Source organism: Giraffa tippelskirchi, chromosome 11 (genome assembly GCF_054371585.1).
Source record: "Giraffa tippelskirchi isolate mGirTip1 chromosome 11, T2T-mGirTip1v1.2.pri, whole genome shotgun sequence".
NCBI lineage: Eukaryota > Metazoa > Chordata > Mammalia > Artiodactyla > Giraffidae > Giraffa > Giraffa tippelskirchi.
In genome coordinates, this window is record NC_137285.1 from 143,967,589 (window position 1) to 144,254,006 (window position 286,418).

General features: G+C 47.9%; 2 protein-coding genes and 2 long non-coding RNA genes across 10 annotated transcripts; 1 reads left to right on the forward strand and 3 right to left on the reverse strand.

Moving 5' to 3' along the window:
- Positions 1-399: 399 nt before the first annotated feature.
- On the forward strand, positions 400-146,951 carry EXT2 (exostosin glycosyltransferase 2). Of its 7 annotated transcripts, XR_014069652.1 has the most exons (15): positions 400-592; positions 11,449-12,014; positions 13,210-13,299; positions 18,939-19,055; positions 23,991-24,186; positions 26,408-26,547; positions 27,341-27,434; positions 61,401-61,532; positions 87,864-88,053; positions 97,180-97,346; positions 127,175-127,318; positions 129,182-129,310; positions 130,996-131,078; positions 137,369-137,443; positions 139,458-140,139. XR_014069652.1 is itself a non-coding variant. In XM_081544998.1 (14 exons), exons 2-14 carry the CDS (start codon positions 11,479-11,481, stop codon positions 146,132-146,134), a joined length of 2,040 nt encoding a protein of 679 aa, XP_081401124.1. In that variant the 5' UTR covers positions 400-592; positions 11,449-11,478; the 3' UTR covers positions 146,135-146,951. The 7 variants fall into 7 exon arrangements, 6 of the variants coding, with proteins under 6 accessions (XP_081401124.1, XP_081401121.1, XP_081401123.1 ...); XM_081544998.1 differs by lacking the exons at positions 137,369-137,443; positions 139,458-140,139 and adding an exon at positions 146,113-146,951; XM_081544995.1 differs by lacking the exon at positions 137,369-137,443 and having other exon boundaries at positions 137,500-140,139.
- LOC145527306 (uncharacterized) lies at positions 5,967-26,729 on the reverse strand. The gene is made up of 5 exons (XR_014069656.1): positions 23,225-26,729; positions 17,527-17,662; positions 16,491-17,331; positions 12,902-12,993; positions 5,967-6,372 (listed from the first exon to the last, which is right to left on the reverse strand). It is a non-coding gene; the product is annotated as an uncharacterized LOC145527306 (long non-coding RNA).
- LOC145527304 (uncharacterized) lies at positions 101,514-104,160 on the reverse strand. Its single transcript, XR_014069655.1, has 2 exons — positions 104,105-104,160; positions 101,514-101,882 (listed from the first exon to the last, which is right to left on the reverse strand). It is a non-coding gene; the product is annotated as an uncharacterized LOC145527304 (long non-coding RNA).
- Positions 146,952-153,681: 6,730 nt separating the features above from the next.
- ALX4 (ALX homeobox 4) lies at positions 153,682-202,805 on the reverse strand. Its single transcript, XM_081545034.1, has 4 exons — positions 202,367-202,805; positions 168,407-168,717; positions 160,608-160,736; positions 153,682-157,926 (listed from the first exon to the last, which is right to left on the reverse strand). Exons 1-4 carry the CDS (start codon positions 202,785-202,787, stop codon positions 157,597-157,599), a joined length of 1,191 nt encoding a protein of 396 aa, XP_081401160.1. The 5' UTR covers positions 202,788-202,805; the 3' UTR covers positions 153,682-157,596.
- Positions 202,806-286,418: the final 83,613 nt, after the last annotated feature.

The following is a 286,418-nucleotide window of genomic DNA, read 5'->3' on the forward strand; positions in this document are numbered from 1 at the left end:
CACCCATACATGACTACTGGAAAAACCATAGCTTTGACTAGACGGACCTTTGTCGGCAAAGTGATGTCTCTGCTCTTTAATTTAGTCATAGCTTTTCCTTCAAGGAGCAAGCGCCTTTTAATTTTTTGCGTTTGATGGATACTAGCAAATTGCCCTTCAGGAATGTTGCACCCTCATCAATACTGATTATACTCAAACTGTTACAGCTTTGTCAGCTCTACATATTTACAAGTGAACTGTTGTTCAGTTTGCAGTTTCACTCGTTCTGAAGGAGGCTGCCGGTCCTCTGAATTTCCCTGAGAGCCTGAGCCTCACCCACCTGCCCGGGAGAAGCCCTGAGCGGTGCCCTGACTCCTCCCGTCCAGCAGGAGGCGCGGCCCCGGCCGCTCCCGCATGCGCGGTGCGCTGGGAGTCAGACCGCCGAGCCCAGTGGCCCGCCCGGGGCTCCCCCGGCTCGCTCGCTCCCGCACTCCCGGCCCGGCGGTGGCGGCCGGGAGCTGCGCGCCCTTCCACCCAGGCGGCTGTGGCCCGCGCCCCGCGGCATGAGCCGGTGACCAAGCGCGGGGCCCAGCCGGAGGCAGCCGTGGCCGAGGTAAGCGCGGCGCGGAAGGGCCGGGCGGGCCGCCGATGCGGGCTCGGGCCTCCCCGGGCCGCGGGGGAGTCGGGCCCGGGGATCTCCAGGGAAGCGCGGGCCGCGCGGAGGTCCGAGGGCCGCGGGAGACGACCTCCACCCCTTCCGTGCCGGGGCCACTCCTGGGGACCTCCCGCTTGGGGGGCGCTTTGCTTCCCGCCCCGCCCTCTCCTTCGTCACTCGGCCCCTCCCCGCACTTAGGTCGCCCACCTGTCTCCCTCGCTCGCTTCCTCGCCCCGTCTGCCCTTTCCCTTTCTCCCCGAATCCTGTGGCTTCCTTCCCCGAAGGGCCCAGCCTCTGCCGTGACCTTTGCCCGCTGCAAGCTCCTCCCCGCGAGCTCCAGGGTTCTGCTTCCTCCCGCGGGGGTGTTTGAGTTCTGGGCCCTGCCGTGGGCAGTGGCGTTCCGTGCGGTACCTGATGCCTCGGGCAGGACTGGATGCTCAGGTGAGCCGTGACCAGCGGTGTTTGGGGCTCTGGGCAGCTACTTGAAACTCAGAGGTTATTTGGCGTTTTACCTACCGGCGGTGGAAACTAGATGATATGTATACAGTTTTGAGGTTCAAGTTGCTCGGTGTAACTTACTGAGAAGCGCTCATTTAGCCGTGTCCTTGATATATTTGCCTGAAGATGTCTTGAAATAGAAATATGTCCATTTAAGTCCCTTTTCTTTTGTTAATTGCATGCCCTGAGAACTTAAACTGGACTTAGTTTGTAAATTTCAGAGCTCAAAGGCTATTTACAGTAATAAATATATGACTCACTTTCTATCACTCCTCACTTGCAATGACTTTAAGCCATCTGGTTGCAAAGACTGGTATAAAACGGATAGATTTGCGTCTGTCTAGTTATGCTGGTTAATTGAGACATGAAAAAGGTGTATCTAATTCAGGCTTTTAAGGTTAATTAGGGGAGGCAGCTTCACCTGGGGGTTAAGAGCTAAGGCTCCAGAACCAGATTGCCAGCCTCCAAATCCTAGCATTGGCATTTTCTAGTTGTGTGAAAATGTAGCCTTCCTTGTTACGCTTTCCCTGTTTGTAAAATGAGGATAATCATAGCTCGTCACTTGAGACTGTTAGGAAGACTGTGCTATGCTTAGTCACTCAGTTTTGTCCAACTCTTTGCAACCCAATGGACTGTAGATCGCCAAGCTCCTCTGTCCATGGGGATTCTCCAGGCAAGAATACTGGAGTGGGTTGCCATGCCCTCCTCCAAGGGATCTTCCCAACCCAGGGAACCCAGGTCTCCCAAATTGCAGGTGGATTCTTTACCAGCTGAACTACCAGGAAAGCCCATTAGGAAGACTAAGTTAACACCAAGTTAACAAAGTACTTAAAACAGATCCTGGCATGTAGTAGGTCTGCAGTAAAGTTTAGTTATTAGTTCCTTAATTTTATGCTTTGTATTAATTATAGTATAATTCTCACCAAGGGACACAGGGTTTTTATTTTTTTAAATTTGAAGTCATTTTTAGGGGTGGTTAGCTTTAACAGAACTTTAATTATAAAGGACCCTATCAGGTAAGGCAGTGAATTGCAGATTTTCCTGCTTGGGCCAATATTTAGTTCCTTTGTTTTCAGGAACAGGTGGGTTGAGTCCCACCGTAGCAGGGGCTCCAAGAGTTCAGCTTCTACAAAGTTTAAGAAGATGAGAGAGTGTGGCTGAAAACTTTGGACTAAGCACTGAGGAAAGGTTATTCAGGCAGAGTTTAGGAATAAATAATTCCAGGAACAGAAAACACGTCTCATCTTGACAGTCAAGTTGGAAGATTTTTCCAGTGATTCAGTGCCTGACCTCCAGCCAGATGATTCCAGTGTTTAGCAGGGACAAATTTGGTGTGCTTCGAGAAGGCTATTGTTTGTAGGACTTTGCTCTGAAATTCTTATTTTGACCCAGGTTGTGGTATTATATGCAACAAACATTCATCAGTAGAAGATTCCTCTTGGTTTGTCCTCTTTGGGGAAACTCAGTGTTAGGGGAGAAGAGGGCAGTCGGGCAAGTATGGAAAACTCTGTCTGTGGAATTACCTGGCCATTTTTCTCTTTGGAAACTCTAATTCAAGAAAGAAAATAATCGAAGTTCATCACCGTGTAATTACTCAAAACTTGGACCTTGAACAGTGTGGGCATTGATGGAGCCGGGAGGGGTAGAGACACTCCCTTCATTCAGCAAACATTTCTGTTTATGTGAAGTGTGTTCTAGACATGGTAGTATTAGGTTGGTACAAAAGTAATTGTGGTTTTGCATAGTTGAGCTTTGCCATTCGGTATTGGAATGCATTCTTAAATAAATGTGTTTATGCTATACATCATTTTAATGCTCATTTCTTTTTTGGCTAATGAATTATTACTTGCTGTTTATTTTCTATGTATTTTAGACTATGAAAAGGTTGTTAGACAAAAAACAAATTCAAGTGATTTTCTTATTTGAGTTCAAAATGGGTCATAAAGAAGCGGAGGTAACTGGTAACATCAACAGTGTATTTGGCCCAGGAACTGCTACTGATCGTACAGTGGAGTGGTGGTTCAAGAAGTTTTGCAAAGGAGATAAGAGCTTTGAAGATGAGGAGTGCAGTGGCTGGCCATTGGAAGTTGACAATGACCAACCGAGAGGATCATCGAAACTGATCCTCTTACAACTACACAAGAAGTTGCCCAAGAACTCAACATTCACCATTCTATGGTCATTCAGCATTTGAAGCAAACTGGAAAGGTAAAAAAGCTTGTTAAGTGGGTACCTCACGAGTTGACCAAAAATAAAAAAGTCATCATTTTGAAATGTCATCTTTTATTCTATGCAACAACAACAAACTATTTCTCTATTGGATTGTGAAGTGCAATAAAAAGTGGATTTTATACAATAACTAGTGATGTTTAGCTTAGGGGTTGTGCTGAGAAGAAGCTCCAAAGCACTTCCCAAAGCCAAACTTGTACCAAAAAAAGCTTCATGATCACCATTTGTTGGTCTGCTGCCCGTCTGATCCACTACAGCTTCCTGAATCCTGGCGAAACCATTACATCTGAGAAGTATGCTCAGCCAATTGATGAGATGCACCAAAAACTACAATGCCTGCGGCCAGCATTGGTCAACAGAAAGGGCCCGATTCTTCTTCTAACAATGCCTGACTGCACGTTGCACAACCAGTGCTTCCAAAGTTGAACGAATTGGGCTGCCAAGTTTTGCCTTATCTGCCATATTCACCTGACCTCTCATCAACTGATTACCACTTCTTCAGGCATCTCGACAACTTTTTGCAGGGAAAATGCTTCTACAACCAGCAGCACACAGAAAGTGCTTTCCAAGAGTTCGCTGAATCCCAAAGCGCAGATTTTTGTGCTCCAAGAATAAACAAACTTATTTCTCATTGGCAAAAATATGTTGATTGTAATGGTTCCTGTTTTGGTTAATATAGATATGTTTGAACCTAGTTATAATGATTTAAAGTTCAGGATCTGAAACCGTAATTACTTTTGCACCAACTTAGATGCTGGGAATATTTAGCAGAGATGAAAACTCTGACTACAAGAAAATGATGACCAGTAGAAGGGAGACTTACAGTTATATAACCAGTTAATACAACCTGGCAAGTGCTGTAATGAAGCCGGTAAAAGCTATGAGGATGCTCGCTGAGAGCTCTCTGTCTCCAAAGCCCCACTTAGTAAGGGGCTGTTTTTTGTTTAAGGCTCTTCCCCTCATTTCTTCCATTAGGAGTTTTTATTCCACCTTCAGGGCTTGTCATCTCTCTCAGCTGTTTTTCTAAGTGCATGCTTAGCCAGTGCAGGTAAACCTCAGAAATATGAGTTTATATCCCTGGGAACAGCTCTTGGTGGATGCGGGGAGTTGGAGAATGGGGTTGGATGGACTTTAATGGATGAATGTCCTTGCATGGAACAGTTCTCAGGTGCATTTTTCAGAGGGACACTAGTAGGAGAGCCCCATCTGCCCAGCTCAGTATGGCAACCAGCTCAGTAGCACCCTCCTGGCTTCCTATTCTTCCCTGACTCCCCTTCTTACTCCCTCTCTCTCGCTTTCTGGATTCGCCTTCTGCAAGCTACCTGCACCCTTAGTTTGGCAGAACATAACTAAGAAGGCTGCTCCTGGAAGCGGCTGTAGAAAGCAGGCCCTGAGAATAGTGTTGTGAGACTGGAGTCACTCAGCCTAAGGTGGCACCCAGGACCCCTTTGGTGGGGGTAAGTGAGTTGTTGAGGACCCCCGGTGCCCTCTAGCATTGCTGAGCAGTCAGACTGACCAGTGGTGGGTTGGGATGAGGTTCAGGTCGAAAGGAGAGCGTTGGCTAGGGCAGGAACTCGAGCGCTCGAGCAGTGTGTGGACCAGGGTCAGGATAAAGCTGGTGGAGTTGGTTGGCCCTTGTTAGCTCCCTTGGAGGCCTTGAGGTGTGATCTGGCTCAGATTAGTCAGGTATCAACTCGGGGACGCGCTGTGAAAGACGTGTTTCCGTGGCGGCATTTCCTGAAGCTGGGAGGGGCGGGCATTCTGTGTTGAAAACCAGGCCCAGAATTTAATTGCAGTTGTGACAGAGCTGCAGAGGAAGCTGAGTGCATGGCCTTGATGTGCCGCCTCTGCTCATGTCGGGGCCATGATAGGGAAGAAGTGGGACCCAGCGTCTTAGGATGGAGATTTTGGGTGGATGCACTGAAGAACTCTCAGATTTCCTAGATCCCCTGGACCAGCCGAAGTATCTCTCATTGAGAAGATAGGTGGTGCTTTTCACCCCTTGATGTTGCCCTCCCCTCCCTCAGATCTCAGCACCAGCTAAATGGGGGAGTACAGCCCCTACTGCTGGGGTGGTAGCTGTTGCAGTGGATGAGATGTAGGACCTGGCTCCTGTGGACCAGCGGGAACTGGAGGAACACGTGGGCATGAATCTTGACAGTGTCAGGCCAAGAGTGGGGTAGCGGGGACTGTGAAGCTGAATGGGAGAGACTCTTGGGAGCGTGCTGCCTGGATTCAGAATTTAATGGTCTAACAACGACAAGCTGGTCCTGATGTGCCACTGGGCAGGCTCTTGGAAGCTTGGACATGACAGTGATACCATTGGTTCTCAACTGGGGGCAGTTTTGCCTCCGCAGGTGATATTTGGCAATATCTGGGCATATTTTTAGTTGTCTTAACTGGTGGTTGCTTCTGACTTCTCTTGAATAGAGACCGGGGATGCTAACTAAACCTTCTACAGAACAGCTCCCCACAGAAATGAACCATCTGGGCCAAAATGTCAGTAATACTGAGGTTGAGAAACTCTAGTCTGGAGTAAATGAGGTAAAGGTGCCGGAGCTATGTTGGCAGAATATTGAGAAAGGGCTCAGAAAGTTCAGAGAGGTGGAGATTCGAAATAGATTTATTACCTGAGGCCAGAGACTCAGCTCCTGCACGTGTTCCCAGGCAGGCGTTCTGCCTTCCCTCTGGTGATATGGAACTCCGATGAGGGGACCAACGTGTTTGAGAGGCTCAGTGTTGGTTCTCCTCCGTAGACCAGGATTGACTTTATGAGGTTTGACCATGGAACTGGGTTCCCAAGTATCAATGAGGATGGTAGGATTCTGAAATGGCAGAGGCTGGGTCTTGGCACTAACCATCAGAGGCAAGGTAGACACGATATCCATAATAAGCAATGAGGCCCAACTCAATATCAGTGTTTCTAGACCCGCTGTGATGCTAATAGAGCCTGGCATTCCTACAGACAGTGTAGACGGGCAGCCAACTAGAGTATTGCTTCATTGTATAACCTGAAAAAAAGAAAAAAGTCAAGAGCTGGCAGGTGGAAGGCTGATGTCAGCTGCTGCAGTGGAAGAATCATGATCACCTAGTTTTCAGATGGGAGTCCACACCCAGACCTGTATCCCATGGATTGAGGGGAAGGCTGGATCTCTTGGAAGGAAAACTTTGCAACATCCAAGGAAATATAGACAGATACTCCCCCAGTTATTCCTCAAGAGAACTGCAGGTTCTTATCAGACTTGTGGTACATCAAGGAAAGGATAATAATATCCAGACCTTTCCAGGGCTGTTAAGAACAGGGTGTGACCTGGTGCTAATACCGGACAACTGGTAAGCAAGCAATAGTGGATAGGAGTTGTTAGATAAATGCTTTGGCCTCTCCTCCTTTTGAGGGACATGGTGAGGTCTGCATGGTTCTTCAGAGGATTCCTAAAGAGCCCCCTATTACCCAGCTTCATAACACACCCTGACTGGCTTTCCCTGATTCCCTCTTTCTCTTTGCTCTGTACTCTAGCTCCTGTGTAAAACTACCTGCACCCCCATTCTGTCTCTGGTTCTTTTTTGGGGGGATTGTGGGGAGACCAAAACTGTGACAGGTAGGAAGCAAGATGTGATGCCTAGGAGTCTAACATGGTAGATGTCAGACTCTCTTCTCGCCAGCTCTCCTGCTCCTGCCATGGGACTGTGGAGGTCATACTTCTCCTCTTGGAGTTCTGTGGCTCCAGGTCCCTGCCAGCACTTGGTGACATTTGATGCTCTTTTTCCCATGCTCGTGTGTAGATGTCTCATTGTAGTTTTGCTTTCCCTCCCCATTAATTAGACTAAACATCTTTTCAGATGTTTCTGTGCCATTTTGTTGCCTCTTTTGTGACGTTCCTGTTTAAATCTTTTGTCTAAGTTTTCTGTTGTTTGTTTTGGACTTTTTTGTTTCTTATTACTTTGTAGGAGTTCTTTATTCTGGTTGCTGTTAACAGTCCTTATTGGTTACGTGTATTGCAGATATCTGCTAGTTTGTAGCTTGTCTTTTTACTTCCTTATGATGTCTTTTGATGAGCAAAGTTTCTTAATTGAAGCGCTGAATTTAATCTTATGATTTGCATTTTCTGCATTTCATTTTGGAAATCATTCTCTGCCTGGAAGTCATAGATATTCTCTTTAGTGGTCTAAGTATCTGTGGCTTGTCACATATAGCTTTTTACTCTGCCTTGAGTAGATTCCCTCTCCTCTGGCTGCTTTTAATATTTTTATTTGGCTTTCTTTTCAGTGGTTTTATTTTGACATATCTAGTTGGGTTTTGTGTGTGTGTGTTTTTTGTTTGTTTGGTATGTATTGTACTTGGAGTTCAGCATCTTGAATCTATGAATTGGTAGCTTTCATTATGCTTGGAAAAACTTAACAGAAGACAGGTGGATTTTCATATCTACTTCTGCCTTCAGTCTTTGCTTTACCACACATCATATCATCTCTGGCAAATGAGGGTGGAAAAATAATGTCAGCATTGTTATAAAAATAGTTTAGATCATTTGAAAGGGTCTTGGGGATCCTCTGGAGTCCTCAGACCAAATTTTTCGAACCTCTGGTCTAAAATTTTTGGTATTAATGTTATACTAGACTCCTAAAATAGGTTGGGGAATAGTTCTTCCTTGTTCTGAACTTTGGAGTAATTTGTGAAAAATTGGAATTGTTGTTTCTTGAATGTTTGGTAGAACTTGGAAAATCTTTTGGACCTGGAATTTTCTTTATAGGAAAAGATTGTTTTAACTTTCGATTTAGTTTCTTTCGTGTTATAGAGCTATCAAGGATGGCTATTTCTGCTTGAGACTGTTTTGATAAGGTATAGGTTAAAAGAATTTTCCCATTTCATTCAAGTTTTTAAACATATTGGCATAAGTTCATTGATACCATCTCATCTTTTAAATACATGCAGTATTTAGAGTTATGGTCCCCTTTTCAGTCTAGGTATTGTGCTTTATTTTCTCTTTATCTTGATTAATCTTACCTGAATTATGTCAAATATCAATTTCTTTAGTCTTTTTCTTTTTTAAAAAAAATGGCTTTATAGATCCTCTTTGGTTTTTAATTTGGTGTTTTTTTATTACTTAATTACTTCTATTATCTTTGAATTTATTTTGTTGTGATAATATCTTTTTTTATGATCTGTAACTCATTAAAATTTGTAAAGCTCATATTTGGATACTGCTTTTGTTCCCTTAGCCCCAGTTTTGTTATATATGAAAACAGTATGTTTTCGCATTGTGGGTAATTGATAACTGGGTGGTATAATCATTGTAGTAGGTTATGGCCAGTATTTTTTTAAAAAGTGATAGGATAATAAAAGAATACAGTATTCATCACATAATCTGTGGCTAATACTGTGTACTATGGTTAAATAAGCATTGTTTTGTGAAACTTATTTCAAATACATCTGTGTCTGTGTTAAATCACAATATAAAATGTTGTTTTATTATAGGTTTTAGTAAAAAAAAAGTTTAAACGACTGTATTAAAAGGCAGTTTGTCTAACATTTAGTAAAGATTTCAAACCTGGCTGCACAAAATAAACATGAGGGGCTTGCTAATTTGACACATTCTGTGACCTTATTTTAGGCCTACTGATACAACCCTCCAGTGCTGGGGCCAAGGACTCTGTTTTAACAAACTCTACCTGTGTAATTGTTACAATTCGGGTGTTTGAGAACCACTGATTCAGGATATAGATAAAACCTTGAGAGCCTGTTGGGCGGTTCTGACACGGAGCTTGCGGAGAGTACAGCTCCTTGCATGGCCGCCTCTTTTCTAGCTCCGGGGGGACATGGGGAAAGAAGGAAAGCAATAGGATGGGCCCGGTGGTAGTAGGGGTCGGGGACTGGCTAGGAACATCTTGTTCATTGTTAGGATGACAGGAAACATGAAATAGCTCTCGTGCCTGCATTTCTGTCATGGAATCGATTAGTGTATGTTGAATGGCTAATGTATATACCCCAAAGATGATTATCTTTAAGCTTAAAATGTATAAACTTTCCTACATTAGTCCATGACAATCATGTTTTTTTGATACATTCCAGACCATGGTCTCAGATACAGCTGATACAAGTTGAAATCATTAATGATCATTCAGCACATTTTACCCTCAAAGCTGGTAATGATTGCAACATTCAGGGCTTGACAGGACCCTACTAAGCTAGGCAGGAAGCAGTCTTACCATGTAGGCATGATTGGAGAGAACTCCGTTTAGCCAAAGTGAAAATGGTTCATAAACCCTAAGATGGTCTATGAGCTTTTCAGTTATTTTCCTTTATATTAATGTGTGCTCGGTCACTCAGTCGTGTCTGACTCTGCGACCCCACGGACTGGAGCCCACCAGGCCCCTCTGTCCATGGAATTTCCCAGGCAAGAATTCTGGAGTGGGTTGCCATTTCCTACTCCAGGGGACCTTCCCAACCCAGGGATCAAACTTGTGTCTCTTGCGCCTCCTGCGTTGGCAGGTGGATTCTTTACCACTAGCGCTACCTGGGGTTTGAATAACTTTTCTGAAAGATCAGAGAGTAGAATGAGACCGTTTTGAAGATTGGATTCTTGACACATGAATGCCGAAGTCACTTGTTGCAATGACGTGTCTGACAGGTGAAGGAATCACGCTCAAGGTATTGACATAGTGGGTGGGCATCAGGTGTTGGGGGGCTTGTTTGGTAAGGATCTTAATTTGTGGTCTACAGGGGTACTTTGCATTTTCAGCTGAGGACTAAAGATTTTTGTTTTTTACGTCTCAGTCCATGATGCTTATTGGCTGTTTCATTTTTCTATTGCTACGTAACACACCACCACAAACCTTACAAACAAAAGCAATAGCAATCATGTACTCGCTCAGGATTCGGCCATCTATGGAGAGCTTGTTGGGGATGGTTCATGTTGGCTCCACGTAGTTTCTGGGGTCTTCCTGAGCTTCCTTACAGTGTGGCAGCTGGCTTCCAACAGCTACAGGGTCTTTTAAAGCCTGGTCTCAGAAACCCCAGAATCTCCCTTCTGCCACTTTCTCTTGGCCAAAGCAAGTGCCAAGTCTATCCCGGATTCAGGTGGAAGGGAAAGAGATTCCACGTTGTGAATGGACAAGTGGCATCACGTTCATCAGTGGGAAGAATTGTTGGCACCTGTCTTTAGAAACCGACCCGCCTCACTTCTTTTCCTCTACCCCTCCCTTCCTGCTTTCCTGTTTCTTTCTTCATTTCTTCCTTCCATTGAAATGTGCCAACTATCCCCTTATTATAAAACATCAATATATATTTATTTAAAGATTAGCCTTTTATTCTCTAACACCCCTTTCCCCTTTCTTGATATTTTCCTAGTGGTGTTTTTACATTGTGCATTTTGGTATAGTTTTGTGTATCTCATTAGCATCTGCATTCCTCTAAGGTAGATCTTTGCTTTCTTCTTTAGGTTCTCTCTGAGGGTTGACTGACTGAATGAATGAAAACTTTAGTATATCAAACAAAGGGCCAGTTTGTCCAGATGAAGCATCAGTTTATGTTAGGCAAGTTTTTAAAAAGCAAAATGAAACAAACTGTCCTTCGGCTGTTGCACTTCTGATTTTTCTTGCTTGGTCAGCACTCCTCTTCCTGGCCCGACATTAACCAGCCTATGTTTTCAGTGAATTCGAATTTATAGAATATATTCTATAGTAAATATATAGCATATTCTCACATGTACAAATATTTATTTACTTTATTTATCAGTTCAGTTCAGTCGCTCAGTTGTGTCCGACTCTTTGTGACCCCATGGACTGCAGCATGTCAGGCCTCCCTATCCATCACCAACTCCTGGAGCTTATTCAGACTCATGTCCATTGAGTCGGTGATGCCATCCAGCCATCTCATCCTCTGTGCTCCCCTTCTCCTCCCCCTTCTGCCTTTCCCAGCCTCAGGGTCTTTTCCAACCAGTCAGTTCTTTGCAGGGTCAAAAGTCCGTCTTCATTATTTCATCAAATTGCTTAAGGGAAAGAAATAGTCCAGTTGAAAATGTACCAACCCTTTCAAGGGTCATGTGTCACCCTGAAGGCTTCATTTTTCTCTCTTCTCCCCTGGTAACCAGGAGTGTGAGGAGGAGGCTGTCGGGGTCATTATGTGTGCGTCGGTCAAGTACAACATCCGGGGTCCTGCCCTCATCCCCAGAATGAAGACCAAGCACCGCGTCTACTACGTCACCCTCTTCTCCATCGTCCTGCTGGGTCTCATCGCCACGGGCATGTTTCAGTTCTGGCCGCACGCCATCGAGTCCTCGGGCGACTGGAGCGTGGAGAAGCGCAGCGTCCGAGACGTGCCGGTGGTCAGGCTGCCGGCCGACAGCCCGGTGCCCGAGCGCGGCGACCTCAGCTGCCGGATGCACACGTGTTTCGACGTCTACCGCTGCGGCTTCAACCCCAAGAACAAGATCAAGGTGTACATCTACCCGCTGAAGAAGTACGTGGGCGAGGCGGGTGTCCCGGTGAGCAGCACCATATCCCGGGAGTACAACGAGCTGCTCACGGCCATCTCAGACAGCGACTACTACACCGACGACATCACCCGCGCCTGCCTGTTCGTCCCGTCCATCGACCTGCTCAACCAGAACTCGCTCCGCGTGAAGGAGACGGCGCAGGCGCTGGCCCAGCTCTCCAGGTATCCGCAGGTCTCCCAGGAACTAGGGGGAGGGGAGGGGCAGAGCCGGTTTCCAGCTCATCTCCTGCCTCCTAGGTGGGCGCGTGGATGAGCGGCTGACTTGGGGGCTTGGAGGAGGACCCGCGCTGTGGGCACCTGGTCTCTGTACCACCCTCTTGGGCCACTGCTGTGGGTTCCCAGCTTCTTAACATTTAGAAGCTAAGGAGGGCTCATCTTCCCATGCCTTTCCTTTTAAATGTAAATGCCTCCCCCCCACTTTATTACTCGCATATACACATTCACTATAAAAAGCTTGAAAATACAGTTAAGCAAAAAGAAGAGAGTAAGAGTCATCCCATAAGCCTGCTTTTAAGATAATCATTAATATTTCGATGTTACTTCTCAATCATTTCTGTGTAAAACATATAGAGGGGCACGCATGTATGCATTTTAGCATATGCACACGTATATATACCTATGTGTGTGTTTAACATTTTGGTCAAGAGTGGGCTCACACAGCAAAACATATTCTTTTTTGCTGCCTTTTCCCCTTCATTTACCATGAATGTGTTTCCAAATAATTTCATTTTCGTATGTCAGTGACATATACACAGAATGTGTATGTATTCGTATATACAGTTCTGTATGGGACTCCATTTTGCAGATGTTCCCTAATATCCTTAATTAGCATTCTGTATTTCTTTGTGTTTTTGTAACCAAATGGTGATCATCCCCGGTAGCGTTCAGATTGTCATCAGCATAAGCAGTTCTGCAGTGGACCAGCTTGGAGGACACATCCCCCAGCTTTCCTTTGGAGGAGCCAAGCCAGTGCCTGGAACACTTACAGTCTCCAGGCATGCAGTTTGCCTACCTGAGAAGTGGCCCGGTTACGGGTCAGGGATGCTTACGACTTGTCGTCTGGCTTCCTTTGTGGCTCAGATGGTGAAGAAGCTGCCTGATGCAGGACGCCTGGGTTCGATCCCTGGGTCTGGAAGATCCCCTGGAGAAGAGAATGGCAACCCACTCAAGTGTTCTTGCCTGGAGAATCCCATGGACAGAGGAACCTGGGGGGCTGCAGTCCATGGGGTCACACAGAATCGGACATGGCTGAGCAACTAACACTTTCACTTGTCATCCAGAAACTGACTGACTTGCCTGTTGATGACTGACTGACTTCATAGTTGATATGTGAATTCTACGTGTTTACTCTTAATAGGTGGGATAGAGGTACCAATCACCTCCTGTTCAACATGTTGCCTGGAAGCCCCCCAGATTATAACACGGCCCTGGATGTTCCCAGAGACAGGTAGGTGTATTTGGGGTTGTCTGCCTGATGGGTTTCTGAGGATTAAGTCAACGTAGGACCCTTTTGTTCATGTGAAATCATATTTCTAAGCCCACTAGGACATAACTTTGTAATCAGAATTGTTTGTTCGAGTGGCAAATTGTCCTCAGTCTTTTCCTTCCCTAGACCTGGAAGCATTGAGACCTGCCGGAATCTGTCACGGGAAACTAGTGGAGGGTTAGGTCCCAGTGGAGCGTCTTAGAAGTCTTTCTTGTCTTCTTAGTCTGGGTTGTGTTGTCCTGAGCGCACCTCCTCTCCCCTAAAAGGCCTGCTTCATATCACTGGCTTGTGTCAGTGCTCTCCACATTTGGGAGCATTAAGTAGAGTCGCAGCTCCTGAGGGGAGCGGGCGTGGACGTGTGGTTGGAGCCTGTAACCTCCGGGAAGTGATGCAGTCTAAATACCGCTTACTCTCTTCTTTCCTTCCTTCCTAATGAAACTTCCAAACAGGCAGAAGTGAGATGGGGGGCCACGATGGCAATTCAAGCTCAGGTACTGTATATTTGGCCCTTTTGTTCACCGACTGCGCCGCTTCCTGGAAAACTCAGGAGGGAGGTGCCCCTTGAAGGTTCCTCTCCTAGTACTTGGTTTGAGGCTCCGAAGAGAGCCGGAAGGGTGGGCCCGACATGAGGGCCCTGGGCAGCACCCACGGGAGGGGATGACTGTAAGTTCAGATATGAACTCATTTATAACCAGCTTTGTTGCAGTTGATGTTTAATTCTTGAAATCATTGTTCCTGAAAGAGGTGAGAACAGCCTGAGGCCCGTTGTGGTCTCCACCTATTAGGCCAGCACTGTCATTTACGAAAATCTACACTTAGTACCGCTTTTCCCCAGAAGATGAAGTCTAAGCCCTCTTTGCTTCTAAGTGCTTATCTAGATCTGTATTGAGTTTCTATCTGGAAAGACGATTATTACTAGAAAAGACCGCACCCCAGCGCCATCCCTCAGCTTTGGTGTAGAAACCATTTTGGACGATAGAGGGCAGTCAGGCCACACAAGTTCTGTAGAAACCGGCTGAACACCAGGCTATCTCTGATTTGGCTCTCAGCCCCAGCGTTCCTGAGTGCCTTACCATCTTATGCATTTGCTTGTTCTGGGAAAGTGAAATGTATTAGAGGACAGAAAAGGGAAGGCAAAGAGGTGCTGGGAATGCAATGTCTTCACCTGCTGTTCTGGGTTTAGTTTGAGAAGGGCTTATTTCTGTTTGGGACATGTCGGTTTTTGCTGACACTTTGGTATATGTATCTGATTGGGAGAAAGATTTCATTTTTATCGAGTGCACATGTTAAAAGGAGTTTCATTTCTCTGCAGGAAAGTGTCAAGTAATCAGGAGAGAGTTGAAGTTCTTGCTGGTGCTTAGGTGTTAAGGATCAGGAAGGTTAAATCGTTTTCCCTGTGCATGTATTTTTGGAAGTGATTATAGGCAGTCCTGTAGCAAGTAATGAATCATCGTATAGTCCTCCTTTATCTTTCCACGTGGGAAATTTCATTTGGAACCTGAGGTGGTCTTTGACTGGTTGGAGTAAGGAATAGTAGATTTGCTTAATTTTTCTGATCCTTTGTCCTTGCTCCTGGATTCAGAGGAGGCAAGAACCATGTGTGTAGGATGGTTTTAGCAGAAGCTGCATATCTGGTTATTCAGACATTAGAAAACAGGCTAGATTTAGACTGTTTCTAAGATTCCCCTGAAATCTAAAGTCATAGGTGTAATTTTTTTGTTTAAGAATTATCTGACTCAGGAAAATGCAAGGACCAGGACTGAAGCAAATGTCAGCTCAGCAAATACATCTTTTATGATGTGTGAATCTGTGTTTCTCTTTCAATTTTTGAAAATCCTATGTATGGTACACATATACCTTCTGGGTACAAGATTGAAACAGTGTACAAGTATACAAAGAGTAAAGTGTAAAAATATGTTTTCAAATTTTCCTCTGGTTTTACTCTTTTGCTGAGAGGTAATCATTGTTCTCAAATACTGTGTATTTTGTGAGTCTTTGTTTGATGGATTTCTAGTCAAACACACACATATATTCACCTACCCATTTTATTTTAAGTCAAATGACAGCAAATTATACCTCTTCAGTGCCTAACTTTACTGATCTTTGTTTTCTCAGATATATTCTGTAATCTTATTACTACTTTAGGTTTTTGTTATCCTTTCTTTGCAAGTATCTCTCTCAAATTTCTACTTTTTTATAGGTGTATATTTATTTAAACTTCTTAGGGAAAAATTTAAACCCATATAAAAGAAGTACAGTGAGCCCCACATAACCTCTGTCCAGCTTTGTTAACTGTCAACTTGATTCATCTATACTACCTTCTCCCCACCAGATTCTCTAGAAACAAATCTCAGATGTTGTATCATTATGTCCATAAATATTTCCGTTTGAGACTGCAGAAGAGGTTTTTGTGTATAACTCAGTGGCTCAGTCAGTAAGGAATCCACCTACAATGAAGGAGACCCCTGGTTCGATCCCTGGGTTGGGAAGATCCCCTGGAGAAGGGAATGGCTACCCTCTCCAGTATTCTTGCCTGGAAAATCCCACGGACAGAGGATCTTGGCAGGCTGCAGTCCATGGGTTCACAAGGAGTTGGACACAACTGAGTGACACTTTCAACTTTTTTCAAGGGCTTTTTAAAAAATATAACTACAGCACTAATATCATACCTACAACAATTAACACTTAGTTCTTTAACATCACTAGATATTCATCAAATACCTAGCCATTGCTCAGATATATATGTCTCTTTTTTTTTTTTACAGTTTGACTCTGTTTGGCTATCCCATAGTCTGGGTTGCTGTCCCACATTAGCTCCCTCAGATTGCCCTCAGGGCATTCAGGCCCGGTCCTTACCCTAAGCAGCGCAGCCCGCTCCTCCCCGTTCAGCCCCCGCTTGCTGGTAGCAGACGTGAGCGGCTGGGCTCCTTCCCCTTTGGGAGTTGTAGTTAGACCTGTAATCTGTGGGTTTTACTTATTTATTTTTTCCTCCCAGTTATGTTGCCCTCTGAGATTCCAAAACTCCCCACAGACCCACTGGTGAGAGGATCTCCTGGTGTTTGGAGACTTCTCTTTTAAGACTCCTTCCCCGGGATGGGTCACGGTCCCTAACTCTTTTTGTCTCTCTTTTTATCTTTTATATTTTGTCCTACCTCCTTTCGAAGACAGTGGGCTGCCTTTCTGGGTGCCTGGTGTCCTCCGCCAGCATTCAAAAGTTGTTTTGTGGTATTTGCTCAGGGTTCAAATGATCTTTGGATGAATTTGTGGGGGAGAAAGTGGTCTCCCCGTCCTATTCCTCCACCATCTTAGGACTGCCCCCTACAGTTTGAATCTGTAAACAAATGAGGATAGCCAGTAGAATTAGTCAGTTTTTTTTTTTTTGCAAAACCTAAAACTTGAATCTTTATATTTGAGGGATTCGCGGGCCTGATTAAAAGGAAGCAAAAGATACCCTTGCAGACAAACTGTGTTTAGGCTCTGTGGATACTCAGATGGTAGGAGGCGAGCTGTGAGAGCATCTGGGGCAGACCCAGTGTAGGGAAGAGGGTCCACGAGACGGTGAGGAAGAGGGCTCAGTGACGTCCCCGAGTCTGCAAGTCCCAGGAAGTGCTGAAGATGCTGGCGGACACTTCCAGCGATAGAACACCTGGCCTGGAGTGAGTCGTGGTCCCCACAGTCATGCTTTCTTAGGTGCACGGTTCCCATTCAGTCTCTCACAGCTTTGGAACCGATCTCCGATTTGGGGATACATAATGGGAAAACAGAACGCGCTTCTCAGCAATTCACTTTTCAGTCAATGTAAAACACATGTGCTGTAAAGCAAGGGAGGCTTACAATATTTTCTCCATGGTAATATTCAGGAAAGCCTGGCAGAAGAAGATACAGTGATTTGGAGTGGAGGTCTTGTCAGCGGTAGGGTCGATGTGAGGCTTGTTTGACTAATTGCAGCGGTGGCTCCTCCTGAGATCTCCAACGAGATTGCACGTGCGTGATCTGTGACATGAGACATACTTCCGGTTGCCTACTTTCCTCCTCCCAGTGCTTAACCCCCTCGCTTAGCCCCAGGGCCCCAGGGAGAGAGTAACAGTGAAAGTTGGTGTCGTGTACACCTGCTTCCTTTCTCACCACATACGCTCGCTTCTTCCTGTGGGGCGTGGGTGTAATTACATCACCCACCACCCCGCTTACCTGGGCCTCCTGGTGCCGGTATATTGGATCCATGTTTACTTCTCTGCACATCCATCGTGGGGGCCCATGCAGTCTGCTTGCCATCATGGTCATGGAACCTACCCAAATTCATGTTGGACGGAGTCACTGCTGAATGCTAATCAGGAAAAATGAGACCGTATGTTGGTACTACGGCTAGTCATTAAGTTTTACAGAGCGGACTGGCAGCTGGAGAGGTGTTCCAGCCTGCACATTACCTCCCTAACCAGTTCTTGGTTTCATAAAGCTTAAACAAACAGATTGGGATTTCCAGGGGTGGTTTGGAAATCTTTTAACTTAAACTGGTCATGTAAGAAGGGAATGTAGGCTGTCATCAGGGCAGGGAGGGGATTGGTAGCAATCAAGACTGCAAAAAATGTGGCTTTGCAGTTCATACATTTTGGCTCAGACTGTGCCGCGCATGGACCTGGCAGCACTCTGCCCCAGTAAGTGATTTGATGGGCTCGGGGCCCCTGGAACAGAATAACCGTAAATGTTGGTGTGATGTACACCTGCTTCCTTTCTAATGAAGTGTCACTGTACTACTTGCTGGATCCAGTGAAAGCAGCATGTTCATGGTTTTCTAATTAAGGAGAATAAAAGCTTGTGTGGCTGGACTTGTAGGAGAAGCACTCGAGGTCAAGTTCTGGATTCTGCTTCCTGTGGAAGGAGTGGGGTTGATAAGACTGAGTAGCTGGAACGGGTGGTGAGAGCTGGTAGAGGCTACACAGTGCACATGTCGCTTTGGGATGGCAGTGGGAAGAACTGCTCTGGTGGGAGCTGGAGCAGGGCTGGGGCGTAGGCAGCGTGAGACGGGAAATGTGTTTAAGAGTCAGGGCCTCCTTGGTGGGTCAGATGGTAAAGGTTCTACCTGCAATGCGGGAGACCCCAGTTTGATCGCTGGGTGGAGAAGATCCCCTGGAGAAGGGAATGGCAACCCACTCCAGTATTCTTGCCTGGGCAACTCCATGGACAGAGGAGCCTTGAGGGCTATAGTTCATGGGGTTGCAAAGAGTTGGACATGACGGAGTGACTAACACTGTCACTTTCACCATCTATGACTTTTGGGAGAGGTGAATGGGATCCAAATAAGGTAGCAGAGGGGCTGTTTGTAGGCTGTCCTCCTGGCTGTGCTGTATTTTAAAATGAGGTAACTAAGGACAGACTGCTTAGGACCCCAGAGGAAGGCGGGTGACTCAGGAACAGGATGCAGCTAGTGTCCAGGAGACGCTATTGTACAACATTTAGCACAGTGTCTTTCTAGAAAAGTGACTTAGTAAACATCAGTTGTGGTTGATACTGTTATGAATATCCAGCTACCCCTTTCCATAGAGCTTATCAGAACGAAGACCATCTTTCTTTCTCATCGTTTGACAAAACCCTTTGCTTTTCAGGGCTCTGTTGGCTGGTGGTGGCTTTTCTACGTGGACTTACCGGCAAGGCTACGACGTCAGCATTCCTGTCTATAGTCCGCTGTCAGCCGAGGTGGACCTTCCGGAGAAAGGGCCAGGGTAAGGTGCCTTGGGCACAGCCAGCTGTGCTGAGAGATGCCAGTGAGGGCCAGCGGGGCTTGTCACACTGCAGTCGAACCATCAATTACAGACCGGGGTCCTTGAGGGTCCATTTTTCCTGTCCCACCCCAACCTTATTTATCCTTCAGTTCTCTCTCTCGCTCAGTCAGTTTTCAGCACTGTCTACCAAGCTCCCCAAATCAGAAATCTAGTTGTCGTCCATGAGTCTTTCCTCTCCCTGACTTCTGTGCGGAATCCAGGCTTCCAGAAGGAAAGCAGGCGTTCAGCATAAATCCTGCCGTTTGTACAGTTTTCCCCCGAAATCGAAGTTCTCATGCAGCAGCCAAGGGCCAGCCTTTCAAAGAAGAGAGCCGCCAGGCCCACTGTGTTAAGTCTGTTCTGCACCAGGCACTGTGGGCAGCTAACAGGCTAAGGTTGGTGATGTCCCTAAACCTCTGCCATGCCCAGGGCAGCCCCTCTCCACAAAGCATCACTGGGTCCAGAGGTCAGCAGTGCTGTGGCCGGAGAAAGCCTGGGGGAGACAGGATGAGCAGTCTTAAGGTGGCTCAGGGTAAACTCTTTATCATTTACCCTCCTGAGTGTTATCTCGGTCTCCAGTGTTGGTTTAGGACTGGCACGTCCCTTCAGAGTTAATCCAGGGAAGAAAACACACTGAAAGGAAAAGATTGAGAGAGATTGAAATGAAGGAGAGCAAACCACTCTGAACAGTACAAGTTACCTTCAAATAATAGTTTCCAAGAATTACAAGCTTGCTCTGTTGGTATTTTCTTGGTAACTTAATCTCTAATTTTTGTGTGTTACTAGACTGAAATGACGCTCCTTAGATGGCTTAAGGTTGCTGTTGATTTCTGGAGTCCTGGGACTCTAGCAACTAGGGAGTCGTAAGCAGTCTGTCTTCAGGAGCAGCAGAAGGATGCTCAAGACAGCGGGGGGACGGTCCTCCCTCTGCTGGACAAGCGGTGGATTCCTATGGCCCGACTTGGACCCACCCGCTCCGTTTCCCCTCCAGGGTTTGCAGTTGGGCCCTGTCCGTTGTGCCTTTTCTTTTACAAACAACACTCCTCTGCCTCAGGAGAGAAAAAAGAAAAAGAAAGGCAAAGTCAGGCTCTAGACTCATCTCACTTTCCAGGGATCTGGGGGGAGGCAGTCTGGGTGACCTCTCGGCAGCATTTGGAACCCTGTTGCTCTTTGTGAGAGTTGCTTTTTAAAGGAATTCCCACATCTCTTGAGGGCTGCGTAGAGTAGCAAGAGCTTTGTTTTTATTTTTATTTTAAATCTCTCTCAATATTGTCCAATGGGAAGCTGAGGATTGTTGCTATTGATAGCTTCTTCTCACAGCTGTGTTGGCCTCAGCTGGAATTCTCCTCATTTCTCTCTCTAAAAGGAACTAAATTGGGAGTTTACAACGGTTACTATGGAGGGAAACTTGGAGTTCTCAGCATGATTTTGCTGAAGCTTCGATATCAGCAGTGCTGGGAGGAAACATGAAAGTCATAGCTGGTCATTTGAGTCCTCGAAAGAAAAACAAATCCACCTTAAGGTTTTGTTTGCTTAAAACTAAAATGGGCCTACTCCACCAACCCACCATCTGCCAGGTCAGGGCGAGCCAGCATGCAGGCAGGGGGAACATTTTTAGACTCTTGTTCACATCTGCACATTTATGTAGAAAATGGTAGCATTGGGTGGGGACCCACTGAGCGTGGTGACTGAGTGTTTAAAATAGAACTGTGTTTCTTAACAACAAAATCAGCCCAGAGTCTTTCTTTACTCCAGAGTTTCTTTGAGCACCACATGTTAGCATCTGTACTCCTTTCTCTGTGTATGTAGATGGCTCTCTCTCTGTCTACATGTATTAAAAACCATGCCCTCATATCGCTCTCTCCTATTCCATCCGGTGCTGCTGGGGATTCTGGTTCTCTCTTTCCGTAGTTGTCATTTCTTTCTCGGACAGTGAGAAGTCTGGCTCCCTTATCCCCTGTATCTTACTTGATCAACCCTGTCGTATGTGACCGGAGCTCTGTGGTTGCCTCTGCCCCTCACCGCACAGGTGGCCTCTGCACCCCTACGCGGGCTCTGACCCCCTACGTCGTGCTCCTGCTCCCCGTCGTCACCCCGGGGTAGACCCCCTCCTCACCCTTCCTGGGTTCTGATGCCCCCACACTGAAGGGGCGCTGCTCTTGCCATCACCCTCCCTGTACCCCTTCAGCCTGGGCTGCCCTCCTGCCCTTACTTGGTCTCCGCACCCCAGGCGGGGAGGCCATGACTCCCTCTGCCCTCTCCCCGGTCCCTCTTTCAGGGATCTCATAGTCTGGGCCAGGCCACCTCCCCGCTCTTCCCCCAAGAAGTTCTCCCCCCAACTCGGACTAGAGCACTCCCAATGGGCCACCCCCACTGCACGGAAACGCGCTCTCCCCTCCAGGATGCCAGCACTCCACACCTGCCTGCAGGGACACCCCTCGGATACCAGCATGGCTACTCCTAATCAAGGCAGCCTGGAGCACCAGTTTAGTGTTAGCAGTCTACTTCAATAGGAAGTCTCCAGAGACACCCAGCAAGTCTCAGTGCGCTATGACAGCCACCGTAGAGCCAACGTTTTGGGGATTGGAAAGACCTTTAGAGGTCGTTTAACTCTAACTTTGCAGGAGGAAATGGCAACCCACTCCAGTATTCTTGCCTGGAAAATCCCACGGATGGAGAAGCCTGGAGGGCTACAGTCCATGGGGTTGCAAAGAGTCTGACACAACTGAGCTACTAACACTAGCTCTAACTTAACGTATACTTTGTTACTGTAATTTCTTACTGAAAGGTTTTCTGATTTGTAATAAAAAAAAAACCTCACCACCTCACAAGACAGTTCATTTTCAAATGGCATGAGTTGTTGAGGTGGTTTCCATGCTTGTGTTGAGAGTTTGACTGTCCATTTTCCTTCTGTTTTAAGCAGATGAGCTTGGTTACAGAAATCCTCACTTTGAGATGACTGAAGAGTGCTCCCTATATGTGATTTTCCCATCATACCTCTCCCCTCTGAAAACTGATGATTTTACAAAAGAAAAATGAGGCTCGGGGCTGGGGATAGAATGCAAGAGTCTGTTTCAGTGGCTAGAAGGAATCCTTTTGGCTGTAAATAGCCAATGTATTGTTCAGCAAAATGCAGTTGAAGGAGAAATTGTCCAGGATAAGAGAAGCCAGTCTGTACAGCTGATCCAGACCATCTCCCCGACGGCTGCTGTTCGGTGTCTTTCTTACGTCTGCTCGCCTCCGCCCTGGGCTCCGGGTCTGCCCTGCCGTCCGGGGCAGCTCCCTCAAGTAGGACTTTCAGTAAGGACACGATCTGTGTTTAGTCAGGTGCCCCCTTCCACATATAGCTGTTGAGCCCTTGAAATGGGGCTAAGCTAGCCGAGGAACTGGATTTTAAAATTTTAATAGATTTAAATGGTCTCACATGGCTAATTGCTATTGGACAGTGAAGTTCTAGGGAATCTGCTTGTCCCTGTCTTCCCTGCCTGCCTTTGCTTTCAGTTCAGCTGTAGAGAGAAGTGACCAGAAGAAACGGTTCTGGGGACTTGAGAGCCATCAGCTCTGGTGTGCACTGCTCTCTTGGCTGGAGTCGAGCTGACCTGCTGGCCGGGAGGGCGTTCATTTCCTCACTCACTGCTCTCTGTCTTTTGGGCATGAAGCTTAAAGCTTGGGAAAGATGTCACCTTCTCAGAGAGTGATTCTCTTTTGGCCACGGGTGAATGTGTAAGGTGTTCTCCAGCTGGACCCTCCAGCTAAGCCTGAGAAACAAAAGGAAAATAAAGCAATTTCCCTTTCTTTCTCTCCAAAGCAAGAAGAAAACGGGGCAGGGGGCTGGGTTCAGACTAGAGGGTTTGAGTCCTTTCTTACGCACCACTTCCTGTTAGCTTCCCTGGTGGCAGTGCCTAGAGAGGGCTGTCTTGGGTGTTTTCCCTGGTCTGTACAGTTTGAGGAACATTTGAGTCCTGTTTTTTACTTTCTAGGTTTGGGGGTTTCATTTCTTCTGGATCCTGCTTTATATTAATTCTTTCCTCTTCAGTGATCCTTGCTGGTTCCTTTGCCTATGTCATGTCTATGCCTCTGTAACCTCTCTGCCTTGTGGAAATCTTGCCTTTTTGGAGAGAATTACTTACCTTCGAGTCTCCCCAATGCATTCACATTTTATTTCTCGTGAAGCTCTGAATGGCGCTAGACCCTTGGAAATCCTTTCTTCAGTCCATTTTCTTCTATGCATCCTCGCTATCCAGATGTTAAGACTGGTTCCATCCATTGACGAAGCTAGTTTTCTCCCCTTGTTCTCCATGACCAAGTTTGGTCTTCCTGAATCCATACGGCCTGGAGGATGGGGGCTGTCTTTCCCTGGAGCTCCCCCATAGCATAGGGTGCCACTCAGCAGCCGCAAGTAGTCTGCTTTCACGGTCAGTGCTGTCTGTTAAGACCCCTTGTTTTCCTCTTTGAAGGATGCAGCCTGCTCTCAGTTGCTTTTCAGAGCAGAGAACTCAGATCAAACTAATGCTAACATTGGCTGTTCTTCCAAATAATCAACCAGTCAGCCAGTTTCTCTCTTTACACACACACACACAGACACTTAAAGCATGCTCCCTGAGCTCGGCCTATTATAAGCATTTCTTCAAAACGTTAAGAACTTTTCCTAAATGAACCCTTCAACAATGGCATGATGCTTCAGCATGCAAATGAGTCATTGCTTGCCTTCTTAGCATGTATAATAGTTTAAATATTCAGCAGTGCTACCGAGTGTAGTTTCCCCAGAAGTCAAGGATGTGAGCGAAGATGGGTGAGAAAGCACTATGTTGCCCTAAGCTCTAGACCTGACGTTGGCTTCACTGTGACTCGCGCAGTGGCTGCCAGGGTCCCAGTGCCCCGTTTTCTGCTTCGCAGGCCGCGGCGGTACTTCCTCTTGTCGTCCCAGGTGGCTCTGCATCCGGAGTACAGAGAGGACCTGGCCACCCTCCAGGCCAGACACGGCGAGGCGGTGCTGGTGTTGGACAAGTGCAGCAACCTCTCCGAGGGCGTGCCCGCCGCCCGGAAGCGCTGCCACAAGCACCAGGTCTTTGACTACCCGCAGGTGCTGCAGGTGAGTGCCTGCGCCCGCCTCTCTCAGGGCCCGGGCGGAGACTGACCCCAGCCAACAGGCGTTCCCCCACCGAGCCGCGCTCGCCGAGCTCCCTGAGGGGGAGCAAGACCGGGCTGCTCTCCACGGCTGCCCCGTGGACTTCGGGAGCTTCGGGGTCCGCGTGCTGTTAGTGCAAAGCTGCTTAGCCCGTGAGCGTTCCTGCTCCTTCCACGAACTCATCTTACTGCAAAAAGACACACCCATAGATGTACAGAGGAGCCGCATAGTCAAAGCAGGCACCTGTATTTTGCTTCTATTCCTGTATTCCTCATCCAGCCCAGAGGAACTTGCTTCTATAAGCTGCAGCTTGTATCCTCCAACTGAGCCAGCTCACACGGCCACAGTTAGTTCTTCCTGGGAGTGGGAGGTCTTTATTTGTTGTTACCATCTTGTCTCTTGGTGTTTTTGCCACCCTACACGTGTCCTGCTGGTGTCCTGGGAGTGCCAGCACTTAGTAACCGCAGGCAGAGTAGTCCTGTATTATACTCCTGTATTATAAGCAGGCTGTGTGATACTCCAAGAGCCAGGGGGCCAGGAAAGCAGAAACTGAGTTTTGTTCACTCTGCTGTTGTCCAGTCACTCAGTCATATCTGACTCTGCGACCCCATGGACTGCAGCACACCAGGCTTCCCTGTCCTTGATCACCTCCCAGAGTTTACTCAAACTCACGGCCATTGAATCAGTGATGCCATCCAGCCATCTCATCCTCTGTCGTCCCCTTCTCCTCCCACCTTCAATCTTTCCCAGCATCAAGGTCTTTTCCAATGAGTAGGCTCTTCGCATCTTGTGGCCAAAGTATTGGAGCTTCAGCTTCAGTCCTTCTAATGAATATTCAGGATTGATTTCCTTTAGGATTGACTGGTTTGATCTCCTTGCTGTCCAAGGGTCTCTTGAGAGCACCAGCAGTTCAAAAGCATCAGGTCTTTGGCACTCAGCCTTTCTTACATTTTAAATATTTTGTTCGCTTAAGTATTTAAAATACAAATAGTTTAGTTCAAGGAGAGATCTTTAAGGAGCTGGTGTGATTGTGTGTGATTTTTATTTTTTCAAAGTCTCCAAAGAGAACTGGCCAGTGCTGGGATTGTTAAAATACCTTCAAAAAGTGCTGCATCTCCTCTGGAATGTCTGACTGATAACAGTGGTGATGTAAGCAGGAGTATTTATAGTAACCTTTGTCTAGACAGGAAAAATGGTTATCAGCACACGTGTCCACATCTGGACGCCGACTCTTCGGGGCCGGCTTAGCACCCACCTGCACCTCCGGGCACCGTGACTGATGCCCCTTCTGCACCCCTGCTCTTTCTCGTCGCTTTCTCCCTTATCCCCAGAGGAATTTGGCATATTGAGTTACTTCATATTTCTTCTGAACTCTCCTTTTCTCTAGCTTTAAAGATTAAACAGTATTTTTGCTTTTTAATTTTTTTTCTTTTTTCTCTCCTGAAGAGGCAAAAGCTGGAAGAAACTTGAGTATTAGAGACGGGAGCTTTTCTTATTTTTTCGGTTGACCTATTACCCCCATGTTTTTCTCCTGTGCATCTCTCCTTTTCCCAAACGTGCCCCACATCCAGTGGGTTTGAGGGAGTGAATGAGGAAGACCTTTAGTGAGGTCTTGCTTTTTGTTCAGTTGTATCTAAATAGAACGTATATGCCTTAATGTGTTTTCAAAGGCATAGCATTCATGAGATGAATGTCTTCTGTACGCGAAGCACACTGCTAGATGCTGTGGGGGGTAGAAAGATGAAAGGAGATTTGATACTTTCTGTGTAGGGTGTCCTCTCAAGAGCCAGATATGCCCAGTCCAAATAATTCTAGTACAAGGCAGGCGGAAGTAAGTACTCTGAGCACTGGGTAGCCGTGGTGTGTGTACACAGCACACCAGGGCTGAAAGAATCCAGTCCATGGGAAGTCACACTGTTGAGTTTCCAGAGGAAGACCTGGAGGTGGGTTGTCAACATTTTCAGAATCCAAGCAGCGGAGGCATTGCAGTGACACTCAAGAGTGGAAATCCAGAGCATTGCAACCATTTCAGCTTTTAGTCATACCAGGGTGAGCTGTTATCTTTTAGCATTTTCGGTGTTGCTTGGCTTCAGCCCCTGAGAGAACTTCGTGGTCTGCCGGGATCAGAGTAAGTGGATCAGCGGAACTGGTTTGTAATCCCCTCCTTCTGCCTGTGTTCCTGCAGGAGGCTACTTTCTGCATGGTCCTTCGTGGAGCTCGGCTGGGCCAGGCGGTACTGAGTGACGTGTTACGGGCTGGCTGCATCCCAGTGATCATCGCAGACTCTTACGTTTTGCCTTTCTCTGAAGTCCTTGACTGGAAGAGGTGGGTATTACCTTCTGATGAGCCTTTATCCCAGGGGTCTTGCATGGATTATTTATAAAGTCCTCCAGCAATTGTAATGGATAGCTAGGTCTGAGAACCACTCCTTGAGATTTTTTTGCTCCATTTTCCATCAGGAGAGTTAGTCCATGGACCTGCAGCAGAGGTTGGTCACCCAAGCCTTTGGGCTACATGTGGCATGCTGCCAGTGTTTGTAAATAAAATGTTATCGCATCACAGCACACCCATTCATTGACACATGATCTTTGGCTGTGTTTGAGCTCCAGTGGCAGAGTTGAGTCCTGCAGTTTAAGATGACAGAGATTATGTGGCCTTGCACATAGTAGGGCCTCCATAAATACATGCTGGATAAATGAATGGATTGGGGAATACAGCTGAAGGAGAAGTCGTTGTTAATTTAGAGTGGACAGTGACGAGTGAAGAAGAGGCAGGCAGAGTTGGACACACAAAGGCCCTGTGGTCGGGCAGAGGGTGGTGTATTCAGGAGGCTGAGAGGGTACTTGTGTGGCCAGAGCACAGTGGGGAGTGGACGGAGGACGGGAGAGGCATGGAGTGGTGACGGGGAGGTGAGAGATGGAGCTAGGGGGAGCTCCTTTGAGCTGGCTGGCCCTGAGGAAGGGAGAGGAAAGAGGGGCTACTCGCTGCAAGGACTGTAGGGCTGAGGGAGGCCTGGGGTGTTGTTGCTTCTGCTTGTGCGAACTGAACGGGACACACATACAGCAGTGCTTTGTATGTCTGGCTGTACAGACATCCGCTGTCTCCCTCTTGTCTTTAGAGCATCGGTAGTTGTGCCGGAAGAAAAGATGTCAGATGTCTACAGCATCCTGCAGAGCATCCCCCGAAGACAGAGTGAAGAAATGCAGAGACAGGTAAGGGGCCAGGCAGCCCTGTGGGGGAGGGGCATGGGTGCTCGGATGCAGAGCAGGGTCCATGCTGCTGAGAGCGGGCCCGGGGTTGGTGTCCTCCACTGAGTCGATCAACCAGACCTAAAAGAGGAAAGCAGTGTTAGGGAGTTGCATCAGAGAAGGCTTGGAATAATAACTGTCAGAGATTCAGAAACGCTCCTGAAGTAAGCGTGCTGTGACATTAGGGTCACACCTCAGCTATGTGTTCAGGACGCAGAGCAGCCTGTCTCTGGAAGGCCATTTACACAGCAGGTGGAGGCTCTGGTGACTCAGACGGACGTGGAAGCCAGTGTGTTTCAGGGTGATGCTTCTCAGGAGCTTTGACTTGAGTGTTGTGGAATCAGCTAGCCTGGGTCCCCACAGAGTACCGAGCAGAGATCCCTGTGCTATGCAGTAGGTCCTTATTAGTCGTCTATTTTGTGTATAGTAGTGTGTATATATCAGTCCCAATCTCCCAATTTATTCCTCTCCCCCTTCCACCCTGGTAACCCTGAGTTTGTTTCCTACATCTGTGACTTGACTTCTGTTTTGTAAACAGGTTCATTTGTACCATTATTTTAGATTCCACATATAAGCGGTATCATATGATATTTATCTTTCTCTGTCTGACTTCACTTATCTCTAGGTCTGTCATGTTGCTGCCAACGACACTGTTTCATTTGTCTGGCTAATATTCCATCATATATGTGTATGACGTCTTCTTTACCCATCCCTCTGTCCGGGGGCATTTAGGTTGCTTCCTTGTCTCGGCTGTTGCCAACAGTGCTGCCATGAACATTGATTGAGGGGGTGCCTGTGTCCTTTCAGATCATGATTTTCTCTGGTTCCTTTTCTTCTTGTAATGGATTTTTACAAGTTTTTATTCTCATCAAAATTATCTGTGTAGGTGATAAGCTGGAGAAGAGGTTTGGAGGGCCCTCACCATGGAGGCTGTAGCCGCCTCCACGCATCCCTGTGCAGGAATGAGCCTCAGGTCTCTGGGTGAGGGCAGGGCCATCACAGGCTGTGTGGATGTGGGGAGAGACTCTGGGCTTCTGACTGCTGCTTAAACACATTGTCCATCTGTCCTCCTGCCCCGAGCTCCGACTCTTCCCCTGAGTGTCCGCAGCGGAACGCAGGGGTTTCTCGGCTCCTCTCGGGTGTGCTGTCTTGGGCCTGTCGCCTCAGCCACTGCCTGCTTTCCTGCTTGCACACTTTGGTAGTGTTATCTCCTCACCTGTTCTCTTTATCTTTGATCACGCCTTCATTTTAGGGTTTTAGGAGGGAGTTAGTGGATGTGTTCAGTCCACCTCTTTATTTTGGTACCCAGCTCCTTAGACCAAACAGATGGTACATCACACGGTGATTAAGTCTGTAGGTTCTGACCCCAGACTGCCTGTGTCGAATGCCAGCCTGGCCGGTTGCTGACTCTGTGCCCTTGGCCAAGGCTCTGCCTTCCGTGGACCCCCGTGACCTCATCTGTCAAGCACTTTGCATTCTGATTTGAAAACAAATCACAGGTTAAGTTTGGCCTCCCCGTAGTCTTTCCTGGCATACCCACGTTCAAGTTTCTGGGCTTCCCCGTTTGTTGGTTCACTGCTGACCTCATCTGAGTTGTAGTGAGTTAGAAAACCAGCCTAGAGATCTTGACAGTCTTGCTTTGAACTTGTGGTTCTTACAACTCAAAGGAAAAAAAAAACGCTCCTTGAAGGGACCTGGTGTTTATGCTCTTTGTGTTTCATTTTATGGCCTCTTGATTTGTTAACATAAGTAAATAGAGAATCATCTGCTAAATCAGATATCATCTTTTATGGATTTATAAAAGGCCAAGAAAACACCATGGAGGTAAAAAGGAGCAAAGTCTGCCCAGTTACCTTCTCCAGCCCACTCCCTTCCTGTTGGGAAGAGAATCACTTAGTTTTTAGAGCAGAGCACCCAGAGCCAGCTCACAGAATGCCCTTTTCCCCAAGAACTGGTTTAGGAACCACAGGTCTGAGATGAGTCTTTTCAAGTGACAGGTTCTGAATCATAGAACTGTTGAAGTGGAGTGACTAAAGGTTACTTAAAACAGTGTACTTTTAGGTTATTTGGGTTCCAAGAGACACATTTGGAGTCTTTAAAAGACTCTGGTTTAAGCCCTGTGTCTATCTGTGTTAATTGTGTGACTGTGACACGTCTGTGACCAAAGCTTCTCGGACTTCCTCATTTATGGAATCAAGGGTTGGCTAGATCAGCTCCCATGTTCCATTCAGCTGTTAAAAAACACTGTGAAACTCCTGTCCTTGACAGCGTTAATAATTGAGTGGTCATCTCTTTCCCATGACCACCTCCTGTCATGAGGGCCTGTTACTGTCTCTGGTGGTAAATAACCTGTGTTATGTCCCCTGGCAGAATAAAGGTGATCTCAGTACTTTCCTGGGCTTCCCTGGTGGCTTAGATGGCAAAGAATCCACCTGCAATGCGGGAGACCTGGGTTCGATCCGTGAGTTGAGAAGATCTCCTAGAGAAGGGACTGGCAACCCACTCCAGTATTCTTGCCTGGAGAATTCCATGGACAGACGAGCCTGGTGGGCTACAGTCCATGGAGTCGCAGAGAGTCAGATACGACTGAGTGACTCACACTTTCACTTTCAGTACTTTCCTGCCTCCCGTCCTAAATCTCCCTTCTGCTTGCTGATGCTCTTCTCTGTGCTACTTTCAGACCTTCTGAGATGCTCCACTGCCATGGCCCATTTAGTCCTGCTCCCCTTTCTCTGAATAGTCTGCATCCCCAAAACGACCTTTTTTCTTCTCCCAACCTCATATTTCTAGACTGAACTGATCTCAGCCAGAGATGAGATTATCTGGTTGAAGCAGTTCCCAGAGAGTTTGAATGGATGACTAGGTTCCACTCCCAGATGCCAGTGGTACACCTGACTCCCAGATTGTGACACCTTGAAATGTTTGCAGATGTTGCCAGACGCCTCCCAAGGGGGCACACATGCTGTGCTTGGAGCAGCTTTCCTGTTGATGATGTAGTCGTCTCTCTAAGATTAGAGGCAGCGCTTTTGTTCTTCCGGAATGTGCTTGTCCTTTGTCTTCCATATCCCCTCCATTGATTCAATCAGACCTTGGCAGGAGTAACTGAAAAAACAGCACACGCTTGGTTCCTCAAAGTTATTACACCTCAGTGAATTCTCTTTAGGGAGGTCCAGTTTGAGTGTTTGTAAGACAGGGATAAACTTTTAGGGGAAAACCTGTTACATCAGTAGTTGATACCTTAGAACCCCAGGTTGCTTATGTTAGAATGAGCTGAGACTGAGGAACAGGATCAGATTTTCTTGTGAGCAACTCAGGACCGGCCCGAGGGGCTGCGCGCACAGTGGTAGCCAGCAGAGGGCTCCATCCACTTTGAAGTGACTCATTTTCCTTCTCAGTAGCCGTTTCCAAGGAGTCCTGAGTGCCATGAGCTACTCTGACACCGTTCCTCAGAGCCGCTCTCTAGAGAGACCCGCTCCTTCCTGTGCTTTTTAGCACAGGATTCTGCTCTCCTGTGATGGAACAGAGCCAGAGTTTCTGAATTTGACCCCCGAGATACGGGTGGGATCTTGGTGAGGACGGTAATGCAGCTTTGAGTTCAGAGGCTGTAATCGGAACGATGGATACAGGGTGACAGTCCTTAACATGACTCGGGAGTTAGGACGCACCAAGAGAGAAGGACATTCTGCCTGACAAGGAAGCGTAGTTAACGTTTCCTCCTCACCTGAGATGCGATAGTGAAGCAGCCATTAAAGTCATATGCAGGGCTAGAACCTGAAGCCAGAGCTGGACTTAAGCTAGGACTTTTGAAGTACAGCCTGCACCTGTGCTGTCTGCCCCTGAAGACCAGCAACCGGCTGTGTTGGCGTATGTGGCACTGGAAGAGCTGGGGGAGCTTATAGGGCTTTCTGTGGTTTAGTTAGAAATCAGTTCCTTCCATTAATTAGAGATTAATAGTTGCTTTTGTTGTTGTTCAGTCAGTAAGTCGTGTCCGACTCTTTGCGACCCCATAAACTGTAGCACGCCAGGCTTCCCTGTCCTTCACTGTCTCCCAGAGTCTGCTCAAACTCATGTCCAATGAGTCAGTGATGCCATCCAGCCATCTCATCCTCTGTCGCCCCCTTCTCCCCCTGCCCTCAATCTTTCTCAGCATTAGGGTCTTTTCCAATGAGTCTGTTCTTTGCATCAGGTGGCCAAAGTATTGGAGCTTCAGCTTCATTATCAGTCCTTCCAATGAATATTCAGGGTTGATTTCCTTCAGGATGGACTGGTTTGATCTCCTTGCAGTCCAAGGGACTCTTAAGAGTCTTCTCCAGCACCACAGTTCAAAAACATCAATTCTTTGGTGCTCAGCCTTCTTTGTGGTCCACCTCTCACATCTGTACATGACTACTGGAAAAGCCATAGCTTTGACTATGTGAAACTTTGTCGGCAAAGTGATGTCTCTGCTTTTTAATAAGCTGTCTAGGTTTGTCATAGCTTTCTGTCCATGGAGCAAGCGTCTTTTAATTTCATGGCTGCAGTCACTCACTGTCCACGGTGAATCAGTAGAGGTTAATAGTTATAGAGATATAAAACCAACTTGTCAGCCTTTTATTGTCTTATGAGCTGTATTAGCTCGTTAACTTAGTGGAGCCCTAATTATGTTTTTTTTTTTCCTCCAAGGGGAAATGATGGGAGATAATAAGAAATTTGTGACCCCTACCCACACGTGCTTATAGCTATCCTGGGGATACGTGGGTACAAGCCCAAAGAAAGCTGAGAAGATGGTACAGATTTTCCAAAACATGTTAGTGGTCTGAAATGGGAGGAAGTCTGGGTTAAAGCTGTTAGGGACAGATTTATTGGGGAGGTAGTATTTGATGGCAGCCTTAAAGATGGAGGGTTCCATCCACTATCTTTCTCATGTTGGAAGCCAGGCAGAAGTGTGCAACTAAGTATTTTTCCATAGTCTAGTGGAGCATGCACATCCCCAGTCTCCTTTTGAATCACAGTGAAAAGAGAGCAGCCCAGGATATTGGAAGGCTGACTAGACACTGGACTGTATAGTTGGCAGTGTTTGTGTGGATAGGGAGGAAGGTGTAAATGGATCCTCAGTTTATCTGTTGAGTGGAGTTTCCAAACATTCTTTTATTGGTCAGTGGCTCCGCCAGCAGTGACCTCTAACCTCAGCCACACTAGGAGGTGGAAGTCAGGAGCCTGCCTTGCCTTTGAACTCTTCTTTGTACTCTATTGACTGGGAGCCTTTGAGGTGGCAGAAACATTCAGCATCTTCTTTGCTCTCTCTCCCTGAATGCTTGGCCAAGTTAAAATATCAGTTTCTTTTCCATTACACCGACCCATCTCACCCTGCCTAATATTTTCCTATTATACTAAGCATACTGAATATCTGTTCTCCGGAGGAGTATGTGAAGATATAATGGGCTGATTAGGAAAAAGACAGAACACGTCTGTTGAAGAATATGTGGTCCCCTCACCTGGCAGGACTATTGTCATGCCTGGCTGTGGTCGAGGAGAGAACAGAAGAGACCACAGAACAGTAAGTGTATGTGTGTCCACCAGAGTTCATGCACTTTATTCACGGGAGAGACCCCACAGGAGGCTGCTCTTTTATCTTACATGTGATTTCAGCACATTGAACTGTCTGCTTTCCATAGACACGGTAGTTTCGAAGTTACATCTTTGAAGGACAGAAAGACTGTAAAGTGAGGGGCTGTGACATGGGGCATCTGCCAGTCAGGCATGAATAGAGAAGGCATTTAGAGAAGATGGAAAAACTGTTTTAAAAATAGAACTTGGATGGAATGCTCTATAAATAATAAATGCTGGAGAGGGTGTGGAGAGAAGGGAACCCTCCTGCACTGTTGGTGGGAATGTAAATTGGTATAGGCATTATGAGAACAGTATGGGGGTTCCTTAAAAAACTAAAAATAGAGCTGCAGTATGACCTGGAAATCCCACTCCTGGGCATATATCTGGAGAGAAACATGATCCAAAAGGATCCATGCGCCCCAGTGTTCACTGCAGCACTGTTTACAATAGCCAAGACATGGAAGCAACCTAAATGTCTGTCGAAAGAGGAGTGGATAAAGATGTACATATACACAATGGAATATTATGCAACCATTACAAAGAATGAAATAATGCCATTTGCAGCAACATGGATTGACCTAGAGATTGTCATACTGAGTGACATGAGTCAGAGAAGGAGAAAGATCGTGTGACGTCCCTTATATGTGGAATCTAAAGAAAATTGGTAACAATGAACTTACAAAACAGAAAAGGACCCACAGACTTGGAGAATAAACTTATGGCTGCCAAGATGAGGGATGCGAGAAAGAATGGTTGGAGAGTTTGGGATGGCCGTGTACACACTGCTGTGATTAAAATGGTTAGCCAAGGATAGCCGATGAGCACCTACTGGACAGCACAGGGACCTCTGCTCAGTGTTGCGTGGTGGCCCGGATGGGAGGGGAGTTTAAGGGAGAACCGATACATATGTATGTATGGCTGGGTCCCTTCGCTGTTCACCTGAAACCGTCATAACATTGTTTGTTAACTGGCTATACCCCAGTACAAAACAAAAAGTTAAAAAAAAATAGAACTTGAGACTTCTTGGCACTCCAGTGGTTAACACTTCACTTTCCAATGCAGGGTGTATGGGTTCGATCCCTGATTGAGGAGCTAAGGTCACACATGCCTCATGGCCAAAAATCCAGAACATAAACAACAGAAGCACTATTGTAACAAATTCAATAAAGACTTTAAAAAATGGTCCACATCAAAAAAAAAAAAAAACCAACTTAAAAAATGAAAACAGAACTCTCAGCACTGTGGATACATGGCAGACAACAGGATGTGCTCCTCGATATCCTGGGTGTCACTGTAAGATGGTAGAATTCCTGGGTTCAAAGGAATATGTACGTGTTTGTTTTGCGTATTTTGGACTTCTGGCATCCAAATGAGTCTTACCATCACTTTGATCGTTGAATATAGTTTCTTTTTTGTCGCCTTGAAGCTGTTTTTGACAGAGCATCTTAAAACTGTGGAAATACAAAAACGGCTGTCCTTGAGGGTGCCGTGCAATCTTTAAGTGAAGGTTTACGTTTCGCATATATAAATGTGCTTTTAAAATATTGGCTTTCGCTTAAAGTATTTTCGAAAGTTTTCTATCTAAAATAATTTGCTTTTATTCTTTAAAAGTGTTTTGTGATCCGCTTAAAGGTGTCAGCCCTGGGATGTCTAGGACCCCCAGCCGCCCGGACGGATGCGCTCCCCCGAGGGTCCCCTGTGCTTGACTGTGGTGTCCCTCGTCGGCTACATAGCAGTCTGTGTCCATCTCTCCCTCCCTCCCTGCCCTCAACACACACAATTTACAAAGCAAACTCTTTAAACAGAGTAGTGAGAATAGGCGGCAAGAGGAGTGATCTGAATTTTTTTAATGTGAGGAAATGGAAGAAGAGACGTAAAGCGATCCTCCGGAGACACACAACACGTGAGGGACAGACGGGGAACATGCTCTGTTTTGCTGCCCACAACTTTATTCAAACCCTAGAGCTCTGTGGCCTGGACTGAGGTTGAGTGTCAGGATGAGCTTCCCAGCAATTCAGGTTATAACTGCTTATTGGATCGTCTTTCCTAAAGAGTGGTTGCCCGAGACATTTGAGACTGGACACGTCTCTGGAAATACGCAGAACGTGGAAAAGACTTCACTTCTCATTTCCAAGATTTGACATTCTAATGTCTGTCACTCTTCCCCACCCCTCCCCCCCATACTGTGAAATTGAAAAAAACTTTAATATGCATAAACTGAATTCTCAGGGCTTTGAAAAAAATGCCAACTATTCCCTTCCTCCCCCTGCTCTCTAGTCCCAACATGCCACTCCGAGCTCTGTTTGCCAATCTCTGCTTTCGTACTTGCCCTTAGAAAAGCTACTGGATCACTTACCCGTCAACGAAACACGTTGACCTGATCCTTGGCGTTCTCCCTGTGAAACAGACAACTGTGGTTCTGATACAAAGCCAGGCTCTTTGGCCAGTGGGAAAGCCTTGGGGAAGAGTGTGATTATGGGATATTTTGAGTTTCATAATTTTGTTTCAATTTTGTTACTCTGTTGGAGTTTTCCTGAATGTATAAATCCATATTGTGAAGGAGATCAGTCAACCTATGTTTAAAGCAGGATAAAATAAGGACTCATTTAATTGGAACTCTTAAGGAAGAGCGTTTTTATGTGTTTAACTTTTTATTTTTTTCAACTTTAGTATTAAGAACCTTATTGGAAAAAGACTTTTGCCAAGTATCTGATGGGAAGCCAAGAAAAGCATTTTAATAGAACGGTCTCAAATTTATAGTACACTAGGGCCTGTAAATAAATTTCCCTGTCTTTAAGGTTGGGGCTGATTTGCAGTTATTTTGTATAGCTTCTGAGATTTAAATCCTCACAGTCCAGATGGGGAGACCATAAAGCTGCTTTCCTTGGCAACCCTGGCATACATTGTCCATGGTGAGCTCTGTCTGTAAATGCTCACTTAGCGTATTGTGATGCCAGTTTTAATTGGTTTAGTGACTTTTCCTAGAGCAGCTCCAAATATTCTCCTCTGACCCCAGATATTCTCAAAATCTTGGAGAATTAGAGTCCTTCACTTCATAATGCAGACTTGTCAAATAAATAGGTGTTAAGTACCTGCTTTTTTGCTAGAATTGTATAGGTATATGAAGGGAGATTTTTACAAAGGGGGAGGGGAGGAATACAGATTCTGTCCTCAGGGTGCTAGGGAGAATACTTGCAGTAACATGCGAATGAAGAGGCCAGAAGTGCTGTCACTGAGTTGTACTGCGGAATGGGTCAGCAGGCTAAAGGAGGCTTCGTGACTGGGTGGCCTCGAATAGGGCAAGAGGATGCTCTGAGAGGTGCTGAGCTCCGCCCAGAGGTTGGCTTCTGTGGGAAAGACTCGGTGGGTCAGATGGAGCAGCCCGAGGGGGAACTTGAAATACCAACAAGAGAACTTTCTAGGGAGCTGGAAGGATGGGAAGGTCAGTGATAAGTGGAGAGTAATGAAAAAATGCGCGATGAAAGGGGAAAGCAGTATCAATTAAGGAGACTGAGGGGGGAAAAAAATCAAAGAGCTGGAAGGAATGTTAGAAATTATTCAGCCCTTTCTTCGTATTTTATAAATGAGGTGGAAGCCCTAGCGTTCAAGTGATCTTGTGGATGAATTGTTAGGGCCAGAGCCTCGCCTCGCCTGGAACCCAAGTCTCCTGACGCCAGCTGATGGATTTTGGGTGGAAGGGGGTCCTTGTGTACTACAGTATTTTTCAATTCAGGGAGTCTTGAGTGGCATTTTATTTTTTAAAAAATGAAAGATAATAGGAAGGCATCAGAGTATTACCTATCAAGGGTAACTCTTTCCTGAAATCTTTTCTTTCATATGTATATGTGCAGTGAGTGTCAGTATTTAGTGTATTTATGTTTCTTGGTGTGGGTCCTAGTCCAGAAAGTTTGAGAGATGTTGATAGTGGCAAGCACATGGGCTTTTGAGTTGGGGAGACCTGAATTTGCATCCCAGGCTGTGTCTTCTGTCTGCCAGCCTTGTGAGCACGGGCAAGTCACTTTGCCAAGTGTCAGTTTTCTTATCTCAGACCTGGGGATAATAGTCCGACTCTTTGTGAGCCCATGGACTAGAACCCACCAGGCTCCTCTGTCCATGGAATTCTCCAGGCAAGAATACTGGAGTGGGTTGCCATTCCCTTCTGGGGATCTTCCCGACCCAGGGATTGAACCCAGCTCTCCTGCACTGCAGGCAGATTCTTTACCATGTGAGCTACAGGGAAGCCCCCAATAATACAATAGAGCAGTTGTGTTGTTTAAATGAAATCCTTGACTTAAAACATCTAAAGCAGCAGCCGGTCTGCCTGCTCTGTGTTGGCTGTCATCTGGGAGTGCTCCACCTGGGTCTAGGTTTGAAAACGGGCAGGAGCCTCCTGGTTTGGAGCTTGGGCTTCAGGAACCACAGTAAGTTACCAAAGCGATGTATTATGCATTTGCTTCTGGGCTTGGAAACTTGAAACAGAACTTATTCCTGTGGGTCTGGTGTGCTTCCTCCATCTTGGAATAGAGGGAGGTTCCCCTCTCTGGTTTTCAGAATAGCTTATGAAAATCAGTGGTTCTTTAGCTGGCCTTAAAAAAAATTCATTGGCACGTTTGGGTCAAGTACTATTACTTTTTCCCCTTTCCAATGAGAATGATTTTCGTACTTTTTCCCCCCTCTTGTAATGTGTCCTCTGCTGGATCAAGATTTTACTCGTTTTTCTTGATCCAGAAGATTAAAAAATAAGCATAAAGAGAAAAGTCAAAATCAGAATTGACATTTGGGTGGTGAACACTTGGAGAACTGGAGTTTTACTAGGTATGTACTAAAAATAAGGCAACTTTTTATGTGAATTTAAGAGGACCGGTGAGATGCCTCTTAGGAATAGCTGTTGTTTGCCTCCTACTGAAAGGGTAATGAGTTGTATCATCTGGTTTCCCTGGTTCTCTGCTGTTCCCCTCGCCCCTGCCGCCCTTTCCCCACCCCATCCAGCCAGCTCCATCCCATATTTGAAATCCCGCTGGCGAGCGAGAGGAGCTCTTCATCCCTAGATGATCTGGGCCAGGGGCTAAAACACTGCCATAAATCTGCAGCTCATTTTAATGCCACGTTAAAACAGTGTGAGCGGCTGGTTTCCGTGGCCCCTGCCCTCTTTCTTTATAGGCTTCTTTGGCTCTTCTTTATAAAGAGGCCCTGTGGAGTCATTTTAAAGTTCTTATCAGTTTGCTGACAGCTATATGGGCCTTTCTGCCGAGTCCAGGAGCTCAGGCAGGCGTGTGAAACTTCTGATATTAAAATTGAAGAAAAATGCCAGGCAGAAGGGATTGGGGAGCACAGCGGTGATTTGGAGGTGAAAGACTAGCGAGGTAATTAACCTCTGCAGGTCCGGAACTCCGCCCTTGGCCGGATAAGTTGCTCCTGGTTGGTGGGGGCAGGGCAGCAAGGGTTAGGCCAGGGAGGGCTTTCCAAGGGCTTTTATTTTTATCCCCTGATGAGAAATGCCGTTCAGCTGGCAGCCTGTGCTTTCAGGCTTCAGCAAGCGAGTTGGGCAGTCCTGAAGGGCTAAGGGAGCCAGGTTTACAATGCAGTTGTTTTTTTTTTTTTCCTAAAGGCTGTCTGACTGGCTAGACCTCGGCTTGCATGTCTCTGGCAGCTCCAGCTTGCTGTCTCTGTGTCCACAGCATCGCTGTTATCGAGTTTAAAGGGACTTTCATCAGTCTGCTCCGCTGCCCCTTTTAGACCAGATTGCTAACTCCCAGTAATCCTCGCAGAGTGCTCCGTGGAAGCGCCAGGCCCTCTATAAATGTCAGCCTGCAGAGCTTGGCCCTTTTTACCCTCTCAGTTACCGAGAGGTGGACTGGAAGCTGCTCCTCCCTCTCCTCCACCACTTTTCCTTTCTATCTTTGCTGGAAAACTCGAGCAGCAGACAGCTGAGGGGAAGGAAAAACCATTACCTGGATCAGGGCCAGTGGCTTGATGGAGCCTCAAAATCTCTGGCATCGCCTGACCAGAGTGTTTTTCCAGGCACTTCAAAAAGTACACCCTCACCCTCCTCCAGCTTTCAGCTTTCCAGCCTTGATTCCAGGTGGGCTGGCTGGGGGCATCACGCCCTCAGAATCTGTATCTGTCTGTTCCTCTTCTCCTAACAAACGCTTTTAGGAAGAGGATAGTAGAGATAAGCAAAATCCGGTGGACATATATTTTTAACTGCCCTGCACCCTTTTGGCGCAAACACGTTATTTTTCCTTTTTCAAATAGTTTTGGACATGAGTACTTTTGCAAGTGTCTTCAATTTAAAGTATTCATTTAACTTGAGGTTGAAGCAAAAGCAAAGAATTTTTGTAGTAAGTTAGTCAAATTATATAGCTGTTGATCTAGGATTGATGATTTTCATTGAGCAAACAATAAAAAATACCGGTTCGTTTTACTACTTGTGTAGCTCCTGTGGGGAGAGTAATTAGGTATGAAAACTGACCAAGCTACAAATCAAAATACCCCAACCTCCAAAGCAACCAAGCTACTTTTTTGAACATTTCTGACAATATCAATAGATATTCTGATATTCTGAACAATATCAGTGGAATAAATTGATATTCTATAATTAGTTAAGTTTACTGAATCAGAAATTTTTGCTTGTGGTATAATTTTAATAAATTTACTAAAAATATTTTACAAATAATTTAATGTACTGAAAGTTCTCAGTAAATATATGATTATGAGCAGTCTTCATTATACAGCCTTTGCAAGGGGTGTGGCTATGTCATATGACCAGTTTCCTCTTTGGGCATTGGTTGCAGAGCTAGCTCTAGAGTTAACCATGGGTTAATCCCTTGTAACAAGTCCCCAATATGGGGCATTGCTTTAGGAAATGGCCTCTCTAATAAAAGTGTTAAACATTAATTTGCAGCCTATATAAGGACTGTCTGACTCTTTGGGGCTGGTTTCCTACAGCATGGAACTATTTGTGAAGCATTTCTGAGAAATAATTGCTCATTACAGGAAGTGTAGTGCAGGCTTTGTGAATTCATTATATATCTACTTAGAAAAATATCTAGGTTTGTTTACAAAAGAATAACTTGTAAATTATCAAGTCTCGATACATTTGGTAAAGAATTCACTATTGTCAGGTCTTCAGTAAGGGTCAAACTGATCCATTAGATTTCTGTCTATATTTATGAATCTTAATATTGATTACTTTATGTTTGAATGTATTTTTCTATCTCCCTCAGCATTGAATAGGTTGAGAGAGTTTGGAGTTGCCTGACTACTTTGTAATAACACCATCTTGTAATTCCATGCTACTGTTCTAGGGAATGTAAGACAACAATCGTGTATTTATTTCATTTAATTTGACTAGAAGACCTTTAGTACTGAATCAGACCAGGATTGGTACAGAAATAGCTTCATATAAGTCATTTCTGGCAATGTAAGACAACAATCGTGTATTTATTTCATTTAATTTGACTAGAAGACCTTTAGTACTGAATCAGACCAGGATTGGTACAGAAATAGCTTCATATAAGTCATTTCTGGCAATGTAGTTCTCTCTTCTTATAGTTTAAAGATTAATTTGTATTTAAATGTGCACTTATTTCCCATTTTGATAAGACTTCAGTAGTAAGTAAGCAGGTCATTTGTTATCTTTCAGAATTCAGTACTTTTTCTTAAAAGGAGCAAGTAGTTTGTCTTCAAGTATTTGAAGCCCATATATGTATACATGTATTGAAGTGTTCTGAATTCTCAGGTTAATTTGGCCAGGTCTTTGTGATCTTATATATGTGTGTGTGTATGTATATGTATATATATATATATAATTTGTATTCTAGAGAGATCTTTGCGTTTTTGTTTGAAGCTACAGACTGAGGGTTGAATTCTCTCAACCCTCTTGCTCCCACTCAGATTCTTGGATGCTTTCTGGAGTGGGGAATGGGGACATGAATTTCTCTTGAGGGTCCTTGCCGTGACGAACCTCAGCTATTCTTACTCGTCGGTAGGAAAGGGCGTGGGGTAAAGATGAGAACCACTCACAGAGCAAGTGTAGCTCTTTCAAGCTTCTGCCTCTGTTCAGAGTCCCAAATGGGGGAACGCACTTTGGGGTTTCCACTCAGGATCAACAGGAGAGCGTGTCTTAATACCCACCACGTGATCAGACCAAGGCGCTTCCCAGCCGCGCGCAGCTTATGGAGGGCTCATGTGGCTCCGGTCAGCTGGAACTGGCATTGGACCCACACTATTCTCAACTTCTCTGTTTCTGGGAATGAGTGGGGACAGTGGAGAGGGCTCCCATGTGACCTGACTGCTGAGTGAGTTAGTATAATATCCACAGCCAGAAAAAAGAACCTGCTAAAGACTAGCTAGCTCCCCAGCCTTCTTTGGAATTGTTACTAACTGGGAAGCAGATGGACGGGGGAACGTGGCCCTGATGTGGCGTGACATGGGATGAAATGAGCCCTCAAGTTCTGTCCTCCGTCCCTTCACACACGCTGCTTGTGTGTGTGTCTTCGTTAAAAGGGGTCGGCCTTTCAAGTATGCCCGTTGCAGTGAGACTTGTTTTATATTTACCTTTTCTGATCAAACAAGCTTGCAGCCTTCTCCCTGTTTTGGTATAGCAAACATGGGAAATCTCACCCCAGGCGGATTCCTTTACAACGGACTGACCCAAGCACGCTCTTATTTATTTATTTTTGATGACAGATCCTGATTAAAGGTTTCCAGTCCAAACCTTTTAGCTGGTCCATGAACCCAACCAGGAGAGAGGGCTGGTCAGCTGCTGATCACCAAAGAAGCTCCCCGACCTGACCGAGGGAATTCAGTGTAATTCAGAGGTGTGAATAACGGGGGAACCGGGCACAGCAGAAATGAATCTCTCGTCTCTTTGCTGAGAAGGTTTGACCAAACACAGTTTTATTGGTCAGTGGCTCCTGCTTTAGTAACCTCTCACCCCCATGGCTCTTGGAGGTGTAAGCCACTGGCCGGACTTGCCTTTGAACTCCTCACGGCTCCTGCCACCTCAAAGACTCCCAGTCAGAGCTTGTGTTTTGCTTGGGATCTCTCCTCACAGCAGGGCATCAGCAGTTGGGAAAACTGATCCACCCTTAGAGCCTTGACATATTTGAAGGTGATACCCCTGAGACTGGAAACCTATGGCTTTCTATTTCAGGAGCTGCCTGTCACATGTCAAGCAGCACGACTCAGGCTGCCCACTTTGCTCCTCTGTCCCTCCTGGCTTCCCATAGGACGGGAGATTGTTAACATTTGAGCACACCCTACAAGCATTCACCGAGTCTTCCCCTAATCTTCAAGCTCTTTTACCCATTTTTCTTCTGACTTGTCCCACGTAGAGTCCATTTGGAAATAGTTTTTCTTTTAAATAAGGCTGAAACTTGCACATCTAGCCATCTTTGATATCTGGGAGCTTGATCCGTGGTGAAGATGATGCAGTGAAAGTGGCCCAGGGCTTACATTTACACGTACAGTCCCAGTGCTCCCAGGTCAGATGAGCCCTACTCTTAAGATGGCCCAGCTTCCTTTTAGGATGGGACACTCTTTCCTGTCTTCTTGAGTCATTCTACTTTATGGAAAAACTAGATCTTGCAAGAAGAGATAGAAATAGCATGGATTGCTCTCCCACATCTGCTTGGCTTCCAGCCTACGGAACAAGAGTGTTGGGAGCTTGAGTGCTGGGAGGCAAATCCAGGGACCTGTGGTTATTGGATGACTTCAGTATAGCTTCTTTGGCAAGAAATCAAACCTCTTATTCTAAGAATATTGAGTAGAAAAATGCCTTCTACTTATGATGCTGTTAGCTTAGCAGAGGAGTAAATGATCTTCATTGAGTTCCTCTGCTTTGCTAGAATTCAGGGAGAACATTACTGAGAATCCTTAGCAGAAAGAACACCCTGGCAGGGTCTTTTTCTGCTTCAGAGTAAAGGTTGAGTTTTTAGCAGGTACCCAGGTGTCAGAAGAGACAGGCCTGGTTTTTCTGCCATCTTGTTCTGTGGTCGTGAGTATGGTCATGCGCTTGCGCTTTCCAGTTGACAAAGGGAAGGGGAAAACTAGCATTTATGTTAACTCCCATGTCTGATAACTGACCTCATGAAAATCTGATGAGGTAGTTGTAGTTCTTCTCCTTTTTGCAAAGGGGGAAGGTGAACCTTGGAGGCTAATGGATGGCCTATAGTTACAAAACTTTAGTGGCAGGCTTGGGACTGGGACGAATTTGTAGCATATGATTAAAAAGTTCACTATTCTCACCTTTTCTCTGGGGGCATTTGGTTTTACACTGAGATAAGTATGTCTTTGGGATGAGTATAAACCATCCTCAATACATTAATTGCTGTATTGAGGATGGTTTATAGGTTGCTTCTCCTTGCCACTATTTTCTGTTTTCTACCTAATGGCAAATTTGCTTCTCCCATTTCTAAATCCTATTGCATGACTTGGAGGAAGGAATTTGAAATCCTCTTTCTTCACTTGCCTCTCTCTGTCTCATGTTCCAGTTCTTTCTCTGTATCCTTCCCCTGATGATAACTCAGATTTTTCAACTCTTTATGGGAATCAACCATGTTATACGATGCCATGTAAGCTTATAAGGAACCTGTACATATTTGATTAGCCTTTGGGAAAAAAAACAAAAAAACCCTGTCGTCTAAGTAAACATTGTGAACTTAACTGAGCATACTGTCTTGCTGTCAGGAAGTACTGCCCTGGGCCTCATCCTCCTGACCTCTTCCTTACATTTTTGTCATTCTTCTGCTAAAAAAATATTTACTACTTTATCTTGCTTTGCTGGGTCTCAGTTGCGGCGCGCGGGATCTTCCGTCTTTGTTGCAGCACCGGGGCTCCTTTAGTTGAGGCACCTGAACCCTTAGTCTGCCACGTGGGATCCAGTTCCATTTGAACGTGGGCCCCCTTCACTGGGAGCCGGGAGTCTTAGCCACTGGACCACCAGGGAAGTCCCTTGTGATTGTTAAGGAATATATACTGGAACCGTTTTCTCTGGTAACTATAGGTGGAACTAACTGCATGTTCATTCTTTAATCACTCCCCATAAATATAAATACGGAGGATGGAGATGAGCAGAAGGAAATCTTTGGTTCTAAATGGATAACATGTGCTTACATATAGGCTTTTTGGGAATTTTCTACGCAGCTCTGTTTCCAAATAGGATTTGAATGCTGGTCCATATACTTGCTTGCTTTTCCTAACCTTTGAATGACTCAGGGGTTTATATATAAGAGCAAGGTCTAGAACTCCTAGAAATCAGCACAAATAAGCACAAGGGGGTGTATTCAGCTCTTCCTATGAGGCTTGGGCTGCTGCTGGTGTTGAGAAGCCTTTAGCAGTTGTTGGGAGCAGGCTAGGGGGAGCTTGGCCTGGAAGACTGTATAAAGACCTCTTCCTCTCAGCACCAGGAAAAGGGGATTACATTGAGGGAAGTTAAGGGATGGTTAACAAAAATGGTATGAGGGGAGAAAGAGAAAACTAGATTTAAAGGAGTGAGTACTCTGCAGCCAGCCAAGGGGAAAGGCTGTGAGCAAGTTCTCAGAGTCCTCACCAAAGGGTGAGAAGGGGAAGAAAGGGCACATTTTGCACGGCAGAGTTTCATAACCATTGTCGTTGTTTATTTGCTAAGTCATGTAAGTCTTGCAACTCCATGGACTATAGCCCACCAGGCTCCTCTGTCTATGGGATTTCCCAGGCAAGAATACGGGCAGGAATGGATTGCCATTTGCTTCTCCAGGGGATCTTCCTGGCCCAGGAATTGAACCCATGTCTCCTGCTTTGACAGGTGGATTCTTTACCCCTGAGCTACCCAGGGAAGTGTTCATAACGATAGTCGCCAGTATTAAGTTGATTTTATTTTTCTCTTCACTACCTATGTGCCAACTAGGTAGAGACTATTTTAAACAAGACAAAACAACAACAAACCTACTGTGGATTCTGAATTCTGATACATTTTTAGAAGGCTGGGAATGTGGGAGAATGTAAAAATAAAAATAAAATAGAAATTAAATCCTAGGAGAGATTAAAGTCCTAGCAAGAATCATCAGGTTCTATATGAGATCTGAGGGGAAGAGCAAAAATTTGTTCATTAGGTGTGATACATTAGATCTTGCACTGGGTAGTTGCTGCATTTCACATTTAATATAGTTCTCAGCTGTTCCCCTGCAATGACATAGCTGAAAATAGAGACCTTGCTGGTTAAGCCAAGTCTAGTCAGTCCTGCTTTGTTGCTGCTGTTGGGGAAAATGAAACATTGAGAATGGCAATCTGTCCCCTTAGTGTGTTCCAGTTTCTCTACACTTGGGCATTACTCTAGAGAACTGCAGGATACCAGTTTAAAGAAGCCGCGAGAACCCACGGAAACCCACTGCCCCAAATCTGTAGTACTTATGGGCCAAGTTTTCAAATCTTTGCCCTTGAGTGGAGCCCAGCAGATTTTGCTTTTTACTGTGGGCCATCAAAGAGTTTTCAATCTAACTGGGAAGATAAGTATTTTCACCCCATGAGATAACAGTGGGGCAGAGAATAGATGCTGACTCTTGTGTAGAAATTGTCAGATGAATTGGGAAAGGGCCTCAGTATGCTTTTAAGCAGATAAAACTTGAAGTCCAGGTAGGATTTTTTGTTTTTTAACTGCTAAATTTAAAAAAGGTATTTATTTATTTAGTTGCCCCAGGTCTTAGTTGCAGCTCATGGAATCTTTAGTTGTGACTCAGATTGCAATGCAAACTCCGTTCACGTTACTAAAAGTTGCAGTACGTGAGCCGTTAGTTGCAGCATGTGGGATCTAGTTCACCAACCAGGGATCGAACCCAGGCACCCTGCATTGGGAGCTCGGAGTCTTAGCCGCTGGACCACCAGGGAAGTCCCTTAATCACTAAATTTTATCTTTCAGAGCAGTTTTAGGTTCACAGCAAAATCAAGCAGGAGGTAGGGAGAGTTCCCATCCACCCTCTGTCCCCACAGATACACAGCCTCCCCCACTAACAGTGCGTCACAGCGGTTCATCGCTAGAGTGGACCCTAGGCTGACACAGCCTTCTTTCTCAAAGTCTGTAGTCCTTGTTAGGCTTTGCTCTTGGGGTTGTATATTCTGTAGGCTTTTAGCAAATGTATAATGTTTCCTCCATGTCACTATTTCTAATTTAATTCCATTGTGGTCTGAGAGCAGACATCATATGACTTCTTTCATGGTTGTTCAAGTATGCTTTATGGCCCAGAATGTGGTCTGTCTTGGTGAATGTTACATGTGAGCTTGAGAAGAATGTGTCCAATCTGCCGTTGTTGGATGAAATAGTCTACAGATGTCAATTATTTGGTGCTATGAATATGTTCAACTATGTCCCTTACTGATTTTCTGCCTTCTGGATCTGTGTACTTCTGACAGAGGGCAGCTCTGGTAGAGGATTCATCTGTTTCTCCTTGAATTTCTGTCAGTTCTTGCCTCATGTATTTTGATGCTTTTTGTTGGTTGGATACACATTGAGGAGTGTTATGTTTTCTTGGAGTATTGACCTCTCTATCATTATGTATGCCACTTTTTATGTGTTGTAATTTTCCTTGTTCTAAAGTCTTATTTGTCTGAAATTAATATAGCTACCCACACCGTCTTCAGATTAGTGTTAGCATGCTATATCTTTCTCCATTTCTTTTAATTTATGTGTATCTTTTTATTTAAAGTTGGTTTCTCATAGACAGCATACAGTTGGGTCTTGTTTTTGGTCCACCCTGACAAGCTTCTAATTGTAGTATTCAGGCCATTAGCATTTAAAGTGATTATTGATATAGTTGAATTGACATTGACCATATTTGTTACTGTTTTCTATTTGTTGGCTTTGTTCTTTTTTCCTATTAATATTTTTGTCTTCTACACATTTTGTGTCTTTTGTGGTTTTAATTGAATAGTTTATATGATTTTGTTCTCTTTACTTTCTTAGCATATCAATTACACTCCTTTTTAAATACTTTTTTAGCAGTTGCCCTCGAGTTTGCGCTTTACATTTATATCGAATCCAAACCCACTTTCACATATTCCTGCTTCAGTGATAGTACAGGCACCTCCTTATGTGAACACAGTGATCCTGGCTGTTTCTCTCATCCCTTGTATCAGTGCTGTCACTCATTTCACATATACATACATATATACATAAATAATCTGTTGCTTTTATAGATTATTATCGGTTACATCAATTAAGAATAAGAAAAGTGAAAGTTTTAATTTTACCTTCACTTAGCCCCTCTCTGATGCTCTTCCTTTCTTTATGTACATCTGTTTCTGACTACATCATTTTCCTTCTCTCTGAAGAACTTCTTTTAACGTTTCCTGTAAGCAGAACTACTGGCAACAAATTTTCTCGATTTTTGCTTGAGAAATTATTTATTTCCCCTTTACTTCTGAAGGGTTTTCCAGGGTATAAAATTCTGTGTTGGTGGGTTTTTTTCTCTTAACCCTTTATAAGTGTCATTCCACTCTCTTCTTGCTTGCGTGGTTTCTGAGAAGTCGGATGTAATTGTTACCTTTACTCCTGTCTAGGTAAGGTGTTTTTTTTCACTCTGGCTTCTTTCAGAAATGTTTAAAATATTTGATTTTCTAAAGTTTCAGTATGATATGCACAGGTGTAGCATTTTTGGTATTTATCCTACCTAGTGTTCTCTGAGCTTCCTGGATCTGTGGTTTGGTGTTTGACATTAATTTGAGGAAATTCTCAGTCATTATTGTTCCTCTTCCATTTTATTTTTACTTTTGGTGTTTGTGTTATGTGTATGTTACCCCTTTTATAATAGTTCCATGGTCCTTGGATATTTTCTTCTTCTTTTTTTTCCCCTGTCTTTTTTCTCTTTGCAGTTTTGGAAGTTTCTGTTGTAATATTGTGAAGCTCAGATTTTAACTTTTTAGTTATGAAAACTCACATATCTGGGGACTGCACCCAAACTGTGTCACATAGTATCCACTGTCACATAGTATGTGTTGTCACATAGTATCCATTGTCACATAGTATCCGTTGCTACAAAAAAGGCTGGGTAACTTAGTATTTTAAGTTGATTTTGTCAGTATCATGAACAATGTAATGGATACTGGGGGAGGCAGCTTAATGTCTGTCTGGAAGACTAAGAATCATCTGGATGGGAGAAGTTAGTGTAATGAGATGAGCTTTTTCTATTTTTGGTTGTGCTAGGTCTTCCTTGCATTGCGAGGGTTTTCTCTAGTGGCGGTGAGTGGGGACTACTCTTGTGGTGCAGCAGCTTCTCACTGGTGGCTTCTCTTGCTGCAGAACACAGGCTCTAGGCACATGGGGTTCAGTAATCGCAGCACATGGACTCAGTAGTTGTGGCTCACTGACCGTAGAACATGCAGCTTCAGTAGTTGTGGTGCAAAGGTTTAGCTGCCCTGAGGCATGAGAAATCTTCCCCAACCAGGAATCAAACCCATGTCCCCTGCATTGGCAAGGGGATTCTTGTGCAGTGTACCACCAGGGAAGTCCAGTAGGATGAGCTTTGCCACTAATTCTTTGTGTGTGTGTGTGTATTTGTGTGTAAAATCTCACTGGGAATTGCTGGCATAGAAGAGTTTTGTTTTTTGTTTTATTTATTTTACAAATTATTTTGTAGCTGGCCACTTAATTGAACTTTCTTATTAGCTTTGATGGATTTTTAGTTGATTTTCTAGGATTTTCTTAATAGAAAATCAATGGAAAGCTCTTGGATTTCTTTTCAAATACTCTTCCTTTTTCTGTTTTCTTATTAATTACTCCTACTAGTTTCCTTAGGTTTTTTTCCTTTCTTTCCCAAATTATCAGATTGGGGTGCTTTATTTTTGGATGATAATTCTGTGTATATATCAGAATAAAATTAAAATATGAGATTAGAAGCAGTTGAAATTTAGAAAAATTTGCAGTCTTGGTAGATTTCATCTCTAAGATTTTTAGTAAAAACTGGCTACATGCTTTTCTCTTTTCAGTAGCTGAGATACGTTATCAGGCTTCAACATAACATTTAAGGCAAATGTCAGATTTTTTTATTTAGTGGAATTATTCAAGAAAGAAAATGTTTTATATTTCCCTAAGCCACAAATACCCAGAGGCTTAAGGATTTTAATAAAATCCTGTTCTGTATATACGTAGACTAGCTGTGTGTGTGTGTGTGTGTGCGCGCACACGTGCGCTACTCAGTGAATAGAATTTCGTAGTTTTTAATTCCTTTAAACAACACTAAAAACAGTATGCTATTTCTCTGATACCGCATCCTCCAGGATGTAAAGCTTAATTATCTTCCCTTTGAATATGTTCTGAACATAGTGACTTGGTTTTAACGCATAGACTATGAGATGGGGATGGTAACTTTACAGTGGAGAAACCTGGAAGACCTCACCTTAACCAGGTGATCAAGGTGAGTTCAGTTCAGTTCAGTCGCTCAGTCATGTCTGACTCTCTGTGACCCCATGAATCGCAGCACGCCAGGCCTCCCTGTCCATCACCACCTCCTAGAGTGTCGGTGATGCCATCCAGCCATCTCATCCTCCATTGTCCCCTTCTCCTCCTGCCCCCAATCCTTCCCAGCATCAGGGTCTTTTCCAATGAGTCAACTCTTAGCATGAAGTGGCCCAAGTATTGTAGTTTCAGCTTCAACATCAGTCCTTCCAATGAACACCCAGGACTGATCTCCTTTAGGATGGACTGGTTGGATCTCCTTGCAGTCCAAGGGACTCTCAAGAGTCTTCTCCAACACCACAGTTCAAAAGCATCAATTCTTTGGCACTCAGCTTTCTTTATAGACCAACTCTCACATCCGTACATGACTACTGGAAAAACCATAGCCTTGACTAGACAGACCTTTGTTGGCAAAGTAATGTCTCTGCTTTTTAATATGCTATCTAGGTTGGTCATAACTTTCTTCCCCTGTAATAAGTCACCTTGATACCTATCATGTGTCCCCAATTATGAAGGAAAAAGAAAGGCACGTAATCTGTGTAGTATTCTCCAAAATCCATAACCTTGGTCATAACAATTAAAGAACCTCAGACCAACCAGACTTAGGGACATTCTACAAAATTCCTGACCACACCAGGCAAAGGTGTTAAGGTCATGAACTATAGGGAAAGATTGAAACTGAGGAGCCATGACAGCCAGAAGCAATGCAGTGTCCTGGATAAGATCCCGGATCAGAAAAATGACCTTAGAAGAAAACTGGGAAAATCCAAAAAGAAAACAAAAGTCTGTAGCTGAGTTAGTAGAATTAACCTAATGTTAACATCTTGGTTTTGATCATTGTACCATGGAGATGAAAGAGACTAACATTAGGAGAAGCTAGTGAGGGTATTCAGAACTCTGTTCTGCTGTTGCAACTGTCCTCTAAGTCAAAAATGTTTCAAAACGAAAAGTTCAAAAGAAAGCGATTATAAGTCTGCCTGGTAGAGAAATAAAAAGATTTTTTATATTTATCAAAAAATTGTAAAGTGAAGTCTGCTACTGTTACAAGAACAGATGTCTGTGGCTTTATGGAAGGGTCAGTGAGTGGTGGGTGTGGGCTCCTCGGGTGCTGTGATCAAGTAATTGAGATGACGAGACTGGGAAGACTGGTAGATACGGAGAAGTGCTTCCGGGGGCACCGCGGACAGGTTCTGGTGGGGGATGCGCGAGGTGAGGGCGGGTAAAGTAGCTTTGTGAGTACGGAAGTGAAGGAAAGCACTCTCATGTTTTACGGAGGAAGGCATTTAAATGTAATTAAATTAGCAAATGATTTAAGTAAAGAAAAAAGGGGGTACTGATAAATCCTTGATATGTAGACCTCTTTTACTTCAGAAATCTCTTATTTTAAAGCAGATAAACCCTATTCATTATTGTTCGTTGGATCACTGAGTAAGACTGTCAAATGTCAGTGAACCTTCTCCTCTAGAAAAACTGACAGCTTGGGCCAGGTACATTTTTATAAAACCTTCAGTCCTTGAGAATTGCCCCGAGGGGATTTTGTTGATTTTTTTTTTCTCTCCCTGTTTTTTAAGTATGTTGTCACCTAACTCTTTTGTTTATAAAAATGGAGTCAGCAAAAGAATAAACAAGAAGCCAGTCTTGCAGTAATTGTCCACTGGGAATCAGGATACCCTGATTATCACTCGACCTCACCATTGTGTGTGTTTCGGCTGCCAGGCGGGGGCTGTCGGTGCCTGTCTCCTTTGCCTCCAGGCTGGCCGTGGGGTTAGCTGCACCCCGGAAGTGAGGTTAGCAAGAAGGGCACCCGGCTCCCTGCTCGAGCCCTCTCAGCTGCCCAGGAAGGTGGCGGGGAAGAGAGCCCATGTGACCCTGCAGAGCTTGCCGCGTAGGAGGCTCTGGGGCCGTCATAGGAATGCTCACCGGCTCCATTTGTCACAGCAGAGAAACGAAAAGGAGCTTGTCTGCCGGTGGTACGTTAGTGCTTGGAAAGCCTCGGAATCCCTTTGGAAGTTTTCAGATTCACCTTCAGACACAGCTTTGAAAAATTAATCCGTGAGGCGTGGAAATATTTTCCAGCCCTTCACATGAGATAAATGGTTCTGTCAGTGTGGTGAGCTGAGAGAAAATCTCCTGGACTCAGATCCCCCGGAATCTCCCAGATTGCAGCTCAGAGGCAGAAGAGCTTCTGGGTCCTCAAAGGTGCAGCTGTTTCTCAAACTTCCTGAGGGAGAAGGCAAATGCTTTATTTCATCTGCCTTGGTTCTCTGTGCTTATTCAGTCCATTTTATTGTTTTTCATTAATTTGGAAAAACTCTTAGCCACTATTTCACTAAATATATCTGTTGTCTTGTTTCCAAACCCCCTCTCTAGAACTCTGGCTACAGGTACTGTTAGAACGTTCCATGTGGTTCTACAGTTCTTGGACGCTCTGTTCTATTTTCTGGTACTCTTTTTCTCTCTGCATTTCGGTTAGGATCATTTCTTTTTTATTTCCAAGTTTCTTTCTTTCCTCTGCTATATCTAGTGTGCTGATAAGCCAATTGAAGAAATTCTGTGATACTACATTTTTTTCTTTCTAGCATTTTCATTTGGCTCTTTTTTTTAGTTTTCATCTGTCTACTGAATATGCCAATCTGTTCATGCAGGTTGTCCACCTTTTTCCCTAGATTCTTTCACATATTAATAATAGTTATTTTGAAGTCTTCATCTGGTAGTTCCAAAATCTTGGTCATTTTTGGGCCTGGTTCTGTTGACGGATTTATGTTATGACAGTGGATTGTTTTCTCTTGTATCTTGTTTCTGATAAACTTTGATTGAGTGATGGACTGTGTGTTAGGAAAACAGGAGACCTAAAGTAAATGTCATGTCCAGCAACGGGCAGACCTCTTCTGTGAGCCCTTCGCGTGGGAGGTTGACTCAACGTAGCGTGTAACTGGGATGGGTGTGGGTTTTTCTGTCGCTGGACTTAACCTTCAGCACCACTGAATCCAGATGCTGCCAGTGGTCTCCTTGTTCTTGTGTGGGGCACAGGGTACTGGGGCTTTTCTCTGAGTTCCAGCTTCACCCTCCACTTTCAGCAGGTCCTGCCTACCTTCCCTACACAGGAAGCCGTGCTCCCGTCAGCGGATAGATAGACTTCTGTTGCTTGTATGTGGTGGCAGACCTGTGGTGGGCCAGGAGGATTCCGTTCCCCTGGTCCAGCCTCAGTCTGGCAGACTTGTTTGCTGGGGCTGTGAAGGGGGCTTTCTCAGTGTTCCTGGGGCAGCTGGAGTCTGCCCTTTGTCTTTGGAGGTCTGGGGTTCGAGGGAGTCTCCTGCTCCTCCTCTGGGAGTGGAGGCTTTTGCTTCGACCCCAGCCACAGCTCTGGCCTGCTGGGAGCTGGAAGGGTTCCTGCCCTCCCAGTGCGGGGCAGGCTGCCTGTCTCCCCTTCTCCCAGAAGTGGAGGATCTGCATCCTGCTTTTCCTGCTCGCCCCCCAGCAGGTAGAGGTTTGGCTCTGGATGAAAAAAAAAAATTTGAGAAAGGGACAGGGCTTTCTCCCTGTGTGCCGTTGAGGGGAATCTCTCTGGTTTCTTCCCCTGCCCCCATCTTTCTCGAGAACATCCAGCAGAAAAGGGCTCGAAAGTGAGTGCAGATTCTGCTTGTGTCTAGAACTCCCAAACTGCCCTACTAGCCCACACTCAATTTTAAGAGTTTGTTAAAATGTTAGCTGGTTTTGGCGACTGCTTTTATAGCAGCCACCCCCGCCTTCTGTGCTCTTCCCGAGCTGGAGTTGAGTGTCCCATGGCTCCTGGATGGCACTCCTGGAAATTGGGTGTCCCTGATTGCCTTCTGACCACAGCTCTCCCACGGGCCCAAGGCAAGTTACAGTGTTGGTGGTGTATCTGGTGGCTTTTTCTCATTGTTACAGGAGAGTCCATGTTTCTTTGTGACTTTCTACATCTCAAGCAGAGGCAAATCTTTTATTTTGTGGCCAACCAGTGGGTGGGGGTGGGGAAGTAGAGTAGTATTGGGGTACCTACTGATCCACAGTTACATGTTTGGACAGCGTTGCCAGTTGAGGTTTGAGACAGAGGCATAGCCGGCTGGTTTGTTTTTTTATTTTGTGGTTTTCATTAGAAATGTCCTTTCAGTATATTAAAACGAAGTCTGTTGGCGTGGGTCACATTCAGGAGATTCTGTTGGAAAGGACAGTGAACAGCTGGCTGCCGATGAAAGGGTGTTGGAGAACCGTCACTGTGCTTGGGATGCAGTTGCCCTTGGACTGCTTTGGGGTCCTGGGGTTCTTCTGTGTCATTACTGCATGGTTAGATATCCTGGACACTTCCAGGACAGACTTGCAAGGCATAGTTCTAACTACTGATTCTCTCTCTCGTGGTGTATACACACACGATGTAAGGGACACCCATGGTCCCATTTCCACCTTGCCATTTTACCTAGAAACAAGTTTTCCTTTTTTTCCCCTCAAATCCACTCCCCCACCCCCGTCTCTTCCCTTTTAAAATTCAGCATGCAAGAGGCGATCCTTTTTATGAAATGATGGTTTTCCCCCTTTAAGGTCGTGGGCTGGTGCTTAGAAGATCTGGAGAGTTCCGTGAGATGTGTGTGGTGCCTGTGAGGGAGATGGATTTGTTCTTTTCAACAAACATTCGACTGCCCACTCCTTGACAGGCACTGTGCTAGGGGCCACGAGACCAGTGATGAGCAAAACCAGATGCGTCCCCACTCTCACGGTCTGCAGAGAAGTGCTGGCCTCTGCCTTGGAAGCTTAGAGATTCAGGTAGAAGAGACATGTTAGTGGGTGAGAGATTTTTCAGTATTAAGGTCTGTCATCCTCGTATTTGTTTTTATTATACTTACCTCCATTCTCTGACCAGTTGGATTCTTTCCTGGCTTCAAGAATTGAAATGAATGGAGTGTAACCTTAGAATCCCTTCTGTCTGTCCTCTTCCCCCATCTCCCTCCCCACCCCAAAATCGCGCGGAATGTATTATATACTGTAAGTGACAGAGACCTCAAGAGGACAGGATGGGTGCAGGTGTGGAGGAGATGTTCTGATTATCTGCTCTGCATGGGGCAAGGAGCTTTACAAACCTCGTCTCACAGAACCTGCAGCTCCAGGAGAAAGGTGGTGTGGTGTACATCCCATAGATTCAAAAAATAGGGTTAAGCTGCTTAAAATCGTGCAGGACACTCATCACCGTGACTCTTTCTCCCATATTGCGCTTGTTTCCTTTAAACACTTGTTATTGCTAGTCCTGTTGGCTTTGTTACTGAAAATCAAAGAAATTAAACCACAGCAGCAGTTTTAATTTGAAGTTTGTATTTGCTTGAGATAGTTTCAAGTTGGCTCAATCCTTGCCCTTTGCTTCATGATTCTCATGTTTGAAAGTGTCATAGGAACTTTAGTTCCCGCGCTTTGAAATCTGCATGTTTTACAAAATTACTGTGGTATTGGTTTCATGAAGAAAAGTTAAATGCTTTGTTGGAGGTTGTTGGTGTGACCTTTTCACATGTGACTTAGCTTTCAGCTGTGTAGATGCACAGAGTAGAGCGTGTGGGGAATCCGCAGGTTTGTGGAAGAATCCCTCATTTCAAGTTTTCAGGTAGAGATAAGTGTGGCCCATGTTGATGGGGGAAAAAACCTCAAAACAGAATAAGTGTTTGCATTTAGCTCACTGGATGGGAATGGTGGTGCTTTCGTGTATTGCAGCAGAGCTGAAAATGCCTTCCTCTCTGCTGAAAAGTGGCCGAGATTGAGTCCTGGGGGTGCTGTAAATTATGTCTTCTAAATGCTGCAAGGTGTTAAAGAGGTCCTGCAGAAATAATTAAGCCTGTGAAGTTCACTTATCCTCAGGCCGAGACACTTGAGCTGTGATTATTGGCAAGGCTTGCTTCCTTTCTAAGAGAACTACAATTTGGTGGACAGGATGGGATGATTTGAGACATCTTAAATCAGAGTCTCTGTCCTACACTTGTGCCTCTGGTTGGTATTCTAGGTGGATTTGTTCCCAGTCATTGTTTCCTGTAAATCCCAAACGCTGCTGTCTCCACTGTGATTAAATGTGAATGCAAAGCTTTGGAATGCTTGAGTTTGAGTGTGGTGTGATTTGAAATAAAAAAAATACATATGTGACGATGAACTCATTTGGGTAGAAAAGGAGGTAAATATTTAAGCTATGTTTATGTGTAGGCTTGTGCATCTCAGTGAATTTTTACCCCTCTCAGTGCCTTGGTAGAGGACCATTTTCTGAAAGTTACTCTCTGCTGGTACTCTGCATATTCTAGAATGAGGTAGGAAAAGGTCTGACTTTAGAGTTAGGATTCACGGGTTTGATTGGTGACTTTGCCACTTAATAGCTCAGTTTCTCACATATAAAATGAAATTTGTATCTGCCATTCGACCCCCAAAAGTTGACAATAGTGATAGTGAAGTCGCTCAGTCGTGTCCAACTCTTTGCAACCCCATGGATTATAGCCTACCAGGCTCCTCCATCCATGGAATTTTCCAGGCAAGAGTACTGGAGTGGGTTGCCGTTTCCTTCTCCAGGAGATCTTCCCAACCCAGGGATCGAACCTGGGTCTCCCGCACTGCAGACAGATGCTTTACCATCTGAGCCACCAGGGAAGGTAAAGTTGACAAACTTGGTTATAAAGAGCAAATGAGATCATGGGTACAGTAGTGCTTTGCAGCAGGCAAAACATTCTAACATTTTTAAGGATACTAATAAAAAAGAAAAAAAAAATGCCGGTTTCCACAGCCAAGAAATTCACCGTCTAGCTGGAGACAGAAAAGTGATCATCTGAAATGCCAGTAAAGCAGTGTTAGAATGGTGGATCAGAGAACTAAGCCATAAGGTAAAGGCTGTGAATGCAGTGGGATGTCTTAGTAAGGGAAGATTGTTGATGTTGGGGGTGCTCAGTAAAGGTTTCACAGAGAAGGTAGGTTCTCTTAGGCCTCATGAACTGTAGATGTTTCGGCTGGACGATGGGAGGGGAAGCAGCAGCATGGTTGAGCAGGAAGGAGACTGGAGTGAGTGGAGTGTATCTAAGAAGCAGCAGCAGGCAGCCAACAGGCCCCCCGGCTGTACCCAGATGGCAAACCGCAGGACAGCTTAAGTCAGATGCCCCTGGAAGCTAAATCTGTTTCTGATTTTCTCTGAATAGGAGAAATTCTCATTGTGATGCTTTGCCTTCTCCTTATTGTTAGTGGAAACAATAGTCGTCATATAACTCAGAAGTTATCCAAGGCTTTAACTAATAGAGGACTTGTCCAGAAAACAGACCCAAAGTCAGTAAGTCTAGACTAGAAAGTGTCTTTTTTCCTCTCCCTATTTTGGTTATGCTTCCAATTTCTCATGCTAAACTTGGATATGTTCGGCCCCCTTGCATAAATGCAAATAGCCTCTGATTTTGAGTGGAATCGTAGGCTGAATGAAGCTGGAGAGGTCATCGACACCAGCATCCTCCTTTCCTTAGGAACCGAGTTTAAACTCTGCTTGGATAAAAAAACGTCTTCTTTCAGAAGACTCTGACAGAGTAGCTGGTTTGTGAGTAACCCTCCTGTCACAAAAGAAAAAGAAGTACAGAAGCTTATTATAATAGATGAAACAACAGTTCAGAGAAGGACTTGAGGGACAATTCCTAAGAGACAGGAGCACCCTGAGGGGAGCTCCCTGTTCACTCTGACGCCATCCCCTGAGGACTTGAAGTTCACATTCCTGGGTATGGAGTCTTCTCAGAAAACAGCAGCCCCACAGGGCTGAAGGTTGGAGTTAGGGGGTTCCCAAAGTATCTGGGATTTGAAGGACAAAAGTCTCAGGAGAAAGAGAATCATGGGAAAATGAACAAAAAATGAGCGTACAGTCTTCCATTAAGGCCTTTGCCAGCTCCTAAGGTGCACGCGATCAGAGCAAGACTCCTGGAGTACTTGCAGAAAGCAGGAGCTGGGAGCCTAAGGAGCTGTGCAGCTATTTCAGCAACCATACATAGTGCTAATGAGACAAAGGTCCGTGTTCAGGGCTGGCCAGAGTGGAGGGGTCCTGGTAAACACCCCAGGCTTTAGCTGAAGGCCCAGAAGGCCACACCTTCAGACTAAGGGCAAGCTGAAAAAAGTTAGTCCTGACAGAAGTTGAAGCTGACAGGATTAAAGTGGTCTGACTGCATTCTCTGTGCCTGCCAGCAGAATGTGTTATATTCTTAAGAGAAAGATAATCTGGATTGTCCAGAGCCTCTATAATTTTTAATGCAAAATATTGATATCTAATAAAAAATTAAGATGCAAGCTAGAAATTGAAACCAAATGACCAAAATGAAGAATAAAAAGAGATGGCAGAAAGAGACTTAAAGGTTATTCAGATATTGGAGTTATCAGTTGGGGATTAACAATACTCAATAATATAGAAGTAAAGAAGGAGGATTTCAACAAAGATACAAAATCTTGTTAGCCAAGTGGAATTCTGGAAATGAATAATATAAGAAGTGAAATTAAGAATTCAGTACATGGATTTAATAGCAATTTATAGACTTAAACACACAAAGGATAAAGGATTATTGGAAAAGGATAAAAGATTATTGGAAAAGGATAAAGGATTATTGGACCAGAAGGCATATTAGTAGAAAAATACACAGATTGAAGCGCAGAGAGGAAAAATACAGAAAAGAGAATAAGAGACATACAGGACATGGTGAAAACATTTAACATACATGTGTATTTGGAGTTGTAGAAGAGGAGAGTGTGATAGAACCAACATTGTAAAAAATTCTGACTGAGAGTTTTCTAAAAGCATCAGGAGACATAAAGTTACAAATTAGAGAAGCTATACAGTCCTCAGCAGGGTAAATACAAAGAGCTATACTGAGGTACAGCTGTGGACCTCTGAACACAGAGTGAGCAAACACTTAAACTCAGTCATATCAGAAATTACATTAAGTGTAAATGGACTATATATACAACTGAAAGCCAAAGATTTTTAAATGGGATAAAATATTAAAATCCATTTCTATCTTTTTATGAGAGATAATCTTTAGATAAACTTTAAGGGCAGAAATTTGGAAGTAAAAATTTTGGAAATAAATACACATACACGTGCATAAAGGTATAGAATATTTAGATAGTACTAAATAATCAACTTACTGTGCTTGACAATTGTAAAACATTACACTCATCAACAGCAAAATGCTCTTTTTAAAGTGCACATAGATCACTGACAAAAATAAACAATGTGCCAGGCCATAAATAAAGTTTAAATAAATTACAAGGTTTTGAAATAACATGTATGTTCCCTGACTACAATGCAAAGTAGAAATCAGTAACAGATAAATATAAAATCCGAAAATGTTTGGAAATTAAACAATATACTTCTATTAATAAATTCCCTTGGGGTCAAAGAAAGTATCACAATGGAAATTAAATTTTTTTTTACCTAAATTATAATGAAAATGATATGTCAGTGTGTGGGATGCATTTAAAATCGTGCATAGAAGTAAATTTATAGCTTTGTATGTATGTGTTAAGAAAGAAGAAAGATTGAAATATCTAAACTTCAACCTCAAGAATCTAAATGCAGTATGGATTTAAGTCCCCCCAAACCAAAGAAAGTAAAAATAAGAGCAGAAAGGAACAAAATAGAAAAAAAGTTAGATGAAGAATTAAGATAAGTAAATAAGTAAGATACCGCACAGTTGCACTCATCTCACACGCCAGCAAGCAATGCTCAAAATTCTCCAAGCGGGGCTTTAACAGTATGTGAACCAAGAACTTACGATGTTCAAGCTATATTTAGAAAAGGCAGAGGAACCAGAAATCAAATTGCCAACATCCGTTGGAGAGAGTTCCAGAAGAACATCTACTTCTGCTTCATTGACTATGCTAAGCCTTTGACTGTGTGGATCACAGCAAACTGGAAAATTCTTAAAGAAATGGGAATACCAGACCACCTTACCTGCCTCATGAGAAATCTGCATGCAGGTCAAGAAGCAACAGTTAGAACCGGACATGGAACAATGGACTGGTTCCAAATTGGGAAAGGAGTACGTCAAGGCTGTATTTGTCACCCTGCTTGTTTAACTTATATGCAGAGTACATCATGCAAAATGCCATCCTGGATGAAGCACAAGCTGGAATGAAGATTGCAGAGAGAAATATCAATAACTTCAGATATGCAGATGACACCACCCTTATGACAGAAGGCAAAGAGGAACTAAAGAGCCTCTTGATGAAGGTGAAAGCGGAGAGTAAAAAAGCTGGCTTAAAACTCACCATTCAAAAAAATAAGATCATGGCATCCGGTCCCATCACTTCATGGCAAATAGATGGGGAAACAATGGAAACAGTGACAGACTTTATTTTCTTGGGCTCCAAAATCACTGCAGATGGTAAACACAGCCACGAAATTAAAAGATGTTTGCTCCTTGGAAGAAAAGTTGTGACAAACTTAGACAGCAGAGACATTACTTTACCTACAAAGGTCTGTCTAGTCAAAGCTATGGTTTTTCCAGTAGTCATTTATGGCTGTGAGAGTTGGACCATAAAGGTTAGTGCTGAAGAATTGATGCTTTTAAACTGTGCTGGAGAAGACTCTTGAGAGTCCCTTGGACAGCAAGGAGATCAATTTAGTCAATCCTAAAGGAAATCAGTCCTGAATATTCATTGGAATGACTGATGCTGAAGCTGACACTCCAATACTTTGGCCACCTGATGTGAAGAGCCAACTCATTAGAAAAGACCCTGATGCTGGGAAAGATTGAAGGCAGGAGGAGAAGGGGACAAGAGAGAACGAGTTGGATGGCATCACTGACTCAATGGACATGAGTTTGTGTAAGCTCCGGGAGTCAGTGATGGACAGGGATGCCTGCATGGTAGTCCATGGGGTCGCAAAGAGTCAGACATGACTGAGTGACTGAACTGAAAATGAAGAAAATCAACAATACAAAATGGAAAAGATTAATAAAATTGATAAACATCAGTAAGACTGATCAAATACAAAGGGAAAACACAGATGATCAATATCAGGAATGAAAAGAGAGGTATCACTACAGATTCTATAGGCATTAAATAGACATTAACACACATTTAGTCCAAACATTTAACAGTTTAAAGTGAACATATTCATTGAAAAATACCACCTGCAAAACTGACATGAGAATATGCAGAATCTTATGTCTATGAACAAACATCCATGATTTAAAGTTGTTACCCACCCTACCCCCACCCCCCAAAAAAAGACCTGAGATGGCTTTTTTGATGACTTCTCAGTCTTTCAAGGCAGAAATAATGCCAAACTTGCCTAACATTTCTCAAAGAATAGAACTTTTTCTACTCACTTTTCAGCTCCTTTTATGAGGCCAGCATAACCTGACACTGAAACCCAATTTTAATATTACAGTGTTCAGCAAAAGAGGTCAGACACAAAAGATAAATACGGTTTGGTTCCATTAATATGAAATTCATTAGTAGGCTAGCAGAAATCAGAGTAGTGATTACTCTTGGAGAGGTGAGATACTGACTGGGTACAGCAGAGAGGAATCTCCTGGGGTGCTGGAATGTTCTGTAGCTTTATCTGGATAGTAATTATGAGAGTACTGAATGTACTCTATGTGCACTTTAGTAGTAATATTAAAAAAAAAAGACTATAAACGTGCTCTGGTTGAACACATAGATATTTCATTCCCACATAGTTCTTTTATATCTAAATTGAATTCCATGTGCGTTGCCTGTCCTCACGTTCTATTTTGACCGCCTTGGATGAATGCCCACTCTGATGGAGTTGCCTTGCACAGCAGGCGGGCTTTTGCCTTGGGCACGCTCTTCTTTGAGAATAAGGAAATGACCCCGACCCAGAGGTGCCTGTGATGGAGCCTCTGGTTCTTCCCTCACTCTGCTCACTTCGTGCGGTGTGGTTTTCTTCACAGGCACGATGGTTCTGGGAAGCATACTTCCGGTCAATCAAGGCTATCGCCATGGCCACCCTGCAGATCATCAATGATCGGATCTATCCGTATGCCGCCATCTCCTATGAAGACTGGAACGACCCTCCCGCCGTGGTGAGTAAATGCTGGGGTGAGCCACGTCAGGCATAGGCCAGCAGACAGGACAATGGAACATGTGCTGAATTTGTAAAGGTGATTTAAGTTTGAGCTTTCTAAGACAAGAGTGTGCTAGAATATTTGGGACCTAATAGGACCAGTTTTGGTCTTTCCTGTTGGCTCAGATGGTAAGGAATCCACCTGCAGTGCGGGAGACCTAGGTTCGATCCCTGGGTTGGGAGGATTCCCTGGAGGAGAGCATGGCAACCCACTCCAGGATTCTTGCCTGGAGAAGCCCCATGGATAGAGGAGCCTGGCGGGCTTCAGTCCATGGGGTAGCAAAAGAGTAGGAACCAACTAAGCAACCAAGCACAGCACAGGACCAGTTTGGGCTTCCCTGGTGGCACTAGTGGTGGAGAATCCACCTGCCAGTGCAGGAGAGGTAAGAGATCGGGTTTGATCCCTGGATTGGAAAGATCCCCTGGAGGAGGAAATGGCAACCCGCTCCAGTATTCTTGCCTGGAGAATCCCATGGGCAGAGAGCCTGGCGGGCTACTGTCCACGGGGTAACGAAAGAGTTGGACACGACTAAAGCGACTTAGCACATACTCACGCAGGACCAGTTTAATTTTGAAATGATGACAAAAGTAACAAATACTGAAGCAGCAGTTTGTTTTAAATGTGCTTAGGAAGACAGTGTGTTTGTTCATTGCAGAAATAAATTGGGAGGCCTGGGTCTTGTTGGAAATGGAAGACTTCCTGATGACTTTTGCAGTGGTGGTGCTTTGAACTCGTGAAAAGATTCTATAAGCAATTTAACGATAGCTTATATTTTGAGCACTCCTTCTTGTGCTTTATGCTAACTAAGTGCTTTACATGGATGTCAATTAACATTCAGGCCCCTGGTAGGGGACATCATCAGCAAAAATGATGGAGAGGCATTAGGGATTGCCCAGGGTGGCCGAGGCGCCTCTGTCCTTCCAGCAGCAAGATGGGGTGGTCAGATGCTGCTCTCAGAGTCTCGTCCTTAATGGCAGGAGTCACGGGGCACCTGTGGCCTGACCGAGACAAGTACCTGAAGCTGGGGGGGGCGGTGGGCACAGTCTCTGCTCTGGGGCACACTTCCCGAGTTGTGGCTCACAGACCCCGAGGCCTCCGCATGAGAGAGCTAGACTCCTCTCCGCCGAATCATTGCTTTTCTCTCTGTGGCCAGCGGTCCTTGTCTCCTGACCCTACCCGCTCTTAACAGTGCTGTGTGCTGCCACCTGGTCAGCCTTCATGGTGGGCCCTCTCTCCCTCCCCCTCTCCCTCCTTCCTGTCTTCCTCCCGCCTTCCTTAAGGGGTTATTGTGTGCCAGCGCTCTACCAGGTGCTGAGAAAGCAGGAAAGGAAACCAGGCCCTGCCCTCAGAGGCACTCACCGCTAACTTGGGAAGCGTGGAAAGAAGGGTATTGTAGGAGTTGTCCTGCAGTGGAGTGATGGGTGGAATGCCCAGGGAGCCCCGGGCGAGGGCGGGCGGTGCTCCTGAACGGGAGTGCCTGAGAGGAAGTAAATCGGTCAAGGCAAGCAAAACAGTAGCAAACACCTTCTTTCTGTTTTGCTTAAGGGAAAGTTTCCTTCTGTCCATCTCTTCCCTTGACTTCATTGCCAAAGGTAACCTTCCAGAATGTTTCGGTTCCTGTATAGACATACTATATAATTTTAGAATACAAATGGGATCACACTGTGCATATTCTCAACCTTGCCTTTTTTACTTTAACACTAGATCATGGGCTTACTTCCATTTCATTCTGTGTAGGGCTACTTTAGTTTTAAGGACCGCTGTAATCACTTCTCAGCCTTTTGGCTAAGATCATGTGTAGGATTGCTGTATATGATTCTATCGCTTAGGTGGATCTTAACAGGCAGATCTGTTTTCAACAATAATAGGGGGGAATGCATATTACTGTGTCCACACATCCTTTCATGTGTGTTTGCACATAAATGTGTGAATATATCTGTAGAATTAATAACAGAAGAGAAATGACTAAAAGAATAAGCACACTTTGAATGTTGATCAGTCAGTCAGTCAGTTCAGTCTCTCAGCCCCTACTCTTTGTGACCCCATGGACTTGAGTGTTGATAGATATTAACAAATTGTGCTTTCAAAAGACTACACCAGTTTATAGTTCCACCAATAACATTTTGGTTATTCTGGTTCTCCATGCCTTCAGTAACCCTGAGTACTTGAATTCTTGTTCACTTGGAAGGTTGCTCTCTCTGTCCGTTTCTCCTAGAATGCAAATACAAATCCTATTTGAACTGTGATTGATCACCCTGACTTTTCAGATTGTTTTTGGCATGTATTCATTCAGTGGGTATTTACTGAGTGCCTGTTTTGTTCCAGGCAGTGTTCTTGGTACTTGAGATATGTCAGTCAACAAAGCAGAGAAAAATCCATGCCACTGGGGAGTTGACATTGCAGTAGGTCTTGCTATCTGGAAGCAAGATTTGTCTTTCTAGTAAAATTTTAAAGCTTTCTTTATACAGGTCCTTTACAAGACTTGCAAAATTTTTTCTTAGGTGTTTTATCATTCTTACACTCCAGTAAAGGTAATATGTGCTTTCTGACATTTTAGTTCCTAACTGATTACTTTTGTATGAAGACATATTATTGGCTTTTATATATAAACTTGTAATACTCTGAGTTATGTAATTGCTTGATTTTTTTTTTCAAGTTGATTCTCTTATGTCTGCTAGATACACAGTGATACCTGCAAATGCTAATTATTCTTTTTTCCAACACTTGAACCTTTTGTTATCTTTTATCTAATTGCCTTGGCTGCTGCTTCCAGAACAATGTTAAATGACCATCATTTAATATTGCTAAGTGTTAAAAGAGAAGGGCGGGTGTTGTGTGGCCAGGGAAAGGGAGAAGTTAGGTTCCACCCTCCCCTAGCTTACCTCTGACTGTCTGGAGGACAGAGACTCAGACAAGTGAGCATTAGATGTGATACAGGGAGGGGGTGGGCCAAGAATGATGAATTTTGGGGTTTCTGGTTCCATCCAGAAGGAGAGCAAATTCAGAGGTCAGAGAGACAAGAGAGCATGGTGGTTTCAGGAACTTTGAGGGGGTCAGTGTGGCAGGAGTGAAGGGGGTTTGTGAGGGAGACGCAGAAGGTGGAGCCTTCCGAGGGCCCAGGTCACCAAACCCCTGGCATCTCAAGGAAGGTGCTGGAATGTTACCGGTAGGTGATGGGAGATCAGCGGAGCACCTCCACAGGAGTCATGTGGTGAAACTGCATTTCAGGTCATTCTGACATCAGTGTGGAGGGTGGTTCTGTTGTAGGAGGAGAAGGCCAAACAGGAGACTGTTTCAGGAACCCAGGTGAGAATTAAATGGAGGATAAATGTGAGTGATGGAGCTTCCCTGGTGGCTCGGTCGGTAAAGAATCTGCCTGCAATGCTGGAGACTGCCTGCAAGACAGGAGACCTGGGTTTGATTCCTGGGTCAGGAAGTTCCCCTGGAGAAGGAAATGGCAACCTAGTCCAGTATTCTTGCCTGGCAAATCCCATGGACAGAGGAGCCTGGCAGACTAGAGTCCATAGGGTCACAAAGAGGTGGACACAACTTAGCGACTAAACCACCACCCAAATGTGAGTGATACCAGGGGCCACTGACCGTGTGCTGCCTGGGAAGGAGTTTAGGAAGAGGGGGCAGCATGGTGTTGTCTCTCCAGATAGGGAGTGCGGCTGCGTGGGCATCAGAGGCCGGGGTGGTGTTGGAGTCCAAACATGGCCTGGCGGCAGGGCCCTCTGCGGTCCAGCACCAGGCCTCCTGTCCAGCTCTGTCTCCCTCTGCTCCCTTTCGGGGAGCGCTAGGTTTCTGGCTCCACAGCGTTGTCCTTCCTGTGTTTGCTCCGTGCATTTCTCTGTGACCGTTAGTCCTTTCACTGGACGCTGCTCTTTCCCCTCACCTCTGGCCTTATGCATTTTATTCAGGGTCCCTGGCCATGTACCCCTTTCTCCGTGAGATTTTTCCTGGACCCCTTACAGAAAGTAATCTTTCCTTCTGGTTAATGTTAAAGGATATTATCTGTTTCTTTCCTATCATTTAACATGCATAGAAGTACAATTTCCTGTAAAGTTTTAAGTTTCTTAAGGGAACTTCTGAGTTATCTTGGTATTCCTTATAATACCTAGAGCAATTTAATTGAGGTAGGAAGCCCTTTATACATGAAGAAGGAAGGAGGGAGAGAGGAGAATGGAATCTCCAGGACTTGAACCATCCAAAGCTCACTCACATGCTGATGTGACAGCCTTTATTTTATTTGACCTTCACCCTATTGGGAAGGTGAGAAAAGCAAAAGATTCCCTCTCATCTCTAAAGCAGACTTAATGAGGCTCACAGAGCCTGATGACTCGTCCAAGGTCGAATAATGGGCAAGTTGTATAAATAAGAAGGAACCCAGGTCTTCTACCCACAGTGTGTCTTGACCGGCTTATGGAGTTTTAATGGAGCCATTGAGCCTCCTCCGGGCTGAAACATTTCCACTCTTCTGAGCATATGGTACAAGCTTGAGACAAAGAAGATCACATCTGTTGCTCTGTGGGAGAATTCATACAGGTGGGATAATCATGACCCAGCTAGAGAATGTGGAGACAGTGGGCGCTTTCCTGTACTTTCATCTAAAGCTCCAAGAAAAGTGTATGAGGATAAATGGTTGAGATTCTGGTCTCTGTCTTTCATAAGAATATAGATTAGGAGAAAATAGTATATAAAATTTTATAGTTTTGAAATAGGCATATTTTAATTGAGGACAAAGCAGAATGCTGGACTCAATTTGGGAAAGAAGATAAGTATAAAAAGCATAGATCTGAATAAGCAACTGGAAAATATATTCCTTATTTATTTATTTTTCTTTCTTAAGGGGAATTTAGTGTTGACCACATTTTAGGAGCTCAGGTGATGAGAGCCCTGATTTAAAGCTGTAGGTTGTACATTTCTGCTTCTTCAGTGAAAGCAACTGACAGAAAGCCTGAGTAGCATTGATTTATTTATAGTTAACTCCCCCCCTCCTTCCCCCCACCGCCCCTTCAGAAATACTTAACCTACCCTCGAGGTGGTTACTATGAGCCCAGCCTGCAGGGGAGTCTCCCCTCTAGATTCCATCAAATTTACCATATCAGGCACCCCGAGGTGGGAGTCGGTGTGCATCTCAGTCAGTAAATCAAGGGTTGGCCTGGCTCTTTCAAAGATCTGCAGTCAGGGCCTCCAGCCATGCTCTGAGCTTGCTCAGCTGGAGAGGAGGGCTGAGAGCAGAGAGCCCTTTTTTGGCCAGATGCCACTGCCTGAGTTTAATGTTAAAAAAAAAGAAAAGGCTTGTGTGTGAATGGTGAAGACAGGGAGGGGTGGTGGCCGGCTGTGCAGAAACCAAGTGCCTGTGTCACCAGATGCTTTGCCTTCCTCGTTTGTAATCAGAGCGGGGCCCGATTACGTTATGCACATTGTACTACACTCTCAGACGGTGAAAACGTTTGAGTAAGTCATTCTAGAGCACAGCTTTAAAGTGGCAGAGTGGTCTGATCTGGAGAGATTGGCCCTTTGTCTCAAGTCTTCTCTTTGGAAGGAATTTCTCACCAAATGGAAGTTTCTTTGTGAGGGATGACATGTTTGTTCTTAATCATTAAATTTTTTAGCTCCTCTTGTCAAGGATGCCTGTATTTTCCTGTCTCTTGAGGCTTTCATTTCTCCCCATTTTTTTTGCAAGTATCAGCAAAACTTTACCATCTTCCCAAACACTCCATGCCTGTATCGCTTCTCAGGTGTGTGCCATTTCTAGTCTTACCCCTTGGTGGGCCTGGTGCTTGTATCTGGGCCTGGCTTGTGTGGCTGGGGATCTCTTTGGACACCCTCCCCTAGCTTACCTCTGGTCCTCTGCCGGACATGAGCTTGTCGGGAGGACGCAGACTGAGGCATGGGAGCACTGAGTATGTGCAGATATGGAGCGGGCCAAGAGCTGTGAGTTTTTGGATTTCTGACATGTGCCCACAAAACCATATCCTCTCAGTGACCATTTAAAAAAAAATAAACATAATACAATCTTAAAATCATGTAGAGTGGAATATTTTCCCATATTATTTTTGTACAACATGATTAGAAAGATTATAATTCACCTTATCATTATGTCCTAACATTATTTAGTGGTGGTAGTAGTGTTAGTCACTCAGTTGTGTCCGTCTCTTTGCGACCCCATGGACTGCAGCCCACCAGGCTCCTCTGTCTGTGGAGTTCTCCAGGAAAGAATACTGGAGTGGGATGCCATGCCCTTCTCCAGGGGATCTTCTCAACCCAGGGATCAAACCCAGGTCTCCTGCATTTAAGGTGTAGTCTTTACCATTTGAGCTACCCGAGAAGGTAAATTTTCTTTGCCTAGTTCCTTCTGGCAGTGTTTTTCAGATTTGTTGTCATAGATAACACTAGTATAGATAACCCAGTTTTTTTTTTTTGTAACACTGACTGTACTGGACCTAGAGCAACAGAAAACGGAGACAGCAGGGGTCCCATAGCTATTGACAAAAAAAAAACTGATGAGAAAAATGGGGAAGTGACTTAAAATGGATTGTTGTACCCAGCGTAAGAATAAGGTTGACAACAAGAACTTGATCCTGTGAAATCTAGCTGGTGTGGCGGCGGCTTTGCTGCAAGCCAGGCCTGAGTCAAGGATTATATGCACTCACCTAGGCATCCTGGAAGCCTGAGTCCAGCTTTTGAAGATAGAAGGGGAAGGCTCAGCAGGTGGGGGGATTGGAGAAGAGCACTTGCTTGCGTGGCAGTCCTCACCCACGAGGGGCAGGGTCGGAGCTGTGGACTCAGTGCAGCAGAGCCTGCTGTTGCCCCTAGTTCTTGGGGAAGCGGTTCTCCAATGTCAGGATGTGTCAGAGCCCTGAAAGGCTCGTGAAAATGCAGATTGCTGCCACTCCACCCCTAGTTTCAGATGGTGTCGGTCTGGGTGAGGTCCTCGAATTTGCATTTCTAGCAAGTTCCCAAGTAGTTTCGATGTAGCTAGTCCAGGGGCTGTGCTTTGATGTGGGATTGATTCACTGTGTGTGTCCTGACTCACTGCCTGGAGAAGGCGCTCCCTCTCCCCCCATCCAGTGCCTCTTCTGCACCCCTGGAGCTTGATTAGAAGCTTCCAGAGCCTGGGCTAAGCCCACATCTGTCTCAGCTACATGAAGAACTCAGGGCTACCAGTACTTAGATGTCCAGACGGCAGCCCTCCTCATTCACAGAGGTTGTGGTTGTATAAGCTGCTGAAAATATCACTCAGCTGTAAATACTAACAAGCTATAAATCACTCTGCAGGCCGAAGAAGCGCCAGCTCAGATGCACCAGCTCAGATGCACGAAGCAGAACCCTGAATCTGTTTAACTCCACTCCCTGCCCTTTAACTTCCAGGTTGTGGAATGTGTCTCTGGAATTTGAACACCTCCCCTGCTCCCCCCTCCCCAGGAGGCCTTTTTGGCTTATTTTCTCCCCTTCTTCCTCCCACTGCCCAGATATGGCTGAAGTATGTATGGAATTCAGAAATTTTAGCTTGAATTTTAAGTAAGTTTAAGCATCTTGGAGTCTTTTGTTTTTAGTGGAAGTGAAAGTCACTCAGTGGTGTCAAACTCTTTGCAACCCCATGGACTATACAGTCCATGGAATTCTCCAGGCCAGAATACTGGAGTGGGTAGCCTTTCCCTTCTCCGGGGGATCTTCCCAACCCAGGGATCCACATTTACAGCGTCACAGTTGCACGGAAGGTCTGCTGTCCTGCCCTCAACGCCAGGCCTTTTCTTGAGTTGCCTTCGCCATTGAATTGTTTCGTAGCTGTACTTGCTTCTGCGGGAACAAGCCAGAAAGTCTCAGGTCATGGAGTAAAGAAAGCCGAGTTGGGTCTGTGGAGCGAGAGATGCAGGGAGATCCCAGGAGCTTGATCCGGGGCCCCACGCCAAGAAATCTGATGGTCAGATAGTACGTGGGAAAGACGAGGTCACAGGTCAGATCCAGGTGGGGAGGGTAAGTAAGGCACAGGCAGGGACAGACTCAGGGGGCTGCTGCCGAGGGGGTCCTGTCAATCAGAGCATCCTCCCTGGAGAGGGAGACTAGTGTACCTGGGCAGCCACGTGTGCACAGCGACGCCAGTGGTGGCGGAGGTTGCGCCACATGCATAGTTTCCCTGGATGCAGAGCTATCCCACCCACCCCATCTTTTGTAGAGTTCACTTTTATGACTCTGGAATTCATGAGTCAACACCTGACTGCTTCCTTACGTCCCACAGAGGCGGGCAGCGAGTGGAGTAGTTTCTCGGAGTCTGTGGAGCTTGGTCTGGCAGCGGAAGAACTGAGGACGCCTTGAGAATTTTGGCAAAGCCATCCTTCACACACCAGCTGTCACTCACTAGCATATCCCATTCCCTTTCCCCTTGCTTCAGGGCCCACTTTCATTCTCCCACAAGTCAGCTTAAAAGGTTCAGTAGCAGAGGTTACTGGGAAAATGCGTTGTCGGGTATCACAACATCAGGGGTAATGAATTCTATTTCCCATGTCCTATACTGTTTACACAGACCTATCAATTAATATTTTAGTGTAATTTTTCTAATGAGAGGGTCATTACAGCTGCAGAGTAGAAAAATTTCCACATTGGTCCAGCTGGAGTTTGAGTCTTGATTTTTGGTTCTGTTTTATCTTGCAGCTATATTTCTTAATTTCATGTTTAAGAAAAAAATGGAATGGCTTAACACATGTATGGTTTTAAAAGTCAAATAATAAAATAACGCCTGTAACTAAAGTTAAGGCCCGTTCCCAAGGGGCAGCTTGCAGCTCTCCTCTAATATTTATTTTCCTGTCTTCTCATGAAATGCTGATAGTGCTGTTTTTTCTGATTTCTCTGTCACCGACGTTGTGTCTTTACTTCCTTAGAGTTACTGTTTCGTTTCCTGCTCCTGCCTCTTCCTTCTGCACATTCCTCTTCCCTCTCATCTTATCAGTTTTCATCAGAGCTGTGTTTATTGTTACATTATTAGGATTGTATAAATGTTGGTGTCAGCAGAACCAAGTAGTAAAACGTGGGTTATGTTTCCTTTCTTGTATAACTTTTTATTTTCCAGGGAGTAAATGCATAGCTGCCTTTAAAAAGAAAAAAAGCTCTCTTAGTTTTCCATGTTCCTATCACTGCTTTTTACTAAATTCTCCAACAAAAGAGTGAAATGGTCAAGCACAAGTGAACTATGGTCTTCCCACCCCCCTTCCCTCTCTCTTTCCCTCCCTCCCACCCTTCTCTCCCGCAGCCTGCACCTGCGGCTCCAGTGTGGATTGATTGTTCTCTAGGTCTCCTGGACAGAGGTCAGCCTCAATTCTCTGTTTACCACGATTCTTGCAATTCTCTTTTCTCTTCTGTGTTGGATTCCTTGTTTTCAAGTTCTAACATCCTCTTTCTTTTTGTTTTTTTTTCCCAATAGCTTCCCCAGGAAAGGGATAAATTTGCTGTCTCTTGCGTGTCTGAGAATGTGCCTATTCTCTTTCACGCTGATTAATAGCTGTGTGCAGTGCTGTGCTCGGGCTAGTATAAAGTTCTGGTCGAGGTGGCTTTTCTTCAGAATTTCAAAGATATTGCTTCATTGTCCACTTATCTTCCCGTTTTAATCTCAAAAACCTGAGATGTCATTCTAATTCCTGATCCTTTTGTGCGAAATTTTTAATATTCCTGGAAAATTCTATGTTCTGAAACTAATGACGATATACCCTGATATGAGTGTTTTTTTTGCTCACCGGATACTGATTTGGGCCCTTTGTAAGGAAATTTTCACATTTTATATCTCTTCCCCCACTTATTTTCTCTTTTTTCTTGATGGAATTTGGGTTACCTTGATGATGAATGTGCTAGACTGATCCTTATTTTTCTTATCTTTTCTTTCCGTCTTAATGGACTTTTTGTTTCAATTTCTTAGATATTTTCTCAATATTTATCTTGTAACCTTTCTTTTCCTTTAAAAATTTTTGTTCACTTTTAATTTCTAGGAGTTTTTTCTTGACTTCTACTTAATCTTGTTTTATAGCTTCCGGTTCTTGTTTTAAGGATACAGCACTTTCTCTGAAGATATTTATGGTTTTGTTTCTATTTGTCGGAAGCTCCCTGTATTGTTTGTTTCCTTTGAATTCCATCATCAGGTCTTTCTTTTCTGTCTTTCGTGTTGGAAACTTTCTTCAAATACCTGATGTTTTCCAGCAGTCTACTCTTATTTGAGTGAGGCACTGAAAACTGATGGGAAGCTCTGTGTACATGGTTGGCTTGTCAACTTTCAGGCTTTACTGAGGTGTATGGACGGGGACTCAATTGTTTACCCCGTTGTTGGTACTCATCGGTTATTTCTATTGGATTGGTTCACTGACTCAAAGGATAATCTTTCTGCCCTTGGGAGTAGGGCGAGGATGGATAGTAAGTCTGGGCTGCACGTTATTTGGGGAGGAGAATGGGAGAAGGAGACTGGTTCTCATCCTTCATACGATAGGTGATCGCTGAATCTGCCGTATTTGGTATGGCTTCTCATGCCGGCCATGCCTTGTGTCTCTGAGTGTGGAGTCTCTCTAGTTCATTTTCTCCAGAGAATAAACCTCCTGCTAAGATGCAGTGGGTAGAGAGGACAGGGAGGGCATTGACTTGCCTGTGCATATAGGTTTAAGGGATCTTGGAACCAACTTTTCTTATTCCTGTTTTCAGCGTCCCTCCTTCCTAGACACCTAGGACTTCCCATTTCTCAGTCTGCTAACCATCATCCTTGGAAGGTTTAGCTTTCCATGCTTTGCTAGGTAGTTTATGTTCCTTTATCTGAGTTTTGTTTGCTTGCTGAAACAGACCTAAAATTCTGTATATTTTTTAACTTTCCCTTTTGACATAATTTTAGACTTAAATTTCCAAAACCAGTGCATAGTTTCTGCACACCCTTCACTCATACTCATCAAACACTAATATTTTGCCACGTTTCCTTTGTTCTTTTCTGTGTGTGTGTAAGCACACAAACACATATACATTCATATTTATGTATTTTTTTCCTGAACCATTTGGAAGTTACAGATATGAGGCACCTTTACTCCTAGATCTTTCTCATAAAATCACCCAAATTATTTGTAAATAAAAAGTGATACAATATGATTATTTAACCTATAGCTCTTGGGCTTCCCAGGTGACACTAGTGGTAAAGAACCCACTTGCCAGTGCAGGAGACATAAGGGATGTAGGTTCAATCTCTAGGTCAGGAAGATCCCCTGGAGGAGGCATGGCAACCCACTCCAGTCTCCTTGCCTGGAGAATCCCCATGGACAGAGGAGCCTGGCAGGCTGCAGTCCATGGGGTCACAAAGAGTCGGACGCCGCTGAAGCAACTGAGCGCACAGACACAGACCTTGTTCGGATTTTGTCAGTTATCTTCATAATGTCCGTTACAGCAGAAGATTTCAGGCAGTCACTGTACAGTTGTCATGTCTCTTTAGCCTCTCCTAGAACAGTTTCTCAGGTCCTTCTTTGTCTTGCATGGCAGTGGCCTTTTTGAAGAGAACATGTCAGTTATTTTGGAAAGTGTCCCTTGATTTGGATTTGTCTGATGCTTTTGCATTAAATTATGCATTCCATTTCAAATTATTGAAATTCAGATTAAGTGTTTTTGGCAGGAATGTCACAAAAGTAATGTTGGTTCTTGGTGTATCACGTTGGAGGACACATAATGTCAATTTGTCCCATTGGTAGTGATGATAACTTCACTCAGAGATTTCTCCAGTGGGAAGTTACTTCTTTCTTTTAATGTGTCTTGTGGGGAAATACTTTGAGACTGTGTAGATATCCTGTTACTCCTCAAACTTTTACCCACTAGGTTTAGCATCCACCGATGATTTCTTGTCTGAATCAATTGTTATAATGGTTGCCAAATGGTAATTTCTAATTCCCTTTCTCTATCTGCTTTTGAGAGTGATTTTTATTCTTTAACCTGAGGGCTCATGTCTTTTAATCAGTGTTGGAATATTCAGAGTCATTTTCTCTTTGAATATTATATATCTGTCATTCTCACTGATCTTGGAATCCTATTAAATGCATGTTAGACCTCTTTAATTCTGTTGTTGTGTCTCTCCAGCTTGTTTTTTTTTTCCTTATGTTGTACACATTTTTAACTCTTTGTGCTGCATGTTGGAAATTTTTTTCTCATCTGTTTTGCTCTTTTCTTTAGCCATGTGCAGTGTGTTTTTACCCATCCATTGGGATTTAAATTTCAGTAGTTATTTCTAGAAGCTCTGATTATTTTTCAAATCTGTCTGCCTGATCTTTTTTCATAATATCTTTTTTTCCCCATATGTTTTCATTTCACTCTTTTGTATCTTAATTATTTGAGATACTCACTTTATATACTCCAGTAATTCAATTTTAAAATTTCTTGTAGGTTCTAATCCTGTCGTTGGTGTATTGCCTGTTGCTCTTGTTGCATTATTTCCTTATATGTTTTGTAATTTTGGAATGTGAGTTTCATCTCTGGTAAGGTTTTCTATAGAAATCTTCGCCACCTGGGGGTAAGAAGGTATTTCTCCAGAGAGTTTGTTCCTGTTTTGTGGCTTCTGCCAGATGTTCCAGGAGGTATTGCAGAGATAGATCACTTTTTAACATTAATTTCTCGGTCAGAGGTTTCAATACTGCACAGGGAGGGTCCATTTAGACCCCACACCGGTATGAGGGCTAGCCTCGGTCGGAAGCATCCCCCGTCCAAACTCAGGTTGAAAAGGACAAATGATTTTCTGTGTGTCTACATTCTAGGAGTGACTTTCAGGACCACGTTTTTTTACTGATTGTACAGGCCTTCAAGGGCTCAGGCTTGGTATGTAAGTCCCACTGCCAGCCCCCTCTGTCCCCGTGCCCAAAGCTGTGTTCTTCGTCCAGCGTGGGTATGAGCACCCACACCCTGCGTCACTAGGCCGGGTGACAGCCTCCCCAAGGTACCATGGTGCCATCAGCTCTCTTTGCAGTGTACTCATCAATTTGGGTTCCTGGCAACTTTCCATTTCCTGAATATTTTAAAAAAAATTTGTTGCATTTTGCTACATTTTATCCTACGTTTCTGTCTGCTGTCCAGCAAGACTGTCTGTTTCACCTCCCCGGATGTGTGGAGCTCCTGTCCACTGTTGCTTCCTTGCCTGTTCGTTTTGCCCTCTCTTGCTCCCCCTCTTCTCCCCCCAAGAGGAAGCAGAGCTAAAACATAGTAGACAAAACATACACCTTATTGGAATTCTGGAGAAGTTAAGAAATGATTGCATTTTAGAGGTTGTTCTTTACACTTTGTATCAATTTTAATACTCCTGTCAGCTCAAAACTGTACAAAAGCTTCGGTTTTCTTGGTCATAACTGTGTAGGTGCTTTGAGCTTGGAGGCCACAAGCTATAACTTAATCTTTCCCAAGAGTGTCTGTTTACCAAGCTAGTGATGTCTTCCTTCATACCATAGCTGACCTCTGAAATACAGTCAGTGGGCCGCCAGCAAACATTTTTATGCCCAGGCCAGAGAAGGAGCCTGTCTTTCGAACTGAGTATTTCAGGTGTGGGATAGTCAGATGAAACTGTAAATTTGTTTCACCTCTCATGAGAAGTAGTGCTTTGAGCCACCATTAGCATTCTTGAACACTCTGGATTATAGATCAGCCTATTTGCTTGAATCAGAGAAATTACTAGCTTTTTCACTGAAGGTTTTTTTTTTTTTTAGGTGTTTTCAGTATACTTATTAAGTAACAGATCCGGGGATGAGGAGGGTGTGTTTGAAGACTGTGTCTTAAGAATAATCCACGTTTTTTGCCATCAAATAGCTGAACTGTTATTTTTAACATACAAAGTTAAGAACCAGTAAAATCGACAACATGTTGTATTTGCTCCTATTTTATTGTATTCACCCATTTAATTGATTAGACAGTATCTTAAACCGTTTTACCACAGATGTGTTTAGTGAAATTTATTACTTGCAGACTGATATAACTCATGAATTATTAAAAGCATCAGCATATGGAACCCTCTCTTTCTCATCCAGATTCTTTGACTACAGCTTAGGTTGAGCCGTTTAACTGGCTTCTGTCCATCCCACTGATGGAAGCCGCAGTCAGATGAGGGTTCTTATAAATGATTGGCTTCCTTTCCGAGCAAGAAGAGGATAAAATATCAACTTTTTCCTCTACTACCTGAAAAGCAATCAGGAGCAACCCTCCCACTCTTCTTGACAGTAGTTTGGCTTTATAGAAGAAGGGCAGGCATTGAGCCAAATGGGAATTTCAGTGCTACATAAAGAAAAAAGTTAAGTAGCTAAAACTCCGATAGTAACTGGAATTTTTAGAGCAGTGTTCAGATGGGTTTAACCTGTAAGCTTTCAGAAAGCTAACAATAGCTCAGAAATGCCTGAACTGCAAGGTTTAATCCCTTCTTTCCTGGTGATGATCCCAGTAAATTGAGGTTACTTACCAAATGTCTCTTCACAGCAATTTGCTCATCTGTAGGACTGGGTTTACGAGGTAATAATAGTTTCAGAAGAATAGGGTAGTGGTTAGTGACTGATTGCCAATTACTAATCAAAGCCATTGAAAAGGACATTTTGGAATCAACCGGAGTTCAAGACTGTTTAGGAGCCTGACATTGTGCTTTCTTATCTCTTTAAAATTTGTTATCCTTACCTGTAAAATGAACTATTACTTATTTCACAGGATTATTATGAGATAGTAATGAAATAACGTATGTGGGAGCATTTTGTAAGTGCTATTGATATAAGGCTGCTAGTGTAATGTTCTATCACATGGAAACATACATTGTAGAATTGGATGGGACTCTGGAGAACAAAACTGAAATTTACAGAGGGCATAGTTTTGTATCCAGATAGGCTGTTGTGTATTTTCTGTTGTTGAATCCTTGCATCCCCAAAGTAGCATTCTGTTTGCTCCATTCTTACAGATGAAGAAGGGGAGTCTTGTTTATTTTTAAGATCTACCTCTCCGTCATCCCATTTCATACATGAGGAAATGGAGGTCTGCAGAAGTGTGGTGACTTGTCTGACGCAGAGATTCTCAGCCCATCATTCCATCTATTATAATATGTTATGGTATTGTCACAGTAATTGTTTTTGTCTTGCACACAGACTTGGCCCTGAAATTAAACAGGAAACACAATAGCACCTAATTAGATTATTAGCGTAAATATAGAAAGACTTGTGTCACTGGCTTCTTGATGGATTAGGTATGCTAAATGACCTTCCCAACTGAACAACAAAAATAATGAGTGAAGTATGATAAAGCCTGTTGCTAAGCTGGGATAAAATTAAGATACTTGTTGACCCTAAACAAAGTGAAGCTAGGTGTCCTGGGAGGTGGGTGGGAGCCAAAGCCAGCTTTGCTGCAGACATTTTGCAGAGTTCGGTGATGTGGAGCTCCCAGCCTGGTTAACTGTCTGAAGTGGGGAACAGAAGAGAAAGCGTGTGGCCTGTGCAAATTGGAGAATCTATCAGGAGCTTCCTGGGTGAAGCCAGGAAGCTAAAAGAGCCTCTTCAGTGAAGGGATAAAGAAGAGTAAATCTGTATTGACCCTGGTGTTGAGCACTGCATTCATAAGCCAGCTTCATATGGCTTGTGGTCCGTGTTCGTACTACAGGTGTAGTCCAAATAAACCTTAAGAGGAGAGTTTCCTCGAAGGTGGCCCAGAGTTGATAGGGACCAGTGGAAGTAGACATAGACCCGCTCTGAACGGGCTCATCTTCAGTCCAGTTCTCAAATAATTAAAGTGTCTGTGGAAAATGAGCAGCTCACTGTAAAAAACAAAACAAAACCCCCACAATACTGCAAAGACATAAGGCCATATCGTGAGTGAGAACCGGCAGAAACACAGCTGCAAGGCTTGGGCAGGCTCCAGGAGACAGTGAAGGGCAGGGAGGCCTGGCATGCTGCAGGCCGTGGGGTTGCAAAGAGTTAGATGTGACATAGAGACTGAGTGACACTTCAGATGATTAGATGCAAAGAAATTGTTCAGCATGCAGCCCAAAGAGACAGAAAATATTAAAGAGTTGAAGTTACGTGGAGAACAGAGGGGCGAGGTCCAACACATGTCTAATCAGAGTTCCAAGAGGAAGAGAGACAATGGAAAAGAGGCCCTTTTTTGAAAGAATAATAGCTGACAATTTTCCAGAGCTGTTGAATGATAGTAGACCTCAGAGCTAGGAAGACCAGCAAACCACAAGCAGGACAGTCATAGTGAAACCGTAATGCACCGGAGAAAAAGGAGCTCTTAAACACATCTAGAGGAAAAAGAGACTGACAGTGGAAAGGTCTGGCTTGCTCCTATGACCCTGAGTTAGTCTCAGTGGCTCAGTTTCTTTGAGTCATAGTACCTGTTTACTACAGTCCACCCAGATGTCGTCAGACTCATTCCAAGACCAACATACAGAAAACTGATTTGTGAGGACATCACTGTAAATAAATTGTAGGAATTCTAAGTTGACAATTTAACTGTCTTCCCTAGTTGTGTCTACAGCACTGAAAGGGATTTCTAGCCTTCGGTTTTCATCTTTCATGTGTCTGTGTAATGTCAAGTCAGGGAGATTTAGCCATCAGCATTCTCCTTATTTTTCAGAACGGTCAGTTATTTTGTACGAGTGGGATGAGGCAAAGACGCAGTGCAACAAGTAGACTTCAGGCTTGTCCCTGAATCTTTTCCCTCTCAGAGAAAGAGAGCCTGCTGGCACACATTCTTTAGGTCTCTCATTCTCCAGCTTCCCAAGTCAGCGTACGCCCAGGGCAGTGCTGTGCTGCAGAGAGAAGCTGCAGCAGGTTAATGGTTAAGGCAACGTGGGCCACGTTACTGATTGCCCCTTTCAGATCTCCCAGCACCCATTAACATAAATATCATCTCACCATTTTGGACAGGGGACACCACCCTTATGCACGTTAGTAATGTGATGCTAATGCTTAACCCTTTCATTGCCCTCTCTGCTTCAAAGGCCTTGCCCTATGTCCATTGATAGGGAGGCTGTTTGAACCTCGAGGCAAAAATGAAAGGGTTAACTCCTTTTGGTTTTGCCCTTTGACCACTTCAGGATGAGAGGCATGATGAAATACTTTTCAAAGTCTTCAGTGGAAACACATCATGCATAATTGGAGCAAAAAAGAATAAATCAAAGCTTTTCCCCCCCTTTTAGTCTGGTAATTCATAATTGAAACCACATTGAGGTAAGGGTTGATAACTTCAAAACAACCATGAAAACTGCCCTTTCGATCAAGGTAGGGATAGGTAAGGCTGCTCATAACCAGGGGCTTGAAAGCTTCTGTGTAACAAGCCTGTCCTCTCTTCTTTTCCTTTCTCCTCTGAGTTCTCACTTCTGCTCCGGCAAAATACCTTCATTTAAATCAAATATGGTTTGACTCAACTATCTGCTTAATTCTCTTCTTGTCATATGACGTTATACATAGTGACATTAAACAAAAAGAAACTCTGCTATAGTAGGGATTAAATTTTGGATCATCCTGCTTTGAACTTGATTCCTTCTGTTTGGGTTTTGCCTGGTGTAGGTTGAGAGGGTACTTTTGTCGATATTAGAATGTGTATTTTATAATCCTCCAGTAGTTCCAGCAAAAACCTTTCAGAATGGCTCTAGCAGTTTGCCCACCAACTTCCTCCACTTTCTGTATGGTAGGTAACTTTGGCCAGGATGGTTTTGGTTAGGCTCACGTAGGACTCCCATGACCTTTCAACTGAAGAAGTGAAACAGGATTGCAGGAGGGGCCCAGACAACTTCCCTCTGTGTGAGACTGCCAAAGGCACACCTAGTTAGTTGAGTTGGAATCCCTTGCTTGAAGGAGAAGACCCCTTTGAACTGGTGGTTGACTTTAAGCCTGATCTCCCAAGGCTTCTCTTTCAAGAGATCCTGCCACCTGAACCCACAACTCCATCTCGCTGGTTTGTCTGTTCACTGTTAATTCATTCACCGGGGCTTTTCAGAATAAGCGATGTGATAGAACTTCTCGAAAGTGGACATGGTGATGTGACAGTTGTCATGGCTGTCGTGGATTAAGTTAACAGTCTGGGTTTCTCAGCTTCCCTGAAGAATGTTTGCTGTGAGTGAAGAGTGAAGGGGGGGAGGGTGAATGCTGGGTGCAGGAGGTATTTGGCCTCAATGCCCCGTGCAGGCACTCCTCTGGTATCGCCTCCCATCTTAGAGTGGAGTTTCACTGAGCTTACCTGAAAGTTCCTTGAGAGCCAGGGTTCCGGGTCGCAGCTGCGGTAACGGGTCTCTGCCTTCTCCTCTGGCCCCTCTTTTGCCGGGTGCCTGGTTTCATGCCCCGTCGTGCCATGATGGAGATTTAATCAGCCCGCAGAGTTAATTGCCAGCGCTGTTTGCCTTTTCCCTGGCAGAAGTCAGAGTCTTGAGTAAATTATGGAGGTTTAAATTTGCTTGATTTCCTGCAGAAAGTGGGGTCAGGAGGTCCCAGACTGTAGACACTCTCTTTGGTCAGCCAGCAGGAGGTCAGTCCTTAACGGTATTTCAGAGGTGACTAAACGCTGTTTTTGAAATGTCCTTCTCCAGTTTCCTCTGGGGGTTGGTCTGTTGACCTTACCCTAGTGTCTGCATGAAGGCGTGCACCCCAATTAAAGCTGCCTTTCTCCTCGCTGTCACTGGGCTCCAAAGGCAAATGGAATCATGTTTGTGGAGGGAGCGGCACCCAGCACAGAAGCCCAGCTGCAGATCATCGTTTCCTGTTTCTGACCTTTTGAGACAGAACGTGAAGGTAGCCATGTTAATTTATCAATAAAACAATACTCTGGACAAGAAAGCTTCAAAACAAATCAACAGAAAACCAATCATGAGACTTAAACTTCTGTCTCATGGGCTTTTCATGATGTGGCTTTAGTCTGTCTGACTCTGAGGTCCCTTCTCTGTGCCCCCTCCCAACCGTGGCCCTGGCAGAGTCAGCCCCTGGTGGGCGAGGAAACAGGTCTTAGCACTCGCCACTCAGTTTACCCTGCGGCTGTTTGATTAGCTCGGCCCCCTCCTCACCTCCTCCAGGAAGATGAAGGTGACTCTGTGGATCTTCCTGGGCCCATGGGACTTAGGACCTTGTTTTAGTACTTCTTGTTTGTGTTATAATTTGTCTTTTTACCTAGCTGTCTTCCCTACCAGATTATGAACTGTTTGAGGAGAAGGAATTTGTCTATGCATCTTTGACCCTATTCTTGGCTTATAGTTTATGCTCAGGAAATGTTGACTGAATGAATGAGCACCGAAAATCATACTGATGGAATGATTCAGTTCAGTTCAGTTCAGTCGCTCAGTCGTGTCCGACTCTTTGCAACCCCATGAACCGCAGCACGCCAGGCCTCCCTGTCCATCACCAACTCCCGGAGTCCACCCAAGCCCATGTCCATCGAGTTGGTGATGCCATCCAACCATCTCATCCTCTGTTGTCCCCTTCTCCTCCTGCCCTCAATCTTTCCCAGCATTAGGGTCTTTTCAAATGACTCAGTTCTTCGCATCAGGTGGCCAAAGTTTTGGAGTTTCAGCTTCAACATCAGTCCTTCCAATGAACACCCAGGACTGATCTCCTTTAGGATGGACTGGTTAGATCTCCTTGCAGTCCAAGGGACTCTCAAGAGTCTTCTCCAACACCACAGTTCAAAAGCATCAGTTCTTCGGCACTCAGCTTTCTTCACCGTCCAACTCTCATATCCATACATGACCACTGGAAAAACCATAGCCTTGACTAGACGGACCTTTGTTGGCAACATAATGTCTCTGCTTTTTAATACGCTGCCTAAGTTGGTCATAACTTTCCTTCCAAGCAGTAAACGTCTTTTAATTTCATGGCTGCAATCACCATCTACAGTGATTTTGGAGCCCAGAAAAGTAAAGTCAGCCACTGTTTCCACTGTTTACCCATCTATCTGCCATGAAGTGATGGGACCGGATGCCATGATCTTAGTTTTCTGAATATTGAGCTTTAAGCCAACTTTTTCACTCTCCTCTTTCACTTTCATCAAGAGGCTCTTTAGTTCTTCACTTTCTGCCATAAGGGTGGTGTCATCTGCATATCTGAGGTTATTGATATTTCTCCTGGCAATCTTAATTCCAGCTTGTGCTTCCTCCGGCCCAGCGTTTCTCATGATGTACTCTGCATATAAATTAAATAAGCAGGGTGACAAGATACAGCCTTGACATACTCCTTTTCCTATTTGGAACCAGTCTGTTGTTCCATGTCCAGTTCTAACTGTTGCTTCCTGACCTGCATACAGGTTTCTCAAGAGGCAGGTCAGGTGGTCTGATATGCCTATCTCTTTCAGAATTTTCCACAGTTTATTGTGATCCACACAGTCAAAGGCTTTGGCATAGTCAATAAAGCAGAGGTAGATGTTTTTCTGGAATTCTCTTGCTTTTTCGATGATCCAGCGGATGTTGGCTATTTGATCTCTGGTTCCTCTGCCTTTTCTAAAACCAGCTTGAACATCTGGAAGTTCACGGCTCACGTATTGCTGAAGCCTGGCTTGGAGAATTTTGAGCATTACTTTGGTAGCGTGTGAGATGAGTGCAATTGCGCGGTAGTTTGAGCGTTCTTTGGCATTGCCTTTCTTTGGGATTGGAATGAAAACTGACCTTTTCCAGTCCTGTGGCCACTGCTGAGTTTTCCATATTTGCTGGCATATTGAGTGCAGCACTTTCACAGCATCATCTTTTAGGATTTGAAATAGCTCAATACTGTTGTTTTGGCAGATGAGAATATAAATTGAAACAAGCTAGTTTTCTGTGTTTGCTTTCAACTACCATTCCTGGTTTCCCTGATAACTCAGTTCATTCAGGCCTTCTCTGATAGTTCAGTTGGTAAAGAATCCGCCTGCAGTGCAGAAGACCCCGGTTCAATTCCTGGGTCAGTAAGATCCCCTGGAGAAGGGATAGGCTACCCACTCCAGTATTCTTGGGCTTCCCTTGTGGCTCAGCTGGTAAAGAATCTGCCCGCAATGTGGGAGACTTGGGTTTGATCCCTGGGTTGGGAAGATCCCCTGTAGCCGGGAAAGGCTACCCACTCCAATATTCTGGCCTGGAGAATTCCATGGACTGTATAGTCCACGGGGTCGTGAAGAGTCGGACACAACAGCAACTTTCACTTTCGCTTCACTTTCACCATCTCTGGAGCTCTGTGTTGAGCCCTGGGCTAAGTGCTCATGTGCATAATCTGGAGGTAGGTACTGTCAGGCTCTCCATTTTACAGGTGAGGAAACTGAGAGTCACAGAAGAGGCTTTCCACACCACAGTAAATGTCAGCGTCCAGATTCACACTCTCTATTGAATATCCTAACCCTACACTTCTTCAGAGTACTTAGCACGATAAAATTGTGGATGAGTATTTTAAAATGAATGAACTAAGTTGGAAACCATTTCAGAGCTTTGATGTCACTCATGTGAATGTACATTAGCTGTTCACACCCATGCACAGAGAACAGAAAGAACACAATTTGGGCTTAATGATTTTTAAACAAGTTTTTGTTGAGTTGCACCAAGCACTGTGCTAAGTGCTGGGTGTTAATAGCAGTTATGACTCTGGTTTTCATGAAGCTTTCAAGATAGCTAAAATATAATGAATAGGACAGAAAAGAGAGAATTATGAAAATAAAAACAGTGTATTTGGAGAGGAAGAAGAATCCAGGAGAATCCAGGTAAACCAGGACCCCAGAGCATGGTGAGGTGAAGGTAGAGAGGAAGAAGGGATTCATTTAAAATCCTAGTGGCTGGAAGATACCTCATGATCACTTAGCCACCTCCCACCCTGCTTTTGAGACCTGCGGAAAGTGAATCCCAGGGAAATTGCTCTTCCCATAAGACCATCTATTGGCTTCCTTTATCAAATGTTTGTATGTGTCAGGTACTTTACATTTATTACCTTGTTACTGTTATTAACAGCATCTAGATTGTTAAGAAATAGTAAGTAAGACATGTTAATAATTTAATTATTGTGTTAAGTAACACTACCTAAAAAAGAGCTCCCCTCATGGCTCAGTGGTAAAGAATCTGCCTGCAGTGTAGAAGACCTGGGTTTGATTCCTGGGTCAGGAAGAGCCCCTGGAAAGGGGCATGGCTACCCACTCCAGTATTCTTGCTTGGGAAATCCCGTGGACAGAGGAGCCTGGTGTCCGTGGTGTCACAAAGACTGTGGCGCAACTGAACGACCAGCATTTGTACTTACACCTGGAAAAGTTGCAGTTTTAAGGGATCTTATAGATTCAGAAACTGAGGTGCAAGAGAGGATAAGTGCTTTGCCCAGGTCACACGGCTGGTAAGTGAAGAACCTGGGTTCTGATTAAGGACATGGGATTCTAACACTGACCTCAAATGTGCTGCCTCACTTTTTGAAGTCATTGGCATCACTGTTGGTGGCATATCCTACAGTAAAGTGTCAAGCTTGTAACACAGTAAATTCATGCTCAGCAGTTTCTGTGTTGCCTCCATGTTCATCTCAACGCCTGTGTTTTATGGGAAAGTGTTGGCAAGATTTCAGAGCTTGTTACGTTCCTTTACATGCCCTGTCTCCGCCAATATGCTGCCGTTTCTGCTTCTCCAGTCTTCAAGCCCTGTTTGGCACGCAAGTGAGCGGTGTGGAAAAATTGAGAGCCGAGACAAGTTACTGTCCATTTCCCACCCACCCTTCGTCTCCTCCCGCATCCCATAACCATCCGCTTCCCGAAGGGAGCTGGCATACGGGATGAGACAGAATCTATTGTCTTGCCAGAGACTTCGTTTCTTCTCCTGGCAGTGCTGTGAAACCAGAGCTGTGATGCCTTTCAGGGGGTTTAAATTCCAAGGGATTCATTTTCTGAAACCAAGCTTTGCATCTCTCAGGGAATTTTTCCCCTCCTTTGAATGTCATAGAGGCATGCGAGTGTGCTGGCATTCCCACTTCTCCCGAAGAACAGACCTCATTTTGTTGGAGGTTTAATAGTTTTTCCTCCTGTGTTAGAGGTATATTTACCTTTTTAAATTTATGTGCTCCCTTTGTGTCAGTGTTATGTATTTGGTATGTTTTTATTCCATGTACCCTGTGAAATCCTAGTGTTTAGCTGGGCTCTTACTTATTGGTCCAGACTTGATCATCAAGAATCAAGAAAACCTTCAGCATTTCTGTCTCAGAGTAGAGCTAGAAGTAATAAGCTCTGGAGTTTCCCACAGTTCCAGTTTCCAGAGTCTGTAAATGGTGATGCTTACCTCAAACTGGGGAAGGGCCATGAAACACCACGTCCTGGTGTTCCAGAGTCAGACAGCCTGGGCGCTTTCCCACTCTGTCATGTATAGGTTATATGACCATGAACATCGTTCACTGTTTCTTCTTTCCTTTCTGGACTGGTAAAGCAAATGATTAGACATCATTCACTATTTCTAATCCCACAGTTTCATCATCCGTAAAATGAGAGTGGTAGCCATCTATTTTGGGGTTGTCATGAGGCTCAAATGAGATGCCTCACAGTAAAGTGAAAGTTGCTCAGTCGTGTCCAACTCTCTGCGACCCCATAGTCCATGGAATTCTCTAGGCCAGGATACTGGAGTAGGTAGCCTTTCCCTTCTCCAAGGTATCTTCCCAACCCAGGGATTGAACCCAGGTCTCCCGCATTTCAGGCGGATTCTTTACCAGCTGAGCCACAAGGGAAGCCCAAGAATCCTGGAGTGGGTAGCCTATTCCTTCTCCATCAGATCTTCCTGACCCAGGAGTCGAACCGGCGTCTCCTGCATTGCAAGCCGATTCTTTACCAACTGAGCTATCAGGGAAACCAAAGTACTTAGTAAATCTTGACTATTTTGACATCACATATTAAATTATTTTACATCTTCTTTAAAAACTTTTTTTTCTTTTCCATTTAAAATGGTGATTTTCAAGCACATGAGTTTTGTGTTGGGAGGGGTTGATGAGTGGGCTGGGTTGGTGAGGGCAGAGGGACCTGGGGAACCTTGGGGATTAACTGTGACTTACGCACAGGGCTACTTCCTGACTTCCGTTTCCATACAAGTCAGGAAACTGTGACGAATAAGGTAGGAGGAGAAAATGAAAAGCTGTTCCTGCAAAGGTGATTGGATGCAGGGTAGAAACACTAAGATCCAGGCACCTTCCTAAGACCACAGCTTAATGCCCAAGTGTGATATTGTGGAAATAAAAAGTCAGCCTTAGGAAGATAGTCTTTCCTGTTGTGTCTCTTGGTTGTCAAATCTTAATTATGGCCTGTTGTGGACATTTTGGCATTAATATCCTGATGACACTGGGACTGCAGGAGTCCCATTCAGTCTCCTTGAGTTCCCATCCATGTGTATTCCATGTGTTTGTGTGCATTTCCTGCCCCGCACTGTTACATCTGGCAAACAGCTGTTGTCATATACGTGGTGATGGGTGTCCATCAGTGATATGGGTGAGGTTGATGGGGGAAACCTTGGAAATCCCAGAGCATGAAAAGACTAAGAAGCATGAGCAGCCAGAATAACAGGCCGTTTCGTATTCAGCCTCCTCCTGGTGAAGCTGAAGTTAGGTCCTGAAGTTAGGCTTTTCGTGTAAAAGCATATGAATGTAAATGTAATTCATGCCACTGAATTGTACACTTAAAGATGTTTGAAATGGCAGATTTCATGTTATATTTTACCAGTTTTTAAAATTTAACAGTGTAGCATACCAAAACCCATTGTATACCTCAAATGGGTGCATTGTTTAGTACATGAATTATTGGGCTTCCCTTGTGGCTCAGCTGGTAAAGAATCTGCGTGCAGTGAGGAAGACCTGGCTCGATCCCTGGGTCGGGAAGATCCCCTGGAGAAGGGAAAGCCTACCCACTCCAGTATCCTGGCCTGGAGAATCCCATGGACTGTATAGTCCACGGGGTCGCAGAGAGTCGGACACGACTGAGCAGCTACACCACCACCCCTCTGCTTCTAATGTCTCTATTTTCCCCGAGTTCTTGTTTTTCTTTTTGTTCATTTGTTTTCTATTGCTCATGCTGAAGATGTTCTTGAAATGTCTGATTCTAGGATCTGTGGAAGCTCTAAAAAGCTGATCAAAAGTTTTTTGCTTAAGAGAAGCTTGTAACCCAGAGGGCTTCACTGTAAGGTGATGGGGCTTCACTGTAAGATGGTGGAACTTCACTGTCAGGTGATGGGGCTTCTCTGTCAGGTCATGGCTGCTGCTGCTGCTGCTAAGTCGCTTCAGTCGTGTCCGACTCTGTGCGACCCCATAGACGGCAGCCCACCAGGCTCTGCCATCCCTGGGATTCTCCAGGCAAGAATACTGGAGTGGGTTGCCATTTCCTTCTCCAGTGCATGAAAGGGAAAAGTGAAAGTGAAGTCGCTCAGTCGTGTCCGACTCTCAGCGACCCTATGGACTGCAGCCTACCAGGCTCCTCCGTCCATGGGATTTTCCAGGCAAGAGTACTGGAGTGGGGTGCCATCGCCTTCTCTGGTCAGGTCATGGAGTGGCAAGTAAACCACATGGCTGCTAATGTTTGGGTCGCTAGAGGGGGGAGAAGCTGTAGAGCTCATCATTCAAAATATAGGCTCTAACTGCATTTCCCTCTATTCGGTACCTATGTTTCCATGTCCAGAGCTTTAGTTTTTTCAGAGAATCAACCTCCCTTCTGTAGCTTGGGTAAGGAAGAAGAGTAGTTTTCTGGCTGAGTGGGCAGGTGATGGGAACACATATGCCCTGAGTCTGTCACTGCTCCTTACACATATTTTAGCTGTGTTCACCCTCCTCCTCTTACCTCATGAAGTCCCACCGAGCATAATCCCTGGGCCACTGTGGGGCTCACAGTTGGGACTTGCTGGCCGTGTTGCCTCGCCACCCCCTTTATGGCACCTGGGTTGCACCCCTCACCCTTCTGCTCTGTCACCGCTTCTCCAGCCCCTTTCAGTCTTTCAGGAGCATGTTGATGCTGCTCATCGGCTACTGTCTCTGTTCCCATTTCATTGTCTGGGCAGATTTATATTTTATATCTATTAATTGCTGTTTTAGTGGGTTTGGTGAGGGAATGGAGATAAACGCATGTGTTTACTCTGCCATGTTTAACGAGACATCTCCTCTTAGCTGCAAAAATTCTCTGCTCCTTTTTTTAAGGGCATCAGAGCCAAACTCAGTTAAAGAGCGTCAGTGCAGATTTTGAGGTGGGGAAGACTTTGAACAGTTGCTTGCCTCTTGGATTGGTCATGGTAAAAACTACATCAAGTCTCCCACGTTCAGGTTTATTGGTGATGCTGAGAAAGAGACCAGCACCATTGTTACTACATCCTTCTCTGACCCACATTAATCTGTTCTCTTGCAGAAGTGGGGCAGTGTGAGCAACCCTCTCTTCCTCCCCCTCATCCCCCCACAATCTCAAGGTTTCACGGCCATCGTCCTCACCTACGACCGAGTGGAGAGCCTCTTCCGGGTCATCACCGAAGTGTCCAAGGTGCCCAGCCTGTCCAAGCTGCTGGTCGTCTGGAACAATCAGAATAAAAACCCTCCAGAAGGTAAGAAGAGTGGAGAGACGGTGTGTCCGGAAAGGCCCGGTTTGGACGTTTGTGTTTGTCTCAATGGGATCGAGTTTATTGGGTGGACAAATGCTTTGCAGCCTTTGTCTCAAATGAATTTTCCTGCTTTGTCAACAGTAACGCCATTCCTGAGGCATCATGACCCTGGTTTTCTCAGTCATCTTGTCCTTGTTCTAGGGTGGCCTGTTTAACTCTAAGCCCAGGGCATGCTCTGTAGCCACAAGTGTTTGAGGGCTTAGGAATCAATAGGATCAAAGGCCATCAGCCTGGGGAAAACAGATCTCAGCTTCCCTCAGCCCTCTCAGCTGATTTGTTTACATGAAAAGTCAGTTTAAAAGGCATTAGTTTTCTCCTTCCTTATCTCGGCTCTGATACTGTGCTCTTCTTCAAAAAGGACGGCCTCACCTCTGATAGGCGAAGTCAGCAAAGCGTGCCCTCCCAGGTTTGAATCAGTTCCTTAAAGTGAGCCCTCGCTGGAAGTTCCCACCGGCTCCTCCTTAATCACTCTGTCCCTTACCTCGGCCACCCTATAGCCTGCTGACTGGCAGCTCGGGCTGAGCCTGTTTGGTTCATTGGACTTGTTTTTAATTCAGGGCTCATAATGCGCGTCCCACCTGCATTTCTCATTCAGTCCGTCTATTATGGACCCTAATCCCAGGGACTTCAAAGTTCCTGCCCTTTATAGCCTATTAAAGCCAGGAAGTTTCTGATGGACTAGAGCGAGGAATGAGTTTGAAGTCTGTAATGTGCACCACTATCACCGATAAGGTCTAGTTTATTGCCTGACAGTAGTATCTGCACTTTTTATGGCTGTTCCCATTTAATTGGTTATACTGAAGTCGGGATGGTCAACCTTGGAAACCCCAGTAGTAGATCCATAGTCTGGGCTGGGAGAAGAATGTACTTCTGTCTGTGAGGCACATCAGGATTTAAATGCCCTCTTGAGAGTTCTAAAATTTTCTCCTTGGTGGGACTTTTGTTCTCTGCATCAATACTTGCTTTTTAGATTCAGGGAGCCGCAGTTTAGTAAACAAAGTAGCTATTTTACAGGAAGGCCCATAGTATGCCCTGAAGCACACTGCGTTTATTATCGTTGCTGTTATTATCATCTTTTGTGCCAGGTTTTTTCTCCCAATATTCTTGGATTTTTGTTTTGTTTGTTTGACTCTCAGTAAAGGGGACAGGAAGGGGTAGAAGAAAAAAGAGGATGTTGGCACCTTCTCAGAGGGAGAGAGGACGAGACTGATGGGAAGCGGGAGGAGGAAGAGGCCAAGGGGACAGAAAGGGACAGCAGGGTGGGTCATCAGAGCCCCAGATCCACCCAGAGTGAGGTGGATTGGACGCACTGCATTGCTGATCTGTGTCTTCATTCATAAAGGACGGGTTGTGTTTCAGAAGGAAGGCTGCATGTCCCTTATCGGAGCTGAAACAGCCATGTGTCATATCTGCAGTCACCCCTCTGCATGCTGAGGTCACCAGCTTCCAGGGCAGGAGCCCCCCACCTGCACCCCACCCTCCTGCTCAGACAGGCAGTGCTGGTGCTAAATGCAGAAGAGGTTTCTCCTTAGAAACCCGGGTTGGCCACTTTGGGCTTAAGGTGACTTATTTATTGCGACTTTGAGTCACTTCTTTGGGGCAAGTATCGCTGCAAACTGAGAAAAGAGAAATCTTTTTCTTCCTTCTTGGTCGAAGGTCCTGCCTACATTGCAGTCACTAAAAGCAAGAGCACAAACCTAGGTTCTGGAGTTGGGTGTTCAGTTTTAATTTTTGGTACACCCTACCGAAGTGTAGTGGTGTATGTCGTGACCAAGAGTGTAGTTTATTTTTGAAATATTTTGGCTCTAGAGAGGAAAGAGAGCCCTCAACTGATGAGGCCCAAATTTTGACACATTCAGGGGCTGGGCCAGCCTTTTTCTAACAGTGGTTTTTAGGTCAGGGCTCTGGCTCTGGCGTTGTGGTTGTTTGGGGAGAACATGAACCATGTTTAATCTTCTGTGGGGTGTTTGTTCAGTTGGTAAATGGGGCTGTCAGCTCTGGCCCTCGTGCCAGCAAAGGCATCTGATTTTTCATGTACGGCATTAGTAACATATATATTTTTTAAAAGACAAGTCCAAGGCTTTGAAATATTAGAGGCAAAAGTGATGTTTTTCACTTTCTCTACATTTACTAAAATAAATATTGTGGTTAACATGTCTGCTGCTGGGAGGATTAGTGTAGGCAGAAATCCCTCCCCCCCCCCCACTTTTTTTTTTTTTTTCACTCTCCAGCCCAACCAAATAGTATTTTCTTTTTGGTTACATTTAAGTTTAAATTGCTGGGTTTGAAGTTTAAGTAAATACTTAGACTAGGCAATAGAAATTTCCAGTGAGCTTTCGTCACGTTGGTTTTGAGCTCTGTCAGACGGAAAGGCGAGCCACTGCCCTCCTCCGACCCCAGCTGTTCAGTCTCCCTGCTTGATGGATATAGAGGTTGTTAGGCTGGGCCCCTGGCCTCAGCCTGAAGGAAGCTGTTACATCGTACATTCAGATAGGTTTAACTCAGCCTTCTGTTTTAACTGATTTCAGTTTTTAAATTTGAATTGATCTCAAGGAATTCCCCTATGGCCACCCCAGCTTCAGATTGCTACTGCCACAGTTCTTAATAGGCAGGATGGGATTGGCTGAGCGTTTCAGGGCAGTCCATCAGGATGGAGGCAACCAAGAAACAGAAGCAGGAGCGCCGCCCTTCCTTCACGCTGAATTCTGAGACCATGGGGAGTGACCGTGGGGACCAGCTGTTCACCAGGCAGGTTGAGGACTCCTGGAGGGAGCTTGAGATTTGTACAGAGATAACCTGACGGTTTATTTTGTGAATCTGTGGTTGTGTTTGACAGTGATCCCCAGGATGGACTTGGGGTCATTGTCAGACAACCTGAACATTTCATAGTACCTTTGCCAAGTTGGAGAATTCTCCTGGCTCCCATGGCTCCTGGCATCCCACTTGGAGAAAACTGTTAATCAATACACGTTTTTGAAAAAAATCCTTAACACAAGGAGTTCTTTTTCTCCTTCAAGTTGGACTAAAGCGCAAAACTGAAAAGTTATCAGGTCAGTTGGCTCAGCTGTTTGTTTTTCATAAATTTGGCAATGTTTTTGAGAAATCTTATTTTTCAAACTACTTTGTATGAATGGAAGGTAACATTTCTGTTTTGCCAGCTACACATTCGCAGGATAAGACACAAGCTACAGTTCACGCAGTTCCATTTAGAATTTTAAAAAGTAAGAAAAAGACCCCGTCTAGGCCAAGCAGTGGTGTAAGAACCCGAAGGTCTCTAGCTGTGAAACTGTTTCCTTCTGCATCCTAAGGAGTCACCCCATATTATTCTGTCTACACCTCTTCAAAATGTCAGAGGCAAAGTGAGGTTTGTCAGACTTTACAAGAATCCATTTGTGAAGATCCCTGGCTAAGAAAGATCTCTTGGAGGAGGTAAATAGCAACCTATTCCCATATTCTTTCCTGAAAGCCCAAGAAAGTTGGGTCCCCTCCTTAGAGGCCTGTTCTATTTGAAACTGTGAAAACAAGAAACTGGGAGTTCTGCTTGGAGTCCTTCCTTGTGGTCATGATGGTTCATAGGGAGCTGGACTGTTGAGATGGCGACTCCTTTTACCAAAGCTGCCTTTGGCTCTCCAGGCCCAACTCAAAACAAGAAAAGGTAATCACCTTTCCAAGAAAGCCACGATTCATTCTACATTTCCATCTGTACCCATTTGGCTTTCCTCACTTGCTAAAACTTCCCTGTCAAAGACCTTATCAAGGAAGGTTGTTTATAGACATTGTCTTGAGTAATTTTCTGGCTATACATAGGCAAAGAATGTGGAAAACTCTCTGTTGAACGTGTGGTACACACTCCCTGGGTGAGAGTCCCTCTCATCCAGGGTAGGGGAACGTCTACACATCACACAAGGCTAGCCTGTTTTCTAGGCTCTTTCTGTATTGCAGAAAGAGGGGTTGTTTGTTGCCTTGTGAAATTTCCTTGGCAAGAGTTCCATGTTTCTTTGTTCTGTTAGCAAGTTAGGTTTTTTCAGTTCTAGAGGATTAATGGAAGGGTTTCTGTTTGTCTCAAAGTGGACTTTGAAGATAAAAGCTGAGGACATCCCACTAGACTGTCAGAGTAATGTACGAGATCTAACGTGTGCCACTTTGCCACCACTACTTAGGGTGCAGAAACATCCTTTGGTCTGTAAATAGGCACAGACTTGCAAGGGAAAGCACAGCCAACATTTGGTGGAAGTCTGCCACATGCTGGGCACTGCGCTGCTAAACGCATTCCTGTTCCTCCTCACAGCTTGCCACAGGTAAAGATGGTGTTACTATCCCATCTTCATAGTCAAAGAAACAGGTACAGAATCACTGACTTGTTCAAGATCACATGGCTGATAAGGGATACAAACACCTGAGGTGTGAAGCTCTTTCCAAAGACTGTTCTTTCTGTGAAATGTTACTGTCCATACAGTCCTCAGAGGTATTTGTTTGGTCTCTGAAGTTAGTACATTTCAAGTCCAGTTCAGTTCAGTCGCTCAGTCGTGTCCGACTCTTTGCAACCCCATGAATCGCAGCACGCCAGGCCTCCCTGTCCATCACCAACTCCCAGAGTTTACCCAAACTCATGTCCATCGAGTCGGTGATGCCATCCAGCCATCTCATCCTCTGTCGTCCCCTTCTCCTCCTGCCCCCAATCCTTCCAAGCATCAGGGTCTTTTCTAATGAGTCAACTCTTCACATGAGGTGGCCAAAGCATTGGAGTTTCAGCTTCAACATGAGTCCTTCCAATGAACACCCAGGACTGATCTCCTTTAGGATGGACTGGCTGGATCTCCCTGAAGTCCAAGGGACTCTCAAGAGTCTTCTCCAACACCACAGTTCAAAAGCATCAATTCTTCGGTGCTCAGCTTTCTTCACAGTCCAACTCTCACATCCATACATGACTACTGGAAAAACTATAGCCTTGACTAGTCAGTAGAAGGGCACATAGTGTTGCTGAAGGCATTTCATTCCATCAGAGCATTCTTACCTATTTTGAGTCTGAATCAGTTTCCCTGTAACTTTCAGCCAGACATCGGTCATGGTTCTAGCTTCAGAAGCCATAGACAACAATTCACCTTTTCATCTGAGAACCCAGGAGCCCTAGTGTGTTAGTCAGAGTGTGGGTGGGAGATAGAAACCACACAGCAACTTGAACAGGAAACGTTCAAGTGTTAACTAGGCATTGCCAACTAGGACTAGGAGATTGGTGACTAAAGGGTGAAAAGCGCTCCCAGGATTGTAGGAAATCACCTTGGGGATTGAGAGCCCCTCCCCCAGCTCCGTCTGAGATTCAGACCCACTGCATGGTGAAACTGCTCAGGTGCCACAGGCTAAGACTGGCACACAGGAAACCAGCAGCCCCTTTGGATACCCACGGAATTCAACAGGAAGCCATCCAGGGGGTGTTATTGGACTCAGTGGGGTACTGGCGAGGGCTTCAGTTCACTCAGAACCATCTGAGGGCAGAACCTCAGCTGAGTTGCTGCTGAAGGTATCACAGAACTTGCCAGGAAACTGCCTGCAGAGGAGCTGTCAGACTCCCTGGGAAGCCCATTGGGATGTCTGTAGAACCTACTGGGAAGCTTCCCTTGGAGTTGCCGCTTACACAACATGCTGGAGAGGGGTGCTGCTGCCTGCTGGCCAGGTACCAAAGGAGCGAGTAAAAAAAGGCACACCTGAACCAAGAAGCAAAGCCCCTTACCTCCCAGTATCCCTCCAGCGCCCTCTACTAATAAGGCTTAATGTCGTGTCAGCGGGCAAAGGGGAAATGGTGGTGGGGTCAGCTGCCAGTATCACCCACAGGACAACGAAGGGTGATTTGAAGCTGAGAGGCAGTGCGTGACAATTGACATGTTCAGTTTAAGAACCCTAAAGAGATCCTGGATTCCAGTACCTGCACCATCCTCATCAGCTCCTCGTATTTCCCAGTTTGTTGTTACTTCTGCTGTAGTGTGAAAGCGTCTGTGTGTTAGTCGGTCAGTCGTGTCTGACTCTTTGCGACTCAATGGACTGTAGCCTACCAGGCTCCTCTGTCCATGGAATTCCCCAGGCAAGAATTCTGGAGTGGGTTGCCATTCCCTTCTCCAGGGAGTCTTCCCGACCCAGGGATTGAACCCTGGTCTCCTGCATTGCAGGCAGATTCCTTATCGTCTGAGCCACGCCAGGAAGCTCTATTGCAGTACCCAAATCTAAATACAAGATCTCGTACAGAGGTTCTCAAAGTGCAGTTTGGGGACTGCGGAGCATCCCCGAGGTCCTTTCACAGGGTTGGTGAGGTTGAAATTCTTTCTGTGAGAATGCTGAGTCACCCTGCTTTCCCACGCTTATATTTTTCATATGTGAATATTGGGGTTTTCCAGGGGCTGCCCGACATGGGATGACATCACCACTCTACTGGCTGATGGAGTGTGTGCTCGTGTGTCCTGGGGTTTTAAAGTTTCCTTGGTTTACATTCAGAATATAATAAATTGTGTGTGTGTGTGTGTGTGTGTCCCATGTAAATAAAACCTCTTTGGGGATCTCAACAGTTTTTAAGAGCACAAAGGAATCCCGACACCAAAAAATTTGAGAACCACTCGTCTAAAGATAACCACTGATCTAGTTAGAGCTATAACTTCCTTCACTTTTAGGTATTACAATTTATTCATGTTTTCTAAGGATTTAGATTTATGACAGGGATTTCTTTTATTTAACTGGAAGAGAGAATGGGAAGCAGAGAAGAATAAGGATGATTGTTTTTGTTCCAGATCCAAAGAAACATGACATTTTCAAGCTGCAGTAAATGGTGCAGGTCCTATTTGGTCTTTGATGCTAAACAGACTTAGATTCAAATACTAGCTGTATCATTTAGCCCTAACCCCAGCCAACGTACTTAACCTCTCTGAGCCTTGTGAATCCTACTTTGTAAATAATTTCTGCTCCATAGAGTTGTCAGGAGGATGAATGACAGTGCCCCTATAAAGTATCTGGCGTATACTGGTTGCTTAATGAAGGTTACCTTCTCTCTCTCCACTTATTCTTACCCTGGGAAGAAGGGACCTGCCTAAGAACCCCATGGGTAATGCAGAACTCACGTCTCCAGTCTCTAGTCCTGTGCCTATCCATGTATTCTGAAGATATTTTTTGATTATGTTATTATGGACCAGGTTGATTATTGATTAAAAGGCACTGTCCCATTGGATCATTTCCTTGGTCTCCAGTCCTTTCCCAAACATGTTTTTTTTGGAGTTGAACACATTTTTAGGCCCTAAGCTTTTTCAGGCTCTGCCAGTGTTAGTTGCTCAGTTGTGTCCGACTTTTTGTGACCCCATGGACTGTAGCCTGTCAGGCTCCTCCGTCCGTGGAATTCTCCAGGCAAGAATACTGGAATGGGTAGCCATTCCCTTCTCCAGGGGATCTTCCCAACCCAGGGATCGAACCCGGGTCTTCTGCATTGCAGGAAAACTCTTTACAGTCTGAGCCACCAGGAGTTTTAGGCTCTAGGCTTATTTAGAACTTAAGGAATATCTTCTTTATATATATATATATATAGGAATATCTTCCTTAATTATAGGGCCTCTTACTTTCGCATGTCTCTTCCAAGAACCTAGGAGCACCCCAACACTGTTTTACCTGGACATATTGTAAATTTTGCAGAAGTAAGATATTTTATCTGACATCTCTTAGAGCACCCTTTTTCCTCCTGATTTTCCCTCTGTCACACTTCTCCTTCTGTATGATGACTCTGGAGTGGCCACAGGTATTTTGGGGCTTCAAGACTCACAAAACTAGACCATCCCACAATTATGTGTTGGGCTTCTGGAAGCAATATGATAACCTTTTCTGTTCTTATCTGAGAAATGTTGCGTGAAGAACAAACTGCACTCTGTAAAGAACCCTGAGGTCTGTGGACATGGGTCCTGTAGCAAAGAAGTGTTAATTTCATGCTGTGCTAAATGCAACACTTAAAAATGAGGAACCTGAGGTCGAATTGCTTCAGAGTAGAATGGGAAAAATGTAAGGCGAGTCAGAAGTTCGTGTGTCTTCAGTATACCAGAAAATCCCATGTAATCGGACCTAGAAATTTGATATTTACTCTGTAAATTGGTCATGATGAGAGACCAAACCCAGGGAGTCAGGAGAGAGCAGCTGTTGAGGAGTGAGGTGCTGAGTTAGGAGAGCTAAACTCACTGAGGGCCACGGTTTTGTGAGGGTGGCTTTGGCAACCTTGGGAGCCGTTGGTGATGGAGGTGGGCACTCTCGTTTTCTCTCAGCATGTATGTTTCCCAGAGGGGCTGCAGGCAAGTTTGGGGCTGAGTGCACACACCTGGAAGGATTATGCAGAGGTGGTCAGGTGGTTGAGTCCTGGTGTTCAAACCGTGGGCCTGAGAACGAGGCAGGCAGAGCTCGTGCCTCCTCCTGTCCCTGTGACCTTCATTAAGTCGTTTGGCCCCCCTCCGCCCCTCAGTTGTGAGGTGGAACCTGTTTGTGGATTCTGGTTAAGACAGCACTGAGCATCAGTAGTGTTGTAGGGATGTAGAGAGAAGAGAAACATGTATAATATATATTCAGCTTTCAGAATGTCCTCCTAGAGTTGTGTATGTGGTCCCCCCCCCCCATATTCTTATTTATTTGCTTTTGGCTGTCCTGGGTCTTCATTGCTGTACAGCCTTTTTCTCCAGTTGTGGAGGGCGGGGGCTGCTCTCTAGCTGCAGTGCGAGGGCTTCTCCTTGCAGTGGCTGCTCTTGTTTCCGAGCGTGGGCTCTAGGGCGCACAGGACTTCAGTAGTCGCAGCATGTGAGCTCAGTAGTTGGGGCTCCTGGGCTTAGTTGCTCTGTGGCGTGTGGGTTCTTCCTGGATCAGGGATTGAATCCACATCCCACGCCTTGGCAAGCTGATTCTTTACCACTGAGCCACCAGGGAAGCCCTGTGCCTCTGGCTTTCATGAGAGTCACATTTAAGTTGATTCTTTTGTTTGATTTGTGAGACACAGCGTTCACCAGTTTATCTTTTCAAAGAAGTTAGAAGAGTCATAAATACCTTGCTTTCTTTCCCTTTTTCCAGATTCTCTGTGGCCCAAAATCCGAGTTCCATTAAAAGTTGTGAGAACGGCTGAAAACAAGTTGAGTAACCGCTTCTTCCCTTACGATGAAATCGAGACAGAGGCCGTCCTGGCTATTGATGACGATATCATCATGCTGACCTCTGATGAGCTGCAGTTCGGTTATGAGGTAAGGAGGTCTCAAATGGTGCGTTTACATATTTAATATTTATTGCCCATTATTGCTTGTCTTTGCTGATATGGAGGGTTCTATTTCATTCTCTGTCTTTCATAATATAGAGGGTTATATTTCATTCTCTGAAGTTGTGATTTCTACCAGCACGCAAAAACTGGGCTTGGGAGTGTGGGTCACGAAGCTGTTCTTCAGAGCTTCGGGAAACCCTATTCCAAAATGACAGTTGCGCTGTCTGCCAGTTTGGGGGACACCCAAGGAGAGTCCCAGGGGACGTTTTCCAAAGAGCATCTATGAGATTCAACAAGCCGTTTACTGATGTCTCCGTGAATAGCACTACCCAGACTCACGCAGCTGGACATGGCCACAATAAAAACATCAGTAAGTGAAGAAGCTGGCGACACCGACAGACAGAAAGCAGAGCCTGCTGACGGCTTTGTTTCTGCGTTTAAGTGCACAGGCTGGCTGCCTGTCTTTGGGGAGCAGCATTCTCTATCACCGTTCATTCAGTGAGGCTGATGGATTAGGCCGGGTTCAAGGGTTAAGTATGGAGACCAGTAAAGGTCTCCCCAGGGGAAAGTGCTAGAGCCGAGGCCTGGTGAAAAGCATAGGAATTGATGTGTCCTGTCAGGGAGGATGTCCGCGAGGTGCGTGACGGCGACAGGCAGAGGCCTGGGGCTGCGGGGGGCGAACTGGTGATATCAGACCCAAGCAAAACAGGGTGTGCATGTCAATTAGCCACAGCCGGCACCAGGGAAAGTGGGGGAATTTATCCCCCATAGTCATCCTGCTTTGGGGAGAGGGGTAACCACCTTCTTTAGTTGACTCAGGATCTGTTAAATTTGAGGTTCTAAGAAATCATGAAACTTTATTTAATGAAGCCATATTTGGTACATGTGTTTGTTATAGAAATTTATTTTCTAAGCCTTAAAAGTGGATTTTTTTTTCTTATTTTTTAAAATATCAAAGTAAGATAACACATTTACAGGAGACTTGGAAAATACAGAACAAAGTTACATATAGTTCTGCTATATATTACAGTTCTTTTTCTAAAGTGGGTAAATTAAGATTTTTAGTTGGAGTTTCAATATCAGACTTTCAGAAATTAATAGAATGAATATACAGAAAAGTAGAACGATATAATAGACCTGAAAGGCACCATGAACCAATTCAACATAATTAAGATTCATAAACAATTTTCACACAATAATAGGATACAAATTCTGTTCAAGTTCCCATAGACTGTAAACTAGGAGACATTGGAACATAGCCAGGGACATAAAACAAGGTGCAAAAATCTCGTGGTCTAAAGGTATTGAAATCATAGAGTCTATTCTCTTACCACTGTGGAATTATGTTAGAAATCATAGTTTTAAAGATATGAAAATAACTCACCTATTTTCCAGTGCAATATGACATTTACCAAGAGATATCTTTGATTTTGCCTTTAAAAGCCTCAATAAAGTTAGAAGACTGAAAAACAACAGTTATTGCAGAAAAGAAAGCATTTAAATAAGAAATTAATATCAAAGATATTTTAGAAAACCTCATGTATTTGGAAATTCAATGTCCACTAAAAGTGGATTTTGAAGGGAAGAAATAGGAATTCCCCCCTGCAGCCACCAGCACCAAAAATTAAAAGCTCATATTCCCTCAGGTGTAATCCCATGCACTGTAGCGTACGAAGCTCCTACATCCATGGAATTTTCCAGGCAAGAGTACTGGAATGGGTTGCCACTTCCTTCTCCAGGGGATCTTCCCGATCCGGGGATCGAACCCAGGTTTCCCACATTGCAGGCAAACGCTTTACCCTCTGAGCCACCAGGGAAGCCCTTTTTTATATATAGATATAAATAATTTAACATATATGGAAATATATATATATAATTATATATAATGCATATTATATGTAAATAACTATATATCAGTTCAGTCGCTCAGTTGTGTCTGACTCTTTGTGACCCCATGGACTGCAGCACGCCAGGCCTCCCTGTCCATCACCAACTCCCGGAGTTTACTTAAACTCATGGCCATTGAGTCGGTGATGCCATCCAACTATCTCATCCTCTGTCATCCCCTTCTCCTCCCACCCTCAATCTTTCCCAGCATCAGGGTCTTTTCCAATGAGTCAACTCTTCGCATAAGATAGTCAAAGTATTGGAGCTTCAGCTTCAACATGGGCCTTCCAATGAACACCCAGGACTGATCTCCTTTAGGATGGACTGGTTAGATCTCCTTGCAGTCCAAGGGACTCTCAAGAGTCTTCTCCAACACCACAGTTCAAAAGCATCAATTCTTCGGTGCTCAGCTTTCTTTATAGTCCAACTCTCACATCCGTACATGACCACTGGAAAAACCATAGCCTTGACTAGACGGACCTTTGTTGGCAAAGTAATGTCTCTGCTTTTTAATATGCTGTTTAGGTTGGTCATAACTTTCCTTCCAAGGAGCAAGCGTCTTTTAATTTCATGGCTGCAGTCACCATCTGCAGTGGTTTTGGAGCCCCAAACAATAAAGTCTGCCACTATTTCCGCTGTTTCTACATCTATTTGCCATGAACTGTTGGGACCAGATGCAGTGATCTATGTTGAGCTTAAAGTTCAACATAATGTATATTATATATAAAATATACTTATATATATCCATTGAGTATAAAAGAAATTGCTGTGAAATAGGCTGATATGTGAATACCCTGGTCGATATCATTACTGGCCAGTGAAAGGCATGAAAGTAGCTAGTAAAACATAGACTCATCTTCCTGGATTTATTTCCATTCATAGAGATGTGTTTCCTATCATCACACCTAGGGTGTTGGGTGATTTTTCATACACTATCATCCCCTTTTTTTTAAAAAAAGCAAATTACTTATTTCTCTAGCCAACTCATGGCAAAAAGACCGTTTTTTTTTTCTTTTTTTCCTGCCAATATTTTCTCTCTCCAGTGCATATAATGGCTATATGCATGTGTTTTTGTGGTGAAAGGAAGGTAGGAAATGGGAACATTTCAAATGGGGAAAGGTAGCCAAGATGGACAGAGAGCTGCCTCTTTGATATTTTCAGTTGGTCTAAATGAAGTCTGATAAAAGAAAGGTACCCTGGATGAATTCCTTTCAACCGGGGCTTAAAATCTTGGGATCTCAGGTATATTGCAGCCTGAAATCTCTTTCAACCTTTAGCTCATTTAGAGTGACAAAAAATGTACTGATGAGAGGAAGTGCAAAACGCAGAGGGACTGAGTTTGAATCTTCATCTCTTTCTCTGATGCCCTGTGTTTACTCCATGTTACCTCTGAAGAAGTCAATTGTGTATCAAGAGGTAGGGTGCAGGGACACCCTTCATCTCTCGTAATGGGGGTCTTCTCCAGATGCTATGAAAGGAATAACTTCCCTAACTACCATCTATGTGTTGCTTACTGTGTTCCTACCAATTTGCTGGGTGTTTACATACATCAATGGAGATCAGTCCTGGGTGTTCATTGGAAGGACTCATGTTGAAGCTGGAACTCCAATACTTTAGCCACTTGATGAGAAGAGCTGACTCATTTGAAAAGACCCTGATACTGGGAAAGATTGAGAGTGGGAGGAGAAGGGGACGACAGAGGATGAGATGGTTGGATGGCATCACCGACTCAATGGCCATGGGTTTGGGTAAACTCCGGGAGTTGGTGATGGTCAGGGAGGCCTGGCGTGCTGCGGTTCATGGGGTCACAAAGAGTTGGACATGACTGAGCGACTGAACTGAACTGAACTGAGTGATCTTTTCCCAAACCTCCTAGGCAGTTATTGGGTTTTGTTGGGGTGTTTTTTTTCCTTTCTTTACTGATACTAAGCAAGATTAGATGACTGGCCTACAGTCACATAGCTAAATAAGTGGAAAAGTTGGGATCTGAATCCAGGTTTGGGTGGCACTATATTGTCTTCCTTGAGGATTTTACCATGTCAGAGACTACTGGTCCTCAAAAGTAGTCCTCAGAACCATCTGTCTATCACTTGTCCATCACTAAATTACCGTGGTACTAAGGAAAACAAATTTATTTCTCAGGCATCCCTACCACTGGTGCTTTAGGGTGCTGTTGTAAAGTTATCTCTTGCATAGTAATTAATACTATGAAAAAAGTTAGTACTGGACCCAAGTTTGTATTCTGTCACCAAGGACAACTTATGTAATCTCTCTGGGTTGTAGTTTATTCTTGCACAGAATGGTGCTGACAGTGTCTGCTTCACTGGGTTGTCATGTACATTAGATAAGACTGTAGCGCCGCTGCACGGGCAGCACTTGGTAAGTGCATGTTCTGGCTGGTGGGCTGTGTGCTCTGCTCGTCACGAGACGCTTCATCAGCTGCTCTACCACGACTGCTGCCATCCTTCTCACGATCCAGTGATTATGGGGAGGGTTTGGGGTTGTTTTCGTCATTCAGAAGGGACAGTTCTCTTCCGGGGGGGTACCCAGTTTTGTGTTGAATCAGAAGACAGAAGAGGATGGTACTCCTAAATCCTGTTTTTTATGCCAAAGCCTGGGATTATTTTCATGCAGACTTGATGGATTAAGAGAATAAACAAATCAGTTAATAAAAATTTATGCCCTAGGGGGGTTATGTTGGAGCCCAGAACTACTTCTTTGTCACAGTTATCACTGTGTGTTAGGATTATGTCTATCTTGTTGACTGTTTTTCATCCTTCAGCACTCAGATCAAAAGAAGCTTTCAGAAAGTCTCCAGACTAGAGCACTCAACCTCTTTGTAAGCAAATAATTGTGAAGTGTGTTGTTTAGTGTCTGCTTTTCTTCTAGAATGTAAGCCCCATGGGGACAGAAATATGGCTGTCTTATTCATTGCTGTATCCTCTGTGCCTAACCCAGCTCCATCCATTCAGCAGTTAGTAATATTTGATAAATGAACAAATTTTCATTACCAGCATGCACATGAAAGATAGCAGACAGATTATTCTGGCCTGCGTGCCTTTCTACTTTACTGTGATCCATAACCTAGATGCAACCATTTTAGAAAACAGTTTGGAGTTTAAAATGTTGAATATAAATCTACCATGTGACCCCACCATTCTTCCCACAGAGATTTACCCTGGAGAAATGAGACATGTATACATAAATACTTGTACGCTAATGTAAGTTTTAGTGTTTGTACTTGCAGCTTTTATTTGTAAAAGCCAAAAACCGGAGGAAAAAAAAATCTTATCAGAAGTTGAATGAATAAACTAATTGTGGTGTATCCATACAGTAGAGTACTACTTAGTAATAAGTAGATGAGCTATTGATATGTACAACATAAATGTATTTAAAAATAATTATGCTGAGTGAATGAAGCAAGGTAAAAAAGAGAACATATTTTATGATTTCATTTCTAGAAAACACAAACTTAATCTTCAGTGATTGAAAGATCAGTGGCTGCCTGGAGAAGGGTAGGGCAAGTCAACTTAAAAAATTTAGTAAAATGTGTGCCCCGTCGGTTCCATGAAAGCAATAAAACATTGCTCAAAGAAATTGAACAGCTTCATAAATGGAAAGATGTATCATACATCTGAATCCGAAGATTCACTATTATTAAGGGGTAAGTTCTCCCCAAACTGATTTATAGATTCAAAGCAAGCACAGTCAAAATCCCAGAAGGCTTTTTTAAAAATTGAAATTGACAGCAGTTCTAAAATTGAAATGGAAACACAATGGACATGAAAAAGCCAAAGCAGTTTTAAGAAAGAAGGACAAAATTGTAAGACTGCCTTATTTTAAGACATATAAAGCTAACATAATCAAGACTCGGTGGTATTGGTGTAAACTTAGACGTGTAGATCAATGAAACAGAATATAAAGAGTCTAGAAATAGACTACATGTGTGGTCAATCAGTTTTCTGCAAAAGACCCAAGTCAATTCAGTAGAGGTGGAATAGGCTTTTCACTAAATAGTGCTGGAGCAATTTGATATCCATATGTCAGTTCAGAATAGATCTTGTCTTAAATGCAAGAACTAAAATTACAAAAACTTCTTCAAGGTAACAGTGAAAAAAGTTCTAGTGTGCCTGAGCTAAGCAATGATTGTTTTTTTAAAGTAAGAGACAAATAGCATAATTTATAAAAGAAATCATATTGGATCTCATCAAAATTAGCAACAGTTAAAAAGACACTTCTAAGAAAATAAAAAGGCAATTTATAGACTGGGAAAAATATTTTCAGTATATATAAAGAACTATTCACACCTCTATAATGAGAAAACAAGTCAATTAAAAATGCACAAGTGATTTGAGCAGTTACTTCATAAAAGAAAATATAGAGGTATAAACTAATATATGGAAAAACTCTCTACTTCATAGTCATTAGGGCAATTCTCAGTAAAAGCACAATGAGTTGTCATTATATACCCACTACTCTGACTAAATAAAATTGAAAATACTGACAGTGCCACACGTTGATTAGACTGTGGAGCAACTTAGAACTCTCATACATTGTTGGTAAAAATGTGAAATGGTACAACCAGTTTGGAAAAATGTTTGACAGATTCTCATAAAGTTTAAAAAAAAATGTTGCACTTTTCTATGACCCAGATTCCAAAAGAAATTCATAGCCTCACTCATAATATAGAAAACCTAGGTACATCAACTTGCAAATGGAGAAACAACATGGAATACCTATGCTGTGAAATATCATTCAGTGATAAAAAGAAATAAACTACTGATATATCCAACAACATGCATAAATCTCAGAATTGTTATATTGAGGGAATGAAGCCATGTGCAAAAGCCTACTTACTGACTTGTTCTGTGCGTAAAATTCTAGAGTAAGAAAAACTGTTGCCAGGGGTGAGGGTGGGCCTGACAACAAAGAGCAGAAGGAACTTTTCACTTGATGGAAATGTTCTATTATGATTGTGATGATGTTATACGACTGTGTACTTTTATCAACACAGACTTTGAACTGGTGATTTTATTGTAAGTAAATTATTTTTCCAAATCTGAAGAAAAATTGTGGGATGCAGCTAAAGTAGTTCTTAGGGGAAATTTATAACAGTAAATGCACATAATAGGAAAGAAGAAAAGGTTAAAAGCAGTCACCTAAAGTTTGTTCTATTTTAAGGAGCTAGAAAGAGAAGAGTAAGTTAAACTCAGAGCAAGTAGAAGGAAAGAATAAAGATAAATGCTAATAAAATCAATGAACTAGAAAACAGAACAACAGAAAATTAATAGACCCCAAAACTGACTTTTTGAAAAAATTAACAAAACTGATAAATCCCTAGCCAAACCACTCACAACAAAGGAACACAACTTATCATTATCAGGAATGAAAAGGAATTAAGGAAGAGTTGTCGTTATAGATCCTACAGGCATTTAAAGAGTATTATAACAAAGAAGGGCTTCTCTGGTGGCTCAGATGGTTAAGAATCTGCCTGCAACACAGGAGACCTGGGTTCAATCCCTGAGTGGAGAAAATCCCCTGGAGGAGGAAATGGCTACCCACTCCAGTATTCTTGCCTGGAGACTTCAGAAAGATGACTGCCAGAAAACTAGAGCTCATCAATGAATTTGGTAAATTTTACCAAATTTTGCAGGATACAAAATTAATACACAGAAATCTCTTGAATTCCTGTGCACTAACAACAGAAGATCAGAAAGAGAAATTAAGGAAACAGTCCCATTTACCATCACATCAAAAAGAATAAAATACCTCAGAATAAACCTACCAAAGGAGGCAAAAGACCTGTAGTTAGAAAACAATAAGATACTCTTGAAAGAAATCAAAGATGACACCAACAGATGGAGAGAGATACCATGTTCTTGGATTGGAAGAATAATATTGTGAAAATGACTGTACTACCAAAAACAGTCAACAGAGTCAGTGCAATCCCTATCAAATTGTCAGTAGTGTTTTTCACAGAATTAGAACAAAACTTTTACAGTCTGTATAGAAACACAAAAGATCCCAAATAGCCAAAGCAATCTTAAGAAGAATGGAGCTGGAAGAATCAAGCTCCCTGACTTCAGACTATATTACAAAGAGATGGTCATCAAAACAATGTGGTACTGGCACAAAAACAAATATTGATCAGTTCAACAGAATAGAAAGTCCAGAGATAATCCATGTACCTATGGTCACCTAATCTATGACAAAGGAGGCAGGGTATACAATGGAGAAAAGACAATCTCTTCAATAAATGGTGCTGGGAAAACTGGGCTGCTACACGTAAAAGATTGAAATTAGAACATTCTCTAACACCATACACAAAAATAAGCTCAAAATGGATTAAAGGCCTAGATTTACGACTGGATATTACAAAACTCTTAGAGGAAAACATAGGCAGAACTCTCTCTGACATAAATCACTGCAAGATCTTTTTCAATCCACTGCCTTGAGTAATGAAAATAAAAACAAAAAGAAACAAATTGGACTTAATTAAACTTAAAAGCTTTTGCACAGCAAAGGAAACCATAAACAAAACAAAAAGACAATCCACAGAATGAGAGAAAATATTTGCAAACAAAGTGACCAACAAGGGATTAATCTCCAGAATATACAGACAGCTCATGCATTTCGATGCAAAAAAACAATCAAAAAAGTGGGCAGAAGATCTAAGCAGACATTTCTCCAGAGAAGACATACAGATGATCAAGAAGCACATAAAAACATGCTCAACATAACTCAGTAATCCAAACATCACTAGAGAAATCCAAGTCAAAACTATGATGAGGTATCACTTCACATTAGTCAGAATGGTCATCATGAAAAAAATCAGCAAACAATAAGTGCTGGGGAAGGTGTGGAGAAAGGGAAACCTCCTACACTGTTGGTGGGAATGTAAATTGGTACAACCATTATGGAGAACATTATGCTGCTGCTGCTGCTAAGTCGCTTTAGTCGTGTCCGACTCTGTGCGACCCCATAGACGGCAGCCCACCAGGCTCCTTCGTCCCTGGGATTCTCCAGGCAAGAATATTGGAGTGGGTTGCCATTTCCTTCTCCAGTGCATGAAAGTGAAAAGTGAAAGTGAAGTCGCTCAGTCATGTCTGACTCTTCGTGACCCCATGGGCTGTAGCCTACCAGGCTCCTCCATCCATGGGGTTTCCCAGGCAAGAGTACTGGAGTGGGGTGCCATTGCCTTCTCCGGAGAACATTATAGAGGTTCCTTAAAAAACTAAAAATTGAGCTATCCGTGATCCAGCAATCCTACTCCTGGGCATGTATCTGGAGAAAAACATTATCTGAAAGGATCCATGCACCCCAACATTCATTGCAGCACTGTTTACAAAAGCCAAGATATGGAAGCAACCTAAATGTCCATCATCGGAGAAGTGGATAAAGATATGTGTATATATTTATTCACATATTTATGTGGAGGCAGAGGATGGGGTGGTTAGATAACATCACAGACTCAATGGCCATGAGTTTGAGCAAACTCTGGGAGATAGTGGAGGACAGAGAAGCCCGGCGTGCTACGATCCCTGGGGTCTCCAAGAGTTGGACACAACTCAGTAACTAAACAACAGAGTATCCCCGAGTTAGTGAGTCACACTGATAAGGACACGTAACTCATATTAGTGCTGTTTTCCCCGTACCGTGCCACCTGTAAAGATTTTGTTTTTTAACTATTCCCTTTTTGCCTCCGTGCCACTCAAACCCATTTGTTTGAAACCTCTTTTTGGTGAAGGTAAAAACGCCTGAACATTTTGTTTCATATTCTAATATTCACAAATAATCCATATAGTCAGGAAAACAGAACCTATAGTAATGGTTTCAATAGAATGGATTTAATGTGTGAAAATTTCTAATACAAGGTATTAGAGAGCTGAGAGGGCAAGAAGCAAATACTGAAAGTACAAAGAGTTAACAGTTGCAGAGTGCACCTACCACCCCTAGGATGGGAGAAGCAAAGGAAGAGGGAGGGAAGAGGTTGGGGTTGGTAGAACCTGGAAGCATGGAAGAGACACCCCATCCCACTCCCTCCCCCCAGGGCTGGGCCTTAGACCTCTGAGGTGGGTGGGGCCACTGGCTGCTATTGCTGGTAATTCCAAGGGGTCAAGATGAAGTTGGTTCTGCCAGAAGAGGTTAGAACCACCTGCCGACACAGGTGAAACGCCACGCTGTCGGGGAAAAGGAGGCAAAACAGAAGTAATTTCCTTCTCCTTTTCTCTGGTTTTCTAACTTCTATCTGGTGCCCCTATTGACAGAACCTAACAGGAAGCCACCTAGCAAAGGTGAGATGTTTGCTGAGTCTCAGCCCCCGCATCACAAGGCAGAATTTAGGGTCTAGGAGCTGCAAGCCCACCACCCCTTTGGCTACTCCACAGCCCCCATACACACCTTTCTACACACCTTTCTACGTACTTCCATGCAGCAGTGACTTTGTTCTACCACTGAGAAGATGTAACTATCCTTTATGCATAGAGAGGCCTCACGTTCCCTCCCAGAAGGGGAGAAACAAAGTCCCAGTGGTCATAATTATAAATGTCTGTGTACTTATGAATTCCTTCTCTAATTTAGTCACAGGTCTCCTTAATATTTTATAACTTAATGAATAAATTCCAGGCTTCCAATTCTGGACAAGATTGAGCAAGCACATCCCACCCTGTTTCTGGAAAAGAAAGACAGACTGGTTAGGATCCTCAGGACTTAAGAGATGTTCCAGCAGTTCCCTTGGATTTTTTTTCCCCTTCCTTTCTTCCTCCATTTCTCCCTTCCTCTCGTATATCCTAGCCTCAGAGCTAGAGATGGCCATGACCCAGCCACAGATAACACACTAAACAAACATACAGAAAACCATCCCCCACTTTCTCTTGTCAGGACTGGGAAGAAGGCAGACATGCAGATGGAACCCTTCTGACCATACCCGCTTTACGCCAGGCAAACGCTACCAAAGAAGCCATATGTGCCCCTGCCAGCTAGATGCTGTGATTGTGGAGATTGTCCACAGAGCCCTGCTGTCCATACCCATCCTACACTAACAGGAGACAGAAGCAGAGACGGCACTCCTGCCCTGCCCCCTGTCCACTCTGGGGACTGTGGGATGGAGCCCACCTGACCATCCATGTCCTCCATGAAGCGAATGTCAGCGAAGAGGCAACTGCAGAGTCTGTTGGAGGGGTGCGGAATCCAGTCCCCCGTCCCAGCCTGCACCAGACAAGCAGACAGCAAGAGGCAGCACCTCATCCCTTCCCAGCTAGAGTGGAGGGAAGGTTGTGTTAGGGAGGGATTCTTTAAATCTGTGTGTGAAGTTCTGAGCATACTCGTGCCCTTCTCCCTTCAAAGCAACCCACTCATGAGACTGACTAGAACCAACACAACAAAAGCTATGAGAAATAAACTATGGTGTAGAATACTGCCCAGGTTCCAGATTGGCCCCTGGGTGGCATACAAGTTGGGCGGACCAGAATAGCCCCGATATAGTTCTTTGAAAATTAAATTGACATTCAGCCCACAGCCCACAGAAGCGGATCAGGACATGCATTCTGAACCTAAACTCCGTGCTAAACTTAAACATGTACAGGGCAGCAACCTTGCCTATTAACACTCAGCATGTTCAGGAACAATGCAACATTACTCTTCACACCAAGAACCAGGGAAATTGCAGCCTTAGTGAGAAAAGATAATCAACAGTTGCCAACACCAAGATGACACAGATGTTGGAATTCTTGACCAGGATTTTAAAACCGCTGTTTAAAAAAAATCCTCTAATAAGCAATTATGAGCACTGTTAAGTGGAAAAATAGAAAGTTTCCACTTTCAGCAAAGAAACAGAAGATATAAAGAAAAACCAGATGGTAATTTCAGTACTGAAAATTTCGTTAACCAAAATTTAAAACTTGATGGGCTCAATCAATGAATGAAAATAACAAGAAAGAATTGGTGAACTTGAGGATGAATCAATAGGAAGTATCCAGTCTAAATAGCACAAAGATAATAGATTGGGGAAAAAAAAACACAATGAACAGACACTCAAGACTGGTGGGACAATCACAAAAGATGTAACATTCATGTCTTCAGAGTCCCAGGAGAAGAGAAAAAATGTGGGGCAGAAGAAATATTTGGCGAAATAATGGCTGAAAGCTTGCAAAATTTGTCTGTAAGGTCATTAAACTTACAGACTCAAGAAGCCGAAGAAACCGCAAACATCCAAAGAATAGGTTGTATAAAGTATGTACCTTGTATACACTAAGTAAATCCTGGCAGTAATTCTTGTATCAAATAGTAATTGGAAGAGAAGAGGAGGCAAATAAATTGGGGTGTATATGCATAACAAAAGGAGAAAGGTTCATGGCTGCTACTTTCTTGCTTTTGCAGCTTGTTCCTGAGCAACTACCTATCTCCTTTCCCTTTGTTCTCAGCCAGCACTCTAGCAGCTTTATTACAGATGCAGTTTCTTCAATGGCTCTAGTACTAGTCAGACTCTATTTCTTCTTGTGTTAGTTTTGATAAGTTGTGTTTTCCAAGGACTCTGTTCATTTCACCTAAATTGTAAAATGCGTTGCTATAAAATCATCCATAACATTATCTTGTTATTGTTTTAAGTCTATAGATTTTGAAATGATGTGTTCTTTTTAATTCTTGATAATTTTCATTTTCTCTCCTTTTCTTGATCAGCCTTGGTGAAGGAATGTCAATGTCATATTCTTTGCAAAGGATCAACTTTTGATTTTGTTATACACTTTTCTTTAGTGTTTATTTGCTTTATATTTATTAACTCTTCTTTTCTTGATTAATCTCTTCCTCAGTTTCCAGAGTTTAAGTTGCTGTTACTTTTCTAACCTTTTGACTTGATAGGTTAGATCAGTGATCTCAATATTCATTTTTCTAATATACGTATGTCAGGCTGTAAATTTCTCCCTGATCAGTGCTTTAGGTACTGTTCTAAGGTTTGACTTGTGCTATTTTTATGATCAAGTTTAAAATATTTTCTAGTTTCTATTGTACTATCTTCTTTGATCCATGAAAGCATTAATATATTGCACACTTTTGTCAGTTTTTAAAATTATCTTTTTCTTACTGATTTCTGACTTGGTTCCACTGTGGCCAGAAAATATACTGCATGCAATTTCATTGTTTTGAAATTCATTGAGACTCTATTGCTCAGTAAAAGGTCTATTTTTGGTAAATGTTCTGTAGGCCCCTAAAGAGTAGATATTCTTCAGCTGAAGATTTAATGACCTTAGTAGGTCAATTAGGTAAGGTTAGGTACATTGGCACCTTTAATATAATCAAAGTTTTTTGTTTGATTATCTTTCATTCTTATCTAGAACAGGCAACTTTGTTTCTTCTGATTTGGTTTGGTTTTGTGTGTGTGTCTGTGTGTCTGTGTGCCTGTGTGTGTCTGTAGCCTTTATCATTTCTGTAGTAGTTAAAATCACAATCCTCTTTTAAATAAAAAATGGCTTAAACAGTACTTAATATGTGGGAATCAAAGAGAAACCATGCGGCAGACCTTTCTTACTGTGACTCCAGAGACAGAGGCGGCTCCCATTTGGGAATTTTTCCGAAAGGGGCAGCCAGTGGTCCTCCAGTGTCCAAGGTGGTTTTACTAGTCCTGCCTGGAGCCGAAAAATAGATCAGATGACTTCCCCCAATCCCTCAGCTGTAATGAATCTAAGGGATCAGAAGTCAGGCAAATGTGTAAGGTGTGGTTTCATGTGAAATAGTATCCAACTGCTATGCGTAGGAAGTATCAGACTCCCTGTGAGGATCCAGGGGTATTTGGAGGTGATGCCAGCATTAGGAGTGGAAGGGAGAACAGGCCGCTGCCTTAGTGGAGGAGAGTGTGGTGACGGTGGTCTGTTTGGATCATGGTTCTGCTGTCCCTCTTGAGACCTAACATGCAGGCTCAGGCCCCAGAGTCTCTCACAAACCAGAGGGCAATCTCACAAACAAGCACGTCTCTCACCAGCCAGAGGTCATATTAAAGCAGAGCTGCTATTGGAGGGTTGGAAACATCACTCCACAGAGATGATTTTAAAGCACCAGGCTCCACGGGTTGTTTAAGGGGCTTGGAGCAGAGGCTGAAGGCAGCTCGCTGATGGCACACTCCCTGCCTGAGCTATGAGAAAGGAAGGCGGCCCCATGCAGGGATGAAAGGGCAGTGATGGGGGAAGATCTCTGCTACCTGGGCTGTTAGCTTGAAACCAGTCCTGACCTCTGGAATCCCTTTCCTGGAGGCAGTTGTTGGAGCCACAGCAGTGCTCAGCCAGCCTCTGCGAAACCATAGCTCATGAAGGGAATGTTGAGGCTGTCCCAAGATCTGCCAACTAGGCTGCTGCACCAGCCTGGTTCAGAGAGGATCCGAGCCTCCCTGCGCCGGGTACCATTCATAGCACCCCAGGCAGAAAGCTCTCTGTCTTGGTGTCAGATCAGGAAGGGAACCTTGGAGACCATTCTGTCACTTCATGCTTTATTGCCAAGAAAACTGAGGTGCAAAGAGGTTAAGTTACTTCTCTAAAGTGTTAAAAGTACATTGAATATAACCCTTTAAGGGACACCCTAGCAAGTTCTTGGGACTGAAAGGCCAGACCCTGTAAAAAAGGCCTTTTTTTTTTTCCTTCTAGTGTCTGTGACTTGAGCACACAGACATTTGGATTCAAGACCTAATGCCTGGGTATCATTATTTATTTAATTGGAAGAAAACACAGGGGTCATTTGCCTGTTTAAATGAGTCGTATTCCCTGTTGGAAGGCAAAGAGCTTTGGGAAATGTTATATTCTCTCGCCAGCCCCAAAATCAGGAGCAAAAGAGTGATCTTCTCTGGCCCTGCGTGTTTCTGACTTGTTTGACAAGCTCTAGTGAGCTACCAGATGTGGAAATTCTTTTCAGCCTTGGATAATTTATTTATCTGTTTATGTATTTTACCAGGAAAGTATCTATTGAGTTCTTGATACTCATTTGCAAGGAGCTCCTGGGGGAACAGTAGCAGTGTATAGTGTTACTCGAATGTTTGATTTTTCCCCCTCCCCATGTCCGTCTGCTTTTATTTCAAACCTAAACAGCTGAGAAATAAAATGCAACTTGTTCCTCCTCCCCTCCCCCACCCTTAAGAGAGGCCGTTTAAAACATGTGGCAGAAAATGAGCCGTGCAGACTTGGCTGGCTGTATGAACCCGGGAATTTAGTTTTCCTTTCGTACTTTGATCCTCATTTCCAACCATAAAAATTATTAGTAACACTTAAGTGTTGAACATTTTTCACCTGAGAGATGTGAAACACTCGTGGCTAATAATACTGGTTATAAAGTCAGTCGTTCATGTGCGGCTGAGAATTGACTACAAGCAGCCATGTGCTGTTTGGTGCACGGAGTGCCGATCCCTTCCTCTGCGGCCTCTGCATCCTGTAGGTGGTAGCAGCTGGGTAAACGGCCTGAGCACTAATAAATTGTGAGAATTTATCTGTGTTATTTTGTTCACAACTCCACAAGGTGATGGCAAGTAAAGAATCAGGAGAAGACAGCAAAATAGTGTGAAAGGCCCCGCTTTTTTTTTTCTTGAGGACATGAAACCATCTCCGAGTGGGTTTTCCTGCTGTAGAAGCACCAAGAAGAAAAGCCACCTAAGTTAGAACAAGCTGGGTTAGTGTGGTCACATGGGGGAGTCATACGCTGATTGATGTGGTGGGGGCATAACTTGTGTTTGGGTTGATGTCGGAAGCTAGGTTGGTTCGCCCGTGTAGGGCCAGGTGATGGACAGGCTAAGAGGTCAGCTGAAAAGTCGAAGTCAGTGAAGAGGTGTTGTAGGTTTGCAAAGAGGTATATGGTCCAGGCAGTGAGATCACAGGATAAATTAGAGATGACAGGTTGAAGACAGGAAAAGCCAGCTAGATAATGGTTGTGGTAGCTTAACGTTCATCTAGGTTGAAGAACGAAGGGAGAAGGGAAAGACAAGCGCCTCCAGGGCTTGGATTTGATTGGTGATGAGGAAGCTTGGCTAGTTGGAGAATTCCAGAGCTGAGCCTCTATCTCACAGTTACATTTTAAATAGAACTGGCTAACTTTAAAGGTCTCTGTATATTCATCCAGGGAGAGATGATATATTCTGTGATTCTAAATAAACTATCCCACTTTTTCTCTTCTCACTAGAAGAACAGAAAGATGGAAACAACCTATCATAGAGTTCATAATAACCTTTTTAACAAGCTGGTGGATAACTTTTAAAGAAGAAAAAAAGCTGTCTCCGTCCTTCTGTGCACCCCTCTCTGAGCCGCCTGCCAGGGTCAGTGCCGCAGACACCGGGTCTCAAGATTGTTTGTCACAGACTTGTGGTTATGATCCTTCCAATCGGGAATTAACTGCTTTCCTCTCTAGCCTTCAGCCCTAGAGTCCTAAATCTGAAATTGTGCTCAAGAGTTGTTGGGAATCCAGGGAGGGTTTTCTTTACAGTACTTGGAACCACCTGTCTCATCCTGCTGTGGGCCCTACAACAGGCCCCACGACACCCTGTGGTTTCACCTAGGGCACCGAGAAGCTAGGTTCTTACAGCCCGCATGGATAAAAACAAAGCAGCCCTAAAGGAGAGCCCAGATGCAGATAACAGCCTGCAGTGGGAACGGGCGCCACAGAGTCCCATCCCTTGGCACGTGGTCTGACGCAGTGGCTGCCTGGAAGGACCGTTTCCTTCTTCTCTCTGGATGATGGACTGTAGCGGCAGTGCCCCTTGGATCCAGGAGGAGTCGGTCCCCATGGCTGCTGGTGACTGCAGGCATCCCAGCAAGCCGGGCCTGGCCCTGTCTGGGGCATGCGCAAAATCAAACCTTGCCGGAGTGGTTCTGCATCAGCCTTCATTTGTACTGGGTCTATGCTCAAGCTTTGCAATAGCTAGAACCATTTTGCCAAAGCTGAGCTGGTGGTTTTTTTTTGGAATGTAATTGCTCTACAGTGTTGTGTTACTTTACAATGTTGTGTTAGTTTCTGCTATACAACAACATGAATCAGCCATATATACACACACACACACATACATACATACATACATACATACATACATACATACATACATACATATATCCCCTCCTTCCAAGAACCTCCCTCCCAACCACCCCATCCCACTCCTCTAAGTCCTCACGGAGCAAGAAGCTGAGGGCCCTGTGCTGTACAGCAGCTTCCTGCCAGAAAGCTGAGCTTTTTGAAAACCAAAAAAGGTCTGGGACTTGCAGTGACTTCTCAATTTAGGGTCTGAAGAAGCTGATGACTGGAAGCTGTCTGTGAGCCTTGTGTATTACATCCTAGTGAGTGACAGTTCTCCTTAGAGTCCCTTTCCTGGGCCTGGCCATCCTACAGGCCAGTAGAGTGTGGACTGTTGAAAGGACATTTGTCTGTCTTTCTCCTTTCCTTTTACTCACGTGAAGAGGTGCCTTTATAGAGACTGTTGTCTTGAGAAGAGAGAACGGGGTGGAATGGAAGGACCCGCTCGTGAGGGGCCCTGCCCACAAGGTTCAGTCAGAGCATCCTTCACAGGAGACCTGGTCTCAGAAGACTGAGGTCGGAGGGAGTCATTCTCCCTAGAGCATGACCTCCCTGGGGTCTTCTCCACATCGCTTCAGGCTCCTGGTCTCTGGCCTGTAGGAGCCCTGAATCCTCTGTTAGGCCCATTCTGTCTCCAGCCTGCACCGACTTGCACCCAGACTCACGGGGCCTGGAGAGAGGCTAGTTCTTAAGTGCTGCAGCGCGCACGAGCTGCTGAAAGCAGACCCCAAGCAGCGGGCCCGGGCCCACGGAGGTGCTGAGAGAAGCTGCCGTGAGGTTTGACCTCTCAGAGCTTTCCTAAAGCACCCAGGCCCCATCGGAGAGTAAGTCAAACAAATATTAAGGGAAGGAAATCGAATATGTCTGCTGAACTTTGAAATAACATCTGATGGTTTAAAAAAAAAAAAAGCACCCAGCTGGGAATTACAATAGAGTGATACTTTTTCCTTCCCCACTGAGCAGAGTCAAACAGTAGGCCCAGAATTTGTTTGCCTAGCCGATAATGAAACAGCGAGTGGAGGACTTGGGCTCCTTATCCCGAAGAGGAGGCAGGTGCTGCCCGCTGGCACGTCCGACCACTGAAGGGCGTCTCCTCGCAGTCTCCCACCCACAGAATTGATTTCACGGTTTTCCGTGGAGCTTTGTGCAGGTGAGAGAGGAGCTCTCTGACCTTTCCACTCCCTGCCCTCTGTGCCCCCCGCCTCACCATCTTTTCTGTCCACAGCACCGGCAGGCCCACCTGGCCCTGCAGTTCTCTGCCTCAAGAACGAATGCTTGTAATGTGGAATAGTTATTTTAAAGAGGTGTTGGTCCACTTGATGGTTTAAAGAATGCATACTTTCCCTCCCCCTATTCTAAAGGAGATAACTGTCATGATATTCCAGCCCTGAGAGGATCCATATGTTTGCGGGTTATTGTTCCAAAACCTGCCTGTTGTCTCTTTGGGATTGATTACAGACCTTGGCTGCCCCAGGAATCCAGAGCTTCAGGATTTGGTTTATGATTTGGGGATAGGGGGAATTTGTCTTGCATGGGCTGCTTCTCTGCCTTGATTTTGATAGAGATGCTTAAAGGAGGTGTGTGGGCAGGACTTGGCATGGGGCCAGGGGAAGTGAAACCCAGAGCAGCGCTCTCGGGAGGGCGATGCCCGCAGCCTTCCGAGAAGAGTTCTGTGGCGCGGTCCCCATGTGAAGCTACACCATTCATCACCAGCTATAAAGCTGCTTGCAAAGTCAGGACTTTGAGACAGTGGTTGATGGGTGCCATTGCATTAGACAGAGCAATTCCTGGTTTTGAAAGAATAGAAAGAAAGAAAACTTGAAAGGAATGGAGTATTCCCCTAATCTTAGAAATGTCACAACTGGGAGAAGGAATCTCAAGAAAGCAAGGTGGGACAGTTGGTGTGATATATACAGTTCACGTCTCAGATCAGATTTATTTCTTGGTGCTCCAAAATTGGTGTGTATGGTTCACATTAATCGTGGTTATAATTGCTACTATCTGTTGGCTGCTTTAGAATAAGAGTTGGCAGCCTTTAAAAGTAAAATTTCTAGGATCCCATCTAGCCTTTGGGTTGGGCTGTAGATTTGAGAGGTGGGTCAGAGGTCCTGAACGCCTGTTGACACTGCCCCTGGAGAAGGAAGAAAGGGGCTAGCTTCTTATAACCAAGGTCACTAATTACATCCACAATATAGATCTGGGGCTGGACTGACAAAGTTCGCTTGAGCGCGGTCCATTCAGACAGGATTCTGTCTGCCTGCTTTACTGGTATATGCCTAGAGCTAGACACATAGTGGGTGCTCATTAAATATTTATTGACTGAGTGGACTTAACGTGACTGGACATTGAATTTTCTTATATATAGTTTCTGTGAGTAAAATTATAAGGTGTTTTTCAAAGTTAAATGATTCCATAGTTTGTATTCAGGGAGAGATACCTGGTCTTCTCTGTGTTAACCTGCTAAATAGCAAAGAGTAAACCTTTGTGTTAATTATTTGTCTGATTGAGGGAAGTGGAGATCTCAGCCCAACTTTGTAATTTCATAACTTTCTTTTCCTTTCTCCCCTTAAAATTCATGAAGCCTTTTCCTCCTTCCTGCTTTACCACCCCAAGTTTAACTCTTTTTCTTTTTTTGTACTTTTTCCTGCCTCCTTACCTTATTTCATCTCCAGTTTTTCATGTATATGTCATTAGCTTTTCTAAATAGTAAGCTCCTTAGTAGCAAGATATATGCCTTATTTTTGTATTTACTCTTTGAAGTGTAATTCAGTCCCTAAAAATAGTTGAGGGCAGCTGATTTTTGCCCAAAGGTGCAAATACAATTTGGTGGAGGAAAGACAGCTCTGTTACATGATGCTGGACAAACTAGTCATCCATAGGTAAGACTTTAATCTTGACCTAAGCCTCACACCTTATAGAAAAATTAACTGGAAGTGGATCATGGACTTAAATGTAAAACATAAAATTATGAAATGTTTGGGAAAAAACTTGAGAAAAATCTTTAGGATCTAGGACTAGGCAAAGAGAAGCACAATTCATAAAAGGAAGAGTTGGTAAATTAGACCTCATCAAAATTTAAAACTTTTGCTCTGTGAAAGGCCTTGTGAAGAGGATTAAAAGAGAAGCTGCAGACTGAGAGAAAATATTAGCAAACAACATATCTAACAAAGGACTAAGCATCTAGGATATATAACTCTCAAAATAGTAGAAGCATTCAGTAGAATAACAGTAGAAGATGAACAGTCCAGTTGGAAAATGGACAAAGGACCGAGCAGTGATTTCACTGAAGGGGATATGCAGATAGCAGATAAGCCCATGAAAAGATGTTTACATCCTTAACCATTAAGGAAATGCAGATTAAAATGAGAATTATATAACACCTGTCAGAATGGCTAAAATTTTTTAAAAAATGACTACAGATAAAAATGCAGAGAAACCTGCTGAAGTTGCTGAGAAACTGGATCTCTCATACATTACTGGTATGAATGTAAAATGGTACAGCTGCTGGAAAAATAATTTCCACTTCTTATAAAACTAAGCATGCAACTACCATATGACTCTACAGTTGCACTCTTGGGCATTTATCCCAGAGGCAGTAAAATGTATGCCTACACAGTGGGCACAATGAGTCTTCATAGTAGCTTCCTTTGTAGTGCCAAAAAATGAACCAGCCCTGATGTCTTTCAGGGAATGCATGGTTAAACCAACTGTGGTAAATCCACACCATGGAATACCACTCACCAATGAAAAGGAGCGAACTATAGATACACACACAACTTAGATGAATCTCTGGAGAGTTAAACTGAGTGAAAAAAGCTGATCCCAAAAGGGTATATACTGGGTGGTTCCATTGATATATAGCCTTCTTGAAATTATGAAATTGTAGAGATAGAGAACAGATTGGCAATTGTCAGAGGGAATCTGCAGGGGGAGGATCTATAAAAGGTCAATAGGAGGGGCCCTCGTGGTGATGGCAGTGCTCTGTATTCTGACTGTATCAGTGTCAATATCTTGTTGTTAAGTCACACTGTAGTTTTGAAAGATGTTACCATTGAGGGAAACTAGGTAAAGATCATACAGGATCTCTCTACATTATTTCTTGCAGCTACTTTTGAATCTACAATTATCTCAAAATAAATGTTGAATTAAAAAATCGTGAAAACTCAGTAAGTATCCAAGGGTTAAATGTGTAAATGAATTAATAAATAGCAACACTCAAATCTCTGCATCCCTATACTATGACTTTACTTTGCTGTGGGATTGCCTTTCTAGAACTTCATAGCAGGATTAATGTCTCTAAAATAGGTGGGACACCTTTGGATTTTTTAAAAAAGCTGTTGAGGGCATCATCTGTTTTGATGATTTGACTTTATTCTAGTTTTTGCCTTTTGTAGTAAACCATCCCAAATCATTTTTGGGGACATAGATGGGGTAGAAATAAATAAGGAATTTAAAAGAATTCCTATGCTTCTTGATTCTCCACCAAGACATTATGGAGTTTAGGCACATAAGGAGAGTACTATGGTGGATTAACGCATTAAAGAATCAGTTCAGAACCACATTTATGCTTCAAAGTTGGCCAGGATTATAGTTTGTGGTCAATGCCGTTTCCTTCCTTTGCACAATAAGAAGAAAACAAAGCTGGCCAGTTCCACGGTGTCTTCTGTGATGAGTGATCTGAGTCCCCAGGGCAGTGGCTTGAAGTCACGAGAGCTTCTTTCTCCCTGCTGGATGGAGCTGGTATCTTTGGTCCCCAGTCAAAGCAAGCCTCACCAAGATCAACTTGAAATTTTGAAGGTTCATAGTGGTTATTTACATTAGAAATAGAAACTAGAGTCTCTGTGTATACCTCTTGCAGGATTTAAAGAGAATAGCCATTTAGCTTATGCTCGTTGTTCTCCTTTTAACTGCATTCAGTAATCTCCTGGGACTAGACTTAGAAACAGCATGACCCCCACAGGAGTTGAGGTTATGGAAATAAAAATGATTTCACATTTAGTGGGTCTTAAGGAGCGCAAAATTTGAAAGCCCGTGACCCGACGCTGACCCGTGTCTTCTTCCTCCCATCCCCTCAAACTCTCGTCACGTCTCCCCTGCCCTTCTATATTATCTCTCAAGAGAGTTATTGCCTCATGAAAAATACGGGTTGAGTTTAATCTCCCGTTCAGCTGCTCTTTGCTTGTCCTTCCTTCCCGGCCCCAGAGCCTCTGGGTTCCAGGGTACCAGTAGGTGCTCGGATGTCCTAAGGGGCGCCTCACTCGCTTGCTACAGAGGCTGACGCGAGTTCCGTCTCTCAGTGGGTGAGCTCCTGGCTTTCTCCGCTAAGTGGAAACCACGTTCTCGACGAGCCTTTGGCTATCAGAAGCCGAGTGCTGAGGGGAGCAGAAGGTTTTGCTGTTTCCCCACCGTCTCTCGCTCCCCGTGCTGTTCCCTCCCTGCTCATTCCACGTGCGCGTAGGACCCTTGACCATCTCTGCCACCAGCTGCACCCAGCTGAGCACACTGGCACTGGCTGTGACTTCAGATGCCGTCACTTGGCTTCCGTGACAAGTGAGGGCCTGAGGTGGGGAAGAGGAGGTGCTTTTTAGAACTAGGGAGCTTCCCTGGTGGCTCAGACGGCAAAACGTCTGCCTGCAACGCGGGAGACCTGAGTTCAATCCCTGTGTCAGGAAGAGCCCCTGGAGAAGGAAATGGCAACCCACTCTTTAGAACTAGGAGAGAGGGCGACCACAAGACTTCATGAGCAGAGGCCGGACGGGAAGTTAGGTGGGACCGCACGGTGTGACCTCGGGACCAGCCCTCAGCTTTCCCATCTGTCCAGGGAGGGGATACCGGACCAAGTGACCTCTGCCGTCCCAGTGACCCCCGAGTTAGCGTGGACGGGGCTCCGCAGCTTAGACTGCTGGAACGTGAGTCTCTCCTTACCCTCCACCAAAGGCTCACGGGCCCTCCATCTGGGGAGAGAGTGAATGTCTTAGAGCCCCCTCCTCAGTGTGTGTGTGAGACTCAGTCGCGTCCGACTCTTTGCCACCCCATGGCCTGTAGCCCGCCAGGCTCCCCCGTCCATTGGATGCTCCATGGGGTGCTCCAGGCAACAATACTGGAGTGGGTGCCGTTTCCTCCTCCGCCTCTCCAGTGACGTCCTCCTAACAGAGGTAGCGGTGAAGGGTTTACTGGCACACACTCCCTCTACCAGCTGTGGCCAGCACTGGTCTGTCTCCTCAGCTTCACCACTGCCCCAGGCCTGAGGAAAGGGCTTGAGAGTAATGGTGATCATGTCCTCCAGCGCCAGAGCACTATGTCCAGCCAGACCGGGGCGGATAGGGTTGCCACCAAAACCCAGGAGCCTGCCCATGGTGCTGCTCTTCCCGTTGGTTTATTTTAAGTAGAACCCCACCTTGGGTTGAAAAGGTCTCTGGGGCAGACTGAAGTGATCTATCTAATAACAGGTAAAGCTTAATACACAACGAAGCACGTAGGTGAATTTGTCAAAACCCATCAGCATTAGGGCGGTTCGGATGACAGCTTCGGGCTCACTGCCTCTAGGTTCCCAGCATTAACATTTAATGGTGCCCCAACCACCCTCGATGAAAACTACCATCCGCCATTGTAATTAAAAGCATGAGCTGAAAACAAGGCCAGTCAGTCCCTCCATCCCACTTCATCTCAGGAAATTTCAAATATAAAAGGTGAGCTTTGTTCCCAGAGGACTGAGAGTGAATCCAATCACTGGCTCCTCTGTGGAAAGCAGCTAGAAATTGGAACCCAGGCAGCCTCCCCCTTTCTCATCTGGGGAGCACGCAAGACAAGCCCAATGGGAAGGGTGGCCGCTAATTCCGAGGCGTTCACAAGTCGGGTTCCTTGCAGCGCTGCCATGGCTCACCCTGGCACGTGGCCACAGGGCGTGGGCTGGATCATAGCGTTCTGTTCTGCTTTGATGGTCAGGGACTGACACAGTCGAGGGGATGTATGCAAGGAGAGGAATGAATCCTAGCCCTGTTTGGAGGACCTTGGGCCCACATCCCCCCGTTTCCCTCACCACTTCTTAGTCCATCTCTTGGTTCACGAGGCCTGGTATATGTGGCATTCCTCTCACGCAGTGGCTGTATCCCTGCGGAGCTCTGCCTTTGAAAGTGTGGTGACTGCAGCGGCCACTTCAGAGAGTCCCTTTCCTCCTGGAGCTAACCCGTGAGCTCCTCATCAGACATCCCAGATGGGTGCCACCTGTTGTTACACCTTCCCCGCACCCCCCACCCCCAGTCTGTTTCCTGAATCTGACTGTGGTTAGCACACACCCTGAGTTTAAAATGCACTCGCTAAGCTGGCTTAGAATATAGTGCATTATCCTCTTTTCAGGAACATTTATTGGGTACCTGTATGTGTATGGCATTTTAAAACAAAGTGAAATAATGCAGACCAGCAACTGATCACAGTTGCTGAATTAGTTTCCTTGGAAATAGATTAGTGGGGAAGAAGTTATGAGAATTTAGGCCTGAAAGTGCATTAGAGGTCATTTAATCCAACCCCTCATTTTGCAGAGGGCAGAATGGAATCAGGGCAACTTGAATAGGTCTGGGGCACAACTCATCTGTGGCAGAGCTGTTCCTAGGTATACGTTAACCACGTGCCCTGGTGCACTTCCTGTAGGCGGTAATCAGGGCTGCCTCCTGTGCCTTTTGAACAAAGGTAGAAGATCTTAGTTTTATCCTCTAGGAGTGGGAAGCTACAAAAGACCCAGGACCCAGGTTCAATCCTTAGGTCGGGAAGGTCCTGTGGAAAAGGAAATGGCAACCCACTCCAATATTCTTGCCTGGGGAATCCTATGGACAGAGGAGCCTGGAAGACTACAGTCCATGAGTCACAAAGAGTAGGACACAACCGAGCGACTAACACACACATAGGACTGTTCAAATTATGCCAAGCCCCTGATCAAGGCATGGAGTTTGTTTTAACAGACATGGGCCTCTGTCTTCAAAGATGTGTGCAATTTAAAATAGATGACACTGTATATAGAAGATGTTGATAGTACAGGCAAGCAATTGAATGATGGCTTTGTGACTTGAACATATTAATAGCTCTGGAGCACTATTACTCCAACTATAGGGATGTAATGTGAAGTTTCAAATGCCTGCACTACAATATATAAAGGCATCTGTTAATAATGACAAAGGGCTGACCCCAGAGCATTTCCCTGAAGTAAAAAGAAAAAAAGTGGAATTAGGGTGGGAGGTGGGGAGCGATGAGGGAAAGGGGGTCGAAGTCGGGTTCCCGCTCTTCTGGCTGGGAAAATGCTTTACTGTATACCTAATCGGGCTTCATACTACACCCGCGCTCTGTGAGAGGGCCTGTCCCCTTCCGTTCCACTCCGTTTTGATCCTGCAGTCAGCTGCAGAGTTATAGATGAAGTGACAAGGATAGTATCTTGATTGCATCCAGCTGCCTGGAGTAAGTCAAGGGCAGAGAGGCCCCGCCTGAGGAGCCGCGCTCGCCGAAGCCTCCAAAGGCGTCTGAGAGCCAGGACACCGCGGATGCTTTCAGAGCGGCGGCGTTCAGTGTTTTGTGACCCAGTGTCACCAAATTAAGTGTCCCCAGAGAGAAGCCTGGTAAGTGGCTTGAGCTCACAGGAAGAGGACTGAAATCAAAACAGCCTCCGACCCTAAAACTGAGACAGTTGTTATCATTGCTGTCAATGGGGGCTTGAAAAGAAGAACCCCTTGGGAAGGTGATTTCACCTTCCTTCACATGGATTAGAGAGCTGTGCTGTGCTTAGTTGCTCAGTCATGTCCGACTCTTCGTGACCCCATGGACTGTAGCCCGCCAGGCTCCTGTATCCATGGGGATTCTCCAGGCAAGAATACTGGAGTGGGTTGCCATGCCCTCCTCCAGGGGATCTTCTCAACCCAGGTATCGAACCCAGGTCTCCCACAATGCAGACTGATTCTTTACCATCTGAGCCACCAGGGAAGCCCAAGAATACTGGAGTGGGTAGCCTGTCCCTTCTCCAGGGGATCTCCCTGACCCAGGAATTGAACCGGGGTCTCCTGCATTGCAGGTGGATTCTTTACCAACTGAGCCATCAGGGAAGCCCCAGGTTAGAGAGCTATGTTAACTCAAAATACATTGGGGTGGGAAGAGATGGGATGCAGCTTGCATCCAGCAGAGGTGCCAGCTGAATGGATGCCCCCACCCTGCCCCTTCTCTACCTTGCCCACCGCTGGTGCTGAGTGTAGTTGCTTGTGCTCATAGCCCTTCAGAAATCTCTCATCCCGTTGAGATGAATCGGTGATGGTGGTTGTGATGTGGCTTGAACAGGCAGGTGCTCGATGCCAAGCAGAGAAACCTGGCCGTGCAGTTTGGTGGGGTCTCCCCGGCCTGCAGGCCAGATAGATGTTAGGACCCACAGCCTGTGTTGTGGCTCTGTAATAGTATTATATTAATTTAATCTGCTGAAATACAAACCCCAGAGTAGAGAGAACACAGCAGCAGCATTATACATCTGAGGAAATGTTTGACATGGATTCATTTGTCTGCAGCTATTATGATGACGCCTGTGGCCGATTAGCTCTGTTGATTACAACATGGTGTTCATAAGGCCAAGGCTGTGGGCTGGAGAGGCCTGTTAGGTGAGCTGGTTCCACACAAAGGAAACCTCTTTCCACCATTCCAGACCACATTCAAGACCCCAGTCAGACATCCATAAAAGCAGATAGATGATCACAAAGACTGGGCAAGAGAGTGTAATGACTCAGCAATGTCCCTTTCCCGCTCCTGGAAATGAGATTTAAAACATGTGCTTTAGTGATGGTGAGTTGTTACTGTAATCTTCTCACACCAAGGCTATCACATTATTACGAACGGTAACTGGTGATCAGTACTGTTGCAGGCCTCCTTTCTGAATGAAGAAGTGTCCTAGCTCTGGCTATGAAGAAAACAGGAAGGGACTTTGGTCCGCTTCTTCCCTGCTCAGCTTTTTGCCGGCCGAGGTTTTGCCTGTCCGGCCGTGCCTTCAGCAGCTGTGCGTGGAAGGCTGTCATGTGCTGGCACAGTGCTTTGTACTTGGAATCCCACCATGAATCTCTGTCCTCATGGAGTTTAAACTCTAAACCCTACGGGAGGAAAAGAGATAAAAGTAGACAATAAATAACCAGTGCAGTTTCGTGAAATGGAAGTTTGATGAAGAAATGCATGGAGTGAGGGGCTGTGATGAAGAATGGCTCGTCTGGGGATGGCGTATACCTTGGATGGGAGGGTCTGGAAAGGCCTCTCAGAGTAGGTGATAGTTAACTAGAGACCTGACTGATGAGCAGAAACCAGCCTTTTGAAGAGCTGGGGGAATAGCCCATCAGAGAAATAGCAGGTGCAGAGGGCTTAAGGTCTAGTCACAGTTAAAGGACAGGGAAGCCACTGACTTGTCGAGAACGTGGTAAGAGAGAGAGGCTGGAGGGTAGGAAGGCTGTTTAGAACATGCTGAAGAGTTTGCATATTCCCTGGTGGCTCAGGCAGTAAAGCGTCTGCCTACAATGCGGGACACCCGGGTTTGATCCCTGGGTCGGGAAGATGCCCTGGAGAAGGAAATGGCAACCCACTCCAGTACTGTTGCCTGGGAAATCCCATGGACAGAGGAGCCTGGCGGGCTACAGTTCATGCGGTTGCAAAGAGTCAGACACGACTGAGCAACTTCACTTCACTTCACTTCACTTCTTAGGAGGAAGCCATTTTTTGTTTTGAGTGGAACATTTTTTAAAGATCTTGTCTGGGGGATGTTATGGATTGAACATGCCTAAAAGAGGTATGCTGAAATCCTAATCCTTAGTAACCTTATTGGAAATAGGGTCTTTTCAGAGGTAATCAAGTTAAAGTGAGATTGTTAGGGTGGGCCCTAATCTAGTTTATCTGGAATCCTTACATAAAAGGAGAAATTCGGACACAGAGACACACACTCAGAGAAGAAGACCGTGTGAAAGCAGAGGTTTGGAGTGGTGTGTCTACAAGCCAAGGAATGCCGGAGATTGACAGCTACCCACCAGGAGCCAGGGGGAGGCAGGCAGGATCCTTTCCCCGGGTGAGACAGCCCCACCAGCACCTTGACTTCTGATTTCTAGATTTCTGTTGTATTAAGCCACCCAGTTTATGTTATTTTTTAAAGCAGCCCTGTGCTCAGTCCCTCAGTTGTGTCCGACTCTTTGTGACCCCAAGCCCTGTAGCCCGCCAGGCTCCTCTGTCCTTGGAATTTTCCAGGCAAGAATACTAGAGTGGGTTGCCATTTCCTACTTCAGGGGATCTTCCCGACCCGGGGATCGAACCCGCACCTCTTGCATCTTCTGCATTGGCAGGAAGATTCTTTACCCCTGTGCCACCTAAAAGGTGCAGGAGGGCGGGGGGTACTAGCATGCTGACCTTGGGAAAGCAGTGACGCATCCTCCCTGGACTCAGGGACACTCGGATGTGGGGCAAACCTCTGGTTGCTATAGCATGTATGACCATATGACTTATATACATGTGGGTAAATATATAATGAAAATATATATAAATTAATAGGATGGCACCCACTGGTTGAATTACCCTGTAAAGCATACCCTACTCTTCTTTTAGGAATGGTCCTTTTAGGGATGCTCTGTAAATGATGGTTTGGAAGGGCAGGGGTGGAAGCAAACAAATTGGAAGCCTGTTGCAGTAATCCAGTAATCCACAGTAATCTGGTAATGATGGTGGTTTGAGCTGGAGACAGTGGTAGCAGAAGTGGTAAGAGGGCGTCAGAAGTAGAGCCAGGAGTACTTGCTAGAGGACTGGATGTGGGGCAAGAGGAAAGGAGTAAAGATTGGCTCTTAGCTTTTGGCCTGAACAGTTGGATTAGATAATTTACTGAGACAGTAAATTAGGATGGCAAATTTATGAGAGGATGGCTTTTCCCAGGCTGTGGAATCAAGAGTCATGCTTCAGACATGTTAAGTTTGAGGTGCCTGTTGTTAATTTAGCTGAAGGTATTAAGTAAGCAGTTGGTTGTGTCAGAAACATTCAGGGCCAAAACTGCATTTAGAGGTCATCAGAGTCTAGACGGTGTTTAAAAAGATTGAAGCTAGATGTTACTTGCGGGGAGAGTTTAAGAGAGTGTAGCTCTCCAGGACTAGGCCCTCGGGAACTCTGCTGTGTAGAGGTCTGGGCAAGGATGAGGACTCAGTGGTTCTGAGCAGAGGCTCCAGGACAGCTAGTAAATTTTCAGTATTCACTAATGGTTAGTGGTTTAAAGGCTAGGGAAATTGTATGGAAATACATGGAGAAAAGTATTGGATGTACCCCACTCTCATATACCAATTCTGTTTAACAAAACTATATCTCAGAGCCTTTCCAAATGTGGAAATCAAAATTTTGTTTTCAGTATGTTATAGTTTTTAAAATCAGGCAACTCCTCTATACCTGAGGCTTCCAAAAGATCATAAAAAATGTCTTTGTGCTCCAGATAGATTTTTTTCTTTTTCAGAAGCAGAGACTTTGTAAGTTTCCACAATCATCAAAATTGACCGTAAATCACGGTTTCATTTATGCTTCATTTGTGCATTCATTAAGAGTGGAACCTAAAAAAAAAAAAGAGTGGAACCTATTTCTCTAATCGCCCGTTGAGAGATCATATACTTTGGCCCAATTCAAGAAGCTATTATTCTACATTACTTGAAATTTCCAAGTACAAACCCGGAAGTTGTAGAGGAAATTAGAATCAACATTTATCTTTGAGTATTGGCGGAAGAAAGAGCACCTGTTGGATCAGATTTCTTCAGAAGCCCATTCTGCTCTTCGTCTGTGAAGATCTGAATGCAGGGATTCTGTCACTGAAAGAACTGAGCACTGTGCTTGGTTACTGTCTGAACTGGGAACTGATTGCTGCTGTGTTTCTGTCCTCAGGTCTGGCGAGAATTTCCTGACCGGTTGGTGGGTTACCCAGGTCGCCTGCATCTCTGGGACCATGAGATGAATAAGTGGAAGTATGAGTCTGAGTGGACCAATGAGGTGTCCATGGTGCTCACAGGCGCAGCCTTTTATCACAAGGTAAGGTGGGGACAGGCTTGAGGCAAGTGGGGCTAAACTGGCAAAACCAAGAGTATGATACTCGTTTTATTTTGCCCAAACTAATTTTTGCCAAGTTTAGGAAAAATGTTCTATTCAGAGAGCTTAGAAAGGCCATGTTGTGTGATTTTTTTTTAATTAAGTTATTTTTCTAATTATTAAAGTATTGCATGTTCAAATATGGAACAAATTTATTGTATAAGAAAAATCACTGAAAGTTCTATCATAGGACTAATGGTAGATAAACTATTGGGTTGGCCAAAAAGTCCATGCATATTTTTCTGTAAATCTTATGGAAAATAATGAATGAACTTTTTGGCCAATGCAGTATTATTATTATTATTTAGGTGTTTTTTCCAATTTGTCTTTTTTATTTACTGATTCACACATTGAGTTGTAAATATTCTCATCAGCTTTTTTGCATGTATTATATTATGAGTTTTTTCCTTATGTCACTAACATTTCTTTATAAACAACCTCTACTTAACATAATTGCTAATATACTATTATATTAATATTCCATAGATCTATACAACTATTTCTCTGTTATCAGATATTTAGGTTGTATCTAATTTTTTTGCTAGATAATGCTTTACATCAAATGCTTAAATAATGATCAGTATCCATTTTCATAACTGTCTATACTTATGATCTTTATGATAGATTCCTAGAAGAATTATGAACATTTTGGGGAGGTTTTGTTATATATATTCATTGGTTGTTCTCAATATTGTTTGTGGCAATTTACATTCTCACCAGAAAAATATAAAAGTGTCCTATCATAGTCTTTCTTGCATGAGATACATCTTTAAAAAATTCAAGCTTAGCTATTTTGCTAAGTGAAAATTGATTTTATTGATTTCACTTTGATTTGATCACTTGGGGTTTGAAATTCCTTTTGTGTATTTGGCCTTTTGTATTCCTTCTGATAACTGTCACTGTATGTTTTTGACTCTTTTTTATTAAAGGAAGAGATTGAAGGGTATACATTGGACTTTAGAATATTATGTTTGGTGGTGGAGTGCTCCCTGGGAGTGTGTGGCTTAATTAAACAGTAATAACTTGTCAATTGTCAGCAGTGGCATAAAGAACTGATGTCAGGAGAAAGATCTATTCAGCCCAGTGCAGTTAAGTTGACTTCACTGTATTTATATCAATTGCTTGTTGTGATCTCAGCACTGATGCCCTCATATTTCTCAGGGCTCTCAATCCAGAAATGAGTTTTTTTCTTAGCAAAGCATAAGTAAATATATAAGGTTTATAATTCTTGGGGCTATAATAGACTGATAAATACCTTTTTGGCAGATGTATTTCTGTATTATACCACAAATTTCTATATTATTTCATACATGTACATTATGGTAGTTTTGGAATTGCCTCATTTTTGTTTTACTTCAATAAAGGACATGTCTGCAATGTCAGTCCACCATTAATATATCTCTGTTGCTATCTGCCGTCCGTGGGGAATATAAAAAACAGGGTGGAGCACTGTGACTCAGAGGGAAGGATTCAGTAAAGCTCAGTATGTAGTGTGTCTCTGAATGATATTTATTAAACACATACGTTAATCAGTCCAAAGGGCCTGCATCTTTCAGGGACTTCACACTGTACTGTATGTTCCTCTGCTTACAGTAGGTGATTTTTTTAAAGAATGACAGTGTTAAAGACAGCTGGTCGCCTGACCACAAGCATCCTGATGCTTCCTTTGGCCTTTGTATTGATCCAACATTGTGACTCCTCTTAGGAGAGAAAGCTAGTCCCCCTGCCATGGCTCAGTTGTTGTGTGTATATCAGCCACGGGGAACTGCTATTTGAATATGTCTCCTCTTTTGTCTCACCTGGCAGTATTTTAATTACCTGTATACCTACAAGATGCCTGGGGACATCAAGAACTGGGTGGATGCTCATATGAACTGTGAAGACATTGCCATGAATTTCCTGGTGGCTAACGTCACTGGGAAAGCTGTCATCAAGGTAGGAGGCATCTATGGCGAGCCCTGGGCACATCTTGGGCACCTTTCTGAGTCTCCAAAGTATTCATAGCTGTAAATGAAGACATGGAATAGATGAACTTTCAGCTGCCTTTTAGCTTTAAGATTCTATGATGGATGTTTCACATTGTGAAATTGAAGCTCGGCGTATTTTCTTTTGTTACATAAAGTTTCTTTAGTTATAGTTTTTTAACTGCCAGCATCAGAAAGTCTATAATGGTTAATCTACAAATCGTGTTTGTTTTTAAAATGTAATTTTTTTCTCAACACTAATTTGGAATCTAGTTCTTCTAAAGAATGAAATTACATCTTTCTTAAGGTAGCTGATTTTTTTTTAATAGATGTTGAGAAGATAGTATACCTTGTACAGTTTTACCGGTAGTTGTCCTAAACACGGTTTTAAGACAGTGATTACCAATTTTTAAAAGTACCTTTCCCATAGCATATTAAAAGCTGAGAGTATGTAAAGATCATGTGGGGATCTTTGTTTCTATAACAAATATCTATTCCTGAAATGTAGGTCTTGCCCAAATCAGGTCCCTAGAAATGTAGAGAGAGTACACTTCTTTATATCAGTGGAGTCATCTTGACCTTTTTTTCTTTCTGGATTAGAATTCGACATGTGAAAATGGCCCGTGCTTCTAGGCCAGATTCCTAAACTGGAAGCTTATATTGGAAACATGGTATAACATTCCAGAATGATTCCTCGTGCTATTAATATGAATTGATGAGAGAAGCCAGATTAAACCAGTGACTAAGAAAAGAGGAAAAGTCACTGTCCAGACTTGATCCAATCTTTACGCTATCCCTCGGCTCTCTAAATAGCTCAGTGAACAACTCACTACAGGGACAATTAAAGAATGTAAATTGCAAAAGTAGTTTTAAAAGAACCCCTCTTATCTCCAAATTCATTTTTTGTCATTCTTCAAGACATTCTTTAGCTGTGCCTTGTTACTCTGGACAGTAATTCCTCGAGTCTGTGTCCTTCTTAGCCGGGTCTCAGTAATCTAGCTTTCCTCCCCACCCACCCTCTACTGTTTACTTATCTTCACTGGGTTACGATAGCAGCTTCCCCTGAGTTTGCTAGAAAAGTATTCGAAGTTTGAGGTGTGAGGAAGGTGGTGGGGAGAGTGAGGGAAAAGGATTCAGAGGGCAAAGGACCATTGGATTTTTTTTCCTGACTCAAAGGGATTGCAAAATAACCTGACGTCTTCAAGAGCATGGTGCCGCCCGTAGCATTTGCCATTAGCTGGAAGAAGGAGAAAGAGAGCCTGTTGGAACTAAGGTTACGGTGAAAGTTATGGGAAGCTGTATTTCATCGCCCTTATGGCTGAAAGAACAAATGGTGTTTATACAAGGACCTTGGCAGTGAGAAAACAGTCATTAAACAGGAATTAAGGAGCTTGTCATCACCACTTCTTTCCAGTTACAGAAGGCAAAAGCCCTCCAAGCCTCTTTTATTGGGCCCTTGTGAGTTCTGCCGTTGGCTGAGCCAGACAGAATTGAGTGGAGGAACGGTGCGGTGTGTGTGTGTGTGCACATGTGTGCACGTGGAGAGGGAACAGGCGTCTCAGCTTACAGAACAGATGCATGCAGAGTGGTGTCACAAGCCTGATTTTATTGTCCTTAGCACTGACAGCCAGGTATATTTTTGTGCTCCTCTGGCAGGTAACACCACGAAAGAAATTCAAGTGTCCTGAATGCACAGCCATTGATGGGCTTTCGCTTGACCAGACACACATGGTGGAGAGGTGAGTGAGCCTCTAGACAAAAGTCTGCCCTGGCCTCTGATCCCCATTTCCTGCTTTGGGCCTGTTTATGGGACTTTGTTGCAGATATAAGGACAGCAGCTGGTAGCCATAGTCACCTCCTTTTGCACGTGGGAATTGGGTTAGTTCAAGCCCAGGTCACCCAAAGAATTAATTTGGAATGCTACTCACTCAATTTGTAATGGCTGGAAGGGTCTTAAAAATATAGCTGGCCTTAAGCTCCAGAAGCCAGATTCTCCATGTGGACTAAGCAGTTAACCATCCACAGTCACTCAAGTGGAAGTGAGCTAATTCCGAGGAAATCCTGGATTGTTTTTCAGGGTAGTATCTCCGTGTTACAGTAAAAGTTCGATTAGAGAGAATTAAACCAAACCCACCAGAGACCAGATTACCTTTGTGGACACACTAAAACACCTACCAAGAGCAGAATTGCAAGCACAGCTCTTTACATTTCAGGGAGAGAAGCAGGGCAGCTCTGAAACACCTGCTTTATATTGATTCAGTCACTTAGCCAATAAGCACCCATTTGTGTGGATGTAATACAGGGCGTTGTAGGTGAGTATGAAGGAAGTGGGAGAGGTCCGTCTTCCCTTAAAACCGTCTCACTTGTGTCCCAAAGGCCCCAAGCTTCAAATCTCCTGAATCAAACCTAATTCTTCCAAAAGGCAGCCTCTTACATAAGACAGCAAGCTCTGACAACCAACAGCATTTTTGTCAAGGGACCAGGATGCATTCAGAGAATGTTGTGATAACTGTTAGAATGAGATATCTAATTCAGGTTTCCATGGGTCTCATAAGCGTCTGCATGCAGCACTCATTTCTGAACTCTATCAGCTATGTCAGAGTCCTTCAAGCCTGGAGGACTTGTTGTACAGGAGGTTGTTTCAGTTGGCCTGGATCCTTCTATAATGCTTTACTCCTTCTTACGCTTACTTCTTACTCTCTAAATAATCTCATATGTAAATATCTTACCCATATGACTTGACTTTTACCAACTGTCAATATGAAATAATATATTATTGTGACTTTAGACTATCTGTCACTGGTATCAAGTATCACCTAGTCAAGGACAGTGACATTACCGACACAGCTCATTTGGAAGAGACCCCAATTATAGTTCTGTTAGAGAACATGAAATTGTTACTTAAACCTACCCCCATTCTGTGTTGAGAATTTTATAGCATTAAGCAATTCATTTTTGATTGGGCTGAGTTACATGGTGGGGTTTTATGGTCTAAGAAAGGAATTGTATGGAGAAAATTTCACCCAATAATGGCCTTAAAGTTCATGCTAAAGCTGCAAAACTGATATGATAACAAATGCAGTGAGAAAGATTTAAGTTAGGTATAATTATTATTAAATACTGAAGAAGTAACTAAGGGAAATGTGGACGCTTCCTCTCGGTAAAAGGGTTTTGAAAATAGAATAGGCACTGCCCAGATGTTGGTAGACTTGATTTTATCAGATTTTTATAATTAACAACAGTAGATAACACACATGTGTACGTGTGTATCAAACCTAATTCGAAGCTATATGTGATAAGTCAAAAGGAAGGCTCAGAATGTTATATACTGGTCAGAGGAAAGAAAAGTGACTTCTTACTAGGTCAGTTATTATGAATAATTTTGTAAAAGGTGGTACTTGAAGTGAGCCTTCAAAGATTGCTAGGATTCCAGCTCCAGGCAAAAAGAGGAGATCCTCAGCAGAGGAAACTGGATGGTCCAAGGTGCATTTGGCAAGCAGTCAAGATATCCAGTTTTGCTAGAGCATAGCATCCTGGGCCATCAGTGCCAAAGGGCTTTTTTCTCTAGGTAAGCCTTGAATTGGGAATAGGGAAGTAGTTAGGAGACAGGAATCAAGACCATCCCCAAGAAAAAGAAATGTAAAAAAAAAAATGGCTGTCTGAGGAGGCCTTACAAATAGCTGTGAAAAGAAGGGAAGCAAAAAGCAAAGGAGAAAAGGAAAGAGATACCCATTTGAATGCAGAGTTCCAAAGAATAGCAAGGAGAGATAAGAAAGCCTTCCTCAGCAATCAATGCAAAGAAATAAAGGAAAACAATAGAGTGGGAAATACTAGAGATCTCTTCAAGAAAATTAGAGATACCAAGGGAACATTTCATGCAAAGATTCAATAAAGGACAGAAATGGTATGGACTTAACAGGAGCAGAAGATATGAAGAAGAGGTGGCAAGAATACACAGGAGAACTGTACAAAAAAGATCTTCACGACCCAGATAATCATGATGGTGTGATCACTCACCTAAAGCCAGACACCCTGCAGTGAGAAGTCAAGTGGGCCTTAGGAAGCATCACTACGAACAAAGCTAGTGGAGGTGATGGACTTCCAGTTGAGCTATTTCAAATCCTGAAAGATGATGCTGTGAAGGTGCTACACTCAATATGATAGCAAATCTGGAAAACTCAGCAGTGGCCACAGGACTGGAAAAGGTCAGTTTTCGTTCCAATCCCAAAGAAAGTCAGTGCCAAAGAATGCTCAAACTACTGCACAATTGCACTCATCTCACACGCTAGTAAAGTAATGCTCAAAATTCTCCAAGCCAGGCTTCAGCAATATGTGAACCGTGAACTTCCAGATGTTCCAGCTGGTTTTAGAAAAGGCAGAGGAACCAGAGATCAAATTGCCAACATCCGCTGCATCATGGAAAAAGTAAGAGAGTTCCAGAAAAACATTTATTTCTGCTTTATTGACTATGCCAAAGCCTTTGACTGTGTGGATCACAATAAACTGTGGAAAATTCTGAAAGAGATGGGAATACCAGACCATCTGACTTGCCTCTTGAGAAACCTGTATGCAGGTCAGGAAGCAACAGTTAGAACTGGACATGGAACAACAGACTGGTTCCAAATAGGAAAAGGAGTATGTCAAGGCTGTATCTTGTCACCCTGCTTATTTAACTTATATGCAGAGTACATCATGAGAAACGCTGGGCTGGAGGAAGCACAAGCTGGAATCAAGATTGCCGGGAGAAATATCAATAACGTCAGATATGCAGATGACACCACCCTTATGGCAGAAAGTGAAGAAGAACCAAAGAGCCTCTTGATGAAAGTGAAAGAGGAGAGTGAAAAAGTTGGCTTAAAGCTCAACATTCAGAAAACTAAGATCGTGGCATCCAGTCCCATCACTTCATGGCAAATAGACGGGGAAACAGTGGCTAACTTTATTTTTCTGGGCTCCAAAATCACTGTAGATGGTGATTGCAGCCATCTAATTAAAAGTCTCTTACTCCTGGAAGGAAAGTTATGACCAACCTAAATAGCATATTGAAAAGCAGAGACATTACTTTGTCAATAAAGATCCGTCTAGTCAAGGCTATGGTTTTTCTGAAAGTGGTCATGTATGGAAATGAGAGTTGGACTATAAAGAAAGCTGAGCACTGAAGAATTGATGCTTTTGAACTGTGGTGTTGGAGAAGACTCTTGAGAGTCCCTTGGACTACAAGGAGATCCAACCAGTCCATCCTAAAGGAGATCAGTCCTGAATATTCATTGGAAGGACTGATGCTGAAGCTGAAACACCAATACTTTGGCCACCGGATGTGAAGAGCTGACTCATTTGAAAAGAGCTTGATGCTGGGAAGGATTGAGGGCAGGAGGAGAAGGGAACGACAGAGGATGAGATGGCTGGATGGCATCACCGACTCAGTGGACTTGAGTTTGGGTGGACTCTGGGAGTTGGTGATGGACAGGGAGGCCTGGTGTGCTGCGGTTCATGGGGTCACAGAGAGTTGGACACGACTGAGCAACTGAACTGAACTTGAATAGGGAAGTAGTTTGATTAAAGTGTTGTTTTGAGATTGATTTGGAAGGAGTGCCTAGAATGGCATAAAGGTGAGATTGAAGAAAGAAGAACAGTTAGAAGGCTTGAACTAAGTTGAGTGTGGAGAGGAAGGGTTGAATTAAATTACAAGGCTTTTTCCTTTTTTCTCCCAGAGGAGAATGTGCTGGCATTTGATGTCCAACTGAATAGGTGTGGGGAGGTTATGGAGGAGTTGATTGAGATAGGAAGAATGGTAGTACCTTTAACGGTGTAAATAATATAATTAGGAGGGATGCTAATTAGGGGAGGGGAAGACATGAATATTGTACCTTTAACAGCGTAATTAATGAGGCCAGGAGATTTTAATGGTATGCGAAGTTGGAGAGCAATAAGGCAGGTGAGTTTGGGCTCTTACTCTCTGTATATGCAGATATAGATATAGAGCAACCAGTTGGAAATATAGAACTAGGACTTTAGAAAAAGATTAAAACAAAGATGGAGATTTGGAAGACATCTATCTAGAGATGACAATTGATTGAAGAAAAGCTATGGGTAGAATCTTGAGAAATTCAGACATTTAGGAGACAGAGTAATTGAAAAGAGAGAGGCAGGCACTAGAGAGAGGCCAGGAGAGACCCAGGGTCTCCAGTGCCCAGCAGCGCTGGTGACTTTGGAAAAAGCAATGTCATAGGGTGATGGGCTGAGGGGCAATAGTGTGTGAGCCGACAGTGAGGAAGTAGAGTCGGTGATGGCAGGCTCCCCTTTTGAGAAATGTGATGGAGAACAGAAGGAAATCAATCTTGAATTAATTAGAAACTGCGAGCAAAACTATTTGGATTAAGGTTAAATGACTGAATTATTAAATAAGACACTTAGGTTGTGGGGGAGGGGGATATGATTTAAGCCCCATTGGACAGGGCCAAGAGATGGAGTTACCATTGCAGAATTGTTCACTTGTTTTGTTTCTGAAATAGCTCCCTTTGCGGGGTCTGCAGTTTTGCACAAAACAGTGAAAGGAGTTAGCCACTCTGCATGTTCTGACCTTGTGTTGAGTTGTGTGATTCAGTAAGCTTATTTATTCTTATGTTTGGGGTCTGGAATCAGAAATCTCAGTTGTGGAGGAGAGTACTTTTACTGCCCTTCCTCCATTTCCAGGTCCTGCTATTAGTTAATTTAAGAAAAAGAATATTTTGTAACTTCATTTTGTCCAGTAGCTTTACCCACGTCGAGATAGTACGGCAGACAAACAATGCTGATTTAAGAAACAAACATTGTATTTTGATTCAGGTCAGTCTTCGTTCAAATTATGAATTAGCCACTTACTAGCTGTCTGACTTAAGGAAATTGACTTACCTTATCCTGAACTTGCAATCATTTCATCTCTTAAAATAGATGTATCAACTGTCATATTACTGTATCCATTCAGGAATTCATCAAATATTTATTGAGCACTTTTGTATCAGTGTATTATATGCTAGGGGTGAAAGAAGTAATAATACAGAAAAGTCTGTAGCCCGGGGCTTGGCGAGGTTAGTTCGCTTCCCAATTTGCCCAGTGCTGACCCTCAAGCCAGAGAAGGCAATGGCACCCCACTCCAGTACTCTTGCCTGGAAAATCCCATGGACAGAGGAGCCTGGTTGGCTACAGTCCATGGGGTCGCTAAGAGTCAGACGACTGAGCAACTTCACTTTCACTTTTCCCTTTCATGCACTGGAGAAGGAAACGGCAACACACTTCAGTATTCTTGCCTGGAGAATCCCAGGGACGGGGGAGCCTGGTGGGCTGCCGTCTGTAGGGTCACACAGAGTCGGACACGACTGAAGCGACTTAGCAGCAGCAGCAGACCCTCAAGCTCCTTGTTACTGTAGGTAATAGTATGAGTTTGAAAGGAAAACAGAAAGCCATCAGTCTTCTCCCCTGGGCACTTGCAGCACTTCAGAGCTAGACATTGGCAGTTCTTAGCCTATCTGTACTTGGTTAGAAAACCAAGCTAGGGGAACAGTTACTGACATGGCAGCTGGACCCCCAAGAGAACAACTCGGGTAGACCCACCAGCAACCAGCCCTACTCATAATCTACCCTAGCTTGTCCCCCATCCCAGGTCCCCTGCATGAAATGAAGGTAGGAGACGCTGTCGATACCTGGCAGTCGGGGACTTGTACCATTCATCATGGGCAGTCGCTTCTCCAGGGTGGGCTGCGTGGAGAGAAAGGAGGACTCAGTAGCCTGGGTCAGCCAGGGGCAGCTGTCAGCAAGTCAAGCTGGCCTGAGCCCCAGTGGCCTCTTGCCTGTGGCCCAGGCCGGTTGGCCAGTCTAGTTACAGAGGAGATGTTGTCCTCAGTGCTCCCCAGGGGCCGTAGAGCCACCATCCCCTGCCAGGAACCGTGATTCTTCTTTCATACATGCTCGCCAGCACCCTAGGCTGGGCTTTGCTGGCCAGAGTCTACAAGCAGAATCACTGGAAACTACAAAAATCTGTCCGTGTTTATAGGCAGAACAACTGTCAAAAGTGAGACCTTGGGGAGATTTGACTTAGTCTGCCGCTGTCTTGACCCCATAATTTAAGGTGAGAAAAGCTATTGTTTGGTGCTTGCTTCCTATCATTTTGTTAAAACCTCTCAGTCTTTTCCCCAGCCTCCTGTCATTTTGGAACCTGAGACTGCGACCTCCTGGGTCTCGAAAGACTGCCAGCAGGAGGGGAGCTCAGTGATCTGTGGGCCATTGTAGAATGTGATGGAAAGACCCAGGCCTCTATTACCAACGCAAGCCTGGGTTTGAGCCCAGCTCCACCACCTTCCAGCTCCAGGTCCTTGGGAGAGTCCCTTAGCCTCTCTCAGCCTGAGTCTCTCAAACCACACCAACCCTCGGGCGTATGGAGGGGGCTACTTAAAGGAATTGCTGGGGTCATGTATGTAAATTAGCTGGCACTTAATAGGAAATGGCAACCCACTCCAGTTCTCTTGCCTGGAGAATTCCAAGGACAGAGGAGCCTGAAGGGCTACAGTCCAGGGGATTGCAGAGTCTACACGACTGAGCGACCAACTTTCACTTTTTCAATAGGTGCTTAACAGTTGTTAATTTCCAGCTTCTCTCTTTGGACCCTAGAATAATGATAATAAATAAATGTGTCTCATCTCATAGTGAAGACTTCAGCCTCAGCAACCAGAATGCCTGGGTTTGGCTCGGCCCTACCGGTTATTTGGCTTTGGTCCTGTCTCGGAGTCTGTAATATGCCTCTGTCTCCCCAGTGTGCCGTGGGAAGGATTGGAGACCTGCCTCGTGGGGTTGTTGTGAGGGAGACATGAGTAACTCGTACATGCCAAGCACCTTTAACACAGCCTGGAACATGGAATAAATGGTAGCTGCTGTTGCTTTGTGGCTGTGGGCACCATGATGTTATTAGCTGGAAGAGCTCAAAGTGAGATAGTAACTCATTCTGACCAACAGAATAGGCACAAGAAAAGAATGGATAATAACTAACTTCTTTATTAATTGGCTTCTTGCTGAAGCTCAAAGAACTCAAATAAAAGCTGTCGACTAAAATAACTTGAAGCAAGGCTTACAGTCTCTCTGAGGACAGAAGACCTTGCGGTCTGTGTCTTGAAATTCGGCCCTTCTCTGGTAACCGGTTCTCAGGTGCCGTGGGCCTGACTGAGGAGAGAGAATACTGACCTCTCTGAAATCCATCCTTGAGGTCCCCTTAACTTCAAAAGCGGTTTTACGGGCTCATTTTCCCCCTTTGGTCTGATGCTGAAATGTCCTCATTACCCAGCTGTCACACTCAGTCGGCCTGGTTGACCAGAACCGATTCCCGCCCGTGCTCTCGGGGTGGGGGTAGGGGGCCGCACCCTCCCCTCACCCAGCGGTGCTGAGTTACTTATTGCTGCCGATTCTAACACCAGTGCAGCTATAATTATGAAAGCTGTCCAGTGTGAACTTCAGCTCTCACAGAGGAGCTTATGGAAGTGGACTGGTAATTCCTAGAGATTGCCACTCACAGCCCTCGATAGATGTCGGTCGAATGCCTGAACCGTTGTTTGAAACTGAGGTTCGAGGCCCCTGTTGTCTCCTCTGCCTTCCATCGTCCTGTCCCACGTGTAAGAGCCTTCCTTCTCCCTTTTAAGGTCAAGCAAGCTGAAGCCGAGATCCAGCCCTTTGCCTTCTCCCTTTGCCTTCTCTTCAGCTGGCAGGGATGGGGTTAAGGCTTGTTGGCAACTAATCCACCTCGGTTAGAGGCCTGCTTGTAAGGAGCTGGAGGAATGACTGGAATTTGAGGGGGAGGGGGAGGGGGAATGATCCTCTGACCTCTGCAGGCCCGTGGCCTTCTAACAGCTCAAACGGCATCCCTGGCTCCCTGGCTGCCTGTGAACTAATAGGCAGCGTGCCCCCAGATCACTGTCCCTGCCCCGCCTCCCAGCCATGGGGGAGCCTGGAAGCACTCTGGGGGCCTTGCGTCTCCCCGGCTCCCGGGCCAGTGTTGAACGCGATGTATTTTGCTCTCAGCCTCTTGAACATTTCCTTTGTCCCCCACCCCTGTCCCTCTCGTCTGCCCCGCCCCGCTGCCCTCCCCAAACCCCCAGGTCCGAGTGCATCAACAAGTTCGCTTCCGTCTTTGGGACAATGCCTCTTAAGGTGGTGGAGCACCGGGCCGACCCCGTCCTGTACAAGGACGACTTTCCTGAGAAACTGAAGAGCTTCCCCAACATCGGCAGCTTGTGAAGCAGGGTGGAGGTCTCAACGTGAATGCCGGACAGAGGAAGAGAACTCGGCCCCCCAGCCCTCTGACCCCTGGATTTCAGTGTGGAAGACGGGCACCTCCTCACCTGACGAGCAGAGGCCCCAGGAGGACACCTGGGCAGCTCTTGTGTCCTCTGATGCTCTTAATGGGTTCTTTCTGAAAACTCCAGGTGGAAGCCTGAGGCAGGCTCCAGGGGAAGGCCAGATCAGGCTTTCTTTGCTTCCAGCTCCAGTACAATGATCTGAGAGGAACCGTCCCTGGCTCTAAGACTGCTGAGAAACCTCCAGCCCATTTCAGATTTGTGATATCATGTAAGAGCTACCTATCTCTCACTTTTCATTATTTCAAATCACTGAGTTTGTCAGAGGACAAGCCATGCCCAGAATTTGATGCACAATCCAAGCATCTTAGTGGCATTTGATGCCTTGGGAGCACCAGCTGCCAAGTTGGGACCTATAAGTTCCATGAAACTCTTTGGTTTGGCTTTTGGATATCATTAAAATTGTTTTTTATTCTGTTTCGTACTACGTCTTAAATATTGATTATGGAACTTTGCTTTTGTGCATATTTAACTTCCGTCTTCTGACCTCAACTCCAGCCTCCTTCCCAGGTCTGGGAAGACAGTCGGCCGGGAGGCGCATCTGGTGCCATGTGTATCTAGCAGAGAAGAGCCTCCCACTGCAAACATTCTTAGAGACAGTGTGTCCCCAAACATACAAAGGAGTCTCTGTGCTTGCTGATTAGATCTAGATATTCTTGGGGGGAAACGGAGGGCCTCTCATAGCCATACATTGAGGGAGTGGTGACCCTCACCCCAAGGGGATGCCAAAATTTCCCTCATTCTTCTGATATAAACCTAACGTTAGCCAGGGAGGCTCTGGCTAACGTTAAATGCTGCTATAACAACTGCTTCGCGATAGTTGCCAGTATATTTAAATCGTTAGATTTCAGCATTTAGTAATACTGCACATGTGTGAATTATACCTCTTTAAGCTCAGTTGATGAACAAATCTACTCTGGCAAATGTTAGATGTTAAGGATTCGAAACAGATTTATCTGACTCTAATATTAAGATTAGCCACAGTTTGGGTTTTAGCCATAACATATGTCCCCAGAACACAAAATACATAACAATTTGCTTGGAATATGGATATAATTACTGAAACTTAGTTGTGTGCCAGTCCAAGTCACTAAACCACCACTCATTGTTCTGTTGAGTGACACAGAGGTGAGCTGGTCTCATGCTGGTGTTTTCAGACTTGCAGTTTTAACAAGAATCACTTCAAATGTGTTCCCATGGACTTTGAGAGGCCAAAGAAAACTTTCAGAAGTAGCACAATTGAAAGTGGAAATCTTGAGTCTGATCTTTTATATTTGGGCCTGATGGAATGTCAGGCTGTTCTTGGCAGAGGGATAAGATAGCATCTCCAGGTCATTCATTTTGCAGTTGCAGACACTGGAGCAGTGATTTATTCGTGTGTTGCGGCTATGAACACTGGTGCTTAATCAATACTTTTGATTTGAAAAATTATATCCTAGTCAGCAGAGGAGATGGGAAGGCATTTTGGCCTCATAGTCGTAGTACTGGGGGTGATATGATAGAAACCAAGAGAAATGGGTTTCTCTTGTCACCCAGATACCAGTAGCTGACACAGCGAGTACCTCTTATCTTTCTAGGGGTTCCTTTGCTTGTTTTCCACGGTTTGGGGCAAGTGGAAGGGGAGCAGGGCCTCACATTTAAATTCTAGCTAAACTCTAAGACCTGTGCTAACATTGCATATCGTGTTATACGTGTTAACGCACACCCTTGGTATATATTAATAGCACTCTGCTCTTTTCAGACAACTGACTGCACTACATTAGTGGCTAGTTTCTAAGCCAGTTCTCCCTCTCAAGAGGGAAATCCTTTTTCTCATTCCTTCCCTTCTTGTGTCCCTCTCTCTTTATTATTCCTTTGATCCTAAAAGAGGAATACTTCAGTAACAGGTCACTGGGAGCCCAAGGGGATTGAGTCAGTGGACCTTTATCACCTTCTTGGAAGACATTGGTCTTCTAAGGGCATTAAAACTCCATTTCAAGTACCTAACTGCCCCCAGAAATATTGGGGGTTAGATTTTGCACCATAGCATACAATTTTTTTTTTCTATTATAGAGTAGGCATTACATCCTAGGCACTGGAAGCAAACCTCAGAGCTTCTGTCTGAGGATGCAGATCACAAGGAAAAATTCAGGACAGGAGTATAGCAAGTCTTTATGACTCATGGGTTCAGAGGGACTAGGCGCTCCACCCCGTCCTGTGTGGGTGTATCTCTGAGCTGCTCACCAGCAAGCCTTACCCATAAGCTTGGGCTGGGATCATCTGCCCTTGGGATACCATAGGTTCTGGTTTCAGAAGCAGAACAATAATGCTAATTAAAATGTCATGTTCTGGCCTACAATAGACAACAGCTGGTTTTAGATTAAGAAATCTTTTTGAAGGAATTGCACCGTACTCGCCTCTACCGATGATGAACCTGAGCTGGCCCTGGCCTTGGCCCAAATGTGTGTACTAAGTCACTAGCCTTTGCCCCCAGGGACCTACCTGGGATGGGCCGGCCTGCTTGGAATGCCAGTGTTGAGTGTTGCGTGCTCAGTCGTGTCCAACTCTTTGAGACCCCAGGCCGACTAGGCTCCTCTGTCTGTGATTATCCAGGCAAGAATACTGGAGTGGGTTGCCATTTCCTTCTCCAAATGCCAAGGTTGGAAACCCTTTTTTGCTGGTTAAGTTTAGGTAACTGTTCATATTCTTATCTGATGTATTTTAGCAAAGCTCACACATGTTTAAGCGAAAACCTCCTTTTCTGGGAAAATTAAAGAGGAAAATATCCACTTTTGTCCTCAGAATCTCTGGTTCTTTCCTGTAAATGATGCTATCCTGCCTCTTCTTCTTACTTGGCATCATGAAGGTCAGAACTCTGGCTTCTCTGCCGAACCTTGTGTGCTGCCAGCTTGTGGTTTTTAGGAGTTTCTCTGCTGCCTCTGGAAAGAGTGACCATCATCCTGGCCTGTGCTGACCAGGACTGGGAGCTGGAAGAGGCCAGCGGCCTCTGTGCGCTCACTTGTCGAAGGGTGGCTGGTAGCTCTGTGATCCGGCTTCCTCCAGGGACAGTCTCTGGAGGATCCTTGCTACTGAAAGGCCTCAGGCTTCTGGCCACGAATTCTCAAGGTCTGATTGCTGGGCTCAAGTCCAAGACCCCTTGGTGGTAGAATTAAGAAGTTGATGAAGCAGAGTCTGGGTTGGGAAGTGGTTCACTCCTGAGGGGACTCTTCCTGACTCTACAGTCACAGGATCCCAGAGGAACCCGGCCAAGTGAGCGGAGGTTTCGAAGGTTCCCCATCGGCTAGCTTCCCTGAGCCTGGTGGGTTTCCTCTGCTCTCCCGGTGGCGTCTCTGGGGTAAGCTGTTTTCTCCAGTTCCGTTGGTCATCGTCTTTTGCAGCAGCCGAAGCCTCAGCACGCTGTTCCCTGAGTGGCCCTGGCTCAGGGAGGCAGAGGCAGAGAATGCCCAACTGGCCTCACACCCCTTCAGCCACTTCCCGAGGAGTCGTCACGGTGGAAGTGACAACTGGATTGGCAGGTGGCAGCCGTACAGGGAGGCTCTGGAGGTGACTTGAGCTTTCCACTGAGGGCCCTGGAGGCTGGCTGCTCGCCTCACCCCAGAGCTGTCCCAAGCCCCAGGGCTCCTGTGCTAGGCCAGTGTTTGCTTCTAAATGAAACGGGGCAGCTTTTGGCCCCACTTTGCCAACCAGGCCTGATGAGAGGATCTGAACAGGTTTCACTGAGCTGCTCCTGACGGAGGACAGAGAGGCAGGCCAGATTCTCCTCTCACTTGTAAGGTTTTCCCCTCTCCTAAGCTAAGGGCTTCCCTGGCGGCTCAGTGGTAAAGAATCCACCTGCAGTGAAGGAGGTGCAGGTCCATCCCTGAGTCAGAAAGATCCCCCTGGAGAAGGGAATTCCAACCCACTCCAGTACTCTTGCCTGGGGAATACCATGCACAGAGGAGCCTGGCGAGCTACAGTCCGTGGGGTCGCAAAGAGTCAGACAGGACTTAGCAACTGAACAACAGTGACGTCATCCTAAACTAAACTCACAGCCTCTCTTCCACCTCCATTAAACAGACTGTCAGGGCTCCCCAGCCTCAGGCTTTGTGATGTCCAGGTTCCCTGGGACAGGGTGTGGTCTGTCTAGGCAGCATTGTGCCATAGCTTTTTCATGTGCAGCTCACCACTGCTTGCAACACAGGGCAGGTGATGGGGCAGCTTGCACCCTCTCCCAGCTTTCCAGGCATCTTTCCTTTTCAAGAAATTGTTGAGTCACCCACCTCTGTGTCTGGCATCTCATTTTACAGCCTTTGTAGGGGAGAGTTTTTCCCTTTCTTCTGCTCCCGACTGGTTGGGCCCATGGCTGCACTTCTTTCCAGCCTCCCTGAAGGGCACCAGAGCTGTCAGGCAGAGGCGAGGAAAGGGAAGGATGTCTGGGTGCCACTGGAGAGGTACCAGGTAGCTAGGTCTGATAAGAGGTTTCCCCAGCAAAGCACCAGCTCACCCATAGCATCTTAGGAGCTGCCTGTGGAGTGACAGCTGCCAACAGAGCTGGAACTGGAATCTGTGTGTCTTGGACCCAAGCCTCCAGCCACTCCATCCACCCTTCAGAGCCTTCCCTTCACAGTGTATCAATGTGAGCTCTTATTCACAGCTGCCAACTCCTATCATTAACTACTACGCCCAAGAAGAATCTCAAAGAATGTCTGGTTTTCTGGTAATCACAGCTGAAGAACAACCAACTGGTTACTGACCAAGATGAGGGAATAATTCAGCCATTCAGTTTTCTGATTGTTCATTCATTCTTCAAAATGTACTCTTTGCCAGAACCTGTGCTGAATCTGAGACAGAGTGGAATAAGACACAGCCTTGACCTCCAGGAACTTGGGTTCCAGTGAGAGTTCTTGGCTCTGACAGATGATGTGAGTCCATCAGAGGCCTAGGACTCCACACACATACATTTTAGTCCTGACTGTACAGGAAGATTCCATTACGTGAACACCATCTTCGCTGGTGCCCAGAGGAGGCAGGGACTGTTTCGTTTCCTGTTCTCGTAGCACCTTCCTTTGAGTTGAACCCTGGGCCTTCCTTGGCCTTGAGGGAATCCACTCCCTCGCCTTAGTTTCCTCAACCAGAAATTGAAGATGGCAAGAGCGCTTCAACCCGGGTGGGTGAGATGCAGTGACGTATCAGATCTCTTCCCCTCTCTCTACCCAGAGCCCTTGCCAGATTATACCTGGTAATGCTGGCAGCCAGCCCTCTTCCGGCCCCTGTTTCTGCTCCCCCTGTTACCAGAGAACATGGGGGTCTGGATCCTATCTGGCCCCGTCAGGGTAGATTACCAAATGAGTGGTTCTTTTGCCCCAGTGCCTTTCCTGTGCTATAAATAAGCCCCATGTTTATTTTCTAATGTTATTGAAATGAGCACTTGGGATTTGGGCCTCTTGACTAGTCCGGAGAGCGTCCACGCGGTGCCTGGGGAGGGCCCTGTGTGGCTGGCTGCTGTCTGAAGCTATTTGGGGTCCTCCCCCTGTGTTGTGGATGTGGCTTCATTTCAATAGTAAGGGCTGTATGCAGCCCTGTATCTGCTGATTTTCAGGTTTCAGCTTTCTGCCAGCCTCACTGCCTGCTTAGAAGTAAAGCTGTGTTTCTTATTAAGGGGATAACAGCCACAATTGAGATAATTAACGAAAATTGTGTATTGGTGGCAGCAGCTCCTATAGGATTTCCAATAGTCTACCTAGTAGATCCTGAGGGGCTTTACCTTCATCTCCTCCCTTCTGCTTACCCTGTGCCCAATCTCTGTTCTTGTTTTCTGGATATAGTCCCAACAATTTCTCTCCATACAGCCTTGTTCTTGTCAGCAGTTTGGTTTGACGTATTGACAACTTGACCAAATGAAGATTCATTAATTGCAACTTCTCTAAGGCACAGAAGGTGCAAGAATTTTTTTCTCCCCCTCTTCCCAGAGTATCTCCCACTTGCTGGTTGTACCTTGGCCCTTTTTAAAAAGTTATAAGATGAATATCCATTAAAACAGATAGATGCTCCATTCAGTACCATGGCTGCACCATCTCAGTGGGACAGTGCTGAGATAGAATGAAAACATCTATTGCCCAGTGCAGTGTCTTATATGTTATGTGGATGTCTAGGAACTAGGAAGTGTTTTGAATTAGGATTTCCTAAGGATTGATTTCTAGCTCCTTCAGGCTTTGATGATGCATCAAAAGTATCCAGTGAGACTGAGCAGGAGACAGCATTGTCTATCAGAACTTGGGCTAAAGATCATTATCTACTGCTCAGGAGGGATTATTCTGATAAGTCACTCAGTAAAGAAATATTTGCATGGACAAACCAGAACCTATAGCCTATTAATGAACAGAGTGATATCTAACAACCAAATTTAATTCACTTTCAGACATGGAGCCAGAAGAAAGTGAATTTTCACTCATGTGTTTTTAGTCTATTGACTCCTGAAGATTTTTTTCCCTTAAAAGGTAAAACGTCTTTTATGATGGATTCATATTTATTGAGCACTTATTATGTGCCAGATACGGTTCTCAATTATGAAGATGCTGCATTGAACAAAGTGCCTATTCCTGCTAAGTGTACATTCTAAGAAGGAAAAGACAACCAAAAAAAGTAAATGAATACAATTTCAAGTGGTAAAAAATGCTATGAAGAGAACAAAGCAGAATAAGGGGAGATGGACAGTGACTTGGGCATGAAGAGATATTTAAGATGAGTTGGTCAGAAGTGGCAACAGTACTGGAAGCAGGGGTGAGGGTCCGCCTGCAAATACAGAAGACAGATTTGATCGCCGTATCGGGAAGATCCCCTGGAGGAGGGCGTGGCAACCCACTCCAGTTTTCTTGCCTGGAGAATCCCATGGACTGAGGAGCCTGGCAGGCTACAATCCATAGGGTTGCAAAGAATAAGACAGATTGAAGCAACTGCGGACAGCACATATATACATACATACAAATGTGCTCATATAAATAAAAATACAATCCACTTATTGTTACATGTTTTACAACAGGCAAAACTAGAGTGACAGAAAGGAGATAAACATTGCCTGTGGCTGGGGACTGGCTGGGATGAGGCTCAAGGGAACTTTTGGGAGTGAGGAGAAGGTTTTATATTTTGATCCTGGTGATGGTTACATATATATATTTGTCTAAACTCATCCAACTCTACATGTAAAGTTGGTGTTTTCTTATGTAAGTAATACCTCAATAAAGATGATTATTTTTTCAATGGTAGTTAAAAAACTGTCATCTTTCACAGTTCCTTGGCTTTGTCATGAACCAGCATCCCTTTTCCCTCCTTTACCTGGATGTTTGCTTAGGGCCTCGGGGTCCAGGCTGCCTCCAGTTCTGTTGCCTCAGTTCAGTGTTTTCTATTGTGTTTTGATGTGGAATGCAGATTTGCCAGCCATCCAGCTGATATTTATTAAATGCGTGCTGTAATACTCTACCAAATATTAAGGATAAGTAGGTGAAGAAGCCTTTTCTGCCTTCGAGGAGCTTATAATCAAACTAATACAGGAGGTGAGTCCCTAATTGTCCTGTCTGCTCTGTAAGACTGAGCAACCAAGGGTGAATTGCACACATTCCCTGCTGTGGAAGGAGTGTGCAGATCACTTCTGACTTGGTGAAGGGGTGAGACTTGAGGTAGGCTTTGGGGAATTCATTGGCAGAGACGGGCACTCTGTGGATCGGGCTGTGCTGGGAGGTCGGTCAGCCACTCTGACCTGGGGGGGGGCGGTGAGAGGAAACAGGAAGATGAGAGAGAATACTGACCCCCGAGATCTGTAGGAGCACTAGCTCCAGGCTGGGACTTTAGAGATTACGACACTGGATAGGAGTTTAGGGCTAGACAAGAGAGCTGAAATGTTTGTGGGCCGTGTGAAGGCTTTGCAGATGATTGTTCTGGGTGGGAACGTGATCGGAGCTAGTCTTAGACACCACCACTTTGGCATCATCACAGACGAGGGCGTGGAGCAGAGAGGGACCAGGAATGGGATGTAACTACTTAGCGGTAGCCTCGGTGATAAGTGACAAGGCGCTGAGCCCAGTGGTTGCTGGACTCATTTGGGAACTTGCTGGGACCTGTTGAGATGCTTTGGGATATGAAGTTGGAAAGAGCAGCCACTTCACCCATTTAACACATACCGGCCAGTCTTCTTGTTACGGACTAAATTATATCCTCCATAAAACTCATATATAGAAGCCCTAACCCCCAGTGTGACTGGATGAGGAGATAGGGCCTACATGGAAGTAGTAACGTTTAAGTGAGGTCATAAGGATGAGATCTTAATTCATAGGACTGGTATCCTCAGAAGAAAAGGAAGAAACAGCAGAGCTTTCTTTCTGCATGAGCAAAGACCATGTAAGGACACAGTGAGAAGGTGGCCGTCTACAAGCCAGGAAGGGAGGCCTCACTAGAAACCAAACCTGCAAGCACATTGGTCAGGGCTTCCAGCTTCCTGGAACTGTGAGAAAATAAATGTCTGTAATTTAAGCCACCCAGTGTGAGCTCTTTTGTTACAATAGCCCAGACAGACCAATACACTGCTCACCACCAGATTCCTCACCACCCGGCTTCCCAATTCCCATAAATAAAATAGTGAGGGTTCCCAGTGCTTTATATTCCGATGACATACTTTTGTAAAACAGTACCTCAATGCCAAAGAATGTTCAAACTACCGCACAATTGAATCGCACTCATCTCACACACTAGTAAAGTAATGCTCAGAATTCTCCAAGCCAGGCTTCAGCAATACATGAACCATGAACTTCCAGATGTTCAAGCTGGTTTTAGAAAAGGCAAAGGAACCAGAGATCAAATTGCCAACATCCGCTGGATCATCAAAAAAGCAAGAGATTTCAGAAAAACATCTATTTCTGCTTTATTGACCATGCCAAAGCCTTTGACTGTGTGGATCACAATAAACTGTGGAAAATTTTGAAAGAGATGGGAATACCAGACCACCTGACCTGCCTCTTGAGAAACCTGTATGCAGGTCAGGAAGCAACAGTTAGAACTGGACATGGAACAACAGACTGGTTCCAAATAGGAAAAGGAGTACGTCAAGGCTGTATATTGTCACCCTGCTTATTTAACTTATATGCAGAGCACATCATGAGAAACGCTGGGCTGGATGAAGCACAAGCTGGAATCAAGATTGCCGGGAGAAATATCAATAACCTCAGATATGCGGATGACACCACCCTTATGGCAGAAAGTGAAGAAGAACTAAAGAGCCTCTTGATGAAGGTGAAAGAGGAGAGTGAAAAAGTTGGCTTAAAGCTCAACATTCAGAAAACTAAGATCATGGCATCTGGTCCCATCACTTCATGGCAAATAGATGGGGAAACAGTGGAAACAGTGGCTGACTTTATTTTTCTGGGCTCCAAAATCACTGCAGATGGTGACTGCAGCCATGAAATTAAAAGACGCTTACTCCTTGGAAGGAAAGTTATGACCAACCTAGACAGCATATTAAAAAGCAGAGACATTACTTTGTCAACAAAGGTCCATCTAGTCAAGGCTATGGTTTTTCCAGTGTTCATGTATGGATGTGAGAGTTGGACTATAAAGAAAGCTGAGCACTGAAGAATTGATGCTTTTGAACTGTGGTGTTGGAGAAGACTCTTGAGAGTCCCTTGGACTGCAAGGAGATCCAACCAGTCCATCCTAAAGGAGATCGGTCCTGGGTGTTCATTGGAATGACTGATGCTGAAGCTGAAACTTCAGTACTTTGGCCACCTGATGCAAAGAGCTGACTCATTTGAAAAGACCCTGATGCTGGGAAAGATTGAAGGCAGGAGGAAAAGGAGCCGACAGAGGATGAGATGGTTGGATGCCATCACCAACTCAGTGGACATGGGTTTGGGTGGACTCCAGCAGTTGGTGATGGACAGGGAGGCCTAGTGTGCTGCCATTCATGGGGTCACAAAGAGTTGGACACGACCGAGCGACTGAACGGAACTGAACCTCGATCTCTGGCTTCCTTCTCTTAGCCTTCTCTTCTCTTGGATAGAAGTCAACCTCGCTGGCCCTTCCGAACCGTCAGTGTGTGTAATTCCTCCTATCTCTACAGCTCTTAATTATTTCCAAGCGTTTTAACTCTTTTGAAGTTCATAACCACTTGTCTCACTTCCTATGACATAAGCAAGCAAGAGCTGGTTTGACCCCATTTTACAGATGAAGAAATTGAAAATCGGGATTTTCATGGCTTGTCTGAGATAACCAAGCAGAGTTGCAAAGTCTGCCCATTAAATCCAGCTCTCTTACTTCACCGCATGGCTTCCTGGCCTGTCCTTTTCTCTGCCTTCGACTGGAGAGAGCTTTCTGTTCAAATCTATCTTGGAGAGAAGATTGGGCTGCCTTTGGGCTTCATTCTTCCCTTCATTCCCTTGTCCTCCCAGCACAGACGCACATTTATTTTCATTCTCTCTCCATAATGTAGCTTGGCCTTAATGTCATAGCAACAAGGAACTCCTCCTTTTCCCACAGAGCCTAAACATGACAGATACACTGTGGGTAGAGGACAAAGAAGGGGTGGGCAGGGGGCTTACGATGCAACCAAAGAGAAATCTTGGAAGGTGTGGCAAGAACACTGTGGCCCCTGGGCTGTCTGAACCGCGTCCTGGCCGGGGCGCTGGGGGGCATCTCGGGCGGGCCCCACAGAGGGTTTGCTGCCAACCAGTTAAGGCAGCACCTTAACACATGGTGTGCACATGGTCGTAAACCGAAGCTCCTTTCGGAAGTTTGCCCTTCCTCAAGGCTCTTGGTCTGTGTTGAACTAAAAAAAGAAAATCTGTTTGGAATCACAGAATTCCTGGGAAAATGTCAACTCTCACACCCCATTGTCTCTGGAGCTGGCATGCATCTTCTCACTTCTGAGCCCTGTTTTGGGGGCGGGCTGTTTGTGGAGGGCCTATTGTTCCTGAGCAGCTGAGCATGCAAGTCTGGGCCTGTGTGTGTGTGTGTGGAGAAAGACCACCACTACTGCATCACCCCCCACCAGCCGAATCAAGGATTTCTGCCGAATCACAGACCAGCCCGCTTGTGGCGCCCTGAGGTTGCCAGTTGTTCTTGTAGCAAGACCTGGGACAATGGGATTGGTGAGAAAGTTTTTCTTGGGGTTGAGGCAGAGTGGAGATGGGGCAGGTTTAGAGCATGAGGATTGTCGAGGGACGCCATGGGGAAAAGCAGGCTTTGAGCCCAAGGATAAGTGGGAAAACCTCTGAGATGAGCACTCTCCGATACAACACCTGGCCATCTTGAGGAGCTGGCTTCATGCTACCCAAACCCCAAGAACACTAAAGAGGTTAGGCTTCTTGTCCTGACCTTGGCTCATCAGGGACGCATATGACCCCCGGAGGGACAGGATGGACAGAGTCCACAGCCAAATGGAGGCTTTGTGTTCACACCAGGCTCATCTCTAGCCTTCCTCTTCCCATCCTGAACCAAAAACAGAGCCTCTCCTCATTCCTGCCTTCCCATTCATTCTCCCAATGAATTACAATTACTCAGTGTACTAATTTTCTGAAGGATTCATTCACGAACAGAATTGGCCTGTCTTTTCCTGGTGCTTTGAAGGCAGCTTGGGCGGTCAGACAGATACATAGGTAACTCACACGGTCTTATATGCTAAGATGTTATTATAAACAGTTCTGTGGGAGCATGGAGCCTCAACCACTGGCCTGGGGGTGGAAGTTTGGACGGGGCATAGAGTTAAGGAAGATTCACATAGGACATTCTCATTAGGAGGAAGCCATAGAGGATGACCAGAAATCCTCCTGGTAGAGTGGGCTGGTGACAGGGCACAGGCATTCTAAGGAAACAGGTGGCAAGTCTACCACTGTAGCCAAGTGAAAGGCCCCGGATGGTTTGGGGGAGCAATGAGTGGTCCTGGCAGCCAGACAAGGAAGGGCTGAGCCACAGTCGATGTTCACGGAAGCCCTGCTGACAGGGGAGTGTCCTCCCCGGCGATGCTCCTTGGAGGCACAAATCCCAGGAATGGGTTACTTGAGTCACCAGGGAGGACCAGATGACCCAGCAGCCATCCTGCCCTTTGGCGCTAGCACTCATCTGGACTCCAGATACCGTTGAGGTTGCTAAGCAAGGATTTCAGGCAGGCGACTTCCCATGCACAAGGCATTTCTCCCTCTGCTTCCATTCCCACCTTGGGACTTGGCAGTGACTTGGTGTGGAGAGTCCAAGAGCTGCCACGACCCTATCAGATGGCAAGGGTCATTTTTAAAAACAAGTTCCTAGTTCAAGCCAACCTAAAGCCATCTGGGTCTATAGTGAATGAAAACTTACCCTGGAGGTGCAGTTGCAGAAAGAGGGACCCCTTCCAGGGCCCTAGAGTGGGCTCTTGTCTAACACTCAGAAATGAATTGTCTGAGGAGACACATGTGCAGACAAAGCAAGAGACTTTATTGGGAAAGGGCACCCGGGTGGAGAGCAGCAGGGTAAGGGAACCCAGGAGAACTGCTCTGCCATGCGGCTCTCAGTCTCGGGTTTTATGGTGATGGGATTAGTTTCCAGGTTGTCTTTGGCCAACTGTTCTGACTCAGGGTCCTTCCTAGTGGCACATGCATTGTCCAGCCAAGTTGGATGCCAGTGAGAAGGATTCTGGGCGGTGGTAGAACACGTGGCAGCTCCTTTTGACCTTTCCAGAACTCTTGCGGTTGGTGGTGGCTTGTTAGTTCCATGTTCCTTACTAGGACCTCCTGTCATAAAGTAACTCATGCAGATGGTTACTATGATTCCTGGCCAGGGTGAGTGGTTTCAGTGAGTGCTTCCCCTAACGGTACCAAGTCTGACATGTGGCTCCAGGAAAGCAGCATTTACATAGTCAGAGAAGATGAAAAAAAGTTTCATGTCAGACTCAGAGCTGGTAGCTGGAGGGAGATGTCTTTCTCCTGGGAATAATCATGGCCCTTCATGTCCTGTTGCCACATCAGCTTACAAAGCCCATGCATGGGCCATCTCCGTGCGAGCCTCCGCCCGAACTGGTAAACTGGACAGAGACAGGCTTCTTCCCCTCCTTTAGATGTGAGAGCTGAGGGTTAGGCAAACAAGGATGCCTCTCCTTCAGCATACAGAGGGGTCCCTGGGAGACTAACTGCTTGAGTCACCTTTAGGCTGGAAAGAGGGAAGTGCCTCTTCCATAGCAAAACCTGGGCCTCCAACTTGGGTTTAGAATTTGTATTTAGTGCTTTGCTTTGCTTTAAAAGATCCCCAGGCCTTACCTCCTGCATGTTCTCTCAGCCACTAAGCATTAGAGCTGGGACGGAGACCTGCCTCTCCTGGAAGCCTGTCCTGCACCCTTTGTCCCAAGCAGCCGGGTCTCCAGGCCCTGACCTCCATGCCCTGGCTGGCCCCTTGCTTTCATAACAGACCCCGGAAACACAGATGGCACCAGTGATATCGAGGGGCCGGGATGAGCACACTGGAGATGCAGGGCGGCCCCTGGTTTCCCTCCGCTGCTCGTCTGCCATGGAGCCAGTTCCTCTGGGATGATGGGGGGCGGTGCTCCAGCCCCTCGCAGGCCATGCACCCCTCTTTGTGCAGGAGCCCTGGCCGGCCACCTGTTGTTAATCTAGCCCTGGTAATCCATTCTGTACTGTGTCAGCAGTTCAAAAGGGCACTGTTAGTATTTTTTGCCGACTTCAATTAACGTGAGATTTCAGAGGCCCCTCTGATCACATTTCATCTGTCACAAGTTAGGAACAAAACAGACAGGTTCCAGTTGAGGGGAGGAAGGAGAAGGAGTTTATTGCAAACAACAACCAAGCAGACAGTTTGGGCCGTGCCTAGCCAGGGGTGCTCTGTGAACTCATAGCGGCGTCCACGCTCCATGTGGCCCCCATGCCTGGACCCCTACATCCCCTTCTCGTCAACAGTCCAATGGTCCTCCCCTTCCCCCAAAGATGTAAGTGCAATAACTTACTTTAAAGGCAAGAACTTTTTTTTTTTTAATATTTTGCTATAATGTAGTTACATGGTGGTATAGGCAGTAAAACTTTATGGAACCGACCTCCTTTTTTTTATACATTTTTTTTCTGAATTTTTAATGTCTTTTTCATATATATTTTTAATATTCCACCCCAGGCCATTAAGCTAAAGGAAAGGTTGCATTTATACAGGGTTACAATATCTTACAGGGAGAACAGTCATGATTGAGGTTTATGTTCCTTCCAGCACTCAGCTCTCTTTTCAACCCACTGCACACCAAACAGACTATTAGACATTGAAAACTGTCCTTCAAAATCAGTAGTATAAAGGCCTAGCTCTGTGTGTGTAAGTGAAGGGGAAGGAGGGAGAGGGCAGGGCAGGTAATGTTTGGTTGACTGGAACAGCTTCCTCCCCGTAGCATCTTTACAGACGTCACATGGGCTCCCCAGGACTTAGAGGAGTTGAGTTTTCTTTGCCTTCCCATGTTCTCTTTTGTGGTCATGAATTATTATCCTGGGGGCCCGTCTGGCCAGCCATCCTCACTCCCTGCTAGGCTTGTGGTTGGCTTTTGCACCCGACAGGCCGTCAAGCGGACCGGAAGCCCCAGAATGTCCAGCCCAGGGGGAGAAAGGCTGCAGAAGCAGGATTCGTGGTCATTTGCGTGGAGGGTCTCCTCTTGTCGACCCAGCCGGAAGAGGGCAGAGGGGACACCGGCGCTGGGCCCGATGTGGCCGCAGCCACGTGTACTGGGGACCCACCTCACGCTTGCTACCCCCACCCCCTTGCAGTGTCTTTGAACCAACCTGGCCGCCATACTTCCCCACTCTGGAGGCATGTCGGTAAGAGCCGAGAATCAAGTATAGTTGAAAGAATTCAAGGAAAGTTCCAAAGCCCGTGTCCTCCAAGTGCCGTCGAAGACTCAGGGACAAGCCTCTCCGTTTGTCCCCGGAGCTCTCTCTCCCCACGCTGCCCTGGGAGCAGCGACGGCATCTGAGGGTGGTAGCAGCACCTTAGTGTCAAGCCTTGGCCGCCGAGACTGGTTCCCAGCAGGATTCGGGGGGCTGGCAGTGTGGGGAGGCTGCCCAGGGGGCCTGCCAGCTACCCATTATTTCCGGTTTGTGTGGCCATCTCTTTTGAGATTTTAGGCAAAGAGCAAAGGAAACCCCACCTCTTTTAGCTTATTGGCTTAACAGTGATCCCCGGGGCCATCCACTCTCCCCTGCACCTGCCTTTAAGAAACCGCACTCCTGAGGATGCCGCCAGCCTAGAGAGTCACCCACACTTGCTTTAGTCATCACAGGAGAGGCTGCGGGGTACCTCCCGCCCCAGCAGCTGAGAAGGCAGAAGGCCTGGGCCCAGCCCCGAACCCTGGGGAGCTCCACGCAGCATCGGTCATCAGAGCCCCTCTCGTAGCTCTGCCTCAAGTGAAACGTGGCTCAGGATGGTCACTTCCCCGCTGGGGACTGGGGTCATCTCCATTGTGGAGGGATTGGGCAGACTAGAAGGTTTCCAATCCCTTCCCGCTCAGCTCAGCGATTCTGTGATTGTTAGAGTGTCAGGCAGGCCCTCGGGCACTGGGACAGGACAAGAGCAGGCCTAGGGGTGGGTAGCTACCTGTGGGGAGATGCACAGAGGTGTTTCACACGGACGTTTAAATACTTAGCTGCGTTGGTGGGACAGAAAGTCAGCACCGAAAGAGCCTTCTTCTATCGGAAAATTTTTCTTCTCAAGCTTTGGGATGAAATTTGCCTGAGGTCTGCCCAGGTGGAAAGCAGACACACAGCGGAACTGATCGCCAGAGGTCCCTTCCAGAAGGTTCCACTTAAGAGCCACGTCTCTCCCTTCCCTCCCCCTTGGGGACTATCCTGGTTCTGTCTCTCTGTCTGATTCTCACCCAGGTGAGAACATACCTCCCAGGTCTTTCTAGCCCTGATGGCATTTAAGGAGGAACTGGGGGATTGTCTCCATCCTGAAGCCACTTCTTCCTTCCTCTTCCTACATTTTGGGAGTCTTGAGTTGTTTCAGCCAAGCTTAGAACTAGAAAAGGCTTCCTAAGAGTCATTCCCAGCTCCTCAAACATAGAAAACACTTAAAGCTAAGCCTCCAAGAACATTTAATTCAATGTCCAAGACGCTTTTCACTTCAAGATCAACTTTAGAGTTACGATTCACAAACAGGTCTGACTCTTATTAGGGGGAGGTCGAGGCCAGCTCCTTCCATAGTCCTATTTCCGGAGCACATGAGGACTTCAGACACAGGTGGAGATGGCCACGTCCCCAAAAACCTAAGAAGCTCAAGGGGGAGGGTCTCACCCCTCCCCACCCACCCAAGAGGCTGTGCTGAGACCAGGCCCCTGGGCCTGGTAGACCTAGCTCTCCTCACTAACAGGATTGGGGTAGAAGGGAGAAAAAGCAGGCCCTTCTCCTCAGGGCTACCTGCAAGGGGGCCTCCCAGCGCTCAAAAATCCTGCCATGGAGGACGGGTGCCCCGAGCTTAGCTGACACGTGGGCCCTGGAGCTGAAACTCAAGCTGCAGGCTGCATGTCAGGTGGAAATGGAGCCCCCCCTAAGAAGGCCCCTTCCTGCAGGCAGGGAGATCTGCTTCCAGAAAACACTGTGTCCAGAACAGAGCAAGCGACCCCAAGGAGCTCAGCCCCACACGAGCACTCTGGAGGCCAGAACGAGGGGCTGGGGTCGCCCGTACCCCAGGGCAGGATTGCCAGGGCAGGCGCTCTCTGTCCTACGCCCAGAGGACTGCGCAGAAGGCTCTGGGAGGCTATGGCGCTGGACCCCGCTAACGGGCAAGGCTGTCTGAGGCCGCGTGGGGGCCGACCTGCCGCCTGGAGGCCGGGAAGGGTGCCCTCGTCCTCTGCCAGATCCCGTAGCCCGCTCTGGACCCTCTGGCGCTGTGCCCCCAGGCCCTAGTGGCTGTGTTGAGGCGCGAGTCCTTCCACACCAGGACACTGGCCCAGCAGCCCCAGCGAGTGACCAGGATCTTCAGATTCCCCCTGGAGGGGCCGGACTGGACGGGGAACAAAGCTACCCAGACCTGCCCCCTGCCACCATCGTCCTGCCTGCGGCAGGGCGTCAAGGCGGCCAGAGAGCCGATGTGTGTGTGCGAGCCCCTGCCTCCCCGGGACACCTCCCTGCAGACCTCCCGGCTCCTAGAAGCTTGCTTCCAGCACCGTGGGCACCGTGGGCGGTGGGCCTCCTCCCCTGCACTGTTCACCCAGATCCGGGGTCTCAGGGTGCGCGGGGCCAGCATTGCTGGGTGATGGCAGGATCCTTCGGCTCCAGCTCCTCTCTCTCTCTGCCCAGTCCCTCCTGGTGTGTCCAGCACAGGACAGACAGCAGGACGGGGGCTCCTCGCATCCAGGGTGAAGGTGAGGCAGGTGCCTTGGATCTAGGAGGTTGGAGTCTGCGGGCTTTGAGGGAGAGCACAGGAGATGGGACGGCAGAGGCTGACTGGGCGGGACATCTGTTCTCCGGACACGGTCACCAGGCTGGTGACCAGGGACCACACAGCAGAGGGAAGGACGGACGTTCCTGTAGCCACTGCTGGTCCAGGTGGGAACCTAGCCTCGACTCAATTGTCAAACTGGGCAGGGCAGAGGAGCAGGAGTGGGGAGAAAGGGTCTTCAGCTTATAATGGATGCAAAGCTGCAAAACTCGGGCCACCTGGCTGCCGCCACTGCCTCTGGCCGGGAGCGGGGGGCCTGGACTCGGTGCCCACTGCCCCCCTCCCTCCCCGCAGGCCCCGGGGGCCTCAGACTTGGGGCGGCTGAAAGTGCTGAGGGTCAGGCCCCTGGGCCCAGGCCAGATGCCTAAGAGGGGAGTCGAGTGGGGGGGCCAGGGGCCTAGGGAGCATGGGCGTGGCCAGTGCCCCAGGGCGGGGGAGGGTGCAGGGATGGGACGGGGTGGCCCTGTCATGTGGCCCAGGAGATGGCTGCGCTGTGCTCCTTGGCCTTCATGCGGAGGGCTGCGATGCTTGAAGTCTTGCGGTCCGGCTCCCCGTTGAGCTCATAGCCGTTGAGGCCCGGGCTGAGGCCTGCGGCTCCAAACAGGCTGCCCATGTGCGTCTGGCCCACGTGGCTGCCAGCCCCCGAGACGCTCAGGAAGTCGGTGACGCCGCTGGCCCCGGAGCCGGGGGGGTGGGTGTGAGGGGACATGCAGGCGGGCACTGGGTCACAGGGCACCACACACGCCGGCACTGGCGAGGCGGCCCCGTTGTTGCCAATCCAGGACGGGTTCTGAATCTGGGGAGAGGGGGGGAGACGCGTCACAGGCTGGCGGAACACGGGGGTACTTTCCTGTCCCTCATGGGTGACCTCTCTTCACTTACGAACCCATCCTGCTGATAAAACCATTCTTGAGTGTTTACCTGGGAGGCTCTCCAAACCTGCATGGCCATCTAGCCCCCGAGGAGCTTTGGGGTTTTATGCTCTGGTTCCTCCATTCCAAGGTCCAGGAGAGCAGCGGACAGAAACTCCGTTTTAAGGATTGAACTCGGAATTCCATCAAGAGTCCAGTGAAAGGGTCGTCCTGGGGCACGGCTCACCAGCTGAGGGCAGCCACTGATTTTGTTTATTTATTTGACCACACCGCTTGCGGAATCTTAGTTCCCTGACCAGGGATCAAACCTGTGCCCCTTGCAGTCAGAGTCCTAGTCACTGGACAGCCAGGGAATTCCCGGCAGCCCCTGATTTTAGACGCAGGGGCAGACTCTGTCTCTCCACCCATGGACCCGCTTAGGGTCAGCACCCGGGCCTCAGCCCACTCTGGCTCCTCCCCAGGCCCGGCGCACCCTAGCGACTTGATCAATGGGAGAAGACATGAGCTCAGAGAGCTCTGGCGTTGGGCACGTGGGCTCTGGGGCCGCCCACTCTGACAGTGGACGGTGGGGGCCTCAATTCTCTCAGAAGCCAAGGTCAGTAGTGGAGGTCCTAGGGGCCGGTGCCCTTGAGGCTTCAGAAGTAACTCAGGGTCCGAAAGGGCTGCCTCAGGAGGTGGTAAGTGGACGGATGGAGCCAGGCAGGATGCCCACAGGCTCCGGGCTGGGAGGGGAGGCTGGTGGGGGAGGTGGAAGGTGCTCGGGAAGCAGGTGAGGGGTTGAACTGGACACTTGGTCTTCTATCTGCGCAGCTAAAATCCTTTCCCTCTCCCCAGCTTTCAGCTGTAGATGCTTCCGCTGTCCCCTAGCATTTGTGAGGAGGCAGAGTTGGGGACTCAGCCAGAAATGCATCTCTCCTGAGTGATGGGGGGGGTGGGGCAGATGATGGGCAGGATGGGCTCTGAGAAGGAGATGGTGCACCTCTCGGCCACGTGAAAGGGCTTCTCAATGGTCCTGGAGCAGCTTCTCCCGGCCTGCCCCCTGTGCCCACCCCCCAGTGTTTGGAGTACATTCAGAGAAGTCTGTAATAAAAGGAGTGACAAGGGAGCTGTGCCCCCAGATGTCATGGGGACTGCAATGACAACAAGAACTGCTTGCAGGTTTGGGTGATGGGGACCCCCTCTCTCAAGAGGCCTGGGGGATGTGGTGTGTGGTGCTGCATGAGAGGAATAAGCATGAGCCCCTCCGGCACGTGAGCTCGGGCAGCAGAGGTCAAGGCCAAGGAGTCCGGGCTGGAGCTCCATCCTCCTGGGGACAGAGGGAGGCTGGCTGCGGGGAGGGAGAGCGTAGAGAAAGATATGGGTGGGGTGGGAGCTGATGCAGGTGGTGTGTATGCAGGAGACTCCCCCCCATTCCCCAGCCTCATCCCTGGGCCTGCCCCCTGCCCCCTGCCATGTGAATCCTTGGAGGGGCAGGGGCAGCACGGGTCCCTTTGGGTACCCAGGGACATGGGATATCTTGGCTCCAGAAGAGTGAGAGGTAAAGGAGGCCTAGGAAGGCCTGTGGCCTGGCTCACTACTGGGCGGGCCCAGGCTTGGAGGGGAAGGTGGAGGCCACACCACAAGGAGACCTGAGAGGGAGGAACCGGCTGCCTCTGCATGACAGGTTGAGGGGCGTCAGGACGGCACTCGGCACTCGGCCCCAAATGCATCTCTCCAAGGGTCCCGGCTGCCTGACTTCACCCACATCGCTTCTTGTCCCTTGACATCCCACTGAGGACTCAAATGCCACCAGGATGAGGGACTGACAGACAGCCGTGGAAGAAGACACTCTGGAAGGGATGGCAAGAGAAGATGGGCCAGACACCTGGGAGACCGCGGAAATACAAAGCAACCTTCCTAAAACCATGTAATTCACAAAGCCCTTTTGCACAATCTAATGCAGACCTTCCAACAACCTCAACCAAGAGTTGAGGCAGGTGCTTTTTTTTTTTTTTTGCCATATCCTGTGGGATGTGGGATCTTAGTTCCCCGACCAGGGGTTGAACCTGAGGCCCCCGGCTGTGGAAGCGCGGAGTCTTAATCACTGGGTTGCCAGGAAAGTCCTGAGGCAGGTGCTTTTAAAATACCCAATTCCTAGGTGAAGAAACTTGAGGCTCAGACTTGTGACTCGCCTGAAGGGAGAAAGCTCTGGAGCTGGGATGACAGCCTAAATCCCGGGTCTCAGAATTCCATGCTCATTCCAGCCTTGCCTCACTCACATCCTCCAACTTCGGGACTCCCTTCTCCTAGGAAACACTCTGGGTGGCTCCCGGTGGCCTGGAAGGTCCCTGGCCTTTAGCAAACCTCGGTTCTGATGCCCATCACCAAAGTGGCCGAAGGAAAAGCCATTCTCACCCCCTCCCCCAATCTCCCCTTCCCTAAAGTCCAGCCAAGGCTGGGTCAACCCTGGGCTGGGCAGGGAGAATTCTGGGCCTCCCCCATCCTGGAGACACAAGTGCGCTCCTGGAACGGACCTGAATGGGGCACTTGGAGCCCCGAGCTCGCTCTCCAGGGAAGGTGCTCCTCCTCAGGGCCCCAGAGCAGGCAGCTGGGGGCAGGGACTCACCTGGGCATAATTCTCCGCTCGAGTGAGGAGGGGCAGCTCATAGGCCGTGGAGAAGTGGGTGCGAACCTGCTGCATCTGCCCAAAGCGTTCCCTCTTTCTCCACTTGGCCCTCCGGTTCTGGAACCAGACCTGCAGGACAGAGCAGTTGTCGCCGGGGTCAGGCCCGGAGCTGGGGCCCCCGTGTTCGGGGCAGCACCAACCTTGCCCTCAAGCCCCTCCGGCTGTAGTTATAAGGTCAAGACGGTGGGGCTACAGATAACACATCTGCCTTGGTCTCTGCTCCAGAGCTGACAATCTGGAAGGATTGACGCTGAGAGCCGGGAAGGCAGTTTACACCCCAGCCGTAGGCTCAATGTTGGGCCGATAGGTTCATTTTTCTGAGCTTCAGAATCCAGAGCAGGCAAGCGTCACATGCATACAGAACAGGTGACTAGTCATCTCAGCAGTCAACTAACCAGCCCTGACGTGGGGCGGCCCAGTCCTCCAGGGCCACAGACTGCTGGAGAGAATCTGATGACAGCTGTGAATGCTTCACCCGAGAATCATTCTCTTGGGTGGCGAAGTGGTAAAGAACCCACCTGCCAATGCAGGAGATATAATAAGATGCCAGGTCGACCCTTGGATCAGGAAGAGCCCCTGGAGGAGGGCATGGCAACCCACTCCAATATTCTTGCCTGAAGAATCCCATGGACAGAGGAGCCTGGCGGGCTACAGTCCACGGGGTCACAAAGTGTCAGACACGACTGAGCGACTAAGCACGCACAGAGGATCAAACACGTGTGGTTTTTCCATCGTTTTCCAAAATGTCCGGGCTTCCTGGGACCTCTCAGCCCAGATTTGGAACTTCCACTTTCTGAATCCCTCATGCAGCTTTTTGTGTAAACAGAACCTCCTGGGTTATAGCCTCTCTGAGAGACAGGGCTTCAGCCGGGCTGCCGGAGGACAGTCAGGGACAGCTTTGTGGAGGGAAGCTGGGGGCTGGAGAGACAGAAGTCCAGGCTGAGTTTAGAAACGGCCCGGCCATGTCACCAGCTGGGAGAATAATGGGAGGGGAAGGATCACGGAGTCAGATGGTAGGGGCCCTCGAATGCCAGGTGGGAGGGTCACCTTGGTGTCGTGAAGAAAGGAAGCTGCTGCAGTCTTGGCCCCAAGAGCAGCCTGATGCCAGGGAGGAGAGGAGGCCCATCTGTCACTCAGCACGGGGGGGTGGGGGGGTGGCGCACATTGGCTTGACCAGGGGACCTCTTGGGGAGTGTGGTCTCTGAGTCAGGTGTATGAGCTGGGGTCTTGCTTGTTTTATCATACTTAGGAAAAAAATTGAGAACCTTCAAACAAAGCTATTGGGCTTAATAGAAGCTTCCTTTGCAGGAGTGTTTCTAGCAGGCTGAGAACCTTCCCAAGGCTCGTGGGCAAGAGCTCACTTTGGGGTCTGCCACCCCTGCGGGTGACTTGGGGTCTGGGGAGAGGGTGACGGGGACCAGGGAGGATGGGAGAGGGGCTGTGAGCAGGCGCGGCTTCAGGCTGGCTCACAGGCAGGCTTCAGAACTCCTCAGAGGGAGATTCCTGGCAGCTCATCGCACACCTGCCCACTGACTCAGGTGCAGGGCACGCCCCTGGCAGCACTGCCCAGGGCACCGAGCTTCCTGGGAGGAGGGAGACGGAGCCGGGCCGGAGGCCTTGGGCCCGCCCCCCACGGGGCAGCACAGAGGCTGCTGGGCCCACAGGCACCCACTGGACTGTGCCGCGTTTCCACAGGCCTCAGTTTGTGCATCTGGAAACTAGGGCCAGCATCTGTGCTGACAGCTTCCCAGGGGCTGTGCCTCCGAGGGCAGCAGGTGAGCAAGAGGGTAAGCGCTGTCATGGAGTTTTTAGAGGACTTCGCACTGGTTTATTTATAGCTCCTTCCCTGCTGTCTTTTTCGGGAAGAAAGAAGTCAAAAAAGAAGGGGTAGGTGTGGCTCCTGTTAGTGTGGGGAGGGAGGGTGAGACTGCACCTTCCCAGTCAGTATACGAACGTCTCACACACACACACACATCACACACACAACACACACATCACACACACAACACACACACGCCCAAAGGAGGGTGAGACTGCACCTCCCCAGCCACTATACAAGCACGAGGGTCTCTCTCTCTCACACACACACACACACACACACACACCACCCTGAGCTGCCAGCATTTCTTTCAGCATCATTTTGTTTCCCATCTTGACTCTGGTACAGGAGAATCAGCTCTCCTGTGTCCCTGCTGGAGCTGATCCCCTCCCGGGCTGGGGCCTCAGCTGCTGTCCCAGAGCTTCCTGGGGGGCCCCCTTTCCTCCCAGGGCTCCTGGGGTCCAGGCCCAGGCCGCCCACTGGGAGCCAAGGGCGGATCGGGTCTCCTCTCCCGGCCGCTGAAATGGGATCCCCCTTTATCAGTGGCCTGGAATGGGGGGCTGGGGGCAGGATGAGAGAATGAATCAGAGGCGCCTGTTTTCATTTCATGTTTAATTTCCTGCAGGCTTAGCTCAGTCTTTCCGCTCCTTCCTCAGCCTCCCAGGGTTTTCTGGGGAGGGGGGGGAGGCCAGGGGGAGGGGAAAAGCCCACTGGAAGCATCTAGATATACGACTGCTTTCTTTATTCGGGGCTGAGGAGAAGGCTAGAAAAAAGTGAGGTTGCCACCATGGTGTGGGCCTCCCCCTTGAGTCTCTGCAGACTCAGGTCCTGTGGTGGGAGCCCCGGAGTCCAGAGGGGCTGGTGGACATGACACCCACGCAAGCTCGGGCTGATCTGGGGGGGAGACATGGGTGAGGAAGGAGAAAGCCGGTGTCCTGCAGAGGGGGCCTGGGGGTAAGGGGAGGAGCAGAGTGGGGGGAGATGGAATGCTGGCTGAGGGGGGCCTGGAGCCGAGTGTGGGGGGAGAGGGGCGACCTGGGTTATCTGGGAAGACAGATGAGCCGGGGGAGAGGCAGCTGAGAGCGCTCAGCCTTTGGGAAGGGAGTGAAGAGGGCCAGGCAGAGGGGTTTATTTGCAGGTTAAGATGGAGATCGTGGGAGGCGGCTGTGGGGAGCAGGCCGAGGGGAACAGAACTGCCTACCTCCAGCCCCTTCCCCCCGGGGGCCTCACCCTGCAGACAAGGCTGGAGCTTTTCTGCCCAGATAAGGCTTAAGCTCCATTAGCCTGCTGGTCTTCGCTCTCATCATGCATAAACTTGGGTGGTGGCAGGGGTGTCTTCCGGGGCCCCATCTGGGCTCACATTCATGGGCCCCCGAGGCTCAGAGCATCCTCCCATTTCTGACCATGGGAGCCTGGGGCGCTGACAGCTGCGCCCCTAGATGCCCTGGGCCTCAGGCTCTGCAGTCCCTAGGCTTGTCTCCACTGGGAAACCCTGGGCAAGAGAAGGGACCCAGGGGCCCCGGCCTTCCCTTCAGTGCATCACAGCAGCCCAGGACCACCACACTCCCGGCCCACCCCGGCCTGGGCCCGCTCCGCACGGGCCTCTCCCCAAGGAACCAACTGTCTTGGCGGAGGCCCGGCTAACCGCAGCCCATCTGGGGCCAGGGCGGGGTGGCCCAGGGCGGGGAGGCCTCTGTCTTATTGTCTTCAGACACCAGCTGCGGAGATTGGAATCCCAGACAGCACAGAGAGGCCCCTGCAGCCCCCTGGAGCGGCTCCAAACTCTGGGTTTCTTCCCAGGAAAGGTCCATCTCTAGGGTGGGGTGGCCCCCATTCCTGTCCCTACCATCATTCTGCACCAGGCACCTGGCTTCCCATCAGCGGAGTACAGGCCCCCAACAAACTCACCCGAGGCAAGCGGGGGGTTCCATCCCCACTCCTTCCATCCCCAGGGCACTGCCAGGCACAACCCAGAGGTCTGACACACTTGCCGATCCCACCCACCCTGCTGCCTTTATACAAAGTAAAGTCTCAGAACAATTAGGCATGTGTTCCTGGTGCAGCAAACTCCAGGAAAAGAAGCACTCAGGGTCCCTCATTCTATTCTCAGCAAGGCCACCCCATCACCTTTCCTGAGTCACCTGGTCACAGGTGGTGGTTTCCTGCCTCTGGGTCTCTTCTTCCTCGATAGCAAATGAGAGAACGAGGCGGTCCTCTCCAGCACTAGCATTCTAGAATTCTGTGGTCTTCCCCTGAGACGATAAGACAGGCAGCACATCACAGTTCCCCTTTTTGCTTTGGCGGCTGGGAAGCTCAGCATCGAAATTTGCGCTCAGTGAAATCTGTGATCCTTAGCTTAGCCTAGATCTTTGACATAATTACCTTCCCATTTCATGACGTTGTTACTGTCTGAGGATGAAAATAATAAACCTTTTAAGTGTAAGCTGCCCCAGCTCCTTTTTGGAAGTAGGCATAAATGTGTGTGTGTGGACAGAGAACACTCAGTTTGAGCTGTATTGTGGTGCTTGAAAAATGCTAAACATGTCCCAGTGTCATTTCGTGTGTTGTACGAGAAGGATCATCCTTCTCCCAATGCTAAGCGAATTCTACTCCAGGGCACTCCTGTCCATTTGTTAGGGACACACATGTGTACACACACGTGTACATGTGTATACCGCACAGAAAACGGACAGTTCGCTTCACATCAACACAGCACCTACAGGACTGTCCCATAACCAGCTGCCCTCTCTCCACTGACTCCTTACGCTCCTCTCAAATCCGCTGGCTGAACTGAGGCCAGATGCTGCGGTTCCTGTCCAGAGTCTGGGGCACCCGAAGTCGTATGACTCAGGTGAGACAGTGGGTGTGAGAAGGTTTCTGGAACCACACTGAGGCCTCAGCTGCCTGTCTTCCTTTCCCAAACACTCACTGTGAGCTGGAGAGGAATAAGGTGGGAAGCTTGCTTTGGGGAATTTATGAATAAATGAGTGGACCATTCAGAATCCCCCGCCATTTCTGGATGGCTGTGTATTCACTGGCAACTACCAGTCTCTTTTATACATTAGCCATTTTAGATGAAAACATTTCTGGACCATGGTATTAATACAAATGTCTCTGCCTTGTTAAACAGAGACTGATGAGTCTTTTATTGACACCGTAGGGCTTCCCTAGTGTCTCAGACAATAAAAACTCAGCCTGCAATGCAGGAGACTTGGGTTTGATCCCTGGGTTGGGAAGATGGAGAAGGAAACTGGGTACCCACTCCAGTATTCTTGCCTGGAGGATTCCATGGACAGAGAGCCAGGCAGGCTACAGTTCATGGGGTCTCAAAGAGTCGGGCACAACTGAGAGATTTTCACTTTAGGAACACTCTACTTTCCTGGTGGCTTAGGCGGTAAAGAATCCTCCTGCAATGTAGGAAACCTGGGTTTGATCCCTGGGTTGAAAAAAATCCACTGGAGAAGGGAATGGCTACCCACTTTAGTATTCTTGCCTGGAGAATTCCACAGACAGAGGATCCTGGCGGGCTACAGTCCATGGTATCACAAGAGTCAGGCATAACTGAGTGACTTTCACTTCACTTCAGGAATACTCTGCAGAAGATTCTTTAGTGAAAAAATGCAAGAAGGGGCCACCCTTGGGGTCTGCTGAGTAACAGGGCTCCCAGTCCTGGCACCAAAAGGACCCCAGCTGAGCTGTGCTGCTTTTTCAAAAAGACTCCTCTTTGCTCTTAAGCTGTTGATTTCTATAGTCCACCGGAGAGGGAAGAACTGTTATCTGCCAACACTTGATTTTCTATTTCAACATGGTTTGGGTTGGGAAGGCAGGCTGAAGATGGCATTCATTTACTGTTACACTGAAGCTCGAGCTTTGGTGCGTGGATCTTGTCATCTGTGGTTGCGGTACTTAGAGGACTTTGCATCCTTTCCGGTTTTTCCTTTGTTACAATTTCATGCAGGGAGGGGAGACATACCTCTCTGGACAAAGGAGGTCAGTTGGTCCACATATATTTATTTTTTGCCTTTTCTGATCTTAGTTCAGCCTTCTCTAGTTGGTGGGAATTATAGTGATGAACAATCAGACCGTACCTGCCCTCAAGGAGCTCATGTTGTAGTGAGAGGAGACAAACAGATGACATAATTTAAGCCAATCATAAATTCTAAGATAAAATAGGACAACGTGGTAGAAGGTGACCTGGTTTGTGTTGGGTTGGGTTGGGTTGAGCTGTATTGGGTTCCGCTGTGGTGCACTGAATTGTGTTGGGTTGTGCTAAGTTCTGTTGGGTTGAGCTGTGTTGGCTTAGGTTGTGATTGGTTGTGTTGAGCTGCACTGGGTTGGGTTCTGCTGGGTTGGGTTGAGCTGTATTGGGTTTTGTTGTATTGTCTTCAGTTATCTGGGTTGTGTTGGGTTGAGCTGTGTTAATTTGGGTTATGTTGGTTGTGTTGGGCTGTGTTGAGCTGTATTGTTGGGTTTTGTTGAGTTGAGCTGTGCTGATTTGGGTTATGTTGTGTTGTGTTGTGTTGAGCTGTGTTGGGCTGTGTTGGGTTGTATTGAACTGTGTTGAGTTGAGTTGTGCTGATTTTGGTTATGATGGGTTGTATGTGTTGTGTTGGGCTGTGTTGGTTTAGACTATGTTGTGTTGTGTTGGGTTGAGCTGTGCTGGTTTAGGTTACGTTGTGTTGGGTTGGGTTGAGCTGTGCTGGTTTAGGTTACGTTGTGTTGTGTTGGGTTGAGCTGTGCTGGTTTAGGTTACGTTGTGTTGTGTTGGGTTGAGCTGTGCTGGTTTAGGTTACGTTGTGCTGGGTTGGGTTGAGCTGTGCTGGTTTAGGTTACGTTGTGCTGGGTTGGGTTGAGCTGTGCTGGTTTAGGTTACGTTGTGTTGTGTTGGGTTGAGCTGTGCTGGTTTAGGTTACGTTGTGTTGTGTTGGGTTGAGCTGTGCTGGTTTAGGTTACGTTGTGTTGTGTTGGGTTGAGCTGTGCTGGTTTAGGTTACGTTGTGCTGGTTTAGGTTACGTTGTGTTGTGTTGGGTTGAGCTGTGCTGGTTTAGGTTACGTTGTGTTGTGTTGGGTTGAGCTGTGCTGGTTTAGGTTACGTTGTGCTGGGTTGGGTTGAGCTGTGCTGGTTTAGGTTACGTTGTGCTGGGTTGGGTTGAGCTGTGCTGGTTTAGGTTACGTTGTGCTGGGTTGGGTTGAGCTGTGCTGGTTTAGGTTACGTTGTGTTGTGTTGGGTTGAGCTGTGCTGGTTTAGGTTATGTTGTGTTGGGCTGAGCTGTGCTGGTTTAGGTTATGTTGTGTTGTGTTGGGTTGAGCTGTGCTGGTTTAGGTTATGTTGTGCTGGGTTGGGTTGAGCTGTGTTGAGCTCTGCTGGGTGGTGCTGGGATTAGTGTTTCGGTGGTTGGGTGCTGGTAGGAGCAGTAGTCATGGTGATTGGGAAGACTTCTCAGAGGAGGCATACTGAGCTGGAACCTGAAAGATGGAGGAGGAGGCAGCCAGCCTGGGCAAGGAGAAGAGCTGGATTGTCTTGGTTTCTGCCCATGGGGCGCCACAGATGTCTTTTAAGTTCATCCCGTTTCTTTTCTAAGAGATAGGCCTTCCAAAGCAGAGACCCGTCATTGTCATCCCCTCCTTCACAAGAGGGCCTGGACTCACATGCCACACAGAACTCAGAAGCATAGCTGCGGGGCTCCCTGCCTCTCCCCTGGGAGCCCTGCACCAGCTCCAACCAGAGCAAGAAGCAGGATGGGAAAGTGAACAAACACAGAACTGCCCTGGTTACAGCAGGGGTACGAGGGGCGAGCTGCTTGAGCTGAGAGGGAGAAAGCCCTGCTGGGACTGGGGACGGTCAAGCGGTCTGAGCTCGGGCCACTGACCGAAGGGGCCAGCCCCTCTCTCCCCGACCTTCCCAGGCGCCCTCACTAACCTGCACGCGGGCCTCGGTGAGGTCGGTCCTCATGGCCAGCTGCTCCCGCGCGTACACGTCGGGGTAGTGGGTCTTCTGGAAGACCTTCTCCAGCTCCTCCAGCTGGTAGCTGGTGAAGGTGGTTCTGTTCCGCCGCTTCTTGCCCTTGTTGCTCTCTGAGTCAGCCTTCTCCAGTGGGCTGGGGAGGTCGGCGCTGGCCCGGTCCTGGGGCCCCTTCACCCCAGCTTCCTTCACACTGAGGTAGCTGCTGTCCATCCCCACCGTGTCAGAGTCGGGTGGCAACTCTGGCTCACCCAGGGAGCTCTCTTTGGCTGAAGGGGGAGGAAACAAAGTCAAAAAACCAGTAGCTGAACCCAGCACGAGAGGCAGGAGGGATGGGGGAGCCAGTCCCTGCTTTTCCCTTCTCGGGAAAGTACTGGAAGCAAGGTCGGGAGGCCTGGGTTCTAATGTCATTAACATGCTGTGTGACCTTAGGTAAGTTTCTTACCCTCTCTGAGCCTCTGCCATTACGTCAGCATGGGCCCCTTTTAGCACCCATGTCCTGTGACTCTGAGCCAGCCACTCTGACCTCTATAACATTTACTCTCTGCCCCCACTGACCCTGGGCTGCTCCCTCTAGAAGGACTCCCTTTGGCCAGAACTTCTTTGGGTGTTGAGGATGCTGACTCAGTGCTTTGGACTCCCAGACGGGGAGGAAAAGCTCAGCCAGCATCCATGTCTGGCCCAACTGGCCTTAGGGTAAGGAGGAGAGGCTCCTCCTTGCCTGGCCTGGTTCTGTTTGGGGTTCAGCATCCTGCCCCCTCCAGGCGGAGGCTGTGTTTACTGAGGAAATAGGGGGTCCTCCCAGTGACATGCCCAGAATGCTGAGTCAGGGACCCCAGCAGATTAACACAAAGCTCACAGCCCCGGGGCCCACAGCCACTGCTGTCTAGCAGGACGGAACTCTGCCGGCTGATACCTGGATGCTCCGAGCTGGCAAGGACCAGTTAGCCAGTGCAGGTCAAGGTGAGCAGACAGAGGCCAGGGTGGGAGGGCAGGACAGGGAGGGAGAGCTCATCCTCGTTCAGATAGCCCCGTCAGCTCCCCGGGCAAACACACTCGCCCCAGGGAGGTTAGGGGACAGGCTCTGCAACTGGCCCCAGGGTGTGAGTCCCCCCATGTCTGACTCCTGAGCTGTGTGCTCGGACCGTTCGCTGAACCTCTCCATGCCTCAGTTTCCCCCTCTATGAAATGAGGGCGCAGATATTTGGATCTCCCTCATAGGGACTTCCCTGGTGGCTTGGATGGTAAGGCATCTGCCTACAGTGCGGGAGACATGGGTTCAATCCCGGGGTCGGAAAGATCTCCTGGAGAAGGAAATGACAACCCACTCCAGTATTCTTGCCTGGAGAATCCCATGGACAGAGGAGCCTGGTGGGCTACAGTCCATGGGGTCGCAAAGAGTCGGACACAACTGAGCAACTTGACTTTCTTTCTTTCCTTCTTTTCTTTCATAGGGTAGCTGTGGGATTAAAACAGCTGACAGGTAAAGTTATTCCCCATTCTGGTCTAGACTTGTGAGCAGCAGAAGAGTCTAGCCCTGGAGGAGTCCTCCCAGTGGGCTGGGCCCTCCCTGGAGCCCCGGAGCACAGAAGCGGGTGCGGATGGGGTGTGAGTCCCTCTCTGAGCCATTGGGGACTGTGACTTGTATAGAGTGAAATAACATACAGGCTAATAAGACATGTGTGGGGAGCATCTGACAAAACCTTTCACATGTGAAAGCTCTGATCATGACAAGCATTTGTGGTTGGTGTGGGCTTCCACCACGCTGACCTTCGGTCTCCTGGGAATAGATCTGAGCCACAGGTGTTAGATGTCAGGACGGTGCCTCTAGCCCTGGTCCCTTGATTCTGACCAGATCCTGGCGCTGAAGCTTCGGACCCGCCCTCCTCCCTGGCGCTCTGTGTACACTGGGGGCTCTCTTACTGCTGGGGAGCTGAGAGGGGCAGGTTGCCTCTGTCATTCTCTCCAAGGCGGTGAGGAAAGGGAGTGGAGGTGAATGCTCAGAGCGGGCCTGGAAGCAGCTTCGGGAGGCTGTTCCTGAGGGCCACTGGCAGCACGGATGCCAGCAGGCTGGGGGGCTGGCCCTCGGGCATCACAGATGACACCCATGTGAGTCCAGGCACATGCAGATCGCCACGGCTTCAGTGACAGCGTCATGCAAATTGCAGCTGGCAGCTGGGCTGAGAGCTTTCAGCAAAGATATTTATCTTCCTGGCAGACAAATACGTTTTATGTTTTGGGGTTTTTTGTTTTTTTTTTAAAGAGAAGAAATCCCACCCAGTCTCACCAAAAATAAACATCTCTGTTATGCAACTTCCTGGAGGCCAGACTGGGGGTGGGGCGGTGGTTGCAGCCCCTGCCCCTTCTGCCCAAGCACTGCTGCCCAGATCCCATCCCATGACCCCGTGGACCCTTCCCATATCCTCTGGCATCCAGCCTGGGCTCAGGACCACCCCACACAGCAAAAGGGGCTGGGCCGTGCAGGGGAAACTCCATGTTATAAACATCGAGGAACAGTAGGGACTAAACTCCTTGTGTTAATTCAGGGGAAATGGAGGCCAGAGAGAGTAAAAAACGTGCCCTAATTAGGGACAGGGTGCAGCCTCTCAGCTCTGGGTCAGTCCTTCACTCCTACCCTGTGGTCTTCGGGCCTTGCCCAGGGAGAAAGGGAAGACCAGAAGGAATCCCCGGGGCCTCACGTGATCAAGAGGCGTGGTCTGTGCATCATGGAGGCAGAGAACCAGCCCCCGAGGATGAGAGCAAGGATGCGGCCCTTAGGAGAAGCCCACCCCTGCTGAGCTGGTTCTAGGCTCACTGCGGGGGGAGGTGGCTGAACACCCAGTCTTCCAAGTAGAGAAGTTTCCCCACCTCCATCCACCCACTGAAAGGGTAGGAGTAGGGAGACAGCGTGGTGTGGGCAGCAGTATGGGAGAACCCAGGCCCAAGGTGGGGAGGCCTGCCCTCGTCCCGGCTCCCCCAAGTCTGCCTGTGACTTCAGACAACGCCTTCCATGTGCCAGAGCCTCCTGTGCCTATGGGAGCAGGCAGGCCCCGCCCGCAGTGGGGAGAGCAGGCAGGAATGGCGTCTCGGCCCCATGGGTCTCCAGTGGGACCTTCCCCTTGGGACCTGGAGTGGGGAGACGCTGGGGGCATATCTGTCCAGGCAAACATCAGCTAACTGGAAAGGCTTCAAGATTTCAAGACAGAAGGGATTCTGGCAAACTGAGGCCTCTCTGGTCCTCGAAGAGGGACGAAACCTTCCAAATCTCAAGTCTTGATTATCAATCACCTTGCTTTAGGTGGCTCAGGTGGTAAAGCGTCTGTCTGCAAAGAAGGAGACCCGGGTTTGATCCCTGGGTTGGGAAGATCCCCTGGAGAAAGAAATGGTAGCCCACTCCAGTACTCTTGCCTGGAAAATCCCACGGATGGAGGAGCCTGGTAGGCTACAGTCCATGGGGTCGCAAAGAGTTGGACACAACTGAGCGACTTCACTGACTTCACTTTAGGTTCTGAGGCTGGGCCTGTAACTGAGACAGCAAAGGAAAATTCCCCAAGGTTCTGACCCAACCTGTTAGAATGACAAGCCAAGGTACGCGTTCCCAAAGTGCCAGGCTTGAGGGCATCAGCTGCCACCTCCTGCCACCCTATAAGCGTCTGCACCCAATGCTGTCATTCAAGCTTTGGTAAAGGAGCTCACTGCCCCCAGGACCGCTGGACCATCTATCCATAGGTCTAGCCTGTGTCTGTCTCCTGTAGTCTGGCTCGTTGGCGCTGGTTCTAAAGCTCCATGGGCCTTCCCCAAGGCAGCCCTGCAGACATCTGGAGATGGCTACCATGCCTCTGAGTGTTCCATCCTGAATAAATACAGTTCTTGCTGCTGTTCTGTAGGAGGACTGAGTTTAACAGGGCCATGTGAGACAGGTGAATGCCAGGGATGGGATGGGTCGTGGTGCTGGGCTCTGGGCAAAGCCAGCAGATCGCTCTCCAACTAGAGGATCCAAAGAGGCTGAGTAGAGACTCGGACCGTGGCCTGAGACCTGGGCCTGGTCAGGATCCGGCTTGCTCTGTAAGGTCCTCCTCAATAAGACGGCCGCTGAAAATATGGCGCCCGAGACTCAGGCTGAATTACTCCTGAACAAAGGAAACCACTGACCTCCTTGCTCTCCCTCGCCTCCTCCTCTGTCCACCTGCCTGGGACATCCCTTTTTTCCAGCTGACCTCCAAGGTCCAGTCAAGCACCAGCTCCTCCAGGAAGCCCTCTCAGACTGTGGCAATCATACAGGCCCCCTCCATCTAGTTGCTGCCTAGGTTTTAATGAAACCCGGAGGGTCCAATTTCTCCTTAGGGAATCAGTTCCCTGAGGGCTGGGACCTTGGGCCATTTGTCCCTGCTCAGCCCGGGGCTCAGCCCAGGATGGGGCAGGCAGGAGGTTACCGAGGACACGGACAATTTCTAACAAACATTACCGAGCTCTCACCCTGTCCAGCTACCTCTGTGCACTTACTGCCAATACCTATAGGGTATGTGCAGAAACGTCTGTTGAACAAACGCATCCTCAGAGACGATGGAGAAAGGTAGTGAGGATGCATGAAAGAGAGGCATGCAGTGAGTAGCGCCTCTATCAGACTGACAGCTGAAACAGGAGGAGGAGATGAGATCACCGAGGGACAAGAGGGGAAGAGGGCAGACTGAAAGGCGGGCAGAAGGAGGAAGGACAGGCAGACACGGACGCTGTCTCCATGCAGTGAGCAAGAGGGACACACGGGGAGGCCGCAGGAGGAGCGCCAAATGGGGCTTCAGGGAGGGGGCTTTGGAACTGACATTTCCAGAAACCCAGTCCAGCATCTGCCAGGAACCGGCTCTGCATTTATTGTGCTGCCACACTGGGAGACAGAAAGGCCCCCGGAAACCCCCAGCTAACCCCTTTGCCAGGCCCACCTTCTTGAGGCCACGTGGCATCCGCTGCTGGCATGAAGCTGAACAGCCACAGACCTCGCTAGGACCAGGCCACCTGCCTGCCCAGCTGGCTTCCCCCCATCCTCCCTGGAGCACCCCCTCATGGTCTCTGGCCCGATGCTGTGCGGCCGCCCCGCCCAGAGGGGAGGGACCCCTGGGCGGGCTTTGTCCCAGGCTGTGGGGGCCCAAGACAATGTCCTCGCAAGCTGCAGCTTCCCCCGGAATGTCTTGATCTGGAAATACATCCCAGACTACCCAGAGGAATCAAGTAATGTGCACAGAACATCGAGAATCGGGAGTGCCTGCCCCCTGGGAGGGAGGCACGCCCTTCAGAGACTCCCATGACCACTTCCGATGAGTGGGCGGTGTTTGGTTCAAGGTTTATCCTTCATCAGGAGTCACAGACACCCTTGGGCCTCTGCCTGTTCTCCTCCCGGGGAGGAGGCCTCGCCTCTTCCGGGGGTCACCGGGTCTGTGCCGGACAGCCTTGGCTGTTGGATTTCAAGAGATACAAGCAGCGGGGGACCTTTCTTCATCCTCTTGAGTGTGCTTAGTCACTCAGTCATGCCTGACTCTTTGCAGCCCCGTGGACTGTTGCCCACCAGAGCCCTCTGTCCACAGAATTCCCCTGGCAAGGATACTGGAGTGGGTTGCCATTCCCTCCTCCAGGGATCTTCCCGACTCGAGGATCGAACCCAGGTCTCCTGCATTTCAGGCGGATTCTTTACTGTCTTAGCCACCAGGGAACCTCTTCATTCCCTTAGCTTCTAACTGTTCATCCTGGTTGAACCCTAGGGTGTTGCTCCAACCTAGTCTAACCACTTTTTTTTTTGACATGAAAGGCCTTGAAAGGTTTCCAAAGGTCACCTTAATTTTTTTTTTTTTCATGACGGTGATTTCAAGAGAATTATTTTTGTGACTGTGATTTAAGGAGAATGAACTTCTGAACCCATTTGGGGAGAGGATGCCGGAGCTCTCTCTTTGTGTATCCCTTTCGTGTGCATGGATGTGCGCCCTCGGGCATGTAGTACAAGCCTGCCGTTGCAAATGGATGTGGGGAGCACATGTGTAGTTGCCTGCAGATAGGTCTGCGGAGCATGCAGGCTTGTGTGGTCAAGGGCAGGCACACCAGTGTGTGTGTGAGTGAGCGTGAGCCTGCAGACACCTGTGGGTGGGTCTGGACATGAGTTGTGTGTGTGTGTGTGTGTAGTTGTGCACACGCTCTGACGTATGGAACGTCTGTCTAAGGGTCTGGAATAATTTTATCCTCCATGGTTTTGATGATGTCTATTTTTCCTCCAAACGTCTGCTTTGTGGGGGACACACCACTCGCCCTGTTCTCCGGTGAGCCAGCCTCACACGCCCTGTGGCAGCGTGCACAGCGCCAGTGCAATCTCCTTAAACAAAACAGGCCAGCGTGAGGCCCTTTCATGCTATTTAAAGGGCACCGAGTAAACCCATCGCTGTCCAAACAGTCGTGCGGGGGTGGGGGCAGAGGTTAAAGGTGAGCCATTGATCATGTCCCCAGCCCACCTCATCTGCCATTGGGCTCTGTCTCGAGTTCAGCTTGGATGGCCCGAGTTTTAGGTCCAGGCCCAATAAAATACACCAAAGGGGGAGCCTGTACTGAGGCGACCTTTCAGCAAACACACGCGGAGCATATCTGTGTGTACTGGGGAGAGACGAACTGTGCTCCTGCCCGGGAAGAACTGCCAGGCTGCAGAGGAAAGGTAACCCAGGGACTCAGCAGCCACCCACAAGGTGATGTAGGCACTCCTGCCACCAACACACCCACTCAAACCCCAAATGTGCTTCTCCAAACAAGAAAAGTCTGAGAAACTGTCACACATCACAGGAGGCTGAGGCATAGAGGACTAAATGTGACGTGGTTTCCCGGACAGGGTCCTGGAACAACAGTAAAAAGCACATTAGCAGAAAACTAGTGAAATTGGGATAAAGCGTGGTACTTAGCAGGATAATAGATGGGTAAACTATTTGAATGGACATTTTACCCAAGAAGATATACATCTGGTGGTTCAGATGGTGAAGAATCTGCCTGCAATGCAGGAGACCCAAGTTCAGTCCCTGGGTTGGGAAGATCCCCTGGAGAAGGGAATGGCTACCCCATTCCCTTGCCTGGAGAATTTCATGGACAGAGGAGCCTGGTGGGCTACAGTTTACAGGATCCCAGAGAGTTGGACAAGGCTGAGCAACTAACAAACATAATAACCAGCTCAATGTATTACCTATTAGAGATTATTTGCTAGGGATATTCATGAGATATGGCTACTCACCTACTGCGATGGAAATAAACTCGATGATACCAAGTGATATCAAGGAACTGAAAGCACGTGAAACTCTCTTCCATCACTGGTGGGAAAACGCTGCAGCAGTGTCTTATACAATTAAACATACTCTGATGGCTCAAGCCAGAAATCCCACTGCTAGGCATTTGCCCTCAAGAAACAAACACTTCTTTTCATGGCAAACCTGTATGCAAATATTTATAGTGGCTTTGTTCACAATTGCCTCAAACTGGAAACAGCCCAAATGTCCTTTAAACCATGGAACAGCCACGCAATGGGATACTACTCAGAGATAAAAGGAGCAAACTAGTGATGTGAACTATGGCACGGATGACTCTCAAAGACAGCATTATTGTCTGTAAAAGAAGCCAGTCTCCAAATGTATATGGTGCCTGACTCCACTTATTTATTGCATGCCATTCTGGGAAAGGTAACCGACTCAGGGGACGTGAATTTGAGCAAACTCCAGGAGATAGCGGAGGACACGGGAGCCTGACGGGCTACAGTCCATGAGGTCACAAAGAGGCAGACGTGACTTAGCGACTGAACAACAGCAGCAAACAGTGCCAGGACAGAGAACAGATCACTGGTTGCCTGGGGCTGAGGGCTGGGGATGGTTTTAACCCCAAAGGGCTGGTGTGTGGAATTATCTGATCTTGTATACCAGCTGTGATTGTGAGTACACAGGTCTGTACAGGAACGTGTTCAAATTCATAAAATCATACTCCTCAGTTTAAGTTTTTCAGCATGCTATTTTACAAATAAAAAATATGTAAACTATAGGGCTTCCCTGGTGGCTCAGTGGTAAAGAATCTGCCTGCCAATGCAGCAGACACAGGTTCGATCCCTGGTCTGGGAAGATCCCACATGCTGTGGAGCAACTAAGCCCATCTGTCTGTCTGTGAGTTGCTCAGACGTGTTCGACTCTCTGCAACCCCATGAACTGGCCCACCAGGCTCCTCGGTCCATGGGATTTTCCAGGCAAGGATACTGGAGTGGGTTGCCAAACTGCATCGTAACTATTGAGCCTGTGCTCTAGAGCCCGGGAACCTCAAATGCTGAGCCCCCGTGCTGCAAGTATGAAGCCAAGGTGTCCTAGAGCCTGTACTCCACAACCAGAGAAGCCGCCACAGTGAGAAGCCCGCACGCCGCGACCAGAGAAAAGCTCGTGCAGCAAGGAAAATCCAGCACAGCCAAAAATAAATAAAAATATTTTTAAAAAATATAAAGCTATAGAGAAAATACAAAATTGGGCTTAAATATAGTAAAGAAAAACTAAGTAGGTAAAAAGTTTGTATGTCTTCACCCAGAAATCTCACCTCTAGGGATTTAAACTAAAGACAGAATTATAGATGGGCACAAAGAATTAACTAGAGAAAGTTCCTCGTGGCATTATTATCTGGGAAAATTGAAAATAAGCAAAATATCTATTAATAGGAGATTGGTCAAATAAAGGGTGATATTTCCGTAACTGGAAGATCCTTCCTGGTTTTCTTTACTCTACACACTGTTTCTCTTTTGGTATTTAACACATATTATTTTCTATTTATTTGTTTTTTCCTTTATTTATTGTCTCTCTCTCTCCCTTCCATAAAACAGGGAATATATCTGAATACATTTGTTTGGCTTAGCCTTTTTGTTTAATGCCCAGTATTGTGGCTGGTATGCGGAAGGGGTTCAATAAACGCTGATGAAAAATGAAAGAAACTGATGTGCAAGAATAGCATTTTATTACCGGAAAGATGTTCATGTAATAGTAAGTAAATCTCATTTTGAAAAAGAGGGGAGGTGAGGATGGGGTGTCTGTCCTTAGAAAATTCTAGCAGTTTCCAGAAGTAAAGAATATTGGTATCTGGGTTTAGTTGCTTTTTTTTTTTTTCTAGTCCAACTTGATTTTCTATTTGTCCTACCATAAACAGGAATTGTTTTCATCATTTTAAAATGCTATGTGAAAGCAGCGACTAGAATCCTGAATGGTGCCGGCTCGGGTGGGTTTGGGACTCGGCTGTGTGATCGGGGAGGTGGAGGGAGGCGCTGCTGGGAACCAGGAGGAGGAATGGTAGTGATGCCTCAGAGAAAGGCCCCTGCTGAGGTCGGGACTAGCTACTGTTCTCACTAGCTGGGCACCGCCCGCACGACTCCGAGGCCTCGTGGGTACTGGAGAGCCCCAGAGCTCTGGCTTACATTCAGACCTCACTGGTTTCTCTGCCCTCAGACTCACCACACTCCACTACAACCAGAGACAGTGTCTGAAGCACACACACCTGGTCTCGGGCCACCCTGTCTAAAGGGTCCCAGGGCTCGCATTGTTGTTGTTCAGTCGCTAAATCGTGTCCAACTCTTCGCAACCCCATGGACTCAGCACACCAGGCTTCCCCATCCTTCACTATCTCCCGGAGTTTGCTCAAACTCATGTCCATTGAGTCAGCGATGTCACCTAACCATCTCATCTTCTGCCGCCTCCATTTCCTCCTGCCTTCCATCTTTCCCAGCATCAGGGTCTTTTCCAATCAGGATGGTCAGATAGAGTACAGGGTGCTCAGTTAAATTAGAATTTCAGAGAAACAGTGAGTCATTTTTTAAGTATAAGCATGTCCCAAATATTGCACGGGAAATACTTACGCAGTAAGTCCCCTACGAACAAACCTTGGAGTTGCAGACTTTGAAAGATGCGAACGTGCATTCCCTCAGTGTCAGACCTGAGTGAAACTGCAGCTCGCCCCCCACCATCTCCTACTGCTGACGATCCTTCAGCTCTACCATCTCCCACCTCCTGTCCCTCCTCCACTCAGTAACTCTTCTTGCTGGATGCCAGCTCCTCTATTGTCAGGATACATTTAACAGGAGGCTTCCTGTGTGCTGTTTTCAGTCTTGCATGAATTCTATGTTCCTTAACAGCACCTGAACACAGGTGCCAGAGAGCTGGCAAGCCAGCTTTCGGGGATAATAGAAATTCATGTATCTCATTCATATGGAAATTCCATATGGTGAACAGCAGCCATTTACAACTCTCTTCCCTTCTGATATGTAAAGTAACTTTTACAACCCCCTCTCTTGAGAATGACTCTAGCCTCTGGCTTTCTGGATGACTTGTTACATTTTTGATCCCTGTCTCTGCTAAAAAGGGCTATCTTGTAAGAGAGTATATATATGCCCACAATATGTTAAATAAACGCCTTTGTTCCACCAGAGCACTGGTCCCCATGTCTCTCTCTCTCTCTGTCCCCTTCAGGCGGCTCGGCCTCTTTTCTTCCTTCTTTCACTTTCTTATCGGTCGACTCTGTACCCCCAAGTTCCAGTCCATTAAAGGACCATCAACATTGTATGCCAGCTGTTATACTACACTACTGCACTTTTCAAGGTACTGTACTGGAAGATGAAACATGTTTTATTTTTTGTTTGTTTTTATGTATTGATGTTATTTGTGTGAAAAGTATGATAAACCTATTTCCGTACAGTACTATGTAACCTGTTGTGCTAGTTAGGTATCTAGGCTAACTTGCTTGGACTTAGGAGCCAAGTGGAGTTACGAACTCGCTCTCAGAATGGAACTCGTTTGTATGTAGGGCACACAATGTACTAAAAATTATTATCTATTTGAACTTCAAATTAAATGGAGCATACTGGTTTTGTTAGTTTTTTTTGTTTTCGCTAAAACTGCCATTGCTACGAGTCAGGCTGACTGTAGCATTCAGGTTTCCCCAGGCAGGACTGGTCACCTTCCTCCTCACAGACTTACGTCTTGCCACACCCGCCCCTCCACCTCGCTTCTGGTCCCACCGACCTGCCCGCAGGCCCTCAACACACTGCTCAAGCGGCTTCAGGCTTCCCCATCACTGCATGCGCTCCTTCTCACTGGGATGCCCTCTGCCCTTCATGCATCTGGCTAACGCCTACTCTCCCTGGGTATCTTCCTCTGTAAATTTCGTGGCTTCCCCCCAACCCCCATTACATATAGCTGCCTATATTCTATATGGAAACTTAAAAACATGAAGACAAGCCCAAAGAAGGAAACTATAATACACAAACAGAAAAGGGATTTTTATTAAAGTCTTTTCTAAAACCTATCACTATGCTGTACATCTTTCCATCCTATTCCATATTCTTCACTAATACACCATTTTTAATGGCTGCGTAGTATTCCGTTACATGGGCAAACTCTATTTTGTTTCCTCAGTCTTTTACTGTTGGGCATATGAGTTGTTGATTGTTTGAAATAGTAACAGGCCTGTGATGAATATCCTTATAGTTAAGTCCCTTGACATTTCTGTGGCATTACCTTTGCAAAAGTTCCAAGAACTAGAAATACTGAGTTAGGTCATAGTCACACCTTAAGAGCTCTGATAAACGTGTCTTCTAGAAATGTGCCAATTTTTTCAGATGCCTGCCTGCTTCAGGACAAGTACCAGTCATTACACTGTTTATAAAAATCTTTGCCAATGTGATGGATAAAAGTGAAATCTCATTTGAATTTACATTTTTTTTTTTTAATTTGGGCTTCCAAGGAGGCTCAGTGGTAAAGAGTCCACCTGCCAATGCAGGCAACACGAGTTCGATCCCTGGCTTGGGAAGATCTCCTGGAGGACGAAATGGCAACCCACTCCAATATTCTTGCCTGAAAAAACTCCCACGGACAGAGGAGCCTGGCAGTCTAGAGTTCATGAGTCGGACATGACTGAGACTGAGCACGCTTACACACACACACACACACACACACACACACACACACAGGCTAGTGAAGTTAACTTTTAATTTGTTGCACTTCTTCTTTTGTGAATTTTTCTACTGAGCTTCCAAGGTTCAGTGCAAAGGTGACCCCTTCTTCCTCTCTGACCCCAGGGTCGGGCTTCTCTCTTAAACACTGAATTCCCCACTCTGAGGCACGGCGGTGTGGTCCAGCCTCCCGCTCGACCGTGAGCCGCTGGGAACAGGGCCACCCTGGTGCACTTCGGGGTCCTGAGCTGAGCCTCGGCTCCTTCTGCCTTTGGTAGCACCAGGCAGCCCTGCATGCCCTGCTGAGGGTGACAAGGGTGCCCAGAGGAAAGGGGCCCGAGGCCATGAGGCTGGGCTCCAGAGCAGGGGCGGGAGCTGTGATCCCCCAGCACACACTGCTGTGGGGTGGCTGTGGCATGGGGGTGGAGCTTGGTCCTTGTGGGGTGGTGGGGCTCAGAGAAACCCGCCAGGGGGCAGGTCGTGTAGGACCAAAGGAGGCCCCGCTACAGATGCTGCTATGGCCCTGGGCAAGGCTTTTGGCTTCTCTGCTTCTTCACATCAGCAAGCCCTGCCTGATCTCCTGCCAGGGAGAGGAGAGGAGGGTTACAGAGGAGGCGCATCCAGGAAGCCAAGAATGGGATGTTCTCACCCACAGGGCTGGTTTGCAGGGGCCCCTGTGTGAAGGCTCTAGGCACCCCCCTATCCTGCAGGTCAGGATCAAGGTTGCAGTGGCTCACACTGGCCACCAGGAGGCACTGCAGTCCCAATTACCTTCCTCAGGGCCAGAAGTGATGCCCCAAGGCCCCAGGCCGCAGATGTTTCTCCAACTTTGGTTAAAGACCCAGGTCCCCTCTCCAGGAGGGTTGGCCAAACAAGTGGTGATTCAGTCCTACTATGTGTCTGCCACTATCCCAGCCCTCCAAGGGATACAGCGGTGGGTGAGGTGGGTCCCTGCCCTTCTCCGCAGAGCTCTTTCCTCCTCCGGTTCGGAGGGTGTTCACGTTCTTAACTCATGTCAGTCCCCTCTCTTGAGCGCCCTCATTTTACAGATGAGCAAACTGAGGCTCAGAGAGAAGAAATCCGTTGAACGTCACCAGCCACTGGGCGGCCGGCCTGACCCAAGTTCCTCTTACTCCCTGGAATCTCCTCCCGTTGTGGAGACCCAAGGGGATCGCTGGCCCTCGGGATACTAACAAGTGAGCCATGCCCGCTACCGCACCCCGGTTTTGCCCAGCTGGCTGTCCAGGCCGCTCGTGGACTTGTTGCTGGCTCTCTGTGGGCTCTTCCCCAGGGAAGTGTCAGCAGTGGCAGGGACTGCAGGCCCCTCCTCCATCACTCCACACTGAGGGCAGGGGTTTCCTGTGAACCAGAGGATCGAGGGGGCTCCCCAGAATCAGGAAGGAAAAGGACTCAACCCTGGCCTCTCACTACACACCAGGAGCTGTGCTTCATGATTTACCCAGTACCAGGACGCCTGTCATGCCCCACACTGCTGCTCTTTACAACAGCCATGTGAAATATGCCCATTTTACAGCTCCAAAGACTGAGGCCAGAGGGCGTAAAGGACTTGTTTAAGAATACACAGCTGGTGAGAGGCAGGATTTGAACCCCAAGCCTGGGGCATCTTCCTCTGGGCCCTCCTGGAGTGGATACCCAGTGTGGGGCTGGGACAGGGCAGCCAGGAGACAGAGTCAGGGAAGAAGGGGGGAAAAAAGTGGGAGCCACATGAAAATTGCTCCTCTCTGATGCCTCTAAATCTGCCCATCGTAGCCAACCTTCAGTGCAGGCCCTGGTGAAGCTGTCCTGATAGAATCATGGAACCTCTGGGACCTCCAATGTGGACCAAGGCCTTTTCTCGGGACCTTGTTTTCAGGGCCGCTCCATTCCCCAGTTTATATTCAACTGATTCTTTTCCTCCTCCTGACACTGGGTCTGGATTTACATTCATTCTCTGCTAAATACCGAAGTATTTAAAAGTAAAAAAGGCACATGTCTGCAACTTACCCCTCAACAGTTCAGAAAGAAATAATATGTATGTGTGCGTCTGAATATATATTAATGCATACATACAGAAAGAGCACAAGAGAGATTGAGGGCAATAACGCAAATACGGTAAAACTTTTAAGATATGGGGGATCGGTGTCAAAGGGATCTGGGAATCCTTTGTATTCTACATTTAACTTTTCCTGATGTCTGAAAACATTTCAAAACAAAAAGTTTTTAAAAAGAACAAGAATGCAGACAAGTGGGAAGAAACCACTTTATCCAGGAATCCAAGTTCTGAAACCAGCATTTGTTAAAATTTGTTGTAACAATTTGTTACAATTTGTTACAACAGGACCCAGAGGAGTCTAGTAAGCAATCTCTCTGCCTCTTCCTCACCAGCACCATCCAGGACTTCTACAAACGGGCTTGCACACTGAATTCAAAATCACAAGGCAGGTCAACTCAAGGGACAAACCTTGACTCCCCAGTCCTATGGAAACCCTCATTTCCATCCTGGGAAGCAGCCGGAGACCCCATTGAAGCATGTGTTCTTCTAAGGCCGTGCTGTTGCTGCTAAGTCGCTTCAGTCGTGTCCGACTCTGTGCGACCCCATAGACGGCAGCCCACCAGGCTCCGCCGTCCCTGGGATTCTCCAGGCAAGAACACTGGAGTGGGTTGCCATTTCCTTCTCCAGTGCATGAAAGGGAAAAGTGAAAGTGAAGTCGCTTAGTCGTGTCCAACTCTTCGCGACCCCATGGACTGCAGCCTACCAGGCTCCTCCGTCCATGGGATTTTCCAGGCAAGAATACTGGAGTGGGTTGCCATTGCCTTCTCCGAGGCTGTAGGAGGCAGTATTTTGTTAGCTGAGGTCAAGCTATTCTTGGAACTTAAAAGTACTTTGGTATTGTTTGAGTCTATTTTAATTTCAGCTCTCTTACAGTTAGTCCAAATGGATAATGGTTCCTTGCATCCAAAAAGAAGTGGTTAAAAAGAAAGCCCACCAACAATAGCTAGAACATGTGAGTGACCCAAATGTTCACTGATGGATGAATAGAGACGCAACCTGGTACCACCACACAGAGGTTTATTCAACCTCAGAAAGGAGGGAAATTCTGGCACCTGCTATAGCACGGATGAGCCTTGAGGACATCATGTTGAATGAAACAAAGCAGTCACAAAAAGGCAAATACTGTGTGATTCCACTTATAGAGTCCCTGGAGTAGTCGAGTTCATAGACACAGAAAGTAGAACAATGGCTGCCAGGGGCTGGGGCCCAGGAGGGTGCAGAATTAGTGTTTCATGGGGACAGAGTTTCAGTTTGACAAGATGAAAAGAGTTATCAGGCTGGACGGTGGTGACGGTTGCACAACATTATGAATGCTCTTCATACCGCTGAACCATACACTTAAAAATGGTTATGATGGTGAATTTTATTTTTGCTTGTATTTTACAATTTTAAAAAAAATTGGAGAGAAAGAAAAGAAAGCCCACTACTGGCTAGTGTCCCTGAGGGCCTTCATCCGGCCTTCCTTCAGGCCCCACGGTCCTCTCCGTACCCCAGCTTAGGCCCCGGATTCTTTCTCTTCTCTTCTCCCTGACACCGTTGCTTGGGTTGCGTCTATTCATTGTACTCATTCCTTGGTTGACTTGTCTGTTCATTTACCAAGCACCTCCCCAGGGCCTGCCTTTAGTCATGGCCTCACGGAAGGGGCAGATGACACAATGGCCCGGTCAAGTGCTACAGGGCCTGACAGGAAGAGCCCTGTGACCTGGGCAAGGCAGGGTCTATGGAGAGGAGTGGCCGGTTCTGGTTGCAATGATCAGGAGAGGCTTTAGCAGTGATGTGAACTTGAACTGAGTATTGACGTCTACAGAGGTCTTGGCAAGGCCCGGTAACCACATTTTATGGCAAAACAGGACACCCAGCTCTTAGCTGAGCTGGTCCTAAATTACTGAGTGAGAAGCCCTAGGGGCCCTCTCCCAGGGCTGGTGACAACAATAAAAACAATCACACAATTGCTTGCGTTGGAACAGTTCTGACCCTTTCACTGTCTCATCTGATTCTCCTCAGATCCTTGAAAGGTCAGTGTTTTAACCCCCATTTTACTGATGAGGAAACTGAGGTCCAGAGAAGCTTGACTTGCTCAAGATCACAAAGCGAGGGGGGGAAGAGCTGGGATTTGAACCCAGAGGGTCCGACTCCAAGCCCAGGGTCCCGTCTACGGCCCATCCCGTGGTGATGTGATGTGTCGTCTCTTGTACACAGACCGGCAGTCGTGGGGAGCGGGCACTGGCTGACTCAGTCTTGTCTCTGGGTGATACAGTTGAGCCTTAGGAGAAATTTCCACCTCAGAAGGACTAGCCTAAACTGAGCCTTGGTGTCACCGTGTGCTGGTTTAGGTGGTTTAGTCCCTAAGTCGTGTCCCACTCTTATGACCCCATGGATGTAGCCCGCCAGGCTCCTCTGTCCATGGGATTCTCCAGGCAAGAATTCTGGAGTGGGTTGCCATTGCCTTCTCCAGGGGATCTTCCCAACCCAGGAATTGAACCTGGATCTCCTGCATTGCAGGCAGATTCTTTACTACCTGAGCTACAAGGGAAGTCCATGGGTCACCATGAGAAGCCCCATTTATGATCTAAAACTTGGACATTGCCTCGTGATGTTCCCTGGGGTGGGCTGGGGTCGTGACCTCAGTCAGGGACTCTTAACTACCCCTATGAGCAGCCCTCTTCCTGGAGACTGAGGTTTCCCAGCTCCCCGTTTCCAGCCCAGCCCAGGTCTCATCCCCAAGCCCTGCCTCAAGAGGCTGGAGGGAATCCAGGGACCCAGCAGGGGAAGGTGTACTGGCCCAGACTGGATCCACTCCCAGAGAAACAGAAGGAACCTCCCCCACTCTCCCTTCAGCCCAAGAAGCAGCCCCAGAGCTCAGGGGCCACCCTGGGCCACCCCTCCCCTTTCAGGCAGGATACAGAGACTCCCAAGTGATCACATAGCCTGTCAGTGGAAGGACTGTCTTCTCATTTCAGATCAGCTCGGTGGTCTGTCTGCCCCTTGTCCCCCTCTACCTTCACAGAACCATGTGGCCTTGGGCATGTCCTTAAACATCTCCTTAATCCCTCAGAGCCTCCATCTTTCCTCTGCATCAGAAAGCCTGCATTCCCAAGCATCCCCTTGGGGCCACTGTAATACCACTGTTGGATCCAAGGGAGGCAAGAGGAGAAGCTCAAATCCTGCTCTAGGTGAAATCAGTGAGAAGTCCTTGGAGCAGGATGGACATGGGTTGACTCCTGAAACTGCCCCTGACTTGCTGCATGCATTCATTCAGCAACATTTCTGGAGCACTAGCTATGTGCTGGGCAAAGCTCCAGGTGAGGGAAACACAAAGTCCAATAAAGCACGGCCCCTCCCTTACAAAAGCCCTCCTTCACGGGGGAGGCAGTGATTACGGCGAAGGAAGGTGGACAGGGCAGGGGCATCTAGGCCAGCCTGGCCGGGGGAACAGTGTTTCTAGGGCTTCTCCAGATCTCTAGATGGGCAGCGATCTGGTTGGAGGGGGCTGTCGAAGCTGTGTACAGCTAGCTATGTGCAGACGATGAAGAAATGTCAGCTCTCCCCATCAAAGAAATGGGGAAATTTCTGAGGGAGATTGTTTAGGAGGCTTCCAAGCCACGCGCGCCTTGGCAAAGTGACTCCGGCCTCTGTGACTTGGTTTCCTCATCTGCAAAGTAAGGGGGAGGAGACCCGCCTCCCAGCATGTTTGTGAGGTCTCAGGGAGGCCCAGGGCAGGAATGCACACCTCTGCCTGATACACAGTGCGCTGTCTGTCAACGGGAATCCTCCACGGTAGATTAACAGCCTTATTATTTGGAGGGTAGTTAGGCCAGGGCGGCTGCAAGACCGCGGAAGAGTCCCTCACGCTGCAAGGTCTCATCCTCCCCCCACCCCTGCCCCAGGTGTACCCTCTTCAGCTCAAGTTTCCCAGCTCCAGCTGCCCAGAACATTCCACAAACCTGTGCCAAGCAGCCCTCCCCACCCCAGTCCCCTTCCAATCAAGGCTCATTTCTACATACATATAACAGAGAAATAAATGGGGTGAAACATTGAAACTATTTTGTTTGTCATTTGTTATAGACATTTAAAACTGCTAGCTGATGTTCAAGAAAGCCCCTTCCATAAATACATTTCGACCTAGGTTAGGTTGCAACTTGCAGTACAGCCATGAAAGGAGAACCGTAATTTTAAGCACTGCATTGAAGACAGTGTGGCTTACACACCAGTTGACAAAGGTCAGAGCAGTTGTGAGCTCCTTACAAAAACCTCGCTCCTGCTTAGACACTTGGTAACATCCGGATGACTTTCCTATGCACACACACACCAATATTTAACAACTCCAGAAGAATTTTCTCTGTGGGGGCCTCCGCTGTCCTCCACCCGGCATACCACCCGAAAGCTACCTGGGGGTGGGGAGTGTCGAAAGGGATCATTCCAGAAATGAGCCTCCGCTACGACTGGCGCTGCTGTCACATAGAAACTAACCTCCGTGATTCAGGGCTACGTCAGGGACCTTTCTGCCCGCGAATCTCCAACCACCTTTCCAGGCCCCAGTCTGTTACCACTTCCTCTTTGTAGATTCCCTGCCATGCCCTCCTCCAAACTCCCCTTCTTCTTCTGTGAAAGTCGATCAGTCATGTCCAACTCTTTGGGACCCCATGGACTATACAGTCCCTGGAATTCTCCAGGCCAGAATACTGGAGTGGGTAGCCTTTCCCTTCTCCAGGGGATCTTCCCAACCCAGGGATCAAACCCAGGTCTCCCGCATTGCAGGCAGATTCTTTACTAGCTGAGCCACAAGGGAAGCCCCCGAACTAACCTAATGACTCCTAATAATTCGATTGCTTTTCACAAAGTATTGCCAAGTGTGGATGCATGGCAGCCTCCACCATTAGACAGTATCTTCATCACAGACAGGAAAACTCGACAAACTCTGGTCCCCACATCTGGCACTCAAAAAATACCTGTTAAACAACCAACTCAATAAATAACTGAATTAAATGAATCTTGTTAAGTAACTAAATGTTTCAGTCTGTAGAACAACCGCATCGGCCTAGAGATAATGTTTTTCCCACCAAATTAAGTGTTTTCTTCCTCCAGATGTGTTCGTGCTAAACTAAAGAATCATTTACAAGCCTCAAAAGCAAGAATCTATTTTCCCCCCTTGAACAAGAAGGGAAAAATCATGGCTGAATTAATTGTGAGGTTGCCAGTTAAAGTTTTCTGAGGTTGATAAAGATGGATAAGATTATTCAGGGCTTCCCTGGTGGTGTTAGTGGAAAAGAACCTGCCTGCCAATACAGGAGACGTAAGAGATGCAGGTTCATTCCCTGGGTCGAGAAGATCCTCTGGAAGAGAGTATAGCAACCCACTCCGGGATTCTTGCCTGGAGAATCCTATTGACAGAGCAGCCTGGCTGGCCACACATCCAGAGTCGCACAGAGCCGGACACGACTGAGCGCCAGCACCATACTTGTCAGGGAAATGACGCATCGCATGAAACAGTGGGAATGTACCTTACGGAGCACAAAGGTGGCTTCGTGTAATCTTATCCGAGGGGCTGAGTCCTGGGGAGCTCGTTAGGCAAACCCTGGCCCTGGCTGTCTACGCAGGCAAGGTCTCTCCAAGGCAGCCCCTGATCCCTGGCACAGAGCTGATGCTGAGCAAACGAGGCGGCCATTCCAAGAGCGGTCAGTTCTGGCGAGTTTAAGGAAGAGGGGCCTAAACTCCCCAGCAGATGTGGCTTAAAGGGTCTGAGGGGCCTAGGACTACCCTTCTCCCCTCCTTGATCCCTCCAGCCCCCATGCTGGGGAGACAGCCAGCCTACACCCTTTTCTCATCACTCATCTGTATTTTAAAACGTTTTTGTCAACTACACAGTATAGACTCGGGAGTAATTTGTTCATTTTCCAATTTTATGCATTCAAGTCAACCATAACTGTCTATCAAATTTTCCGGCCTCACCTACTCAAAGTTCCAGCAACATCCTATTATCAACAATAACAACTAACATTTATTGAGCACTTCTGCTGCCGTAAGCTCTTTACCTACATCACCTTACTCAATCCTCACAATATTCCTTCATGGTACATATGATTCATATGCCCACTTTACAGACAAGGAAAATTGAGGCAAAGAGGTCAACTCATTTGCCCAAGGCACTCAGCTGGACAGGCTGAAATCTGTTCCCAGGTCCTGGCTATACTGGCCTCACTGAACCAAAGGCACCTGAAGCTTCAGGTAGCCGGCACAGCCCAACCGTAGGATGAACACAGTTTCTAAAAGACTCCAAGGCATTAGAAGCTGCGCCTTGTACTTGCCTTTGGGCTTCTCTGAAGGCTCGGAGGATAAAGAATCATCTGCCACACAGAAGACACAGGAGACGTGGGAGAGGCAAGTTCAATCCTCGGGTAGGGAAGATCCCCTGGAGGAGGAAATGGCAACCCGCTCCACCTGGCCAGGAGACCAGGCCTCTGTTTAACCAACTGGGCTGGGGGGTCCCGAGGCAGGAAGTACTGGTCTCTCTCACTGCTCCACTGGCAGTGGCAGCCACCTCTCTGTTGCCCCCTACCCCTCTGCTTACCCACCAGGGACGTGGAATCTTACCTGGTCCCTGGCTGAGCCACTCACTAGACAGAGCTTGGGGTGACCAGGGTGGGGCAGAGGGAGCAGCAGATGCCTCTGATGAGGAGGAAACAGAAAATCTTCAAGACATTCATGGTCCCAAGAGTACAGAGCAGGGTGGGGTGCATGGACTTCCCTCCGGGGGCTCCTCCCAGCCCCACGGGGAAAGGGCTCTGGGATGATCTTATGGAACGGAGTCCTCTCCGATCTGGTCCTCTCAGAAGGTAGTGTGTGGGCCCCAAGAACACATGAGAATCTACCCCAAGGCCATGTCCTCATGGGAGAGTCAGCTCCCAAAGAGCCACAGGCCTAGTCAGAGGCCAAGGCTGGGGCATGGGCACCCTTGCCGCTAGCTCTGCCCTCCCCTCCTTCTCATCAGCTCTGGCTCCCGGAAAACAAATGTGTCCCAGAGCTGAATCTCTTTGGCAGGTCAGTCGCTGGCCTGGAGGCGAGGGGTTGAGCAGGATGACTTAATGAGGTTCCTCGTATTCTAGAACTCTGGACCTTCATCTCAGGAGGCCATGCCACACTGGGGACAGACTTGTGGTACAAAATACAGAGCCTAGAAATAAATTCTCAAATACATGGCCAACTGATTTTTGACAAGGCTGCCAAGACCATTCAATGGAGAAAGGGCAATCTTTCCAACAAATGATACCAGGAAAAGTGGATATCCGCATGCGAAAGAATAAAGATTGATCCTTATCTCACACCCTCTACAAAAATTAACTCAACATGGCTCAAGACCTAAACTTAAGAACCAAAACTATAAAGCTCTTAGAAGACATAAGGGAAATCTTCCTGGCATTGGAGTTAGTGATAATTTCTTGGGTATGACAATGAAAGCACAAGCAACCAAGGAAAAAATTGATAAATTGGATTTTTTCAAAATTAAAAAATTATGTGCATCAAAAGGACACTATCTGAAAAATAAGAAGACAGCAATAGAGAAAATATTTGCAAATCGTATATCTGACAAGGGATTATCATATATATATAGGGTTCCCTGGCGGCTCAGATGGTAAAGAATCCACCTGTAATCTAGGAGACCAGAGTTCGATCCCCAGGTCGGAAAGATCCCCTGGAGAAGAGAATGGCAACCCAGTCCAGTATTCTTGCCTGGGAAATCCTATGAATGTAGGAGCCTGGAGGACTACAGTCCATGGGGTTGCAAAGAGTTGGACATGACTGAGCAACCAACACACACATAAATATACAAATATAGATACATCCAGAATATATATAAAACTCCTACAACTCAACAACAAAAGCCAAGAATGTAATTCAAAAATGGGCAAATAAATAGACATTTCTCCAAAAAAGAAAGACAGATGGTTAATAACATATACAAATGGTCAAACCCAGAAGGACAAATATTGTGTAATTCAACATCTATGAGGTGCCTGGGATAGGAAAATTCAGAGATGGAAAGTAGAATAGAGGTTTCCAGGGACTGGGAGGGAGATGAGGAGTTATTGTTTAATGGGCCGGCCCACTTGGGATGATGAAAAGGTTCTGGAAATAGTGGTGATGGTCACACAATACTACAAATGTACTTGATGCCGGTGAACTATTCACTTTAAATCCTTAAAATTGTAAATTTTAAGTTACGTATATTTTACCACGGGCTTGCCAGGTGGCACTAGTGGTAAAGAACCCTCCTGCCAATGCAGGAGATGCAAGAGATGGGGGTTCAATCCCTGGGTGGGGAAGATCCCCTGGAGGAGGGCATGGCAACCCACTCCAGTATTCTTGCCTGGAGAATCCTATGGACAAAGGAGTCAGGCATGCTATGGTCCATAGGGTTACAAAGATTCAGACATGACTTAGCACAGCACATATTTTACCACAATAAAAACTACCCCTGATTAAAATAAAGATTTGAATGTTGAAAGAGGCCACACCAAGTCTGGGGTCGCAGCTTCTCACTGCACTGCTCAGAGGCTTCCAGGGGGGCTTCCCAAAGTCTGAACCCCTCATCAGAAACTGAATGGCCCCCTCTGCTTTGCCCCCGCCATTGTTCAGGCTGATTCTTGCCTGTACCCATCATGCCCCACACAAGTCACACACCTGCTCTTTCCCAAGCATCGCATGTACTTTCCTGACCCAAGTTCTCTCTGCTGACTCTAGAGTGCTGTTTCCAGCTCTTGCCATTGGTGAACTCCTATTCGACCTCCAAAGCTCACTTCAAATGCCCCTACCCACTAAGTCCCAGTCCATTTGCACTTTTCCCGAGAACCGCCATGTTTACACATTTAGGTCCCCGTGGGCAGGAATTAACTCATTCACTGCCCAGTGTCCCACCCCCAACAACACAGGGGCACACCCCGGCAGCAGGGTGTGTTGGATGGGGAGGAGGAGCCTTTGGGAGCACAGCACTCACAGCTTTGTCTGTGCCCGATTCCTTCTCTAAAGAGGGTGGGGGGAGCCCTTCCATCAGAGTCTCCTCCACCTCTCCGTCTGCCGCCCTCCTCCATGCCTGGCCCACTGCATCGTGGCCACCACCCGCGAGGGCTGACTCCACCCCGGGCTCAAGTCTAAATACTTCTTCTCATCTGGGCTGTAAGCTCAGGATGGCATATAGGCTAGAACAGAAGGGTGCATCCCCTGGGGGTGGAATCTCAGTACCTCAGGGTGGGGCGGGGCTGAGTGGAGGTGGGAGTACCCAGGAAGGAGCATCAGCACCCTTCGGGCAGCCCTGCTGGGCAGACGCAGGAAGAACCAGGGGCCCTGAACTCACTGCAGGGATGGGGGGAGCCCTGAGGAGAAGAGGGTGTGTATGGGTGGGTGAGAGGGAGAGACTGCCCACATGACTACAGCCACCTGGGGGATGAGGCACCCAGACCGTAGTCATGGCCTCTGAGGTGACGGCGCAGGGGAACGGGCTGGGGGGAAGGTGCTCCTCTAACTGCAAGAGCCTGAGACGACCCCAGGCCTGTGCAAAACAGAAGGTCTAACTCAAGGTCTCCCTACTACCACGCTACAGAGGGGTCCCCGCAGGAAATATCTTTCATCAGAGTAGGAGAGAACTAGCAGTCGGGTTCGCCTTCAAAAAAAGGAGGAAGGAAGAGAGGATGGAAAGGTTCCCTCCCTCCTCCCTGTCTCCCTCCCTCCTCTCTCTCCCCCTCCCTCTCTTCCTCCCTTCCTTCCCAAAATTCACTGAGCACCTGTGTGTACAGCAAGCCCTGCTCCAGGCTCTGGGAAAAAAGTTAGAAACAAAAACCGTTTTGTAAGACCAAAGCCTCATGCAGTCTCTCAACCTCCCCAGGAGGCAGGTATTTCCCCATGTTTGCTCCAGCACATGGTCCTCAGCTCCACCCTGCCCTGATCAGAGGTTCTGGCATGATCCTGGGGCCTCTGGGACTTAAGATGCAATCCCTCACATCAGTTAAGAGGCACGGATGCCACACCTGACCCTGTGTTCTAAGACTGCGCAGCAGGACACTTGAACAGGGAAGATGCTGGACCCAAGGACACAGGGTCAGGTCTGGACTCGGACCTGCCGGGCCCCAACCCCATCCCTGACCTCCTCCCCACCCTCCGCACCCCCTGCCACTGCACCTCCAGACGGGAGGATGGGAAGAGCTCTTTGGGGGCCATGTTTGTAAACTCAAATCTTTCCGTCCTTTGTCATCTGAGATAGGAAGAGCTGTGTTTAGTCGCTCTGTTGTGTCCAACTCTTTGTGACCCCATGGACTGCAGCCCGCCAGGCTCCTCTGTCCATGGGGATTCTCCAGGCAAGAATACTGGAGTGGGTTGCCATGCCCTCCTCCAGGGGATCTTCCCAACCCAGGGATTGAACCCAGGGCTCCCGCATGGCAGGTGGATTCTATACCATCTGAACCACCAGGGAACCCTGAGCTAGGATAAGAGTGACCTCAAATCCAATTAGGATCACCCCACAAAAGGATGCCTTCTGGGTTCTCAGAACCCTTGGCTGTCAAGAACTTGCCTTCTCGCCTCCAAGCTGTCCCACCTTAGGTAAGTTACTCATCTTCTAGGAGTCTGCTTTCATCTGTGCAATAGGGGTGATAACAGGGTCTCCCTCACAGGGCTGGACTGGGATTCAGTGGAATCACACAGAAGAAGCACACCAGCACTGACAGGCGTGCTCGGGGACCGGGAGCTGTCTCACTGTGTCACCAGTGCATTACCTCCTTCTGACTCACACCCACCAGCCTCACGACCTCATGGTCCATGTCCTGCACATGGGAAGACTGAGGCAGGGAGCCAAGCAAGGACTGCCAGACTCGCCCCCTTTTGCAGGCTGGACCAAGGAGCCTCTTAGTATAATGCCTTGGGCAGAGTGGTGGGGCCCAGAGTCCTCCTCAGGATCACGGGGGACCCAACCATCTTTCTTGATGCCTCAAACCCAGGCCTGGAATAGCACAGAACAACCCCAGGGCCTCAGAAATCAACTAGTCCCAGGCAGGGGTTTTCAGATGGGAGACCAAGGCCCTGAAAGGAGATCTGTGCAATAGAACTGGGGGCATTCTTCTCTGCCCTTCTGTGAGCTCCCTTCTTGCAGGGCATCTGGGGAACTGTCCTAGAAGAGTGCTGGGGTGTGAGCCAGACATAAACCCATGTGGCTGAGTGGTGGGGCTGCAAACAGGGCCAGGGAGACTCCTGGATATCCGTGCTCAGTTGCTCAGTCGTGACGGACTCTTTTGACCCCATGACTGTAGCCCACCAGGCTCCTCTGTCCATGGGATTCCCCAGGCAGGAATACTGGAGTGGGTTGCCATTTCCTTTTCCAGGGCATCTTCCTGACCCAGGGAGTGAACCCAGGTCTCCTTCATTGAGGGCAAATTCTTCACCATCTAAAGCACCAGGGAAGCCCCTGGATATCAGGGAGGCCCACAAACCCAGGAAGGCCCCAAACTCTCCTTTCCCACCTGAAACCTGATCAGAACACCCCCCTGCCCCCAACTGCCACCACCATTCAAAATACCTTAGTCATCTGCAAGATGACATGAGAAGGCAGTGGCCCTGAGTCCTTAGTGGAGACGGTGACCACCCTGCAGGGTAACCCTGCAGGCATATCACCTCTCTGCATCCTCACATTTCCTCCCACAGAGGCAGGACTGGCCCCCACAGCCCCCGTTTTGCAAATGAAGAAATAAACTAGAGAGATAAGCAGACCGTTTCAAAAACACAGGCAATTTCCAGGGAAGAGCCAACATATGAACCCAGATCTCTTGATCTCCGGAGAAGCCACAGAGGGGGGAAAGGAGAAAGCAGAGAAGAAGCTACGGGCTTTTCAGCCACCAGAGAAGATCCAGGTGGTCTGTGGCAACTCTGAGCCCTCCCCTTCCTGGGTAAAGCTCCACCCACCTGAGTGTGGGGTGAGTTTTGATGCCTTTCTCCACCCAGCCAGAGTTGGGGCTTCCCCTCTCTAGCACCAACCCATTAACTGCAGTGAACCAAGCTACTAGTCTGTCTCCCCATCCAGACCTGAAGGCAGAGGCTTCACATAATCCTCCAGGAGGCCTGGCACAGGGACAGGCAAAGTTTGGTGAGGAACTGGAGCTAGGCATTTCGGTCCCCTTCTCTGTGAAAACTGGGCATTTGGGCCAGGAGGTGTCTGGCGTCTCTTCCGACACTGGGTGGGACGCTCATCCCGACACCAGGACCCATCACGTTGGAGGGTTGAGTTCCAAGCTTCTGGACTCAACCGAGGTCCCCCACCTGGCAGATGGTCAGCCTCAGAGGAGGAAGTAGGTCATGTGGCCTCCGCTAATGCCCTTGGGCTCTCACTGCCTGGTTTCCACACACTTAGGAAACAAAACCCGAGTTAGGGAGTCCGGCAGAGAGCAGGAGTCCCTGCCCTGCTAGGTCATTTTGGGAATGAGTTCCTGCGATCCTATCAGGTGCTCTGCTGTTGCCCTGGCAACCCCAGGAGCTCCTGGTGGAGCCCATCTAATTTCTGAAGGAGAGGGAAACAGCAAGCACCTAGTGTGTATGAGACACAGAGTGAGCGGCTAACTGGATGGATTACAGTGAAAGGAGATGGTGGGCGAGGGGGCAGAGGTAGCCCCCAACTCCTTCTTCCTTACCCTCTGCAGTCCTTCCTTCCTTCCCACTGACTCGCCTGTGGGGTTCCATTCCTCTTAAGGCCTCAGTTTGTTGTTGTTTAGCGGCTAAGTCATGTCCGACTCTTTTGCAACCCTGTGGACTGTGGCCTGCCTCTGTCCATGGGATTTTCCCAGGCAAGAATACTGGAGGGGGTTGCCATTTCCTTCTCCAGGGGTGACCCGCGTCTCCTGCATGAGCAGGTGGGTTCTTTACCACTGAGCCACCAGAGAAGCCAAGTAAGATCTGCAACGTGCATAAAGATGGTGCCGAGACTGGTTTCTCTCCCTCAGGACTGAGGAAACGCTCAAGAGCTGGAGGTTGGAGGAGGCCCCACTGCGGTGTGGGTGGGCTGGGTGAGAGCTCTAGGAAGCCGCTGGGGCTCACTCCACCCCCAAGGGCCCCAGGGAGACTCTGCCTCCCCGGGGAGCCACGACCTGCAACAGGGAAGGCCACGGGCCATGAAGCACAGGCTGTTTGTCACCGTCTCCCGGCCCGATACTCTGGTGGTTGCACTGACCACAAGCATGGTCCCTTCCCTGGGTGGGGACACAGAATCCCACGCAGGTGCTCATTCTCACCTGCACACCGCTGTCTATACTGGGTGCATCCTTGCAAGTGCTGCAGGGCACGCAAGGCTTCCATATAGGTGTGCACACGAATTGGTACGCACACATGGTCCCTGTAATCATCCTGGGAGAGCAGGTCCAGGATAGATGAGTGTGAGCCGGGAACACCGCCCCACAGTCACGCGGGACTCGCGCTCACACCCACTCCTAGTCCTCCGCCCGCACCAGTAAAGGTACTGGGATGTGCTCACAGCTTCCTCCCTGACAAAAGAAAAGCGAGGAGGGTGAGGAGGGCAGGGAAACGGGGTGGGGCGGGAGAGGGGGAGAGTCCAAATTGGTACCAGCACAGTAACCCCTAGAGGGCCTTTGGAAATTGTCCAAACTCCCGGATTTCATAGAAATAAAATCTGGATCCAGAAGGGGAAGGGGACCCAAGGCCGTGCAGGGAGTAAAGAACACCGCGGTGGAGACCCACCACCATCTCAACCTGGACTGTGCGCCCTGCCCTGCACATGTGCCCAGCTTGACCTTAGTGCCCGCCCCAAACCTTCCACAGCCTCTCCATCTCCTCTGGCACAGCCCTGCCCTCGGACAGCCTGGACAACCTGCTGCTCTGCCCCGACCCGGACCCCGGCAGTTCATCTTCGAGGTGCTTGGGGCTGATGCCCAGGTTCCCGAACCCCTAGTTTGGAAGGAAACCCGCTCCAGGACAATCCGCTTTAAGAATCCGATGACATGCTCACCGACTCCCTCTCTTTCTGAAAGGCACGGCTGCAATGCGCCCCGCGCCCAGCAGCCCCAATGCTGTGGTTCCCAGTGCACGACCGACCGAGGTGTGGTTGTGGGGAAAACCGGGTAGTTGGCGGGTGGTGGCGCCTCTGTCAGCAATCCTCCTGCGGGAGGGTTATGGTATCTCCCCGTAACCCTCCTCTCATGCGCCGTGGTGACCCTGCTAGCTGCCCCTAGAGCCAGATTCCGAAACCGCCCGCTGCCCAGTCCCCAGCCTTTCACAGCTTCGAGCCTCCTCTTTGCACATCTCTTTTCCTCTCCCGCCAAGCCTCAACTCCCCTTGCACGACTCCCTCTCTTCCTTGGCGCTGCTGGTGGGGGGTGGGATGGGGCAGAGAAGAGAGTCTTTGCTAAGGCGGCAGAATGTTCCAAGAAGGTGGCAGAATGTTCCAGGGAGGCGCAGGGTGCACGGCCTTTGGTGCGTCTGGGGTCTCGCGACCCCTCCATGGACACACTGGAGGCTTCGGCTCGACCACTGAGTCAGCTTTCCTGGAGAGCACACCGTCCAGGCAGCACGGAGTCAGCTGCCCGCGGCCACCCCAGGGAATGGAGGTGAGGGTGTCACCACCCATCTGCAGGAGAGAGAAGAGGGCACAGGCTGCACCTCTGGAGGGGAGGCCCCTGGGGGACCACCAGGAACTCAGATCTCTGAGAAGCACCAGCTTATGGCTGGAAGGCTTGTGGGCCAGACAGAAGTGTTTCTCTAAAAAGGCCCTGTTTTGAAGGAAAGCCCTCTTCCTAACTGTATAGTCTGGACCAGCCATTGGCCAGTGGGGCCCACAGCCCCATACCAAGGGGTGGGGGCGGGGGGGAGCATGCCTTTCACTCTAAATTCGCTGGGTTGTATCATCCACAGCTGAGTCCCCCGTCTTGGTTTTCGAATCTGATGACCCGCCTTGTAACCTTAATGCCTCCTGGGGAACCGGGAAGCGGGCGGGAGCATGTGGCCAGGAGGCACCTGGTGAGCTGGGTCCAGATACAGGACCACGCTCGCTCCCACCGCCAGTGCCTAGGTCCTTCGGTTTCCTGGTGGGGAGCGGGGGTCGTGGGAGCCGAGGACGCTAAGGCTGCCTCCAGCCAGGCGTTCTCCCAGATCCACCCTACCAACTCCCCTTTCCCGGCCACGAAAGGCACAGCCATGAAAGGGGCACCCGCTGCAGCTCGGCTTCGCAGCGCTCCACCCCAAGCCCTCGGAGCCGCTGGGGATCCCGGCAGTTTTCCTATCCTTTCTCTGCCCGCCGCTTCGGGCACCCTGGACCAGAGGTGAACGGAAAAGTCCCAACCCCAGACAAATGCCCGGGACCACTCCCTCCCTCCCCCAAGCCCCCGTAGACGCGAAGGCCGTTATATTTCCATTTTATATTTCAATTTGTCACCGAAACAAAGCCGCACGCAGATTAGCGGGAAGAGAGAAAAGGGCTGAGGCCAAGGGAATACGGTATGACCACGGGGAAACGTGCGCGCAGCTGCTTTCTGAAACGAAAGTTCTCACGGAGAATGGTGAAATTTTACGTTTGGTACTTTTAACTTGTTTTCCTGTCGTGGCCCCTCTCTGCAGCACACAAAACTCGGGGCTTCAGCGGCTTCAGGCGAGCCTCTCGTGGCAAGAGGCAGCGGGTCGTTCCCTTGCAAGAGTAAGGACCGTGCAAATGCCTGACATGCAAGGTTATTCTCTCAAGAAACGCCACTATCGGGAGGGAGGCAGGTTCTCTGACTCCCCCGAAGTCTCTTCTGAAATTTTCTTGAAACAACTGAAAAAAAAATCCCCCACCCTAGTTTTCATTTAGGGATACACTATGTAAATGGTCTGTATCTCCATCCACATGGTATTTATACCGTGTGCACCTAATTAACAATTCTTCCAACGTTTCACTTAACCGGTTGCTTTGCTGTATATAAATTATAATAAAGACACATCAACTGATTTAAAAAAATAGGAGACCTTTAATCCAGGCCTCCTGTTTTTCTATTTAAGATGGTATGTGTTTGGGCTGGACTGTTCGAGCAGACTGACGGCTATAGGAATTAACAAAGTAAAAAATTAAAAGCGTCTTTCTTCCTCTCCTCCCCACCCCACAATTGACCCGGGGATCCTGGACGTCACAGCTCCTACGCTTGAGTTTTCCCTTCACCATCCCACAATCATCCTCGGGTTCTTAAGGCTAATGCGCGCCCCTCAGTTTCTCCCTGTCTTTTTGGGGATCCCTCTTACACAAAGCACACTCCGGTTCTTTGGCTTAATTTGACTATGACTCACGTGGAGTTTACACATTTCGTGTTGTGTGGATTCTGTCAGTAGGGGGGGAATAAATATCTCTAGCATTCAATCACTGCGTCTAATTTGACAAATCAAGACCATCCCCTCGGTGGCGCCCCAGGGGTCTCCGGCCCGGCCCTGGTCTCCCAAGACCTCTGTGCTGAGAGCACTGCTTTCGCAGGCACCGGGATGGGAAGGTAGCAATCGGCTAGCAATGAAAACCTGCGTGCACCGAATCGAAAGCGAAAGAGAAGGAGGTAGCAAGGCTGCTTTCGGAAGCGTCCCGGGGCGCGTGGCCGAGGGCCGGGGTGCCGAGGGAGGCGGCGGTGGCGGCTTGGAGAGTTGGCCCCCATTGCCAGCGAGATGCCAGGGTCCTAGCTCCTGCGGGGATGAGGCTCTTCGAGCAGCTGAAAAACATTGAATCTCCAACCTGGCGGGTCTCCTGGGGCTCAAGCGGCCAAGGATGGGCCAGGACATGCAGGGACTTTGGAAGGCCGAAGTGTAGCCCCAGGGAACCTGGTGGGGTCGGGGTTGCAGTAGGCAGGATACGGTGGGGCTCTTGCATAAAAACGCGAATGCATCTGCCTGAAGGGAACCGTGGAGTCACCTTGTTCGTGGCCCTTTCAATACTGACGGGGAAGCGGAGGCGCAGTTAGGGGTAGGGACTTCTGCAGCCTGGATAAGTGTCTCCCCTCCGAGTTCTGCATCTCCGAGAAGCCCTACCACTGGAGACTGCAGGCGGCTTCCTGCTCCAGGCTCTCTGGCCATGGCCCCAGTGCAGCCCCCAGGCCCACACCTCTCCGGTCAAGGAGCGCTTGGATCCAAGAACTGGCTCCCAGAGGAGAAGACCTCAGACCCTCACTTTTGCTCCGAGCAGTTATGCAGATATAGGAACTGGCCTCTGGCCCCCGGACCAACAGAGCTGAAAAGGTAGTTGCCAGACTGAAGCTCCACTGGGTGGGGGTCCGAGCCACAGTCAGTCTAGCACCAAAGCTGAGTCTGCCTCTGCCTTTCCCAAAGCTCCTGGGAACCTCTGAGGCTTTTCCCCTTCTACTCACTTTTCCCCTTTAGGGTACACGCTCTCACGTATGCAGGGAGAGAACCGTGTCAGGGTGATTCAGGGTCCCTGTGTGCTGCCAGCTCCACAGGCCCTCTGCCCAGTCGCCTCTGTGGGTGTCAGAACCTCACCTCTTGGTGTCTCGGTTTCCTCCTCTTGGGCCTAATGTGCCTTTTTTTTTTTTTCTACAAGAGCTAGAAATCTCCTCCTGGCCAGAGAGACAGCAGCTGCTGAGAGAAGGAAACGAATAAGCAGAGCTGTCCGTAGTTTGTGGCTATGCCCTGAGCGGTGCCTCCATCTTGGACAGCCGGGGAGTGGAGTCCTGTTGGTGTTTCCAAGCTGCCTTTTGTCCCAACCGGCAGTGGCAGCTTTGGGTTTTTACCAGCACAGGGTCAGCGCCTGCCCTGTCCTCACAACTGGGTGCTTACAGGTTCCCAACGCAGCACAGAGGCTTACGGAAGGAACGTGGAGGGGGCAGGCTAGACTCTTGCTGTCTCTCTGGGCCAGGGAGGTTGGGGGGGACATTTACTACCCAGTGAGGCCTGACCGTCATCTCCCTGGGATGCAGGTGAGGAAAACGGGGCTTTAGAGAAGTTTCTCACTCGCAGGTCACAGTTCGGGGAGCCCCATGGCCACTGCCCATCGAGGGTGCATTATGGAGACTGGCAGTGGGGGCCCTGCTCAGAGGCGGTGCTCAGAGGGGTCTCACACTTTCCCCTTTCCCTCCGAAGCCAAAAACATTTCCAAATGAGACGCTGGGAGCCGCGCAGGATCTCACCTTGCCTACTTTCTCAGATGCCTTGCTGGGGGATTTCTCTATAACATGAAAAACCAGTGCAGAGGGAGAGAAAACTGTTCATGGGACGTTCCGTCTGGGATATGCCCACACCTAATGTTCCCAAAGGATAGAGGCCAGGAGGGGCTTGGGGGAGGAGGAAGCCTGAGCCCCCGGGGGCGGGGGGCGTGGGCAAGCAGGGGCCTGTGGACAGGGTGAGAGCCCCTCGCTGCCTGAGAGTGGAAGGAACCCCTGTGTGGAGCTGCGGCTGTGATCCACGCCCCCTGAACTCATTCCAACAGGAAGGTGGAGAGGCAAGGTAGAGGAAGTGGGGCAAGCCCCGGAGCTCTCAACCTGCTGTCTGTTCTCTGGGTTTGAGGGTGTGCAGCTCTGTGCGAGGCCACACAAGTGTACTAGGCGTGCGTATGAGCCCGCTGCTCCTAAACAAGAGGTTGTGTGTGTGTGTGTGTGTTAGTCTGTGCAGAATCCAAGTGTAGACAAGAGTACGACCCTGTGAATGTTTGTGCGTGTCAACAACCACTTAGTGGACTTGTTCTGAGCCTGTGGGGAGCCAGTTCCAGCCTGAGTGTAAAAAAAAAGCATCCGCAGAAGTTGTTTCCTAAGGTTATTCCAGTCGCCAAGGCCTCCACCACGTCTCACCTCTGCCCCCGGGGCCTGGTGTCTCTCCATCCCATCTGGATCAGTGCAGCCAAAACCACTGTCCTGTCAGAACCAGCTCATTTCCAGGGCCCTGTGTGAAGGCCGTGGCCCAAGGGGGAGCGGGTGTACCCAGCGCTCCTAGCCCAGAGAGTCTCCCACCCGTCTCTGTTTCTCTCCCTGCCAGATTGGGGCTCACCAGTGCCGATCCTGTAGCAGAGAAGGTTCTGGCCGCAGGCCGCCCTTGAGAGGCTCTCTCCTCCTCTATGGCCGCGGCGCTCCGGGGCCCAGGCCTGCGTCCCCGTGGCTGCGTTCAAGGGGGCTTGGAGGTCATTTAGGCCTCGAGTTCCCGTTGGGCCCTAATCAGGACCCAGAACCTTCCCTCTTGCCCAGCACCACAACGCCTGGAGCTCTGTGGCTTCCTGTTTCCCAGCCGCTCGGTCCTAAAGCGTGGTTCGGAGGCCGGCCGCCTCCCGGTGATCGCCCAAGGCGAAGCGCTTGCGAACACTGATTCTCCCGCCTCGCGAGCCACCCCGACTCGGGTCATCCGCGGGCTCGGGCGTCTTCGAACCCGCGCCCGGCTGGCGCCCCTGCGCCACCGCATCCCCGGCGCGCCCCGCTGGCCGCGCTTCAGTCTCCCGGCCAGGCTCCGCACCTGCGGTGCTCCCACCTGCAGCGCCGCCCGAGGAGCCTCCTAGCCGGCCAGGAGCCAGGCCTCGGAGGCCCCGGAACCCGGCGCCCAAGCGTTGCGCGGCGACTGTTTCCCGCCGTACTCCCGGAGCCGGTGCTGCGAAGCATCCGCTTCGAAGCCGGCCCGGCAGGCAGCGCAAAGCAAGTGGTTTGCGGAAACGGAGAAACGGACCCCGGGTTAAGTTTTAACAGCTAAAGCTCCGTGCCCTTGGCAGAGATCCCAAGGGGACTGGACGGATACCCCCGGTCCCCTCGGAGCGGTGGATCACCATTCTCCGACCCAAAGTCACAAACCGCTCGGCCCCGCGCCTCCCCAGCCCGCCAACTCTCGCCTCCCGCAAGTTGATAGCGTTTCGAAGGTCCCGGAGCCCTGGGTCCAGGGGTCCCCAGCCCCGAGGGATTCGCACGTGCACTCACCGTAGCAGGGGACCTGCAAGGCCGCGTTGTGGCCGCCGCCTTCCTGGAGTTTGAGGCTGCCGTCCGGGGGCGTCTTGCAGGCGCCTCGTTGCAAGTAGAGATGGGGTTGCGGCGCGGGCGGCTGCGGCTGCGGGGCGGGCGGCTGCGGCTGGAACTTGTTGAAGGAGCCCCGCGTCCCGGCGCCACTCTCCAGAGGTGCCGCCGGGTCCTGCTGCCCCGCGCCGTAGCGGGCCCGGCTCTTGGCGTCCCCGAATCCCTGCCCTTTGGCGGCGGCCGACAGAAAAGTTGTGCTGAACTTATCACCGCCGGGGTATGCCCTAAAAGGCGACGAGCCCTCCCGGCTCTGCGACACCGGGCTGTAGTAGGCGTCCATGGCAGCAGCCGGCGACTCGCAGTAAGAGACGCAAGTCTCAGCATTCATGCCTGGCTCGCGCGGGCGACGGGCGGGGGCGCGAGCGAGAGCGCGAGGACGCCACCGCGCGCCTTGGCCGGGAGTTTGGAGAGGCCGGGAGGCGGTGGCTGTGCGCTCCGCGCCGGCCTGCTCGCTCCCCCTCCTCCCCTCCACGCCTCTCTCTCTGGCTCCTCACCCCCTCCTTTCTCTCCCTTCTCCCTCCCCACAGCTGGCCCAGGGAAAGAACGGAGGACTGTAAAAAGATTCAGATGTTTCGGAAAGTTGACCAGATCTCCCAAACCCTCTTAAGGTTTTTGAACCGGAAAAAGAGAGTGCCTTTTTTTTGACTCTTTCTTTTTCCCTTCCGTCTCCCTCTCCTCCTCTCTGCCTACTCCCCCTTCTCTCTCACCCTCACCCCTTCTCCTTTCCTTTCTCTTAAAGAGATGCTACTAATTCGGTCGCCACTCGGGGGGGATTCTACGCGCAGCCGCCCGAAGGCCTTTTCAAGTCAAGGCGGGGCCGGGGAGGTGTCTGGACTCCCCGGGCTCCCGAGGCTAGGTGGGTCCAAGCTTCGGCCTATGGGAGGGGGACACGCAAAACTTTAGTGATGGATTTTAAAAAAACAAAACGAAAAACAATCCAAAAAATCTGACAGGGTTTGACATTTGGAGTCAGAGGAGCCGCTAACTTCTGGGTGCAGGCAAGTAGTTGGGACACATCCCTGCGAATTGAGCGCGCAGCTGCGGTAAATGTAGCTCGCAACTTGCCTGTCTTCCCAAACTGGTGCCTTTTGCTGTTTCCAACCCCTTTTCCCTATTGTCGGTTCCTCCTTGAAATTAACACACACACAGTCACACACATACACACACACACACGCTGCAGTCATCCTGAGCACGGTCACTTTCACGTCTTGTTAGCTGTTTTCCTCCCCTTAAGGGCACCGGGTAGGGGTGCGGAGGAATCCGTGTTCACTCAGACACTGGAAAACCACCAAGCTGGGCCAGTTTCCGAAGCTTTAGAGCCTGCGCCGCTCCTTCCCCTCCCAGGAAAGAGCCCCATGTGCCTCTGGAAGGTCTGCGCCCAGCCCAGGAGATTTTTCGGCTGGGTTAAGGGCCCTTTGAGAGTGTGGAGTTGGGGGTCCCGCGCCTCACCGCTACGCAGTCACCTGCTCACTGCTCAGGTGGGGTGAGACAGTCTTTAATTTCTGGCCTCACAGTCCCCACTATAAAACGAATGACATGGATTTGACGGGCTGTGTGCGCCCCAGGGCCCTGGGACCGGCCACAGCAAGGGAACAGGACTTTGCTACAGTGAGCCGAGTCCCTTCCACACGGCTAATCACTGACTGCGCCTCACAACAACCGTGCTTGGTGGAAATCGGGGTTCCCAAATTTTCCGATGAGCAAACCGAGGCTCAGAGAGGTATGATCCCTTGACTGAGGTCACACAGCTGGGACGCAGCAGCGCCTGCCTTGAAACCCACGCTGAGGCTGGTCCATCCGCAGATCTGGGATGGCACTGCTGACAGCGAAAAGGAAAACACGCAGAACGGAGGAAACGGATCTGACTGCAGAATAACTCGGGTTTGGAGGAGCCCAGTAAGAGCAGTCCTGGATAAACTGCAGAGAAAAGGATAGAGGACATATCTCAAGGGAGGCTGGGAGTGGGGTGAAAGGTGAAGGGGCAAAGTAAAATGAGAGAGGACCTGAGCGTCCTGAACCCAGGGATGTAGGTCAGAAGTCAATCTTCTGCACCTAAAAGGTCTCCCTAAGAAGAAATATCTGAGGGGGGGGGGCGTCATGCTTCTACCTCCAACCTTATCCTAGCCAATCCTCACCCCCTACCCCTCTCCCTTGGTATCTCTGCTCCTTGCTCTGCCGCCGACTGCGCTATCCCACATCTGGTTTCCATCGCGGCTTACCTTGAAGTGCTCGTTAATAAAGATATTCTGCAAACCGTGGCCAGGGGTGCGCAGGCCCGAGCCCCTCCCCCACTGCCCATAGGGAACCCGCACCTCTCTGGCTCACAGGCCTAAGCCAAGTGAGGATCTCATGTATAATGAGTCCTTGTTGTGCCGGAAGCCATCCGCAGGTTGTCTCTTGGGGCTACCCCACCAATCTGAGGATGCTGGTCGTCTCCTCATACCCATTTTCCAGATGGGTAGACTGAAACTCAAAGAAACCAACTAATTTTCAAACCTCAGTTAGCCAAAAATGAGTGAGCCTGCCATCATCCCAAATTCTCCTGTTCAGCCCTAGTTTCTTTTAGTTCTGAGACTCTGCCAAGTTCTGGAAGTCCCGTCCTGTCCTGTGCTTTTTGTCTTGCTAATAACTTGGTGTTCAGCAAAGAGTGTCTTCCTCCAGGAGTCTTCCCATCTTTCCCATTCGAGGCGCATCTCTGTCTTGGACTTCAGGGTTGTCTGGTCGCCGGTTCGGTGTTCATCTCTACCTCACTAGTCCGAGGTTGCAAGAGGGCAGCTTCTGTGCTGCCTGGCGCCCCACAAATATTTACGGAATAAAATATTAGAGCCTGGGTTCCTTCCACTGCTCAGCGAGGCAGTTCCCAGCGTATTTGGTTTCCTCTAGCCAAGGACAACCGGCTGCTCGCCCTCCCCCTCTTCATGAATCAAGCGACAAAATTAAGAGCACATCGGCCTCTCCCTGGCCGCACAAGAACAGTGAGTTCTCTCAGAGTAGGGGCCAGGCCTGTCTTGTTCACTGCAGGGCTTGGCACATCCTAGGCGCTCATAAAATGTGCATTGAATGAATGAATGAAAACGCTGAGCGGTCCAGTCTGAGATCTTACAGGCACATTTTTGCTAAGGCGTTCCAAGCTGAGAAGGCTACTCCGGTCCCCTGCTCCCTGAAACTGGCTACTAGAACCCAGAAGATGTCTGAGATCCTTCGTCTTCTCTCCCCTCATTTTCCAATTCCAGGAGTAGACACAAGGGGGAAACTAAGAGAAGTGAGATACACACGGGGTGGGCAATGGTCACAAGACAGGTAGAATGGCAATTACCATATTCTCTAGTAACTTCTGAGCTGCTCTGGCTGTCAATGCAAAAAGACAAAACCCAAAAACAACCCTGCTGCGATCCAGAAAGCTTTCTTTGCATAGGTGGTGTAGTAGTTAGCATAGCTGCCTTCCAGAAAGCTTTCTTTGAGTGCTTCCTCTTCCCACCTACCCACCCCACGATCTTATCACCAGTTTCATTACTGCCCCATTGTTTAACCTTTTCCTGGCCACCCCCCGGGGAGGAATTTCAACCCCCCAGCCCTCCAGGCACAGACTCTGGCGTCCTCAGTCCGAATCCCTCCCGGTGCACTGAGGTCTTGGTCCTTGGAAACAGCAAGGGGGCCTTCTACCTTCTTACTGGTACCTTAGAGGTGAACTCAGAAAAACTGAGTGTGTGCCTGGGGGTGAGAACGTGCACCGGGGGTTTGCCTGTGACCGGTGAGAACAATCTGGGCATGTTGTTTTCCCCATGAAAACCTCCACAGACCCCCCCTCTCCTAAGTCCCTTCAAACATGTCTTTTCTAGGAGAATGAGAAGCAAAAATGGTTATTTCTGCATGCGTTAACGTTAATTCATTTGCGGGTTGATCAGCCCATGCCTCCCTACCTCCCTTCATCTCTCCCTCCATCTCTCCCTCCGTCTATCTATCCATCCATCCCTCTGCCATAGCAGAAAGCCAAGGCTCTCCCACCCGGTTCCCCTGCGAAGGTGCAGGGCATCTTTCAAGCCAGAAGCAAGGTGGATGACCCTGAAGCCTGGTTCTGGTCTTTGCTCTCCCCTCGCGTTATTTCTCCCTCGGCTAAGGCTCCTCCGGCTTGCTGTTTGTCTCTCCATCACTGATGTGTCTGGCAGTATCTCTACACTTCTGGTCACTTTAGTGTGCCAGGAATAGTGGGCGCAGCCAGTCCCTCCGCTTCGAGTCCTGATTCCCATCCCCAACCCTGGTAGACACACCCGTTGGCTGTCCCTTCTCTCTCCCCGTGGCACTGTCCCACTTTACCCTCTTGGAAGCAGCTTCCCCCTTCGATGGGCTCCTCACACAGTCTGGGAAGGGGGAGAGGTGACAAAGTCTTTGTCAAGGCCAAGTGCTCAGTGTCACCTCCTCTTGGAGGCCTTCCTTCACCACCCCTAGCATCTGCCTGGTTATTTCCTCGATCGCCTCTATTCTGACCTGACATTTTCTCCTACATTTATTAACCTACTTGTTTTATTGTCCATCTTCCTACGAGAACGTGAGCCCATAGCTACTCTCGCCCCAGGAAGAAATACAGGGCTTGGCACACAGCACCGCTCAGCACTCGATAAATATCTATTGAGCAAGTGACTAAATGAGTGAATGAACCAGTAAATTGAATGAACAGATGAATACCGGAGGAGAAATGTCGCAGTAACTGCCCAGTCCCTATGGCTCAGGGTGGGAGCTCTCGAGGCTGGGGTGTAGGACTGAATTGGTTGGAAGGTCCCTGATGGAGAAGGGGGAGGCATGGACTGGCAGACAGTCCTTTCTTTCAAAGGGGAGGATGGATTTGGAGCCACCCGCTTTGGTCTGAGCTCCCTCCACCCCATCCACCGCTGCACTGTCTCCACCTCCTACAGACAGTGGAGCTGGGGAGGGGGAGCGGACCTGCTTATCTGCTACTTGACTTCTCCTGACAGTGCCCCAAGTCTTGGCCCACAGTGTGAGTAAAAGCAGGACCATAGGCACCTCACTGAGTCATGTACTACTTGGCTCGCACTTTCCACTTTGTAAATGCCAGGAGGCAACAAAGATTGCTCGAAAGGTTGGGGCTGCTGAATAGACATTTTGGACATCTGCAGAGGGGGTGGAAAGAGTCAGGATATGAAGGGGGAAGGCCAGGGATCTTACAAATCTTGGGCAGAAATGCTTCTGCTCTACAGACCTGGGCACACAGACTTCACATTCCCAGTAGGACATAAATTAGCAACTGTGTTTTGGACAACTGTTAAAAGTCAGCTCTTGAGATCTTTGCAGTCCTCGAAACGGCCCTGTGGTGGTACTATTATCCTCATTTTACAATGATTTAAAAAAAAATCGAAGCACAGAGAAGTGAAGCGATTGCTTACAGTCACACAGCAAAGAGACGACTTGGGATTCGAACTCAGGTGACTTGATCTCAGAACAGACGCTCTTAACCACTGCGTGTTCTCTGAGATCTCTGCGGTGACGCGGGTGGAAAGGTTCTCGAATCCTGTCGGCCCACCGGGCGCTCATAGAAACTTCCCCTTCGCCAGTGCCGCGGGCGTAGGGGCGAGGGGCTGGGGGCGCTTGCCAGCCTCGGCCGCACGCGCGGACCCTGGTCCTGTGGCGGAGGACCAAGCTATCGCCCCGAGGTCCGCGCCAGCGTTCGCCACCGGCGTCCAGCCTTCCAGTGTCTGCCCCGATCTCCCAGGAATGCAGACACCTAGTCACCTTTCAGCATTCGGCTCCAGCCCCCGCGCAGCCCCCGGGGCGGCCGCGCCCCCTATGGGATGGAGCCCGGGAGGGAGGCACTCCCCACCAACGTTCTTCTAAGACGCCAAGGCCACACGGGGCGGGAGGGCTCATCCCCGGCCGGGTCCGCACCTTAGTGCGCCAGGCTGCCCGGGGCAGGGAGCGAGGGTCTCTTAGGCGTTTTGAGCCGAGGGAGGACCTCACAGCGGGGCGGCACCAGGCTCCGAGAGCATCAGGTCGCCGGCTCTGCCTCCTCGCCCACGGCCTCCATCTCTCACCCGGACCAGTACCCCCAGTTTAGGTGCTTAGTGTTCGCGGAGTCTGGCTCCTGGTCGGCTCCCTGGTGGCGCACGCCAAGGGATTCAGCGCGGGGAGAGGCCCCAGAAGGACCTCCTCTTCCCCATTCTCCGCTTTCTAAGGCCGGGGAGCCAGGGGCCAAAAGGAGGTCTGCACTCAGGGACGTCTCTTCATTCGAATGGGAAAAACACGAGCTCCCGAGATGCGGGTAAACGGGGCATTCTAGTGAGTTCTAGACGCTCGCACACTGTTCGGTCGGGTCAGTGAAGTACAAAGCTGGAGTGATGAAGGTTTTTTAAATGACCAGCCCCGACGCCCCCGCCCGCAGGAACGCATCCCTCCACTGCCCTTCCCCGGCCCCACGGTGCGTTTCTGGGACCTGCCTTCCCGATCTCCGGGCGCCCTGGTACTTTCAGCGCAGGACTGGGGTTCTTGTCTGAACGCGCGGTCCAGGCGCGCGACGGAGCCTGGCTCCCTGCTCCCCACTTATCCGCAAGGGCAGAGCAAAGAGCTCAGGGCAGGGAGAGAGAACTGAGAGGGCCACAGCTGGAGAAACTGAGGTCTGGCGACACCCCCTCCCCCGTCCGGAAAACCCGACTTGGCTGGAAAGCTTGTGAGGGGAGGCCTGGACATCGCCGGGGCGACCGCCTTAATCCTTGATCCGGAGAGGAAGTTGGAACCGGAAGTCCTCCTGGGGGGGGCGGGTCCTTGCACCCCTTGCATATCGGTTACAGCCCAGGAGAACACATCATTCACCTCCGCAGATAATCCCCAAACGTCATTAGCCAAAACCCCAGCCAGGTGTTGGGACGGAAGCCCCGTGTCCCCTCTTTGTCTTCTCCCCTGTCCCTTCTCTCCTGGAAGCCAGACCTCTAGGATTTCAAAAAGATCGGCGGTGGGAAAGGGGAGGCCAGAACACGGCAGCTAGCGTCTACAGGAGTCCTGAGGCGCCTCGTGGGCAGGAATGAGGTCTCATTTCCTCGGGGTGCTTGCTGGGTGGAGAGGATCTGCCCTTCCTTGCTCAGCCTTAGTTCTAAGGAAGTATATCGAAACTTTCCACCCATTTCCCCGTTGGGGAGATGGAGGCTTCAGTGATGAAGGGAAGGGAGTGTGGATGGCCAGAGGGACCAGAGGGCTTCCTCACACTGTGAGTCTGCATGTGCCTGTTTCTGGGGAGCGGGTTTAAAACTTTCAACAGTCTCAAAGGGGGCCCCCAATCCCCCCAGAAGGGTAAACCTCACTGATTTAGGCAGAGCTGGTCCCTTGGGACAAAAAGGGGCTCTTTCCAGAGTCCCCTTGGTCCCCTCAGACCTGGACTTTACCTGCTTCCTCCCTGGGAACTTTTCCCTCTGCGACAGAGAGGCCTCCGTGCCCAGGCTGGGACTGCTGAGCTGACAGCCTACAGGCTCTCTTACTCTAAGGGGTGGTCTTCCCAATCTACCTCTCAGAATACTGATCTGGAGCCAGCGAGAAGGAGAGGTGAATGGGACAGGCTAGGCTTCTGATTCTCTCTCTCCGGGATCCTTGGGGTCAGCCCTGGCGGGCCCTTCCCCTCTGCCCTCCCTGCTCCGCTCGTCTCCTGCCCACCAATCCCTAGAGCCTGCTGGCATGTCACACCCCCTCAGTGCCCTGACCACACTCTGGCGCCATCACTGGGAAGGGGCAGGGAGCATGGCCCCTGATTCCCTCTTCTCCTCTCCCACAACCCGAGAGTCCTTCTCCTCTAAGGTTTCGTTTGTCCCCTTGTCCCCTCCCTCAGCCCCAAGAATTCGTGGGCAGCCAGTGGCAGTCGTGTTGACTCTAATTCCTGCAGTACCCCCCCCCCCGCCCCCGCCCCTGCCCCCGCCAGTGCTGGGCTCATGGATGGTGGGAGGGGCTACTGGATTCTCTTTAGGATAGAGCTGGGCTCAGGAGCAGGTCTCTGGCAGGCCTCTGGGGCTGGAATAAAAAAGGGGGGTGGTTCAGGGAGGAGGCAGCATTAGTGATTCCATTAGTGGTCAAGAGGCCAGCTGTAGATTCAAGTTTGAGTCCCATTTCTGCCACTTTTGGGCTGTGTAACATGGGCTATGTGACTTCGCTCATGGGCCTCAGTTTCCTCTCCTGTAAAGTGGGGATGCTAATAGCACCTACTTCATAGAACCGCGGCCAAATTAAATGAGATCATGTTGCTTAAGGTGTTTCCTAGTATCAGCAATGCTAATCTCCTTTCCGTATGGAACACTTTGCTCTTTTAAACTTCATAGCCCAGCCTTAAGGAACTAAAAATGACCAGTTGGAGTTCCTGCCCTTTAACGGTTGTTGACAACCGGTCATATTCATCTTTCAGACCTCACCTCCTCCCTGGTCAGGGTCTTTTAAAGCACCAGGAGTGAAAAGGCCAAAGGATTTCTCAGGCTCTGCGGTCCAGCCCTTCCTGATAGTTGGTGCAGGCAAGATGGAGGCTGCGCGTTGTGTTTTGGGGGAGGGGGGAGCTGCACCCCGGCTCGGCCCCACCTCAGCGCTTTCACCAGCAGCGCCTTCACCTCCCTTGCTTCTCTGTAAACTCACGACGGTCCTGTGATGGAGGGTTTATGTCCCCGCCTTACAGGAAGGGAAATGGACGCCCCTTGCCCACAGCACACTTTGAGCAAGAGGTCAGGATGACCCTCGAATTCGGGGCTCCCGGCTCCCAGGCCTGGTATGTTTGTCCCAGTGTCCAGAGAGCTCAGGGGCCTCAGGGACAGGGCCCCGCGGTCTGGCGACAGCGTCTCCTGCCTGTCCCTCCTCCCCCCACCGCCTGCCTCCAGGCGGAGAGGTCTGGGCCCCAGCACCTGTCAAAGGAGCCAGCCGGAGCGCACCGTCTGATCCGGGTAATCCGGAGGTTTGTGATTGGCAGGAAGGAGCTCAGGCCGGGTTTGGGGCGGGGCGGGGCGGGGCGGGGCGGGGTAGACGGGGTGGGGAGGAGGGGAGGCTGGTGGAGAATGTGGTAGACACGCACTTCTTGAGTAACCCTGGATGCCCAAGACCCAAGGAGAGACGGATAACCAAGGGCGCTTGACTCAGTGCGTGGCACATAGTAGGTGCTTAGTAAATGGTGATGGTTATTCTATTTCTATTGCCTCCTGATCTTACTAGCTGTCTGCCAACCTCCCTAAACCCCTCCATCTGAGAATGCCACGTCCTAACTTCCACCCTCTCTCTCCTACCCCACCAGGGGTCCTTCCCTCCCTGGGACCAGTGGCCGCACTCCCCGCTTGCCTGGAGCCCTGTCCAGAGCGCACAGCCGCGGCCAGGCCGTGGACACTTCTGGAGTCGACCTTTCTGCCCAGAGCCCAGGGGTGGGGGTGGGGGTGGGGGTGGGGAGAGCGGCCTTCACTGAGGATCGAAGGACAGAAACGCAGTGCAGCCCTGAGTCTTCAGGGACACTATGGCGAGTGCTGGCAGGTCGCCCCAGGCCGGAGCGAATGACTTGGAAAACCAAAAAAAGACAACTGATAAGATAAAAGAAACAACAAAATCTATAGTCCCCCCTCCAGGCTTGAGCCGCCACCAGGGGACAAAGGCGAGGCCCCAGGAGCCCGCCAGCGGACATCCTTAGGAGGTGGCGCTTTTGCTGCATTTATTCGGTGTGTCAGTTCAGTCTCGCACTTCTGCAGATCCGCGCAACACCCCTCCCGCCGTAGTCCTCACCCAGGGGCTGGGAGGCTAAAGGGGACAGGGCCCAACACTCCGGGAAGGGCAACCCCGCCGGAGTTGGCGGTGGAACGAACTTTGACTGGAGAGCCGGGCGCCTGCGTTCCCAGGGCCTCCGCGCCTTGACTGGGGCTGTCCAAGCGCTGGGGGCTTGGACACCCGGATTCTTGTCTCAGGCTCTTCTCCCCAGGTGCCTTGCCATTCTCAGGAGCGCGGAAACTCCTAGCTGCTTTCTCCAAATTGAATTCGTTTCCAAGTCGTAGTGGACTTTTTCAGCGGGTAGTTGAGAACGGTCAGCTTCTGGAGGCAGGCATCTGGGCGCTAGTCCTGATCCCGGCTGGTGCAAGCTCGGGCGATTCCCTCTCCTCCCCGTGCTTCAGTGTGCGTTATCTGTGAAATGTCAGTGACTGCTCTCATCTCCTGGAAAAGCTGTGGGGAGCGGAGATCACGTGGGTAGGCGCTCCCTAAACTCCAGTTTTTAATCTTTTGGGGGACAGTTGCAGATCTTGGGGGACTTGGAGGAACACTCAGTTCTTGTGGCCACCCTGACCTCCTGTCCAGTTCAGATCCCCCCTCGCCAGGATTCCAGGATTCCGGGATTCCAGAGTGCTTCACCCGGGACTATGTGACTCGCTCTTTGATGGCCCATGGAGTCCTTTCGTGGTGGGTCTTCTTTTAAAAAAAGGTCACTGGTCTTGCCCTCACCCTTGCCAAGCTAAGTGGACTCACTTTCAGTTTCTTGGGGATGACGGTAGCGGGCAAAATGAGCGTTGCCAAATAGCAATCGATGCATTTTTTTCTTTTCCCGTTTTAAGGTGAAATCCACATAACTTAAAATTAACTGTTTAAAGGGCTTCCCTGGTAGCTCAGATGGTAAAAGAATTTGCCTGCAATGCAAGAGACCCAAATTCGATCCCTGGGTTGGGAAGATCCCCTGGTGAAGAGAGTGGCTATGCTCTGTAGTATTCTTGCCTGGAGAATCCTATGGACAGAGGAGCCTGGCGGGTCCATGAGGTTGCACAGTCGGACACGACTGAGCGACTAACACACAACCATCTAAAAGTGATCGATTCACCGGCCTTTAGCACATTTGCAGTGTTGTACAACCACTGTCTCTGTCTAGTTCCAAAACATTTCCATCACCCCAAAAGGACCTATTTTTCTTTTTCAACACTTTCTCCAGAGCTGAACTGTGTGCAGGCAGACAGTGAGAGGCCAGCACTTCATGCCCTTGCAGCAACTTATCTTTTCAATGCCTTTAACAGGAGCTCTGTTTACAAATGACTTGCAAAGTTGAGCTCCGGAAACCAGGGAGCCCCGGAGATGGGAGTACTGAGATGGGAGTACGGCATTTATTCAGAATCCATGGGGGAACTAGTGTGTGCCTGAGAGTGTGGGGTGGGCCCCGGGGATTATTGGACAGGGAGCTGGAGAACCAGGTCCAGAGAGAGGGTCTTTAACGGCCCTGCCCATCTAAAAGCTATAGATAAAATTCTCATCCTGCAGGAGTGAGGAATCTCTATTTCACACAAACGTTTTACATCACAGGCTTTCAATCTTTTTAGGAAAGCTACTTCTTTGATCATCCGATGAAAGCTGAGGACCCTCTTCTTGGAAAGATGCAGCTAAACGCTGCCTTAGTTTCCAAGGGTTTGTAACAAATGACCACAAACTTGGTGGTCTGCAAGAACAGGTATTCATTCTTTCTCAGCTCTGGAGGCCAGAAGCCTGAAATCAAGGTGTCCCCGGGGCCAAGTTCATAGGAGGGGACTTGCTTGCATTTCCCAGCTTCTGGTGGCTCCAGGCTTTCCCCATGGCTTCGCTTCTCCCATCACTCCCTTCATCCTCATGAACTTTCTGTCTTCTTCTCTCCCACCTCTTATAAAGACATCATCAGAATTAGAGACTACCTGCTGGAGAGCCCAAGATCAGATCTTCTTGAGGTCCTTTACTTAATTAAGCTGTAAATATCCTCTCTGTAGGGCTTCCCAGGTGGTTCAGTGGTAAAGAGCCCGCCTGCCAATGCAAGAGACACAGACCTGGGTTCAATCCCTGGGTCGGAAAGATCCCCTGGAGGAGGAAATGGCAATCTACTCCAGTATTCTTGTCTGGAGAATCCCATGGCAGACTAAAGAGTTGGACATGACTGTGTGACTGAGCACACATCTTTTCTGTAAATAAGCTCAGTCTCACAGGTACTGTGGGCCACTACCTTTGGGGGTTACCCTTTAACCCCAGTACAGGTGCATACACTCAGTTTCATATTCAACTTCAGGGGCTCCCAGACTCCTGTCAAATCAGAAATCTCTGATTGAATGTCACAAGGGAATCCTTTAATGCCACCATCAGAAAGGTTGGAGAGAATAGAAATCACCGTTCCCTTTAAGGAAGGACACTCCCACTTGTGGTTAAAAGGAGAAAATGAATCTGCCATTCTGCCCCCGTGATATCATCTACCCTCTTGAGGAAGGACATTCCAGAACATTCTAGAGGCAGAAACCAGTTGCCTTTTTACAAAGAAGCCCTTGAAAAATGCAGCATCAGCCAGAATCTCAATTTGTGAAAATGGACCAACAGGAAATTTCGCCCTGTCAGACAAACTTCATAAAGGCCCTGTAGGGGCCTTACCGCTCCGAGAAGCCTTTTAAGAAAATTGCAACTTTTAGTCAGACCCTGAGGGAAGTCTCACAAAGGTCTTCACACCCCTTTGTGGCTCCTCTTTGTGGGGTGGTAAGGGAGGAGCAAGGTTTTTTTCCAGGGGAGGAGAGAGGTGAGGGATCAGGGCTGGGGAGAAGCTGCTCCCAAGGCCAGCGAACAGGATGGCTCCACAGATAGAAGTGACAGTTTCCTCAACTGAGTCCCTGGGTCGCCACCTGTGTCCTTCCTGCAGATTGGATTTATAGAGTGTCACATTTTAATAAAAAACACACACACCTTCCCATTTTGGTGCATTAAGAGATTTCTAACAAAACACTGTAATGTTGCTATAAATTTTTCTCCCAGCACCCTCACAAGTAATAACTCAGCTCTGGCATTTTGCATTTAATGTTTATTTTGATGGCTACATTCCAGTCAGAATGGGGGCTCAGGGTGGGGAGGGAGAAAGCAAAAAAAAAAAAGCCATTAACTGTGTGTTTTTAATAAAAAAAAAAGGTCCCCACAAATTGGGGAGCCAACACTTGGAAAGGAAGGAGGGAAATCATGACACCCTATGAGGAAGTGCCAGTGGCCTCAGCTCTAGGAAGTCGATGGGGTGAGGCTCTGGCCGGGTCCTGCCAAGGTGGGTCTCCAGAGGGTTTCTGGAATGTCTCCTTTGCCCGTGCCATGCATTCAGCCTGAGATGCCCTTTTCTCTTCCCTCAGAGTTTCTGAGGCTCAGAAGTCTCATCTTCTAGAATTTTCCCCACATCCTTTCTCCACTAGAGTTACGGGCCCCTCCCCTGAACAGTATTCATTCTAGTCACTTAACACTTGTAGTGGAATCTGTGGCTGGAATGGGCTCAGATGAAAGAGTATTGAATGAATGAATGAACAAATGAACTAAGTAGGTTGGAGAATTCTGTTTCATTCCATCTGAATTGCTTCCGCGAAGGCAGCTATTTTGGAATGGTTAATGATTTTCTCCTTAAAAAATAATCTAAAAAGTTCAAAATCATGTGGAGATCAGATCACAACCCCTTTTCCTTCAAAGGTGCTATATTTTAGTCACCTTACCCCAGTGTCAGAAGGGAGGCTTCTAGTTTATTCTTTTGCCTCCAGGTAGAAACAAAACAGAAGGCAATGGCACCCCACTCCAGTACTCTTGCCTGGAAAATCCCATGGACAGAGGAGCCTGGTAGGCTGCAGTCCATGGGGTCACTAAGAGTCGGACACGACAGAGCGACTTCACTTTCACTTTTCACTTTCATGCGTTGGAGAAGGAAATGGCAACCCACTCCAGTGTTGTTGCCTGGAGAATCCCAGGGACAGCGGAGCCTGGTGGGCTGCCGGCTATGGGGTCGCACAGGGTCGGACACGACTGAAGTGACTTAGCAGCAGAAACAAAAGATAGGATGCTGGTCCAGACTGTCACAGGTGGGTGGGGACCGCTTCCTGGAGGCTGAGGCTAACGGTCCCATTGCCTGATAGCTGATTAGTGCTCATCCTCCCTGTTCCTTGGCTGTGGGGCCAATACCCTTTTCCCAGCAGCCTCCCCTTCTAAGAACCTCACATTCTCCCAGCCTGTCTTCCTACTGGGCCACTGATCAAAGCCTGGATTCTGGGGTTGCCCTGTTCCCTAGGCAGGAATAATACTCAAATTGTCGGTGGGGATAATGAATGGAAAAAAATGCTTGTAAAGTATGGAGTGCCTGGGACACAGAGGGTGGCACCTAACACGTGTATGTTTCAGTGACTGTGAGTCATGTAAGTGGGTGGGTCAGACACCGGAGTCAGATGATTTGCACTTATTGGCGTAAGACCTCAGTTTTCTCATCTGTGAACTGGGGATAACTTCAGCAATTGGATCCTAGGAGGTGGGAGAAGGGGAGGATTGTTTGAGAAAGTTGTTCATGGAATGGCTTGACTCACTGTTCAGGTTGGGAGAGGACCTGGCTCTAAATCTGTCACTCACTGACCTATGGGTACAGTCGGCTGGCTGGGCTGGGGCCCCCCTCCCTTCCCCTACCGCCACCCCACAGCCGTCCCCAGAAGGGAGGGACAGCCTGTTCCAAGCTGCTTTACTTTGTCCTCTCTATGGAGGAAAACTGTTTTTTCATCAAGGGTTCAAATCCTGCCTCTTCCACTTATTTGCTGGTTGACCTCTGGTCAATTACTTAACCTCTCTGGGCCTCTTGTTTTCTTATCTGATAAATGAGGATGATAATGCTGGCCTTGGTGCATTGCTCTGAGGATTGAAGATGATGAGGAAGCCTGGTACACAGCAGGCACCTGATAAATGTCCCCCTTTCCCTAAGGAGATGACAAGCAGATACTGTATGTGATGCTCCGGGTACCCGTCTCAGGACCTACACGCAGACAGTGCCTACTAGCTGCTGTGGATGTATGGACTGGCAGGAAGCTGTGTTGCCCATAATGGGGAGCTCTCAGGAAGACCACCTCACTCATCCTGGCTCCATGAGGACCACATACATTCTTCCCTTTTACAAATGCTCAGCCTGGCCCATTGCATTTTAAAGCTGAAGTAAATAGTTCCAGGGCAAAGCCAGGGATCAGGGCTGCTCTTGCCTCTTTCCAAAGTATTTCTGAGCCTTTCAGCAGGATCCCAGCCCCTACCCTGCAACCCCTCTAACTTTAATGGGTGCTGATCACTTTACACCCCGTGAAACCCTCGGCAAATGGTCCTGATCTCTGATGTGCCGTTCAGGCTGGCAGGAAGACTCTGCCTGAGGAAATGAAAGCCTGATGGGGCGGGAGGGGGAGGTGGTGAAGGAGCTTCCAGGCCATCATGGCAGCTGGAGTAAGTTTTCCTCTAGCTGAGCCATCCTGCAGATATCTCTCCCTTCTCAAACAGGGCAGCCAGACTTGCTCCATCTGGGGCCTCACAGAGGCCCTTCCTGAGCAAGCTGTGTAGATGTCTACCCTACAGAAGTAATAATCGACAGGACCATTTATTGAGCACCTGTTATGGGTCAGACCCAATTCTCAACTTGTCCAGTGAATTCCCTCTTCTGGATCCCGCCCCACCCCACCCCCCAGTCAAAATTAGCCCCCTCTTCGGGGACTCACTCTCCCTCACCTGCTTTAATTCTTCAGAACACTTACCACTAGCTGTAACGATCTAGTTCATTTCTTTGTTTACTTTGTCTACTATACATCTCTCCTATTATGACAGGAACCTTATCTGTTTGTTCATACACCATGGCCTGGAGAAGCATTCAGCACAGAATAGGTGTTCAGAAAATATTTTATTTTTCATCTGAATGAATAGATCATCTTCAGAGTGATCTTATGGGAAGGGACTGTGATTATCCCCATGTTACAGACAGCAAAACTGAGGCAGAGAAGGGGCTAGGAGTTTTGACAAAGGGCGCACAGGAAGGGCAGAGCTGGGATTCTGACCCGGGAATGTTTCACTGATACCTGTGCTGTTCTACCCCACACGACCTAACCCTGCCCACTTGGCTTCCAATAGAGTGAGTGCTCTGTTGGAAACAGAAGGTCATGTCAGAAATGGAAACTTGTTGCTCCTGTGTCTGCATAAATATTTCCCGAATAATTATATTCATGATCCTACAATATTTTATTTTCTGTAGTTTTCACAGTAACCTGTCAGGTTGTTATCATTCTGTACCATTTTATAATGAAGAAGTAAAAACTCAGAGCGGTTGTGCGCTTGCCTAAAGACACACGGCGAGGAAGTGGCAGAGTTGGCACTGGAGTCTGGACTGGGTTGGAAAGGTTGTGCTCCTCTCACTTCTCAGATACATGGCCTCCTGGGGAATCTGAGAAACCCCTCTGGACTCACACAGTCAGGAAGTGACAAAGCAGACACAGGGCCAGGTCTTGTGATGCTCCGCCCAGTTCTCCTCCCCATTTCAGTATCACAGCCTGGAAACCAGGTGGGCAGAAGGAAGGCATGAGGATCCTGACCCAGTGCATGATGTGGTTGCCTTGAGGGCTGGGAACTGGCAAGGAAACTCACAAGGTCATCTGCATTTGTGTGTATGTGTGTAAAACACAATGACCTGACCCCTCCCTACCCTACTGCATGGATCAGAGTAATTGTGGAGGGAAGACAATGGGCAGAGAGGCTGGACAAACTAGCCAGATTTATATGGGAAAGGCTGCAGAGACATAGGAAGTAGGAAAACATAGAGAAAGGGTGAAGGTGCAGACTATGGGTGAAAGAGGGATGTTTGGGGGGTCTGGAGTCAGAGAAGGGAGGCTTGGAAGGAAGCTGCCAGGTCTAGGAGTTGGGGGAGCAGAGGGAGAGAGAGAGTCTTGAAGGTGTTTTTCCATCTAATACCTTAGGAATATGACCTCCCTTTTCTGGTGAGTCTGCAGTCAACATTTTAATAGAATTTTAAGTTACTTGTGGATGCTGGCTGACGTTTCGTGGATTGAGACTCCGTGTCGAGAGAGACGCATGAGCCAGCCTCGTTTGTGAGGGTTCATGCGTCTATGGGGCTCACGTCTGCACATGTGTGTATTCACATGGGTGGGGGCGTTGGCTCTAACTGAGGGCCTGTGTGCATGTGTACGTGTGCCTGGGGTACCAATGGCCTGTCCATTCCCACTGCCCCGCCCCAAATTGTGAACACAGTCCCAGGAATGGAGTCAGATGACTGGTGTGGGGAGAGGGGGGTTGGAGGGTCTGAATCGGGAGGAGTGCCCCACCTCCACTGTGGGAAAGTTGGCATTTGTGGGGGCTAGAACAGGGTGTGGGGGGATGGGGATGGGCTTGCAGGAGCACAAGACACAGAATTCCTCCAGGGGGATTTAGCAGAGAGAGGGGAAGAGAGCAGAGAGGGAGGGACCCAGGCAAGGGGGTGGTGGTCCTTGGCGGGGGGAGTGGGGACATTCTAGAGGCGGTGAGGGGCATCCAGCCAGACTGTCCCCATCCCTGCCTTTCCCCGCTTCTCCACCCACACCGGCCAGTGATGCTGGGGCCTCTGTGAACCGATGGCAACGTGCAGGGGCTCAACAGCCAAGGAGCCGCGCACAGGAGGAGCTTTTGAACTTAGAGCCAAGAAACCGGATTCTCAGCCTAGCTCTGCTCTTAGCAACAGGCTGTGCAACCTGGGGCAAATCACCTGGCCTCTCTCATCCAGGCTTCTTCACTGTGGCGCCACCTGGGGGCTGGAGGCCTGCATGGACGGGTGGGTGGGACGGGGCTGGGTGGGCTCTGGAGTGCTGGTGTGTGGGGTCTGGGCTTCTTACTGATCGCCAGTTTGGGCCCTTCCCTGGGCTCCCAGGGGTTTCTGGGTCTGGTGTTCAGGTTACCTACTGGGTTATCTCCAAAAAATCTTCTCAGCCTTCGTTTTGTTGTATTTAATCTTGAATTTGACCAAATCAGTCTGTTTTAGGAGGCGGGGGCCCTCGTGCCTGTCCACCTGCCCTGTGATCACCCTCCCAGTGCCAGGGGGGTGGCTGATGACTACTCCCTGCCCTTTTTGGTGTTAACTTTAAGAGGTGTTAACTGCCCTTGGTTAACTGCCCTTCAGACCCAGCCCTTGCCTCTCACCCTCTCCAGGAAGGATCCCTGCTAGGTGAGCAGGTGTGTGTTGAATACACAGAAGCACCCTTGGCAGTAGGCATGAGCGTTGCCACTTACTGGCCGGGGAACCAAGGTTCTTGACACTCGGCGAGTAAGCACTGGAACCAGTAGGCTGGACTCGAGGCCTTTTGTCTCCTAGCTGGGTTTGGCCACAGACTGTAATACTATGTTGGTGATGAACTTATTTGTCAATCACTTTCCTCTTTGCAAGTATCAATCATCCCCCAGTTTGCATCGCTGAATGTCTTTGTTAACCCTTGGTTTTTCTGGCCATGCTGATGGACGCACACTGTTCTGACACCCGTCATGTGATGGCTACACATGAGACAAGCCTTGAAACAAGTGGTTTCTATGACTGCTGCCTTGCAAGCGTGTGTATAATGGTACCCTGCTTGCCCTGATCCCTTTCTATTTTTTTCTACGCTGTTCCCTCCAGTCTCAAATCACACTTCTCCTCGAGCCTCCCTCTCCCCCACATTCCCTCTGTACCCTCTTGCAACCTGGTCTGCCCCGTCCCCTCTCTCTCCCCCAGCCCTGTCTCTGGAGCCAGAGCCTTGGCCAGGATGAAAGCCACTGACCAGGCCCATAAATCAGCCGGCCTGCGCCCCTTAACCTTCCCCATTAACCTCTCACACGGGCAGGCATTAGGTGTTACACTTGGCTGCCGTAAATTACTTGCCAATGAATTTATGAGTGCTCACCTCTCAGAGGCCTGCTTGCTCATCCTCCCCCACTCTCCCTCAGGGCTTCCAGAGATCGAGCCCCAGCCTGGCCGTCAATGCCTGGTTCTGGCCTGTGACTCCCTGCGTGATGCTCTGCACCGGATCCCCCGTTACACAAATGGACTAGAAGACCGAAGGGGTGGAGGGGAGGGGTGGGTGTGCGTGACAGTCACCCCTTAACTCTGCTATCTAGAATCCCCTTCCCCAGAGGCCACCACCTGGAGCTTCCTCACATTTACCTTGGAAGGTGACGGGACCCTGAATAAGAACAGTCACCACCATTTATTGTGTTTCTACCACATGCAGGACGATCATGCTCATTGTTCCTAATTCTTTGAACGATCCTCTGAGGTATGAATTGTTATCCCATTTTACAGATGAGGAACCAGAGGTGCAGGCAAGTGATGTGACTTGGGCAGGACCGGGAACCACTGGTGCTGAGAGTTGGTGGATTTCATTGTATCCTGTGTGCCTGCTCAGTCGGTCATTGTGTCTGACTGTTTGCGGTTCCATGGACTATAGCCCACTAGGCTCCTCGGTCCGTGGGCTCTTCCAGGCAAGATTACTAGAAGGGGTGACCATTGCCTTCTCCGGGGAATCTTCCTGACCCAGGGATCGAACCCAAGTCTCCTGTATTCACAGGCAGATCCTCCTACCAGCTGAGCTCCTACTCTATAAAACTCCAATTCTGCAAAAACAAGGCCACTTATGGAAACCATGATGAGCCTGTGACCCAGATTCTCTCTGTTTCACTCCCTCATCTTGCTGCATGTCAGTTTACAAGGACCGTTACATAATAGTAGTGGCTATGTTCATGATGAGAATGGCTGACCCCTAACGGATGTTACCAAGCACCTGTTATTATGCCAAGTGTTTTATATGCAGAAACTTGCTTATTATCATCCCTGTGTAAGGCTGATACTATAGTTATGCTCTTTTTACAGAAGAGGACATAGGCAAAGAGAGGTCAATTAATTTGTTGACGGTCACCCAGCGAGGAAGGGCCAGGTCCAGCGGTCAGACCCCAAGAGTCAGCCTGCAGAACACCCAACACTTCATTGTGAATAGTGACACTAATGACAAATGTGATGCCATCACAAATAGAGCAACAGTTGAACAGGCCCCCCAGGGGCCAATGACTGTCAACCTCCTGGTACCTGTGGGGAGCCCCCGGAGCGTTCTCTGTGGGTGACCCAGGGATGAGTCTCACTTGGTTTTCCTTCTTCCACTTTTCCCAGGTGACAGCAGGGGCAGAGCTACAAGCTTTCCCCAGATGAGCCCAGGACCTCTCTGGGTGCCTGTCCCCGGCTGCTGCTCCAGCTCTGACCCCCTGATTCCCAAAGCTACGGGGTCTCCACCACAGCTTCCTGAGAGTGATCCTGGGGAGAGGGGAGCATGTGTCTGGGATGGCAGGGAGCAGCTGGAGGGGGATGAGGAAGGATGCATGGAGAGGATGCTGTGTTCTGGGGACCTGCAAGGACAGCAGACCGAAGCTGGACGGCAGGACTCCCGGAGGATGTTTCCGGGCCAGCTGTCACCAAGGGGCCTCCCCTCCCTGTCCCCCTACCCCCCCCAAACTTCGGCACATGTGAATGCCTCCCGTGCAATTCGGTCACCACTGCAAAGGAGGGGCAAACAGCTGCTTGTGTTCCTCTGGGTTGTGTGTGACCCTGACTTAGAGGGAAAAGGAAAGGTCAGCCGGAGGGTGCTGCCACAAAGGCAGGACCTGGGCCCTGTTATATGGGGGGGGCAGGAATGCAAGGGCCGTACAGGCCTGGCTCAAGTTCCAGGGGAACGGGGCCCACCTGGAAGGGAACTTGTGGATGTGACTTTGTTCGGACAAAGGTGTAACTGCTGGTGTCATGAGTTAAGATGAGATCAGCCTGGATTAGGGTAGGCTCTAATTCCGTGCCTGGCATCCTTGTAAGAGGTGGGAATCTAGACACAGACACGCAGGGACAAAGGCCCTGTGAGATGGAGACAGGGATGGAGTGTCGGATCCACAAGCCAAAGAATCTCAGCGGTTGCCGGCAATCTCCAGGAGTGACAAGAGGCAAAGAAGAATCCTTTCCTTAGAAGAGAGTATGGCCCTGCTGACACCTTGAGTTTGGACTCCTGACCCCCAGAACTAAGTGAGAGTAAGTTTCTGTTGTTTCAAGCCACTCAGTGTGTGGCACTTTGTTATGGCTTCTTGTTAAGAAAGCTGACAAATGAGCTCCATCACTTATGAGCAGGATGACCCGGCATCAGTCACTGATCTCTCCAAGTCTTGCTGAGCATCCTTGTAGTAAGCAAGATACGAGTTCAGCGGGTGCTGTGAGGATGAGATGAAATGATGCCTCCAAGGCTAAAGAGGTTCAGTAAATGACAGTGAAATTTGGCTCTGGGATTCCTGGGTCAGGAAGATCTGCTAGAGAAGGGATAGGCCACCCACTCCAGTATGCTTGGGCTTCCCTCATGGCTCAGCTGGTAAAGAATCTGCCTGCAATGCAGGACACCCCGGTTTGATTCCTGGGTCAGGAAGATCCTCTGGAGAAGGGTTAGGCTACCCACTCTAGTATTCTTGGGCTTCCCTTGTGGCTCAGCTGGTAAAGAACTCACCTGCAATGCAGGAGACCTGGGTTCGATCCCTGGGTTGGGAAGATCCCCTGGAGAAGGGAAAGGCTACCCACTCCAGTATTCTGACCCGGAGAAATTCCATGGACTGTATAGTCCATGGGATCGCAAAGAACCCGACATGACTGAGTGACTTTCACTTTCATGTCTAAATACAGCGATTCTTCAGAGCTGGGCTTCCTAGTTCCTTCTGGAAGGACTGATAGCCCCGTGTTATTTTTTATGGTTAATTTTGGAAATTCCAAGTTAACAGTTAGGGTACAAGTTGATCATATTTATGTAATCTTAATCAGAAGTCTCACAAGTTGTGTATTCAACATTTTGAAGAAAAAGGAAAAAAGAAAGCAATTCTAGTTTTTACTCTGTACACCCAGATTACATGCTTGGACCAACTGCATGAACAGTTAGTTTATACCAGATGCCAGCTGACTGCCTGATGCCAACTGGAAATAAAGTTATGTGTGTATGCACACTCATATAAACTGATCTTTAACCTTGTATACAAAACCATATGTGTCTATCTCTTTATGCATATTGGATGCTTACATATTCATAACAGATGCATACATTTATCTGCTCAACAATTCCATCCAGCAAATATTTATTCAGCGTTCACCTTGTGCAGGGTGTGTGTGCACATGTGGGTGTGCAGATAGAGAGGAGTACGTGTTTAAACATAAATAATGTGTACACGTAGCTGATTATACCAGAAGCCAACCACATATCTAGACGCCAGTGTGGGAGCATGGCTGTTGGAAAGCCGTATACTTCAAATTCCCTGGCTGGGAACAGGCCAGAGCCTGGAGGTGAGCTCCAGCCCCCAAATGAGAGAGGGGTCAGCACGGGGCAGACAGCGGGGGCGGGAGGAAGGCCTTGGGTCCCCTCTAATGCCATCGAGGTGAGGCTTGGGGCTCCCAGCTCCTTCTGGTTAGTTGTCTCCAAGCTGTCGCTGTCTCCGTCTTGGTGGGGACTTGGAACGGAAACCCATTTTGAGAAGAGTAGCGTCTGGGGGCACGGCTACCTGTTCCTGCCTTCTCCTACTCTGAGCGTCCTCAGAGTGGATTGTATCTTCTCTGGATACAAGGGTGCTGGATGCTTTGCTGGCACCAGCACCACTTTGGAGACCTCCCGTGTGCTTCTCAATGCCAGCCCCTCCCTGATGGCGCTTCTCTCCATGAAGGGGCCAGGCCAGGGGAAGGGCTGCTCTGCTGTCTTCCTTCCTTTCATAACTGAAGTGATACATTCTCCCCCTGCCTCACCTGCTAGACTCCAAAGGTGCTGTTGGGTCTTGGCTGTTCTTCCTCCACAGCCCAGCCCAGAGTCTGCCTCCTAGGAGGCCCTTCATAAAATCTGGGAAACTCAGGGGTTTAACCAGGTGAAGGGGTGTGTCCGGGGCCGCCAGGCAGGCAGTGGAGGAAGGCTTGTTCAAACATGCCCCGACTCGGCAGACTCCCTGCTCCAGAAATGCTGCAGCTCACCACCTGCCTTGGACCAGGACCCCACTGTGCCACAGGCCGTGTCTGACCCTGCCCACTGGAGCAGGGGATGCCTGGGGTGGCCCTTGTGTGGCACCTTCACATCTGAATTCCCAGTAACCAGCATGCCAACCTGCATACAGTAGGCGATCAGCTGGTGTTTGCTGAAAGAATGAATGCCTTAGAGGCCTGGGTATAGAGCTCTGGGCCTTTGGGACTGTGAGGGTTCAGCGGGGCAGTGTTTTTGCCCTGGTACTCAGGGAATTCTCTGCTAAGACCCTAAAGCCAATGCAGCGTCTTAGGGGAGAGGGTGGGTGGGCAGTCAGCATGGGGCAGGAATTGGCTGCTGGGTTAACAGAAAATGAATGAGATTTGCCTGTGACAGAGGGGCTCTGGTCAAGGACACTTCCTATAATAACTAAACATTCCTGGAAGGATGAGAGCTTAAACACAGTAAGTGATGCTAGATACAGGAGAGCAATTCAGGGGTGGAGGTTATTTCCAGGTGAGGCTGGGAAGGGGAGGGAAGCGAACAACCTCTCTTTAAGCTCCTGTGAAGACTGATGCTAGAGACTGAACACACTTTCTTCCTGGATAAGGAGGTCACTGGAATGATCTCTGTTTAACAGATGAGGAAACTGAGGTTCAGAGAGGTAAAGCACCTTGCTCAAGTTCACACAGCCAGGATGTGGCAACATCGGTCTGACTCAACTCCTGCACTGGTCTGGCTGCAGAATCTAGGCAATAGCTATGTATTGCCTGCTTGGCCTTCCCTTTTTGTTATTTTTTTTGTGAGGATTTAGTTATTCTCAAGAGCAAAAAAATATGTTTTAGGGGCATTCAAACTTTGGGGATTTTTCCCCCACTCTGGTATACCATTAGGAGGGCTTCCATGGTGACTTAGTGGTAAAGAATCTGCCTGCAATGCAGGAGACTCGGATTCAATTCTTGGGTGGGGAAGATCCCCTGGAAAAAGAAATGGCAACCTACTCCAGTATTCTTACCTGGAGAATTCCATGGACAGAGGAGCCTGGTGGGCTACAATCCATGGGGTAGCAAAGAGCTGGACATGACTGAGTGACTAAACAGCAACAACAACAAATGCCATTAGGAAGGATATTAGTTCTGGCCTCTTCCAAGGGCTCCATCAAAGATAACATGGGAGGCTTTCCTGGTAGCTCAGGGGTAAAGAATCCTGTTAGTGCAGGAGACATGGGTTCAGTCCCTGATCCAGGAAAGTCCTGTGAGCCATGACTACTGAGCCTGCGCTCTAGAGCCCCAGAGCTGCAGCTACTGAGCCCATGCACCACAAGTATTGAAGTCCACACCCCTAGAGCCGTGTTCCACAACAGGAGAAGCCACCGCAGTGAGGAGCCTGTACATGGCAACTAGAGGGCAGCCCCTGCTCCCCGCAATAAGAGAAAAAGCCCTCGCAGCAACTAAGACCCAGCGAAGCAAAATAAATAAATAATGAAATTATTAAAAAAAAAAAGACAACGTGGGCTTCCAGCAAGGTGCCCCTCTCCCATAAACCTATGCTTCCTGCTCCTTCAAGAGCGATCCCTGGATGCTGTAGGAAGTGAGAGGGATGTGTTTTTGAGGTGGCCTCTTCGCAGGTGGTGCTAGTGGTAAAGAACCCGCCTGCCAATGCAGGAGACCAAAGAGACACCGGTTCGATCCTTGGGCCAGGAAGATGCCCTGGAGGAGGGCATGGCCACCCACTCCAGTATTCTTGCCTGGAGAATCCCGTGGACAGAGGAGCCTGGTAGGCTCCCAAAGAGCCAGACACGACTGAAGTGACTTAGAACAGCACAGCTCAGTTCATCTCTGTCAACTGGTAAAAAAGCAAATCGTTTGCAAACTTAGATGCTGGAGAAATCAATGAAAGAACTGAAAGTGTTTCCGCACCACTAATTCCATAACCAGTACACATCTGAGGACTGATCCGACCGAGCCTGTGATAGTGGTTTGGGCTGCGGATATCCCCAGGGGAAGGCCTCTGCAGGTCAACCCGTGTCCCCCTCCCCCATAATCCCAGGTAAGTGGTGGAGAGTCTTGGCAGACAAACCTGGTCGAAGACACTCTCTGTAATAACTAAGCCATTCTGTTTGTCTAGCTTCTTGGCTACTAATCTGGGGTTGTGAGGGAGGGGGCCCTTCATCACTAAATCCCCATGCCCCTTTGTAGCGAGTGATGTCCTGTGTAAGTTGCTGGGTGCCTCTGAACAAGTTACTCCAGCCCTCTCTTCCTCATCTGTTTAAACGGGGATTATATCACCACCTCCAACGTGCTGTGAAGTTTTAGCCCAAGCGCTTAGCACAGAGCGCGGCACCTGGGAAGCTCTGAATGAACGTTAGCTGTTAGGATCACAGTTAGCATCATCCGAAGGGCAGGGCTGATGGAAGAGCTGGTGAGAGGAGGTGAGTGTCCTTGTGTGAGCGGGGGAGAGGGTGTGTGACCCCTGCCTCTGCTCTGGGGACACCGAGGCCCTGGGGCAGACTCTGGAGGGATACGGATGGTCTCCTTTCTTGCTCCAGCGAGGAGGAATTTTGTCCTCCCGCCCAGGCTGCCTCCTGCAGCCTCTGCCCTCTGGGCCGGCCGCCTGTCCCTTCCCTGGCAATGGCGGGGAGGAGGCCCAGCCAGCGGGCCCTGGCCCCCAGGGCGGCTGGCCCACAGCAGGCCAAGGACTCTGTGTCCCGGGAGGGGAGCAGCCCTGCGCTGCAGCTGCTCCTCCTGGGAGGGGCGGGGGCAGCACTCTCATCTCTCAGCGGAGACCTCTCAACCCAGGGGGCAGCGCCCCAGAAGGGGCACAGCCCCCAAGACCCGCTCAGAGCTGCTTCCTCCTCCTGTTCATCTGTCCCAGAAACCTGAGAAAATGAGCCAAGTCCTGGGGAGAGGGGGCTCCAGCTGGGGGACCCGGTCCCCTTGACCCCCTCTTACTGCCCGCCTGAAGGTCCTCTCCGCTTCCCGCCCTCCCTCTCAGGCCACAGGCCGGTTTTCCAGATTTCTCCCTTTCCCACACTCTTTCCCGCAGCCTCCTTCACACACCCAGTTTCTCTTAAAGGGGCTCTAAGAAGAACGAATTTCCTATGAACAGAACAATGCCCTATTAATCTTACGAGGGATTTGAACTTGGCCACATTTCAGCCTTTGATTTAAATATCATTTCGGTAATGGGGGAGAAAAAAAAGAAGACTGACTCTTGGACAGCCCTGAGTTTCCAATACCTTCCGAGCATGAGACGATTTCAAATATAAAATTAAATCCAACTCCCTTCTGCCTCCCCCCTCCCCTGCTTTCACTCACACAAAAAGCTCACGTCCCACATACTTCATGGGGATATTTCAAGTTAAAGTTTTGTTTACCTTATAGAAAAGTTAATTAGTTCCTTTTGATCTCACAGGGAAAACCACACAGGAAATTTTTCTTCAGAAAGTGTACACACGAAGGCATGCTTTACCCTCATAACCAGAGATATTCATTAAAACAATTCGTTTCGATTTTTAATTTAAAGAAAACATTTTACATTTTCCTGATTTATTATTAAGAAAGTAGTTGTCCCTGGGGCAGAGCGTGAAGGGGGTCGGCCGAAGTGTTTTTGCTGTGCTAGCAGCCAGCGTTGGGCAGTTTATAATCTGTCCCTCGTTTGTTTTTCTACTTTGGATAACAAGAGACTTCTGCAGAGAGGCAAACCTTCAAACACGCCAGATTTCAGTCGCCAAAATATTAAAAATCCGGGGCTTGGGAGATTGGGACTGTATGGTTTAAATAAAGATATTTAAGTTCTGAAATATAAATATTCTAGATCCTGAAAAAACATATCATTGCATTAAAATGTGAAACAGGCAGTGGGTGAATCGAGGGGAGAAAATGTTTACTTTTTTGAGGTTTATCTAATGAAATATAATAAATAGTACATCATGCTCTTTTTTTTTTTAACCCCTAGAGATATTTAAGCAATACCTGGATTTGTACAATAAGCTGCTTAGGAGTCTAGAAAGAGAAACGGTTGGATTTTCGAAATGCGATTTTCAATCTTAAGCACATTTTCCACATCTTGTATTGTTATGGGATAAGGGATGCAGAGGACCCTGCAAATTGTGGAACTCATTGCCAGCCCAGACCAACTGAAAAAAGAAATAGTATGGCTTCCCCGAGGTTGAAAGAACAAATTAAAAGATATTGCTGATGGAGCAGCCAAAAGCTGTGGTCCCTATTACTGCAAGGAAAAAAAATCTTATATAGATATGGTATGGACAAAAAGCCCGTGGAAGAGATGTTTTTACAAAAGCAAAACCGCAAAAGCAAAACAGCTCTAAAGAGTGGTGTTGACATCAGTATATGATTTTGAGGGTATTTTTGGGTGCGTATCCCTTTCCTGCCCCTGACACAAATATTTGGAGATTGGGACTGTCATTGTTGATAAAAATTAAATTGATGCTGCATACAAAAGATATATAAAAACCATGTTAACATATGGGACGACTTTGATGATGTTCTGTACAGCAAAAGTATAAGAATCTGATGACATTTTATTGTCACCAATTTGCTTTTTAATCTGTCCCAACCACTGCTTTTAAAAACAGAACTGCTAATATAGATTTCTTTATCAAAAGTTTGCACCTGAAGATAAATTTTCTGATTTAAGTGTGTTCCACTCTCCTATTTTTTATTTTTATTTTTTGGTAAATGGTGAAGGTGTGTGACTGTCCATTTGTGAAGTTAGGGAAGAATCCATTTATTTTGAGGAGGGATTTAAAAATGCTGGCTGTAGGAGCAGATTCCTACAAATGAAGCCAGTCCTTAAGGCAAGTTTCCAAAATCTTTCTGTTCAAATACAGAGTCTGAAAATCTTTTAAAAAAATTGTCCTTCTACAACACAATTATTTTTATTTCCTGCCTAAGATACCTTTGATATTTTCTTCTGAAGAAGGATTTATGTTTTTTTTTAGAGCTGGAAATATTCTCCTCTTTTTTCTTTTTTTCCTGGAGGAAAATGGTTTAATGTAAAGTTTAAGGGAGGGAGAGAGATGGATGGATGGAAATGGATGGAAAACAGAAGCTTCAAACGGCTACCCAATTCCCTCTTTGGATTTGCCAAATAACAACTCAAAAATCAAATACTTCCCATAAGACCATTGATGGGAGACCTCCTCAATAAATATGCATCTATTCCTATTTTCATCAAAACAAATAATTTTCTCTGCTGACTAGGGGCCCTTCCTCCTCCAGTACCCATCATTGGGAACCTTGAGATTTCATGAAACATATATACATATATATATATAATTTTCCTTTCCGTGAATTTCTATGAAGTTGGCTTCTTTCTCTAGGAGGCTGGAGTAGAGTCGGGACCCTGGGTGGACACTTCATTGGTCCGAATGCAAGAGGGAAAGGGGTGAGACTCTAAAGAGAAAGCCACGACCCCGAAGGAGAAAACACTGACAGATAAAAAGAACAAGACAAGTAAATATTTTCCTAGCACGTTTCCAAGTTAAAACCGATCAAGCTACCCAGTTAAAGAAAGGCAAAAACAAAATTCGTCCCTACCTTTGTCAGATGCAAAGTAATGAGGGATTGTTCCCAGAGTGGTTGTGACCTACACAGAGCTTCTTACCTTAAATCTATACATTTTGAACAAAAACAGCTTGGAGCAATTCTCTCCAAACAACCCCAAATGTTAACCATTCCAACTCAAGATCGGGTTTCTCTTTCAGCCTAGACGGTGATATCAGTTGGGTTTTCTTTTCTTTTCTTTTTTTTAAAATATGTATTCTTATGTTTCCAATCCTCAAACATACTTTTTTCATCTTTCTTAACGCTCCTTCTGGCCGCTGGATGGGATGGGAGTCGCAGGAGTCCTTCTCTTCGGGACAATTAGTCTCTCACTTGATCACTTGAAAACGGAATGATTTGTCGTGGTCACTGAGTGGGGCTCTCTCCCTCTCTCCTCTAATATTGTTGCAGATACGTAAAGTTTACTGCGCGCTGTAAATATGTCAGCTTTTGCCAGGGAGTTTGCTAATAAAGAACCTAGAGGTATTATTGATGGAAAAGATAATGTTTTCAATAAGACCAGCCCGGGCTGAAGTTTGAGACATTCCACACCCAGCCAAGCACAGGCGTTTGAAACGCCGACCCGCTGGCCGAGGTGCCGGGCTGGTCCGCCGACCACAGGCCAGCCTGCTTCTCCGTGGTCCCCGTGACTCTGTTTTATTCAGCGCAGTTTTAAATGCCCGACTGATTTTAAGAGCTCCGTCCTTTCTGAAAAACGGCTTTCCTGACCATCAGGAATAGCTGAACTTATCAGAGAATCACGAGAGACTGCTTTCCCAGATTGATCTCTTTGGGGATTTATCAGCTCACCCGTGCTGAGAGCAGAGAAAAAAAAGAAAGTCCACCCTTTTCTGTTTGAAGCTCACTCACATTTTCATTTGCAGTGACAACTTCTGAGTGTAAATCGGATTCATTTTTTTGCTAGATGTTCATTTGTGAAGGATTGTTTGGCTTCCCTCTCTTAAAGGAAAGAAAAGAAAAAAGAAATTGCAGAAAGCTTGGCCTCCATCTGCCCCACGGCCCCGGTCCCTGATCTCAGCCTCTTGCTCTCGGGTTTTTGTCACATCACCCACATGACAGTCTCATCTGGTGCTAATGTGGCCGTCACATGGGTTGGTCGTCAGAATTCCATGCTCATTTACCATTAATCAAATGCATCATTATGAATTGTGTATGCATTTTAGGGCAGACCCAAACCCCGGCTTGATAGGAAAGTGTTTTTGTTTTTTTTTTTCCACTTATGTTCGGCAACGGCAGATGAATGGCAAGGCCAAAGCGACATTCTTTGTGTTTGCTTAGCCCACAAATCAACAACCCTAAATTACAGGTTGGTAAGCTATGTCCAGGTAGCATTAGCTTCTCTGGGTGATTGTTATTACTTAAGGGTGGCCACAGTCACCGCCAGCAAACTGAAGCTGGCCAGAGGGAGGGCAGACAAGGCGAGCGGAGAGCAGGGTCTTGGCTTCCAAGGGGCCCGGTACCTCCTTTTGACTGGGGGGATTTTAGTCTTAGATTGCATTTTCCTGGAAATAGGGACTGGCCCTTCTAATTTGGAAGAATGTGAGGTATTTGCAGGGCGAGTTCGGGTGAGTGGGGGTGGGGACGGGTTACCACTGGATGCTTTTGGGAATTTGTGGACTCTACTTCCCCAGGACTCACTTGCCAGCTTGGCCTCTGTGGGAGCATTCCAAGTTCTGGAACCTTCCTTGGAGGGCCTGACTCCTGTTGGTTGATGGGGACCTGGCGTCTCCTGGGCGTATAAAGACGGTTTTCATTGGGAGTTTGCAGTGATCAAAGTCTTTCCTGAGGACAGGGGACTGTGTTTCAGGTAAAATCCCTTTCCTGAGCTGTCGTAGTAGTTCTGGGAGATGGGGGGCCTGGTGCCCAAGACTGGAGGACCCCAGCCTGACCCCTCTCCCCGAGTGAGGCTTGGGAGACAGATCTGACCTGGGCTTAGCTCCCACTTGATGTCTAGCTGCCAGCCGTCCCCAGCCCAGATTGGGAGCAGGGAAAGAGGTTGGTCCTGAGCAGCGATCAGAGGTGGGACGCAGGGGCTGGGGTGCTGGTTTATTTTGTGGCACAATTTTTTCTTCCCTCCGAGCAGACAGCTAGGCCTGGATGGTGGCTTGGCGGCCCCTCCCAGGGAGGCGGGGGAGCACTCTTGCCCCCAGGAATAAGTCTCTTATTTGTGAGGCCGCCCTGGGCTACTTGGGGGCTCATGATATTAGGAAAGCTGTGAAAAATAAATACCTTTTCAGAATGTGCTGCTCAGGACCCACCTTAGCCTGTGGCTGGGGAGGCTCCAGCAGAGGCAGAGCGCAGTGCTGGGGAGCCAGGGTCTCTCATGAGGCCTCCTGGGCTGGCTTTGGGAATGTTCCTCCCTTGAAACTCCCGCTCCAGCCTGTAAGGGCTGAGCTGCTTCCCCGGAGGAAGGGCCGCAGCACACAGACTTCAGCCCTTCTCCCTTCTTCTCCTGGTCAGCGGGCAGAGATGGGGCTTCCGAGAGCTGGGCCGGGTGGCAGCTGCCGACAGAGGGCTCAGTGGTGGGAGGTGGGCCCTCTGCATAGGCCTGGGGCCAGGGGAGTGTGTAAGTGTGGGCGAAGGGGTGGCAGGGGCAGGTGTGACCTCAGGAAAGAGGACGGCTGGGGTCAGCGTTGCTTCTCCTCCTGGCCCGTGACCTTCGGGGCCTGGAACCAGGCAGCACCATCCAGCCTCTGAGTCCAGGCTCCGAACAGCTTTGAAGAGGCCTGTGGGTCAGCGCTGAGGGTGCTGTTTTTTGAGGCCTTTGGCTACACTAGCCAGGTCTGTGCCTTCATCCCAGAATGACCTGTGGCTTCACCAAGGGGCTGGAGTCAAGTCCAAGGCCATTGTTTTAGGGGCCCTCTTTCCAGGACAATTCAATCCTACAGCAGTGCTAGGAAGTAGGACTCAAGCTCAGGACGGTTTTTCACTCATTCAAGGTCACCTCAAACCCAGGGCTTTCTCATCTGAATCTTGAACCTAGCCTCCGTGAAGGATGTCCCCTGATTCACCCCACTGACAAAAATGCAGGGCCCCGAGACCCTGAAATAGAGTTTCTCAGATAGATTTGAGGAACGGTCTAACTAAACTGCTTATGAAAATACAGAGGTCTGGTGCCAGTCCGAGTGGGCGGCCTTGAGAGTTTAAGGAAATAGGTCTGGTTCCATGGACATTTTTTTTTTTTTTAATTAGGGTTTGGGTCATTTTGGTTTGAAGTTCAACAAATCAGCATGGCTCGTCTGGCTTTTTATCTGCCACCTGGTTTGGTTCAAGGACAGAGAAACGTTTCTGTTTATAAAACATGTGCAGACGTGGCTGGCCAACACTGGTGTCATTTCACTTGGCTTCTGCTCCTTTTCAAGGGAGCTGGTAAAGCTGATCTTCTCCACCCTGGGCTGGTCATTTAGATGGGCCTGGCTGAGGCCCCTGTGTAATGGAAAACTGCAGCCGGCTGGTAGAGGTGATAGGTGCATGCATGCATACTCAGTTGTGCCCGACTCTTTGTGACCCCCTGGACTGTAGCCTGCCAGGATCCTCTGACCATGGGATTTTCCAGGCAAGAATACTGGAGTAGGTTGCCAGTCCCTTCTCCAGGGATCTTCCAGACCCAGGGATCGCACCCGTGTCTCCTATGTCTTCCGCACTGGCAGGCAGATTCTTTACCACTGATCCACCTGGAAAGCCCCTGGAGATAATATGTAAGTAGATATTTGATGTGGAGAGATGTTCACTGCATGCACTAAATTAAACTCGTTTTTTTAATTGTGAAAGTAGCACATAAATCTGGTAGGAATTGAAAGCTGTACAGAAGTATTTTTAAAGTAAATGAAATGCCTGAATATTTGTACAGTGCTTAGAAGAACAGTGCCTGGCATGTAACAAACACTGGAAGCACTTAATAAATAAAAGTATATGGAATTAGAAGTCACTTTTCCTCCCACTTTGGATCTGCAGTCTTCCTTTCCAGAAGCAACCAAACTAATATTTTCTTGCATGCTCTTCCAGAAATTTTGTGTGCTTGTGAAAGCATGTCGGTACACATAATAATTTTACATTGTCAAGCGAAAAGAGTAGGTTGCCAAATAGCTTTGAAGAGTGTAATCCTATTTTTAAAACAAACAAACAAACAAACATGCACAGAAAATCATCTGGAATCAGGTATATCAATCAGGTAAAACTATGATTATCTTCAAAAGGTGGGATCATGAGTGGATTTTCTTTGTCTTTCTGTTCACTCCTTCTCTAATTCTAAAACCTGATTACAGAGAAGCGCTTATGAGGAAATACATACATGGATGGGCACATGGACCTTGGTCCTCTTATATAAACGTGTTTAAGAGGGCTGACATCCCTGCCGGGGCCCTGGGATCCCATCACAGGGTCTGCCTGGACAACCTCCCCTTTGCTCCCTGGGGCCAGCCGCTCTGTTGCTGACACTGAACCCTGATCTGCGTTTGGCTTTGCCCAGTGGCTCCAGGACTCTCCTGGGGACCCCTGGACTGATGATCAAATGAGGATAAAGTTTGAGGGATTGTCCTACACATGCATCCCCCTTTAACTGTTTGTTTTGCTGCTTCTATATCCCTCTACCAGTTGTGGGGAAGACTCCTTCCTCCCTCTGCCAGCCTGGGCCTGGGGGTGGCCTGCCTAGTTGACCCTGATCTTCCATCAAGGAACAAAGGTGAGACCTGTTTGAAGTGAATCTACTTACGTGTCCATCCTGAGCCCCTGAGTCTCATGGCCTGGGTCCTTTGGACCTATCAGAAGCCCCCTCTGCTGTGCCTTTGAGATGCAAACAGGCAGGCCAGTGCAGCACTCTAGCTTTCCCACCTGACTTACTGGAAGCCCAGTCTGATCCCTGTAGTGACCAGTGGAGCAGGTGTCCTGGGGGAGGGTCCTGAGCGGGCACAGCTGACCCCTCTTGACTCTGTATATAAGAATGAGGAATCAAACAGACCTGGGCTATGAACCAGGTGCTGTTGCTGTAGGACCTGGGGCAGGTCAGTTCACCTTTCTAAGCCTCAGTTTCCTCATCTCTAAAATGGGTGCAATGAGGGTACCTTCCTCCTGAGGCTCACATATCTTCATTCTCAATTCATTCCTTTAACACAGATTTTTCTGAGAGCCTTGTGTGCCAAGCTCTTTATTGGACTCACAAGGGCTCACGTATAATCTTCTACATAAGATACCAGGGAGAACAAAAAAAATGCTTTCCAGAGGTAAAAGCATGGGGAAAGAAGGAGAGGCTTCTTGAAGGATGCATAGGAGTTCTGATACAGTGAGGGGAAAAAAAGATGAGGGATTTTCACAGTCCTTCCATGTGTATGATTTTGCATATTTCTCACAATACTCTTAGAATTTTAATTTTCTGAGGGTAGGCTGTCATTGTTGTTTAGTTGTTAAGTTGTATCTGATTCTTTTGCTTCCTCCATGGCCCACCAGCCTCCTCTGTCCATGGGACTTCTTGGGCAAGAATTCTGGAGTGAGTTGCCATTTCCTTCTCCAAGAGATCTTCCTAACCCAGGGATCAAACCCATATCTCCTGTGTTGGCAAGTGGATCACTTACCATCTGAGCCAATGTAGCTTGGATTCAGCTAGATTGAATTGTAAGCAGAGGGGAGTGTGCTAGACAAAACCAAACAATATTGAAGAGTCCAATCTCCTGTTTCCTCTGCTCTCATCCTGGGGAACTGGTTGCCCCTTCATTTTTGAGGCAGGGAGAGCTTTCCCCAGGAGATCTATCTTCCATTTTCCCATTGCTGTTGTTCTCAGGGCTGGAAAGAATAAGATCTTTGGACAGGCTGGCTTCCATCCCTGACTCTGTCACATGTATGCTTGAGGTCTCCAGCAAGCCTCAGTTTCCTCATCAGCAAAATGGGTACAGTGGCAATGTCCACTTTGCCAAACTGCTGTGAGACTTCAGATAGGGCAAAACACCCACTTGATGCCTGGCACATGCCAGGATGCCTGAGACAGGGCTGAGTTCTCTGCCAGCAGGGCCCAGCGTCTGGACTGAAGACAGCCTTTTCTTAATTACAAAGCCACACATTGAGTCCGCACTCATCTGGGGCCCATGTGAACCCTGAGGACTCCAGAGACGTTTCACCCCTCTGTTTGGCTTCCATTTTCCCCACCCTGGCTGAATGCCTCCAGCCACCTGCCACACCTCCAGATCCCCATCGGGCAGAGAAATTGGTGACCCGTAAGAGCAGAGGGAGAAGGAAGCTGTGAGGTAGAAGCCAGGAGAAGAGATGTGTTTGCAGATGTGAGTCGCAGGGGTGATTAGGACCCCAGGCGCCATTTCTGTGGGATGGGACCTTCTGGGCGACAGAGCCAACCGTGGAACCTTCCCTCCAGGTCCCAATAGTTCCCAAATGGAGAAGGCAAAGAAGGATTGGCTTTTCTTCCCCCTCCCTCCTCTCATCTGTAAAATAGAGACATTACAGTTCCAAAATGGGCTTTGAGCCTGTAGAAATTAATCCAGTCTGGCAGGAGGTCTGCAAATAAACATATTGTTTCGATTGGTGTTGACATTTGGATTGTGAGAAGGTTTGAAAATGTAACTGTAGTTGGGATTTTCCAGCCCATCTAAGTTTTTTCCATGGAGGGGCTCAGCGAATGCCAACTGGGAACCCGGCAACTGCCCTCTTTAAACGGCCGTGGGCGCTGGGCAAGGCTGGGGATGTCAGGGCTCAGAGCCTGTGCTGAGGAGGGGGCACTTTTGTTGGGGGGTAGGTAAGCATTTCAGGATGCCCAGCGCCTCTGGGCATCTGTGGCAACCAGCCACTCCAGGAGTGACCTAAAACATTTGGAGCAACTGCTGTGCCTGGACCCTTGTATGTGAAACCTCCTCACACCGGTGCTCTCTGTTGTTCAGTTGCTAAATTGTGTCCGACTCTTTGCGATCCCATAGACTGCAGCACACCAGCCTTCCCAGTTCTTCACCGGCTCCCAGAATTTGCTCAAATTCATGTCTATTGAGTCGGTGATGCCATCCAACCCTCTTATCCTCAGTCGCTCCATTTTCCTCCTGCCTTCAATCTTTCCCAGCATCAGGGTCTTTTCCAGTGAGTCTGCTCTTCTCATCAGATAGCCAAAGGACTGGAGCTTCAGCTTCAGCATCAGTCCTTCCAATGAATATTCAGAGTTGATTTCCTTTAGGTTTGACTGATTTGCTCTCCTTGCAGTCCAAGGGATTCTGAAGAGTCTTCTCCAGCACCACAGTTCGAAAGCATCAGTTCTTTAGCGCTCAGCCTTCTTTATGGCCCAACTCTCACATCCATACACAGCCACTGGAAAAACCATAGCTTTGACTATATGGATCTTTGTCGGCAAAGTGATGTCTTTGCTTTTTAACATGCAGTCTAGGCTTAGCATAGCTTTCCTTCCAAGGAGCAAGCGTCTTTTAATTACTCTTGTTATCCCCATTTTACAGACTGGAACACTGAGGAGCTGAGAGAGTAATTTGCCACAACCAAACAGGAGTAAAATGCAGACTTGGATACAGCCTTCTGTGGCTCTCGGTGTCCTGCCCTATATAATCTACTTTATGCCAGAATTTTCCAGAATGTGGTCTCACCAAGAGAAAGGCTCATTGTCCCGGAAAAGGGACTGAGCCTTGACTGAGGTGACCTGGTTGTTGAGAACACGAGCTCCATTCTATTTCTGGGACCCTTGAGGATTTGAGTCTCACCCCCTTATCTTCCTGCCACCAAGGAAGGGGGTCTTGTCCCTCTCCCTCTCTCCCCACCTCCACGCTCTAGAGCTCATCCTTCAGTGGCCTCTGAGTCCCCAGTGCCTGCCCCTCCCACCCAGCTCCAGCCTCCCCCCACAGCCCCCACAGGGATGCAGCTGGTTCCCTGTGGGAGGGGGCAGCTCTGAGACAGCCCCCTACTGAGGGCTGAGGCGCACATGGCTTTCAACCACGGACTCAGGGTGCTGGCTGGGTAGGGCAGGCACCGCGTTCTGGGGAAAGTGTTGGTGATTTCTGTACCTGGTAACTTCTGTGTGTGCCAGGCATCACCTCCTGGCCCCTCAGCTCCAGAGATGCCAAGACCCATCTTCAGGGTCTTCAGTCACCTGCTACCGGCTCCCTTCTGCAGTTCCGCACCTGTCCCCGCAGAGCTGAGCGTGGCTGGGAAACACACATGGAAACTGTGCTGCCTGCTCCTCCTTTATCCTCATCATGGGGAGCATCTAAGAGGCCCATACATAAAGAAAGCTGAGCACCGAAGAACTGATGTTTTTGAACTGTGGTGTTAGAGAAGACTCTTGAGAGTCTCTTGGACTGCAAGGAGATCCAACCAGTCTATCCTAAAGGAAATCAGTTCTGAATATTCATTGGAAGGACTGATGCTGAAGCTGAAGCTCCAATACTTTGGCCACCTAATGTGAAGAACTGACTCATTTGAAAAGACCCTGATGTTGGGAAAGATTGAAGGTGGGAGGAGAAGGGGACAACAGAGGATGAGATGGTTGGATGGTATCACCAACTCAATGGACATGAGTTTGAGTAAGCTCCGGGAGTTGGTGATGGACAGGGAGGCCTGGCGTTGCTGCAGTCCATGGGGTCGCAAAGAGTTGGACATGACTGAGTGATTGAACTGAACTGAACTGACCCTTGCTCCCCCACTGCCTGAGTCCTGTACTCTCTCGTCTCCCCAACAACTATTTCCCCAGGGGTCTGAGTTAGGCTACATGCGGGAGGAAGGAGTCCTCAAGGGCAGGACCTCTATGCCACCTAGGGTGAAGGCTCCCCACGCCCACACCTCCCATCCTTTTGATACCTGGAGGGACAGGAAGCAGGGTGGCAAGATGGTGACTCAGGTCCAGCCCCACGCCCCACGCCCCTGGTTTGGTGGTGAGGTGGCCCCATGCCTGACCAAGAAGATGCCTTCTTGGCCACAGACTGGCCTCATGGCCTTCTCTGCTTCCTCCCTCTCCTCCTGGGGGTCCTGGCGGTGGTGGGGAACTGGTGGCTTCCTAGGAAAGAACCCACTTCATCTGTTCTACAGACACCACCCCCCACCCTGAGACTGTGAGAGGCCTTGTCTTTGCACCTTAACACACCTTGTCTTTGCTCCTCTGTCTGCCCTGCCCCCAGCCTCCGTCGGTTTGACTCCTCAGCACCTTCCTCCTCATATTCAAAAGTTCGAAACCATGACCGGAAGTCTGGGGGCATTGGGTTTGGCCTGACACAGTCTGGGAGCCCATGTTCAGGCTTGGATCCGTCTGTTTTCCGTTTGTTGGCTGGTTTTGCCTGCAGGAAGTGTGAACCTCTGACTGGATTTAAGGTTCTGGAAATCAGGAAGGTTTGTGTTCATTTCAAGGTTCAGAAAAATCACTGTGGTTTTGGGTCATGGTTGGGTTTGCCTGCTTGATGGCAGCAGTGGCCTGGGGGACTCTGAGCTAGGGCTCTGTGGGGTCCCCGTGGGGTCTGAGTGTGAGACACTCGGGGTGTCCCTCTGGGTGAGACTGATCCTCGACCCAGTGACGGGGCGAGTGGCTGAGGGCCGAGGCGGGGGTAGGATGCTGTGCTCGTTTAATGAGGTCTGGATGCTCTGGGTTTCCAGCTATGGTTTAAAATCCTCAGTGTCTCTGTCAGCCTAGCAGCCTTGAATTTTGGTCTGTAAATACCAATATTGGCCTTAACTTACTAACTTACTCAACTTTCAGGGCTCCTACTTAATCCTCACTGCTGCCCTTGGGGTATGGCATGATAGCGCTGTCCCCATTTTATAGATGAGGAGATGGAGGTTCAGAGAGGTCAATAACCTGCCCAAGGTCACACAGCTTATAGTGGCAGAGCTGGGACACAAAGCCACGTCTCTGGCCCCATGGTGGACTGTCTATTTTGCCCCAGACACAGTGTACAGATTGGAACAAGGGAGCGCTGGTGTCCAGAGCACTCTCCCTTCAAACTTATCACCAGCATGCCTGGATGTGATTTTTCACACACACAGGAGAGGTGGTTTGTGGGGAAAGCGTGACGAGAGGGCGGGGCTCAGAGTCTGAGGGCCCCAGACACGGTGGTGTGAGCAGGCAGCTGGGGGTCTTCTCTGGGGTCTGCTCCGACCCCTGCCGATGACTGGGGGCTGCTCCTCAGTTTTCGGAACCCCAGTTTCCTCATGCTGCTTCCTAAGGCGGTTATGAGGCTTCAAGGGGATAATGTTGATAGAAATTCACAGAGGAGGTCAGAATATATCCGTTTTCGTGAGCTCTGCAAAGACGGGCTGTGCCTTGTGAGTCATGTTCTCCCCAAGTTAGCACAACGCTTGGCCCTGCGCTCGCTGAGTAAGCCCTTCTTGAAGCCACGTGGGGCCTGGCCTCACGGTTGCCGCTGTCAGTTTTAGCGACAAGTCCGTTTCCCTGACTGGCACTCTGAGTTGGAGTCCCGGACGGCCCCGACTTGCTCTGGAAGGAGCCCCGCTGTCTGGGCACGGCAGTCTTCCTGCAACGGACACCAGCCTTTGGTCGCCTCCCAAGGGTGTTCCCCCTGCCTGCCAGGGCCTGTCACCTCCTGCCTCTGAACTGACTCGATGCCTTTCCTTCTTCCCAGGGCTGGAGGAGCCTGACTTCCCTCCCCTGTCACAAGTTCCCACAGTCTTTGGGTTTTCAATTGGAACAGTGTGCTAGAGCTTGAGGTACCTTGGTGGAGGGCCTGAATTTAAAACAGCTACAGTTTAAAATCCTCAGTGCCAAGGTCCCTGCGTCAGCCTAGTAGCCTTGAATTTTGGTTTGTAAATAGCAATATTGGCCTCAACTTACTGACTTAACTTTCTGTCCTGGGCTCCTAGTTAATCCTCGTTGCTGCCTTGGTGGGTGGTGTTAAAGCATTGTCCTCATTTTATAGATGAGTTTGAAGAGGCCCAGAGAGGTCAATAATCTGCCCAAGGTCACACAGCTTGCCATGGCAGAGCTAGGACACAAAGCCGGGTCTCTGGCCCTGTGGCAAGCCATCTATTCTGCCCCAAACACAGTGCACAGATTAGAATAAGGTGAAGCTGGTGTCCAGTGGACCCCTCTGCCTCTGACTTGGTCGGTGACTCAGAGTGTCTCCAGATCATTTCCCCATCTGGAACAGGGAAGGCGAGGAACATGCCCAGCCTTGGGAGATGTGAATGGCTGGCTGCTTCATCAGGGCCTGTTCAGAAGGTGCGACGGTCATGAAAGGTGGCCTGTTCTAAACAGCACCGCCAGGGGCTGTGGCGGGGGCCGCCTTCCCCACACTCCGTGCTGATTAGCTGGTCGTGGCCCCCCTTAACCCCCACCCTGCCCTGATCTGTTCTGCCACCAAAACCACGAGTCTCAGGTCGGCAGCCCCACACCCGGTCCCGGCCGGCCTGGCCTTCCTCCTGCTTCCCTGGCAGAGGAGCGGCCCAGGCCCCTGGTCAATGCTGCAGTGTTCCGGGCGGCATCGCCCGTGTCAGGATTGCTTTGCCCTCTTCAAAAAGGATCGGCCGCTACCGCCACGGGGGCCTTACCGGGCTTCGGGGTTCACTGGGCGGCAGCACAGAAGGCCTTTTGTGGCTGATGCGAAACGGCGCTGCCACCTTGGAGGATGATAAACAGCCTCTGATGAGAGAGTCACGTTGGCAGACAGAAGGACACAATTTAACTTGTCGAAAAAGATTTTTGTTTCCTTTCACCGCGTGGGGCAGGAGTGAAATGAGGCAGGAAGATTACTGTCCCCCTTTTGCACGCTCTCCTATCTTTCTTCTCTGGCGTCTCCCTTTCCTTTTTCTTGTCCAGCCACCCCCTTCGCTCTGCGGAGACGTCCCCCTGTGTGTACCGCCTCTCAAAATGCACCCGTGTCTGTCTGTTTCAGGCCCGTGGACAGCATCTCTCCCTGAGATGTGCCTGCTCTCCAGGCTTCCGCTCTTGCTCTGCTTGGATCCTCACAGGGACCAGAATGACCTTGAAAAGCACCAGTCTGATTCCATTGGCCTCAACTACGTCCCAGGTCATCTCCTCCCTTCTTGCCCTTCAGTTTCTGCTCTGGGGTTCTCCAGGCAGGTTTCAGGCTCAGAGGCTTTGCACATGCTGTTCCTTCTGCCTGGAATGCTCTTCCCCCCAATATCCATGTGGTTCACTTATCTCCTCTTGGTTTTCCCGAGGTCATCTTCTCAGACCTTGTTGGTCTGCCCCATTTCAAGTGGCAGCCCCCTTTGCCAACACTGCTGATGCCCCCCTGCCCCTAACCCCTTGCTTTTCTTCATCACATTAACCATTGTTTGGCTAGAGGTGGAGTTTCTAAGAAGCCAATGATGCTTAAGTTTCAGAGCTCCTCATCAGTAGGTTCCAAGGCCTGACACCTGAATTGATACTGATAATTTTTCATTCTTTTTTCATAAGGAATCCACTCTCCCCACCAAACTGTATAAGCTTCAAGTCCCACAAAAGCCTGGATCTACCTGGTCCTACATCTGACAACTTATATCTGTTTTCATTCTACTATGTCTCTCCCTCTACCATTAAAAAACAAACTCCAAGAGGGCAGAGGGTTTTTAAAAATTATTTATTTTATTTTTGGGGTTGTGCCGGGGCTTCGTTGCTGTGTCCGGGCTTTCTCTAGTTGTGGAGAGTGGGGGCTGTTTTCTAGTTGCAGCTCATGAGCTTCTCTTGTTGTGAAGCACAGGCTCTAGTGTACACAGGCTCAGCTGTTGCAATGCACCAGCTTAGTTGCTTCCTGCCATGTGAAATCTTCCCAGACCAGGGATCGAACTCATGTTCCCTGCATTGGCAGGCGGATTCTTAGCCACTCTATCACCAGGGAAGTCCAGAAGGCAGAAGTTTTTGTCCTTTTTCTTGAAACTGTTTTATCTCCAGGATCCAGAACAGTGGCTATGCACAGTAGGAACTTGATAAAGGTCACTGTATGTATGTATATATGACAACTCCAAGTTCATACTTCTTTCAGAGCTTCACATTTCTCTTAGGATAAAGATCAGCCTCCTTAACAATGCAAGGCCCTGCCCTTCTGCCTGCTCCCAGATGTGCTAAGATTCAGACTCAGGGCCTTTGCACATGCTCCTTCCTCTCTCTGATGTTCTTTCTCTCCCTTTGCCTCTGCTTCCATTAGGTCTCTACAGTGGGCAGTCTGCATCACTGGGCACTCCACATGTGTGGGCTCCATAGCCTCAGATATAGATGGCTGACAATACCACACCATCTGAGGTAAGCGACTTGAGCATCCATGGATTTCAGTATCTGCAGAGGTCTTGGAACCAATCCCCTGTGGAGACTGAGGGATGACTGTACTTGAATGCCGCTTCTCTGTCTGTGCCCTGCCTGGCCCTGGGGATATGTGTTCTTGTAGGGTCTTGGAGCTTCTGCTGATAGCACTTGCTAGCACCATCACGTGATATCCATTTAGTACTATTCCCTCCAGGACTGTAAGCTCCATCAGGGCAGGACTGCCTCTTGTGTGCTCCTGTATCCCCAGCGTAGTGCCTGACGTGCTCGTTTTCACTGACTCAGTCAAGAGCTGCTGAGGAAATGTGCAAGATAATAATTAAAAAAAAAAAAACAGGAAAGGAAAGACAGGAATCAGGCACAGTTAATATGAAAATACGTAAAATCACAGACTCTATGGGGCTTCCCTGGTGGAACAGATAGTAAAGAATCTGCCTGCAGGGCAGGGGCCTTGGATTTGATCCCTGGCTCAGGGAGATGACCTGGAGATGGAAATGGCAACCCACTCCAGTATTCTTGCCTGGAGAATCCCATGGACAGAGGAGCCTGGTGGGCTACAGTCCATGGGGTTGCAGAGTCATACATGACTGAGCGACTTAGCAGCAGCAGTGGCATGGCAAGTCAGAGTCGGAAGGGCAATTAGTCCACAGCTTGTAGACTCTGGTCCCTGGAGCCCTGGGGATGCACCTCTGGGAATTCTATGGCGTGGTCCCTACAGTCTGCTGCTGTGAATGTGCAAGTGTGTGTGTTCACGTGTGAATATGCAAGTGTGTGTTCACGTGTGAGTGTGTGCTCATGTGCACGTATGCAAGTGTGTGTTCACGTGTGAGCCTGTGCTCAAGTGTACACTTTCAAGTCTGTTCATGTGTGAGCATGTGCTCATGTACATGTATGCAAATGTGTTCACGTGTGAGCCTTGCTCAAGTGCACACATTCAAGTGTGTGTTCATGTGTGAGCATGTGCTCATGTGCACGTATGCAAATGTGTGTTCACATGTAAGCATGTGCTCGTGTACATGTATGCAAGTGTGTGTTCACGTGTGAGTGTGTGCTCATGTGCACGTATGCAAGCGTGTGTTCACGTGTGAGCCTGTGCTCATGTGCACGTATGCAAGTGTGTGTTCACGTGTGAGCCTGTGCTCAAGTGCACACATTAAAGTATGTGTTCATGTGTGAGCGTGTGCTCATGTACACATATGCAAGTGTGTGTGCACACACACAGGTGTTGTGACTGGGGGTCAGGGAGATAGAAGGAGTGGCATGCTGACAGATCTCAGAGCCCCATTCCCACTTCAGACAGAGCAGTTCCGCTTTTACCGGTTGAGGTATTGAACTTCTACTTCTGATATTGTTTGAAAAGAAATAAGCTTTCCATCCACAATCAAGTTTGGAAATTTCTGCTCTGATTAAATTCCCCCTTTCCATTTTAGGAATGGGTAAACTGAGACCTAGAGATAGAGGTCCTTGTCCTAGATCACAGAGTGGAAGGACAACAGGACTGGGACCTAACCACCAACCCCCTCCCACTGCCCCATGGCCCTGCCCAGGGCCTGTTCCCTGACGCCCAGCCCCCTCTTTCTGGTTTTGGTAGAGCATTGCCTCCTCTCAGCTGTGACCAGGTGGCTGAACACCTGGATGTCCTGGAGCTGATGGAAAAGCTCCAGGGATCACCATATTTTAATCCCATCATGTAAATCAAGAATCATTTTACTTGTAGAAGACATGACTTCCTAGATGTGTGCTATAAAATTCACATTGTTGGGTACACCTACTCAGAGGAAAACCCCAATGCACAAAACTAACTTTTTTTTGAGTCTTTCAGTTGATATCCACTGGTTACCTGTTCGTTTATATTATTGTCTGAAAGTGCTCCTAGCAGACACCCAGCAGCAAGCACTGAAGGTTTAGAAAAATCTGTGGGAGCAAAAGACAAAAGGCAAATAATTCCATCCACTAGTTTCATGGGGGTGTAAGAATATGAAAAAAATTAAATGATCATTTCTCATATACTTTGATGCTGAAACAAATACCCCTGCCCAGTGTATAGGGGGGAGAAAAACCAGTATTTCTAATTCTTTAAAAATAAGTCTTCAATTCATTCTCTGATTACAAAAGTACATAATAGGTACTGCTGGAGAAGTAGAGCTTCTAGAAATGTACATGACTTAGAAAGTAAATCTCAGTATTATTCCTATCCCCCCCCCACCAACTGCAGTTAATTCCAACTTGCTTTCAAACCTACTAAGTGTCAGGTTCTATTCTAGGCACTGGAGAGGCAACAGTGAACAAACACAGATGACATTTGTGCCCTGATGGGACTCACAGTTGAATGGAGAAGAGGGGGAAATGATCACACAATTGTAAAAAGTCACCTGTGTTTTGCTTTGTAAAGAAGAGATATGAAAGCATAAAACCGGGGAGAGGAACTTTCATGAGGATTTCTGGGGAAGCTTTGTTGAGGGAGCCGTGATGGAGTTGGGATCTCCCATGTTCGTTAAGATGGGAAGAATGAGAGGTCAAGGAAGAAAAAAACATCCATGCAAAGGCCTGTGGCAAGAGAGAGAAGATTGATGTGACCAGAGGGACTGGTTCAAGGTGAAGCAGCAGCGGCACCTAGGGTTTTGTGAAGACCAGGGTAAGATTTTTGGGTCTTTGTTCTAAGAGCAGAGAAAGCTATAAACTATTTAAAGTAACGATTGCTGTTTAGTCGCTAAGTTGGGTCCAGTGCTGTTGCAACCCCATGAAATATAGTTCTCCAGGCTCCTCTGTCCCTGGGATTTCCCAGGCAAGAATCCTGGAGTGGGTTGCCATTCTCTTCTCCAGGGATCTTCCCAACCTAGGGATGGAACATGCATCTCCTGCATTGGCAGGTGGATTCTTTACCACTGAGTTACCAGGGAAGCCCCTTAAATAACGATGTGTATGATTATATTTGCTGCTGCTGCTGCTAAGTTGCTTCAATCGTGTCTGACTGTGTGATCCCATAGAAGGCAGCCCACCAGGCTCCCCCATCCCTGGGATTCTCCAGGCAAGAACACTGGAGTGCGTTGCCATTTCCTTCTCCAATGCATGAAAGTGAAAAGTGAAAGTGAAGTTGCTCAGTGTGTCTGACTCTTCGCAGCCCCAGGGACTGCAGCCTACTAGAGTCCTCCGTCCATGGGATTTTCCAGGCAAGAGTACTGGAGTGGGGTGCCATCGCCTTCTCCGGATTATATTTGCACTTGATATATATTCATTCTGATTTTTCTTGATGCATACGTGCGTCAGTTAACATTGCAGCAGAATGGCTTAAGCAAAAGAGATTCTGAGCTGGCTCATGTGGCCGCAGCTTGATCTGGGGTCTCAAACAATGTCTCCAGTTTCTCTCCAATTTTCAGCCTTTTCATCTGCCATTCTGACTCTTTCCAAGCCTCATGGAGGGCCTCCTGTGGCACCTGGTGTTCATACACTATCTTTCAGCCTGCACCTCAGTGAAAAAGATTACCTGCCACTGCTGGCATATCAGTTTCAGCCCTGCTCACCTTCTGCCAACTCCTAAATCAATCACTGTATTTAGATGAATGCGATGTTCTGATTGGCTAGGCCTGAGTCACATGTTCCACAAGGGGGCATGGAATGAAGTTTACCCAGAACGAATGGCCTGGTAAAGGGCAAATCCTTGTGACTGTGTATAAATATATATATACATATGTGTGTGTGTGTGTGTGTGTGTGTGTGTGTGTGTGTGCACGTGCGCACTACGTCACTTGAGTCATGTCCGACTCTGTGCAACCCTAGGGACTGTAGCCCACCAGGTTCCTCTGTCCATGGAATTCTCCAGGCCAGAATACTGGAGTGGGTAGCCTTTCCCTTCTCCAGGGATCTTCCCAACCCAGGGATTGAACTCAAGTCTTCTGTATTGCAGGCAGATTCTTTAGTGTCTGAGCCACCAGGGAAGCCCAAGAATACTGGAGTGGGTAATCTCTCCCTTCTCTAGGGGAACTTCCCGACCCAGGAGTCGAGCCAGGTCTCCTACATTGTAGACTGATTCTTTACCTGCTGAGCTACCAGGGAAGCCCATGTCAACTCTACCAAGATTTAAAAAGTACCTCACTGGTGAGTGGGGAAGAGGAAAATCGGGATGTTATTACCAAGAGGATGGTGAGTGGGTGTTCATTATAATACATTAATATGTTATGTATATACATATGCTATGTCTATACATGGGGTTTCCGTGGTGGTGCTAGGGGCAGAGAATCTGCCTGCCATTGCAGGAGATGCAAAAGATGTGGGTTCGATTCCTGGGTTGGGAAGATCCCCAGAATAGGAAATGGTAACTCGCTCCAGTATTCCTGCCTGGAAAATACCATGGACAGAGGAGCCTGTTGTTGTTCAACTCTTTGCGACCCCATGGACTGCAGCATACCAGGCTTCTTTGTCCTTCACTATTTCCTGGAGTTTGCTCAAACTCATGTTTGTTCTGTCAATGATGCCATCTCATCCAGTCATCTCATCCTCTGTTGCCCCCTTCTCCTCCTGCCTCCAATCTTTCCCAGCATCAGGATCTTTCCCAATGAGTTGGCTCTTTGCATCAGGTGGCCAAAATATTGGAGCTTCAGCTTCAGCATTAGTCCTTCCAAAGAGTATTCAGGGTTGATTTCCTTTAGGATTGACTGGTTTGAGGGCTACAGTCGATGGAGCTGCAGAGAGTTGGACACGACTGAGCGATTAAGCCCACGCGCAAGTATATACATACTTAATATGTATATGGATGTTGTATATAAGCATACATTAATGTGTGTTCATATATATAGATTCTTTTTAACAGAGAAGGACATTACAGTGCTCCCTTTTGCATAATACTTTATCCACTTAATAAATCTTGGGCTTTTCCCCCCAGTAACCACCATTTTATGTAGTAAACAATTTCAGAAGTATGTTTAATTAGGCAAATGAGTTTGTCCCTTCAGGACTCCTTACAGGGAGGGTTTCACCCCCGAAAGATGCTGGGGACCAGCCCCCTTGAATGACCCATTGCCTCAGAGGGTCCAGAGACTAAGTAGGGGCTGTGTTAGTTAGTTTGTGCTGCCATAACAGAGTACCACAGACTGGGTAGCTCAAACAACAGAAATTTATTTTCTCACAATTCTTGAGGCTGGAAGTCCAAGATCAAGGTGTCAGGAGGGCTGGTTTCTCCTGAGGCTTCTGTCCTGAGTTTGTTCTTTTCTCCCCATGTCATCACGCGGTCTTCCCTCTGTGTGTTTGTGTCCTGATAGAAGGACCCCAGTCACTGGATCAGAGCCCACCCATAGGGCTTTATTTTACCTTAATTAACTCTTTAAAGGCCTGACCTCCATATATATATATATATATATATATATATATGGTGGTGGTTTAGTCGCTAAGTCATGTCCAACTCTTGCGACCTTATGGGCTGTAGCTCGCCAGGCTCCTCTGTCCATGGGATTTTCCAGGCAAGAATACTGGAGTGGGCTGCCATTTCCTTCTCCAGAGGATCTTCTGGACCCAGGAATTGAACCCAGGTCTCTTGCATTGCAGGAAGATTCTTTACCGACTGAGCTAAGAGGGAAGCGCTATATATATATATATATATATATATATATATACATACACACACACACACACACACACATATACATATATATAGTCACATTCTGAGGTACTGGGGGTTAGAGCTCCAGCCTATGAATTATGTGGGGACACAGTTCAGTCCATGACAGGGGCCTCGAACCTAAGCAACTTGCCTGCCCATCAGTCACCATCAGAGTTTCCTTGCTTTGGGCCTTACAGGTTTTTTGAGCTTTAAGATACCAATAGCTGACTCACTTTGCTGTACAGTAGAAACTAACACAGCATTGTAAATCAACTATATTCCAATAGAAATTAATTAAACATGTAAAAGATTCACTTTCCAATGAGCCTAGCTGTAGGGTAGAGCTTTCCTCTTACCAGCTAAAAGCAGTAAAAGCAGAGATTAGCTGAAGTGACTGAACTGGGCTCCATGGAGGACAGAGATCCAGGAGGGATGCTCACCGGCCAGGGCAGACGTCTGGCCATGGCTGAGTGCTACTTATGTCCCCTAGGCTGGTCCTGGGCCCAGTCGTTCTCTGCAGGGTCTCTTCAGATCCAGCTTGGACACTTGTAAATGCCACTCACTAGGCTGCCAGACCTGGGTGTGGGGCATCAGGGAGAAGATGGGTGGCCTGTTTGGTGCTACAGGAAGATGTCCCACAGAGTGGTGGAGGGGAAAGGGGGTGGCATGAGTTTGAGGCTAATCCTGTTAGTAGCCACATCCTGTATGTCCTGAGGCTCTTTGCCACCCCCCTTGCCAGAGCCTGATGCCCATTCCCAGGCAGAAGGCAGACTAAACCTGAGAAAGCTCAGGGTTGGCACAGATCTCTGGACCTCAGAGATGCTGCCATGGGTGTCCTTGCCATTTCTGACAGGTCTGGAAACTGATCTGCTCCCTGCTGAGGGCAAGAAACTTGAGTCTCTGTGAATCCATTTGCTCTGGTTGTGAAATGGATGATACTACAGGATCTCTTGACAGAGAAGCTCTTCCAACCTCTACGGTGAGTCTTGTGCTCTGAACAGATTGTGTCAGGCTCTGATACAGCTGAAACACACTGCTTGTTTCATGAGGGAGGGGCTTAGGGTAGGATCAGGGTCAGGGGAGAACCCTTCAGGGATTATTGGAAAACTCTGCTTCTTGGGGGCAGAAGTTATGCGGAGACAAAATCACATACTGGTAGGGTTTTCATCTCTTAGTTGTGTGTAGCAGCTGAGAGACCCTGTAGTTTGCCGGAAGAGAGGTCTAATCTAAGACTTTTATTCTACATTGATGCACATACATATCAAGATTTCCTTTTTGATCAGATTTTACATAAAAGAAAGTGCATGACCTCATTTGATCACCAGATGATAAGAACAAAACTGTCTATCATGTTTTCTTTTTCACTTTGGCCGCCAGGAAGCTCTGGGTAAGATCTAGTGTTCAGTTGCTGTCTCTTTCAGATCCCTGGTTTCTAACATATTTTCCTCTTCCTTTCCCTTAGTATTTGTCACTTATATTATGTACCAGTATTGAAATTCAATATTAATATTACATGTGCATGACTCATTTGGTATGGAATCCAGAATTTGGATAGATGCTGTGTGTGTGTGTGTACGGTGAAGAGCAAAACTTTTATTCATAGGGACATTTATACATGGGGACACAGTACCAACTTCCACAATTTGCAAACTGATTTTTATTGATGAGCCCTTATTAGGTAAAGTGCTGATGAAATTCTCTACAAATATTAATTCATTTCATCTTCATAACAACTCCAGGAGGTATGGACTATGATCAACCCCCTTTTACAGATGAAGAAACAGAGGTAGATGGAAAGGTAGTCGTTTGCCTAGAGTCACGTGGTTGTGCGCTCAGTTGCGTCTGACCCTTTGAGATCCCATAGACTGTAGCCCGCCAGGCTCCTCTACCCATGGAGTTTTCCAGGCAAGAATACTGGAGTGGGTAGAAGATCCTCCAGGGGATCTTCCCAATCCGGGGATTGAACCTGTGTTTGCTGTGTCTCCTGTGTCTCCTGCATTGGCAGGCAGATTCTTTACCACTGAGCCACCTGGCACACGGTTCTTCAGTGGCAAAACCAAGATCTGTATCTGGGCAGCCTGGCTCCAGAGCCCAGGTTTTAGATCAGTACTTTTAGGACTTCTCTGTGTTGTCCCGTAATGGATCCTCCAGCTACATATGGCTTCTGAGCTCTTGACGCCTGGCTTGTGTGACTGAGGAACTGGATTTTAGATTTAAATTAATTTTAAATAGCCTATGTGTGGCTAGTGGCTGCCATATGAGACAGCACAGGTCCAGACCTCCAGGCTTGCTTCCTCTCTCCCATTCCTGATGTTGGTGGAGGGCAATTCAGGGCCACGTAGTGTAGTTACTACAGTGTAGCTGTGATTACAATTAGCAGTAAGTATCCAGAGCCTTCAAAAACCCCCTTCCTCCTTGTCTCCATCCTTTCTCTTCTCTGTTGTCATCATAACTAACATTTTTCTGAGCGCTTAAGAGTCTCACTTAATTCTCCCCTGAATCCTTGGATGTAGGTGCTTTTTGTTTGTTTGTTTGTTTTAAATAAATCTGTTTAACAGAAGAGAGAGCCAACACTCAAAAAAGTTGTCTTGTGGGGAGTCCCAGAGCCAGTAAGCAGCAGAGCCTGAGTTTGAACCAAAGTCTATTAAACTCTAAAGCCAAATTATGCTTCTCCATTTTTCTTTTGTTTTGAAAGAGTGAAATGTGCTCCATCTGACTGCTTAGGCCACAGGCCTGTCAGTTTCCACCCAAGTAAAGTTGTGTTGTCGACTGAAGTCAGCATTTTGGAAGGGAAGAGAGAGGCAGACAGAGGTGGTGAGCAGAGGCGGATGAAGCGCTGGGTCAGCACAGACCCAGAGCAGCTGGAGAGGCCAGAGCCTCCTGGGAGTAGCCAGGGCGTTGCCCAGAGAGCGTAGGGCCCAGCCCCACCTCCCCCAAGCAAGGTCTGCACTCAGGGAGGAAGATCAGAACAAGACACCTCAGTTTCCTCATCTGTCAAATGGGGACAAGGAGGATTGAAAAAGACAAACAAGACGGAGGTTGCCCTTTCCGGCCTCAGAGCCCACCTCTGGGGTAGAAGCTCCTGGGAGCCCTTGCAGCGGTGGGGGCCGGGGGCGGAGAGAGTCATCTGGGTGCAGAGCTGTCTCCGCTGTGGGCGAAGAGAAGGAAAACAGCTTTTTAGCTGAGGGGTCGGGGTGGGTGGCGGGGGCTGCAATGCATGGCTGTCAGCTGAGATCACTGCCTTCTCCCTTCCAGCTGCCTGGGGATATTATGAAGTTGCAGAGACAAGGAGAGGAAGCTCAAGCTTGGGGGCCTCTTTGGGGGGCTGGGGAGGGGAACAGAGAAGGAGGACGTTAATGAAAAAAACATTCCTTGTTCAAGGTGACTCGAAGGGTTTGGGGCTGGTTGGGTCAGGGTCTGACTCGGGCTGAAAATGAGTCCCCAGACTTGGAGCGGCCAGGAGGCGTGGGACAGCCGCTGGGGAGGAGGCTGGTGCCAGGCCGGCTGACCGTCCCTCTCGGGGCGGCCGACTCCCAAAGGCCCCCGAATCCAGGGACACCTGAGATGGGGTAGCTGTGAGATCCCAGGGGCTGGGGCTGTCCTGGCCATGGCCTTCCTCTCACAGTGTAGGTCTCACCCCACCTCCTGACTGCCTGCCTCCAGACCACTGCTGGGCACAAGCAGGGGCTGGTCTGCTGGGAGATTCTGTTCTGCCCCAGAGACAACACACTCCGGGCCCCACCTGAGAGATGGAAGGAGCTTCCAAGAGGTGGGAAGGCCAAGATGGGTTTCTTGGGGTGCAGCTCCTAACACGACTCCTCACTTTGCCTCTAGACAATTTCCAGACTTGCAAAGGGTACATGATATCTGACAGGTATCCAAATGGGGGCCCCTCCCAATCAGAGAGGGCCAGCCACTGCTCTAGTCCTCAGGATAGACCTGAGAGGCGGCCATTCTCCTTTCACAGCTGGAAAAGCTGAGGTTCAGAGAAGTGAAGACTTTAGGCTCCTCGCTGAGAAGGGAGCAGGGCTGGGACCAGATTGCTGATTCCCCCGGGGCTGGGGGGAGGAAACCTCTTGCAATTTACACCATTTCTCCCCACTTTCTTCTAAATGCCAGGAAAACTTCTGATGGTCCCCCAAGACCTCGAAAAGAGTCGCAGCCTGGAGCGCAGTGGGGAGGGGAGGGGCAGAGCGGAGGAGGGAAGGAGGCCTGTGATTTGTCCTCAGGCCACTTTGACAAAAGACAAAGGTCCTGTTTCTTAGAACTAAGGCCCCCAGGGAAAGCTAAAGGAATAGATCAAAGCCACATGGCACCAAGAACAGGCCCTGGTTCACGCTGGAACCCCAGTCCCCTCTTCCAAGCCCGATTTCATCATGACTGGTCTTCATCCCTCTGGAGGGAAAAAGGAGCCCTTGTAGTATATTCTTGGGCTTCCCGGGTGGCTAAGATGGTAAAGAATCGCCTGCCATGCAGGAGACCTGGGTTCAATCCCTGGGTTGGGAAGATCCCCTGGAGGAGGGCATGGAAACCCACTTCAGTATTCTTGCCTGGAGAATCCCCGTGGACAGAGGAGCCTGGTGCGGGTTCCAGTCCATGGGGTTGCAAAGAGTCAGACACGACTGAGTGCTGAGCAACTAAGCACAACCCTGCAGTGTGTTTTAGGACGCACAGGGCCCACTTTCTTCCCTTGGGAAGCTTGGTTTTCCTTGGGATTGAAACTTTGACTGGCTATGGACAAAAATGCATCTTTCATCCCCTGGGAGCCCCCCCAGAATGGGGACAAAGCCACCCCTTCTCCTGACTACTTCAGTGTTTTGAGGGGCCCAGCTGCATCAGGAAGTTGCAGAAGATGCTGAAGGCTGTGAGCTGACTCAGATGGGGTGCCCAGCTTCTGTAAGTCCCTCTGTTGGGCATCAGGAAGTCTTTGCAGTCCAGACAGCATTTCAGCCCTTCATAAAGGGGTGAACCATCAGCTCTGGAAGAGACCCTGGGCATCATCTCATCCAGCTCCCTTATGGCATGGATGGGTAAGCTGAGGTCCAGAGAGGGGAAGGCACTGCTGGAATGGGGACCAGAGTGGGGCTGCTGGCTCCCAGGCTGGAGAGCCTTCCAGCAGCCCACACTGCCTTTCCAGGCGAAGATCTGATGCGGAAAGGGAGGAAGTGGACACTCAGGGGCCTGCCTTCTCGGAGGTTCTGGGAGGAACCAGCCCCTGGAATATTCAGAAATAGCCTCTCTGCTGAAGGCTCCTCCAGAAGCAGGATGTCCCTGTCTCCTTCAAGTTTTATTCGGCTTGGCTGTTCCCAAGAAGAATTGGCTCCCTTCTCCTCTCCTCTTCCAGGAAGAGAAAGGCCTCTGTCAGTGGAGGAGAAAGGGTTCCAGAGAAAACTAGATGCAGTATCTTCAAAAAGAACCAGCCCTAGAACACTCGGGGCCCAACAATTCCCATGACCAAGACACTCCCAATGTAAGTGCCATGTTCTGGCCACGGATGGACTGTCACACACACACCAGGCACTCCTCTAAGGTCCCCTTAAGTCCTCCGAGGGACCCTGTGAGGGAGACGTTCTCAGGCTCCCGTGGAAAGATGGAGGAGACAGAACAATACAGGACGCAGTGACTTGCCCAGTGCACAGAGCTGGGAAACAGAAGGGGACAGGCCAGGCTGTAGTCCTGTCCCTCCTGGACTCTGCATCGCCTTCTCATGGAAACAGTTATCAAACTAGCACTTCAAAAATCCAAACTTCCCATTTGCATTCATTTCTCTCCACTTCATACACTCTATACCCTTTCTCTTTTTTTTCCTGCTTGAGTTGGAACTTGCAAGTCTCTAGTGCCCTGAAGAAACAAAACCCAAACCAAAAATGACCCTCCAAGTCCCAGGAGACACGATGGGCCGGGACACCAGCCTCCTGCATCTTCCCAAGTACAGGACTCCTGAATTTCTGTTCAGAAGCAGAACGGCTTTTTTTTTCCCCCCTCTTAGACAATGTGGTTCTAATATATATCAACAGAGCTAAAGAAAAGGCCTTTTTTTTTTTTTTAAAAGAAGTTAACTTCGTTTCAAGAACTTGTGTGTTTCTCATTAGTAACGCTGTCTTTTGAAATCCAGCCGAGGGAGGCAATTCCAGTTGAAATCAAAACTGATATGCGAGGGTTTGACTCCAATGTCACTCTGCTTCCCCTGCTCGCTGCCTTCTCGGGGGGCTGATCGCTGCTCAGATGGGATGGGCGGTGGGGCAGGTGGCCAGCTCTCTGCTCGCTGACCTGCGGTCCCACGTCTGCAGTGGGGGTCAGTGTTTCTGGGGAGTCCGGTTGGTAGTGGGGCTTCCAGCCTGGCCTGCTTCTCACCTGATGAAGGAAATCGAGACTTGGGCTTGAGCTAAGTCCTTGAAGGAGGGAAAGCAGGACTCCTTGGCCTGGTAGCCAGGATGCTGGGGCCCATGGAGGGCAGAGGGCTCCAGCCATGATCAGAGCTGTGAGCTGAGTGATCCTTACATGTCACGGGCAGGCTAGTAGGGCATGATCAACTAGTCACAAGAGAAGCCACGTGACTCCAAGTTCTAGGTATTTTGAGCTGTTTTCAGCAGAAATCTCCTAGTTTTTTGGGCCAACTTTGGCCATGTCTCTTCTCTCAGCAACCAGGTTTTCTGGAGAACATTAGGAAAACGGAAAAATCTTTCCATGGTTGGCAGAAGGGCGCCTCAGCCTTTCAGCTGCTGGGGACCACTTTCTCTGGATGAGTCATTTTCTGGATGGATGAGGAAGGCACAGGGCATTTTCCCCCTGTCCTTCTCCTTTCGTCTCAGATTGGATTTTTTTCCTTAACAAAATAAATAAATAAATAAATAAATAAATAAATAAATAAATAAATAATCTTGTTCTCAAGGAGAGCTGATGTAGCTTGTTCTACATGCCAAAGGGATTTGTTTCAAGGATGATAGAAATGAACAGGATGGCTCCCCCGATACAGCCCTCTAATCAGATTTCCTCCATCCTTCAAGACCTAGCATCCTTCCTTCCACCGGAAACTTTTCTCCACCCGCCAGCTCTAGTGATGGCTCCAGACTGAGGGTTAAACCTGAATCGCTCTCTTTTACACTGAATGGGTTGCCGCCATCCCTTCTCTATTGTGTTATTTAACTTTTCAGACATCCAGGTATTTCTGTCTTGTCTCCTTAGCTAGAAATACGATTTCTGGAGGACCTAAGCCTTTTCCATGCTTGTGGACCCAGTTCTTTGTCTCAAAACTCTGCACAGAGTTTGCAAATCATAACAGTAATGATTTAAGCACTGTCACATTTAAAGGCTTTAACTCATGTTCTTACTTGTTCCCTTGAATGGTGACTCCCTTAGAGAAACAGTGTTCCCAAGAGATAACCGGAATAATCATGGAGTCACTTTCTCTTTCAGACCCCTTCCCTCAAATTTGTTGGGCAGCCTCCATGAACTTGGCTTCTGCTGGAAGCTTGTTCATGCATTGCCTTGTTTAAAGAATTTATGGATCTACTGATAAATCTATTCAGTTTTCCCCAAATTAGTTTTGGAGAAAGAGGAGGCCATGTGTTGTGGAACCTGCCTGGGTTTGAATTTCAGCTCTATCCCACACCCTCAGCGGGACCCTCTGATCCTCACTTTCCTCATCTGTAAAATGGGTGTCATTATTATGCCTTTCTTCTCTGGTTATGGGGTCTCGATAAAGTGAGCTCTCAGTAACATTGCATTTGCTTCCATTCATTGAACTTTGCTAGATCAGCACGGTGCTGAGCACTTGACCTAGAAGTAAATGTGAGATGCTCAAACATCAGCTATTCTGGAAGTCTTTCCCACATCCCTTCTCCCCCTGGGTCGGTTCCCTCTGCGACACACTCTGTGTCCTCCCCTCTCAGCACCCCCAGTTTGTATCTACTGTGTGTTATGAGTGGTTGACATCACTCTTTCCCACTAGGAGCTCCCAGAAAGTCTGGGCCTTGTCTGTTTTCACTCCCATGACTGATCCAGGTCTTGCCCAAGTACTTAACAGACATTCATTCCCATCTCCTTTGGGTCCCTTTTCTGAGTTAAGTCAAAAGTTCCCTTGCTTTCCTGAGAGCCCTGTATCAGGGACTAACAGCAGAGGCCACAGAGGAAGGGATTTATGTCCATGGAGGTTTGATGTTCTCTTCTGATTAAAACCTCGTAGATCCTTGATCCTTGCTCCTACTGAGGACTTGGCAGTTGATGGCCATCCCATGTCTCCACCTGATCAACCTTACTCCTCCTTTGGGATGTGCTCCAAGGTCGCCATCTCCGAGAAGCCTTCCTTGACTCTATGTAACAGACTTATAGACCTGGAAACACTTACAAACACAGGCATGCTCTTGATCACAGTCCTGTGGCTCCCCAGGGACTCACTGAAGCTTTGCCTTCCCAACGCCTGGTACAGAGATAGTTACCAGTAAGTGCTAATTGAATGAATCCTGCCAAAGCAAAACCAAACCCAAGTCACTCCCACACTGCCCAGAAAAAGCTAGCACACACCCTTGTGATTTACACAGCTAGTTTCTTTCTCAATTCATTCAAAATAGATTCTTCGAGCACCCAGTGCAGACCCCACGCTGAGTGCTGGAGAGCTAGTGGTAAACAGGGCGGACCCTGTCCTATGTCCTGGTAGCCCTGGAGCTCCCTGTCCAGGACCGTAGATTCATACGCAAGGCCAGAATAAAGCCAAGGAGCTGGACGGCATGAGCCTCCCCAGGAGACACTTTCTGAACCCACCATTCCCACGATGACCAAGCATCTCCAAAGAAAGGAAAGAAAATGAACCCTCTGTCCACAGAGGTGCATGGACCCAGGGGAGGAGACAGGCAGGGCTGACCCTCTGAACTCCGGGCAGGGAGGACTATGTCCACCCAAAACCAGCTGGGGCCGCCCAGCTGTGGGCCGGCACCGCTGAAAGGTCCTAATTAGCTCATTTCCCCAGCCCCATGGGCTGTGAGCAGACTCTCTTCACCTTTGGCCCTGCCCCATCTCGCTCAATTTAGCAGTTCAAGGTTCACCCTGGTGTCAGGGTGGGGACAGGGAAAAACTACTCCCAGGCCATTAAGCAAAACCATCCTTTTGTGGTCAGCTCCACCCTGAAGACTCTGGAATCATCCCTTCCCTCCTCAGCCTGGTTCTGGTGGCTGCACTGAGGGGAGAGGACAGGTCTAGAGAACCAGCTTCAAACTCTGTCTCTCCTGTTGGATGAGCAGCTGTGCGATCCTGAGCAAGTGACTCGCCCTCTCTAATCCTCAGCCTCTTCAATTCTGAGGAAACTAGCAATTAGCTCACTTGGTGCTTGGAAGGATTTGGTGGGATAAGGTCTGCAAGGCAAGGAGCACAGGGCCAGGACAGAGCAAGCCCTCAGTTCGAGCCCCTACACTCTGCCCAATACTCCTTAAGACTGTCAACCCCTTGGAGGCAGGCACAGCATCTGCTCTGCTCATCGCCGTGCGGCCAGCATCTTGCTGAGGTCCTGGACGTGGAAGGCACGTCCTCATTCCTTTCTTTAATCGCTCCTATGTGCCAGGCCCTTGGCCCAGGGAGTAGCTGTAGAATGAATGAATGTTTTCTTCTGCCTCTCATCACTTTTGCAGGGCTGAGCCCTGGTGAAGGGGGTCCCTGCCAAGCTCATGAGACACTGTGGGCAGAGCACGAGACAGGAGGTCAGAAGACGGGGAAAGAGCCGGAGCTTTGCGTCCTGGCAGCCCACCTGTCTTAGGAAATGTCCTCCTGACCCACACTCACTCCCAGCCTCGGGGACTGGGTGTGCCATGAGCTCCACCCTACCCCTTTTGTTGGCTCAAGTCTGGAAAATCCCCCGCAGCTTGGCGCCTCAGCTTTCTCAGGAGAGGGAATGCGAATAAACATTCCCCCGCCCCAGAGTGACATGTGGTTTTGACCAGGGTGTGAAATGGGAGTGAGTGCAATAGAGCCCAACTCAATGGACGTGAGTTTGAGCAAACTCCAGGAGATAGTGAAGGACGAGGCCGCCTGGCATGCTGCAGTCTGTGGGGTTGCAAAGAGTCAGACGTGACTGAGCAACTGAACAGCAACAGTGGTAGAGCCCAGCACAGGCCCTGGCCCGGAGAGGACTCTAGCACGTCAGCTTCCCTTTCTTCAGCCAACATGACAGCTACCTTGTTTCTCCAGGCGTGGTCCTCTGCATCTTGGAGCTGGCTGGAAATGGAGAAGCCCTGGGTGCCACCTCAGACCCACTGCGCCCAAACCTGCATTTTAACAAGATTCCCAGGTGTTCCTGTACCACCCACGCTTGAGAAGCCTGCTCCACTGTGTGTCCTCTCCTCGGCAACTCAGTTGGGGTGATGTTAATAAAAACCCTCCATCAGTTGAGTTCAGTTCAGTCGCTCAGTCGTGTCCGACTCTTTGCAACCCCATGGGCTGCATCTTGCGTTGGGTTTAAAAATAGAGCTGAAGGAGCATTCCGCGTTTGGACGGATGAAATATCTTCTCTTGCTTCTCTTTATTAAGGTCTATGGGGGCGGGAGGGAGGGGGTCAGGAATCACGCCCCATCCTGCGGTTTACAGGACCTTTCCCTAATAAAGCCGAGGGCCAAGAGGCCCACATTCCAGGGGACTTAATTAAAACCACCGAGGGTTATTTGGAATAACAGGCCATTTAGTCGGAAGCACTTGCCATGCTAATTCAAACAAGGTGATTACAGGCGATTAGCAAACCTAATGCCTTCAGTTTATAACCTGCCCTAAGGAGGGATGAGCGAGTGGCCTCTGCTGCTTCCTGTGGGTGGTGGAGGGGGCTGACCTGGGGCTGAAATATCCCAAGGTCAGGGCCAAGGAGGGCCCCTGGGCCGCCCACCTGGGTAGGACGCTCTCCTAGAGTGAACTCCTTGGCAGGGAGGAGACTGACCCCACCTGCAGAGGGTCAGAAAGGAATCTCTCCAGGCCTCCTGGGACCATCCTGAACACATCCTACAAGAGCTGGACCTACCTGTCTCTTCAGCTGTCTCTTCTGGGGCCTCTTGAGGGCAGAAGCTGGGTCTCGTAGTCCCTCTATCCTCAAAAGGGATTGATTATGGATGTGCATATGCACACCAAAGAATTATCTTTTATTTATATGCCAAACCCTGTGCTAAGCCGTTCATATTTGTTTTCGTTCAGTTGCTAAATTGTGTCTGACTCTTTGCGACCCCATGGATTGTAGCATGCTAGGCTTCCCTGTCCTTTACCATCTCCCAGAGTTTGCTCAAATTCATGTCCATTCAGTCAGTGACACCATCCAACCATCTCATCCTCTGTCATCCCCTTCTCCTCCTGCCCTCAGTCTTGCCAGCATCAAGGTCTTTTCCAATGAGTCAGCTCCTCTCATCAGGTGACTGAAGTATTGGAGCTTCAGCTTCAGCATCAGTTTTTCCAATGAATATTCAGGGTTGATTTCCTTTAGGATTGACTGCATTGATCTCCTTGCTGTTCAAGGGATTCTCAAGAGTCTTCTTCAACACCACAGTTTGAAAGCATCAATTCCAAACAAAACCTTGTGCACACCAGGACCCAGGGGAAAGGAGCAGTTCATATGCACCACCTCATATAATTCATTAAAGTCAGCACTGTTATTGTCCCCATTAGATGGACGGAGAGCATGGGGCATGGAGAGACGGTTACTGCTCCAGGCCACACTGCTGGAAAGTGGTCAGTGTGGTCTTCTACCCAAATTCACCGGACTCCAAGGCCTTCCTGGAACCTCACTGAATTTCATCTTACAGTTGAGGGAACTGAAGCTAGAGATCATCAGCTGGTGAGTGGAGGAACTGGGATTTGCCCACCACGTTGCTGCTTCCACCCCCTCTGCTACACTCCCCCTGCTGGAACTCTCTGGAGAGTGTGCAGAATGGCACGCAAACCTGGAAGGGGCGCATGGCACCAGGAAGACTCACCAGGGAAGGGCATCCCAGACAGAGGGGGCTCTACAGACACCTGTGACGGGGAGTTTTCAGTTGCCAGCAACCGAAACCCCCAAATCAATGGGCTTCAACTTCTTTAATAAGGGATACTTGTTATTATGAGCAATAAGAAGTCCTCAGGGCTGATTAATTTAGAGGCTCCACAGTGTCATCAAGAATGCAGGTCTCCTTTCTCCCTTTCTTCCTTCCTGCCTTCCATTCATCAGATACAACTGGGTTCCTTCTAGATGCCAGGCACTCTCCTAAACCCTGGGGTTACAGTGGTGAAAAAACAAGATCTTTGCCTTTTTGGAGCTTTCATTCTTGGGTGAAGGACAACATACATACATTATGCATGTGTGTGTGTATATATATATATATATATATATATACACATAAAGAGTGTGTGTACATTATACATATATATGTATATATATTTAAAATACATGTGTAATATATAGTGTGTATATATATCATGTATATACAATATATATGTACATATATTTATATAAATATGAAATAGATGAATAATATATGAAATATATTAAATAAGTATATCATATGTGTGTATATCACACATTAACACAATGTGCATACATATATCCACATTGTATATGGATAATATATATGTATTATATATAAATAATATATGCGTTATGTATAAATAACATAATGTCAAGTAAGAGCTATGAAAATAAAGCAAACAAGGGGAAAGAGAGAGAAGGAGGAGAGAGAAGTCAGAGAAAACTTTTTTAGGAGCTGGCTTTGAGCAGAGATCTGAATGAAAGGTAAAAATGAGCTCGAAGAGAACTGAGGAAAGTGTTCTTGGCAGTGAGCACTGCATATGCAAAGGCCTTGGAGTAGGGTAGTACTTGGAGTGGAGTGATTGAGATCTTTCTGTTGTGCAAACTCAGAGGGTTGGCTTCTCCTCCAGATGAGTCTCTTCATGGTGGTCAAGGTGGCTGTAGCAATTCCACACACTATAGGCAGACATGACGCTTCCTGGTGAATAAGAGGGTGTCTTCTGTAAATCAGTGGAGAAACCCTTCCCAAAAGCCCTCAGTATATTTCTCCTCAATCTTATTGGTCAGAATTGAGTCACTGGCCCAAGTCTAAATCGATCCCAGACAGGAGAATGGACTACAGTGGTCGGCTTAGATCAGTGGGAATACAGCTGGAGATGGGGCCACACTGGTTTGAGCCGTAGGGGACAGATAACCCCCTGATAAAATGGGTCCCTGCCAGGAAGAAAGAAGGGGGATATAAGTAGAAATGATGTGTACAATTGTGGGTCATGATTTTAAAAGGAAAGGGCATGTCCTTCCCTTCTCTGGCTGGAATCTGAGCTTGCTGGTAGTTACCCAGTCTTGACCAAGAGGACAAGGGCAGCTGCCTAGGAATGGCAAAACAACATGACAGCAGGAGACTGGGAATCATCAAGTCAGCTCTGGAATGCTTGCACTCAGATGGGGGGGAGACACAGTTAGAGATGAGACAGACAGAGACAGAGACACAGATAGGTTCCTGTCAGTGGAACTTGCATTCTAACTGACTCAGCTCCCCAATCCTGCCTCAGCCAGAGCAAGTCCTCTTCCCTTATCAGGGCCCATGTCATGCTTTCCTGGAGAAAAAGTTCTGCTGCTTAAAAAACCTTTCACAATGACTGGTATAGTCCAGCCTCCCCATCTGATGAACTGGGAAGGGAAATCCAGCAAAGGGAAGTGACTTGTCCAGGACCACACTGTCAACTGGTATCAGAGCCAAGATCAAACTCAGACGCTGCCCAGTAAGCACTGGTACTGCATTCCTGCATTACTCCCATCAGGCATATTCTCTGCTGCAAACTTGAAACTGTGCTATGGAGAATTCCCTGTTGATTCAGTGGTTAGAACTCCGTGTTTTCAGTGTTGAGGGCCCAGGTTTGATCCTTGGTTAGGAAACTAAGATCCCAGGGTGGGGGGGAGGGGCCCAAAAAACTAGAAACAAAATCAAAACAACAACAAAGAAACCACAAACAGATAAAACAAGCAAAAACAAACAAACAAAAAATCCACAAAAAAATCAAACAAACCGAAAAAAAAAAGTGCTAAGGAGAGAGTGTGGCTGATTCCAACCCTGGTGGAAGACAGCCTCAGGGCTCCTTGGCATTACATGCTCAGGCTGTCACTCCAGCTTTTACTTCCTTTCTACATGTGAACATCAGCCAGGGCCATGTGGACTTGCGCAGGGAGATAGCGGCCTCTTGGCTTTTGCTAGCAGGTCTCAAACTTTGCTCTGCTTAAGACTCATCTGGAGGTGAGGGAGGGAGTGGGGTGATTATAATGCAGATTCATGGGCCCTCTCCTGAAACACTCTGACTCAGTAAGTTTGAGATTGTTGTTGTTCAGTTGCTAAGCCATGACCGACTTTTTGTGACCCCATGGCTTCCCTGTCCTTCACTGTCTCCTGAAGTTTGCTCAAATTCATGACCGTTGAGTCAGTAATGACATCTAATCATCTCATCCTCTGCTGCCCTCTTCTCCTTTTGCCTTCAATCTTTCCCAGCATCAGGGTCTTTTCCAATGAGTTGGCTCTTTGCATCAGCTGGCCAAAGTATTGGAGTTTCAACTTCAGCATCAGTCCTCCCAATGAATATTCAGGATTGATTTCCTTTAGGATTAACTGGTTTGATCTCCTGGCTGTCCAAAGGACTCTCAAGAGTATTCTTCAACACCACAGTTTGAAAGCATCAATTCTTTGGTGCTCAGCCTTCTTTATGGTCCAACTCTCACATCCCTACACAACTACTGGAAAAACCATAGCTTTGACTATGTGGACCTTTGTTGGAAAAGTGATGTCTCTGCTTTTTTAATATGCTGTCTAGGTTATTCATAATTTTTCTTCCAAGGAGCAAGCATCTTTTAATTTCATGGCTGCAGACACCATCTGCAGTGATTTTGGAGCCCAAGAAAACACAATCTGTCACTGCTTCTACTTTTTCCCCATCTATTTGCCATGAAGTGATGGAACCGGATGCCATGATCTTAGTTTTTTGAATGTTGAGATAGGGCCCAGGAATCTACTTAAAAATTAAGGCCTCTCTAGAAGCTGTGTCGCAGGTTGTCCATAGGCCACACCCTGAGAAACACTGGTCCAAAGAATTCCAGAGGACATGTTTATTCATCCTAAGGGAACAATCCCACAACCAAATCTGAGACTTGATATTGTTTTTCCAGCTGCCAGCACTGTATTATAGCAAGAGATCAGACTGGATACCTGGGGAAGAGGAAAATTAAGTTGCTGCATTTTAATCTAAACTGGTGAAAATATTTTTAATATTAATGATGATAAATTTAATCCAAAATTGCTGAAAACTGGGATCCAATCTTTCCTGAGAGAAGGTTAGGAAGGGAGCTTACGAGGGCACTTCGGTACCCAAGAGCAGTGAGTAAAGGACATGGCCTCCCCAGCTCCACGGAGCTCTTTTGGCATCCTGCTCCCCCTAGCCTACAGCAGGTGGGCCCAGGGAATTGCACTCCCTTTCTTCCTGGAGTAGCTCTCGCCTTCATATCCCGTCCCTAGACTTGTATCTACCTCAACATTGGTTTTCAAAATATCTCTATGCTGGAGTGAAAAAGCAGCAAAGCCAAAAAAATACACAAAACCACCAGCTTTTGACAAAATTCACAGCTGAAGAAGTAGAAAAATAAGTGTGTATGAGTGCATGCTCAGTCGCTTCAGTCATCTCTGACTCTTTGTGATCCTATGGACTGTAGCCCACCAAGCTCCCCCATCCATGGGATTCTCCAGGCAAGAACTGGTTCGTGGGAGCCTACCCAGGCTCTGATTATGCCACCAGGAAATGTCTTCCTCTGTTTCTTGGCTTTGCTTTCCTTTGTTTTCACTCCTAAACAGTATGAAGGTAGCCACCAGCAGCTGCAGGTTCTCCTTCCCAGCAGCCTAGCTAATGGAGCAAAAGAGCTCTGCCTCCTTCCCATTCCACACAGCAAAAGTTTCAGGCCTCACTCTTATTGGCCCGAATTGTCACATGCCCTTTCCTGAACCAATCACTGTGGACTGGGCAGATGAAGTCACCTGATTGGCCAGGCCTGGGTCATGTGCCCATATTAGGGGCGGGGTGAGTGAAAAGGGAAAACGGGTATTGTTATCATTGTGGGGAGTGGAATTGGACTGCTGAAAACAGCAGGTGCCCACAGAGGGGGAGCCGGTTCCTCCTGACTGAGGCTTCCTCTCAAGGGGCAGACTTGGCTAAGCCGTGTGGCCTCCCAGGCATGGCAAGTCTGTGTTCTTGCCGCTCCTGGAAAGGTCTGGGATTACAGATCACACAGAACTAGAATAAATTCCAGCTGTGAATTGGGCCAGTTCTTTTACTTCTCTGTGGCTCAGTTTCCCCATTTATAAGTCATGAATAAGTAGCACCAGCATTATCAATGTTATCAAGCAAGCAGAGTGCCTGGTACTCTGTTGTAACCTCTCGGGAGGTCCAGGCGAGGGCCTTTTAGGGCAGAAGGGGCAATGCTTTGGTTCCTAGATTGTTGGAAGGACCATCTTTCTGTCTTCGGGTGGGTAAAATTTGTGAATGGTCCTTGCCCACTGGATGTACCTACCCCTGGTGGATTAATATCAGGGTGGGGAAAGCAGGCTTTGGAGTCCATGAGCCTAGGCATGCCACACCTGCCCACTTGTTAGTCATGTGTCAAAGTCATGGACATGGGCTAGAATGGCTCAGGAGACCTAACAAAGTCGGCTGCCCCTTCTGGATCCGTAACCATCCTTGGCTCACACTCTCAGGCTGACCTATGCAAGAGACCCGTGATGTTTTATTCAACAGCCAGAAAAGCCTTAAAATAGTCTGTTCCCACTTGTCTGAAGTGCTCTATCATGGCTCTTTGCCTTGAGTTTTAGACTTTCATCCTTTCCAAGACATAAATACTCCTGGGAGGGGTTCGACATTAAGCAGTTAATAACTGTTGACACCTCTCTGTGAATGAAGGTGCTGAGAACAAGATTTATAAAAGGATGAGAGAGGGAGAGAAATGGGCATTGGGTGTGAAAGGAAGTGGGTTCAGGTCCTACTGACGGGGAGAATTATTAAGACAGAGGCCATGGCTGCCTCTTCCAGATGGCACTGGCCCACACCGGGAAGCCAGCTCCTCCGCTGCCCTGCCGCTCCCTGGTGCTTGGGACCCTGCAGATGGGGGCAGCACACGCAGTGAACAGAATGTGAACTTTGGAAACATGTGGAATGAGGAGAGAATCCTGCCTTTGCCAATTAAACACAATGTTTGACCTTCAGCAAATCATTGAACGCCTCAGAATCTCAGTTTCCTCATCTGTTAAATATGGATCCCTGATACACGGTTAGTACTGGGGTGTGTGAATTATGTTTCAAGACTCTACATTTTTGGCTTACCCACCGAGATTTTCCTGAAAGCAGCTGGGTGGCTCTAGATCTTTCCATGTTCTCATGGCAACCCCACCCAAAGGAATCCTCCCCACACTTTCGGCTCCTGACCCTGACTTCAGAGACAGAACCAGACAGCCCATCAGACCCTAAAGGAGAGGCTTGCGGTGTTAGGTCCTGGCCTGGCCTTCACCACCAGGTTCCCAAATCAGGAGGCATCTTGTACCTCCCGCCTTCCTTGCCCTCCAAGCACCACAATTTGCCCATCAAGGAACTTGGACCCATGTAGAATCAGACAATAGCAGCTTTGTTCTTCATTAAGGAATCTTAATGGACTGAAGAAGAAGAGAAAAAAAAATCTGAGCTCTTCCTTAAGAAGCTCATAATTTAATAGGTGAAATGTCAGGGAAAATCAATGCCAGGCTGTTTCCTGGCGGCCTCATTATGCCGTCCATTAAACAACTTTTATGTTTGTTTATAGTTGCTCGTTTTTTTGCCTTCTTATTCCACCCCCTCCTTTTTTAAAAAAATGAAAGAACATTAAAAATTTTATGATGTTATAAAGGGACATGGGCTGAGAAACCGAGTTACGAGAAACCTACTGACCATCCCTGGCAGGGCTGGGAAAATCCAGTCACCCCAGAGAAGGAGATGCTCCCAGGAGCAGACTGAGGGCTGGGCCCAGCAGCACGGCCTCGGGGTCAGCACATCCTTAGCATTTTGCTGATTCTGAGGGCATTTCTGAGGTAGGAAAGTCCTTGTTTGCTGGGTGATGGTCAGAGTGGTCCTGGAGGGTCCAGAGAGAGGAAAGAGGGAGCGGACATTGAAGCTTTCCTTTTCCCTTCAGGGAGAGAAACCCGGGGCTCCGCTGTCTGGCAGGGCCTGGCAGGTCAAGAGAGGTGCTGGTCTGGATGCAGCCTTGTTTACAGGCCTGTGAATGAAAAACTCAACACTCAAAGGAAAGTCTTAGGAAGTGAGGCCTCTGGCACGGTCAGCTGGGTCCTGCTTGTTCCCAGCTACGGTCTGGCCACAATCTGTGATCGCTTGGGGGACACCCCAACATGAGAAATGACCCAGGCTCAGGATGAAGCTGCCCTCCCCCCTCCCCTCAGCCTGGGAGTCTCTCGCCTTGGTCAAGGGGGGAGTGGGCAGAAGGCAATCTCTCTGGAACTTCTAGAGGATGTGTCTGTGCCCTCCCCTCCCCCCACCCATCCCCTGCCCTGGGATTGATTCTCTGAATCATCTCAGACTTTGGGGTCTGGACCAGATTCTGCCAGGTTATCAGAAGAGAGGGTGGAAGGTCTCTAAGTATAGGCTCCCCCAAGAGCTGACCCAGAGAACAGAAGTCCACTGCAAGTAGCTGATGTGGGGGTTGATCCCAGGAAACTCCAGCAGAAGAGTGGGGAATCCAGAGTGGGAAAGGGAGGAAGCTGGTCAAGGGTGACTTACTGAGTTGATTGGGGCTTCCCTGGTGACTCAGATGGTAAAGAGTCTGCCTACAATGTGGGAGCCCTGGGTTCGATCCCTGGGCTGGGAAGATCCCCTGGAGGAGGGCATGGCAACTCACTCCAGTGTTCTTGCCTGGAGAACCCTCATGGACAGAGAAGCCTGGCGGGCTACAGTCCATGGGATCACAAAGAGTTGAACATGACTGATAACTGAGCAAGCAACTGAGTTGGTTACCGTGGCAACATGGGCTTCGTTCATCTGGGGAAATAGCTAGCACGTACCCTGGGGAAGGGTGGGGAGGGCACAGGTTCTGGATCAAAGCTTCCCCTCCCTCCCTCTCTACCCTGGGCCGGGCCCCTGCCAGGCACAAAAACACAAGGATGGAGCGGGGAGAGATGCAGCCTTGTCCTGCAGGAGTTCCCTGCCCATGGAGAACCAGAGGAGGGGCATACTCCTTGGGGATGGCACGGTTGCTGTGCACAGGCCAGGCCAGCTTTCCTGTGTTCCTTGCCCGCAGTTCAGAGCTGAGTTCTAGGGCCTTCAAGATGGAGGTCATCATTCCTACTGTGGCCCATGCCGTGGCTGTGAAGTGGCCAAGTAAAGAGGTCCACTCCTTGTTCTAAACTGAATTGTACTGCACCGCACCCCCAAATTCATATGTTGAAGCCCTCACTTTCAAGGTTTCTGAATTTGGAGACAAGGCCTCAGAGTTAAATGGGATTGGAAATGCGGGGCCCTAATTCGATAGGGTTGGTGCCCTTACAAGAAGAGGAAGGGACACCAGAGATCTCCCTCCCCATGCACAGAGGAAGGACCATGCGAGGAGATGAGCAGGGCTGCGTGAGTGAGAAAGTGGTGTCTACAAGCCAAGGAGAGAGCCTCTCCAGAAACCAACCCTGACGGCACTTTGATCTGGAACTTCTAGCTTCCAGAGCTGAGAGAAAACAAAGTTCTGTTGCTTTTTTTTTACAGGCTTTTGGTGCTGTTGTTGTTCTTTATAGGCTTCCCTGGTCTCAGACGGTAAAGGATCTCCCTGCAATGCAGGGGACCCAGGTTCGATCCCTGGATTTGGAAGATCCCCTGGAGAAGAGAATGGCAACGCACTCCAGTATTCTTGCCAGGAGAATTCCATGGACAGAGGAGCCTAGCGGGTGACAGTTCATGGGGTTGCAAAGAGTTGGACACAACTGAGTGGCTAATACGCTTTCCATTTACATTTAAGCTGTGAGAACTTGGGAAGTTTTTTATTTATTCTCAGTGTTCTCATCTGTGAAATGGAGAGAATGATGATACCTGTCTCAGGAGCGACCACCCACAGCCAAGTGGAGGAAGCCGACAAGCGTCAATTCCTGCTCTCGAGTCTCCACTCCCCCCTGGGCAGGCAGCTGTGGGCTGAGCAGGCAGCCCTGCTCATCTTGGCTAGATCTTCACATCCTTGGGAGTTAGCTGACTATGGACTGGTCTGGGATGGTCCCAACTGCCTTCAGGTACATCATTACAGGTGTACACATAGGAAGATGTTATACGGGCCACCTGGCACATCACATGGACGGAGCTAAGTCTCTGCCTCCCAGCAGGCTGTTCCAGGCTTCTTTTTTTTCCTTCTTCTTAAGGTCTTTGTTGACTTTGTTACACTGTTGCTTCTGTTTTATGATTTGGTTTTTTGGCCGTGAATCATGTAGGAATCTTAGCTCCCTGACCAGGGATCGAACCTCTCCCCTCTGCGTTTGGAAGGCAAAGCCTTAACCGCTGGACCACCAGGGAAGACCCTGGCCCAACCTTCTTCATGAGCCAGTGACACGGCTCCACATGAGTAAGTGGAAGCTGCCAGGCTTCCCAAGGCCGACGCCTGGAGCTGGCACTCCGTCACTTCCACCCCATTCTATTGGCCAACATGAGAGTCTCTGATTAGCTCAGACGGAGGAGAGGTGACATGGACTCCACCTCTGCATGGGGATTGGAGCATAGTCGCATGACAAAGGGCACCTTTAAGGAAGTCATTAATTGGGGCCATGAATTCAATCACTGTACTTGTAGCACATTTGAGGGATGAAATGTGGTGTGTGTCAGTCACTCAGTTGCATCTGATTCTTTCCAACCCCACGAACTGTAGCCCACAAGGCTCCTCTGTCCATGGAATTCTCCAGGCAAGAATGCTGGAGTGGGTTGCCATTGCCTTCTCCAGGGGGTCTTCCTGACCCAGGGATTGAACCTGGGTCTCCCGCATTGTAGGCAGATTCTCCACTGTCTGAGCCACCAGGGAAGCCTGAAATGTGGTACCGTATAAAAGTACTTGAAAAGATTATGACTGAAATAATGCTCTCTTACTGTTTTTGTGAAGGAGCCAGGAATTTTTTAAGGTAAGTCTAGATGCCCATGGGTCATTGAATCAGAACCGAATTACTTTAAAACCAGAGATTCTTTGAGGGTGAAAACATGAGTCTAGATCTCTGTCTGGGTGTCACACACACACAACACATCCCGATGAGGTGCTCAGACATAGCTAGGTACACACAGGTGCACGCAGCCCCTACACGTCCCATGTGTGACACGTACTGTCACATAGGTGGCAGCAGCTGGTTCACACACCCAACAGACATGGATGGCCCCACACGTAAGATACCCGCACACACATACACATGTGCTCACACACCTGGACACACAGATGGAGCAACCAACACATGTCTCTCCCACAGGGACACAGATGTGATTGTACCCTCCTCTGCCCAACTCCTCATCTCCATGGGCTTTTCAGTGAGGCCTCCTCCAAGGGGTGGGAGGAGCGAGTGGGTGGGGTGGGAGGAGCGAGTGGGTGGGCTGGGGAACAGACGTGGTCATTTGGCCGCAGGGCTTCTGGGGATTGGCATCAGCGCTCATGGGGCAGGCCAAAGGACGCCTTGTAGATAAAAGAGAGGCAGACCATGAGTCTCGGGAGAAGAGACTCTCCCCAGGTGGGGCTGAGGACCTGAGGACAAAGCGCCCTCCACCAGCTCCGGTGCCTACTCGCCCCTGGGAGGGATGCGTGAGTCCTGGACTAAGCGGGCAGACTGAAGCTACTCCTCACCCCCAGCCCCACCTGGTACATATTAGCAGGAAGTTAGAGGTGATGGTGATGATAAAAAGCCCCACCACTTGGTACCTCATGTGGACCATGTCACAGCTTTTTGGCCGTCAGACCCCCAGCTGCTGCATTCCAGGGTATAATCGGGTGGCGGGCGGTGGGGGTAGGGGGAGAGGGTTTCTAAGGCTCAGCCTTCCACCTCTGAGAGGATGACAGCTGGCCAGCAATCACCCCCACACCTCCCCTGTGGGTAGCATTTATTCAGTGTTTTGCTAAAAGCTCCTTTATTTTATTCTTTTTAAAATATTTATTTATTTATTTTTGGCTGCGCTGGGTCCTCATTGTTCCTCGAGGGCTTTCTCTAGTTGCAGAGAGCAGGGACTACTCTCCAGTTATGGTGTATGGGCTTCTCCTTGCAGTGGCTTCTCTTGTTTTGGAGCGCAGGATCTCTGGCACGCGGGCTTCAGTAGCTGCAGCTCGTGGGTTCCAGAACGCAAGCATAGTAGTTGTGGTTCAGGGGCTTAGTTGCCCCATGGTATGTGGGATATTCCTGGACCAAGGATGGAATTGATGTTCACTGCACGGCAAGGTTGGAGAAGGAAATGGCAACCCACTCCAGTGTTCTTGCCTGGAGAATCCCAGGGACGGCGGAGCCTGGTAGGCTGCCGTCTATGGGGTCGCACAGAGTCGGACACGACTGAAGCGACTTAGCAGCAGCAGCAGCACGGCAAGGTGGATTCTTAATTCACTGGACCACCAGGGAAGCCCCTAGAGGCTCCTTTAAATCAGCGTTTCCCCAGTTGAATCCCTGGTCAGGGAGCCTGATAAAAATGCACAGTCCTGAGCTTCACCCCAAACCTGCTGAATCAGCCATGAAGAGGTGGTGGGTAAGCTGTGTGAGGGCTCATCAGGCCAGCTGGGAAAGGAGGGTGGGGCCTGAGTGGAAGTGGGTGTGGCTTAAGGCGATCAATTCCTCCCCTTAGTTTGGGACTAAGGGGCTGCCCTGGGTTGCACTGCAACCAGGAAAGTCCTGGGAAAACCCAAAGGAGTTGATCACTCTGAGTGGCTCCTTATATTAATAATAGCTCCTCTGTCCATGGGATTCTCCAGCAAGAATACTGGAGTGGGTTGCTGAGCCCTCTTCCAAGAGATCCCCACCCAGGGACTGAACCTGCTTTTGTTAATGTCTCTTGTATTGGCAGGTGGATTCTTTACTGCTGAGCCTCCAGAGAAGCCCTTTGGAGGGAGCACTTCACAGTATTTGTCTTAGGCAGCCTCATCCATCCCCTCTTCTCTCTCTCCATCTCTCCAGCGTTTTCCATCTTTTGGGGGTCTCATGCCTCCCTTGTTCCTTCAAGACTGACTGTCAGGAAGGATGAGGCATCAGTGATAATACTTAGAAGTAATTTCTGTGTGGGCTGTGCATTTGAAGCTTCATTTTTAAGCTTGGAACAGAGAGCTTTTGGGGGCGGAAAGCAATGTCTGGATTGCCACTGAACAATAGCACCTATTCCTACAAACCCTGTCCCAGCAGCCCTGGGAGAAACTCAGGGGGTGTCCTTCTACCTCTGAAGGGAGCCTGGGGCCCTGGGCCACCCTGGCCCATCTTAGTCTTAACTCTCCTGAGAAGGGTGAAATCTTAGCTTTTGAGCCAGGAATATTGTTTTGAAAAAATGAAACGCCCAAAGAGTCCCTATAGTCCCCAAACCTCATTTTAAAGGGATTATAGCAGCTGGCTTGTAAATCCTGTTTCTTATGGTGGGGGGCTTAGAGTGGGGCTCAGGCAGGGTTGGGGTAGGGGAAAGAAAGGAGGTCATTTCATTTCCTGGAGAGGAAAGCCTGGGTTCTCCGCTCTGCTGAGCCTGGGACTGGGCTCACTGCCTCCACTGGGAAAAATGGACTTGGAATCTGGCGACCAGGGTTCTAGCCCCAATATTACCATCAATTTATGGCTGACCTTGGGGCTGCTCCGTTACCTCCTCTGGACCTCAGTCTCTTTGGTGACAAGGACTTTTTAAAAAAGCTTTTTATTTTGTATTGGGGTGTAGCCAATTAACAGTGTTGTGATAAGTTTCAGGTACACAGCAATGGGACTCAGCCATACATAACATGTATCCATTCTCCCCCCAGGATTTGAAAATCAAAAAGAGTTTTGCCATCCTCCCTTCTTTTCTTACCCTCCAAGTAGGAATCCCTCTCTCTGGGTTCCTCCCGCATGTGAGGGTGTGACAGAGGCGGGTGAAAGGAGAGATGGATCAAAATGCTCTGTGTAGGGAAGGTGTGGAGCTTTCTAGGGGCAGCTGTGGGGCTGAGAGATTGCAAAAACTCTGATTTTTAAAAAAAAATGAGGCTTATTTTTGGGGAGTGGGTGAAATTGAGGAAGAGATGTGACCCCTGCCAGGAAGTGGGACTAGAGGAGGGCCAGGTGGGGAAAGAGGATTTCAAGTAAGTTTCACAGCAAGCTGTGCATTTCTCTTCCCCAGAGCCCCCTGCAGAAGCTTGAGTGACCACCATAGAGTTATGGGATCAGATGAGTAGTTCTTTTGGGCAAATGCCTATGCAGATGCAGATCTCATGAAAAGAACTGCAAGGCCCACATCAAATTGATTGGTGTTTCTAGACTCCAAGATGGGTCCAGACTGGTGCTGGTCCAAGGGTGGGGGACAAATCGCTAGTGGTGAGGGAGATGATTTGGGTGAACTTAAGGTTCACAAGGCTGAACTCAAGATAATTGTGAAGTATTGATTTAAATGGGTCCCGGAAGAAAATAAGGCATGCATCAAATCTGCAATTTTGAGGAAATTAATGCGGAGGACAAGGTCCAAAGAGGTATTTATGTTAATAAATTATGAGTTGATCCAAGGAGAGTGTTTGATGATGCTCTGACTACAAGGCCAGTGGCTCTAAAGGCCTGCAGCAGCAGCCGCCAGAAGGATGGGAACTTGGTGGGCATCCTAGCCCACACCCAAAGGGCCTGGCTCCACGTTCACTGTCCATGCCCCTGTGTGCCAGATTATACAAGCCCCTTCCCCAAATATCCAGTCACTATCTGAAGAGGAGTAGGGAGAGCTGGGGAGGATTTGAAGCGTCAGTGAACAGAATGAGCTGATGAAAGAGATTGTTAAAGTGATTGAATTAGAGGGAGTTGTAAACCAGACTAGGCAAAACTCAGCTTCACTGTCTCCTTCACCCCCACCTTGACTTCTTCCTTTCTCATCTTCTTTCCTTCTCCCATGGAGTCCAAGCTGGTTAGAGGATTTAGAGTAACTTTAGAGAAATAAACGACATGATTGTGGCAACTTCGCTCCCCCTAGAACAGTAGCGCTCCTGGACGATCTTCATACACACAGATCATGTAAATCAATTTAAATAATTTTTCGATCAATAGCATCTCTCACGGCCCTTTCTTGAACAGTCACAATATTAGATGTGCAAATTTAAGGTCCTGAGAGTGAGTGAGTGAAAGATGTTCAGTCGAGTCCGACTCTTTGCAACCTCAAGGATTGTAGCCCACCAGGCTCCTCTGTCCATGGAATTCTCCAGGCAAGAATACTGGAGTAGGTAGCTATTCCTTCTCTAGGGAATCTTCCCGACCCAGGGTCTGCTGCACTGCAGGCAGATTTTTTACCATCTGAGCCACCAGGAAAGCCCAAGGTCCTAAGAAGTCCTGTACTTAAAAAGAAGACTCTCGACTGTGAGCCTTTCTCAAATGCTTTCAACTCTGGTATGTTACCTCCATACAACACATGTTGAGATCCAGCAGAATTGCTTCCTGAACAACCCATTTTGAGAAATGCAGGTCTGCGAGCTGGCGTGGGTGGCTTCCATCTTGACAACTGAAGTGCTGATGAGCCGGGGAGATATCCAGCTCCCAGCCCAGCCTCTCCTGGGAGGGCAAGATGATTGATTCCTCCACAGGTTTCCAGCCAAGATCCGTCCCCAGCACCATCTCTGTCTCCTCCACCAGGGAGAGGTTGGAGTGACCTGCCAGCCACGGATTTTTAGAGCTCCCAGTTTCCAAATAATTTTTCCCCACTGCCTAGGCTTCCTTTTGCCTGTTATTGGGATTAGAAGGAGAACAACAGCTATGAGGACATGAAACACCAAACAACAAAAAACCCCGAACTGAACAATACCCCAAGCCGCATCAGAGCAGCCCTTTCCCTGCTGGCCCTCTGCCTTGTGCAGAGTCAGGATGTCTGGGTATGTCTCCCAGCTCCACCCGTGATCAAGGCCAATGTACTTTCTGGGGGTCCTTGGTTTCCCCAACTCTTCGCCCTTTCTCGGCCACCCTCCTTGGGTGGTGCGAATGAGTGGGAGGCAAGAACAGCCTCCATGGTGAAATATCAGCCCTAAGGTAGCTCTTTACTTAAGTATTAAAATTCTGAACAACCTGAATACTGTATTAATCCTAATTAGTAAGTTAACATCTGTTCAGCATTTAACAGTTTACAAAGCAGTTAGACAGTCATTCCTAGGAGGAGCCCCTGAAGTGCATAGTGCTTCCTCCCTCCATCAAAGAGGAAGCAGAGAGAATCGGCAGCTCGCCCAAGGTCACACAGGTACTTGGCAGAGTTGGGATTTGAACCAAAGCCTTCTGACTTTAAATGGGGGCATTATTAAAGAGCAGAAGACCTTTGAGATTTTTTTTTTTTTTTGCCCTGATGAGAAAACGAGACTTCCTTTATCCTACTTTCTGTTGTCTGTTTTTGGTTGTATGTGAGAATAAATTAGGCTGGGTAAGTTATGTAGACACGCTCTTGCTCAAGAGATCTGTTTTCAGAGAAAGGAGAAATTCTGTGGGCTGGGTTGGTTAAGGGAGTCTTCCTAGAGGAGGTAGACCCAAGGCTGGGCTTTCAAGAATAAAACACAAAACATATCAAAGAGCTCTAATACATCAGTCATTTACACCATAATATAAGATTCATTTGGTGCTCAGTCTTTAAACATAGGACAAAAACAAGGTTTTCTTATTTTTTTCATTCAAGACAACATTTTGAGCTATTACTGTGAGGCAACCAGGGGCTAGCTTGCTGATACCAGCTTGTCCCTTGGAATAGGCCCCTGGGATCAGAATATGATTTTAAATGTAAAGAGGAAGGAGACAGGGGTTCCCCATCCATGGGGTGGTGGAGGAGCTGAATTCTGCTTTCAGCCTCTGTTCTGTTCTCAACCTACTTCCCTCCTTCAAAGTGGCTCACCTGGCCTCCTGGGGAGCGCTCCTGGGAATCAGGACCAGTGCCTGAAATCCTGAAGTGCCTGAAATTCAGGGAATCCGAATTTGAGCCCTGGGCCAAATTCTGAGGCTGGAATTGGAGGAAGAGGCAGTTGGTGTCTAAGTGTCTATTCCATCAAAAACACAGAAGAAAGGGAGAACCTAGAACAGAGATCGGTAAAGCCACAGGAGACCGAGAGGTCAAGAGATGGATCAGGATAAGAGTCAGGGGAGGCTGAGCCTGTGGGTGGTGAGGAGAGGAGCTATAAAGGCCCTTGGGCAGGTTGGACAATTAGTGGAAGAATCATGTTTCTAATTACATTTCTGATCTCAACCTCTGTTCAATGAGTGAAATGAGGTAGTGATAGTAGATGGGGAATTGCTTCGAAAAGTAGAAGAGGTTTGTAATGGTAAGTGGTACGTGAAAGCTTCATAAATGGTTGTTAGCTCCTCTCTCTGTGTAGGTGGCAAATAGGGAACTCATGCCTGAATTTCTTGTCTTTTCTTTTTGGCTCCCTACAGGGACTTATTTATTTACTTATCTGGCTATATCAGTTCTTAGTTGGAGCACACGGGATCTCTGTTACGGCATGCGACTCTCTGGTTGTGTCACATGGGCTCCAGAGTGCATGGGCTTAGCTGTTTTGCAGCATGTGGGATCTTAGTTTCCTGACCAGGGATGATGGAACCCATGTCCCTTGAATTGCAAGGTAGATTCTTAACCACTGGACCTCCAGGGAAGTCCTGAGGGACTCTTGAAAACAAGGTTTACTTGATGTTTGCTCTTTGCCTGGCTGATCTCTTCCAGTCCCGTGACTTTTAACCTCCAACTCTTGAGTTTCCTATGTGGCCTCGCCAACTTAACCTCCAACTCTTGAGTTTCCTATGTGGCCTCGCCAACTCTCGTGTGTCCTCTGGGCTTCCTTTCTAGTCCAGACCCCCCTTGATAACACCTCAGGGGGGCGCCAATTCAATCCAGCCACTCTCTGTGCTCTCCATATTGCACACATACTGGTGTTTCTGTCCTTCGAACATCCAAGCTTGGTCTCACCTCCAAGGCTTTGCTTATGCTGTTCACTGGGTCTAGATTGCTTTCCCCACACCCTCACGTGGCTGACACCTCATGTAGGGCTAAGTCAGAGATGACGTTCCTCAAAAGACTTTCCGTGACCACCCATCTCAAGAAGCATCTCCATCACTAGTCCCTCTCATTACCTACTATTTTTCTTTATGGTGTTTGATGATAGGAAATTCTTTCTTTCTTATTTACTTTCTTTGAGAGGTAATGCCTATTTTTTTTAAAAGAGTAATATATGTGCATAACTTTAGAAGTTTATGTTCAAATAATTGTAACATTAAAAACAGCAGTCTCCTGTTCTCCCTCCTTTCTGCTTCTCAGAAGCAGTATTTTTAGTTCTTTTGCCTGCTACCTATATTTGCCTCTGTATTTCTAAATAATATGTTTGTATTAGGAGTCCTTGGTTTTTCTCATTTATTCAGAATTATGATCTTTCTACTGAGGGTTTCACTTTTACATGCTCATAATGGTTTTACACACACAAGGGGTTGTCCTTTCCCTCCATCCTCCCTGAATAATTTATCCCAATTTTTAGTAAAATTCATTATTCAGCTCTTCATCATCATGACTATGTAAATATTGTTCATGGAAAGATGTGAAATAATAGCATTGTTCTCTTTCTTGCATAATTTTGCATTTTTTCTACAATGATTTAAAAAATATTAAATTCCTTCTTGTATTCATTTTCTTAGTTTTCTATGTTCTTCAGTCACTAAGTTGTGTCTGACTCTTTCAGACCCCATGGACTGCAGCATGCCAGGGTCCTCTGTCCTCCACTCTCTCCCAGAGTCTGCTCCAGTTCATGTCCTTTGAGTCTGTGATGCTATCTAACCATCTCATCCTCTGCTGCCCCCTTCTCTTTTTGGTTGCAACCTTTCCCAGCATCAGGGTTGTTTCCAATGAGTTGGCTCTTTGAATACGGTGGCCAAGGTTTTGGAACTTCAGCTTCAGCATCAGTCCTTCCAATGAATAGTCAGGGTTGATTTCCTTTAGGATTGACTGGTTTGATCTCCTTGCCCTCCAAGGGACTCTCAAGAGTCTTCTCCAGTACCACAATACAGTCAAATAGGGTGAGCAATTAGGGGAAAAAAACCAGATACTATGGCTTAGGGGACTGAAAAAGTGAGGTTCAGGTGATCTCTGATGACCAGAGGAGCCTAAGCTATCCTGTTGAGGAAGCATCTGGCTGGAAGGTCAATGATGTGTCCTGGACAGAGAGGAGAGTATGTGCAAAGCCTGGTATATTAGTTAGCTACTGCTGCATAACAAATAACTCCCTAAGTTAGTGGCTTAAAACTTTTATTATCTCACAGAGTCTTTGGGTCAGAATCTGGACATGGTTTAGCTCGGTCTTCTGGCTCCAGGTCTCTTACAGGTTTAGTCAAGGTCTCAGCTGGAGCTATAGTTATCTTAAGGCTTGACTGGGAGTGGATCTGCTTCCAAGCTCAACCAATGGAATTTTTGCTGAAATTAATTCCTCCTTGGTTGTTGAAATGAGGGCCTCCATTCCTCCCAAGTGCTCAGCCCAATTGGTTCCCTGCCATGTAGGCTTCTCTGCAGAGAGCTTATAATATGGAAGGTGGCTTTATCAGAGTGAGCAGATGAGAGAGCAGGACAGAAGCCACAGTCTTTCATGACCCAGTCTCAGAAGTGACACCCAGTACCCTTGCTATGTGTGTGTGCTCAGTCACTCAGTTGTATCCAACTCTTTGCAACCTCATATACTGTAGCCTGTCAGACTCCTTTGTCCACTGAGTTTTCAAGGCAAGAATACTGGAGCATGTTGCCATTTCCTACTCCAGGGTATCTTCCCAACCCAGGGATTGAAATTGCATCTCTTGCATTGTCAGGCAGATTCTTTATCACTGCACCACCTGGGAAGTCCCATTAGTTTGCTAGTCAGAAGTGATTAGGATGGAGTCCTTGGGTCCAGTCCACTTTCAAGGGGAGAGGGTTCCACAAGGGTATGAGTCCAGGGGACAGCTGTCTGATCACTTTTAGAAGCACCTTTCACCTGGGATGTGATACTGGGGTGTTTGACTGGAGTGTATACATATCTAGCAGAGCTGAAGCCAAGAGTGTGAGGGAGAGAATGGGGAGTGGAAATCTGGGGTATTAGGCAGTTGCCATGGAAGATTTTTCAGTCAATGTCTTAGCTTGGGCTATTATAACGAAATACCATAGACTGAGTGACTTAAACAGTAGACATTTATTTTTCACCATTCTAGAGGCTGGGAAGACCAAGATCAGGTGCTGACAGGTTTAATTTCTGGTGAAGGCTCTCTTCCTGGTTTGCAGATGGCCACCTTCTCCCTGTGTCCTTCTATGGCAGAGAGACAGAGAGAGAGAAAGAGAGAGAGAGAGAGAAAGCAGAGACAGAGACAGAGACAGAGAGAGGGAAGGGAAACTCTGTTGTCTCTTCCTACAAGGGCACTAATCCCAGTATGAAGGCCCCACCCCCATGACTTCATCTAAACCTCCTAAATGCTCTATCTCCAAAAAGCATCACCTTGGAGGTTAAGGCTTCATATATGAATTTGGAGAACCATGATTCAGACCATAGTAGCAGATGAGGTTCATGATTGGGTATACAGTTTTTGGAAGATCAGCTGGGCTGCTTTGAGAAGCTTAGAGGAACCAGGCTGCAGGACAAGAGTTATTTAGGATAAAGAAAAATGGCAAAGGAGACCTAGAAGGGGCATGAGGTGAAGTCAGGTGAAACCTGGATGAGAGTGGTGGCCTGAGGCCCAGGAGAAAGCATTTGGAGGAGGTGGGAGCACAGTTATGGCCCACTGGTTCAACTGTCCTTGAGCCAACTTCACTGGTAAAGTCATCCCTGGCTCAAAAGTCCTGAAAAACAACAGCTTAGCCCCAACCCCTCAGTTATAGCTGAGGATACAGGCCAAGGGCAGTGATTTCTGTGGGAAGCAAGACCATTTGGGGCTGACAGGCTGAAGGCCACACCAGGCTCCACGGCTTCTAGATTTTGTCTGATGAGTAAATTTGCGTTCTGCTTGCCCTCAACTTGAGACAGAGAGCTTGTGATTCTGTGAGTGAAAGAGGCTGAGAGAGACAGGCTGAAACGGTGAGAAACATCTCTGTAAACCTTCTAGAACACAAGCCCTTGTGGTGCGGACAGAGTCACATGAGACCTTCTTCGGGGAGGGGAGGGGGGAGCGTAAGGGGAAATGGAGCCTGACAGACAGAAGGACCAGTTTCGGACCAGTTAATTATTCCCCTTTCGGGGCTCCTGGCCACAAGTCCCTTTGCCCAGCCTGGATTAAAGCCCCATGTTGCTGCAATCCTGGGCCTCCAATGAAGAGCTTTCCAAAAATGCAAAACCACTGATGAGGCCATCCTGATGGAAGGCCATCGATCCCCTCCCTGGACCTCGTCTTAGGTCTTGGCTTTGAAATCCCATGCAATGCAATGAGGGTGGGTGGGGGCTGTGACTCTGACTGTCTGGAAGCCCCCTCCTCACCATGCTGCTGTTCCCGGACCAGCCAAGAACGGGGTGTGCTCCCTGGATAGGGCTCAGCCTCTCCCCAGCCTCCTGCTCTTGGCCATGTTGCTGGAAAGCTCACTTTCTTGGCGGGGGTTCATATTCCAGGCATCAGATCCTACCATGGGAACCTCACTGTCTGGGGCCACCTTGCCAAGTTGTACAAGCGTTTACCACACGCAGGCAGGCAGGGAGCAGCAGGGGGAACAGGGCTCTGGTCTCCCCAGAAGCAGCTGTCATTCTGTGCTGTCTAGGCCTGGCGGGAGGCCACAGTGACACCTCAGGGACCCCTTCCCACACCCAGCTGGCCCACCCAGCCTTGCCCGGGAACTGCTAGGCTGCTGGGCATCATGATGAACTGCAGAAAAGTGGGGCCCCAAGTGAACACCCCATCTCCAAACTCAGAAAGAGTCACGGAGGGGCGTCTCCACAGAGCATCTGAGCAAATGCCATCACTGACGCAAGTGTGCCCTGACCCTGTACTCCAGGCGGCTGCCCTCTCATCACTTGCTGCTACTGCTACTGCTAAGTCGCTTCAGTCGTGTCCGACTCTGTGCGACCCCACAGACGGCAGCCCATTAGGCTCCGCCATTCCTGGGATTCTCCAGGCAAGAACCCTGGAGTGGGTTGCCTTTTCCTTCTCCAATGCATGAAAGGGAAAAGTGAAATTGAAGTCGCTCAGTCGTGTCCGACTCTTAGCGACCCCATGGACGGTAGCCTACCAGGCTCCTCCATCCATGGGATTTTCCAGGCAAGAGTACTGGAGTGGGGTGCCATTGCCTTCTCCGCTCATCACTTGAGGGACCAAGAAAAGGACAGATGCAGAAATCAAGCAGCATGGGAGAGGCCCTAGGGAACCCCTTCCTCATGACCTTCAAGGCCGATATCAAGTGTAGGACGATTTGGTTCTGGTGAAAACCCTCTTCCTGGTTGCAGACTGCTGACTTTTTGCTGTGTCTGCACTTGAGGGAGGGGGTGAGCTAGCTTTTTTTTTTATATAAAGGCACTAATTCCATTTCAGGTCGCCTTCCAAAGGCCTCACCTCTTGAAGCTATCACCTTGGGCCTTAGATTTTCAACATATGAATTTTGGCGTGGGGGCACAAACATTCAGATCATGGCAATGTTCTATTATTAGGGCTTCTCTGGTGGCTCAGCTGGTAAAGAAGCCACCTGCAGTGTGAGAGACCTGGGTTTGATCCCTGGTTTGGGAAGATCCCCTAGAGAAGGGAAAGGCTGCCCACTCCAGCATTCTGGCCTGGAGAATTCCATGGACTATACAGTCTGTGGGGTCACAAAGAGTCGGACATGACTGAGCGACTTTCACTTCACTTCAGGATTTATCCATATTGCTATGTGTTGCCCTGTTTCACTTAGTTTTTAAAACTTTTGTTTTAACTTGGAAAAAAATATTTATTTATTTATTTTTGGCTGTGTTGGGTCTTAGTTGTGGCATGCGGGGTCTTCCCTCTGGCTCCCTTCTCTCTAGCTGCGGCACCCAGGCTCAGTAGCTGTGGACTGTGGGCTTAGGTGCCCCACGGCATGTGGGATCTTAGTTCCCTCCACCAGAGATCTAACTCGCATTCCCTGCACTGGAAGGATTCTCAACCCCTAGACCACCAGGGACGTCCCTGTTCTAACTTTTTATTTTGAAATAATTTTAGGCTTACATCGAAGTGGCAAAAGTGTACAGAAGTTCAAGCTACCCTTCACCCAGATTTCTGGGATAGTAATATCTTACATAACTATAGAACATACACCAAGACTAAGAAGTTAACACTGGTACAATCGTAGTAACTAAACTACAGACTTTATTTGGATCTCACTAATCTTCTCTCTAGTGTCTTTTTTTGTTTTTTTCCTGTTCCAGCAGCTAATCTAGGACACCACACTGAATTTCGTTGTCATGTCTCCTTAGGTTCTGATCTGTGATGGCGCCTCTCTGGTTCACTTATTTTGACAACCGTGTAATATTCTACTCTGCGATTTCACCATGTTGATTCATCCATAGTTGAGCCTTTGGGTTGCTTCTGAGGTTTTGCTCTCATGACGAGTGCTACTGTGAAACCACTGTACATGTGTCTTGCTATACAAGAGCTGCAAGAGGAGAGTTACACTCTTCTCTTGGGTGATTACCGGGAATTAAATATTCTGAATCATAGGTTTAAATGTTCAGCTTTAGGAATAATGCCAAACCTTTCCAGATTGAGTCTATCAGTCTATAAGTCTACCATGGTACATATGAATGGCTTATGAGCCCTTCCTTATTTGATGTTGTCAGACTCATTAATGTTCACCGATTGCGTAGGTCTAAGTAAGCTTGATTTCTCTCAGTTCTTGAATACACCAGTGTCTTTCCCCCTCAGGACCTTGGGCATAGCTGTCTCCCTGTTGATATGCCCCCTCTTTCCAGCCCTCCTCTCCTCTTACTCTTCAGATTCCATGGAGGGCTTTGTCCCGCGCCTATCCAAGCCTCCCCTCATCCCCTTATTGCATCTAGCATTTTGTCTTTTCTCTCTGACCACAGTGTCAGCTCCACGAGGGCTGTGATCACATCACTCTTCCCCATCCACGCTCACCAGCTGGGCACGGTGCCTGAGACCCAGTAGATGTTCAACACGTGTCTGTTAAATGAATGAATGAGTGGATGGAACTTGTCTGTACAGGATGCTTCCTATTGGTAATCACCCTGGCCCCACAGCCAGTAAAAGTAAAAACTTCATCTGGTTTCCAAACCCCAGCCTCCTGTTTTCACCAGCAATAATTTGCTGCAAACCCTGCCAGCAAAGGACAGACCATTTGGGATGCATAAAGCAAAATGGAATCATGTGCAAGATCTTTGGGGTGGGCTGTGCTGCTTGTCCCGAGTCTGGGGGGCCCTAGAGGCAGGAGTCAAGGCTGGAGGAGGAGCTGGGTGGGTGAGACAGAAGAGGTGAGGGAGAGAAACACACATCTCCTTGCTAGCTTCTTTTCGCTCAGTTTGAGAAACGTGAGAGCTTGAGAGTGAGGATGTGCAGGCCACACAGACGGTTTGGGGATCTTCCACTTCTAGTGGGAACTTCACTGATGGTGGGTGGTCTCCTGGGCTCCTGGAGGGGATGGCTTCTCATGATTGGAGGGCTGCTGGGATGTCGGGAGAATTTTCAGGGTCTCATCAGGGATTCTTGCTGATCTTTTATTAGAAAAATTATTGGGGCTTCCCTGGTGGCTCAATGGTAAAAAGTTCGCCTGCCAATGCAGCAGACATGGGTTCGATCCCTGATCCAGGAAGATCCCTCAGGTCTTGGAGCAACAGGGCTACAACTATTGAGCCTGTGCTCTAGAGCCTGGGAGCCACAACTACTGAGCCCATGTGCTGCAACTCCTAAAGCCCACATGCCCTAGAGCCTGTGCTCTGCAACAGGAGAAACCAACTGCAATGAGATGCTCTCTAGTGCATCGCAACCAGAGAGCAGCCCCAGCTTTCTGCAGCTGGAGAAAAGCCTGAGCAGCATCAAAGACCCAGCATAGCCAAAAATAATAAAAATAAAATATAAATAAATAAAATTAAAAACCATGCTGTTGTACTGTTGGTTCTTTCTGGTTGTAAATAAAATGTATACATTTGTAGAAAAGAAAACAACTAAATCCTTGACTTATCCATCACCCAACGATCTCACTGCTTCCAGTGAGACATTTGGCAGTTCCAGCTGCCATATTTCTTTCCTGTCTTTCTTTCTCCTCCCATGTTCACTTAAGAGAGCCTGGGAAACTGAGTGATTATGAGTGATTAAGAGTATGTGTTTTGCAGACTGACAGCTCTAATTAAAATTCTGACTCTGCCTCTTGCTAGTTGCCTGTGTGTGTATGCTTAGTCTCTCCAATTGCATCTGACTCTTTGTGACCCCAAGGACTGTAGCCCACCAGGCTCCTCTGTCCTTGGAATCCTTCAGGCAAGAATACTGACGTGGGTTGCCATTTCCTACTCCAGGGCATCTTCCTGACCCAGGGATCAAACCCACATCTCTTGTGTCTCTTGCATTAGCAGACAGATTCTTTCCAACTACACCACCTGGGAAGCCCTGCTAGCTGCACGACTTTGGCAAATTCTTTAACTCCTCTGTTTTCCAATCTGTAAAATGGAGCATTAGCCCACCCATAGCACCTGCCTCTTAGAATGGTTCTAAGGATTTCATGCCCTATGCTTATAAAGCACCTGGCCCATGGTAACTACTGAATAAATGTTGTGTCAACTCATTCAGTCATTCAATAAACACTGTTTTGAGCATTTACTGTGTGCTAAGTACTGTCTGTAGAGCTAGGCATACAGCAGTGAACAAAGCAAGCATGTTGCCTGCCCTGGGGAAACTTACAGCCTCTTTGGGGTGAGGGTGGAGGGCTACCAAATAACATGCTAATGAATTTATAATCATGTGTTGCCATGAGCTTCATAAACATAAAGAATAGGGTGATCTGAGCCATCTGAAAAAGTTACATTTCAGCCAGATCTGAAAGACAATGAAAAAGATGCAGTGTGGGGGTGGAGGGAGGGGTGTGAGGCAGAACATTGGGGGACTTGGTTAGAAGGAGGTTTGGATGTGTTGAGGTGCTGACAGCGGCCTCTGTGGGTGAACCCAGCTGAGCAAGGGGACAAAGATGGGGCTGGAAGGGCAGCTGGGTCACAGTCTATGGGGCCTTGTCAGTGTCCTTGAAGATTTTTAATCTAATTCCCATGCAAACAAAATATAAATTATAGGCAAATGTATCTAAAAGTTGATCACACGTGTCCACCATCCTGTGCCCTATTCTTCTCTCACTTAGCCTAGACCCCAACTTCTCTAAAAAGCGGTCGTAGACATCATTTTGAATTACTGTGTAGTACTCCACTGTGTGGATGGAAGAATAATAAGTCATTTTTCTGTTGTTGGAGGTTTGGGCTGTCTCCATCTGGGGATAGCCAGTGGCTGCTTTTCACGATCCCAGAAGTTTTTCCTGGGGACATGCTCCCATCCCACCATGACACAGGAATCCCCAGTAGGCAGGAGGGAAGGGGCATGCAGAGCTTTCTCCCTGCCCCCGGGCTGGCCTTTGGTGTTAGGGAAAGTTGGCCGGCAGCTGTTGGCTCTTACCGGCGCTGGCTGTACCAGGCTGGCATCTACCCTTGACCACAACGTGGAGCCCATTTGGGCTCCACCAGGAC

Bases quoted from the DNA above. Each gene is read 5' to 3' on its own strand.
- EXT2 (XM_081544992.1), top strand. From the start codon at position 1,049: ATGCCTCGGGCAGGACTGGATGCTCAG. The intron at 61,533-87,863 runs GTGAGTAAATGC...GTTCTCTTGCAG, and splicing joins GGAACGACCCTCCCGCCGTG to AAGTGGGGCAGTGTGAGCAA. The intron at 127,319-129,181 runs GTAAGGTGGGGA...CTCACCTGGCAG, and splicing joins GCGCAGCCTTTTATCACAAG to TATTTTAATTACCTGTATAC.
- ALX4 (XM_081545034.1), bottom strand. From the start codon at position 202,787: ATGAATGCTGAGACTTGCGTCTCTTACTGCGAGTCGCCGGCTGCTGCC. The intron at 160,737-168,406 runs GTTAGTGAGGGC...TCTGTCCTGCAG, and splicing joins TCACCGAGGCCCGCGTGCAG to GTCTGGTTCCAGAACCGGAG. The intron at 157,927-160,607 runs GTGAGTCCCTGC...CCCTCTCCCCAG, and splicing joins GAGCGGAGAATTATGCCCAG to ATTCAGAACCCGTCCTGGAT.